Genomic DNA, 288,358 nt, shown 5'->3' on the forward strand with positions numbered 1-288,358 from the left:
GAGGTGTGTCCTTAGTGTTTAGAACCCAGTTTCACATTCATTGTCCGTAAAACGACAAAATCCATTAGATTCATGTCTAGTCAAGCTTTATGTGGAAAAGTAACACTCAAGCATGTCTGTTTTACAGAGCTGGACATTGCTAATAAAGGATTGGTAAAAAAATGAACAAAATCAATGTAAAGAAATAAAAGATCAGTCGAAAATAGTTTACTGTTTAATATGATATTGTATTTCATCAACAGTGCACTGCCATATGAAAAAAAACGTACTGGATGATGTCGCCATTGGGTTATGCAGGAAAAATAAAATCATTCAATTTTCCCTTTCTTTGTATTGTAACTACATAGTAGTTGGTTGTCTAGGTATATGTGTGTTCAGTTAAAATGGAGAACATATAATATAATATATTCCACGTTATGATGCAACACACATCTTTACTACATCGCTCAGTGTGACCGTTATGACACAGGATATGACTGATGCTGGGAGCTCTGGGCTCTTTTCAAACGACACATACTGAATTCAGAAACAGACGGTACAGCAATGAACACGCCATATTTTACTTGCTGTTGTAGACAATGAAGAAAACAATGAAGAAAACTATTGATTATGGAAATTTGATGCATTTGGTAATTGCAAATGTCATTATTCAACAGATTTGTGTAAAATCAGATACTGTTCTGTTTGTAGCACTAAAATCTTTCAGGTCACGAGTTCTCTCAGCAATTTCAAATAAGTGAGCAGTTTTTGATTTCACGAGTTGACAATTTAAAATATATTTTAAAACAAGATGCTGAATTTACAACTGATTCTCCTTATATCAGTCTTTGCTTTCTTTTTTGCAAATTTCACATTTGAGATTTGACTGTAAACACTGTCTATTTGTATAGATTACTCTCATTATTGTTATTACTTTATATTTTCTTGTTTTATTCATAATGAAAAAAATAAAAATTAAATTTTAAATTCTAACGGGAAGCCATGCTAAGGTCTGCAAACAAATTGACGTCATGACTGACCAACTCTATTGTCATGGCATAGTAAGTGTCTATAATATTCGTTCACAATTAGATTTTTTTTTTTATGATAATGCCTCATTTCACTTGCAAATACAAAGTTTTTTTTTTGTTTTGTTTTACTTTTTGACTGAACAGCTGTTTCAAAATATATGTGAAAAAAAAATAATTTAATATGACAATAGCTGCAGGTTTAAGTTCTGCTGATGATATCATGCTACAGTCTAGCTTTGAAAGTTTATGCATATGGGTCAACAGTGTCCTGACACCAGAATATTTACATTACATTAATATGCATTTGTGCTTCTTACATCCAACACAATATGATGGCTGAGGTTGTGTGAGCAGAATATAATTATTTTAAAATAAGACAGTCTTTGAATCACAATGATTTCTTTTTCCCAACATTTTTGAAGGCTAGCACACTGTCTGCTTCATTTCACACATCCAATTAATTATTCATGCAATGCAAAAATGAAGTTGTGATTCCTGTCTGGGAAAAAGAGCTATATATTCTCTAAATAGTACATCCAGAGCATCTGTCAACAGCAACAATGGAACAGAGGATGGTGATATATTTAGATATTAATGAATATGATTCTTGAAATTGTGCAAAAGACATTAACCTAATTCTATATGAAGCCCTTTCAAATAAAGATATGAAAGAAGACTGATAGAAATATTCATAAAGGAAAACACAAACAATCAAATGTCTTTTTCTGACATTCGAAAATCATTTTCCCCATACGCTCTATTGACTAAATAATTTTCTTGGAACTGATGGAATTGACATTATGAACAGAAATGTATGCCAGTTAGTTACACACTGTATTATTATTAGTCGACACTAGACAGCAATCTGTAGACACGTGAACGTACAGTGGCCTCAAAACATATTTGGACACTTAAGTGGCACCTAAAAATGTGTGAAAATCATTTTGTTATAAATAAAATAGATATGTGACATCAGCAAATGAAGAATGCAGAACCTTTTGTCAGTTCAAATGTCACTTTTCTGGAACTTTTTTGGAATTTCATTTTAAAATTCAATTAAATTTTTTGATAATATCATGTAATTAATTGTTTTTATTTAAACCAAACAGCCATCTTTTCCTTGGTTCAGTATTTTGTTACATATTGCAATGTCTGACTTAAATGCCCAAATACGTTTTGGTCCCACTGTATGCCTTTTTAAATATACTTTTAAGACAAATAATTGAATAATACAATGACATTTGTAGAATAAACTTATCTCCATCTCATAGATATTGTCTTTAGTCACATTAAGGATATTATATATCATTATATGTGAGTAGTACCATAATTACGCTAAATAAATGTAATCTTGCTAAGATCACAAACTTTCTTTAAAGAAAAATAAATCTATATTTCAAAACACATTAACCTCAGTCCCTCAGTCAAAGCATTCTTTGGCAGATCTGGGCTGAACCAGTGTACCTGGTGGTTTGAGGGACAATGTCAGGTAGGACCATTTTAAAGTGCGGTATTTGACACGACTATTCACATTAAGCGCTATACTTTCAATTACAGGTAATGCTCTCTGAAATCTCTCTAAGGTCTAAGTTATTTTTCCCTTCATTTTTCCCCTTTCATCAGGAAAATGGCTTCTATCATGTATACTTGGCTGCAACATTACCTTGCATGACTTTCTATAGTGATAATTCCTCACCATGGATCAACAGTGCTTGTCTGAACCATTGCTGTCTACCTGTGCTAATTTGGCACAATCACCAAGTAGTACAGTTGTATTTTGCTAACTTTATGTTGACTACAAGAAGGGAAACTCTACAGACATGAGTATTCAACAACACTGAATCTCTACTGCAGGACAAGATCTCAAAGAATTTCCTTTAACAAGTAAATCCCTGGAAGTTTGCATACTAAGGCTTGCTTTCATACCAAATATCCTTCGATTCTGAGGGCACTGCGTCTGTACTAGTCACTCTATTAGTGCTGGCACTATCAATCAGGTTATATCTGTTCGAGTTCTACCTGGTGTCTGTTCAGTCACGCTGTTTGTTTGAACTCTGTCAGAAACTGACAGCACTGAATCAGATTGAAGGTCGTTCAGCCCTAAACCCCCTCCTCATTCTTCACTCTCCTCCTCGTCTCCTTTAGTGCCCTTGCTCCAGCGCTGAAAACAGTGGACGGTGGACGCCAGGAAGAAGCTGGCCATGATGGCGGCCACTGAGACGGAGATGCCCGAGAAGATGATGATGAGGAAATCAGTGAGCGTGAGGGTGATCTGGCACTCCCGAAAACTGTCCTGGGAGAGCTGGCTGAGAGGCACACGACGTCCGTCGGTGGGCAAGGAACACTCCATACCCTCTATACCTGTATAAACAGAACAAAAACAGTATCACAAATTATATTTGTATTAAAGTCATAAGTACATTTGATTTTGCGTACGACTCTACATTACAGTGATATTGATTACATGAAGGGCAACGTCTAAAAACTCTTGCGGTCTTCTTCTGACCATATATTTTACTGCATGGTCTTTAGGGTAATAGTCTGCATTAGAGTGTGGGGTCGGCAAAAGATAAATAAAATGAAGCTTGGAAATTTGAACGTGTGAAAGTATTTAATACTTCATTCAGTAAAGATGTATTAAATTCATGACAGTAGAGATATTTATAATGTTCCAAAAGATTTCTATTTCAAACAAATGCTGTTCTTTTGAATTTCTATACATCAAAGAATACTGAAAAAATGCATCACAGTTACCACAAAAAAGTTAATCAGTACAACTGTTTTCAGCATTGATTATAATAATAAATGTTTCTTGAGCAGCAAATCAGCATATTAGAATGAATTCTGAAGGATCACGTGACACTGAGGACGGGAGTAATGGTGCTGAAAATTCAGCTTTGCCATCACATGAATAAATTATATTTAAAATATATTCAAATAGAAAACAGTTATTTTAAATTGTAATAGTATTCACAATATTACTGTTTTGCTGTATTTTTGATCAAATAAATGCAGCTTGCTAAGAGACTTCTTTCAAAAACATTTAAAAAATCGTACTGACCCCAAACTTTTAAAGGAAAGTTTAAATGTGTCGATTTTATTTTTATTTTTCAATAATTCAATTCAGGTAAATATTTTCTTTCTGTCATTCCAATGCAGTTTCCTGTCTAGTGTGAGCATTTCATTTCTGATTCAAACTCATTGAACTGAAAGGGAACCGATTCTTAAACTCTGAACCCCGATATATAGACATGCATATTGTCTGAATGTTATCTCATTAGACTAAATACACAACAGATATATAACATAACCATAACATAATGACAGTAATAGTACAGCTTTATTAGTTAACATCCAAGGACTGGACAATTGTTCTGTATGAGCATTCAGATCAGATTCATCTTACACAAATGGAATCGCTGGACTCATTTCAAGAAATCTTTGAATATTATAGATGGAAACAAAATAGCAGGGGGCTTATGAGATGGCCTAAAATAGCTCTCATGTTTATTTATGCCACTATTTGACCAGGACAGGAGTCAGATTGTCAGCACTCACTCATTTAAAACAACACACACACACACACACACACACGCACTCAGCATGGTCCTGCTGATTCACTGCTGCATGTTAATGAGACTGAATCAAGGGCATATAAGACTTGGGCACATTGACAGCACATAATCATGAAATCCACAGAGAGGAATATCCGACAACAGCTTTCAGCTGCACAGAGAAATATAATCAACTCGCATTATATAAATGTAAATTATATATTTGTGTATGCGAGTAGATGTTAATAAGAGTGTGATTAGCGTTTACATGGAAGAATTTTACATAGAAAAATGCGTCTTCGTCTAAATGAGCGAAAAACAAAAAGAAATAAGAAAAGTAAATGGGTTCTGAAGAGCATATCAAGGCAGGCTTGTTTTCTTCCATGGCTGATTGCTTAGATGCAAGAAATAAAACGGCAGGAGCATATCATAAAACAAGCAATGGGCTTTTCACTCGTTTCTCTCTCTCTCTCTCTTGCATTCAGAACGTGCAGTCTCACAGAACAATGGGAGTGATGACATGTTTGCTTTCATTGCTTTTAACAGCCAGGTCATCTGATGCACTGGAGCGTGAGGCTCTGTGTGGGAGATGTAACTATATCCAGACCTAACTCACAGTTTGTGTGGGATATCTGCACAATGGCAGAAGACGACAGAGTTGTGAATCTAGCTTCTCTCATTTTAATTTGCTCTGTAATGTAAAACGCTGCAAGCATTTTACATGGTTTAACTAATATTTTACAGTAAGTTACCGTACTCAAATTTTACTAGGAAATCAGTGCACACAAGGTAATTTTCACTCATTAGGCTAATACCATTTAAAATGATGCATAACTGTATACAAATTTATGTATGTTAATTCTTAATTTTTATTTTTTCACCCACATTTAATCATCTGGGACAAATGGTGAAGGATTTGCTGACTCACAAATGAGAATTTAACAGCAATTTACCATAATAGTTCTGAAATTAATTCCATTTCGACGTGATACTGTGATTTTATGATATATAACAGTATGATAAGTAGTAGGCAGTATTATGCTGTCACATTCACAGTCAGATGTTTTACAGTGTTCATTAAACTGACGTGTAATTTCATTTACATCAAGGACTTGATGTAACAATTAAAGCCTATGAAGACATTTTAATTATGGGTTGCCACAGTCATGGCCTCAGCCTCAGCCCTGACACCAGCCAGCCTTGTGTTTTTATTATGCACTGAAACTCATGTTATTTTCTAGCAAGTCAGTACAGAGGAAATGTTCGCAAATTACCAGTTGAAAACAGAAGCATGTTGGCGGGTAATCATAGACAGTTGTAAACTGATACACTCTGCAGACCTTGAGGTTGTCAGGATGTTATTCACAGTATGATTTTAGTCCGATATCTCGTGGCATTAGTCACCAGTCCTCTATGACAGCCACGACCATTCCTGACCTGTCTTTATCACAAACATGATCTCTAACGTATCACTGCAATGGAGCACCATCCTCACAGATCATGAGATTTACAACTTTTGTGGAGCTGTTGACAGATATTTAGCAGGGAACATTACAATGAAACTGGAGTGTGTGTTTTTTTTTTTGGGGGGGGGGGGGGTGCATAGAATGACAAGCTTCCAAGATAAATACATTATGTGCGATAAATTCCCTGCAGGTATCAGGCATAAAATGTAGATATGATTAACACAAAGGTGGAAGTACCTGGGGAAACCAAGCTGGTGGGTGGACGCTGCTCAAGACAAATGTAAGAGAGCAAGTCTGAAATGTGAGCTTGGAGAGTCCATCTGTGCCTTAGTGTCAGAATAACTTGCTGGAGGATGAAGAAGATAAATTGCCTTTTATTTATATTCACATAGCTTCGTCACACACTCACCACTCCGCTTACTTCAGACAGTGGCCTCTGGCACTTTAAGAGGTTATTCTCTCTGATCATGTCTGTTCAGGTTGATTAACGTTGCTTAAGACTTCACGAATACCTGCTCAAGATATAATTGTTTCTTCTATTTTCGTTCTTAGGAAATGGATAGCACAGGCTGTGTTCATAGAGAGAAATTAATCAATACTCAGTGTGGCAGGAAATATTCTTGACCTCAGCGCATCGTGACCTGGTTAAGGTTGGTAAATTATGTATTTCCATCACAGGTTACTGTACTTGAACGAGTGGCCTGGGCAGCCTACTATATGGCAGCCTGCTACATTTCGTGGAAATTAGGTTTCTGAAATTTCAATCATATATATGTGTCCTCGGGTGCACTGCATGTGCCACGGTTCAAGGAGATTTTAAACACTGTTTGATATTTATATGCTGTGTTGATGGAGGACAAAAACAGGCACAAGCAGCTGAAGAGCCTGAGGAAATTTCCAATATGTTTGTATTCTGAAAGTTACATTTCAAGTTTATTTAAAGGAACTGTTCTACTAAGGATGCTCTGATTGATACTGTGGTGTCAGTATGTTCCCCTACCATAAAAAAAGTCAGATGAAAAGTGGAGCAGCTAATATTATTCAGAGCTCTTAAAGGGGAGGGTTTGATTTTTATAACATTTAAAGGGGAAGAATGAGTCAGAACATTTTAAAGACAAAGCATTTGAAATGTAAAATACTACATGCTGATTTTACAGAATTAGATAAATGAGCAATATCACACGAGTAGCCGTGCAATATTGTTGTATATCAGCACGGCTGTGATTGGCACAAGGCAAGAGTGTCTTTAAAAACCTCTTTTGTGTGAACTACTTCCCTCTGCCACGGATTCAAATCTCAATTTTACAGTTTTACAGCTGAGCCCAAGCCTCCGTTACTATTTCAAAAACGTCACATTAGAACTAGTAATGAAGGAACTTTGAGTTGCTTCATTAAAAACGTATTGTAATTACTGTTTTTAAAGCTCACTGTAGAGTATTATGAGAGCGATGGACTGAGCGAGTGTGATTACCCGTGTCTGATACAGCATTCATTCTTCAGTTCAATCTCATTAGTTTCAATGTCCGCTGAGGGAAGCGATATCTTTGTCTAATAAGATTTCCGATGACAATGCTGATCAGTGCATTTGTTGGCTGCATCTTACAAGGTGTTGTAATAATAAAAATAATTTAGTAAAAAAAAAAACTAGTTTACACCCCTGTTACAGTCTCTTTCAATATAAAAGTCTTTACTGCTGACTGTCACTTGTCGCCATCTAATAGCGGAATAATGTAACTAAAATCACCATCACAAACACACACACACCTAATACTAAATACTATTATTAAATGCTAATATTATTTATATACAATATTATTTATTGAATTAAAATATTTAATGAACAACAACAACAGCCATCATAAAAATTCTATAGATTAGATTAGATTAGAAATTATATTAGATCCATGCATTACAGCTCATATACATATACATCTCAATGTTAATCAACCATTAAAAGCAAAGACAGAATGTTTATTTTCTTTTATCTTATTTTTAATAACAAAGATAAAAATAGCTATATTGTGATTAATAATATAATAATTATTATTGAGAAAAGAATTGGAGGAAAATATGGAACGTTGCTTGGTGATTTTTCTTTGGAATCTTCAGAAAACTTTAACTAGATTTTTCTCAAAATCAACTCTGCTGACTGGCCTTCAACGGCTCTAGCTCCATTATTGTTGGTCTGATTCCAACAAGTCATATATAATATCGAAGGAATTTTAATGTAGAATGTGAAAATAAATATAATTTTGTTTTGAAAATTAAAAAAAAAAAATCTAAAATTCTGACACAGTTTGCCGGCATTTAGGCTAAATTACTTGTTTTAAAACTTTTCATCTTACATGTTATTTCGGGTACATGTTAACACTGCAAACTCCGTAAAATAGACTAGGTCTTTTTATACCCTCGGTTGTGAAAGCAGAGCTTTGAACACTCAAAATGGTCAGATTCCCGGATAGCGCTAAGAGGCCCAGAGGAAAACTATCACACTCGCTCGCTTTTAATGAGAAGATCTGAGACAAGCTGTGCCTAGATGGTGTCAGGCTCTCTCTCTCGTGAGTGCCATAAGATAGTCTTCTGTCTAACGTGGGTTTGGGATAGCTGAGATTAATCACACAGATTTTCTCTGACCTTTCAACCTAAATAAGTTTTTGCTGCAGGGAGTAAGCCTAATTCTGTCAGTTTTAACATTTAATATGACCCTGTTATACAACTGAGCAGTGTTGCTTCAAATCTGATAATGCGCCACTTTCAATTGTCAGCATGACGGGCTTTTATGAGCCACACAGAAGATCACACTGTTATACTTTGTCAAAGCTTGTTCTTTAACAAAGGTATTTTGGAGGACCAAAATTGTTCCTCTCTTGCTTACATCCATATTTTACTCCCTAAATCAATGTGTTATTGTCAAACATGAATTAGAGGGTGAATGTCACCCCCTCTGGAGACAGCAACTTAATACATGATGTTTTATTAACAAAGTACGGGAGGAGCATGTACAGATAATCAACCAATTCAGCACCGGTGGAGCTTGTTTAGATAATCAAATTAATTAGCACAATATATATACAGCCAACTGTCCCATGACAGTTTTCTGGCATCCCTCTACCACCCCAACTCCTCACTCTTCTTATCCCATCTTAGGGGATAGGAGAGTTCAGGCTATATCCCGAGCTTGGTGTTGTGAGCATGCTGTGAGCATGTAAGAAATACTGTTGCTGCACATAACATATGAAATAACCCCCCATATAGCATACATGAATCACCTCGTAGCAGATCTACAGGGGTTAAAGTAAAAAAATATATATTTTGACTGCAATTTTTTCCTTGGCCAAACCCCATTCCACAGCCATACCCGTCACACACCCAGTTTAAGAGCAGTTCTTTTTCTTCTTGTAATTAGGAGCACTTGTCCTTAGGAGCACCTTCTGATCAATAATTAAAAATTCTGATAAAAAAAATTAGCCTTCCTAATATGAGCTGATTTGACTCCAAATGATTTACAGGGTCATTTTCTTTTTACCTTTGTAATGGAATTTTACAAATTGTATTAAAAGTAGGTCATCATCTGTGTCAAATTCAAAAATTAGTTTATAAGCTTTTTAAAATTTCTAATTAAAACAATATAATGAGAAGTAAAATAAGACAATTAAGACAAAGAGACAAAAATAAGACAATTACCAATCATATGAAATTAGTATTAATAAAAAAATAATTTGTACTATAGAGGTGACACAGAAGAACACAATAGTGGCTTGTAGGTACATTTTCAGATGTTTAATGAGGCTCAGAGGTGGCATGAGTGCAATTAAATTCATAAATTCATGTTGAGATTAATGTTTTAAATATAAAATTTTGAATATAGAAATATTAAATGATTTAAATAACTGAACTTATACGTTAAAAATTAAACTGAATTCGCCAGAATCATTCATTCAATTGATTAGTTCGAATGGCTGATTCATTTATACAAGTGACTGTCTTTTTGAATGGGTAATCATGAATCACTGACTCACTAGATTCGTTCAAAAAAACGCACTTTCATTCATGAACGAAACACTGCTGTGTTTGCTTTTGGAGATACGCAGCGGCTGAGCTGTGACTTTATTTGGAACTATTTTCGTTGATAAAATAGAGTAAAATCAGGCAGTAGTGTTATAGTCAGACAACGTAAGTCACTTAATATTAACTTCTTGTTTATTGAACTGTTGTATTAAATCAATATCACATTTGCAAACTCTCATAATAATCTTTAAAAGCTGTCACTCACTGTCAGTTCTCTTTCACTTTAAATAAGCAAGACTCAAAAGCATGTACAAATGATACATTCCGTTATCTGTCATCGTGTTATAAGCGTGGAACCTGCAGGAATGAGTAGAATTATTATTAATACCCGCAATCCCTCGCCAAAATTCAAGTTCTGCTCTGTGTTCTCTGCTATTAACCCGACAGTGAATGACGCGAACGGCGTCACTATGTTAAAGCTGCAGCCATGGCGGGGATGATTTTTTTGGTTCGTGTTACATGTTTCTTTTCACCTCATTTTTTTCCAATTGACAGAAATCCATTGTAGCAACGGAAAACTTTAATCCCTGGATCTATACAGGTGGAGCTGGGGAAGGTGGAGGGTTTCTGAAGCGCACTGCAACTGCTACAGCAAGCATTAGCCAAGCATTTGAATGTTGAGCAGTGAGCTCACTGACTGCTGATACGAAAAGAACCAATCTGCTGCGCCATGTGATGATGTCATTATGTCAGATTGAGTTTGACCTATCGAACTGCGCCATCTAGAGTTTCACGATAGAACTTTGGATGTTTGCGTGTGTATATCATGGTTTCTATAAAAATATTAATCAGCATAACAGTTTTCAACATTGATAATAATAAGAAATGTTTCTTGAGCACCAACACAATTATGTACTAAAATAATTTCTGAAGGATCAAGTGACACTGAAGAGAGCTTGGCCATCACAGGAATAAATTAAAATTTTAAAAGAAATTTTACATTTAATAAAACTCATTTCTATTGTAATATTTCACAATATTACTTATTATTATAATATTTCATAAATATTGCTATTTATGTCCTCACTGAAATTCACCATTCATTCTTCCCCATCTAGTGAACCGTGCAGCATTCAGTATATTAGGAATAGTGGCGAGCGAGCGATTCGAAGTGACTTGGATGTCGTCAAGGTGATGTCTGCACTTGATGGATTACATTCAAAATTTGCGTCTGGTAAAAGGAATGAATGGTCCGGTGTAACACACTCTTGCCAGTGATTGATTTACCTGGCCGACGTAAGCCTGATATTGGAGTCTGGCATCGTCCCCATCTCTAACTCCATTCAGGCCATTGACTGCAGATGCATGAATAGCCGGTGTGCATTTCAGTGTATTGACAACCTTGCCTGACCTCAGCTTAACTCTAGCTTTGCTCTCTACCTTGTAATACACTGCACAGGTACTCAAGGGCTCTCTTTGAGGGTACAAGTATAAGCTGTTTGATTGAGCTCAGAAAACGGTGCTGTTTTGCATGCATTTGCATTTAAACACAAAATCAGTGTAAAAGATGGAGCTCACAGAAAGGTCAAAGGGAGGTAGAGAATTAGTAAGCGAGAGAGACTCATACTAAAGACGCTCTCGGTCCTGTGTCAGCAAGAGCTGTGCGTGACTCATTCTAATCAGGAGGGGTTTCCCTCATACGGGGGATTTGGTGACGTCACAGACACATGGGACTGCTCTCAGTGGTGCGTTTAGACACATTCTGGATGCCATTTGCGGCATGAAGCAGACCATACGGTGGATTATTTTAAGCATGCAAAAAATACATGCTATCGCACTTACGTAAATATGCCAGCAGCCACACAACAGACAGGATCCAGAGTTTTATTACAAACAAAGTGGGGGCAGAACATAATGCATGCCTCTGAAAACACACTATGTGATTTCTATTACATAATGTGGAAATATGCAAAAATACAGCATGCCAGACTATATTCTAGACATGCCAGATGGTGGAAGTTAATTCAATTTAAATGATCTATTTATTTGGGCATGTATGTCCACCTGTTCAGTTCATATTTACATCATGTGATAAAAGGCTGGACAGTATAGAATAGGCTAGACCTGATAGAAAACTGACGAAATCTGAAGTCATATGACTCCTTTTATTCAAGCGGTTTGTTATACAACACTGAGTGCGAACTAATAAGCCTTGGGTCATGGATTCAGTTCCGAGGAAACATACTGATAAAATGTTTACCTTGACTAAACTGAAAGTTGCTTTGAAAAACAACAACATACATATAGCCAAAATACATATTTAGGTTTAAAGCCATGTTCATCTTAAACTGAGGTCAGTTCATAAGGTTTCAGTTAACACTTCTTGGGTGGAAAGAGCTGGTTGTAAATCAGTTAAAAAGAGTCCCTTCAGACTCCTGTTAAGCTGTTCAGGGCAGTCTGAGGTCACAGGTGATGTTAATTATAGATGTGTTTGTTCTGTCTTAACCAAGAGCAGTGATGACAGCCGTGGTTTCCCTCGTAAAAGATTCATGGTGGAGTCTGCTGGTAGGCTGAGAAAGTCCACTGAGCTCATCCATAATTATATAATATTTCTAACAGTGAATATTAATAAGGTCTGTAATATTAATAATAATAATTATTATTCTTATTATTAATGTTATTATTTGCCTGTTGTCTATGATATATATATATATATATATATATATATATATATATATATATATATATATATATATATAAAAATTTAGACCTGTATATATTTGATTTGATGTTAAATTAATTTTACTTGTCATGCTGAAGTGGTTATGCAGAATTTATAGATTAGCAACACTTCTTTCCCCACGATTTCACTTTATGATCATTAAAGATAGTATTTGACTTTCACATTCATTTTAATAAAAAAAGACACTTTATTTCTATATGCATAGTAAAAAAAAAAAAAAAAAAAAACTTAAGGCAAGTGAATATCACCTGCTCACTTTTTGATCGGATTAACCATATATTTATTTATCCATCCATTAAAAGACACCCCTGCTGGCCAGTTTTTTGCCTTTATCCACCAGACATAGCTCAAAGGTGACACAGTAAAAGGCCTATCCGTCCATTATATCATTACATCAGCCATTATCCATTGCAGCCCACTCTGCCAGGCTGCCTAGTCTGTGCTCAGGGCGTATGATCACATGGGCACATGGGAAATCAAAATGTGTGAAAGAGAGCACCAGCACAAACAAGCACAGCAAATCTGTACTGGTTACACACCAGCCACGATAAGCGTAGAATAAAACACTTAAATAGCAGAGCCATTCATCTGTATCTATCTATCTATCTATCTATCTATCTATCTATCTATCTATCTATCTATCTATCTATCTATCTGTCTGTCTGTCTAATATTTAAAATTATATTTAATTTTAGTGAATAAATGTTGCAACTGCTATATTGATGAATAAAGACCATTAGCTCAACCGATTAGATCTTTGATGATACAAACCAGGCTTGGCAGTGATTGACTGTAATGGGCTCTCATTTATTCTTGATGATGATGCTCACAGAGGATTTTCTAGACACCCTCATTCGCCAAAACAGGTCTCCATCTGTCAAACATAGTGATGCTGCGTATTTATGTATTGAACACATGGATACAAATCACATATGCTCTTGAACCTAAGTGCATACTTAACATTTCATCTGAACACATCAGTTTTGTATGCGGTAGACAATTGCATCTGAAGTATGAATGTGTGATAGCGGAGAGGTTCAGAATAAAATGGTAATTCTTCTGGGATTCCGAAATGATTCTGATGAATATGATTATTTGAATATGTGGGTAAGACAAAGTCCAAAGCCCATAACAGAAACCAATTTTAAACATGGACAAATCAACAGATCTTTGGATAGATTATAATTTATTTTCAGCAGCTCTAGGAGATTTGATTGGAACTGATCAAGAATCTTCCTTCCCGCAGGTAGCGCAGGACATCTCTAAATGTAAATAACAACTATGCAAATTACATTTTAGAAATTACTAGAAGGAATGTGTTCTATACAAATGTCCCACCAAAAATGTAGGCCAGTGATAGTCTTATGCTCAAAGATATGAAAATAAAACAAACAATATATTGACTTCTAAAACCTCTTTTTGGAATTAAATAAAACGTTTGTCAAATTAATGCGTCACTAATAATTACCTTGAATAATCAATAATAATAATAATAATCAATATTATAAAAAATCTGAAAACATCTCTCAGCAAATATTGATATGTGGGTTCAATTCATTGATTTGATTAATTTTATATAATGTGCACCATGTAATTAACTTCATGTTCTATAAATAAACAGTGCTCATAAATCTTTTTTTTTTTTTATGTTTGACAATAAGAAAAGACCTAGAAATGACCCTTACATAGGCCCTTACTGTACCATCGTAATCCAAGCCAGCAGATGACTTAAGAAAAATGCTAGTGAATAACTCATCTTTGGGTGTTATTTTAGTGAGATCAGATCAAACAATGTAACATAGCCTGAGGAACGGTGAGAGGATAATCTACAGTAATATTTTCAGCTTCTAATCCAACAGTTTCTTTCCCTTATCATTTTTCTCATGAAGCTAGAAATATAAGAACGGATAGTTTTAGCTGCTGGGAAATCCATCTTCTCATTAAGGGGATAATCCACGGTGAGCTCTGATGCTGCAGATATACATTCGCAAATTGCATTTCTGACCAACACAAAGCATTTTGGGTGATACTGAGGAGTTCAAGAGGGTAATAAACTATTCCTCTGATATGTGGAGAGGAGCTAATGATTATTTGATTTAAAACTCCATTTTCCTAAACCCTAAGGCAGCATATACTGTTTCTCTAGAAGCTACTCTTTTTCTTTGGAGAATTCACCGACTAGAAATGCAATGCACCAAGTATAAACTGCTGTATTCAAATCAATAATTGCAGCAGTAGTTGATTAGATCACAACACATCAGTTATCAATCTGAATGCATTAGTGTGATGCTCTGATTCATCACATCAACATAAGTGAAGTCCATCTTCAGGCAGATAAATAGCCTGTTAGGACTTGCTGTCATGCACATTCCAGTCATCTGTTTATGTTTGCTCCAAAGGTCATTCTAGGTTGTTTGTAGTTATAACCAGCTGCTCTCGGACTTCCTCAAGTCATAAGAGCTCAGTGATGCAGAAATAAGTGGAAAACATGAGGTGAGATGTGCGCTCCTAACTCAATTTCAGAGTGCATCTACGGCAGGCCTGTTGGCAGGTACGCCAGAGGCTTGGCTTTGCTTTTGGCTTACCATCTGATGCTGATGTTAGCTTGGCTCCCTTCTCTCGTACAATTCATTATGACCCTCTAATGACTGCTTTGAAAGCCCATGATAAATTTATTTGTCGGAGCCACTGAGGGATCTCATATTTTACCCAGTGCACAAACATCTTTTCAAGGACCAAATCAAAATGTGAATTAGCATAGCAAATGTGAATGCAATGAAAATGGACCAGTGATATAGTAATAAAGATGATTTTCTGCTCACTGTGGTTGAATCATCAGAAACTTTTATTAAAGACTAGGGCCTATACGTTTCATGAGACTCATGAGGACTGTCTTTTATTAGCCCTCGCGTGTTTACTCCCCACAAGAAGCTCTTAACTTCTCCTTGCACTAAAGTAAGGTCATGTTCGTATGTAAACAAACAGAGCTAGCAGCTCAGCTAAATAACACATAATGGAGCTCTGGGGCTGCATGGTGTTTGCCCATTAGATATAATGTTTGTTCAGAGTTATCTATTTTCCATTTTATCCACAGAGAAAAGATGACTAGGATTGTATATACAATTTCAAGTTGTAAATTTCCCCGTCCTCTTGCAGAAAAATCTAGCATGTAGATAGATAGAGGGAGATAAGATCCTTTTATTCACGGTCTGATTTATGAGTTTACGCTGCTTGTGGGTTTGAGACATTATTAAAATATTTATTTGAACAGAATGCAACACAACTACAGTGGAAATGCTGTAAACTTTCTACTGAAAAAAAGTAGAAAGTAGATGAAGATGATTGAATGTTTGTGCTTTATTTTTGTATTTTATTTTAGCTATTTTATTTGTAAGAAATATACAGTATCTCTAATATGTAGTTACTATTCAGCTTTCAGCAATATAAAGACAAGCATCCACAGAAAGTAAAAATGCTTTTTTTGCTGTTTGCTGTCGATGAATGTTAAGTAAAGTGTCCAGTGGAAATTCCCCAGCTCCCATCTCCACCATCATCTATTTCACAGAACAACACTGAGCTTTATTTGTCAGACAGTGAACTGAATGTATAAGCTGATTTTTTTCCATAGTAACCCTTCTCCTGAGAATGATGCTCTTTAATTTTCTCTCTCTGTCTCACCAAATGTTTTTTATGACTATGTCTGAGACTAGATATTATATATGCTTTTTCTATGCTTTTAGAACCCGCATATTTTTTATACTGAACTACTCTTACAAAACAGTGCTGCAACCACAGTGAGGGTATTATTATGTTCCTATGATATATTATGACACTGAATGATTACCATATATATGTGTCATGGTATTGTTATGGTACAATTTTGGTGAAAACAAACCAAAACATGGTGTAACCACAGTACTCAGTACATCATAATTAAATGCCAAAAATGAAATTCTGTCATCATTACTCGCATTCGGGTTGTTCCAAACCTCTTTCTTGTGAGGAAAATAAAAGAAGAAATTTGAAAAATGTTTAACTGTTCTTGTCCATTATGTGAAAGTGAGTAGTGTCTAAAACAATATTGGACCCCACTGATGTCCATTGTATGGACAAAAATCACTGAGATATTCTTCAAAATTCTCATTCTTTTATGTTCCTAAGAGGAGAGAATGTCATACAGATTTAGAAAGGTATGAAGTTGAGTAAATGATGACAAAATTTATATTCTGGAGTGCACTATCCATTTAACCTCTGTGAACTCTACCACAAACTAATCACAGATCAGTATAAACAGGTTATTTCCATCACTGTGTTTGCAGACGTGAGGTGTAAGCAGGTGTTTGGCATGCACAACATGTATAATGATCACAAAACACATTCCCATATGGAATGCAAAATGTGAGCTCTGTTGAGGATAAGGGCATCACTGCATACTTGAAGGGGTCGCACAATGTTTCCGCGCTGTCCTCATTTATCTGTCATTACTCTGGAAATCCCTTGTAGTCATTGTGAGGGTGGGAGAGAGAGCTAAATTTAGATCAGAGGAAGAGGTCCCTTGTTTAATCTGGAGTAATATAAATAGCAAAGAATCCTGTCATACAGTAACGTTTATGCAACAGTGAGACAAGGTTCAACAAGCTACAATAGTTGATGCCAGATTCAAAGACTCACCATTGGGAAGCTTGTGACTGTTTTCCACCAGCCAGGTGAACAGGTTGGCAAAGTTGCAGTTGCACACCCAAGGGTTGCCCTCTAACCTCACCACCCTGAGAGAGGGCAGCTGGCTCAGGGCACCCACCTGTAGCCCAGACAGGGCATTGCATTCTAGTTCTAGTTCACGCAAGGAGGTAAGACCCATGAAAGCATCTTCGTTGACCATGCTCAAATGCGGGTTGTTGCCCAAGCGCAACTTAATTAAGCTCCTCGACTCCCCAAAAGTCCCTTTGGGGATCTCGGTCAGGTTATTGCAACCAAGGTCCAGGAAAACCAGCCTGGAGGATGTGCTAAAGGTGCCTGGCTCGATGTACGAGAGCGAGTTGTTGCGGAGGTCCAGGTAGACCAGGTCGCTGTAGAGCACGAAGAAATCCGAAGGAATCCGTGGTATCCAGTTGTTCGCCAACAGCAGCCTCCGCACGTCCAAGGGGATCTCGTCAGGAAGACGGGTAAGTCCGCGCCCGCTACAGTCCACAGTGTGAAGGTCTGGGCAAAGGCAGGTTGCTGGACAGTTTTCCCCTTGAGTGAACAAAGTGAAGAAGAGTAAGGCAAGGACAGGCTGGAGCCAGTGGACACATGGCAACATGGTCAAGAAAGAGAGGGAAAAGAGAGGGAATAGGGTCAGGGGTAGAGGGATGAGGGTCAGAGGGCAGGAGATTAGGAAAGGGGAGGGGAAGGGAAAATTGAGCAGAGAATTAGTGCCAGCGCAGGAGCATCCTGCCGTCCTGGACAAGAAATCTTAAGGCTTGCACATAGAGCGGCTCGAGCAAGACGCGGACGCTGTTTTCCGAGAGATCATGTAGCAAGCAGCCCTGGAGTGACGAGCAGACTGCTGGCTTTGAAGGCACGAGGGGAGGAGAGATAGCAAGCTGTGGGAGGGAGCGTGAAAGCATGAGAGACTGAGGGAAAGGGGTGGAGAAAGCAGCAGACAGAGGTAAACAGAGACCAGAGAGCAGAATGAGTGGAAAATCAGAGGCACGAACAGATTGGCAGCGTGGAAGAGCAGGGGGGCTCTTCCAGCCGCTCTCTCGCAATTAACCCACGCTTGATCGAAGCCTGCTGGTCTGACACAAAAGGATTCAGCAAAGAGAGGCTCTGTCATGGTGAGCAAAGAGTGAAATTGTTGCATCCCTCCATTTGTCCCTCAGCTGAGCGCAAGAATGATTGCTCGACCAGTGGCTGTGAATATGATCCTTGGCACTTCGGGGCCGTTGTAACTGAGCTGTCATGGTCCTAATGATGAGAATTCCCACAGAGAATTAGGTGCGAGGCAGCGGTGTCCTCTTCCCCGCTCTATTTTTCCTCTTCTTATCTCCCTTTCGTCTGGCTCCCGCGTGCCGTGCGATGCCTAGGCACGACTGTGTCTGATGAGAGGTTGCACAGCACGGTTTTGCAGCTCTGTTGCTATGGTGAGGAAATCCAAATATCCACAAAGAAGTTGTCTGTATGCAGATTAGAGACTGGCGTGGGGAACGGGGGAAGTCTATCAGCATGCTGGCTCATGGACTCCACTGCTTTTGTCCTGTGTTGTCTTTGCTGTTTAATATGGAGGGACAAGGTGACCATGCACTCAACACGTGATGTCATTTCCTTGTGAGATAAACGGTCACACAATTGCAACAGATTTTGCATGCGTTCATGTTTTTGTGCTCTTTTATCAGCCTTCATTAGCCTCTTCCACATTATGAAAATCTATTCTGTATGTCAAGAAATCAGAAAAGCATTTGAACCCACATAAGAGATTTTAGTAATTCTCTCAGGTTGACCTTCATATGACATAAATCGATTCCCAGAGTTTTTCAGAAGTGAGGCACACAGAGACCCAGCCCTGTTTTATTGTATTTTACTAAGCAGACATCAGTGCCACAGTTAATTAGGAAAGTTTCTGGAAGCAAAGGGCACGTCTTAATTCATTTAGCTATCACCAGGCAGTTCACTCAATCATTGCCGCTTAGTAAAGGACAGCAGGGTGGAGCTAGACAGCGTCATACGCTCACACAGCTCCAGACAGGTAAATGGAATTAGGAAAGCAGATTTTGGCAAACACAAAGAAAGCCAGAAAATGATATGAACTGTACGGTGAAACATGGCATGATGGAGTCACAAAGCTATCAGTCTGCAATCTAATAGGGTATTTGAAAGAGTCGTGACTTAGAATGAATACTGTAATTTACAGCTCACTGCTTAGTGCACTCATCCAGAATAAAGGCAGGCTTTAAAACATCTTGCAGAAGGACATTCTTTGTGTGTGCCAACCTCCCTCTTGAAGACAATGATCTTAGCAACATTCACATAAAGTTTCACATAAATTTAATTTGTCATATTGAAAAAAAGTAATTGTCTTCAATTCATATATATTTATTTATTTATTTATTTAGTCATTTAGCAGACGCTTTTATCCAAAGCGACTTACAAATGAGGACATAAGAAGCAATCAAAACCAACAAAAGAGCAAACAACGTGCAAGTGTATATATATACTCCATCATCACTCCATTAGATTCCAAATGCAAAAAATTGTGCTAAGAGAAGCAAACAAAAAATGGTGCTAATAATCCAAAATATTATCTCCATGCTGAAATCTCAGATGGCCATACAGCAATTATTTTTTTATGAATCATTAAAATATTGGTGTACAGGATGGCGTGAGCCAGGGACTGTCGTGAACACCATGATAAATGAACTTTTAAAAGCTTACCTTAAAGATGTTCTATAAATAAACAGTGTTCATAAACAGCTGTTGAGATAGTATTCTAACTTGAAAAGGAGCAAAAAAGGAGACTTAGACCAGGAAATAGTATTCGATACCTCACAACATGTAGATTGTGTGACTGCTAAATTTCTTAGAATGGCACTTCCTGTCATTCCAATTGAACATCCTGTGGTTGTGACCGATTCAATTAGGTATTCACAATTAATGGGGGCATGAACCTTTTTCACAGTAAATTTGTGAGACGTTGACTATTGCATGCATATTCCATTTTCATGGTTTCACTTTGGATAAAAGCTTTTGGAAAATGAATAAACATTAATGTATATAATATAGCATTCAGCAGCTTACCAATAACCCCTCCTATGCCTTCCTAGAAATACAGACATGATCTAAGGATCAATGCAATACAAGCAACGATGTATCTAGAACATCGCTCGTGTCTTTATAATAGTGTACACTCCCAAAGGTAAAGTTCTCTATTGAAGTTCCATAGTTAACTTTGCATGTGTAAAATTAAGTCTCCTCCCGGTCCATCCCCACAGACCTCAGACCCGGTCCAAGAATGGAAGCCTTTGAAGGATCCCTCAAATTATCTTTGGAATGAGGCCATATTACCATAAAACTGCACAATTAATTATATTTTCATGGAAAATATGTAGGGGGCATGTGTGTCTGTGACAGGGGATTGCAATTATGACTTTCCATTCCCTAAATACTATACTTAATATGGGACAAACAAACACTTATTCAAGAAAGGCCACGTTAAAAAAAATGCATTTAGCTGAAAGGATATTTTTACATTTGGACCATGTCAGAGTAGAAACTAAAGAATTATTTTTCTCATTATTGATTTATGCTGCAATTGGTATTTTTGCCATGTAAGGTAAACAAGTCCAATTTAATTAAGTAAAGTTTTGTAGTTATGTAATTTGCATTGCACAATGAACTACAAGAACACAGACTTTCCAAACACAATACTTCCTTTCTGTTGCATTTAACATCACAGCTCATATACCGGCAGTATAGTTGCTATTAATGGCACTATGTATATTGTAATGATGTAATTTGTTTCAGTATATTTCTTCACATATTACCGGAGCTAAATGCACTAAGCAAACACCTGTATTAATACGCATATTAAAACCAACATGACAATGAAACATGCCAAAAGCATGGCAAAACTTCTTATTTAAGACTGCAAAATAAATATTTATTTTGATTGACTCTGCTTGCTCTATATTATAGCCCTGACCTCTCAGATCGACTGAGCTTGATTGTGCTTGATTTTTTTTAAAAAATTTCTGTTGTGAAAAATAAAACGAAAGAATGGTCATCTTCTTTGGTACTTCATGAAATCTTACCTGCAGCCTATAATGTGTGGTTCCCACCTCCCTTATGTTTTGGCTCTGGAACTGAGGTGCTACACTTTGTGGGTGGATTTAGTGCCAGAAACTGCTAATGCAACTGAAAAACTGTTTAAAAAATGTATAGGAAAGTAAAAAGTATACTACATTAAAATCACCGGTTAACCGTCATTATATATTAACTAGGACATTACATTTATTCTACAATAACGTTTATCCTATATGTTTGGGAAGACTGTTTTACTGCAGGTGTTATGATGAACGGTAGGTTTTGCCAAATTACTTATTTAATTGAACAATAAAAATATTACTAATACCACAATAATACACAATGTTATATAAATCTCTAAGGAATTGCTGTTATCTCAAGTATTTGTTACCTGTGAAGTTAGTCAATTTAAATATGCAAACTGATCTAATATTCTAAAATAAGTAATCTGACTTAAGTAAAAAAAAAAAAAAAAAGCAGAAGCTAGGTCAGCGCCGATAGCCTTGTGGGCAGCACGCCGACATATAGCGCCGCTGTGCTATGGGCATCCTGAGTTCAAATCCCAACTCAAGGACCTTTCCCAATCCTGACCTATTTCTCTCTCCCACTGTGCTTCCTGTCAGTTCTGATATGTCCTATCATAATACAGGCAAAAATAAATCTTTAAAAACGCAGAATTTATAAGCCTGTAAATTTGACATAATCCGATAAAAGAAATTAATAATAATAATAAAAAAGATAATTTACACTTCGTTACAAGAATTACCAAGCCCCAATTTTCTTTTATTTTTCTTTTTTTTCTAAACTCAACAGACCCTTTGTAGTGTTTATGCATTGCTAAAGGGCAAGACAACCAGCACAGCCCAGCATGAGACGATGAATGAGCTGGTTTGGGTCCGTATGGGAGAGCCAAGCTACTGGGAGGAAACAGGCTGAAAGCTCCCCAGATGCAATTAAAGCCCTGCGCATCAATAAGTAATGAATGTCAAGTGCAGCATGTTTTTTTGGCTCGGCAGGGTGCTGGTGGCCCGCGGTGGCACATGTCCAGTGCAGGACGGGCTGGAGGGTGCGGGTAACATAGAAACAACAGGTGTTGGCTAATGTTGCCCTTTTATTCTGTTGCAAGAGTTATCTCACAATTGTTAATGATAAGCATCTGGACAGATATAGCTGGTCCTGGAACAGAGCAAAAGGGCAACGTTTTCCCAGAGGAGGGAAACGGGGGCTTTGGAAATACTTGAAATGTCACCTCCCTTTGAGCCGATCTCGGAATGTGGTGGACATTCAAAACTCTCAGGCAGCTGTCGAGACTAAAGCTGTGGACAGAGTGAAAAGATGCCAAGTCTGCGCCAAGTCGGGATATCAGTGATGAATGTGTTATCACGGAGAAGAGCAAGTGACGGAAGCGGACGCGGACACGGACTCGGACGCATCTGATCCTGAGCCACAATAATGATGATTCACACAAGTGTGCCTTCTTAATGCTTATGTTACATAACTCTGCAGTTACCCACTATAAACAAAAGATATATCAACTAGCAAAACTGAGAATTTCTAAAAATAATTTTGACATTTTTGTGTGAATGCCTCACAAGATGCATGTCATGTACTGAGATTAAATTATAGAGCTTCATAAACAATCTCGTCCATTCTCTGGCAGTTCATTAGCGTTCTCCTTGTACTCACTGTGAATACATAACAGCAATAACCTAATGACCTAAAGATGGTATACCAATGTCACATCATGTGTAATATAACTATAAGATTTATTGAGTTTGCTGGGGCCTTGTTCTTGAAAGCTCTCAGAAGGGTTCTATCTCAAGGTCAACTGTGCATTGTGCAAATGAGCACAGACAGAAGCAGATGCACAGAGAAACAAAAGAATAATTCCCAATAAAATGCTTCAGAACAGATGTTCTTGCAGTGAGTTTTAGTAGAAACGTCAGTGAGCCGCCTACTTAAAGGGATAGTGCACCAAGAAATGACAACTGTGTCATCATTTCTCAGCCTCATGTTGTTCCAAATCAGTATGACCTTATTTATTCCATAGAGCACAAAAGGAGAGAGGTACTGTTTGTTTGTTTCCATGCAGTTAGATTTGAGGCATTTTACTTAACAATATAAAATATTTACTGTCACTTTTGATCAATTTAATTAGCACAACACAACGGAAACAATCTGCAACACAGTGAAATTAGCACAACACAATGGAAACAAGCCGCAACACAACAAAATCGGTACAACACAATGGAAACAAGCTGCAACACAACGAAATTAGCACAATACAATGGAAACAAGCCACAACAAAACGAAATTAGCACAACACAATGAAAACAAATCGCAACTCAATGGAAACAAGCCACGACCCAATGGAAACAAGCCACAACACAACGAAATTAGCACAACTCAATGGAAACAAGCCACAACACAACAAAATTAGCACAACACAACAGAAACAAGCCGCCACAAATCGAAACACAACACAATTAGTGCAACACAATGGAAACAAGTCGCACCACAATGGAAACAAGCCACAACACAACGAAATTAGCACATTACAATGGAAACAAGTCGCAACGCAATGGAAACAAGCCGCAACACAATGAAATTAGCACATCACAATGGAAACAAGTCGCAACGCAATGGAAACAAGCCGCAACACAATGAAATTAGTACAACGCAATTGAAAAAATTCGCAACACAATGGAAACAAGCCACAACACAATGAAACTAACACAACACAACGGAAACAAGCCGCAATACAACGAAATTAGCACAACACAATGAAAACAAGCCAAAACACAATGAAATTAGCACAACACAACGGAAACAAGCCACAACACAATGAAATTAGCACAACACAATGAAAACAAGTTGCAACATAATGGAAACAAGCCACAACACAATGAAACTAGCACAACACAACGGAAACAAGCCGCAATACAACGAAATTAACACAACACAATGGAAACAAGCCGCAACACAACAAAATGTGGAGATGTTGTTGTGTTTTGAAGATTTAGTTGGGTTGTGCACTACTGGGCCACCGTATAAAAATATTAATTTCATGCTTGAAGTTGTTATTTGCTGATTATCTTAAAATGCCATGAGCTGTTAACACATACGTGAACAGATCAGTAACACCGTTTCTTATTCTTACTAGACGTGATGCAATAAGATTCCGGCGACAAGCAATTAGTTGTGGCACGGCTACGCGACACAAAAAAATCAATCAAAAAACACAACCAATCAAAAGAGCATGTGGGCGGGCTGTTTCCACAAGTGCACTTCACTCACAAAGCAAAAGTCAGACTATTTTGTTTTTGCTTCCAAGTTGGAAATTTTAAAATCTCATTTAAATTAAAACTGCTCATGTTGCATGTTTGCAACATCTTTGTTTGGAATGTGATTAAAATGCAGTCATTGCCTCTACTTGAACTACTATCTCTATCTCAAACAGAGATGAACTTGAAAACCAAATCAGTCTGATTTGTGAACAATTTTGTAAACAGGATCAACATGTCAAGCAGAGCAGATGGCATCTCACAATTCTATTTTAGGCTGTAGAAGACTCATTTAGACTAATTTAGTGGTGCTTCTGCATCCTTTTTGAAGCTTGAAAGTTTTATTCCAATTAACAGCAACCAGCAGAATTCTTAATTTCTCATTTTACATTCCACAGAAAATTAAAGTCATACAGGTTTGGAACACCATGGGGGTGAGTAAATAATGGTAGAACTTTAATTTTTGTGTGAACTATGCCTTTAAGACTGGCATCTAAATTGGTTATGTCTGAAGCCGATGCATGTATTTTGTTGACTGTGTGAGTCTTGTTAAGGGTCTTGTTGTGAGTCTTCGTCAGCAGCGTCAAGCAGAAAGTGAAGTCTTGTTCTGGTGTCAAAGAGTGAGAGGAAATTAAAAGTATAGATTGTTATGGTACCACATCGATCTCCTCATGGGGGAACACACTGTCTCACTCTCTTTAACTGTGTCACGTCTCAGCAGGGGGAATGGGTGCGAATCAGTCGCACCACACCACAGCCTCCCTCCACCACAAGAACACCGTGAGGCGAGAATGACACAACCTGCCTTGAGAGGAAAAGTAAAATAAAAAGATAAAACAAACAGGGCAAGCTGGAGGTGACATCTATTTAGTTTCTCATTCCCTCATCACGTTGTTTGCCACCTGCCCCCGTCGCCCGTCCCCTGAGCGTCCTCATCTCTGTCTGGCTGAGGTTTGCAAGTCGACGGCATTAACGTCGTATTGCTCGAGCAACATCTCAGCATCCTTCACACCCGTGCTATTACAGGAGGCGTTTATGTGAGCATGACAGCCAAACGATTACGGGTTTACCAAAGTGAGCTCTATGTTTTTCTCGGCTTCAGCAGATGTCAAGTTCTTCGGTGACACTGTACTTTGCTTTTCTTAAAGAGTGATTTTAAGGCCATGGCTATTTTAGGATGACAGTATTGTATGAACATGATTTTGATTTGTTTAAACCCCAACCTGTTTGAGAATGTTAGCAGGCGTAAGTGTAATTTGGATGGTGAGTGCTACCAGCCCTCTAGTGGACAGAGCTGGAAATATTGTATCATTATGTCTGTGAAATATTAATAAACAAATGTTATAAAGAATGTTATAAATTTGTATTTATTTATAATAATATTTATGATATCATTATATTATACAATTGTTGTAATTTATTGAAATATATTAGAATCATATTTAAAATAATATTTTATGGTTAGAATGAGGTACTAAATTAAAATCTGACAATTACTGTATCTTAAAACTTTTTACAACAGAGAATGCTTTGATGAAGTGTTTGATGGATAAAGCATAAGAATGTTTTTGAATTGCATTCAGTGAATCAGTGTTGTTTTAGTATTATTAATATAATAGTTTAATATTTATCAGTATTTTGAATTTACTTTTTATTATTGTTGTTAATATTATCAGTTTATCAATTTTAGTTTAAAAAAAATTTAGTTTTGGTATTTGTGCTTTTGTCATTTTATTAGCCCTGTTATTTATTTATTTATTTTTCAGTTTTATTCATTTTAGAATTTAAACAATTATTTATATTTATATATAAATATATATATAATCAAATTCTTAAATAATTTTTTATTCATTTTAGTTTTAGTTATTTTATTTCATTTTTACATTTACAAATTTTTTAATAATTTTTAATTAGTTTAGTTTTAGTTCCAAAAGCAAAACTGGACCTGCCTCTCTGAATTACAACGGATGCCTATGCCAAGTGTGCTATGGCAAAAATGAGGACATTTGGTCGCATGACTGAGTATCACTTTTAACAAACCCCTTGTAATTTTCATCTACATCCTTGTGACAAGTCATTCCCCAATAAATTAACAGATTTGTCTGCTGAAGAGTGTCTGAAGGGCACACTGTATCTGAAATGAATACATAAAGCATCATACAACATATTCTGACTGTCAGGATGCCCTACCATCACAAGCACATCTTCAGTTCAGTGCCAAGCTGATAGCATCTCTGCACCGTCACGAACTGCAAAATCTCCTTCTCTACCTATAGAGCCCAATTAGTCTGGTATTAGCCTTGCCAGCAGAAGGTGACATAAGGGCATAAAGGTATTCCTCCCCTCTATTAAATGTCAGCCACAAAGGATAAATAGTATATTATACTTCATTATGATAGCAGTAATTTCAGCAGCTTTATTTCATATAGTCAAAGATAAAAGGTCATGAAATACAGGCTTGTTCCTGTTAATAGCCGTGTGGCTGAAGCTGAAGCGACGGACCGTGAAATGGGGAAACAGACACCTTTGGATTCAGACGATTTTCGAGACGGTCATTCAAGGAATGGAAAGCCTTAAGAGTTAACAAGTGATGGTCGCCTTAATGTGACAAAACAGAGGAGAATGTTGAGAGTCAGAGGAGCGTGTAACAGCTAGTACACAAGTGCACATTTCCCATGAACCTCTGCAGTAAGCCCACACCGGTCTGGGTCAGCACTGTGCCTCCTGAGGCGGTAACTGAGGTAGCCGCTGATGGACATGCCTGCTCTAGCTGCTAGTGATGGCTGTTTTGCTGAGAAGGACATTATATGTGACACAACGGTTAAAGAACTGTGGTATGTTTAACAAGTCAAGTCAATACTTGGATGTGCATGGAAAGAGACGTTTATTGCTAATGCAGCAACTGCAGAAAATCCCTGCAGCCACCCAGAACAAAAAAAACAATCTAATCTACACATTAAACCCTTTTAACATTAAATAAAGCACATAATCTTAAAGTACATATTATCAGAACTGAGATCATTGTCACAATTTCTATGTTGTTGTTCCAGTGCCGACATTTGGCAACAACCCAAAACACCCTAGTATTGTGGGAGTGAGTTTTACTGCAGGAAGAACGTCTCAGGTTACATATGTAACCATGGTTCCCTGAGAGTAGGGAACGAGACACTGCGTCCTCTACTGGTCGCTATGGGGAACGCCGTCAGCGTGACCCGTGTCTGAAGCATGCATACAAAAACACCGCATGTTGGCCGGCGACAGCCCATGACGTCACTACCGGCGCAACCACAGTAGAAAGGGGCACCGGGAAAATACGTCATTCACTTCTTCATCTGAAGCTTGCGTCCGAAGCATGGCACCGAACATAGAGGACGTAGTGACTCGTTCCCTACTCTCAGGGAACCATGGTTACATATGTAACCTGAGACCTTCCCTTTCGAGGAAACTTCGAACTGCGTCCTCTAGGGGTCGCTATGGGTAACGGAATACCCACGCCACCATGCTGAGGGGAGTGCAAGCCAAGCACAAAAGGCGAGCACTAAGTACCAACTCTAACTGGCTAAGGGAGTTGCCCCTGGGACGGTACGACGGCTGTCAGTGACATTATCCCCTTCGGCCAAAGGCCTGAGCAGCATACCCCAGAACTTACCTGTTAGGGGCCGGGCCTCCTGGACCCAGGGTAAAGCTCAAAGGCTTGGAATCAGAAGAAGCGATTCCTTTAAAGGGATACGACCAAGCACCTAGGATAGTAACTAAATCTTGGCCTGTCACGCAGGGGCTACTGCTTGCTCTGCAAGAGCTCGCTGAAGGAACTGTCTCAACAGATCCTTGGTAGCAACACCCTGTTCAAGTAGTATCACTGGGGATACATAGGTAGAGTGGGGCCCAAGGTGAAACCGGGGCCTGACAGACTGAAAGAATGGGCACGAAGCCGCAGCACGTAACCCATACCGTACAGGATTTTAGAAAGACCGCAAAACACTTGGTGTGCGATCTTACCACAACGTGGCTTTCAGAAAGTGCACAGAGACTAGCGTGCGCACTTACCATAATATGGATTTGTAAACACTGTCTTTTCAGATGCTCGGGAGGGAGCAGCATGCTCATAGGTGACCCTCTATGCTGAGGGGAGCAAAGCTAGCTCTACCAACAAGGAGAGAAACTTAACAGGGAGGCTGAAAGAAGGGAGCAGCATGCTCATAGGAGACCCTCTAAGGTGAGGGGAGCAACGCCAGCTCGACCAAAAGGAGAGCTCGGAAGGGAGCAGCATGCTCATAGGTGATCCTCTATAGTGAGGGGAGCAATGCAAGCTCGATCAACAAGGAGAGCACATCAGAAGCCCAGAAGGGAGCGGCATGCTCATAGGTGACCCTCTAAGGTGAGGGTTTCAACGCCAACTCGACCAGCCAGGAGAGCATAGGGTGCAGTAAGGGAGCAGCATGCTCATAGGTGACCCTCTAAAGTGAGGGGAGCAATGCTAGCTCTACCATGACAGACTCTGGAGAGCGGAGAACTTAACTCTCAGCATGAGAGAGAACTTGGACTCTCAGAAGGGAGCGGCATGCTCAAAGGTGACCCTCAATGGTGAGGGCAGCAAAGCTAGCCCACTGCCTGAAAAACTTCAGAGAAGCTGCCACAATAGTGTTTACTTACACCAGAGTCGAAGGAAAGAGGTGAAAACACACAAAACGACAGGTCACAGAATGCAAAGAATGGCTACACAATACCAGTGAACTGTATAACTGGATCGTACTCGCCCATCTATGGTTCCTGCGCATGAGATCAGTTCCGGATGCAAAGTCCGAAGAGTCGAGTCCGAACCATCAGTAAGGTAGTTTCTATGAAACATAGAATCTAACCAAAACATCATAAGTCCAGCTTTTTTAAATTAATTTTTTATAGCGACTGCAATGTTTCTCAAGCGCAGGTTTCTAGGTTCCCACCTAACCTCGGTCAGGTGGAAATAACGGTGGTTTATTAACGGTGAGGGCAGATGACAGGCCCCCTGAGGGAAGGGAGTAAATGTTCAAGTCTTACTCGCCTCATCTGGATCACCTCCCTCAGGTTTTGCCTACCTCTCTTTGACCCGCGCCTCCCTCTAGCCCTACCCACAGGCGGGTGAGGGGCACGAGTCGCGACACTAGCCTTCGGTGCCCATCTCTGATCCCCAGACGGAGATGGGCCAGGACCCCTGCGTTGTTCGGGCTCAGCCTGGACCTTCTTGGAATGAAGGTTTTGAAGGCCACTGAGCGCGTCTTTGCCTCCCTAAACTTCTCGACCACCGTCTCGACGGAGGTACCAAAAAGCTCGGAAGGTGAGACTAGAGCATCGAGAAGAAAGCCCTTCTCTTTCTTCCCAATATCTGCCAAATTTACCCACAGATGTCTCTCCATTACCACCATGGCCGACATAGACCTGCCCATAACAGTGCCGGTCTGCTTAGTGGCACGGAGAGCCAAAGCCGTGGTGCGGCACAGCTCAGCTACCTCATCAGGCGACAAGCCCTGACCCTTATCCAGGTCTTTCAGCAGATCAGCCTGGTACGCCTGAAGCACCGCCATCGTGTGCAACGAAGCGACAGCCTGACCTGCTGCTGCATATGCCCTGCCATTTAAGCGAGATGTTTCTTGAAGGGGCTTAGATGGCAAGGAGCGAGCCTTGAGAGAGGATGTCTCGCCCATAGAGAGATAGCTGGCTATTGTTTCTTCTACAGGGGGCATCCACTCATAACCGCTTTCACGCATCCCCTCAATGTTAGCATAACTAGTATGCTGGAACCTATGAATGCGAGATGAAAACGGCTTTTTCCATTCCCTCTCAACCTCCGCATGGTGATCAGGAAGAAAAGGAAGGCTCACTAGAGCTGGGGGGCTATGGCCAGAAAGATAACGCTCATCGAGACGACCCCGCGGTGCCACCACCTTGGCCCGCTTCCATGGCAAGTCAAGCCTCGCCGTGGCGGGTTCCATAACCTCCAACAACTCATCATACGCAGGGCAGGAGGATTGAGAGGGCTCAGTCTCAACTTCTTCGCCCTCAGACATCTCCTGCTCTTCCTGGGCATAACCCAGCAGAGCACTAGCCGCTGGATCAGATGATGTCAGAGAGATCGCATCATCATCATCCAGCGACTCACTCTCGTTCGCGGCCGATGAGCGCGAGAAGGAAAGCCCCCTCTCTAACTCATCAGCCAGCTCCACCTGCGAGGCCCACGATCTCATTCTCCCCCATGCCTCAGCATCAGTGGATCTTGAACCGCGCGAAGCAGACGGCTGCCCCTCCTTCCTCGAAAAGAGAGACAGACAAGAGCGGAGCTTTCTCATGGAAAAAAGCTCATAGTGCACGCAGATTGCTCCCTCGAGGACATCGCGTGCATGCTCCTCGCCCAAACAAAGGACGCAAAGATCGTGTGTGTCATCAGGTGTCAAATAACGAGGACACGGATGCACACATCTCTTAAACGCCTTGCTAGTGCTCGCCATGGTAACAGTAGAAAAACGTTCTTACCAGTAGAATGCACGCTTCAAACAAAACAGTCACTGAAGAAGAAGAAGAGAATGACGTATTTTCCCGGCGCCCCTTTGGTGTTTTTTTACGTATGCTTCAGATACGGGTCACGCTGACGGCGTTCCCCATAGCGACCCCTAGAGGATGCAGTTTGAAGTTCGAAGGGAATCACTATTTTTTAAAGCTGCACGATATATAGAAATAGAATTGATATTGCGATATGGTTTACTACCATAGTCAAATCACAAAGGCTGTAATTTAATGAAATGCACTTTTTCATTGTGTTAATTTCTAAGCATTTTCAATGCATTAATTTATTCGCTGGCAAACCATCAAAATAAAAATTCTGATGTTTAGCATTTGGAAATGAAAAAAATTAAAAGTAAATTTAAGTTAGAATTAGAATTAGAATTAGAATTGTACAGTTGTACAATCATTTTTTGTTTATATTAAATATTTATACTCAAATATTATTGCAGTATACTACATACTTTTTAAAAATATTTTTATTTAAAAATAATCAAAATAAAATATTATTTTACAGTCATATGGAAAGGATAAAAAACAATGGGATATTGGCCTATTTGATAATTCAAATGGAAAGAGACACAATCAACTGGTATAAATTTGTCAACCAGTAGAGATTTTGGACTATCGGGTCTATCGCAGTTAAATTGTCATGTGAAGTTGCTGTGGTACGTGGTCATGAAAATGTATCGTTTGCACAAGTTTTTAAGCATTGCGGTTTAAAAACAAGTGATGTTATGCTGCTGAAACACAATCAGCAGCATCAGAACTTATTTCGCTATGCCCACACGGTCGGAGTCAAACAACAGAGCGAAAATCTCTCACTGCTCTTGACTAAATCACTTTTATTACATTATAAGAAGAAATATATATATAATTTGCACAGTGAAAAATATGCAACGTTTTATGCATTTGATTTGATTACTATACAATATATGTAGCATTTCTTATTTATTTGTTCTACTGGAGTTTTTTGTCTTGTAAGTAGTTTCTTATTCTTATTTAATCACTGACTGTTTACTTGTCTTCAGTGAGCTTGTGTTTTGTGTGTGTGTTATTGACACTGGTGACAAGAATTATGAAATTTCTATGGTATCAAAAAAATGTAAAGACCTTATTATATTGTGATATATATATAGTTACCATGAAATAAAATTACTCATATCGTGCTATAAGATTTTGGTCATATCATTAATCATTGTAAGCATAGGGAAGCACACCCCAGACTAGCTAATAACTGCAAACCAGCTTAGGCTGGATGAAGTAGTTTTTCAGCAGAGTTTGGTGGTCTTTTAATTTGGGCCAGTATGCAACCACATAGCAACACACTAGAAACCACTCTGAACTATTTTGGCAGCCACCCACAACACTCCAGCACCGTGGTCGTGAGTTCTGCTCAGGCAAACACCACTCACATTTTCTTCAGGAAATGTAAAAGTCTAGTTCTAAATAATTATAGTAATTGATCTGAGCTGGGAATGTCAAAACATCGGATCATGCCACATTTAACACATAATAACATACTGAACGCTACAACTGCTGACAATGACGGCTAATGCACCTCACCACAACTCAGCTCTACAGCACCATATGCTGACCTGAAACACAACCTGACCTACACACATGTACCCACACACACATCCACTCGCATGGCTGCTCCGCTTCACTTGGCTAATCGAATTTGTCTCTGTTGCAGTCCTTTCAGTTCTGGGATTTTAGGTTTTTTGCCCATGAGCAGTGTGAGTGCCCCATGACATGTCATTATTCACTTTTGGTTCTTTTACGTTTAGCTGCTCTCACTCCACCACCCCAAACTCACTCTCTTTCCCTCTGTCTCTCCATTTTGTTCTCCCTTGCTGTCTCTCTGAATTAGACGTTAGCAAACAGGCATGTAATTAGCAGCAGAAAACTGTGTCCTGCTGAAGAGTACGATTATATAGCAGATAGATGCTAACCAGCTACTTGTTGACAGCCTTTAGGTCTGTATATGCTCCATTAGAAATGCACTCACCCACTCAGTTTTTATCTGTCCACCTGTGTTGTCATTCCACATGGGCTTGTAAGACACACCTGATCATCTCGACACCACATACTTTACTGTAAGCTTTGTAGGAATGTGGGAACACTTAAACAAACTGCTTGAGAAGATGACTCTAGTTGCTCTGGGGGAATGTAGTACTTTGATAGCACACTTAAAGACTCGTGGCAGCCTTATTCCCCTTTACTGCTCACTGACTGATGATGATGGCAATGCACATTCAGAACCAAGTGTGAGTGCTATCAGTTTTGCTATTTTATGCAACTAAATACAATGGATTATTTGTGCATTATCTAAATCAAATGTTTTGTAATGCCACTGACCCCCAAGTATGATTATTACTTTGTCAGGGACATATTTTCTAAAATATAAAGGCAGCTATATTTTCAAGGATAAGGATCCATTTATACAAAAAATATATTTGCTATATAATTCCATTCAAAAGTTCAAAAGGTGGTTATGAGTTTTTGAAAGCTCTTTTATGAGCATCAGGGCTGCATTTATTTTATAAAAATGCAATGAAAGCAGTAATATTGTAAAATATTAGTACAATTACAAATTTTAAAACATAGTGTGTTTTCTTCGATATTTTATTTTAAAACAACTTATTCCTGTGATGGCAAAGCTGAAATTTCAGCAGCCATTACTCCAGTCTTCAGTGTCACATGATCATTCATAAATCATTCTAATATGCTGATTTGGTGATCAAGAATTATTTTATTCTATATTTTATTTATATTATTAATGTTGATACAGTTATGCTGCTTAACATGCTTTTTGCAAAACTGTCATTGTTTTTTCAAGATTTTGGAATGAATAGAAAGTTTAAAAAACAACATTTATTTAACTTTCAAGATATTGTAAACATCTTTACTGTCACTATTTATCAGTTGAATGCATACTTGATGAATAAAAGTGTATCCTCGAAATACTGAATGGGCAAAAAAGATAATCGTAGTACAAAAATAAAACAACACCAATATTACAAAATATAAAAAGTATATAAATCACTTTTGTCCAATAGTGACACCAGCAGGTGAAGTTACAGCGGGAATCCACATCTCTCTCGCCTCCCCTGAGCCCACTGAGTTTTAACAGAGCCAGCTAAGCGTGCATCATGATATGATTGCATATGTCTGGTTATATTCGTCTGTGATTGGTTCATGCAATAAATCCCGCCTCTTGTGTTTGTGCACATTGGCAAATCAGTCTGAACAAACAATATAATGGCATTAACAGGAAGACTAATTTTTTTAAAAAAAGTAGCCTACATAAACAACTCACACACTTAGATAACCTGTTTTTTTTTACGTCAAAATAAAATGGCATGAAAAAGGAATCTGTGGATTTGTGTGAGTATGAAGTAAATAAAAATAAATAATATTTTTATAATATATAAACTGTAGCTATTTTATTTATATTATATAAAATATATGGTATTTTATTTTAATTATATTATTTGGATATAATTTAATGTGAAGGCACAGCTGAATTTTCAGCAAGTCATTACACCAGCCTTCCAGTCTCACCTCAAAAAATTATTTTATTTTCGATCCATTTAATTTAATTTTGATGTTCAGATGATAAACACTTGCTAGAAATAGATAAAAGTGGATCCTTAAAGGGTACAGACAGCCATATCAGTGAGCCTGTGATGTGAGATGCCCTTTACAGCAAAGCTGACAGCCTCTCTGCGTTAGTCTGTATGGAGGATATGCTGGCACTTCTGGGAGACAGAGTGCCAGATCCATCGCAGGCAATGCCGAGCCATCGAAATCACAGGATCACTGCAAGACCGTCCAGATTTTCTGAATTTATATTGGGCCAAAAACACACGCTGCAAATGCCTAATCTGACTAGGAACTCATTATAGTTTATTAGACATTAGATCATAAAAAAAATATTTTTAGATTATCATAAACACATTAATTTGGAGTGTTTGTACCCATTTCTACGATTCAGACAGATGCCGTGGTCATGCACCAACTGAGACCATGGTCTTGTCTGTGGCTTGCCAATATACTACCTAGCACTTTGTTTTTCTACAGTCTGTTGAGACCCAGAGCTAGGGTGACCAGATGTCCTCATTTTGCTGGAGCTGTCTTTGGAAACATTTTGTACTATGCATTCAAAACAGCTCACAAAGTGATACAATGCTAAATGTGGCACTAAAGCCTGAGCAACTGAGCCTGCAGTATATTGCCTCAGTCCTGTGATGTGTGTTTTGACCAGTAGAGGGAGCTTCTCACTACAGCGGCTTCAAGTTTTCAGTTGCACTAGTTTTGCCATTGAAAACTAGATCATTCTGAAGGCTTTTAGCTGTCTGTCGAGCTGCTTTGCATACTGGTGCATAATAAGGACAGAGCATTCTATTTATATTTGTGAAAAGAACCTACGGTTTTTACTTACCAGTTTTGGTTTACTTTTAAGTGCTTTAGCTTACTTCATTAGATCCATGCAATAATCATTTACATAAGGAAGTCAAGCTGCACCAAGGTTAAAATTAAAGTTCAGCAATTTTTTTTAAAGTTAACTTTTAACTGTTTTTGAATTTTTCGCATCATCAGTTATCAAAGCTCGGTAAACATTGGTCACAGACGTGGAGATTTACTTTATATTACAACAAGCTGATTACACACTAAAAACTGTATTTCCACCTTAGACGTTCCGAATTTTAGTAACAGAACTGAAAAAAAATGATAACCTCATATAAACCATATAGAAAAGGGGGGAAAAAATCATGTAATATTTAGCTGACCTTCTAAGACTGATGATTAACATTCTCTCTAATGCATCTCCATTCATTTGATGAATTAAAAAAAAAAAAACACTTCCTGGTTTCAGGTCTATTATTTACCCTTAGAACTATTCCTATTTTGTAACTTATATGCATGTGGAGGCCATGCTTTTCATACTCTAAAAGCTCAATAATACTGCTTTCATGCTGTTGACAGGGTCAAAATTCCAGCTGAAGAGATGGCTCGAAAGAATGATATCATTAGCATGCCTCCACCAGCCAAGTGGGCAGAGGGCAGACAGGGTGGGAGCTGCGGGGTACAGGCCAGAAATAAACCAGAAATGGAAATCTCCTGCTCTTTTTCTCCTCTCTATCAACCCTCTCGACCCTTTTCCTCTATGTCAGAGCGACTTTACTGATTTAAAGCAAATCTCCTTCAACAGAACCTCCGAATACCACTTATATGTGTAATCTATCATGACGACCTTGGTCACACAGCATTCGAATGGACTTTAATTCCTCAAGACTAACCAAGTCATGATTTCGAAATTCTTTGCAACTACAAAAGGGCAAATGGGAATTCTGTTTCCATTAAATAACTCCCTTAAATTCGGCTGCTTTTGGATCAGCCTCAGGACACCCTTGCATGTTGGTTGCCACGGAGATAAGTCCCCCGTGTACGAGATGTGACGTAGACCACTGCAATTTAATATTCTGCTCCCTCCTTACATGGTAGTAAAGAATCCCTCTGTGGGAAGAGAGGCCACGTGACACACACATCAAGTCAGTCACTCTCTTTCAGAAAGGACACGCGCAGACTTTTATCCATGTTATATCAAAGACATCCTCTCGTCTGGGACAGTGACACTAGAGATGTCCATTCAGCTAGCAGATAGAAAGGATGGGCTGTCAGTCATGGTGAATAATCGGTGAAAAATGTGACATTTGAGTGGTGTTGGGTACATCTTGACCACCCAGTGACAGGAGCAGTGTTACACTGCTGCAGAAAGCCATTTTTACAGGATAACTAACTACAGTCTTGGGTGACTCTCATTTTCAGTCATTACCATTTAACATAAAAATAATTAACAGACTGACTTGGTATAGAGAAAAAGGTTCAGGGCTAGAAAACCAGAAGATCGTTAGTGTGGTTACCATAAGGAACAAAATATGAGCTATTATTTTTATTCATATATATTTTTTTAATTTTTATAAAAAATCTTTAAAATAAAAGCAATTATTCAAGTGTTCCACAAGTGATCAGCCTAATTAAGTAGACACATGCACATGCGTTCTTTTTTCAACTTGGAAAACACACACATACACATAAAAGCAGAAACCAACAAAAGCATGGTAATTTCTTCTTTTTTTTTCACCAACACATAACTCTCAAACTATGACTATATTCTAGTGCAACTTGATTTATTGGTTTATTAAAAGAAAAATAGAATTTGAATCTACTCATTTTAACAGTGCCAGTCCAATTTGCCCCAAATTTTGTCGTTTTGTAAGAAACTCAAAACAATAAATACCGTTTTGTGGCAGTTTGGTGTGCTGTGACAGATCGCTGTAGTGCCTCAGTTCAAGTGGCATATGATCCGATTGTCTCTTCATCTTTACTCAACCTAGACTCATGGCATTTACGTACCTGGGTGCATTTTTTAGCGAGACACGAAATGTGTACCAATAACTGCATATTACTGCAGTTTCAGTTTCCTAAAGAAACAAACACTAGAGGCAGTAAAACTCCGACACCTTTTACTCCTTTTCACACAAATTTACAGAGTTTTGATTAATAAAGCATATTTTTCGCACAATTACTTTAATAATATCACGTTACGACTTGAAAACTGATGCTTACGAGATTTGAAAACTGATGCTTTTTAATGATAGCATCGCACATATCCAGCTTCGTATCTATTGGTTTTCATAGATGGAAAGTTTGTTCGGTAGCTCATGGAGTACGGAACTGTACTTAGAAGGCGAGGAGCTCTGGTTCGAATCCCGTGTAACTACGGTTCGACAAAACAGTTCAAATCTGCATAAAAGGAAGTTTTCTTTGAAAGTGGACATTTCTCTTTGAAACGTGCAGTAAGGTACGTAAAAAGGTGTCGCACAGAAAGTGCACAGAGGTACGTATTTTTATGAGACCAGGTTGTCTTTACTAGTTATAGCATGAAATAAACATGAATGAACATCAGAGGGTATTTTATTTCAATTGTGAAAAGACGACAGTACACCCTTTTTCAAGTCCACCGATGTTAATCTACTCGCCTGTAAGGTTTGTTTGTTGGAAAAAATGTTGTTTTAATTGGTCAGATTGCCTGTCAATCAAACTCCCTGGAAAGGGTCAATTAGCCAAACAGATCTATCTATCTAGACAGATAGATATGAATGCATCAAATTTACAAGACATTGTCAGATCAATACATCACACTAGAGCTTTTTAAATAAAGAAATAGTAAATTATCATATTAAATAATTTATGCATCATTATGCATTATAATCTAATATGATGAGAATGATTGTGTGAATATAACAAAAAAAGTAGGCTATGGCTGTGAAACACACATTTACTTAACCTTCTCAGGGAAAACACCTATATGATTAAACCCTTTACAGAACTCATAAATGTGACTATACTGAACAATGTCAGCATTTAATGCAGATCTGCCTCTGTACCTGCAAACATATGGTCTCTCTGGTGAGTGTTTGTGTGGATTCAGGCAGCAGCAGCTGTAGGAACAGGCCCTGATAGTGCGAGACACAGAAACAGCCTGTGAGGGTGAGAACTCACTGATATGTGACAGCCATTTTACTGTTGAAGCAAAGAGCACAGCTGTGTCTGACTGTGTGTGCTCAGATATGTCCAGAGAAACAGCGATGACAAGTGTAGGATGCAGTGTGTGATTCTGAGTTTTAAGCTTATATCAGATAGAACTGTCTCCAGATTTCATTTTAAATCAAACAGTTTTGGATCTGAACATCATCTTTATCAGTCAAAACATGTAGGAAATAGCCTCTTTTGTATGTCATTTCTTTAATGTAAACTTTGTCTTTGCTATAAATTTTACAGAGGAATTATATTATAAATTTACAGGAAATTACGTTGTATTTAAGCAGTGTCACACCTGCAGTCATCCTGGGCAATCGAGTGATATATTAAGAGTTCAAGAAGCAAGTGACTTACATTTTAGACATAATATTGCAGTTTCTAACTGATTCACAAACAAAAACATTTCCAAATAACGCACATATCTCTGAGCAACACACACTGTAAAAAAAAAAGAAAAGGTTGAGCCAACTTAAAATTTTAAGGCAACCAGCTTCAGCAGATTTTTGAGTTTTCTCAACTTATTTCTCAACTGTTGTTTTAAGTTTATACAACAAAAAGTTGAGAATCTCCTACAAAAATAAGTTGAAATTTTAAGTTGGCTCAATTTTCTTTTTTTCTTTTTTTTACAGTGCACAGTAATGGCATTCCTGAATGAAACATTTTTAATTCAGTCACTTGTTTTGGTCTTTAATAAATCAGTGTTTTGAATGAGTCGGTTGAATGAATGATTCAATGAGTAATTTATAAAGAAGGTCATACTTATGTGTTTTTCTTTTAGTTTTAATTTTTGAGTGTTTTAATTTTGTAAGTCAGTCTGTAAGGGGTTTTCACATTTTAGCTTGCATTGTTCTGTTAAAGTTTGAATGCAATAAAAATAAATAAATAAATCTGTGTTTTTGAGCAAATCGGTTGACTGAATGATTCAATGGCTCGCTCACTTGTCGCCACCTAATGGCAAAACTTTGCAATCTACAGAAAGAGTCACTAAATACTCTATAACACAGGGACAAATACTGACAAACAGAGTGATTCAAGTCCCAGTGCTGTTCTGAATATGGCTTTTTTGTGACTTACAGATTACCTGGAATTCGAATCCACAATGCTTGCCCGATTAGTTGAGCCTGAGGAAAACAATACGAGGCTGTGAGCTACAAAAAAATGATTTTGTTCCCTCTCACGCCACAAAACATTGTGTTTTTGCTTTATATAGTTACAAATCAACAAGAAAACAGTAATTTATTTTGATTTATTTAAGCTATAAAACAACACAGTGTGCTATACATTAGGTGGAGGTTATTAGCTGTTAATGATTTTTGCCTTGAAATTCTTTCCTGACCCGCTGGCTGTACTTCCTGGGGGAGACGGAGCTGTGAGGTGGGCACAAATCTAGTGTTGTCCTCATAACTTCCCTGACCAATTGGCCCGCCGGTCTCTGCCAAATGACTCAGCTGTTCCTTCCAGGGTCCAGCCCATCGCTCTGCCAGAATAATGCCACAGATAACGGCTCCAACAGGGGCCATTCCTTCACGGAAGCCACTCGGCCATCATTCAAGCAAAAAACAGGGATATAGAAAACATGATGGAAAAAAGAGGAGTGCAGATGGATTTGCCTTTCATCAACATAGAACTGATTAGTATATGAGTGATTCCGTCTGTTATGGAAGCTTTTGGGATTGATGGATGAGGGGTGGATTGTGACTGAAGCGTCCAGACCACATCTCAACACAGTCCACCCTTCTGGAACCAATTCATCTATAGCTCAGGGTATCATGTTCACACACAAACTTGGTTTTGTGTCCAGTCAGCAAAGTAACTGAAGCACAGCATTAAAAATGAAAGAATCAAAGTATTAAACTTACAGAAATTCATGGCATTTTGTGATTGATATTTTAAATATAAACTGAAAATGCAGAAGATGCAGACTTTTGCATGTATTGCTTTAAAATAAACTGTGTGTGATTGATGCCTCTGCCATGCTTCAGAGAACATCCCTTCTTCTTCTGCGGATTCGATTTACTCGAACATTTACAGAGCAGGACGGGATTTTGGGTGTTTATGTAATCATAAATTCACTGATATGTATTTGTGAATTGGAAAATGAATTAAAGTTATAGATAATTAAAGACGAAAACTGCACCTTTTACTACAAATTACTAATCTTAGTTTTGTGAGCCAGTCCAGACCCAAGGAAAGAACAAAGGTGCTTTCGGTGAACAATGAAGACAATACTGTCATCTGCTGGTCAAAGTAGCCATTGTTATTTTGACTGCAAACACACCCTGTGTCCCAATGTGCATACTATCCACCCTATCTGCCCAAAATAATATTGACAATTACTAATAACACATCGAATTTAGGATGGATAATATGCACATGGGGACACAGGCTTAAATTGCATTTTGAAACACACGCACGCACGCACACGTTTGGTCCCCATAACGTGATGAAAACCAGGTACACACACACAGAGAATTTCGTTGGACAGATTAGACTTTTCAATTTGTTATGATGTAGCGTGTAAATGCCATAAATGTGTCAATAATATTTAGGATTTTTTTATGTTTTTGAAAGAAATATCTATATCACCAAGGCTTATTTGACCAAAAAAATACAGTAAAACAGTCTTTTTTCCTTTACGCCAGACTTCAGGGTCACATGATCCCACATGATCCCAGGTTGTTATTATCATTAATGCTGAAAACAGTTTTTGCTAATATATATTTGCGAAAACCGTGATACATTTTTTTTTTTTTTTCAGGATTTTTGAACAACCCGAATTCTGGAAATGTTGGGACGTTTTTTTGAATGAAATTAAAACTAAAAGACTTTCAAATCATATAAGCCAATATTTTATTCACAATAGAACGTAGAGAACATAACAAATGTTTAAACGGATAAATGTTACACTTTTATCCACTAAATGAGCTCATTTCAAATTTGATGCCTGCTACAGGTCTCAAAAGAGTTGGCACGGGGCAACAAAGGGCTGAAAATGCAAGAAATTTTTAAATGATTCAACTGGAAGAAAATCTAGCAACTAATTAAGTGAATTGACATCAGGTCTGTAACATGATTAGCTATAAAAAGGATGTCTCAGAGAGGCAGAATCTCTCAGAAGTAAAGATGGGCAGAGGCTCTCCAATCTGTGAAAGAGTGCGAAAAAAAAATGTGGAATATTTTAAAAACAATGTTTCTCAATGTCAAATTGCAAAAGCTTTACAAATCTCATCATCTGGGGGGGGGGAGTCGTGGCCTAACGGTTAGAAAGTCGGACTCGTAATCCAAAGGTTGCGGGTTTGAGTCTCGGGCCAGCAGGGATTGTAGGTGGGGGGAGTGAATGTCCAGTGCTCTCTCCACCCTCAATACCACGACTGAGGTGCCCTTGAGCAAGGCACCGAACCCCCAACTGTTCCCCGGGTGCCGCCGCATAAATGGCTGCCCACTGCTCCGGGGGTGTGTGTGTGTTCACTGCTGTGTGTGTGCACTTTGGATGGGTAAATGCAGAACACGAATTCCGAGTATGGGTCACCATACTTGGCCGTATGTCAAGTCACTTTCACTTTCATCTATAGTGCATAACATAATCAAAAGATTCAGAGAAACTGGAGAAATCTCTGTGTGTAAGAACATTAGAGGGTATTTCATGGACGCAGTGTCCTCTGGGCTAAAGAAGCAGGAGACCTTACAGCGTGTTATTAGCGTTCAGTTCAGTTCAAAAGCCAGCATCTATGCATAAGTGCTTATGGTATGGGCAGCTTGCATGTTTTGGAAGGCACTATGAATGCTGAAAGGTATATAAAGGTTTTAGAGCAACAAATGCACAAGGCTTCAGGGAAGGCCTTGTGCATTTCAGCAGGACAATGCAAAACCACATAATGCAGCTATTACAACAGCACAGCTTCGTAGTAGAAGAGTCCGGGTGCTGAATTGGCCTGCCTGCTGTCCAGATCTTTCACCTATAGAGAACCTTTGGCGCATCATTAAACATAAAATACATCAAAGACGACCACAAACTCTTCAGCAGCTGGAAACCTATATCAGGCAAGAATGGAAACAAATTCCAACACCAAAACTCCAGAAACTCATAACCTCGATGTCCAGACGTCTTCAAACTGTTCTGAAAAGAAGATGAGATGCTACACCATGGTAAAGATGCCCCTGTCCCAACTATTTTGAGACCTGCAGCAGGCATCAAATTTCAAAATGAGCTCATTTTGTGCATAAAATTGTAAAATTTCTCTATTTTAACTCTGTTAAACTTTTATGTTATCTATGTTCTATTGTGAATAAAATATTGGCTCACGTGATTTGAAATTATTTTAGTTTTCATTTTATTAAAATTTAAAAAATGTCCCACCATTTCTGGAATTCGGGTTGTGGCAAGTTTTAGGAACAGCTTGAAATAGAAATCTTTTGTATTATAAATGTCTTGACTGTCACTTTTGTGATCAATTTAATGCATCATTGCTGAATAAAAGAACACTTTTGAATGGCAGTGTTTCACAGATTATGCAAGATTATTAAACACAAAAAAACTGTTATTTTAAATTGTATTTTTTTAAAATGTAACTTTTTTTTAACTCAAATAAATGCAGCCTTGGTGAGCATATGATTTTTAACCTTCACTATTTATAGCATTCAGAAATTGTAAAAGGGTGACCAGTCGAAGAGATGTTCTTAGCAGAAGTGGAAAGTAACTAAGTACAAATACTTTTTGTTACAGTACTTGTGTAGCCTACATTTTTACTTTTTTTTCTACTTTCTTGAGTATAGTTAAATTGTGATACTTTTAAATCAAACCACGCTCTTCTTCAATTCTTCTTCAAGCTATGTTCTGATTTTAAATCCTAATTTTGTCAGCTCCTGAAAGGGGTCAGACCGTTGATATTACCAGAGCACACAGCAGTATAAGTTAAAAGAAACTCGGTTGATAGAAGGACGCAGTTATTGCATGGATGGAGCAAGAACAATGTAAGTGTCTTGAATACATGCACACAGTTCACTTGAATGGTAAAAATCGCCCTCTTTAACAGTGCAGTTAAACTAAATTTACGAAGCTAACCTCAACATTAACAACAACACAAATAAGAGCTCATGCATTTTTACGTGCATCTGGCTGATAGATCACCCATGATTTATTTGTCAATCAGATGCATTTAAAATCCCCTTTTCTGTGTGCGTGCTTTGGATGTGTGAGCACATGGTCTATGTATGACTGGTCATTCATACTCTAAGCCGGAGGTTGTTGTCGCACAGAAAGTCCAAAGTGGCCTAGTAGAAATAATAACTTGATGTGCAGGAAATCCCTAATATGGACAAAGGCATCCCGCTATTGCTGTAGCTAAAAAAAAAAAAAAAAAAAAAAAAGAAAAAAAAAAAAAGTAATTTCAGGTCATTTTGAGGTAATAAATATAGTATATGAATAATGCAGTGCTACTACATTTCATGCAGTATAGAAACTATTCTGCCTTATTATGTGTTTGTATAAACCAATCCTAAAATAGTCATTAGGAAAATACAGAAAAAAATATAGAATACAAATGATTGGTTATCATTCAGCAGTGTATTTGATTTCTTACCCAATTAAAATACATAATAAAAAATAAAGCCTGTCAATTAGAGAAAAGTCAGAAAAAAAAATTTTTCATTTCTTTCCCCCGCATTTCAGAAATGATGGCTACACCCCTACGTTTGCAATACAGAAGACAGTGCACGGGTCTTGTGCTTGAATGGTTTAAAGTCAAATTAAATTGCATATAAAGGAATCCATAAGAGGTATCGAACATTTTATTTTCTTCCTTTCTTTTCTTTTAAACCCTCACTTACCCTTCTTTGCTTTTGCCCTTCTTAAAAACAACCACATAATCTTATACATGAATGTACTTTTCAAAATTAGTTATAAAACAGTTTCTCCTGGCAACAGGGATAGGTATGTTTGCTGAACATAGCGTCAAACATGACAATTTATGAGACTAATCATGTTTTGCTCCAAAATCACTATATAACATCAGTCGTGATTGAAACAGGTAGCTTCAGTGGTTTCATGTTGCTTCTTATCACAGTGAGACAGTATATTATCACAGTATAAATTTCTATACTGTGATACAAGCTCAATTAGCATTGCATTGCAATTGTGTGTTTATTGTCTTTCATGTTTCATCAGTCAAAGCATCTCTATCTGCATGTTATTAGGCTGCAGTGATATCTGATGCATTTGTCCATATAAGGGATTTCCTGGGTCTCACTTGTGAAATAGACATTAAAGTAAATGAGTGTTAGGGTTAGGGTTAACCCTGCGCCATAATGCTCACATCCTCTCATTTTGGGTAAAAAATAGAAAAATAATACTAAAGTACTTTGTAACGCAGTAACTTTAGTAGTTTTTCAGCAAACTACTTTTTAATATGACTTGAGTCATATTATTTTTATACATTTACTTGTATTCAAGTAAATTATTCCTTAAGTAGCAATAATTTTACTTAAGTACAATATCTTTCCACCACTGGTTCTTAGAGGCATAGTATAAATCATTCACAGTTTCTTTTTTTAAGCAATGCCACACAAAGCAGAAATCGAAGCAGCTTAGCTTCAAGACGTGTTATTTGTCTTCACCTTATTGGCTGGTTAACAACATATAACAGTATATAAAAGAAACACATATTCACCTACAAAACGCTACATTAAAAAATGACCACAATTTACTCTTCTTCTTTGCCTTGATATATTTCCCACAAACCGTCACTGGATGGCAACAGAGTACCTATTTTGTGTCGTTTTGCAAAAAAATTAAAAATATCTTCCCCCTCGCTCCACCATCTATTTATTTTTCTTTCAGTGTGGCAGATGGCATAATGAAAACAATTTAGTGCCAGAGAAGACTTTAATGAAGATGCAGGGCATGTGTGCTGTGAATACATCTGAAGGGCATTAAAGAATGTAGAATAATGTGTCAGGATTTCTCTCTCTCTGCAGTCTGAATGAATGTGCGCATGTTCACGACCCAGAGTTCACAGTGTTAAGTAGGTCAAACTCAGCAGGTCAGACGTGATGCTGTTGCCTCAAGAGGAACGCTCTATCATGCTCCTGTACCTCACCCTGCACAGTTCACAGAGTTAAATAGGTCAGTCACAGCAGGTCACACACAACCGTGTCGACCGTGGAGGAATTTGTTCTCTAAAGTGTGTAAGTCTACATGTGGCCTTTAAATATTAATGTAAAGTTATTTTATACCGCAGTAGCAGTCTACAATTAAATCTGGTGTTAAGGGTTTTAAACCAAATATTATCATCTCCCTCCTAAAATTTAAAAGGCAGCTATATATTTTCATGTACGGACCCAAAATTATACTATTAAAATTATTTTTATGTTTTTAATTACTCCATTTATTTATTTATATTACATAGTATACTTTTTCTAAACCTTTCCATTGACCCCCTAGCACTTATTTCATGCACAAAGACTCAATTTATATTGTAAAAATTTATATTTTGAATGTGTAAAATATTATTTGACAAAACAAAAAAACATTGTATTGTTACATTAATGTTTTCCCATAGTCACATAAGTACTGTACTGTTATATGTATTTATTTTTTAATAAATATTTTGTTTATTTTAAAATATTAATTTATAAATAAAAATAATTTAAAATTTTTGTAAATATATTTTTTCAACATTTCCATGGCCCCCCTAGCCCTCCCTTGCAGCCCCTTATTTCATGTTTACAGACCCAGTTTATACTGTAAAAATTAATATTATGAATGCGTAAAATTTCATTTGAAAAAAATATTTAATTTGTATTGTTACATTGTTTTCCCTACTCACAAAAGAACTGTACTGTTATATGTAATAATAATTGATAAAAAATATTTGCAATGCATCTTTCGCAAACTCAAAGCACTACATGTGTGTGTATATATATATATATATATATATATATATATATATATATATATATATATAGAATCACAGTAGTAAACAAATTAAAAACTACTAAAAAGATGTGTCTTAAGAAGTTTCTTAAAACAATCCAAAGTAGCAGCATTCCTAATAAATGTAGGTAATGAGTTCCATAACTTAGGCGCATTATAGGAAAAGCCCCCCTCGTTAATTTACAACTAGGCTGATACAGAGAGAGACATCCAGCAGAGCAGATAGAACGAGAGGGAGTGGATAGAGTAACCAAGCCACAAATGTAATCTGGAGCCAACCCATGCACTGCTTTATAGGCTAAAATCAAAGTTTTAAAATCAATACATGAGCCAATGAAGTTGCTGGAGCACAGGGGTAATGTGATGGCGTAAAGATATGTAAGTCAAAACGTGTGCAGCTGAGTTTTATAAATACTGTAACCTCTTAACGAAACATGCTGGTAAACCCACAAAGAGAGAATTACAATAATCGAGCCTTGATGTGATGAAGGCATGAATAAGCTTCTCAGCATCAGGCCTAGAAAGAAAGGGTCTAATGCGAGAATTAAAAATCAGCTGAGCATCAAAAATCACACTTAAATAACCTGAGCAGGAGATATTTGGGTATTGTCAACTAAAAGCTTAAAATTACGGCACTTATTAACATTAGATGGACTGCCAGTTAATAAAATTTCAGTTTTAGAACAATTTAGCTTAGATGTATTTATTTATAATAAATATTCTGTTTATTTAAAATATTTAAATATCTATAGATACAAAGGATTTTTAAATCATTTTAAACAATTGTTTGTTTTTTTCTTAACTTTTCCATGAACCACCTGGCACTCCTGTGCAGACCCTTATTTCATTTGTAAAGACCTATTTTATACTGTAAAAAAATATTTTATGAATGTGTAAAATATTCATTGAAAAATATTTATATTATATTACATTACTATGTTTTTCCCTTCTCACCAAAGTACTGGACTGTTAGTATTTATTAAAAATAAATATTTTACTTATTTAAAATTAAACATTTAATTTATTTAATGCATCTTATAATGCTGTCAAATGATTAATCACGATTAATCACATCCAAAATAAAAGTTTTGTTTGCATAATATATGTGTGTACTGTCTATATTTATTATGTCTATATAAATACACACACATATGTATATATTTAAGACAAATGTTATGTTTATACATTAAATATATGTATCTGTAATATAAATAATATAAATATATACATGTAAATATATGTAAACATTTTCAAAATATATACTGTATGTGTGTGTATTTATATAGATATAATAAATATACACAGTACACCCACACATGTTTTGTAAAGAAAAACTTTTATTTAGGATGTGATTAATCACAATTAATAATTTTACAGCACTATTTGAAACATTTATTAATATATTTATAATATTTCTTTAAAAATAGTTTGACATGTTTTGTATTAATTTTTCCCAAGACAAATTCCCCCAGACCCCCTAGCATTCCCTTGCGGCCCCTCATTTCTAGCATAAAATCTAATGTTATTGACTTGCAGACACTGAACTAAAATGTGCATTTGAAATCATTCTTAGAATATATATATGCGTGTATGTATATATGATATGAGTCTTAATAAATTATACACAAATCACACAGCATCACTTTGTTTTCTTTAATCCCAGTAGACGTCTTTCTATCCTTTTTAAAGTGCTTTAAGTCCCTTACCTTGGTTTTTAATGATTCACATGTGCTGAACACTGGCATATTTTCATTCTCATAGTATAGTTTCCATTCCTCTCCATTTCTGTCTTAGAAAAAAGATAATTCAGTTATTATGAACATCATCACGGTACTGTATCTCTCTGCCTCCCTTTTCTCTCTGGCTGGCAAATTGTGTGTGTCTGGGACAAATCTGCAAAGCATTCGAATCTGTTTTGCATTAAGTTTCTCCACAGACCTTCAAAAGGCCCAGGTCTTTGGTTAAAGTTAGAGATGTGCCGATGATCTCTGGTAATTGTGGGGTGGAGGAGCTCCAGATCATCTATCTCAGAGCACCATCAAAGATCAGGATTTAAGTGTTTAAAAATATTGGCTCTCAAATGGAATGTGCTTTGAAACGGCAAACGGCAGACCTCTTTAAATACGTCTTAATTTGCACCTGTGTGTATCCTCATTCTGTCCATGATGTACAGTGAAATGGAAACAAATACATTCCCTTTAGCTCTGTTCCACATAAAGCCTGAAGAGCATTTACTGCTTCTGTTGACGACTACTGCTACTGAAATGAGAACTGACCGTTTACAGATCTGGTAGTTGGTTGGAATTGCTTTTTGCCTAAAATAATTATGGAAATACATCCAGCTGCTCAGTAATTCACCTAAACGGACTATTCAAAAATTAACATTTTGTGAACAATTTATGCTTTGAATGTTATATTACATAAATAATGACTGTGTTCTACTGTACTGTATTGTATTATTGCATGAATACATATTACATTGAATTATATTATGACTGGGAAACCTTTTTGCGAAGCTTTTTTCTTTCTGCTAATGGCAAAAAGGCAGGCCTGGAAAATTCTTGTGCACCGCTGAAATTTTTTAATGCAAGCATTGCAATATTTAATGACTGCGGTAAAAACATTCTTATTTTTCCACATTCGCATGCATGTATACAAAGGTTTTTGAAAAATCTAACTCTAAAAATATTTAATATCTCCACATACTGCCTTTGTATTAGTTTTCATTTGTATGTTAAGAAATTCTAACATAGCATTTCTAGCTCTTTTTTTTTTTTTTTTTTTAATAATGATAATCATCAACATCGTCATTAATTTATATAGTGGCTTTTCAAAAGTCACTGTACACACAACAGCTACAACAAATAATAATAATCATAATAATACATATTTAATAATATAATAATAACATCTATTTACAGAAAAAAAAACAAAAATATTTCGGAGAATTTGTACAAGAATTCTGTGTGATTTAAAAAATTATATACTGTACATGTTGGACAAATTGCACATCGTGACACCCAAAAAAAAAAAAAAAAATATATATATATATATATATATATATATTAAAAAAATAATAATAACTTACCTCATGAATTTACTGTATATAAATGAGTTTAATTTCTGACAAATCTCCCCAAGCGCACACTCCAAGTGAACATTCAGAGTACTGGTGAATTTGGGCTCAGGTCTCCTTATGTAAGCAGCTGCTCTCACGCTCTTTTTCCTGCAGTCTGAATCAACACTTAGACAGCAATCTGGCAAAAAGCTCCCACACCTGACCAGTGTTCATGTCATAACTGTCCTAATGATGAAGAACTGTTCAAAAAGGGCTCAAGAATTTTTCAAAACATAATTACAAAGTTGAAATTTTAGTAAGAAAAGGAGAGTAAGGTCACAGTAAACATCATTTATATAGAACATACTAGCTATTGAAAATTTCAGAATTTTAATAAATAATTACAAAATGTCATGGAATCGTTAAACATTATTTTCAAATGAACATTCCAGTGCATTTAACAGCAAAAAAAAAATTAAATAAAAAATGTTGTCACATTTCTAATAATCATAATCTTTAAAACAAAGAACAAAGATAAAGACAAGGCTTTTCTCGAAAAATTGACAAGGAAATAAAATAAAAATGCTTAAGAAAAATATTTTTAAAATGTTACAAATTCTCAAATCATCATTCTCTCTGTAGTCAAATCTCTAGCTTTAAATGTGATTTCACCCCATATTATTTTCGTAGTATTTTTACAGATAGAAATATGAATATTTACATGAATTATTACTTTTACGGCATGAGATGAAAATGTAAAGAAACATCACGGGTAAGACTTTCCTATCAAGGCTATACTTCTGTTTATATTTTCACACAACAGGATTTGAAATGAGTAATATTTTCCTGATGTGAAAAGCTGTCATCGTGAGCTCAAGAGGTCTTTTTGAACGGCTCACACTGTAATGATTCCCTGCAATGGTTCATTTGAATGGCGTTTCTAATATATGACCGTATAATATTTGTACTGACAGAGTGCAAATATGAGAAATGTTAGGGATGTGGAAGTAAGTCTTCCCAGCGTGGGATGATTCAACTAAAATATACACGACCAGACCAAAGCCAGAACAAACCACCCGCTTTTACTTGTGATAGATAGATATTCACAGTACGACGTGGCCATCAAAATCACCCCAACGTTTCAGTTAGCTGCACACGCCACGGCCTGGAAAGCTCACTGATTGCACTTTGATTGACCTAATACTCTTTTAAATATCTGCAGATCCCATATGTAGAACAATGAACATTAGCGGCCATTCAAATAAGCGAATTGCAGGGAGGCTCACATGGCCACTGTTTACATATGTTTGTAGTTTCCTGTATTTCCTTAGCATGACCACAGCGTGATCTTTTAAAAATGGGATTCAAAAGCAATGATGTGTGAGCGCAAACTATTCCGGTTAGCAAGCACCATTGGCGTCATGACCACGAACGAAAAAGCAAAGGGCGTTTCTATTAATCTAGATATTTCACGTCGAGTCCGGTCACTTTCATGTGCGTTTCCAGTGAAAGATGATCCTCTGGGTTTTGGTCGTGTTCTCTTGAGGGTCTGGCACTGGTGCTGTTCCCGCTGAGCCCGTGGTGGCAGTGGTTAACAGGGCGTAAAGGAGGCGGGAAGCAAAGGCGGTCGGGATTAGACGAGAAGAACTGTTGGATTGCCAGCGGGTTGTGCACTGAACTCCTGAACTCCCACTTCTTCTCGCAGGGGCTGCGTTTTTTCTGCATGCCAGTCTCGGCGAGGTCAGCGAGAGGTCATGGGGCTTTCACACATTGGCCCGTTAACGAGGCCTCTGAAGCAGGGCGAGCTGTGAGGAAACACTGGAATCCGGTCGGAGGGAACAGCAGGAGGGGGAGTGCAGACAAACCCAAACACCCCACAGGAACATCAGCACAAAGGCTGCAGCATAAAGGCCGGTCCTGTGAGGAGTGATTTGGGGCGTATAAATGCCTTCAATGTGAACTTTATAAAAAGGTATTTCAATTTACTCCTGTCTTCAGGGTAATTTCACCTCAGTTTAGCAAGTTGGCGAGACTGTAATGAGTGGGAAAATAAAACAACAGGATATTTAAACATTTAAAGCAACATTCCAGGTTCAGTACACACTCAGAAATAGCAAGTAATTTCACAAACGATTACAAAGAAACAGCAAGGATGTCGAATTAAACACGGAATTGTTGAAATTGAAAGCAGAAAGTGTTTTCTTGTAAAATGTACTACAGTCATCTTTGTTTTATTTACCACTTTACTTTTGTAAGTAAAGCTCTGTAATGTTTGTCCCTTGATTTCTTCTAAAAATAAAGTCATTATTTTTGTTTTCTTTCAAACGGCATGAGGGTAATTAATTACAGAATTTTCATGTTTGGGTGAACTAACCCTTTAATGTTTATGGATTGGCACTATTCACTGCAAAATTTGTTGGTATTTTGGTTATTTTATTTTAGTGTAGAAAAAAACCCAAAAAGCAAAGTCATTGTCATTTAAAAAAATAAAAATTTAATCCATATTTTTTAAGAAAAATGAGGGACGTGTGAAAATGTATTTTTTTTGTGTGTTAATCATAAGGATACCATAAATACTGTCGATTGGACATTTTGCCAGTCATGTAACAGAAATATTATTGGTCCAAGTGAAGATAGATCAATCGTTCATGATGAAAATGATCACTTTTACCTTTAATTTACTTTTTTTTTGTTACACTAAATAGACATTTTACAATCTCATTTTGAATCTGTAGGGTTTTTTTTTGTTTTTGTTTTGTTCAAACGCTGTTAACAGAGCAAAAATGTACTGAACCTGGAATATTTCTTTAAATATTTTGTAGCCACTTTTATCTGAAGCAACTTACAATGTGTATTCAGTCTATAGATTTTTAGTATTATGCATTCCCTGGGAATTCAGCCAATGACTTTGGCAGCACTGGTGCAATGTGCTATCAGGAAAACAAACACTGAGGCCAACACGCACACACACAAACCACTGAACGCTGTATAACAGTTGTATCTCATTTCATGTTTTAATGAGGAGAGTCAAGTTGGGCATTTTTCAATTTTTAGAAAATAAACCAATAACAATATTACAAATAATGAAATTGTTACATCATTCACAGGGTTACAGTCAAATGTACATTTTATACAGTGAAACAGGACCTCACATCTCTGTCACAGTGGTCCAGGTGGGCAGTACTCTATTTCGGCTCGTGCGCAAGAGAGAGAGGTCTGCTGCCCTGTAATGAAAAGCAGGGCTGAGAGACATGGGGACGAATGCACTACTGCCTTCCTACCCACAGAGGGTGCTGCGGCCCTACAAGCACTACAGCTCTGTTCGGGGAGCCATTTTCTATCCAAGAACTTCCCACCATATTTGGAGGATGCAGGCAGAAATATGGACCAATGAGAGCGAGCCAGAGCCAGCTTGTATTTACGTTCACAATCGCACATAATCATCATAATAACGGTTTTGCATTGGTATTACGCTCCGGCGGTAGCTGCGAGCATATGCTGTTCACAGCTTGCTGTCACCAGCTTTCAACAAAAAGCTTTAAATGGTGCACGGGATCACATTTTTGCTAGCCAGAAGGAACATTTGCAGTTCGCATGTCCACATAACGGCAGCTTTTTGGCTATTTCACAAGCCATCTGAACCAAAAGGGTGCTGAGTAAAATGGCCACATACCAAATTTCCCAGCACTTGGTATGAAAAAAGAGCTGTGTTGTGGTAGAAACTATGCGTTTAAGGTGATAATCCATGTGAAAAAAACAATAAGAAGTGCTTAAATCACTCAGCATGACATTCTTTCACACTCTCGATGTCACGTCTCATTTGTCTGTGGTCTACGTAGTGTTCTGTGAAACGACAAATGAGAGAGGGAGACGTATGAAGTAATTAGTCCCCTACCGAGAAACAAACTTGAGCGGTTAAAGATGCAGTGGAAAAACAGAATTACACAAGACCGCAGTGATGAAATATTTATATGTAAATACAGGTTCGCTGAAGAAAATGCGTAGCAAATGTCAATCATGTCATAATCTTTCAACATACCAATATCTTAAAACAGAAAGGCTCATTGGTCGTTAATGTTCCTTTCGGATCTCTCACTGCAAAGTGCCAGAAACTCATGTGATCATCAGCGCCAAGCTGCAAGAAAACCGTCTTTTTGCAAATAGCAAAACTGTACTTATAAAACGACACATTTCATTGGAAGGAAAAGAAGATGAGGATCAGGAACACAGGATATCCCTTCAGTACTGGATTTCATTCAAAGCTCTGTTAATCCTGTGCTCTTAGGCTGATTTAAAATACGCAGTAACTTGTGGGCAGCACCTATAAATATTGCTAAGCTACTGCCATGAGAGTCTAAACTTCTGGAGACGTACAGCAGCAATGTATGTGTGGATCCCGGAATGTGTGCTGGAGTTTTGAGTGACAGTGATTGTCCTAAGATGGTGAAGCAGAAGCAGTGTTATTCTGAGGAAGACGAGGGATTCAGAACCTTACAGTGCAGCACAGTGCAGCAGTGACACTGAGAAGCCATTAAATATTGAGAGGATGTGCTGGACAGACAGGTAAAGGTGGCTGCTGGCACCATCACTGCTCAAGTTTTATGATGTGAGAACATTCCTCACTCTCAATCTGTCTTTCACCTCTCTGACTCGCTCCTTGTCCCAACCAGCTGCTGAAAGGTGTCACAAATGACATATATACCATGAAAATGGTATGATTTTTACATGTATTAATTGTTTTTGTTAATAATAATATTTTGTCAATTGCAAAACAGAACAAATTTTATTTATTTTGATAATCATTTTTTTTCAGTTAGTTTGCATTCAGTTTTTAGTTTATTTTACACTATTTTATTTTACAATTATTTTATGCCCTGCAAAGGATAGAACATAATGTCAGTTTCTTGATATTCATTTCTAAAGCAGCTTGACAGCCCCACCAACATACATTATAATTCTAAAGTTTGGGGTTGAGATTTATTTTTTTGAAGAAAATTATTTCTTTTATTCAACAAGCACACATTAAATTGATAAAAAGTGACTGTAAAGACTAAATGTTGTGTAAAAAACCTATCATGGTTTACACAAAAATACAGTTTTTCTAGTTCTTAGTTTTTGAGCAACAAATCAGTATGTTAGAAAGATTTCTAAAGGATCATGAAGATGGAGTATTGGCTGCTGAAAATTCAGCTTCACCATCACAGGAATAAATTACATTTTAAATACATTCAAATTAAGTTGTTGTTTTTTTGTAATATTTTACAATAATGATTTCTTCATTGTACTTCTGACCAAATAAATGTAGCCTTGATGAGGAGAGCTTGAGAGACTTGCCTTACCGACCCCAAACTTTTGAACAATAAGGTAATTGCATACATTGGCTGTGATTGTGCTGCGCTGAATTTTTGCTTTCAGTGTGGAAGGACAAATTCCATGTTGCTGGTTAGGACAAGGTGTTAAGCCCAGATTAATTTCCTTTCTCCCTGTATCCTCCTGCTGGTGATAAAAAGTTACCAAAAATGACTGAAAAGCTGAAGAGCTAAAACGGTAGGGCCATTTAGTATGTCAAGCTAAGGAAAGTAAAATCCTACCATCTTTCTGGACAGAGAGGAAAGTAGACACGGTCATTTCTCAAGCCTTTATCGCTATGTATTTCAAGTTCACACCTGGGATGGCCTGTCTGCTGAACGTTGTGTTTCATGTCCAAACACTGAACGACAGAATCTTCATTCTAATGGAAGCATAATGTAATGGGAAGAACAGAGAACGGTAAACACCATCTGATTAGAACTTCATAAGCACTGAGATTCAGCCAATGGACCTTACCTACACTGAACTGACCTCACAGCACTGCATGGTTTTTAACACAGATGCATGTCAACCCTGAGGTTATGGAATAAAGCGAGCCCCTCGTCAGCTGAGAAAGAAGTATATTGTTAACCACAGTGACCCCAATGCTGGTACATGGACGTACCTGCACGTACAAACAACACTCACTCACACACACAGACACTCCAGCGTGGATGAAGATGCCTCCGGCCCATTCATCTCTATGGATGATTCTCATCTCTCAGCCAATCCTAGTACAAAATGAAAAGGCCCAAAATAAACATAGACAATAGCGACTCTCCATACAGTTTCAACAATACATAAAAAAAATATGTACACTAAAATCCAACACAGTTTTGAGACAAACCTCTCTGAGGGGGGAAGTTTCTGCTTCAGAATATTATTATACAGATTTTTATTGTTCTTAAGTCTATGGAGGTGAAGGATCTCAGAGAGCATCTTGGAAGTACCAAACCATGGACAACGGTGGGATGTATTTTCTGTAAAAAATAAAACAAAACCTATACACACTAATTTACAGCCGATATTGTTTGTTATTTGTTGTTTAAATCCTATGAAACTCCAAATTTAAGCTTGGCCCCAATTGGTGACTGTAACTAGTTCAAAAATGTCATACAATAACAATATTCTCATATAAAACTATGCTTCACAATGAACAAATCACTTCCCTGTTAGGAAAATGTCCTCTAACTGCATACTTTAACAGATATTAAAATCCCTAAACACCTTATTATAAAACATCTTTTTTTTTTTTTAAAGAAATGATTTTGGTGGTAAAAATATAAGCATTTCAACACAGTGATCTGCAAAGTGTATCAAATCCAAGCTTCCTGTGAAATCATAGTTTTGCACCACACATGCTCCACAGCTCCATGTGCTCCATTCGCACACATGCACACACACACACACACACGGCAGGGATCCAAAAATAAAAGAATAGCGTAGATGATGCGAAGACCACACCATACGTGCACTCGGGGTCCATCTCTCTAAGCAGTTCAAGGAAAGGACATGCTAAACAATTTGCGGGGGAGAATATCTTATGCCGTCTTTCAAACTAAATCATCTTAGCCCATGACAAAAAAGAGGAAGAATATAAAAGATGACCCCCTCAAGTCATATACGCACACGCACACGAAAGAAAATCCATCAAATGTCAATGTAGATCCTTTTAATACTGAAACTGAAACTAAATGTTGGACTACATCAGGTTTGTTCTGACGACCTCACAAGTGCATCTGATATGTACAAGACGAGGTACAAAAGGGATGATGCTCTATTTGGCAGGCTCTTATGACATCTGTAAAATATTTATTTTTTCTCCCCCGTCCTAGCAATGAGGAATCTGCACCACAAATTCAACACTGTGATAACTATTTTGACTTTGTTTCTCCGTTTGTCGGTTTGTTTGTGTTGATGTAGTTTAAACTGCAAAAAAAAGTATTTTGTTTTCTTCAAGGCAGTATTGGCTGCCAAAAGGAAGTCCCATTTCATGGTGTTCACATACTTTTCTCTCGGCTGTCAGCGAGGGGAGAGGGATTAAGGGTCCCGCAGGTTGTCCCCTGTGTATCCATTGAGCAGACAGTCAGTATTTCTATTCAAGATTTTCCTAAAATATTAGAATGAAAATCTCAGAAGCATGTATTGTGGGGTGAGTTTTTTTTATCTCCTGTTTCTTCATTGCCCTTTTAAAGGGTAGCCTTTTGATTCAGTCCACCATATTCAGTCTGCAATTTTACACCAATCTATATATTTTATATAGATTCCTTTTTGTAAAAATTCTTTACAAAAACTCTTTTAAAAAATGAAGATTAAAAACAAAAAATAATAAAATGGAAGGAAAGTAAGAGGAAAATTCAAGGGAAGTAGGGGGAGGAAAATTCAAGGGAAGTAGGGGGCGGAGCCTATTGCTGGCAGACTGATCGGTCATTCTGTGATTGGTGGTGGCTAAAGCTAAACAATCAGGTGTTGTGACCATATTTTCCAGATGCAGCTTTCCCGAGTCGAGCCCATTAGGGTGTCTGGGGGTTAATGGGGAATTCAGATAACACAGATGGAGAACGAGAGTGTTTCGGAGGAGGGGGCAGGAGGATATCCTAGGTGGTCCAGAAGGAAAATCAGGCTTAGGGTCTGTAGTGGCCACCCCATCCCTTAACGTTGGCCCTCCGCCTCCTCCTCTTTTCCTCCTCCCAGTCTAATTCGGGACGCGTGGTCAAACCTCCACCGATTGGATCTGGTTCATCTGGGCCCTCATCATCTGAACGCTGTTGAGGATCTTCTTCTGATGACCCGCTAGTGTCACTCCGACCCTGAGAATGTCTCTATGTACACACAAACAGAAAGAGGCAAGATCAAACATGAGCACTCAGAAGCAGATACCATAAAGCTGTAGAAACACATTTTTATTCACTGGCTTAATCACATGATGCCAAAGTAAACTGAGCATGTTAGTTCAAGATTGAGTAACCGGTAAATTCCTTTATCCCTATCATCCTCTGTTTGTTGCACAATCCATGCATCTCTGAAACAACAACACTTCCTTTGTTTTCATGGCGTGTCTGGTTTGGCCAGGTAACAGCTGAGGTGAGGAGAGGAGAAGAATCTATGCATACATTTCTGTGGCTCCCATTTCCACAGTGACTAACAGTCAGCAACAAAGATGAGAAAATATACCTATATTTATTTTTGAATTTAAATCCATACAGTGTCTAATCACTGAGAGATTATTTCAGACTGCAATTTATTATTAATAAAAAAAATACAAAGAGGATAATAAAGAGACTGAATAGTAGGGCTGCCCCCTAATAGTTGATTAACCATTGGTCGATGAGAAGAGGCTTGGTTGACCAAAATTGTATTAGTCGCAGAAAAAAAATCCACAGGAAGTGGTGAGGTCACGCAGTCCGTGACGGACAGATCATTAACGGCTGGTCAATGTGGTAATACAGAACATCGGGCAGGAGATCCAAACACTTGCCTATCATTTATTGACCTCAAATATGGCTTATCATCTGAAATATGTTAGTAGCATCAACTTTAAATGGCCACTCAATCTAATGTTAACCTAGAAAAATGTGCGCTATTAAAGTGTCTATGCGGAGTGTGAAGAGAAGCGCGCTCACTGCAGGACAGATGGAGGCGCCGGTGCGCTCACTTGGTCTAAAAATACTCTGTCATTTTGGTCAAACAGATAAGAGTAACACATCCTTCGAATCTGTAAAGACTCTATGTTTATGTGCATGCACTCATAATAACAACAAAACATTGTGCTTTTGTAAAACAATGAAAGCAAACAGGATACGCTATCTGCAGTCTCAGTCTTTGTGAACTTCCGTGTATACTTGCCTTAACAAATATTTTCAGATTATATCATCCGTATGAAACATGCATACATCCACTACTGCAGAGATGATGAGTCAGTGTCGCTGATTTACTCTCTTAAGCGTAAAACAAAGAAAACACTAGTTTATCAATAACTTATTAAAATGTTAATGCAGCCTCCTTACTGTTTTTCCCGACACATTTTTAATCATTACTTCTGCCGGTGTGCTGTGGCAAGCTTTATGCGTGCGTTTGAGCACATATTAGGCCATATATGCAATTAAAGGCTCATTATTATGATTTAAATGGTCTATTAATAAACGTGTGATTCGTCGACTAATGTTTAAAATAAACGACTTACAGTTGACCAGAAAAATCTTTAGTTGAGGGCAGCCCTACTGAAAAGTACAGCTACATAATCAATCCCACTGAAACTGAAATTACGATATGGCCTTGTGCATTTATCATTATACCTCAAAAGGCTGTCATAAAAGGTAAAACTTTACAATAAAGTTCAAGTCTTTTAACTCTATTTAATGTTTTAGATTTTATGAACTACATTTAATATAATTTATTAATAAATGGTTTCTACTTTTTCTATTTTAATACGTTTTAATGTCATTTGTAAATGTAATTTATACCTGTGATGGCAAAGCTGAATATTCAGTAGCCATCACTTCCGTCTTCAGTGTCACATGATCATTCAGAAATCATTCTAATATGCTATTTTCTGCCCAAGAAACTGTATGCATTGTTAATGTTGAAAACAATTCTGCGGCTTGACATTTTTGTAGAAACCATGATACATTTTAGATTTTTTTAATGAAAATAAATAAAATACAGCATTTATTTGAGATCTTTTGCAATATAGTGTCGTTTTGATCAATTTAATCCATCCTTGTGGAATAAAAGTATTAAAAAAGGTCCCTACTGACACAAGCTTTTGAACTGTAGCATAATTTAATATAATATATTATATTTTATACCATAGCGTGCAGCCCTAATAAATAGACAGAGAAACTTAGGGCAATATAGAGCAAATCTTGCTACTAACAGTCAGTGCTATTAGAGTCAAAGATCCCCTCTTTCTGAAGAACTCTTCACTGAGTTAATAGCTCAGTGATCAAAGCATGGCTGTTTTCCAAACTGTGCTCTCTCATAGGTATAGCACTTACTCCATGGTCATCTGGGAAACAAGGTCGAAGCTGGTGAAGTTGCCATTGGTGAAGTTGTCTTTGTACTGGCCCATCTTAATAGCGTCCAGCCAATCATCCACAGTGTTGAAGCTAGAGAAGTCGGGCAAGCTGCGGTCAAGCAAGGGCAAATGCACACTGGAGAGGCAATGAGAAAGAGATAGAGAGACAGATGAGTCACAATGTATGCAGTAAAAATAGCTTTTAAGCACCAAGTACACACTACAATCCCCTCATAGTATACATGGTACATTCCTAAAGTACAGCTGGTTCACATTTATTTGGCATATTATCATCAATGCAAAAAACTAAAAAACTAAATTAAATCTTGTGCATATTTTTGGCAATTGTGACACACTTGGGAATATTGAGCTATATTATTTCTTGGGTCAATATAATTCCATCTCTGGAGAGGACAAAAGGAAGTTAGGGAAGATTTTAAGTGCAAAATATCCTCTGCCCTGCTTAATTCTTTAAAAAAATGCAATTAATGTCCCCAGATGACTGTACTTTCTAGCAACACTACTGTAGAGTATTAGCCTCCAGGCAAAGAGAGCTGGTGAGAAGCTCGCAAAACCCAAGCCTTTCACCATCAGCGTGATGACAGAAGAAACTAGGCCACTTTACATTTGTCCACAAGAAACTGATGAGAGTTTTGCCCACTGTTACTTCGTCTCCCGGATTTACAATTGTTTCAAGTTTACGACAGCCTAAAGCCTTTAATTAATAATGATTTGATCTATCAAACCTAGTTGATTTTATTTATGTAGCAATTCAATGCCAAAAGAAATAACTCACAAACTTCACAGCATCAATAAAGCCCACCACAGGTATCAGAAGTAAAACCAAAGCATTGACCAAAGATTGAAAACAGAACAGGAATCATTTAGAAGAAGGCTGTTTAAAGAAATTTCTATTAAGGTCATATTCCATTTGGTTTTGTAAACATGCCTTTAAGGATGTGAGCGATTCGGGTCTGGCAAAAAGGTCAGGCACAGAAAATTCCCCCTAATATATGAAACACACACGCAAAAGGACACATGCACACAGACATACACTACAGTGTAATGGCGAGGATGTCAGACTAATCTAAGTACTAAATATCTTAAAAAAGAAACTTCAAAGCAAGTAATAAAATAGTTTTTGTAGCCACACATATATCATGTAACACGGACAGATCTGCACTGCTCTCCAAACAATACAGTATTATGTATGTACAACGGTTAGACTGAAAACGTCATTATGATCCCTTGATGCTGCCACGGCATACCGTAGTGTAAAATTTCACGTCTGTGTCTACACAGCTTTCCAAAAAGGCAATGTGTCTCCATAAACTAAATACTGTAGAAACTTGTTTAAACATCTCAGTGACTTTCTACATAAATATGATTTATTGTAACGACTATTGCGCACTACTCTGCATGAGTTAAATTATGTCAGATGAGTCAAAGTGTTAAATGTACGCCCTGTTTCAAAGCAAAACGAGCTGCCGTGCTGTCTACAGCTTTCTAGGTAGAAGCCTAAGTGAAATGAAACCTCACTAGTGACTGATTTGGAACGCTCTACACGTGACATGCACAAAAAACAGGATTTGATGTTGGCACAAGGCTCTAATAAGCATTAAAGAAATATTTATATAATAATCTACATTGTGGATTTTTTTTTTTCACTCGGCTGTTGCAATGCATTGTGGGATTGCATACTCTGCAACCAGGCTGTTGCAATGCATTCTGGGATTGCACACTCTTTATATTGCTTTAATTGCTTTATATTTTAGACAAAAATAAAGTGTCTTAGAAAGCAGCGTAATGTTGCTTCTAGGGCTGCAACTAATGAATATTTTTATAATCCCTTCATCTGCTGATTATTTATTTGATTTGTCAGATGAAAAAAATCCCAAAATAATATAAATTAAAAAAATAAAATTCATAAAAAAAAAAATCATTTTATTGTACATGCTGCCCAGTGTCCTCCAAACAATGTACAATCTGAAAGCGATAAAAACAATATAGTGTATCTATGTAGGTTATTTGCAATTGACTTTTATGTGCAAAAAGGAGTTAAAATTTTAATTGAAAATTGAATTTTACAATCAATCGGATTTTACCATGAATTAATTTACCATTAAATTGAATTTGCAATTTAATTGCATTTTACCATTTGAAAGAAATTGTTATAATCATTAAATTAAAAATGATAAACAAGAAAAACAAAACTGAATGTTTTCCCAAAACCATTGTTAGCTAACTATAATCGTTAATTCCATTGAACTCTATTAGTAACAATGGAACTTGCGACCATAGCTGCTTTTGGGAAACGTACCCCTGAACATTACATTCATACTCCATTACAATAGTCTTTTTACTAGTACTGCTCTCATAAAAATACAATTATTTGTGGTGCATGTAGAATTTAAATGTACATTTCTTGTCTAACAAGAAATATTATGCTGTTATTTTTTTTGTGCAATGTCTGTTTGATGCACATGCTGGTGCTTGTTCAGTGATCTCTGTGAAATCTAACAGATACTTGCTTGCTGTCAGGACAAACCTTGATGCAAAATGGAAATACTTTCTAACATATACAAATATGGACAGAACCGTGTTGAGGAAAATGTATTAATCAGTAGACGTATCCGTTTAAGCACATAACAGGGAAAGACACATTTAACTATATGCTTTAGTTTGAAACACTACATATGACTCATGGCGTTTAGGACAACTTGAGTCATGCTTTTTCCCCACTCTAGCTCACTCTGCATCTTCCACTGTTAGAAATAGAATTGCATTATTCACTGCTGTAAAGTGTATATATTGGTTGTTGCAGCCCTAGTCGTTTCCCATCTTTTGCAACACCCTTCACATACAATGCTGTCTACTAGGTTTTACAACCACTGATTCATCCGCTTCTGATCATCCAAGCACTCTGTTTTCCAACTCACCCTGATGAGAGTGGAGTCATGGCCTTCAGGCTGTTGGGGTTGCGGATCATCTTGTCTAGGTTGTTGACAATCTGGCTGAACTTGGGCCGATTGTTGCGGTCTTTCTGCCAGCAGTCCAGCATGAGCTGATGGAGGGCACTGGGGCAGTCCATGGGAGGGGGCAGCCGGTAGTCTTGCTCAATGGCATTGATGACCTGCAGAGGGAGACACAGATCTGTGAGGGTCTCTAGCTGGATATTAAAAGGGGTGGAGAAAGATATGCTTGTTGCATCCCAAGTATATTAAAAGTTTCAGTGACAGGTGACAAACAATAGCGGGAAAGAGGGAGGGATGCTTCGGGAAATGACACAAGCCAGATTTGAGCTCAGGATTCCTGTATAAGCAGCACCATGTCACATGCCGGCCACACTATTTAAACTATTCAGCAACATAACATCTGTAACTAGTGTGTGTTAGTCTGTGGGCAACATTGATGTCCAACATTATAAGATAATCCAAATGTACAATCAGTATTAGTAGAAGTTTAATTCTTGGAATTGTACTGCAAATATTACATAATGTGTAATGCCTTAGATTTAAATTCATTTACTTTAAATAAATGTAATTTATTGCCATAAAACTTGTTTTGATAGGAGCTGATAGGCAGGTGGCAGTACATATGAGCCAGAGTCTGGCAGGGAGGGGGTTGTAACACTGCAAGAGACAGCGAATTGATCTGCAATCTTCATAAATGCACTGTGGTCATTATCTGGGTCTTAGGGGGACACAAGGAAGCCATTTGTCATTGGCCACAAACACACACGATCACACTTACACAACCACACACACACACAGAGTACACATAACTATACACACAGACTATAAATAAGCAGTCACAGTCAGCTGCTATCTCCTAAATAAGCTAATAGATCTTGATTATAAAGGTGCTGATAACAACAATTTGGCGGTACAAGCGTTTCCTCTCTGATCAAATGTGGAAAAAAGAGCGGCCTTAGTGTTACTAAGTTTTTTGGCAGTATTCAGCCTGAGTCTGGCTCCCATCCGTCCGACTCATTTCCAATCAAGCAACATCTGTCAGATTAAACATGATTAACACATGGCCTGTAATATAAACGCTGACTAAATTGTACATTTGGAAAATATGCTGCAAGTTGTAACAGGAAATCAAGAATGTCACTTAAATAAAACTTAAATACATCTCCAGCAAATTAACTGTGTAGCGTCACTAAATGGGCAAAACAGATACTGAGCGTTTAAATGAACTGAGCCGATGGATGTACCGTCACATCTGAATGAAACAGGATGCTTCAAGCGGCCTTGGTGGTCAGAAACGAAATGCAAGGCCATGAAGTGGAAATCGCGAGCAGGACCCGAGTGAGACCCGTTGTTCCCCAGCTCATTATCGTAGCCATTACGGCACTCCATTCAAAGCCTGATTAATCTCATTCAGGCGCCTCAAACGGGCAACCCGATGGGAGAACTGCGATGCTATCTGGAACTACTAATAAGATAACTGGTGAGATCTGCGCTCCCTCTTAGCGCATTAGCATTCACACTTTCAATTTGAAACTATTTTCATTATCTGGACCCATAATTTGCCTTTTCCCAGCCACCCAGAGGGATGTTAGAAATGGGAGCTTTCTTCAAGGGCAGGGACTGTTTAACGTGGCACATGCTTTGCATGTGAAATCATCTTTTTGTTCACCAGGAAAGGAGTATGAAGTACAGGTGAAATTCTGTGGTAGCTTTTGTGAGAGTAAATGATCCCCTTTGACATAATACAAGGACAATAGCTGGAAGACACTCTCAAAGTCCCATGATGTAGCCACCAAAAGCAGTCATTCTCCAAAACAAACACAAATATATTTATATTTACATTTAGTCATTTGGCAGATGCTTTTATCTGGAATTTCTTGACGCAAATCCTAATGTCATCCTTGCATTCTGAGGCTAATGTCATGTGATGATCGGTGCGGCTGCTTCTGCAAAGACTGATTGCACTCATGCAGTGTTTGGGGTCTGAGGTTTGGCCTCGCATACAGCAGAGCAGCACATGGACAGATTTACGATGTGCTCTCTCTGCTGTTTACCTTAGCCTCTGATTCAACATTGCTGCACAGCATTCATCTATCAAGCGCTAACATACGGCAACCAACCAACAGCCTCTGGCATGATCATTTCACAGTGCTTCTATTGGAAAACTTTTATAAGAAATTGGTGGTTTTACTTTGTAAAGATGGAGGATGTGCAGCTTAGAAAAGGTTATGAGGTTGGAGTGAAAATTGGAAGAATTGAATAAATTACTAAAGTAAAATGAGTTTTGTAAATGTATATAAAATAGGAATTCAAATTCTTTAATTATGATTTTAATTATAATGTTCGCCAAATTCAGCATATTACGCAGCAAAACATTGACACCAAATAAGCATATTAGAATGATTTCTAAAGAATCATGTGGCATTGATGACTGGGAGTAATGACTGCTGAAAATTCAGCTTTGCCATCACAGGAATAAATTAAATGTATAATATATTCAAATAGAAAACAGGCATTTTAAATCTTAATGATATTTCATAACATTCCTGTTTTTATTTTATTTTTGATCAAATAATTGCAGGCTTGGTGACTTCTTTCAAATTTTTGAACGATAATGTAAGTGGTGAGGTACGTACGTCCTGATTTGTCATGTCCCAATATGGCCGCTCTCCATATGACATTACTTCCCACATGACAATACCGTAGCTCCATACGTCACTGGCTGAGGTGAACTTCCTATATTGGATGGCCTCTGGGGCTGTCCATCGAATAGGGATCTTCCCACCCTGTATAAACCCAAATCATAAACATCAAGTCATCTCAAAGCAAATCACAAGTCTGCATGACATTTCAGATCAAATATTTCCAAGCGTCTCACCAGGGCACTGGTATAGGTGGGATCCGATGTGTCATCCTCCAAAAAGCGTGAGAGTCCGAAATCGGACACCTTGCAAACAAGGTTACTGTTAACTAAGATGTTGCGGGCGGCCAGGTCCCGGTGCACGTAATTCATGTCTGCAAGGTACTTCATCCCAGAGCCGATACCTCGTAACATGCCCACCAGTTGAATTACAGTGAACTGCCCATCGTTTTGCTGTAAACAAGTACAGAACAGATATAAGGTATAAGTAGTGATTTTATTATTTGTTTAGCATGAAAATTTATGTAGAAAAAGACAGAAAGCACTCATATTCAAATTCAAATATTGACAAAGAAACTGTCAGTCATGTGTCGTGTGTTTCCCACTTGTGTCCATATTTGGTTTGTTTCCTGTCCATGTTTAGTGTTATTATTAGTTAATTCTTGTCCAGCCGTGTTTGATTAATTATCTATGATTATCCTGTGTATTTATAGTCCTGTCTGTTCAGTTAGTTTTGGTCTGATCTACTTGTTACTCCCCGGTGTTCCTGTGTGTCAGCCCTGCCTTGCCTTGCCCTGATGTCTACATTAAAGACTGTTAATTTGAGTACTTTTTTCGGAAAGAAAATGCCGTGTAGCCCACTACGGGACCCCAAAAGGGACTAAATACGTGAAGGGAGGAAAATATACATTTCAGTAGCCTTATTTCTCCCGCAGTTATATCATTGGGTAATTATACTGTATATAGCCTAATTTGTGGGCATCAGGGAGCCGCTATTATGCCTGGCACTGAAACTGCTTTTTGCGCAATCGCTTTTTAGTTTCACTTTTGAGATTCACGATCGCACGTACTCTGTTTATACTATGGAGCGGCAATACTTTCCACACACACTTTACAAGATCAGATGTTTGTCAGTTGTGCTCGCGATCTGCAAATCACTCGCCATCATCTCAAGCTGATCGCACACTGGATGAGAAGTTCAGCGCCTCGCTGTGTCATGTCTTTACATTGTTTTCAATCGTTGGCACTGTGAACAGACGCCGAATGGCGCCACCGGTGTGCGTATGCTCAGAAAAAAGGTGTGTTCGACTTGAAGGAGCTCTGCGCAGAATGATCAGTGTATGACATCAAAGTACCGCGAGAGCAATGACCATTCTGAGCAGCGCCGCTTCACCTGATGTGTTTGAATTTTAAAGAAGTGGCGCGACGCGGCGCGAGCTGCTCTTCTCATCCAGTGTGTAACCAGCTTCAGTCATCTCTCCTTAGCCTGTCTGTTTATGTGGTAAGTGAAATTTTATGTACTGTAACAGGCAACCGTTGACAATCGTTATTTGTTTTCCTTGCCGTTCTGAATACAGATTTATGCTTTGGGCACACCCCCTAACTCCACCCCCGCCCCGCCCCCCGCGATGTCACTGACGATAGCGATGTTTCACTGCAGACATCGTCCGATGCCAATTTTGTAGACATCGCCCAACCCTAATTTAATAAATGATAACAAAATAGTAATAGTTTAGGCCTACTAAATGTTAAAATACTACTTTATTGTTTACTCTTCTGTAGTTTTATTCACAGAAAGAGACATACAAAATTAAGAGGTTTCAGTATTGATATAGGTTATGTTACGATCACAAGTTTGTCTATTAATCACAAAAAAACCTGATTAATTATTAAAATCTTGTCTTAAAATCGATTCACAGCCCTGCTTCTTATAAAAGGCTTTATATCTGTAAAGGTAAAGTGTGTGCGCACAAAAAAAACAACAACAGTATTTTGCACATTCCTAGTTTTAACTCGTAAGTAACTGTGCAACAATTATCTCTTCTGCCTAACATATAAAACCCAAACAACAGCAATAAGGCTAGAATAAAACCGTGGAAATCACGGTTAATGTCTAGTATGCCCGGTCGGATAAAAGTAGAGACCAAACAAAATGCATTGAGTCAAGCCTGGCTTGGGTTGGCTGTGCAAACGCTGTGGTGAGGATTGGTAGAGTTTATGCTACACAATGCTAGATCAGACATTCGATGATCAATGCGGGCCGTGGCAAATCTTGCAGCTGTTGACCATGGTGGTCAGAAAGCCCTTTGCTCATGAGGAGGTCCAGCAGTTTTTGACCCAGCTGTGCTTGCAGCTGCCTCCATCTGCAGACCCTCCGCAGACAGCCATGAAGCAAGCAGCATTCAGCTTCTGATCAGATGAGACGAGCCCAGCAGGCGCAGTGCGGACAGACACGCACGCGTCAAGTGAAGAGAGACAGAAAGCACTGCATTCTGCATGAAATGCCACAAGATGTCTTCATTCTGTGTCGCAAACAAACCCTTCCTTCTCTGAGCAGCATGTGTCACACTCAAACCCTTCCCCCATGTTAAGCCGACTTGATCAAACTTCTCCTCAATCCTCCACAGCAATTAAGCAGCATCCATTATTCATAAAGCTGAAATCCTTCGCAAATACAGCCTGGCACTCTAATCTGCTCACAGTGTTTGCCTATAGTTTAATTGGAGGGATGCTTCGCCTCATAGTTATTTGGATCTACAGTCTGAGAGAAACAAACATTCTTTCTTTTCCGATTTATATGTGAATTATTCTATCCATGCCGTTTCTTCTTAGACACGTCTTTGCTGTCGGTTCTGTTTGGCTGTGCTTAACTTTTCATTTTGATGCTTCTTTCTGAAAGTTTCAACAACATACCTTTTTGAGTTTCTTTCCCTTTTGCTCTCTCTCACTTCTTAATCCGCCACAAAACAACACTGGAAGTTGGATCAGTGCAAGAACGACAGGTTAGCGTTGAGTCTCCCTCTCTCACAGTCCTGTCTTACAAGAACTCCATCAGACACATATTCTAGCGCTTCAGCACTAACACACAATGTTGTCATCTGCTGTCATAGTGAGGTGCCACAACAGAGGCGTTTTGTTTTCAAAGAATTCAGCCTTCTGTCAGAAATGGATGACAGTCTTGAAGAAACAACACAACTGTGCAGCTACACAAAGATCTGAGGAGTTTCAAAGCTTTCGCAACACCACCAAACTGACATTATGAGAGCAAAAAAAATTAGCTAGTCTTTTTCAAATGTTTTAATATAGCATTGTTATTTGAACTCAGAATAAATGTGATGTATGAGGTGTTCGTTGCAATTTTTTTACACTTCGACTTACATTACCAGACAACCGTCATTTCTTCACGCGATGGCACAGTAGGGTATGTGTGTTCTGTAATGGCAGGTCTCTAGACGGTGACCATTTTTTGAGAGTGTGCGAGTTAAAATTTGACGTGGTCGCACTTGTGCGAGTGCATGGTCTGCGCTGCTCCAAAGCGTACATACAGCGCGTGCTGCAGAGCCACGGCACATTGTAGCAGGAGTCAGATTTCACTGATCACGTGAAGAGAGGCGCTTTCAGCGCGAGCGCTTCGTGGGTAGAGCCTGGTTTATACTCGCTGCGTCAGCACGGAGGATTTGGTTTTCAAACTAAAGTAAAAGACCACTACTTAAACCAGAGAAGGTGAACATGTTGGTATTCTTGTAGAAAAAAAAACATGCAAGTCCTGTCAGCGAAAGCCAGTTTAGTTTTAAGGGAAGTGGTGGCCAAAATCCAAAGGTTGTGAGTTCGAGTCTCTGGCCGGCAGGAATTGTAGGTGGGGGGAGTGAATGTACAGCACTCTCTCCACCCTCAATACCATGACTGAGGCACTGAACACCCAACTGCTCCCTGGGCGCCGAAGCAAAAATGGCTGCCCACTGTGTGTTTGTGTGTGTGTTCACTGCTGTGTGTGTGCATTTAGGATGGGTTAAATGCAGAGCACAAATTCCAAGTATGGGTCACTTTTTTACTTTTCTTTTTGTTTTCGTTTTGAAAAGCTTGTTATGTTTGCTATGTCCATATGTCGCTATGGAGGCTTTCCTTAATTTTTTTTTTTAATATTATTATTTATTTGATTCCTCAGTGTTTGCTAAACATTCTGTAATTTATTAGTCGGTATATAATACAGCATGTGATGTATCCTATCCCATGCCTCATCTTATTAATTTTTGTTAATAAATGTTATGTAAGCTAGTTTGTCTTTGTAACGTACTGTTTTGTTGTTGTGCCTTTTTAATTAAGAATAACAATAAATCCATCTTTTGTTTTAGTCTTAAAAAGTGAAAGGTGTATAGATACAAGGAAAACAGACAATTATCTTTTCTTGTAAAACGTGACACCAAGATCGCAAATTTGAAAGTGAAAGCGCACGAAGGAATTCCTGTTCACAAAATTTAAATCACAAATAATACTGATGGAAAATAACTGGTTGAATGTTGAACACTTTTGTTACCATATAACTATAAACTATGCTAAAAGTTTATCAGCATGCATTGATTAATCAAATGTTGTAGCAAATAAAAAAAAAAAAAAGCGACCAAATTATGTGCTCGTGCGAACAACTTAGAAAGTTAGTCGCAAAAGTGCGACCAGTGGGAAGAGTGAGTCTAGAGCCCTGAATGGGGTGGGCTGTGCAAGTATAAACACGAGCGAAACAACTGGCTGGCCAAACAACTAAAATAACATCAGAACCTCACAATTACAGAGGTTACCGAGAGCTGGATCTGATTGTGGTGAGAAGAAATAAATTTAGTTCAAATGTCTAACAAATGGCTGGTCGTTTGGTTCCTGTTTACTCGCCTTCGTTTAAATGCCACAATCATGAAGGTTTCTTGTTCCAGATAATTACACTTCCTGAGCCTAACACCCAGAAAAGCTACGTGTCAAGGATAAAATAAGTTTTCTCTAGTGTTAGATCAGAGGCAAAGCTTTGCTAATGAGCAAAATAAATCATTCCTTCCCCAAAGATTACATATTTACATAAATCAAAGTTTTTTTTCTTTCTTTTTCAAAGCAACACACAGAGAGCCCAATGAGCAGCGATCAAGGGATCCGGACCCCTTTTTTATCCACATCAGCTCTGCACTGAAATCAAATTGACACGTGCCAGTCATCGGCTGACAGCGGCGTTCTCTTCTCATTCCCCACGCTTGTTCTGTAACTAAGGCCCTCGGAGAATCATCTAAATGCATCTGCAAGATGGATGCTGTTACTGGAAACTGGAGAGAGATAAAAAAAGTAGTTTCCTCAGGCCTGAAGTGTTTTCAGATTAAAACAACAAGCACAATTTTCTGATCGCTATGTGTGTTCTGTGATATAGGTCGGAAGCACATATGGGGTCTCAGTTTGTGAGACACACCGCTCATCTGATGCTTGTAATGCAGAGAACGTGGCCGGGAGAGCATGACCAATGCAAAATGAGGGCATGACTACCCACAAAGCAGAGACCGCTTTAAAGCAAATGTTAGTGTGGCAACCTGTAGAGATGAATGGAAGAGAATTGAATAATTATAACAGTCTTACAGCTGGAATCAATACTTAGAGTAGATGTTTGCTACAGGGGGGTAGCTGGGTATTAAAGAGAGACCCTGTGGAGAATTACCTGATGGACAGCATGAGAAATTAGGAGGAAACATTTGTTTGATGTTCACCATGCTGATGTGTATACACACCTGCTGATGAGAGATTGAACTGGAATTTGAGTCATATTTACGTTACTGAGCTTGTGTTAGCGTGGGGAAATCCATATTATTATACTGAATCAGTGCATTCAGATGGTTTCAAGGAACTAGTTGAAACAAAATGATTGACTGATTTGTCAGTGCCCAGAGATGTTCACATACACATTTTGGGTTTAAATTCATATAAACATGGCTAATATTATAATTTCACATTATTTTGTTTAAATAAATAAAAAAATAACACTAAATATTAAATCAGCTGTTTTAAATGTGAATGCAGGCACCACAATATTATAATGTACAGTATGGAAAATGTTCATTTTCTTTGGTGTCACAAACACTGGTGATTATCTGGAAAGATATCCCTCACTTTCATCTCAGGAAGTCCCTAAGTGACAAACAATGAACACCCATTTTCAGTCATGTGAAAATGTGTGCATTTTTTGTTGCCATGGCAACATTTCCAAAATGGTGTTCTGTCTGTTTAGCACGTTGCAGTGTCAGCAATGCTTGCTTTTGTTACTAAAGGTATGTTTCAACCCATGCAACAATTCTAATATTTTAATAATATATCCTAGATTACTCTTAACCTGATTTTAATACATTTCTTGAACAAACTGATATAAAACAAGTTACAAAGATATTGTGGTGACACATAAATATATATGTCATATGCGATTAACCTTATAAAAATAGGTGGAATTTTGATGTGACGTATTTGTCACATTAAAGGGATAGTTCACCCAAAAATGAAAATTTGATGCTTATCTGCTTACCCCCAGGGCATACAAGATGTAGCTGACTTTGTTTCTTCAGCAGAACACAAACAAAGATTTTTAACTCAAACCTTTGTAGTCTGTCTGTCATATAATTGCAGTCAATGGGACTCACGGCTTTGAGAGAAAAAAAAACAAAACATACACAGACACAGACAAAACCAAATTAAACCCTGCGGCTCGTGATGATACACTGACGTCTTAAGACACGAAACGATCGGTCTGTCCAAGAAACTGAACAGTATTTATATATTTTTTTTTACCTCTGATCTGCCACACGGATACAGCCACAGCTGTACGAGCCACAGGGTTTAATTTAGTTTTGTCTGTGTATGTTTTGTTTTTTTTTCTCTCAAAGCCATGTGTCCCATTGACTGCAATTATATGACTGACAGACTGCAACGGTTTGAGATAAAAATCTTAGTTTGTGCTCTACTGAAGAAACAAAGTCAGCTACATCTTGTATGCCCTGGGGGTAAGCAGATAAACATCGCATTTAAATTTTTGGGTGAACTACCCGAATCTTCCCAGAAAAGTAATCATTTTGATATATGTTGTGGAAAAGCAAATAAACAATTTTATTTTATAAAATTAAAAATCAAAATAACTCAAAATAACTCAACACACAGCCATTAATGTCTAAACCGCTGGCCACAAAAGTGAGTACACCCCTAAGTGAAAATGTCCAAATTGGGCCCAAAGTGTCAATATTTTGTATGGCCACCATTATTTTCCAGCACTGCCTTAACCCTGGTCGTCTTTGAGGTGTGTTTGGGGTCATTATCACGTTGGAATACTGCCCTGCGGCCCAGCCTCTGCTTCAGTATGTCACAGTACATGTTGGCATTCATGTTGGCATTCATGGTTCCCTCAATGAATTGTAGCTCCCCAGTGCCGGCAGCACTCATGCAGCCCCAGACCATGACACTCCCACCACCATGCTTGACTGTAAGCAAGACTCACTTGTCTTTGTACTCCTCATCTGGTTGCCAAGTTTATCTTGGTCTCATCAGACCACAGGACATGGTTCCAGTAATCCACGTCCTTAGTTTGCATGTCTTTAGCAAACTGTTTGCGGGCTTTCTTGTGCATCATCTTTTGAAGAGGCTTCCTTCTGGGACGACAGCCATGCAAACCAATTTGGTGCAGTGTGCGGCGTATGGTCTGAGCACTGACAGGCTGACCCCCCACCCCTTCAACCTCTGCAGCAATGCTGGCAGCACTCATACGTCTATTTCCCAAACACAACCTCTGGATATGACGCTGAGCACGTGCACTCAACTTCTTTGGTCGACCATGGCGAGGCGTGTTCTGAGGGGAACCTGTCCTGTTAAACCGCTGTATGGTCTTGGCCACCGTGCTGCAGCTCAATTTCAGGATCTTGGCAATCTTCTTATAGGCTATGCCATCTTTCTGTAGAGTAACAATTATTTTTTTCAGATCCTCAGAGAGTTCTTTACCATGAGGTGCCACGTTGAACTTCCAGTGACCAGTATGAGAGAGTGAGAGCGATAACACCAAATTTAACACACCTGCTCTCCATTCACACCTGAGACCTTGTAACACTAACGAGTCACATGACACCGGGGAGAGAGAATGGCTAATTGGGCCCAATTTGGACATTTTCCTATAAGGAGAAATTGGTCCGGGTTCTTATGGGTTAATTTACATTTGAATTAGTTTGTATAGATTGCATCACAGTTATTACACCGAGACTCGGCGCAAAAATGCTCACCCTGAGGAAAGAGTCCAATGAGCCGTTCTCCATAAACTCTGTGATTATCATGACAGGGCTGCTCTTGGTCACCACTCCTTCCAAATGGATGACATTGGGGTGATCAAACTGGCCCATGATGCTTGCTTCACTCAGGAAGTCCCGCCTCTGCTTTTCGGTGTAACCAGACTTCAGTGTTTTAATGGCCACAAACATCTCCCTCTTTCCTGGGAGCTTTAGGTTACCACTGCACACCTCTCCAAACTCTCCTATGGATAGAGACAAGTGCACTGTTCTTTAGGTTAAGGCACAAGAAAAACTTCATTGTAGAACACTGTTGGACGTTTGGAAGTTTGATTACCTGCTCCAATGACTTGTTCGATTTTCACACACGAGATGTCAATCTCCTTTGCAAACTCCCTCACAGCTTCATTGGGGTCTTCGTATGTAAATGGATCAATGTAGATCTTCATTCCTGGTGACACTTGAAAAAATAAAAAAACAGCTATAATACTCAAAACATTTTAAAAACGCTGCACAAAATACCGTACATCAGAAACTATTAGTTATTGGGGTCTCTGGGAATGGTTGGCTTTCCAGTAACTTTGGATTCTAAGCATGACATTGGAACAGCTCATGACTATAGTCAGTGGAGTGTAAAAGCATCCACCAAGAGAAAGATAAGGCGCTTTAATATACAGTATGTATCATCTCTGGGGTTTCATAGTCATAGTCCTGGTGGACACTATATATCAGCAATTTCCACTGCTGCCAATCAAATGGCTTTTTATTTCAGGTAAATTGGCTTAAGGTAAACTTAAGTGTGTGAGGACTTAAGTCATTCCTGCTTTAAATGCGATAATTCAGTCACTCAGCTCCAAATCTGTCTGAAGGCATTTTAATAGACATTGTGTTTTACAGCTGGAGAGGTTTTCTGTTGGTGATTTGGCTGTGCAGACGTTTTTGGAATTGATAAATGTGCTCTCACAACAGACAAGAAGAAGATAAATAGAGTGGGAGAAGTGAATGGCATCCACCATCAAAGGATTTGTGAATGTCAAACTATAACAAATTCATTAGGTTGTAGTGTATGTGCTACTCTGGAGAGCGTTCTTCTGAGGGATAGTTAACCCAAAAATGAAAATCTGTCATCATTTACTCACCCTCACGTTGTTCCAAACCCATGTAACTTTCTGTCCTCTGTGGAGCACAGAAGGAAGCATTTAGCAGGATGTTCATACTGCTATTTTCCAGATAATGAACGCAAATGTTTCTATTCGCGTTCATGATATGGACAAGATCAGCATGAACATTTTGCCTAACATCCTTTTTTCACATAATAGGACAGTAATACTGGGTTGGAATGACATGAAGTTGAGCAAATGGTGACAATTTTCATTTTTAGTAACTATGCTTTTAAGATTAAAGGGGTCATATGACGTAGCTTAAAATAACATTATTTTGTGTATTTGGTGTAATGCAATGTGTTTATGTGGTTTAAGGTAAAAAAACACAGTATTTTCCACATACTGTACATTATTGTTGCTCCTCTATGCTCCGCCTCTCTGAAACACGTCGATTATTACAAAGCTCATCGTTCTGAGAAGCGAGTTGTGCTCTGATTGGCCAGCTATCCAGTGCATTGTGATTGGCCGAATACCCCAAGCGTGTGATGGAAATGTTACGCCCCTTACCATACTGTGATGCCGTGTCCCAGCGCGAAGAGACAAAAACAATAAAAGCCATTATAAACGAGGCATTTGTTGCATCCAGAGGGGACATAACTACTGATTATAATGACTTATATTGTCTTTTTACGCATCTCGTTGCATCGCGCCACATAAACATTACCATGTCTGCATTTGTAATCGGAAAAATGGCAAACAACAAGTGCTACTCTACACTGCTCAAAACTCACGTTTGAATAGTCAGTGGCAAATTATTTAAATATGAAAACATACTTACAGGCTTTGAGTCAGAAGCGCCAGACTGTCCTTGCAAAGTTGGAATTGCCCCACTTTATAGAAACAGCCTTTGTGCACAGCTAGCATTATAGGCTACTCTCTCAGGTTCAGAAAACAGTCCTCCATAAAATGTGCTGCACACACTCTAATATTTGGGTTGAACTGTTCTGGAACTGTGTTGTAAATACAACTTAACCACTGATTTCTAGTTGTGTCCTCTTTTGGAAGAGCAAACAATGTACTTTCACTTTCACAACGAAACACAGCATTCCAGGACATGGCGCCGGCAGCAGCAACAATACTACAGCGAGAATAATAATCACGCCCTCTTTCTTTGCATTTACATTTGGGCGGTGTTATGCAAATCTTCCCACACAGTGATGTAGACATGTGGGGGTGTGTTTAAATGAGCCGATTTAGGAGGGCGTGGACAAGTCTTAAATTTTAAAAAGAATATCTCTTTGGATTTGAGACTTTGCAACTTTAGGGATCTTATGTATGCATGAACAGCTTGTAACACTCCAAAGAGAAAGGAAAACTTGAAATCACATCATATGACCCCTTTAAGAAAACGACCAAGACAAAGAGAGGGAAAGAATGAAAAAGACACAAGTGAGAAGAGTGAGAAGATGAGACCACTTTGTGCTCTTGAGCACTAATGGATGAATTCAGACCTTGGTTTTGCTGGCCCCATACTCCTCCAGAAATTATTTCAATAAATACAGCATTTACAGCAGTCCTTTACCACTGATTACACGGCATAAAAGCTGTTTAAATTGATAAGGAAGGGCAAAGAAAAATAAAACTTGAGAAAAAGTGCCAGACCATTTTCATTCAGCAGAGTGAGCAAGAGAGAGATAAACTATAAGCCCTCAGAGGCAGAGTGAGCAAGAGCAAGCGAGCAAGCTTAGCTTTAAATGATTGTCTCGAGAGAATCTTAAAGATTTATTTCTATAAATGGAACAGCACTCCGAGGCTAAGATGGTATTTACTGAAGTATTGCTCATTTTATGACTAATCTTTGATGGATCTTGCTAACTTTGAAGAACCTGGCATTGAGCTTTTTAGCATTAGTTTAGTGTACTGCTTTGATGGGAAAATAAACAAGTGATGGAAAAAGAACTGAGCAAGAGAACAAAGATGAACAATGGAATCGCTGCTAGGGGTAGTAGCTAATGCACTCTCTGATGGGATTTTGCAGGAAGATGTGGGATTTATATTTCACAGATTAATTTTGAGATACCGAGGTCCAACTTTGAGATAAAGGTATGTTTGATGGTGAAAGAGATACAGTACCTTCATAGATTTGTGAGAGGTGGGTAAGTGGGAGAAATTAAAGGGATGTTTTAATGTTTTTTAAAGAATTCTCTTCTGCTCACCAAACCTGCATGTATTTGATCCAAAATAAAGCAAAAGCATTAATATTTTTACTATTTAAAATCAAATCGGATCAAAGCTACATTTTCAGCATCGTTTCTTAAGTCTTCAGTGTCACATGATCCTTCAGAAATCATTGTAATATGCTGATTTGCTCTTTAACATTTTATTATTATTAATATTTAAAACAGATGAATAACTTTTTTTTTCGAAGATTATTTGATGAATAAAAAGATAAAAAGATCAGCATTTATCTAAAATAAAAAGCTTATGTAACATTATACACTATGGCATTCAAAAGCTTGGAGTCAGTTTTTTTGGGGGGTGGGGTGGTGGGGGGGTTGATGAACTTTCAGAAACCTGAAAAAAATTCTACTCAGCTGTTTTCAACATTATAACAATAAATATTTTTGAGCAGCAAATCAGAATATTAGAATGATTTCTGAAGAATCATATGACTGGAGTAATGATGCTAAAAATGTAGCTTTGAAATCACAAGAATAAATTAACATTTTACAATATATTAAAATTGAAAACAGTTATTTTAAATGTTCTGTTTTTGCTACGCTTTGGATCAAATAAATGCAGGCTTGGTGAGCAGAAGGGACTTCTTTAAAAAAACATTGAAAATCTTACTGTTCAAAAATTTGACTGGTAGTGTACATTTTATATGTATACATAGTGTGTGTATAGTAGTCAAGACCTAAGTACTCACTGTGGCCGCTGGTGTAGTGCTGCAGCTTGTCTGTGTATTCTGAATCTGCTCTCTCGAATCCACGTCTGCAGGCAAACAAAGGCAAACAGCTCTACTTGTAGTTTAAAAAGGTGCTAAAGCCATGAAAACAACACTCACTACTGCCCACCATCATCTTGTTAACACAACCTCGTCATTAAGAGAGTTTTTACAAGCTCTGCTGCTCTGTAAATGTCCACTAATGAAGCAAATCAGGACAAAAGCATGGGATTTTAATAAGTTGCTGGTATAATTGGGGGGAAGCTATGCTAATGGTTTACATGTTTAGAACACTGCAAGTGGAACTCACCGGTTGCAAACGATGATGATGACCACCACCGCAATGAGGAAGACCAGACCAGCAGCCGCCGAACCAATGATGAGAGGCAGCTTCTCTTGAATACTAGTGTTGTACTCCTCTGTAGGCACACACACATATCCAAAAGTAAGCACTTCCTGATAAACCCCAGAAGAGCGTCTCTATATCTGATACAGCCTTGGGGCACAGGAGTCCTGCAGTGTATGTCTACACAGGTGAGAGACCCTCACTTCCCCACTTTCGCAGTGGGAAATCTGGGACAGGAAGCCCTGTGTGAGATACCTTCAGGCAGACGGGCTGTACACTTGGACTGCTTAGCTCCAGTAGCATATGGGCAGGCGATGGAAGAAATGTGTTGGGTGGTGTGTACTGGTGCAAGACAGATAGGTTGGGATGTTGGGAAGGCCTGGGGAACTTTCTTTTCCCTTCTTCTCCTGCCTAGCTTTCTCGTTCTTCCCTATTTGTTTATAATTACAGACTATTCGTTCACAATGCAGACAAACCCCTGTGCTTACTCCGCAACCCTAGAGGCTGAATACGTGCTAGTGTGCTACCAGATTTTACCACATTTAAACATTTGCTCCGAGCTCCCAAAAGCTGAGGTAGTGAGTAAACAAAAACCTGAACTTCGTCGGATCTTATGTGAATTCAACTGTACAGTAACTTCCTGTTTAATCGGTTTTAAACCTTTTGGCAGCCTGCTGGCATGACACATCCCTGTTTGGATCACCTGGCTGAGTTGCTGTCTCTCATCATGCCAGCAGAGAGCTTGGGAGGATTGATCAGACTAATTCTGACTCTCTGCTCATAATAAGCAGCTTAGAGAGTGAGCAGTCATGAGTGAGGCAGCTGTGTCTGAATGAGGTGATCTGGGAAAGGCAAAATGATGGGCGCCCATCCAATAACATGTTTCAGCTACCATTCTTCCTCTTCAGCGTTCTGGAAGCGGGGCAGAATCCAAAACAAAACAAAACAAAACAAAACAAAACAAAAAACTGGCCCTAACTACTTAATAAGCAAAACTATATATATATATATATATATATATATATATATATATATATATATATATATATATATATATATATATATATATATATATATATATATATATATATATATATAACATTTTTAAAAAGTCAGAAAAAAGTATTGTACCTGAACTTTAAAGGGGACTCAACCCTCTTTTTTGTGGTATACTGCCTCAGTCTAAATTACAATCACGCTGGTGTTTTAGGAAGCCAAATAAAAATAAAGCATAAAAAGGAATACATAAAGCGAAAATAACTTGCATTCCCAAACACGCGCTAAACTCACAGCACATGCAATAAATGCGTTCACTGTATTCACTGATCACAAGCTGATTGCCTGAACCCCCCGAATAACTTATATAAAAAATATATTAATATATATTATAATTACTATTTTTAATGTTGTTGTTTTTATATATATATATATATATATATATATATATATATATATATATATATATATAATTTTTTATTATTATTATTATTATTATTATTTACAAAATATGTAGCATTGTGAATCTCTAACTACAAGTCATCATATAAATATAATCAAATTTACATTTATGGTCAAATATATAATTTATATACTGTATGTACACTACTGTTCAAAAGTTTAGAGTATTTTTTTTTAAAGTAGTTTCTTGCAGTAAAACAGTATAACTGTGAATAATAATAATAAAAAAAAACATTTCTCAAGAAACATTATCAATATTGAAAACAGTTGCTGCTTACTATTTTTGTGAAAACTCAATTCTTTACAGAATTATTTCATAAATAGAGTTCAAAAGTTCAAAGTTCAAAATGACCACATCAGCTTAATCAATTGAAACATTTTCTGTCATTACTTTTCATGCTTTTTATACATTTTGTACCCTTGCTGAATACAAGTCTGAACTAAAGTTACAGACTGCACACTTTTGAACAGTAGTTCAAAAATGTCTAATTTTCCTTTAAATCCATTATCTATTCCTCAGATCTAATCAGAAACATGAAGTGGAGAGAGGACAGATCATTTGGAGATGCTTCTCGCTAACGTGGATCATAATTAGAGAATTAGATTAGTAGATGAACTATCTGCCTCAGCAAGTCAATTACACACAGGTTTGCTCTTATAAGAAGTAGGAGATGTAAGAATGATGGGCTGGATCATATGCGTGTAATTTATTCTCATAAAAACCAAATCTGAAGATGATGTAGATTTTTGGATGAAACAAACCACACATAAACCATAATCACCCTCAGTCATGGTCTGGAAGTACATCTTGCCACTGTACCGTCCGAACCCTGCCACCGTACGTGCTCGGACCTGGAAGACGTAGATGCCTCCAGGTTTGAGGCCACGGATGACTGCGGTATTGGTTTGACTCTTTACTATGGAAGAGTTATGCTCCGTCTGGTCCTGAAACAGATAAATTACCAAAAAAGGGGTAAAGACATCAATTTTACAAATCCAGTGGCATTTTGGTCACAGTTTTTCACACATCACAAGAGACTCCGAGGTGTACATATGGCTCTCTAACAGGGCTATCTATCTCATCAAACCCCATCAGGAGAGCTCGACTGGGCAGTGGGCAGAGGAATGGTGGCTGACACTTTCAGGCCAGCCAAGATTCATTAGTCTGGGCTGAAAGCTGTGGCCATTGTCGCACCGCTTGAGTGTCTGTTTGTGTAAGCGAAGAAGAGAAAGAGTGATAGCGAAGGAAAAGCAGAGAATGTAGGACTCTGTGTGTGTGTATACATGTACTACTTGAGTGCTCTGCTTTTTTCCTGTCAGCTCTATTTCTGAGCTCTGTGATGTGAGCTTTGCTGCAGTCTGAGAAGAGTGTTTTGACAGGCGGTCCTCAGCACTGTCTGAGAAAGGAATTATACTGAGGAAAGCGTTAGAACAGGAGCACAGCCCTGGGGACCGTCAGCTTGTGTATGTGTATTACAAACAAAGAAAGAAAAGACAGACGGTATCTGTAAAACTATGCATGTTGTATTTAAGGGCCTGGCTTTCTTGTGTGTGTCAAGCGGCGAAACAAAGTGAGCGAAATGGGAGACTGAAAGAATATCGGCATACTATGTGGGCGTGAGAGTTTCTCAAGCACAAGTTAGCGTGTGTGTGTTTTCTGCGGCCCGCGCTGACAGAGGAATCTATAATTGAAATCAAAGCAACTTTTTTTTTTCTCTGCAGTGAAATCTCTGTTATTTTAGCCACTGGTATCCGGATCAAACCACAACAGCCTTTTACAGAGTGACTGTGTTTGTAAAAACCCTCGACAGAACAGGAGTTCGCTATTCATTTCCAACAGTTGCCCAAACCCCCGACAGCAACCGTAAACGAATAATCATTTTCAAAAGGAACTTTAATACATCAACATTAATAATAATAGTGATATAATAAAAATGCACAAAAACTAAATAAAAATCACATTAAGTAAAATAGCAAAATAAAAATTATATATATATATTTATATATATAAATAAATAAATAAATAAATAAAAGAAGGAAGTATATAGCAAGTATATAATAACTATTTTTAATGTGTTTTTTTAACAGTAATATTATTTTATTATTTATAAAATATGTAAATTAATGTATCTTTAACAAGTCATAATATAAATCTGTTGAAATGTACATTTTTGGCCCAATATATCATTACTGTGTGTATGCTACTGTTCAAAAGTTTAGTGTTGATGATATTTTTTTTTTAAAGAAGTTACTTTATCAAATATTTATTTGATAAAGTATCAAATATTTATAAAGAAGTTACTTTATCAAACCATATTTATTTGTTCAAAAGTAAAACAGTATATTTGTGAAGAAAACATTTCTCTAGAAACATTTTTATTATTATCAATACTGAAAACAGTTGCTGCTTAGTATTTTTTGTGAAAACGTTTATTTGATTTTTTTTTTCTTTTCAGGATTATTTCATAAATAGAAAATCAAAATGACCATATTTACTTAATCAATTGAAATTGATTTATGTCTTTACTGTGATCTTTTTTTATCAGTTTATTGAACCCTTTTTTATGTAATTTTTTTATTTTATTTTATTATTATTATTATTACCACATTAACAACAGCAATTTAATTTGAACTCATGCATTTATAAGATACTCTCACAAAACCGAGAATAAATAATGAATGCTGATAATGTTAAATGACACTGCATGCATTCCGCATTATAAGTGTGTAAAATGCATTACTCAAGTGTGTTTATGTGATACCTTCTCATAATACTGCAGCTCGTAGTCAAGTATGACGCCATTGGGCTGATCTGGCTGGGACCAGGAGAGAGTGATGCTGTCAATGGTGCGACTGACCTGATGCATGATAGACACTGTAGAAGGAGCTGGAAAAAAAAAAAAAGACAAGAGTCATATTATATACAGTATTTAAAGAATGATACAAATCAAGCTGCTGATCAGCTTACACATGCCTTATATATAGTTACAGAGGCATTAAAGCACAGATCCTGGTGTGTGATTAAAAAAATCACACTGCGCTGAACCGCATAAACAAGGTGGCAAGGGTAATTTCCAGGCCAGGCTCAGTCTCTGTCATTGGTCATGGTTCCTCATTGCCATTTAATCTAGCCTGAAATCTCTTGTTATATTCTCCTCAAAAGGAAGGCTGACTAATTTTGTTGTGTGCTGAAAAGAAATAAAACCAGGTGCAATTTCTACTCATGAAAACCACAAGTATGGTGAACACAACTGGTGTTTTATGTCTTTGAATTTGCGAATTATAGAGTTTATTTTTTATCAGCGTGCTTGGTAATTACGGGGGAACGTGTGTCAAACCCTATATTAGTGGCTCTGTTGTGTTGGACTTGTTCAACCTGACTGCCAGACAAAAGAAAGTTCCCCCTGTTTATTACTGAAATAAAAGTCCAGGGTGTTCCTAATAGCTAATAGGCATTAGAGCGTGGCATACCAGGTCAAAAAACTCAATGGAGATGCTCAGGAACACAGTTGGAGTTGTGTGGGGTTTGGAGAGGCCAGGATTTATGGCCTTTGCCGTCTCCAAGTCACGGGCCTCTCCTCAGGCACACACTTCTCTATGAAAAAGCCACTCTGTGGGAAAGCCCGTGGTTGCTATCAGCTTGAGCTTACAGTCTCTGGGGTTGAAGGAGAGCTTAAGTGGCTTATTCGTGTGCTTATTTCCCACTCTCCAGATCCCAGAATGAGTTGTAAATCTGTCTTGAATGCACAGGTAATAGAGGAGGTCTTGAGTCCAGTGCTTAGAAGAGCACTGTTCATTTTCAGCAGTTTTTCCTTCTATCAGCAACATTTTGGCTTTTAATTAATTGCCATAAAAATTAATTGTGGTTAGCGATTTAATTGTTTGTTTTGTTTATGTTACTTGCCACAAAGGCTTAATAAACATCAAGGGTCGGCAACCTTTTGGGCATGAAATGCCATTTTACATTTTTCTCGTTAACCACTGTGCCAGTCTAGCTCATCACCCTGTATATTGCTAAATAAAATAAAATAAAAAAATAAATAAAATCTAATTTGTCCAAACTGACTTCTGTACAAATTACCCCATTTATTAATTAAAATGAAATATATAATAAATACAATTTACATTAATTCAATGTGACTAAATAAAATAAAATAAAAATAATGCTTAAATAAAAAAAGAAATAAGGGAAGGGGGGAAAGATCCTTCTGGAGCATCAGTGAGCGTTTGAACCTTCTGTAATAGTTGCATATGAGTCCCTCAGTTGTCCTCAGTGTGGAAAGATGAATCTCAAAATCATACAGTCGTTGTCGGGAAGGGTTGAAATACACAAAAATGCTGGAAAACCAAAGAATTTGTGGGATTTTTCTGAAAAACAGCAGGCAGTTTAAATATTCAGGACAAACAAGGGACTCATGAACAACTATCACTAAACACCGCTTTGAATCGTTCAGGTAACAACACAGTATTAAGAATCAAGTGTATGTAAACTTTTGAACAGGGTCAGGGACATTTGTCAGGGACATTTTCTCTTGTGGACTATATGTAAACATCTTTTATGTGAAATATCTTATTCAGGTCAGTACTAAATAAACAATAACATGCATTTTGTACGATCCCTCTTAATTTGGTAAAATAATTAACATTTTGCAGATTCTGAAAGGTGTATGTAAAGTTTTGACTTCAACTGTATATATACAGTATATATATATATATATATATATATATATATATATATATATATATATATATATATATTAGTGGTGTCAAAATTAGCGCGTTAATGCATGCAATTAATTTTTTCAGTATAACGTGTTAAAAATATTTAACGCAGGGGTGGGGCTAGGGTTGGCCACCCCACTCACAATTGCTGTTTCTGTCACTTTTTCTCTTGACAAGAAGTGCATTTATTCAGTCGCAGAACGTCTGTACGACCACATCAACGGGAGACGTTTCAGACGCGCGCTCCACTTCACTTCAGCGCCAGGTGCGAGTCAAACGAGCGCGGAAATGGTACTGTGCTTGCAGGGAGAGCTCTTCAGTTGCACACACAAAGACACGGCACGCGCTGTAGCCTGTATCCTTTCATATCAAAGCACAAAATAAACGTGCAAGCAATGTCATGGTTAAAAAGTTATAGAAATCCTGGCCAGGACTCGTCCGGGAAAAATGCCATGTATGGTCACCCTAATTTTATGAGTCACATTTAAGAACATGTCTCTGAAATGGTTTTCAAAACTATCCTGGAGCAGCCCAGCACTATCTCACTCATCTAACACGCCCGATTTAACCCGTCAGCTCATTAATAGAGACTTTATGACCTGAAGTGTGCCAGAAATGGTAAAAAAGTGTTGAGAGAAAATATTATGTGTGTCAGAACCGCGTCACGTTCAGCAGCGACAGCTCTTAAAGACAAAACAGCCAAAATAACCTACTAACCGGCTGCTGTGATTCTATTAATCAAAGGACAAAGAAAAAAAGAGGAAAAAATAACTTTTATAGCTTTAAGGATTCATCTATATTTAATTTAGAATGTGTTTGATAACTTCAATTTCAATTTATGTATGTTTCTGCTGAAGGGCACAGGTATGACATTTATTATAATGGGTTTATGTGAAGATTGTTTTAAGTTCACTTAAATTAGAAGTTCTTTTTTAAGTCTAATAAATGTTAAAATTGAAAGCTTTGTAATGTTGAAGGGCTGATCAATGATTAAATAGCTACTGGGGAAAAAAAAAAAAACTATTCCAGAGACATCAGAGTGGTGCTGGCCTTCAGTCATAAAAAAAGATGCCATTATACAAATATTAAAAAATGTACCGTCTTTATGTTGTTTGTACATTAATTTGAAGATTGAATGCGAAATTATTGCAATATAAAAGTATATTTAAAAACTTTAATGTTAGGTGGGATTAATCGCGATTCATTTCAGAAAAAGGTGCGATTAATTAGTTGTTGTTTTTTAATCGATTGACAGCACTAATATATAAATATATATATATATATATATATATATATATATATATATATATACATTAAAGGCTGAATGTGTGCTTTGTGTGCTGCATTTACATTGCGCCCAGTCTGTCTCTGGTCATTCAATCTGGAATAATGCAAATAAAGTCAGAGCATGTACAACAGCTCACAGGGGTGAACATATGTTAATTTGAGAAAATTGAAAAGGCAGAAAGTTATGGTTTTCCAGTTACCGGAGGATGTTTTCCTCATGGCGGAATGACACGCTTCCATCACAGTTCAAATCAAAGGAAAACACTAGTATGATGGGTAAGAAAGTGACAACTTAAAAACCTTCTTAGTGAACTCACAGTTATGATTATAACATCTAATGAAGTGTCCGTTCTACTTTTGCAGAATTCCAGTGTTTCCACACAATTACTCTCTATGGTACAGTTGATGAGGGCTATTTATCTTAACTTTTTCCTGGCAGATGGAGTGTTCGGACACATTGGAGTGATCACACTATGTTCCGCACGCGGTCTCTGTGCGTGAGGTGCAGAAAACATAAGCACGAGGAATAGATAACATTTGCATGTGGGCGCTAAGGAAAACAACCAGATGGGATGGAACATGTTTAAAAGTTGGATGGAATAATGATGAGCTTATACATACATATTGTACATATCCAAACAGTTCATTTGTTATGCATTCATCACAGTTCTGGGCATCAAAATTTATATGAGCTGTTCTTCTGGATCTAATATGACAGACACAGGGGTTTTTGCACACTTTATGACAGTTATGTAATCGTTTCTGAGGCCCAATTCTTGCCTTTATGCCAGTATATCTTTACTTCAATGCCTATAAGATCTATAATAAATAATATACTGGGTTTACCAAGTTAATTCCACTTATATAAGTTTATAGGTCTTTAATGGAGCATGGTCTTGCATGCACCAAAAAAAAAAAAAAAAAAACATTTCTTGAGCTCTGATCCAAACGAAGCTGGTAAATAAGCACCTCTCAGCCATTATAGCTACAGCCAGCCACGTTAAGCTGGATTCTTTCTTAGAATTCCAGCAAATACTACGTCTAAAATTCCAAACAATAAAATGCATAGATCGTGATACATTTTTAACACTTAAAAGATGCTCAATTTATTATTATTATTATTAAGAAATTAATTCTTGAATAATTGAGCAAGGACATGTTCAAATAAAAAGTGATTGCTTAATCTAATAAATTTGTTTCAACAAAAATATTAGAAAAGCACAAACCTTTTCAACTGTGATAATAAAGAATGTTTCTTGAGCAGTGACTCAGCATATTAGAATGATTTTTGAAAGATCATGTAACACTGGAGTAATAGCTGAAAATTCAGCATTGACAGAATATTCATTTAAAATATATTAATATAGAAAACAGTTATTTGGAATTGTAATATTTAAAAAAAATACCAACCCAAACTTTTGAACGGCAGTGCATATATATAAATATACACAAATAACATAATTAATGTTTTTGTGTATGTGCAATTATGATTTATAAATCATGATGATTTTATTAATTAATTAACATAATAATATATTGCACCGTGTGCTTGAATGCCTACACAAAAATCTACATATTAAGTCCAAGTATACGTCATCTGAGACTAAGTTCTGAGTTCTTAATAATAGGTGTGTAATGAGTGATAATTAGGGACAGGGTGAACACTGAGCGAGCAAAGAATGTGTAACCAAAAGCTCGGCTTAATTATCAAATAAAAGGCTTTGACTGATGTGGAATGTTCTCTCAATCCCATTGGCTCTTCACTACAGGTCTATATAATAGGTTTGGAAGGCATGTGGATCTCATTTGGAGCCGAGTTGTGGTGTGGAAGAGCGACATAGTGATTTGGTAAGGTTGGTAGAAGTAGCCCTTGCAGGTCAGTGCTTATAAATTTCATCCACCCCCGTCGACTCTCCTAGCCCCTTTTACGGTAAAACTTCCCCACGGCAAGTTTTTCCCAGAACAATCCGACAGCAGCTGCTGTTCCTCTACCACGCAGAAGCGTACACTGCGAGTATCGCCTATTTACGAGACTCACGTCCAGAGAGAGCCAGAAAGGAGGGGAAGAACCCGCTACATTTGCATGTAACTTTTAGATTCCTAAAAAAAAAAAAAAAAAAAAATGCAGAGAGGAACTGGCAGGCGTCCCTATTTCCCATCTGTATTGGATTGAGGGTTTTATGTCTCCACAGAGTTTCCAGTGCCATAAAGCAGCGCACCCCCTTTTCAGTTCATCAAGCTTTAAACCATCTGCACTGGAAAAGATTGAAACATTAATGTACTCGTATACACACCATAAGCTAAATCAAAAGTAGGCATTTCAGCGTCTTAAGAATATTGCAGACACTTACAGAGAGTTTGAGTCTAATCTGAAACCCTCTGCACAGTTTCGCTGCTCAAGGAACTCTGGTGTTTAGAGAAAACCCGGCTAAGTCTACAAATGGCAGCTGTCCAATGACGTGCATTAGCATTCCTTCTTTTATGCATAGTCAATGGGTTTGATGTATATCGATTGCCATCTGACAGATCTCATGATCTTCACAGACAACCAGAGGTCTGTTGCCACATCACATCTAAACAAAGGAACCTGTTCAACTCTTGTTCTTTCTGTTAACAGAGAGGAGGACAAATTATATTAGCTCTTACGATTTTGTTATCCTGCCATGACTTATTTGGGTCAAGACTTGATGTGAGCCCAAGCCTCTACGTGATTTTAGCTTAGGACCTTGTGTAAAAAATGCTAATTTTATTTACCAAATTGCAGAATCAAATACAAAATACAGATATTGATTTTTTTTTTGTCCAACAAATCATATTTTATTTGCATATTATGTATTATGTCATGGCATGAATGTACATCAGTATGAGTTTTTTTTTTTTTGAATGACTGTATATGAACTGAAACCTATGCAGTTTGAATGACCTAAAACAGATAGTAGTGTGATGTTTTGACCTTGCAATCTATGCACAAGGAGTAGAAGCAAAGAGTAAATAAATAAAACAAAGCAGAGGGTGTTTGTTGTCATTTTTAAAACCTCAATGAATTTCAGGGTCATATCAAACTGCAGTTTCATACAAATTACCCTAGTCATTTGTTTATGCTTCTCAGCCTTTTTAAACATTTCAGAACAACACAATTAACTTCTCCACTTCCAGCAATAAATCAAGATTTCTAATTGAGCCTTTGCACCTGTCACTGCGATATTTAGTTAATCCAGGATGATTACAGAATAATACACCGTTCTTTGTAAACATTACTGGCCTTAAATGACAGTGATTTAAACACCAAATCCTTGCTGTATTGTATTTATTGCATGCGCGAAATGGTTTCAGCCATCAAAGCGTTAAGTAATTGGTAAGATTTCCCATTTACAACAATATGCACTTACATTATTGTTTTTTCGGTAATGAAATGGATATTTTATGCACTGGTCACTGCATAGTCAACAGCTCCGCCAGCCTGCGCTGCATACTTATGAAGGCCTTTTCCTGGCTGATGCAAATGAAACAGCCCTTACTTTCCTCCAATGACACCTGATGTGATTAGTATGCAACAGCATGTGACGGGACGGGAGCTGTGATTTTGGACTTTGCCAGTGTTCCAGGTGGAGTCTCCTGCCCAGCTGCCCCCTGACCCCACCTGGCACCTTCCATATGTGCCCTCTCTGCCACCTTCTGTCACAGTGCTCCCACACCGGCAACCCGCTTTATATTTGTGAAGCACGGCATGAAAAGGGCAGACTTCTCGGTGAAAGATCCATGTCCGAGGTGAAAAAAAAAAAAAGCACAGGCTTGCTCTTCGGCATTACAGGTGGCAATCTACATTTATCTGAAAGCCTTATTGAGGTGAGCACATATTGAAAAACGAAATGGACGTCTCTCAGCAATAAGGTCAAGACAGTAAAATACGAGAGTGCACTACTCAATTATGTGGGAATAGAATCATCTAGCTCTGTATCGCCACCTTCTCGGGAGGCTGCCGGTGGCATCACTGTCTCTGGTGGCCCGACAGGAGTTCGCCAAAGCAATTCTGAAGATAATTAAGTCATAAATCTTCCACCAGCACCCGACAGCGCCCGAGCCAGATTACCAGACCCAACTGCATAATGTAACTCGGTCATACAATGATTCCCCCATCTGATAAGGAACCAATTCATTTCCTCAGGTATTAAGCAAAGCCTGACACACATGTGGTACTGCTCACCTTGGACTAATGAAATGGATAAACAAACAGTATCTGGAGTGTATAATGCTGAATGACGCAATAGAGTACGGAGTGAGCTGGCAGACGGAAATGGCATATGGGTCGGCCGTTTATCTGGGTGTGCCAGACTCTCACGCAGAAAGCTAATGGCTGGGAGCTAATGTTGCCAGGAGTTTGCCGTGATGGACAACAATTGTTACGCTCAAACAGTGTGTTGGACTGGAAACATGCTAAAATTTTAAAAGAACAGTGTTTATTCAAAATAGAAATAGTGTGTTACTATTCAAAAGTTTGGGGTCAATATATATTTTTTTCTTTCTTTTTTTTTTTTTAAAGAAATTAAGGAAAGGATGTGTTAAATGGATAAAAGTTATAGTAAAGACTTATACTGCTAAAAAAGATTTCAATTTTGAATAAATGCTTTTCTATTTAACTTTTTATTCATCAAATAATCAAATAAAAAGATATCACAGGTTCCAAAAAAATATTAAGCAGCACAACAGTTTCAACTCTGACAATAAATCAGCAGATTAGAATGATTTCTGAAGCATCATGTGACTCTGACTGGAGTAATAGCTGATGAAAATGCAGTGCCGTGTCACAGAAATTAATTTTATTTGAAAGTGTATTAAAATAGGTAAGCACAATATTACTGTTTTCTGTATTTTGATCAAATAATTAAGCCTTAGTGAGCATTGAGAATCCATTAGAAAACATTCAAAATCTTACTGATCCCAAACTTTTTAATGGCAGTGTATTTATATAAAAATGTATATGTAATACACTGAATATTTTCAACAATTTGTGTAATAAATGTACCACACAGTAAAACTGTAAATTATATGTAAAAGTGTATAACAGAATTGTAACACTTAACAATTACGTTAATGCAAGTATTATAACTAAAATATGTTAGAATGATGTTTATTTATCAAAGTTAACTAACATTTAAAAATAATAATTAACATTAACCCAGATTAATAAATGCTACACTGATTTTATTTATTTTAAAAATATAATGTTTATTAAGTGGTTAATTTGTTAACTATTATATCAAATTTGGTTTATTTGTAAAACCATCATTAAACACTCTTCCTGATGCAAAGTACAGTGCTGCAATGAATTCAGGACATGGCAAATGATGTAAAGCTCAAGCACATGGTGCATAGTGAACATCGCTGACAGAAATGTTGATTTTTTTAGTTTCCATTCATCCATCTCTTCACAGGGAAGAACAGAAATATGTATAGAGTGAAGCTGGCTGAGCCATGTGGCTCTATATTTCTCTCCGTTCATGGGGAGAGGTAAGTTAAATGACCCCTTGAGTGGCACTTCCCAAGTGCTTCCCGAATGTAGGCAAATCACAAATTGCAGGCGATCTGTCACACACTGCTCTAATAAAACTTCCAGAGAGATGGACACCCAGGCAGACGTTTTCTATCCTTGCCCTGATAAATGCCGGTCTCATATGTGTGTGTTAGAGTAAAGTGAAGGGCCTGGAGTCAGTTTGGGTTTACTTGATGACTGATTAACCTTGCTTGCCCTGTTGATGCAGAGCTGCAGGGGACAAGGGAGGAAAGCCAAGCAGAAGGGAAAGGTAGCTGTCTTTGTGTCTCCAGCTGCCTGACACAGACGTGCACTATTGCTGTAGCTACCCAGAGCTTAAGGCCTTCATTCCTGTTTGCCTCTGTAAAATTGCCTCAATAAAACTTTGTGCCTTTCTTCAGTACGGCTTTGTTAAGCTTTCTGGTGTGCACATAATTAAGACAAATCACTAAACTAATAAAGGCAAAGCATGCTGTTTCTGTTTAGACCTCTGAGGGACAATGATCCAGATTGCTGCTTATGCTGTTGTTGTTGATTATCATCACACTCATTTGTATAAGGACACTTAAGCCATTTAATGTATGCACATCACTGCATTACAACAAATTATCAAACCAAGTGGTCATTGTTTTAAAGGAATTAAAAAACACTTCTAGCTAAATAAATAAATAAATAAATAAAATGATATAAAAAAGACAAACGGAATGCAGAAATTAAACATGGCCATAATTTTAAGTGTCGTTTAAGTACATCCTATTTATTTTTGGGGGCTCCATTTTATCAGTAATACTCATTCAGGCTACTTCAAACTGAATTTAATTTAATCCATTAAACTCAAAACCCTTGAAATAAGAGGTTGGCAGATTTTTTTTCCTGCCATTTTATTCTCTGATGAAAAAAAAGTTGAGGGTCTTTAAAAGGTTAAAGGACCCTTGACAAAGTTTTACAAATACCAAGTTCATTCTGTCCATAAAGTCAGTTACGTAATAAGTTTCGAAGGTTCTTAGCTCACTTTTTTTTTACAAAACAAAGTGTCCAAGTTAAAATGGTCTACATTTTTTTTTTATTCCAGGATCAGTGGTTTTGCTTCACTAGACGTGAAGTAGTGAATTACCAGTACATGAATGTGTTCACAAACAAAACATTTTTTTTATTGTTACGGTTTATGCATACTGAGTGCAAATAGCCAACAGGTAATCTGGCAATCGTCCACCATTGCTCATATATGTTACATATTATTAATAATACATATTATTTCTATATTTATACTTTGCATCTACAGTATTATTATTTACACTTAATGCAAACAACCAACAAATGTATTTGCAAAAGAATATGGGGAGTGGTTTTCCTTTTTTAAAAGTTGATAAGCATATATTTAACTTATGCGCAATTATATGGTTAGTCATTTATTGTTTCTGATGTTCACAACCCTTTCTCATCCTCTTTTTGGGTCACGACCCACCGGTTGAGAACCACTGGCCTAGATAATAAAAACATTGTAAAAAAAAACAAATTCCTCAGCAGTGAAAAATGGTAGAAGAAAGTGAACCATAGCAGCTTTTTGCAGCTTTCCTCACTACTACATTCTGGGTCAATGCAGAGAACACCACCAACCTGATACTTAGCGGGCAGTCTGGTCATAATTCATCAAGATCTGGAAAATAACTCTCCAAGGCCAAGATCATAACACTATCCCCATAATAGCAGTGTTTATGAATTGTTCATCCCTTAATAAGTGTGCACGAGGACAGTTTAAGCCCATGATGTATCACCCATAAGTATAACTTGTGCTTTAAAGGCTGTCCACTGTACAAACATTCAGAGTTTTGCTGCCTTTGTCTGCTGTTCTTTCAGCCATTTGAGTAAAGCTTCAACTGTACCGTGTGTGAGATCATGATGGACAGTGTGAAAAGGCCTAGGTATAAGGATGATAGCGGCAGCTGTAGGGAAACTTCCTGAAAACAATTGCCTGAGAACAGAGAGAGAATGCGGAGAGATTAAAAAAAAAAAAAAAAGGAATTTCAATTGATGACAAATCTCATCATCAAGCTTAAGAACTAAAAGGGGGCCACTCGGATAAAAAAAACAAATACGGGTTTTTACGGTAATCACTTCTAATTTTCTTGTTTGTTTGTTTCTCTTGCAGAATATACCTCTCTTCTTCAGCAGGCAGGCTTAAAACGTGTCTAATTAATGCTTGCACATGGATATGGACAAAAACGTTCACTGCGAGCACAAAATGAGAAGGGGGAAGCTCGAAGCCGCCTTTGCTAATGAGGGGTGACAAGATGTTTATGTAACCCCAAAGCCCTCCAATCCAGACAAAATTAAAGGCCCGGACAGCCTGACCCAGGCCCCTCAGTCCTAGTGCCCTGTCCCAGGGGGCCCAGTCTGCTAACAGGGAGCTGGAGTACTTTCACAGCTCCCCCTGATGGAGGTCCAGGGCTGCTAATCCAAAGTGACAGGCGGAGCAGGGGTAGCACGTCCCAATAGCAGTGAGGAACCCCAGAATGAAGAAAGCACGGGTTAAAGCAGGGTACTGCCGAGTGAAAACATATGGGGAACAATCTTTCTATAAAAATATATATAAAAGCAATAGCAATTCATTATGTAAAAGGTACTACAGGAGCCATATCATGGAAAATTGGATTTTCCTTGCTCTTTAGAAATAAAATAATTCAGTGCACTAAGCAGACCTACTCTAAAGCTTAACACAAAATGCTCCAAACAGTACTGACACTATTATCATGGGACAGCTTAATTATTTTACTTGTTTCTATAACTATATAATTGTACTGTATTTTTATTTTCTATTGATTCTTATATATACTTCTGACTGTAGCTGTGATTTCAGTTTACACAGAAGATCAATAACTAACTACTGTATGCTATTCATGCTCAGACTAGCAAAAATTGCAAGTTTAATTCTAAGATCAAAGAGAGAGGGAGAATTGTCATGCTAATCAACTGTTTTTGGTGAAAGAAACCTACAAATGGACTAAAATATGTAAAAATATTACCTTAAATAGGTAATACAGTATAATAAGAAATCACAATGATCTTCTGAGATAAGATTGCCTGATGTTCTGTGAAAATATAAGTTCAAACACAGAATTTACTGTATTGACAACACAAAGCTAAAATCGCATAACATAACCGTCCATATTTATAAATGAATGACTAATAGGAGATCAGAAATCTAGGCACCAAAGTACACCACCCAGGGCTGTTGCTCATTTTGCAAGCAATGAGAATGCTTCTTAAAATCACAGAAATGTGTGATTATAAGTGTATCTCTGGAGGACAAAGAAAGCCTAAAATGACTGAAAGAAAACAATGGGGCTGAATTAAAAAAAAAAAAAAAATACAAATACAGTTACTGAAATATTTAACAAAGACTTCTACGTTTTAATTGCAGCTCCAGTATGATTTTTATGAGAAGTAATGTAACATAAATGTAAGGTTTGGGTAAAATGGTACAAATTCTCGGCAGTTCTCCAAGAATATGTGGACCCATAAAGCTTGGGGGAAAAAGTTGGCTTTCGTTTCAAAGATGCTTTTCAGCTGACTCATTTGAAGCAAATCTAACAATCCTTCTGTTTTCAGCCGATCAGTCGTTTCTTGTTCAAAGAAACAGTGAAAGCCTCATCATTCAACTCTCATGGCAGTTTCACATACGTTCACAAGTCATCTAAATGTCTCAAGTGCACTTAGTGTAACTGTTGAGAGACTGAATGTAAAAAGTTGAAGACTTTACAGGATCCCCCTGTCAGTTTATGAGAGCAAGTCTGAATCCGCCCTTGACCTCTAAGACCTGCTGCGCACATTCAAACTCGAGCTTCAGTGACAATATTTAGCATGTCTCTATGCTCACAATTTTGTCTTAATTGAATTTCCAAAGCTGACTGGATGAATGCGAGTGAACTTACAGTAGTTAGGAGGGAGTAAATAGTTTGAGTAGGTAATGTGAGCGTGTAGTTGGTTATATAAGTTATGTGTGATGATGAGAACACAATATACTTAGCATGCTATAGGTCAACGGTCTCATCAGGATGCAAAAGACACGTCTTCCCACATGCTTTTTGCACAACAAATTGGATAAAACCTCCCCCTAGTGAGGCAAATGTTGAAAAATTGTTGCATTTTGATGTTAGCGATGTGTCACAACCAATTAAAAGCTTTACTTAGCTTTACTAGGCTAAAGCGGGTATGGGTTTGATGATCTGTCTGTAACCAGCAGGGATGAGGAACATAAAATAATGTCTGTCTATGTTTGAGCCCCTAAGAGCTCCCAGTACTGATCTGGCACGATCAGCTGCACATTTCATACAGACACTTAAAGTACAAATCAATGCTGCAGCCCCTCTGAAATAATTGGAACAGTAATCTAAACCACAATGCCATGAGTGGAAAAAAAGCAGTCTTCTGTTGCCTTTGCAATGGCAGCATCTGATTGTACGATGTCTCCCAGCCATGGCCACTGCTTCAGGACTGGGGGAAAAAAAGGTTTGTCTAATCAGTAGCAAGAAGCTGTTTTTCATTAAAAGTCATCATTGGCTGGAGAGATCCTAGGCTCCGGATAATCTGTCCCACTATGGTTTGGGTCCAATTCAACGTGCATCACGTTGAGTTTTTGGGAATTATGTCTAATCTCATGGTGACATGGTGGGATGTGAGCCAAAGAGTGTAATCAGGATGTAATCTGGAGGTAACAAAGAGAGTTACACAGTATTCTGTTTAACTCTCTATTGCACATAGTGAGTTTAGAATAGCTGGCCGCCTAATAATGTGAGCGTAAATAAACTCTGAAAACATTAGGACAGTTATGTGGTAGATATGAAATTTTCTAAAATAACTAGTCAGTGATTTACCTAACTTAAAGAAGCCCTAAATAGTTAGGCTGGTTTTAGATTCAACCTACTCGAATCAGACAGGTTTGTTAAGAAAGAAGAAACTTTAAAACTTGACTCTTTCTCTTAAAAAATGCATTGCAATGCAACAAAAAAAATGCAAAATAAAGGCAAACAGCTAAAGCATGGCACACTTAAACTACAGCTAAAAATGAAAAAATGTTTTTTAAATAAAAATAAATTAAATTCAAATGTATGACAACTTTCTGTTGTACCAAAGCAACCACCTGGTTACAAAAAAATAAACAAATTAATGAATTAATTACTGAAGGTGTGGACCTACCAGCTTGGTTAGTAGTGATGTTGACTGATGCATATTGGGGTGAATAAGGGCTCTGGTCCGATACTCCGTTGACAGCCTGGACTTCAAACGTGTACTGGGTGTGGGCCAGCAAGTCACTTATGAAGACCCGGGTGTCTGTGAGTCCCAGCTGGCGTGGAACGAACTGAACATTATCTCCACAACGCGTGCAGCCCCCTCTGCCGCCTCCGCAGCTCTTGCAGATGATGTTGTAGACAACGTCATCGCGACCACCAGTTTCCCGTGGAGGATTCCACTCCAGCATCAGCGAAGTCTCGTTCACACTAGAGATGACGTTTTGAGGAGCCGATGGCACAGCTGAAAAAAACAAACAAACAATATACGCAAATTAATAGGCCTAATTTTTTTTTGTGATTTAAAAACTACTACAGTTATTCTGAAGGAAAAATGCATTTATATAAATGACCTAATATATGAAGGGTGTTATATGTTTAATAATGTTAATAATACTACAATAATAAAATACAAATATTAATTATAGTACCTGTTTAATATATAAATATTCATTTAATTGTATTTATTTCATGTTTTTATTATTATTTGGAACATGCAAATATTTTTTATTTTTAATGGAATTGACTCTTTTTTTTTTTTTTACTAAATAATACAATAAAACTATGTACTGTGTGCATTTCCATGTATATTTTCTTGTGTATTTCCATCATGCTAATTTAAATTACGATAACATCGAACAAATCATAGGCTTATTTACGTCTAGTGAAACTATTTCCGCGCTGTTCCTGTGTTTGTAAACATCATTTGCGTTTGCTCATGCACATGCACAGCGTGTTTGAAGGAGAGTAAGAGCACACCAAACAAACGCACCTCCAAGATTTCCTTCTGACTGACAGCCCAACTAAAGCTAACAATACCCTGTGTTTATCTTCAGCCGGCATGTGCTCCCAATTACTCTGGGTGCTCCTCTAGGGGCATATGAGGTAATCAAGAAACAACTCACTGCCTTTTGCCCTTTTTAAAAAGCCAAAATAAATGGAAGGCTCCAATTCATTACTATTTACAGTCGTGAGCCATTAAGACAAACCGTCTTGAAACTACAGCTTTGTCGCACGCAAAACTGTTTCTAAACATCCCATTCCCAGGTTAGTGGGCGGTAAAGGCTGCAGTTTCCTCTCTTTAATCAAGCCAAGGCCCACTGAGCTTCAACTCTGCGACACGATGCTGCTCTCTTATGCACAACAGCTGCTCTCCTCCTAGGGCCAAGCTTTTGCAAATGGCTTTTGTAAAAAAAAAAACCTGTCTCGTTCTTCCTTTTCTTTTTCCTTCTTCTCTGCCCCCACCTAGCCTCTTTCAGGGAGAGAAAAAAAACATGCCACTTTTGACAGAGTAAGGAGCTGCCTGCCTCTCTCTCTTCGTCTTCATGGTCTTATCGGTTTCAATAATAGTGCCACAGGTCTGTTTTTCTCTGTCTGATCTGAAGTCAGTGAGAATAAACAAAAAAAGCTGCTGTTTGCAAGTGATGGAAAAAGAGGTGTGTTGTTGACTATGCAGTAGGGATACTGAGAATGAAAATGAGCCAGAGAGGTTAGGCTAGAATCACATTTTCCTAACTTTCTCTCATGTGTAGAATTGGTGTGTTTTGTCTATTTTAGGGAATCAGGATGTATAGATTTTTCAGTGCATTCATGTGCATATATTATTCAAGATATTTTTTTCTTTGGTAGCAAAATATTTAATTAAATGCTGCAGTCTTCATGCTATCAACTTATTTAAAGAAAGTACGTTTGGTCATTTTTTTTATATTGAGTGTAAATGTATTTATAATTACATTTCTTTAAATCTATTCGACTTGTGATTCATTTAAACTTGATTGTGCTAGAAAAAAAAAACTCATATTTTTTATCTCAAATTTGTGCAAGATACATATTAAAAGATTTAAAAAATACTTTTAAAATGAAATATTTTACATTATATAACATTTTTTCATGCAAATACAATTAATTATTATTATTATTAATAAATGATTATTGATTAAATTACAGGCATAATAGTTTGGAAAATATATTTTTTAAAGTAGGTTTTTCATGTATTAGTCACACACTTGTACAGGGCATCTCTAAGGGGTCCGAGTCTGTGCGGTAATATCCATTTCGGCAGACGCAGTTGGTGGCTCCATTGTTGGTTGTGCGGCTGTTGATTGGACACTGAAGGCATTTCTCGTCACCTTGTGCTGTCTTGAAGAAACCCGAAGGGCATGCTAAAACAAAGATAGAGAAAGTGATGAGAAAAGACAAAGAGAAGACAGTGAACTTTTCAATATTATATGATTTCCAAGGGCCGGAGCACACCGAAGAAATGATGGGCCATTGGAGTCAATCTGAAACACACTTAAAGCATTTCACACATGTAAAGAGAAGCAGTATAGTCAGGTAAACATAGCATGTTCAGTATATAGGACTGAATAATTCAAACTCGGTGCTCTTGCATGACACACTAAGAGCATTCCACTTCCTGTCATCTGCTCATGGATGTTCTCGCTTTTATGAATAATAGGTACATAAAGTAAAGGAGACAGTAAATAGATGGTAGGAGGGGAGGAGAACAAGGCCAGAAACATTCTACGCAAGTACAAATACACAGATGAGTGTATGTTCCATGTCTTATTGACCCCGACTCATCCTTTCTTCTCTCCTTTTGCTGAATCTTGTACTTTTCACCTGTGACACCCTCCATCTCTGTTGGTGCTGGAATCCCTCCCAGAATTCAATGCACCTGCAGAGTGTCAAGTGCTGTTTTTTAATCTGTTCTGGCCAGAATAGCTTTGTAAGAGAGCTCGCCCCAGGTAACAGACGCTATGCTTTTTTATTTCTCCCAGAACTGTTGAGGTAATTGTCTTATAATCAACATGTAATGGCATTACAACTATACACTTTGAGTGAAAGAGAACATGTGGGGAAGAACTTGATTTTATCCATAAGGAATTGATTGGATTGTAAAAAGCAGGTCTCCAAAGAAAAAAATTAAGCCAAAACTGACTGCAGGTTCGAGGTGGATTGCATGCACTTTTGAAAAAGCTTTTGGACTGTGGAGGTCAAGTTCACTCTTGAGAGCATCTCAATGTAATGGCAACATTTCTTTTCAAATCTATCTTATTTCCTGTTATTGATGTTAACCTTTATTACGTTAACCAAGCGTTAAAGTGACTCGCTATGTCTTTGTATTGAATTCACCCAAGTGGATATTCATTAAATTATCTCTTTTATGTTCAGCAGAAGTGAGTGGGTTTCGATATGGGTTTCGTTTTATTTTCAGGTGAACTATCCCTTTAAGACCAGGAATGTGTATTAAGAAGACAAAACAGGGTCATTTTTTTATTTCATGTTGACTATTTTTATGTTTGTTGTTTTAATCGCAGTTGCTCTACCATAGAGCAGGAGTGTATTTTCATGTACACATGACAGAATTCCTTGGAGACCTTTCAGACCTGGCGAGTTTTCATGTTGTACTTCTCCATATCAAACAAACAAAGCACTTCCCAGCGAGTAGGAAAACTGACAAGCACTTGGCTGGGATAAACAGTACATTTCTGTGGAGTGTTTCCCTCTACACTAACCCAACCCTGAGTGCAAGAGAAAAAGACATCAGCCAGCGACATCCCACATCCACACACATCTGGAAGGGGAGTCTGTCTAAGATCGCCAAGTTTGAAAAACCCCGTCACCCCATTCCTAATGGGCGACCTTGCTTCCACGGCAAACAAATTCAACACACCTTCAATATCTGAACCATTTTAGGGGAGCTAAAAAGCAATAACGCCCAGACGCTTCGGCCTCCATAGTCTAAGATGGCAATCATGGCAAGGATTTGCGCAGCGGACCGGCCAAGTAAAATGTCTGTCGACGGGTTTATTTGGAGAAAGCAACTCAAGTCAGGGTTCAGCCGTACTCTTAAACCTGCACAAATAAGTCGGACTGTACATCCGCTGAAGCAGTGAGATCTCATTCTTACAGCTCAATTACAGGGGGCAGAGGTTAACTAGTGCCCAGTGGTCATTAAATAGGGGTGTGTTATTTCAGTGAAATGTTTCAGACAGAAAGGCTGCTATTCCCCATTTCCTCTCACCTGCTCGCCCCTGACCATCTCCCTCGATCCCATTTCAACACCCTGGCAAACCACAGGACCAGCTCAGTGTCCAGGAACACTTTAGACTGCCATACACGTTTTTACATTCCTTCTTTGCACTCAACACATCTTTTTCTTATTCTAAAAACACCCACGCACTTTCTCCCTCTTAAGAGTTTAAGCAAACTTAGTCTTTCCCAAATCCAGCTGACAGGTTTCTATAAGCCTCTAGCAAGAAACCGACAGCCCAATTTCCCAACACACACACATAAAAGTATAAAATCATGGCTAAATATCCCAGAATCCCAAGCGAACAAGAGTATAATAAACGTTTAGAAATGGACTGGTGGAAAAAATGCACAATGTGAAAGCAATAGAGCACCTCGGTTTAATATTAGATTTGACATGTTTTTCTTTTCAAATGATTTATGGCAAAACTAGCCATGTGTAAAGTGAAATATGAGGCTTGTGTGTTCGGAGAAAGTGTCACTGGAGTCACAGAGACAAGCACAACTGCAAAGCTTCAGGATTTAGGATGAAACTCAGAGAGAAAGGTAATCAAAAACAGCAATGGAAAACAGACTGGTCCCAAATGGACTGAGATCAAAGAGAGAGAAAACAGGAAGAGAGGGAAAACTGTAGCAAGAGAGTGCTTCAAATAAATCAGCTTGTGTCCTATTAATTTATTCAAAATACAATAAAAATGCAATTCATACATAACAATGACTTGAATACATCTCTCATGTTTTCAATTTCTGAATTAATTCATTTTAATATATTTCTGGGAGGGGGTGCGCAACAGGTAAAAAATGTCAGGGTGATGCTGACATTAAAATCTTTAAACTGTCAAATGAAAAAAAAAAACATCCCGTGGATCGACCATGACCAATATCATAAATAGGACCACTGTAGACCTTTATGACTGTGTGCAAAGGTCAATATGTATCTCAAAATGTCAGATAATATGACCTTTTTATGAGACCTTTTTATTAGTTCAGGTTGCACATCGTGTGGTGTGACTCCCCACAAATTTCATGTTATGATCTAATGATTCATGATATATATTAAAATACATATCTTTTTTTGAAAATTGTATTTAAAAATAAATTAACATGTATAAAAAGAATGCATATCTAAGAAATTAGCACATTAGAAATTAGGTTTCTCTTTTATCATCATTGACCTTAACAGTTGTCTTAACACATGACCTTGTAGTTTGACATACCCTAACTAGAGTTGAAAGGAAAATTGTGCACCTTACCTACAAAAACAAAAACTAAGAGGGCCCGAGCCTCCCTCTACAAACTCTGCAAGTATCCTAGAGAGGGTTAGCTTATGCCACACTGATGAAGGAACCGAGTATCTGTGCATGACTCCACCACTTGCTGTCTGGGCATGACCTTGCATGTCTCCATACTTGCTTCCAGATGGTTCCATCCTACCAATGGAAATAATGTCAGCCGTACTGAAGACGTGGGGACTGTGCTAAACATGGCTGTTGAAGCATACAACTCAACTCACAGAGGCCTGTGCGGAGGAATGCAATTTGAGGATGAAGAGAAAAACAGTGTCAGCTGTAGCCCCAGGGACGATAGACAACCTGATTAAAGAGCATCAGTGCTTTGATACAGCTCACATCCAGATTAGAAACTGTTGCATTGTTTGATCATAATGTTTCTCCTGCAAGCTCAGCATGAAAAAAAAAAAAATACAGCTGCTTTGTTTTTTTTGTGCAAAATTGAAATCTGTTTGTATAGAAAATAACAAATAAGGACACTTTCGAGACATGCTGGACCTTTTAGTCTCCTTCAGATTAATCTGGTTCTGTGAGCAAGAGCTTGCTGAAACAATCAGCTTATTTACAGCATTAATTTACAATAGCCGGTTCATGCTGGTCTACCTGACCAGCGTGTTTTTAAGCTGGTTGACTAAAGCCCCGTTTACACCAAAAATTATAACTATAAAGATAACGATATTAGCGTCCATACCAGCGAACAATATCGTCTGTTAATTCTTAGCGCATGCTCGTCTGCCACTTTAAATTCTCAAGTTCATTATTACAGGATTGATTCTGATTGGGTGTCAATGTTTTGATTGTTCATCAGCTGGAAAAAATCATTCTGAAAATTATTCCAACGATATTGTTTCTCTGTGCCTTTATTGTTATAGTGTGGATTCTGCTGTTCTTTATCGTTATTTTTATAGTTATCGTCCTTGGTGTGAACTGTCTTTAGCTTAAGACAGTCTTGAGCTAAACTGGTGGTGACACCAGCACGGCTTCTGTTCAAAAACAACAAGGGCGCTTGTCGGCTTCTGCAGTAAAACGTGAACTCTCGATGCCTTGAAAGTGGACAATGCAGGCTTTTTTGACAAAATGTGTTTTGGGTTCAGATCGCGCTATATGTGGAGAATAATGAGCGGCAATCAGCTCTTTTTCTTGAAAAGTGGCGTTTATCGGTTTTTTCAAATGAACTTCATTTTTATACCTTTTTTTTTTTTTTTACAACTATACATTTAGCTTTAGCAACACAAATAAGCTGCAAATGTAATTCTCACCACCATTACTTACATCACACAGTAAGATGTGGTGGAAAAAGATGCTAGAGGGAATTACACTAATGTTCAACATTATAAGGTTGTTAAGATTTTTTGTTGCTGTTTTTAAAATGAGTCTCTTATGCTTACCAGGGCAGCAATTATTTGATCTAAAGTAGAGTAACACAATAATATATATTTTTTTATTTTAATTTATTTTAAAATGTAATTTATTAATTTCAGAAAAAAAGGCAATTCTCCTGTGATGCATGTATATCCTCTGTTAGACATTATAAGCTAACAAATTAAATAAACTATCAAATTTATTTTATAAAAGTCACAAGGCTCAAAAGTGCCAATAGTTAAAGAAACACCCACAAACTGTCAATCTAATCCAGATCACATCAAAGAGGTTCAAGTCCCGCCGTGAAGAACTTAGTTGTCACATTTCGGTTAGAAGCGGAGAACGCAAACCGCCTGGCGCTCTTTCAAACATCACCTTGCTTGTGTTTATTGCCTCTAATAACACGTGCAGACTGAAGAAAAGGTAGCAGTGGCATAATAGCAGGCTTAGTGGGCTGTGTGAGTGAAATCCCGTCGTGAATGTGTGCTCGGGTGCCAGAACGCTAGTCATGTTTTATTACAGGTAATTCGCTGGTGATTTCAAAGATTGCCAGAGCGTTTTCATCCAGCCTGATTTACGTAGGTGCTAAAGAAAGAGGCGTACACGCAGATGGCTGCATGTGCGCTGGGCCGTTTGGTAGCAGGGCAGGAATGTGTGTGTACATGTACCGGCGGAGCTGGCTCCTCCAGCTGCATCCACTTCAGGAGCCAGCAGTGCAAACAACGGTGAAGCCTCGCAAGGCGGACATTTCCATCATGGCCGACTGGGTGTTGTGCGGGATTCTCTACAGACGCTACTGGCTGTACACGCTGTCTAATCCAGAGAGTCACAGACATTTAGGAAAAACACACAAAACCTGGTCACTCACGTGCATATGTAATGAAAATTTGTGTACCCGCACACAGAGTCACATGTCCTTCGTTACCCACCCGAGCAAAAAGGCCTCTTTGTCTGGGGTGACTGTAGGAGTGACAAACTCCCCTCCCTTTTTTATGCTGCCTATCTATTCAGCCATTCAATAGCTGGCTCAAAGTAATACATTGAATGAAAGCTACATTAAAGAGAGAGACCTGGGACACAGGGGTGTGTGTGTGTGTGTGTGTGTGTGTGTGTGTGTGTGTGTGTGAATATGTGTGAGGGCCTGTGTGTATATGTGAAGAGAGATGCTTGGAAAAGAAAAACAGAAAAGTGAAGAACCAAGGGATGCTCGGTTTTGTTTGCGCAGCAAAAAATGTGCTGAAAGCAGGGAAATGGGGCAGAGTCTGAGGGGTTTTCTGTATGGATGGGGGAAGTCCTATTGTGACCAGGGGGAGCAGTGTGTGAAACAGATGGGTTGTGTGTTTGTTACACATCATCTAACTGTGCTTTAGAACAGCTTTATATATAATCAAACCTTGAAATGCGCTTCAAACTGGTGGTGCTTAGAAACCTGCTCCTCTTAATGTATTTTCCATAAAAAATGTGACATTAAGAGGAATATGTGTTTGATAGTGTATACATTTTTTAATTTATCCAGTATCAATAATGCACATGTTTAAGTGTGCATGCTCATTTCCTCTATTTTTCAAGTTAGATTAGCTTTGTTGACATCTAATGTTCATACTGTTTATTATAATGTTTTAATTGTCATACTGTACATTTCTTCTTGAATTTTCCTAGTGAAATAATAAATACTAAAATGTATAAACATTTATTTCATGCTAAGTATACTACAAATACAGTTACATATTTATGTATTTAATAAACATACACTGCAATTGTACTTTTTAGAATACTTAACTGGTATACTTAAAGTCTGCTAAATTGGAACAACTAATTTTGTACTTAATGCAGTTTAATTGTGCAGAAATAGTGCTGAAGTCCAACTAAAGATATACTGAAGAATATTTGATTGTGCTAAAGAGGAACTATTGCAAGTATACTTTAGGTACACTTTAAATATCTTGCTTTTAAAGGTAGATATTATAAAGATCATACAATCCTCATCAATAGTGACATTAAAACAAATTTTAAGCTTAATATTAAGAAATGTGCATTGTGCACAAGTGATACTCCAAATAAATTTGAACTATAATTTTTATATCTTTAAGTCTTGAGTGATATGTCAGTAAATATGTTAAAAGATTTGAACTATACTTAGTATGAAATAAATCTTAAGTTTTTCCACTAGGGTTAAAACAATTGATTTGAATTGAAAACAAAAGCGTGTCAAATTTTAGTATCGCTGATTTATTGGCTATTTATCGCCTATTACATGAAAACGATTTTCAGCTTATCGTATTGGCCAAATTTTTAATACTGTGCTGTCAGACTTTGTCTCGCTGTGTCTCGTGTTTCCCCTCCTCTCGTGCCCATATTTGGTCTTCCTGTTCCTGTCCTCGGTCCATGTATTTATCAGTTCATTAGTTCCAGGTGTGTTGTTAATTATCTCGTTTAGTCTGTCCTATATAAGCCCTGTGTTTCCCTTCCTCTGTGTCCGGTCTAGTTGTCATTCAGTGTGTGTCTTGCCTGTGCTCCACGTTTCCTGAAGTTGGTCATTAAAAGATTACGTTTGTGAAGAGCTCATTTTCCCCTCGTTCCCTTCCTCTGACGGAACGTGACATGTGCATCCCCAGCAACATTAGTCATTGGACTTTAAAGATAGTGTGGATATTCAACAATATGCAAATGTCCAAATCATGCAATAATATTAAATGTAAGTGCAAACAGCAATATGCTAAAAGTTATATGCTAGTAGAAATCACCAACAATTAACAACAAACAGTACTGGATATTTTACATGATCAAAATATTTAATATTTGAACATGCACAAATGATGTGCAATATAAACCTGCAAGAGTGATCTTTTAAGTTCTGCTTTAAGATTTAAGTAATTACGTGGCCGCACAGACCAAGTGATGAACTACACACTAAAATGTAATAAGTTCAGCATTCACCATCTCCTCAAAAATAAGACAGACAGAGTTAGAGAACGAGCTCAGTTTGGAAAAGCATCAGTGGGTCTCAGAATTCAATTAAGGCACAAGCCTGACCAGTTAATTCAATCAAGACTGTGTGAAAGCAATTAGACAACTGGCATTCGTCTCACCCTACCACACGGGCATAAATTACAAATTTATTTCTCTCTCTAGGTCTTCTTGTCTGATGCAATTAAAATGCCAGGAACATGTTTGCCCGGCCTGTTAGTGAGGGACCAGGCCATGGTCCTGGGAATAAAGGAGAACATCAATGATGTTCTCAAGGTCTCTCAATGTCAACTCTGACTCTGTCAGCTCCATCAGTCATAGTAACTGGTAACACAAAAAAGGTTGACTTAGACATAGGTTAAGCAGTGCCATATGCAAGGCTGTCTTACCACAGCAAGGACAGAGTAGACGTAATATTTATTTAGACAAGAGCAAAATCGGTTACAGCCCATTCAGGAAGTCTTATGAATACATTTGGGTTATGGAATATTAGATATGACCTATGGCTTATGTTGAAAAGACTGCTACTTCTATCCATTGCAAACAGGTTTTCTTTTACACCCAATTGCACTGCTGATCTATTCTGACTGAAAGACTGCTGCAGAATTTCAGTCAAGTTATGTGTTAGCTATCGAAAATGAAAAGTCTTTTGACAGACACAATGTGACATATTTGTATCTGATTAAGCATACTTTCCTGCTAAACATTAATGAAACAGTAGGCAAACAATAAAGGAATGTAGTTCTCTGAAGTGTGCAACCAATGGATAATATGCTATCCCATGAGACCACAGGAGCTGAGGAAACTTCAAGATTCAAAAGAACCCTTCATGTATCTGGATATATAAACACATTCCTGTGACCCATAAACCCAAGCTTATATCTTTGTGAGACTTTTAGAAGTTTGAATGCTGTAATTTCCGTGAAATTCTGACATACACGTGCAAACTTCTCATCAGAAATTAAGGGATACATCCCAGTGTGTGTGTCCATCTCAGCCCCTCTGCAGTTGTTAGAGCTGTCTTCAGACAGGATCTGTAGCCCAAATCCGCCCAGCAGGCGCCGCCGCCACAAATTAAGAGCACCGGTGGAGTGTGTGTAGAGAGAGATTACAGGGAAATATGTGTGGCACCTGGGAAAAGAGCTCTGCAACAGCTGGAATGTGCATATGAGTGCGTGTATCTGTGTGCGGGCGTATGTATGCATTCGTCAAACATGCATGCCTCACATTTTAAATCGACGCATGGTCCCCACATGTTGCAGTCAATAAACACGTCCACAGAGGGAGGAGAAAAAACGCAAAAACCTATTCCAGCTCAAAAGGAAGTCATCCCCCAAGATACTCAGATGGCTGAAGTGAGAAAATGTGTGTTGTAATTAGAATAAATCAGAACTGACAACCTACTGTACTGCATGTGGGTTTGTCCATTTTTCAGTCATTCTACAGAACGGATGCCCACAAAGACATATGTTTAAAAAACTAATAATCATCGGCTGTTGCTAACTCTATGCATTTGCAAAAAAAAAAAAAACAATCTAGAAACTATGTCTCTGTAAGAGAATAAATCTATAGTTATTTATACAGTATGGTGTAGTACAGTATGCACATAAGTGTTTAAGGCATAATATAAGTAAATTAATTTTTTTTAAATAATAATGATTTAAAAAATCATTAATTTAGCTTGAAATGGTGCAGTTTATTAACAAACACATTATATAAAAATTTATTTTAATAATCACTTTCTCAAACTGTAAAAGACAGCAGTTTACAGAATGATGTTCTAAACATAGGTCCATATAAAAAGTTGGCCACAGAAAGGTTTGTTTAGTAGGTAAAAGGACAAAGAGGGCAGGAGGACACAGCAGAAACGCTGCCTCAGCTGCATTATAGGCCTTTACCGTAATGACAGAGAGAAACAGGACATCTGATAATGGCCCGCTCTCTTAGCTCCTTTGTTTGTTGTCCATAATTTGAAAAAATGGCAATGGGCAAATTAGTATTTTAGAGAGGAAGATGGATTCTGGCAATCATCAGATCACAAACATCCATACGTTGGAGAAATGAAAACCCATTGAAATGGATTTCTAAAGATATATCTGTAGCACAATTTCCTTCCCATCTTCAGCAGTCTGAATTACAGGAATCTGAAAAGGCTGCTAAGAAACAGACAGACAAGGATCATTTCGTGCAGGCGGATTGCCTGACAGAGGTCACAGAAAAGGTGTCGAAAAATACCCACACCACCACACACATTTTGTATCGCTCCTTCTCTGGAGTCTGTTGCAGAAGATTGGGGAGGGGAAGAGCTCAGCAGTCACATTTATCTCCATTAAAGATGGATTGTCAATCACAGCAAGCTGTCCAGTGAGATAGAGATCAGTAAAGACGTCCTGTAGGAAATCTTGGGTGAGCCACAGAGCAGTCAAATGGGGGTCACAAAAGGAAGCCCAACAGACACACACACACACACGCAGAGCGCTGGAAAATGCTAAACTTGGGTAATTCACAATTTCTCAACATCAACCAGGCCCTTGGCTAATTTAATTATGTTTTCAGTTACTACCTGGTAGTACACTCATTTCCTTTTAACAAGAAAAAAATTGGATATCACATACACAACAGCCCAAAACAGTGATCATCTTAAAGAAGGTCAAACTAAACATTGTCTACTGATATGACATGGCTTCACCTGACACACTGATCTGGAGAACGGATGCTGCTATTGTGTCTGCAATGTTACAACAATTTGTAACTGGAGTAGGTTCTGTCGTCGCCTGTCTTCTCCTTTCCTCTTGAGAGGGAAAATGAAAGATGTGATGACTAAAGTGGTCTCATTTTTCAAGATCTTTGTCCACCTTTGTGGGCCCTTGGTAACAGGTTACAATAGGCCACGCCCACTGCTGCAAGACGACACAGCTTATTTGTGTCTAAAAATGCAACTAGCCATTTAACATAATGATGAAGTAGTCCACTGTAGCTGTAGGCACAAAGGCCAAGCCCCTTATTAGGATGATAAACAAGCAGATGAATCATGCTATTTTGGGTCTGAATGTTCATAATAGCTGGATCGACGCGTCAGGACACTTTATGAGTTTTGACTGCGCCTGTCAGAACCTTGGCCCCAAAACTCCAAACGTGCCCTTTCCTCAAGGACGGGGAAGTTGCCAGGGCAACCACAGCCGTTGCCATGCAGGGCCCTCCCTGGTTTTGCATGCATCCCATGTTCTGGTCAAAGGCGTGAGATGCCTCTTTCAGGAGGGGCGGAAGGAGAAGGGGGAGGGCTCTACTCGCTGGAAACCAAGGTGTCTTCACAACAGAATCAAAATGAGATTGGAGGAGGAAGAGGTGTAGTTCTAAAAAAAAAAAGGAAGCGGTGTGAAGGCAAACAAAGAGAATCCATCAGGCAGATGGAAATAGGCCTAGTTTGCATCGCTGTGTGGCAAGACTGGAAGAATGAAAAGCGTTTGTCAAATTATGCCATCGCAATGCTTTTCACCTTTATGCTTTAATCTCAGCCACACATACAAAAATCAGTACAAACACAAATACGTCTTCCGTTAAAAGGATGGCAGTTTGTTCCTTGGGTAAATAATAGCTGCAAAGTGGGGAGTCGGCACTTGATGAGAAGCAGAAATGAAAGAGAGAGAGAGTTAAGGAAATTGAGAGAGTCAAAGAGAGAACGACAGGCAGTGAGACAGACAGGAAACGAGAGGGCTCTATTGTTGGCCAGCAGATGCAGTGTCTAATTGACAGAGACTGTCTGTGCGGCGTCCAGTGACAGTGGCGGCCTCATGGTGGGGTGCGAAATGATGGGCAAGAGGCATAAAGGAGCTGTGTGTTCCCTGTCAGAGCGGACAGCAGGAGAGGAAAAGGAGGGGACGGCTATGGGGCAGTGGATCTAGGGAGAGCAGCTGGTGTCCAATCCTGTTGCGATCCCTTCCAACAGACATAAACGCAGATGTGCGCAAACGTACCCACACGCAAATGAAAACAGAACGAGTCTAGCAGTGTTCATTCGATTCCCGTCTTGTTGCTTTTGCAAATCCCAGGATGGTATTTAGGTAAGATTATATCAGTTCTGACCAAAAGTTTAATGAGCCTTTGGGGAGTCTGACCTATTATCTGTTCAATCTGCAAAAACAACAGCTGTATAATGCCTCCAGACACACAGAACCATATGCATAACATATGAACTGTAAAATAGTTTTTATATATCAATATCATCTACAGCAGAATCAATTAGAGTCAAAGTCCATTAGTTTAGTTCTGTTAGTTTGGTATGATTGTGGGTAGGTTTGCATAGAAAAATAGCAGAGTGGGTATCAACAGAAAACAATTGTAGCATTACGTAAATCTATACTGAAGATGATAAAAATGTTATTAAAATATATTCATACAATTAATTAAAACACATTCTTACTTTTCCTTTCGTGTCTGAAAACACAGGTCTAAGCAAGCTTTCTTGTAAAAAAGGACGGAAACAAGACTTTGCTTGGCTTAAAGCAGAAACCCGCATCAAACCATGTCAATATTCAGCGTTTATTGTCTGCTTCCCTAAGGCGTCTACACCTGCATTTTCCTGGGCGGGTATTGTTTGTCGGCAATTCATTTGAAGGGTTTAATGGTGGCCATTTAGGGGCGGAATACATTATAAGTGTCAATCATCAAGGCGATGAGAGGTTGCACTCCTTAAGCGCATATGCTTTATGTGCGTCGCATCAATTAATTACCCAATAAATGATGTGTTTTAGTGAGAAAGAAAAAAAAACACTTGCCGGTGTTGTACGCTCCCCCAAAATGTCTTCCCCCTCACCGCTGTCTGCTTAACCCTGTTACAGAGACTCTGGGGCCGGCTCTGTACTCCTGCATTTGTACCAATCAATGGAGCCTGTTAAAAGCAGACCCTGGGGGTCAGGGAAATTAAGCGGCTTTGATTGTGTGGAGAAGGGGCCAGACCAGCACGAGGTGAGCGGGGGGGATGAGCAATGCTCCTCTGTTGCTATGGTGACGGGGTGCCAAACTACTATTCGTAGTCTCCTTCGTATTGTCCGACTGGCCCTTTGAGAACAACGGCATCACCATGGCATGGGGAAAGCCATTATATAAATGCTGGGTGGAAGCATGTTAAAGAAATTCATTTATTTAAAAAAGATTGCTTTGTCAAGCATAGGGCACAGTTTTTCAAACTTTCTGATGCACAGGACCCCCAAATATGTTTAACCCCTTGAGGGACCCTCTTACTAAAATCTACATCATCATGCATAAACACACATACAATATAAGTGTGGTGTTATGAAGACAACATGTTTTACTAAATAAAATTAAAAAAAGCATTTAAAGCATGATTACAATAAATGTGTAAGATCCTGCAAAACATTCACTTAAAGGGATAGTTCATTAAAAAATGAAAATTCTGTCATTTACTCTTCTGAACCGTGTTGGTAACCAAACAGTTTGAGTTACCATTGAATTCCATTGTATTGTCAAATTGTATTGCAATTTTTCTAAATATATTAGGCCATTTATTGGCATTAGTGTGAGGAAATGTCAGATTATTCTTTAAAGATGCAAGTATATATTTTTTAAACCCATTGTTAGATGATATACAAATCAACTGATTTTGGCTTTACATCTTAATTGGCAATTTAATAATCAGAATTAGTCTTACAATTCTTAATATTAATTATTTCTTTAGAAAAGCTGAATGAAACAATAATATACAATCAAATAGTGTTAAATGTTTAATATCCAAATTAACTTTAAAAGTGCTACAACACTATATGCAATATAATGAACAATTAATTAAAAAATAAACATATCCACAGACCACTATGCATCTCCTTGCAGACCCTAGTTTAAAAAAAAAACATCATTGTGTGAGTCAGTGTAATTAGTCAATCCAGGCAATAAAACAAAAACAAATGATGTTTTTTTTTTTTTTTTGGACCACACACACTGAGAGCATGATCTGAAAATCAGTTCACACTGGAATGAAATGTGGGATGTTTTTCCCACAAAGATAATGTGTGTTTGGTTTACTGTTGTCAGGAGACCATATCTCATGACAAGTCTGCTGCAGCATTTTCACGCACACTCCGCTGTGTTCCTAAATTCCCACCTGAAAACAGTAATCATCATTTATGAGACCACAACATGAATTGTTTCCAGATAAATTCACTTGTACATCACTGCTGCTTTAACACAGGTGCACATATCACGTAACATAATTGTCACCATAACTTTCTAACTACGCAACGTGCCAGAACCCAAAAATCAACACAATCCTTCCCTGAAAACACTGTAACTTTCAAAAACATTAGGATTTGTGCATGAGCATAGGAGTGGAGGCCAAGGACATCTAAGAATTCAACTGAGGCTGATTAGGATGGGCCAATTAAGACAGGTCCAACTGTCAATCATCATAATCTGCAAATTCATCAAACAAATGGTGAACACACAGAGCCACAAAACACGTACCTGTCATATTCCCACAGACCGGTACAGAAGTCAACACCGGGCCCGTGACAGCTCATTACTGTAATGTGAGCTCATGGTGTTTTTTTTACCAGGTCACTTATATACTCTGTGTGAGAAAAGAGTGTTTATATATGGACTAAATACATATATTTCTTCGCACTTCATTGGACTGCTGAAGAATTTCAGCATAGGGAAGAGCAGTTGAGCAAATACTGGTTAAATGCCAAGTAAAACATATATGTTCACATGGACATAAATGCACACTTGCTGGCATCGATATGAGTTTAAAATCCCATATTGTGACCGCAAAAGGTCACCCAATCTAAACGAAGCGTAATGGGACCCCCGGAGGTTCAGCCTGGAGACCGACTGTGAGTGAGAAACTAGCAGGATTTGTCTAAGGTTTCTGGAGCTAGCAGGATTAACCCACAGGGTCTGACAGGGCTGGTTGGACGGACACACTTCACAACAAAGATCTTTCTCCCTGGTGTGAGAAAGACATGACAGTTGGATGCTGCTCGATTCGAGGGCACATGCGGCTAGCCAGGACGAACAGCTCACAAGGCTGCTTGCCAGTACAGGGAGAAAAAAAACAACAAAACAAGACAGGGTGAAAAAGCTCGAATAATGACTTTCAAAGAACACTTAATGGCTTTCAGTAGATTGCATAAGCAAATCTTTGTGAATGTGATGGAATTGTAAATTCGGGGTGGATCGTTTTATCCCAGCTATGGAGTTTGGATGAATGATCCATGTCCAAGTGTGACTCCGGCCAACTTCGGCTTTTGCGTATGCTATGTATAAACACAGAGGCCTCCAATCATGCTTTACGATCTGTGACGACATCCACGCTCTTTATGGACTGAACCTGCTATTTAAGGTCCAGTGACACCGAGCTGAACCACAACAATTAAGAAGGCGCCTGGTGCTGGAGGCACATGGTGTTTGGAGCTAAACATGCTAATTGAGTCTATTTCCAGAGAGCTTGAAGCAACCTGGGCCTCCCAAAGGGTCAAATGCCTGCTTATCAGCACAACTTACAGGTCATGCTCAGACAGGCTCAATTAACCAGCACTTCAGCTTTGTATGGGGCGGCCGCTGCTTTCAGCACACACGCTCCATATCAACAGAACCAGGGCGTCAACTGACAAGCAGAACCCTACAATAGCCTGATTGTGGCCTGTGCTGAAAGCTGAAGTGGGATATTGGTTGAAAGATGTATAGTTGTTTGATTTTCCTGGACATGACACTCTTGTTGCTGATATTGTACCGTCGTCAAACGTGTATCACGTGTCAAAGTATGTAACCAACACAATAATGGATTATACGGAGTAAAAATAATGATTTCATTAATTGTAATACTTATCTGAACATAAGCAAGAAGGTTCTGTGTATTGTGAAATCATGGCAAGAAATGACTTTCTATTGAGGTTTCCTCATACAGCTTACCGGGGTAGTTCAAATTTACAGAAAAATTACTCTTACGAACCATTTATCAGAGATGGAAACTCGAGTATGTGACTTGGACTCGAGTCGCACGAATAAAGACTTGGGACTTGACTTGGACTCGTGAACAGCTGACTCGAGACTTGATTTGGACTCGTGACTCGTGAGACTTGCGTAAAAAACGCAAGTAATTTGGTATAGGAGTTTATATGAATGTATCACTGAGGGAAACTGGCTGTCTTAAAAAAAAGTTTAGATGGTATTTTCTTTTCATCTTGCCTCCATATAATGCATATTAAAGTAGTGTTCATAACCGCAGCGCTGCTTTGTTTACAACGGCAACCAAGGAAACAATATTTCATTGATGTTCAAGCGCCACCTGCTGGCAGAGAGTGAATCCGCATTAATTCAACCTGTCTGCTGTTTTGTTTCGTACAGATGTTTTGTGTAGAATAGTTTCACAAAACTAAAGTCAGACCATTTTTGTTTTTGCTTCAAATTTCGAAAATTATACAATCCAATTTAGATGAAAAACTGCTCATGCTGGATGTATGCAGCCTCTTTGTTTGGATTGTGTTGTGTTTAAAATACAGTGGTTGCCTCTAATTTTAAATTGAAAAAGAGCACAGACAAAGCCTTAGTTTGTTTGTATGAGATTTATTTCATTGTGTAATTCATTTGATTAATTGGGGTTTGTTTTAAAATTTAGTTTTGTTGTTTGACATATTTCAATTTTGAAATGTGCAGCATTTTATCTGGCAATTAATAAATAGACACCTTTTCCTTTCTAATTTGTCTTAAATTTTGTTAAAGTTTTTTTTTTAGTTGTTGTTGTTGAGAAAATCACATCATGAAATCAGTATTTCAAAACAGATTTAGCCTCAATAACAAGCTGAAAGAACTGTTGCTAATAAATAGAACAAAGACTTGAGACATGACTTGGACTCCACCTCAAAGACTTGAGACTTGACTTGGACTTGGACCTCAGAGACTTGTGAACATGTCTGCCATTTATTTTCAGTTAATCAATAATCAGTGAGGTCTGACTTCCAGATGACTTAATCAGAACAGAAAAATCACAAATCACAAAAATCAAAAGATTGTGAATCAAATTAAACTGACTACTTATGAATTAGATCAAAAGCTTGTAATTGAATCAAGTCTTTAAATCAGTATCAATACTGAGCTCTAATAAAGTCCCTTTCAAGGAAAGTCTGTTCACTGGGTGGCCATATTTGCAATGCCTCTGGGCAGCTCAAACAAAGTCCTATCTAAATTAATTAATTAATTTGTTACATATATATAGCGCTTTTCTGGGTACTCAAATCGCTTTTACATGGAAGGGGTGAATCTCCTCATCCGCCACCAATGTGTAGCATCCACCTGGATGATGCGATGGCAGCCATATTGCGCCAGAACGCCCACCACACACCAGCTTATTGGTGGAGAGGAGACAATTAGCCAATCAGTGTATGGGGATGGTTAGGAGGCTGTGGTGGTCAGAGGCTAAATGAGCGAATTTGGCAAGGATGCCGGGTTACACCCCTACTCTTTTTGAAGGACATCCTGGGATTTTTAATGACCACAGAGAGTCAGGACCTCGGTTTAACATCTCATCCGAAAGATGGTGCTTTTGACAGTATAGTGTCCCCATCACTATACTGGGGCGTTAGGACCCACACAGACCACAGGGCACCCCCTGCTGGCCTCACTAACACCTCTTCCAGCAGCAACCTAGTTTTCCCAGGAGGTCTCCCATCCAGGTACTGACCAGGCTCAACCCTGCTTAGCTTCAGTTGGTAACCAGTCTTGGGCTACAGGGTGATATGGCATGAATGAATGGGGGAATCCTGAAATCTCAAAAACTGCCCTATGAACTCATAATTAAATGACATATTTCAAATCAGCAATAACATCTGAAATGAACTGCCCCATTAATGTTGTTTCTTATGCTCAAATAGTGTTAAATTTTTGAGTATTTTTCAGTCTAGACAAGCCAATGCATATACGCAGTTATAACGCGCTTATGACTGCGCATGCGCATTGGCTGGTCTAGCTTCAGGTTTCTATGGGAACTGGCCGCTACAGTGATGCAATGACTTTACCAATCAGTAACTGGCTCTTTCGTTTATAAGGTGGAACTATTCTGCCATATTGTGCGTTGCAGTTTCTCCCATTCAGAAGTACTGGAGTGAACCGTCTTTGTATTTCTATAGTCTTTGGCTCTAATACTGCCTCATAACTAGGACATTCACTGTGCCAACATCTCTGTATGCCATATAAAAAAAGTGTCTAGTCTTGTGCTTTGATGCATTTTCGATGACTTGTTCATTTCCCTTCATTTCTCTGACTAAATCATCTAAAACAAAACATAACATTGGAAAGTTAGATTGAGGTCTTGTTGAAAGGCCTCAGACATGCTTGCATGACTACTCATTTGAACTAGTCAGTGGGTCAATGTTTACCTTATGCAAATGACTCACGCACTGCAGCATCAACAATCTTTGCTGTTTCTGGCAGAATGTTGTGCAGATGATATGAGAGACCAAAACATGCCAAATCTTAGCCTGTATGTGAACATAAATGGAGGAATTTTCCTCCTGCTGTATGGAACAAACTCATGTAAAAGCCAGCTGACTTATGAACAGTGTTCATATGCTTTTGAATGGTCAATAGATTAAATGATTAATTGATTCAATTCTTCTTATCTTAAGCTTTTCATTACATTCGGTTCAGATCCATTTCACATGATTTCAGTTCAATTTCATGGAATTCAATTATGATTCACTTGATTTGATTTTAATTCTACAATTTTAATTGATTCTATTCTGATTCATTTGGTTATATTTCAGTTATAATATCCATAATGTGCATTCTGACGTACAGAAAAAAATAATAATTCAAACCAGTAACTCCTCTTTTTGAAAGATTCAGTCATTTTAGTCAGTTTTGTTGAAAATAAAACTACATAACACAAAATTTTAACCTCTTTAATCTCTTATTGAAAAAAAAATATCTATAAAATTTGGTCAATCCTTTATCATGTCATATGCATTAATTTAGTCAATTTTACCCTTAATTTGAATTAAATTCTACAAAAATGACATTTAAGTTGGAAGAAATGCACAATTTGACTAAATATCCACAGATTTTATACAGAAATTTAAATGTATAATGTATCTTTCAACTGTTTTTGCCCATAAAATAAAACGTGGAGCTCACTCACCTCCACCAAATGGGGAAAAACAAACTGAGACATTCTTCAAAATATCTTCTTTTGTGTTTGGCAGAAAAAAAGCCATGCAGATTTGGAATTATAAGAGCTTCAGTAAATGTAGACACAATTTGATTGCTTTTGACACCAATTCTTTTAACACTGCCAGATGTTTGCAGTCTTTGTTTGAGAAAGTGTATTTATACCTCATTCAATAGATATACGTATAGATCTGAACATATGATAAGCGTTCTTTACCTTCTTTACACACAACTAGAGCACACATTCAAGCAAATGAATCTCTTTAGCAACTGTCATTTGATATGCTGCTGTGAGTGGAGTGTTGTCATGCGACACGGTTGTACTCATTAGTGGGATCAGTTGTGCATAATCAACCATTACTATATGCAAAAGGTACAGCCGCAAATCCACTGCCACGCTGGAGAACATCGCTTTTTGGTGGGCTTTGTGATTGAGCCGACGTGATCTGTCGGTAAAATAGGTCAATGTGTGAAAACATGTCATGAAGGAACCCTGTCCCCAAATCAATACATGACGTTCTATTTATGGTAAAAGGGTCACGAGGAGGAGCTGCCATAGCTGCATTGGGAGGGAGTGACATCATCAGGGCCTTACGAGTTTCAGAGTCAGTTGGCACTTATTTTAGTTGCATATGACTTCCAAAAGTCTCAAGACTTCTTTCCACTGAGAGCGAAAATCTCCCGTCGCTTCTGATCGTGCCAAATTCCACCCAGAGTGTCAAAGTCAACCATGTCCCTTGCCTTTCAAGCTCATGATTTATTATGCTCACTGTCATTTACTAATCACATCTAATTCTTCGCTATTGATAGTCATGGTGAATTGAGAGAAAAAAAATCTGAAAAGTATTATATACACCCCCTTCTCCGCAAGCTTAATCAAAATGGTAAAAAAGACTACAACACACCAGCCAGTTTAAACAAGACCTGAATGGAGGGCATACAGTGCGGCTCTTTGATCACCAGGAGCTGGTCAATAATGTGTTGTTCTAGACCCAGCAAAACCATTCATCAAATGGCCCTATTAGACTGGACAGCAATACAAAGCACAGTTTACCCCAGCTACAGGGCTGCTCCAGTAAAGCTTAGAAATAGACCATTTAAATATAAACAAAGGACATTAAATAAATACAAAGCAGATAAATTAAAACTTTTATTCACAGAGACGTACTCAATTAATCAAAGATTACTAAATATTTACTTTTCAAAGAAATGCTGTTCTGTGACCTTTCTTTTTATCAAAGAATCCTGAAAAAATGCATATAATTTTCCACATTATTAAAGGGATAGTTCACCCAAAAATGAAAATTCTGTCAGTAATTACTCACCCTCATGTCATTCTAAACATGTAAGACCTTCGTTCATCTTCAGAACACAAATTAAGATATTTTTGATGAATTCCGAGAGCTCTCTGACCCTCCCATAGACATCAAGGTCCAGAAACGTAGGGCATTAAAATAATCCATGTGACATCAGTGGTTTGAACGTAATTTTACAAAGCTACAAGAATACAAAAATAAACATAAACATCTAGCCTATACTAGTCCACTTTCAGCTAAGTAACATTCCAAAATCAAATAAAACAAACCAATAAAACATTTAATTCATGAGGATGAACATAGAAACTAGTCTCATTGTGAAACCTCTTTGTAAATGGATGTTAACTTATCTATAGTCTCTTAAGGCTGGAATACACTACACGGTTTTTGGCCCGATTTCCCAAAGATTTACAGTCTGGAGAAGTTGATGCTAGTTGCCAAAGATCAGAGCCAGTCTGCAGATTTGAGTTGACTGATTCCATAGAAAATTGAGCTTAAAGAGAGCACACTGAGCTTAATTGGAGCAGCAACAATTTTTAATAAATTTCATGTAATATTTATTAAAATGACAGGATTTTGCTCAATAGTCTAGGTCAAGTATAAAGATCATACATATTTTAATATGAACAGCTATTATTAACAATATCTATAAAATTATACTTTTTCTTATTGATGTCACACTGAAGCTGTGTGATTTTCATAGCTGTGCACCCTTTAAGCTCGAAATCTTTAAAAATTACAGCACTGTAAAACAACAGACCAGCAATAAACTGTCAATTTATAATATTATGGATGTAAAAGTACAAGCCAATAATGCCTGTGAAGTAATATGTTAGAGTAGCACACAATCTAATACAGCTAGTCAGCTAAATGTATTCTGTAGCATCTGTGCCGTGTTGCTAAAACTATCTTTTGGATCTAATGTAATTATTTCCCACATCCAAGTTCCAGGTTATAATATGCAAATGTCTGAACATTAATCTATTAATTTTACAATAAGTAGTGAAACTTACCCAAAATGAAGGCTTAAACATCTAAAAAAAACACATTTAAGCGGCTACTCTTTTGGTGAAAGGTTTTAGACAGCTTTCAAAATGGCCGCCAGACAGTGTGAACACATGGAGACCCATATGCCAGTGTGCAATGATCTGATTGACTTGAAATTAGTAAGTATATAGTAACAAACACATCAATTGGTTAAGATATCAAGTAGGATAATAAATAATTTTTTGTTTTTATAATCTGATGAAAATTCAGCTTTGCCATCACAGGAATGCATGACATTTTAAAAAATATATCAAAATAGAAAATTATTTTAAATTATAATAATATTTCACATTACCGCTTTACTCAATTTTTGATTAAATAAAAGCAGCCTTGGTGAGCATATGAGACTTCTTTCCGAGTCTTGTCCACCCCAACAGATGGACAGATAGATACAGGAAATCAAGAAAGAAATACTGTCAATGGCAGTCTGAAAAAAGTGTTAGCGTGCAGCAAGGCCTACTTCTCAGGACTGTGAAAAAAGTAATGTGGTCTTAGAGGCATATTTATCATTGTTGGTTTCGTCTCGACCAAAGCTAGGTTTTTTTCCCTTTTTCTGCTTTCCCTTTGGTTTCACCAAAAAGCCTTTACGGCAGCCTTATTTTCATACTTAGCTTGCAAAATGCCAGAGGGACAAAGAGAGTCATTAATAACAGGCTCTAATCCATTCCTGCTGGTCCTCCCATTCTAAAGCCTGTCTGCTTGTCTGAAGCAGGATGCCAGTTTGGTGAGCCACTGTGGTGCCACCACACAGTCTGCTGGCACTAGCTTGAGAAAAGTGAGCCGCCTTGACAACTAGCACGTACAGGCGCCTCCTCGCCCTGCCCAAACCTCCCCACATACCACTACAGTGCCAACACTGGACTAAAAAAGACTATGCATACATATACAGTCACACACATGCATGGAAGTCGTGGCCTAAAGGTTAGAGAGTCAGACTCGTAATCCAAAGGTTGCGGGTTCGAGTCTCGGGCTGACAGGGATTGTAGGTGGGGGGGAGTGAATGTTCAGTGCTCTCTCCACCCTCAATACCACGACTGAGGTGCCCTTGAGCAAGGCACCGACCCCCCAACTGCTCCCCGGGCGCCGCAGCATAAATGGCTGCCCACTGCTCCGGGTGTGTGTTCACGGTGTGTGTGTGTGTTCACTGCTGTGTGTGTGCACGTTGGATGGGTTAAATGCAGAGCACAAATTCCGAGTATGGATCACCATACTTGGCAGTATGTCACTTCACTTCACTATATATATATATATTAGGGGTGTAAGAAAATATTGATACATGTGAGTATCGCGATATTTTGTTTGGCGATACTGTATTGATTCTCCAAAACGGAAAATCGATATAAAAAAAAAATATATAAAAATTCATAGAAGATTCATGGCAGTTGTTTCGTTTTGAGTTCATATCCCGACCGCTAGATATCAGTCTTCATCTCTGAACTTAAACAGTGACAGGAAATACTAGCATCAGTGCACTCCACTAATGTTAGCGTTAATATAGTTCGCTGCCAGTAATGGAGGATGAAATAATTGTTCCAGTTCTCGTTTCGATGTACAAAGCTGAAGTGTGGCGCCATTAGGGCTTTTGTGGTAATGTCCGCCCCGGGACCGCGGTGCGAGCGCAACCTCGGTTCTGCCGCGTCCCGTGTTGAAGAGTCTTTGCGTGGGACTGCAGCTTTCTCTCGTAATTCGGGGGCGTTTTATGCAGTTGGGGCAGTGCTCGCGTCGCGGTCTTGGCGATTCCATGCAGAACATAAGTACAAACTTGAAAAACCTGTGAAATCCAAGTTGAAAGGTTCTGAGAATGTTTCACATCTGTATTTATTTGATTGGTTTACAATTGTTTTCTTTTCTTTTCTTTCTCTGCAAGCACTTTATTTTTCATTGATAATAAGCAGATGTTATTTTTTGTTCAGATCAAATGTTATGACATTGTATGTCACAATTATACACTTAAACTGTTAACCTTTAAAGTAGAGTCTATAAATATATATTGTATGTATTTTATAAAATACATACATTTAACTAAAGAATCATGCAAGCACTTGAATATTTCCTGCTTTACTCGTACTGCACAAAAACTGGTTCAATAATGTTGAATGTTATAGGGACTGATTATTGCAAACACAGATCCCAGTGTGTTCTGCAGTGTGTTCTGGTTAAACTATTTTATTTATTTTTTTGCTAAGGTTTGCATATGGTGGTGTGTTCTTGACGACAGTTTACCTAAAAAATATATTTTTTCCTATTCCTAAAATAAGAAATATCCCAATATATCGCCTTGCTTACAGTATCGCAATGTATCGCAATATACCGTATCACAACCCCTGTATCGTGATACGTATCGTATCGCCAGATTTTTGCCAATACACAGCCCTAATATATATATATATATATATATATATATATATATATATATATAGAGTGAGTTCTGGTGGATTTATTAAAATAAATTATAATTTTCAAATCCAATATGAATGAGATGGTACATAAATGGACTGTGGAACATGAATGCATTTTCTCTTGAATAAATCCAGTTTTCGTTTAACTCCAAGTACAATACGCCTCATATTGCATCAACACAATTACTGTCTTCCACAGTGGTACCTGTTGAACGTTTTCAAGCCGGCATCTCCACCATGTGGCCTCCTTATAGGATTCATGTTCCATATTCTGCAGCTCTCTAAGCACCTCACAATCCACAAGGCCACTATTCATAATTGGAGATCGTCCTGGCCTCACTTACCACCCCACATTCTATTCCATCATTAGAAACCGTATATTATCGTATTAGTCTTGGAATGTTCCTTTTCATGAGAACAGAGTTAACCATCCTCTGTCCCACATGCAAGGAGAGATACCGTGTATTCAAATAGGGCTTGGACTGACTGGCTTCAGTCTGGTCGAAATATTAACGATTTTAATGCTGAAGAAAAGCCAGCGAATCATTGTCATCTGTTTTCTCCATGATATCCGGCACGTATGCTTTGAATTGCCAACTGTAGTGAGTATGCAAGCAGGCCAAGAAATTCAATTCAATTCTGAATGTGCCCATTGAGATTGAAAATCCAAACATAAAAAAGAAAGAGAGAAAAAAAGAAATGATTTGCTGCATTTATTTATGCACAGTGTGTTTGTTTAGCATTAATTTGGAAGAGAACTGAAAGAGGGATTACCTATTTAATACTAGTTTACTAGGCACACAAGGCTATTCATTATGTGTGCTGCTGCAGAAGAATGCACTCCAGAGACATGCTGCATGGACCACACAGCTCTGTATTTCATTTTGTCCATATATGTATTCATTATTTCTTATTCTTTTTTGGCTCCAACATTAGCCTATTATAGTTTTAAGCAAATCTGTCTGAAAGTATATGACTAAACAATGTTTTAAACTACAGTACACCATAAGGCCTTCATAATTGCAAAACAGCAGAAACAACACAGCATGAGGCAAAGCTCGACGTCTATGAAGGCGACAGACAGTTCCTGTGAATAAACAAGTGCTCTTTGAGAGGACACGGTCCGAGTGTGCCAAATAAAACCACAGACAAGTGAGAAACAAATCGTTGCTCATGACGGGATGAATTTAGTGTCCACAGAATGTTGAACTTGGCATGAATTCGCTCAGACTAAGGCCTGTATTAGTTGCTGTATATTTACTTTAGCCCTTCTAAAATGGAGTCTAAAGGAGACTCACTTCATATTTAGATTTATACATCTTCAAGCAAACAGCAGGTGAGAATGTGACGGTATCCTCTAGATGAACTCCTTTTCCTAAACAAAAGTTTAGCACAAAGGTGGCGAGAATACATCCATCTCACAGCGTGGGGCTCTAGATGTGCACAGAGTCTAAGAATAGTTTATTAGATTGTGTAATTTGCATTGCAGTGCTTGGGGAAACTAACATTTTACATTCTTAAGCTTGCATAACTGAAGAATTAGGCTGGAATTTGACCAGCAATTGATTTTTATTTATTATCTATTTCAAGCTCTGATTCTCAAACTACTATTGTGCTTGGTTACAGCACCTAAAATATCATAGACATCAAACGTGGTAAAAGTGGCTTATCTAAATGTAATATTCACAAAACATAAATTTAGGATATAAAGCATTTCTGGTTATAGTAAGAGTCTTGACATTCTTCCCATCAAACATGTGAAGATTTAAGACTAAAACTACAAAAAAAAAGAGTCCTCTCTACCTGCGGTGCATTTCAGAGGTACATGCTACTGATCAGGGAATAATCTGACAGTAATCCCAACAGGTTTGATGACATTCAAATTTTCTGAGAAGGATTTTAGATGAATCTGCTCAATTTTAAAACTGAAAAGTCGTAATAAACCCAGCAGTTTGGCACAGACAAATCCCAAATACTAGACTGTCAATGTTTTGATTGCTTGGATGAATTATTTAGTGTTATCAAACAAACCTCTGTAGATGTGTTGGCCCACCAAACAAACAATCCCACCAATAAATCCTACTAATGGCAAACATTTGTTTCTCTAGTATCATTCATGTTGTTTGGCAGCAACGGAGTAAAACAGTTGAGCTCTATTCAACTCTGAAAAGTCAACTAACAGTTCATAGCTTGTATTTATTTTTCAAATGTTGGCCTTTTACTTTTCGGTCCCTTGCTCCCAAAGCTTTTACACTGCACTTTAAGCAACAAAATATTGTACGTTCAGGAAAATAGCTCTTTGGAGAGCACTCTACAAGAGGAAAGACCTGCATTGTCTGAAGAGCTGACAGCTGATATTAGCACAGTACGTCACCCCAACTGTGAGGCGTCCATTACCGATGATCCAGTCAAGGGGTGAACACATGCTCTTATCTTCTACCCTTCACCCACTTTCTTGTTTAATCTTTAATCACCATGAGAGAGGGGACCGGAGACATCATGTAGGGAGACTTATTGTCAGCAACGGTTTCTTATTTTAGAATCCATTACTACTCTGCAAATCTATCCCCATGAAGGTTAGAGACACTCCTAGAAAGACTTTATACGCACTATTGTCGCCCTATAATCAATCTAACAAAGATAAATCAGTCATATTTCACTTTTTCAACTTCAACGTTTTTGTATTGTAAAATTATTTTAATTACAATTAAGCACATTTAGCCTATGTTATAAAATTGTAAATATATTTGAATTTGCAATTTTTTTTTTTAAATATATAAAAAAAAACAATTAAACTTTGAGGTTTGTCCCTACAAAATGAGAATGTGCTAAAGCAAATGCATTAAAAAAAATCAATAAAATTAAATAAAAATATAAAGTGTTCTAAAATATTCTATTAACTTAAATATTATAATACACTCATAAATGGTCTTTTTTAAGATTTATTTTTGGCATTTTTTGCCTTTATTATGATACGACAGCGTGGAGGAGACAGGAAGCAAAGTGGGAGAGAGAGGGAATCGGGATTGGGAATAGGGATTTTCAGGTTTAAATATGATGTTTCTTGTTAAATCGCTTTACTAGTAACCATTAGTAACTGTATGTCTCTCTTTTTTTACAAGGCATTCCACCCAGCAAATTTATTTATTTTTTTTCCTTCTGGAATGAAAGAACACAACCTTTCAAAAGTTCTATTGAGCAACATGTGGAGCGCATCACACTGAAGTAAAATCTTAGAGAACCTTAACATACAGTGTAACAAGATCGTCTAAGTGATCTTTGTGAGGTCATATGACAGATCGGCAAACGACACACTTTGTAGCCTATACCCTTCATTGCATAGCTGGGGGTCAACAGAGTGCGAACAACTGGAATCCTAGAGCAAAGACAGTCACAGCATGACACAGATAGCAGCCCTAACCTCGCATCGGCATGAGAGCCATCTATCAAAATCTACCAAAAAAGGCTTGAAGTGTAACAAATTCCTAACCCAGCAATAACCTCAAATGTCACTCAAGGTTAAAGAATTGCAATTTATATTGGCTTGCATGTCAATTTAATTCATCCATCACCAGTTGCTGTCGTAGCAGCGCAACAGCTGTACTGCTATTTGATCCTGATTTCTTCCCCAGAATCGAATGGTATTTGTGACAAAACATGCCCCGCTTTCTGTAACCCCTTGTTCGTTATTTGCCAGCGGTTAGCGCAGACTTGTAGCTCTTCAGAAGACACATGCCCTGTTTCTTTTCTTTCGACCCGTGACGAACTGATACTGCATCCTGTCTAGGGCTTTCAGTGGTCAGAGCATGAATCAAAACAGATGAAAGAGGTCTTTGGTGTGTTTGCGAGAAGAAAAAAACATCCGCATTCTGGCTTCTAAAGGAGATCGAGCCCCTAACCTCTTTTCCAACTCAGCCTAGTTGTGCTTGAAGAAACCGTTCCATCAGCCACACCTCTTAACCCTTTGATTTTCGACTATAAGAACTTGTAAGGTGTCCTGAAAGAAAGACAGGCGTAAGAAATCCCTCAAATGATCAGTGATGCCACAGAATAGTGATTACAGCCTCTGAGGATGATGGGACTCCAACAAGGAGAATCCCAGTGGAGATGTGAGCTAATGACTGGCTGCTCGGAGATGCATGTGGAACAAGTTAACACATAATGCTCGCTGAGCTCTGGGCCATTCCCAGTTGTTTCAGTCTGGCGTTATCACTTTCAAGGGAGTGATGAATGTGCTGAGAGAAAAATGACGAGTGCTTCTCAATGGAGAAAGTGTGGGTGAGTGAGTGGGGGGATTTCTTTAGTTTTCATAAATGACAACTATTCTGCTTCAAGAAGCGATGCAAAAAAAGAGCTGGGAAAAAAACACCTGGACAAGCTGAGATCTCCATTACGGCTAGGCAACACGAAATAAAAGTGTATCACTACTCCCCTGGGTCTCGGTAGGTGGGTAGACAGCTCCTATGGTACTTGTGATCCTAATCCTTGGCTAGCGCAGAGGAATCTTTATTTTCTGGCCACAGGGCTTCGAGCATCGAGTCTGAGGACTCAACTTGTTGACTTTACCGTGTGTCTGCTGTCTCCAAGAGCACTTTGAGCTCTTTGTCACACTCCCACTCCCGATGTCGGGCTCTAGAGTGAACAATTCTGTATGAGAGGGTTTAATTTCACTGCTTAATGTTCTTTACTTTCCCAATTAGAGCCCAGACTGGAGGGTTGGCAAGAGCAGAGTAGTTAGGAGCTCAGCCATAAAAGCGTGCCATGGGTCACATGTTGATTGAAGCTGTCTGAAAATGGCTGCTAAAAAGGCCGTATTGTGCGCACTCACTAGGTGAGGGATAAGGGCAAAAAGAAAGTTGAGAGGTTTGTATTACATTGTGGCCATGCTATTCTGAAATGTGTGTATGTGTCCGTCAGCATGAGATAATGCAGAAAATAGCTTGAACAAGTTTTTGAAGGGGAGCTGTGGTACTGTAAGAGGCCACTTCAGTGGAACAGCACTGCAATCCATGGACATGGGATTACATGAATGCTTGTGACTGAATACTTTATTGGGACAGATTGAGCACTAGAGCTGGGTCTAACATTGTCTTTCATCTATTGCTCAAACCTTCAGCACATTAACTGCAATTTGGTTTAGATTTCAAATATAATTTCAAAAAGAGCTAGAAAAGTTCATTCAAAAACCCATTGGCTCAAACAAACACAAGTGCATCACAACATCGATATTAATGTTGATATAAAATAAAGTCCTTTACAACGGAGACATATGCCCCATAATCACTGTCTTGAGGGAAAAAGCAACATTTTACAATAATATCCTTTTACAAGCATTAACTAATCCTGGTTAGAGTTTATTTCTATATGTGCTAATGCATTTTAACATTTCAAGCGGTACAAATTATACAACTATATTTAAAAAAGTATACTATATTAATTATATATTTATCCATTTGTACACTTAAAAAACCTAGTAAATGCTGTAAAAAAATTTGGTATATGACATCTCATTATATTTACATTATCATGTTAACAACATTGATATATATTTAACAACAAATCATTTATCATGGGGAAAAACCTTGTTAAACATTTCTATACAGGTGTATTTGTCTGAAAAAGGGTCTCTGCAAAGTGAAGTGAGTGAAGTGACATTCAGCCAAGTATGGTGACCCATACTCGGAATTCGTGCTCTGCATTTAACCCATCCAACGTGCACACACACAGCAGTGAACACACACACACCGTGAACATACACCCGGAGCAGTGGGCAGCCATTTTATGCTGCAGCGCCCGGGGAGCAGTTGGGGGTTCGGTGCCTTGCTCAAGGGCACCTCAGTCGTGGTATTAAGGGTGGAGAGAGCGCTGGACATTCACTCCCCCCACCTACAGTTCCTGCCGGCCGGAGACTCGAACCCGCAACCTTTGGATTACAAGTCCGACTCTCTAACCATTAGGCCACGACTTCCCCAAAGCTCTTCATTTAAACACGGAGGGCTGAAAGACTATAATGGGGCAACTGTTTGTTTTGTTTTATGAGCCCCTGGGATTTCTGTTAGCCAATTATAGCTATCATTAAAAGCAGATGTGCCATGGGAAATAATAGGAGCCAGAGTAGTGTCTGTGCATTGTGATGATTTCTTTGCTGAAGCCTTGTCTATGTGGAGGGTAGTCAGGACCAGGAATCCAAAAGAGAATCCACTGTCCTTTACTCCTTTCCTCAACCTCTATATCATCAGACCATGGTTGTCTTTTTGGTATTGAGAATTTGGTATTGAGATTACATCAAACCCCAGGCCTAATCTTCTGCCTATGAATGTGCCATCACTTCACTGTCTCCAAATAATTCAAACCCAAAGCTGTGGTTGGAAGCAAAAGTTAGGTTGCGAATTATTCATAGCATTATTATTTACGTTTTGTCCTCCTCAAGTGTCGTCTGCTGTAGCATTTTAGAATCAACAGCTTTGAGGGATTTCCCGTTTATAATGTCTAAAATGTGGATACCATAAATGAAATGCTCATGCAGAAAGACACATATTTCACCCGTAGGGAAACTGTGCTGCATCGTTGCAGAGCCATAAATTAAACTGTTGTGGATCTGGATCGCACAGCCACATTCCTGAGGAACGTATGAGTAATGTTTACCAATGTAAAACCTGCTCGCTCTCTTTCATCAGACTCAAGTATATGATAACTTTTTAACAGGTGGAGGGTCTGCACTTAATCATGTTTGCCAAAGCAAGCACTTTGTCTTTCATCGACAATGCTATGTAGCTTAAAATACTTTCACCAAGCAAGTCCCCCAGTGCCGTTGCATTTGTTTGAGTTCGTTTGATGTTTATGCTTATGGCTATGCATCATATTTTTGTCTTGTTTTCCAGGAACATTTTTACATTAGTGGAGGAAGACAAAAACATGTTCATATTAAAGACATATTCCATGAAACAACTCTTAATATCAGTATTAACATGCAGTGCTGCTTCTCAAATGAATTTGTTTTAAGATCATTTGTGGATTATTTGAAAGGTAAACTAGTCATGTTTTTGCAGTGTATATTCAATATGTTTGCTATGGTTACAAATGTATTCCTATAGTTCACACTTCTAACTCTGTATTCTATAGATTGTGTGGTCAGATTACAATTTGGGAAAAACGAGTATTGTTTGAAGAGTTAGAGCCCCTAACCATAAACATGCCTCCTATTATGTCTTACTGAGTATTCAGCTACCATTTTAAATGAACACGTTCTCCAAACAAGACCCTGTGTGTCTCCAGAGGGTGCCCGTCTAACGCAGCTCTAAACGAAATCAGATCTGCCTTCATAAAGGGCATTTCTGCTAAAGGAACCTGGCTTGCTTCGTTTACTTACAGCGCCTCCCTGGGAGGAAATTTAATATTGTTAGTAAAACGATCTCAATTTTCTGACAAGAAGCCAATGCCATCACATGCATAAATAAATTGGTATGTTGTCAATATTTTGACAGACGTCGCGTCGAAGAATCGTTATCTGTTGAAAGCGCTGCCGAAGACTTAATTGAAATGTGCGTAATTGCGCACTCGTTCGTAGTGAGGTGTCTGCATAAAGTGTTGGTGGAGTTGTGAAAGAAGCTGCGAGACAGATCTTTCATCTGCAGATCTTATGACCTCCTGCAACCCACGAACGTAAACGGATACCGCGGCATCCCGGCGAAAACATCTTTCGCAAATCAATTCATTACGCCCGACTCTCAGCAGTTTAAAAAGCCCCTCTTTCTTGCATCAACCCATCCCCCGACCACTGACCACAGTCCTGACATTGTCTCACGCGGCGCTATCAGCTTTCCCCTGCCAGAGAGATAAATGGCTGGATGAATTGAAGGCAGACCTCGATCAAAACCACTTATGTATAATATATACAAACCACCATCAATAACCTTGTTTCATCTTAAATACTTTGATATTGTTTTCTTTAAACTTTTTTCTTCTAAATATAGCTTTAGGTCTCATAACTCTTGGAAGTCTTTATAAAGTGATTCAATATTATGAACTGCATTCTAACTAGGGTTGGGCAAATTTCAGAATTGAAGAATTGGCTCCCGTGAAATTGAGTGAATTGGAATTGTGAAATGGCCACATATATATCCATCTAAGTATATCTATATTAATGTAGTTCAAATACATTTTACAACAAGGTTGAGCTTTGCTTGCAATACTTTTGCAGAATTTATTAATCCTGGTTAATGATATATCTGATATGCACTTATACAGCTTAACATTACAAGAGGCATAATGCATTATACATTCATGTATAATATTTAGCATATACATTTAATATAAATAAAAGAAATAATCATCCATTCTGCTTTTTACTTCCTGCCCTCCATCTGAATTTCGCACGTCAGTAGAATCACGTGATTGCAAACAAGCTATTGTGATAATCCAGTGAGATTTTTGTTTGCACAAGGAGTCTGACAACAGCCAGTCTGTCTGGAATGACATGAAGAAACTGAGACAGACTAAATCCAGAAGAACTGTGGCAACGTCTCCAAGATGCTTCAAGAGACCTACCTACAAAGCTACAGTACTGTAAAATGTTTAAGGCACTTTTGTAAAAATGCTGTAAAATGAGGATGCTGTCAAAAATAATGTAATAAACTGATTTTATTTATCAATTAACTTCTATTAACAAAATGAAATCAACATTTGGTGTGACCATCCTTTGCTTTTAAAGCAGCTTTTTCCCTAGGTGCACTTGTGCAAAGTTTTTCAGATAGCTTAGTAGGTAGGTTTATTGAAGCAGTTTCCTACTGACACACTACAGCAAAATATAGAAATAACTGACTTTAAACCATTTTTTAACAGGTGAAAATACTAGTGGTCTAAGACTTTTGCATAGTAGTGTATATATTAATCATCTGTATATTTATAAATTAAAATTACCCTAACAAATGCAATAAAATGTTGTTCATTTGTTACTTCATGACATCTGTAAATCTAATTTGGTGTATTTCTGCTTAATTTCAAACAAATCCAGCCATTTTCACATCCTCAAAACACATCAAGGCAGTGCTAATCATCAAATGCTTCGTCATAGTTTTCTCTAGCCCTAAGAGTGCTGATCCAAGGTCAGCACTGGTGCCTTATTAACATTATTTGGCTCATGGGACAATAAATGGTGATACAAGATTGGAGAAATGATATTAGATTAGCACTCTATCACCCAGATTTGCAATCAGATCCTGCTGTCGTAAAATATTATGAAATATCCCTCAATGCATTAATATTCACTAAGGCTTTATGAATATGAGCTAAATGCTCAGTGATTAGGATCATTATTCTCTCTGTTAGGAGTAACAGTCTTTCAGCAAAACACTAACAGTGTGACGTGAAAGGCTTTAACAAGCACCTTTTTACAGCTTGTTTGATTTGACTAGGAGCCTCTCCGTTAGTCACTCACAATTACATTTGTTTTTAAACCCAAGTATTCGCAGTCCAAGCAGACCATAGGGATATTCAAATCCATAGCATTCAGTAAATTACACGTATGTCAAAAACAACCAAATGTGTATAATTATACAGGGTCTTTCATTTAAAGCAGACCGGTCAACGATTTATCGGCAGGTGCTCCAGAAGAAGGATTGTGACCGTACTCATTAACTGGTATTGAATGCATATCGGCAGAGCGCCACCCTGCTAGTGCCTGCAATGAGCGGCTATTATCACAGCTCATCCTGGCCTAGACGGGGAGCCGGTGTGGTAATTACAGCCAGGCTTACGAAGAGGCTGAGCGAGTGTGTGCGCGTCTGTCTGTGCGAGTGGGTGCAGAGGCGGGGGGAGTCTGAAACACAGGTGGGCGTTTTATTGTGTCGTCTGTGTCAGTGTGGAGCCTGTCTGCAGGCTGTCGTTGCCGTGGGAACGGGACCCGCCGTCGGGCGATACGAGAGCTCCTGCTGTAGAGCGAGTTGAATTACAGGTGAGGTAGGCTGAAGGAGAGGAGCACTGGGGTTTGGATAAGAAACAATCAATACGCTCACACGCTGTGAAAAGGCCAGATTACATTGATGCTGCACAAGGATACTGTAAAGGGTGGGATGGGGGGTACTACCCTACTATCCACATCAACATGTTTGAGTTGCCTGAGATATCACAGTGAAACCACAACATCAACAGCAGGCCATTTCTAGAGCTTCAGCACTCTAGCTCCGTAGGAAATGCATACTGGAGCTTGTTGGTTGAGTACAAAATTATTTTTCACAATACAAACTTTTAAAAACCCTCACTGGGTGATAAGAAATAATTTTGTAAAACTGTAAAGTTTGTACTCAATTTCTTTATGGTATTAGTATGTCACATGGATAGATGAAATTAAAAAAGCCTTAAAACATGATATATTTATAAAGCAAAATTGTGCAAGATCAAGAGTTGTTTTCACACATTATATCTTATCAAATTGTATGCTTATTATTCTAATCATTATTATATTATTCTAAAAATTAAAATTATAGTAATTATAATTATTCAAATTCTGAAAAACAAATCACTTGAAATAACATAAATAGACAATATTTTGTTACATTTATACTTAAAAGAAACAAACAAAAAAATTATGTTGCCAGTGGGGTGAAAATATATTTTCCGAGAACAAGCCTAAATTCTAAATTAAATATTCATTTAGCTGACGCTTTTATCCAAAGCGACTTACAATTGCTATATATGTCAGAGGTCGCACGCCTCTGGAGCAACTAGGGGTTAAGTGTCTTGCTCAGGGACACATTGCTGTCTCACAGTGGATTCGAACCCGGGTCGCTCACACCAAAGGCATGTGTCTTATCCACTGCGCCATCACCACCCTCGGTAGATGAATCCTTAAAGCTACAAAAGTTATTGATTTCCTCTTTTATTTGTTGTTCTTTGATTAACAGACATCACAGCAGCTGGGTTATTAGTTTATTTGGCTGCTATTACTTTGAGTAATAGCAGCTATTACTTTACTTGACAATGTTTTTAGGCTACTGTTTTTCAATGTAAACACCATAGAAACCATATAGTCAGGCTACTTTTTTACCATATAAAAGATGAGGCTGTTACAGTTTTCACAATGGTACTGTCAAATGTACATCTGCATCCCAACTCAAGCTCCTGCTACTCTGAACTCAAGCTCCTGTTCTAATGTGCATTTCTATGAGACAAAAGTGCTACCAAATCAGGTGCTGGTGCCACTGCTCTCGAATGTTAGTCTGGAGCCCTGATAATATAAATTGTACTGTAAAATGTTAATGTAATTTGAAATTTTGTCTGTTTAATTGTAAATGAGATATATACCTTTAGTAAATCATTTTTTCTTTTCTTTTTTCTTTTAGTTTTAACATTATACCATGCATAATTTGACCTTTTTTTGTTTAAAGAAGAAACCAAACCAATGTATAGTTGACATTTGAGGCTCAATGCTATAGAAAAGTAATAAAAGTTCAGGAAGAGTGTTTTCAGATTTTTGTCATAATCGTGCAGCCCTACAGGCTACAGTGCGCCACCATATTTGTTTGTGCAATTGAGGAGCATGCACTACGAGCACAGTGTAACGGCTGACAGGTCTGGAAAATTCATTTTTACTGACATATGGCCTGACAAAAATCTCAGCTGATCACAGTTTACTGATGTCTGATTTTCTGCTGAAGCTCCCTCATCACCTGTAACATTTCCGCGCTCGTTTGACTAGTGCCTAGCGCTGAGGCGAAGTGGAGTGCGTGTCTAAAAAGTCTCCAGTTTGATGTGGTCGTAAAGATGCGCTGCGTATAAATAAACGCAATTCTTGTCAAGACAAAATAGAAGCAGCAGTTGTGAGTGGAGTGGCCAACCCTAGCTCCGCCCCTGCGCTAATTGCATTAAATATTTTTAAGGCCGTTAAACTGGAGAAGAAAAAAAAATCTCCTGCGTTAACGTTAATTTTGACAGCACTAGTATTTTTTTACCAAAATACTTACAAAAATTATTTATTACAGCATATGAGACTATGAGCACTGAAAAGAATACAGATATCCAAAAGACACAGAGAAGCAAACAAAGACTTTTCCGCTTCTCAGTACTCAGGGTCAGTAGCAGCTTTGACCTAAAAATGAAAAGAGTTTTGTACAATACGAGAAGACCACTACACATTAGCAGAAGAGTGTGCCTACCTCTGCAAACAGTTCCATTCTCCACCGCCTCATGACCCGCTTTACACATACAGCGGCCAATAGGGACCATCCACTCTCCATCTCCATTACAGTACAGTTTAATGGGAACGTCGACCTCCTCTGCATTAGGGATGCACTCTCCCCTCGCCGACACCAGTGAGGTGCTCTCTGCTCCCGAATGCGTCTCCTGAAATGCTGCTCCGTTCCGAATAGTGCGAGGGCACTTCCGGTAGAACACTCGCACAGCGATTAACGACATGCACCCTCCGTAGTCCTGGAAGGCTAGATAGAAACCATTACGGGAGACGGGGCCGAAACTGCGAACCTCTGTGTTAATCTTCATCACACGTCCGCCCAGGTCTACTTGCGAGAAACTCTCGTCTGCCGCAATGGTATCCACCTTGATCCAAGGGTTTTCCATCCATGGAGGATGGACTTTAGTGGCCGTGTCATAGTCTGATTCATAGTAGTAGAGGTTGAAAGTTTCCTTGCAGGAACCAGGGACTCCTGGAATGCTGCTGCAGTCTCGCACTGAGAACTTCATCTCCACATGAATGCGCTGAGCCCCTCTTCTTCGGATGTACTTGGTGCGCACCCAGTTATTTTGGTTGGCGTGGAAGACATTACACACCTGATAGGTACGAATGGTGTTCATGTTCTCATCATAGCCACTCACTTCTTCCCACTATAAAGAGAGAAAACAAGAAAGCAAAGGTTTAAAGATGGGTTTTAAATGCAACTTTTTACTTTGGCCTTTAGACCAGGAGAAATTAAATGATGGTTGAAACTATTTACTTTTAAAATAAAAACACAACCAAATTTATACGCAGCTTCCACTTTGTGGAAAAAGCTTTATTTATCATCATGGTTAATCATTAGCCAAATTATTCTATTTGTATAAATTCTTAAATATATAGACATGTGACTAATGGTACACAGTCTGCCAGTTAAAGAAAGTGACACATCTTACCCCACACAACTGGCTTTTGGTTACAGGACGTACAAACGGTCAGTCCCTTCTTATACATTTAGCTAGATTGTAAAATGACCCGACAGCAGAAAATATCATGTTTTAGATACGTTTGTATCTCTGCATCGGATCTCTGGAGGGCTTTACGAGCCATTTTACCTGAGCCATTTTCAGCAGCTTTCCCCATATGCACAGGCCAAATTACTGAGCACAGGAGGAATGTGGAGGAAAGAGAGCAAAATTCTCCTGCTAGTCTGCCAACAGGCCATGGCACTAGGCATACGGAGGGCTGGCATTGGCTTGGGTTTTCTGTAGACCCCCATGTGACAGTGCAGAGTGATTCTGGTCTCTTTATTTATTTTTATCTCTCTTACTCGCTTTCTTGTGCTGTATAAAAAGTATGTACTATTAATATAGCTTACATAGAGATAAAGAAAAGGTGATACACTTTGATGTTTACACAGTCATTTATTTATTTTTTGCTGTGCTGCCTCTTTTGTGTCTTCAGGCAGCTTAAAAATGAAGCCAGCATTAGCATAATTAAATTATTTCCTTTGCAACGAGAAAACAACAGTTTGGCAAAACTAAACAAACATGCTGATTCAACAGTTAAACTAGAAAAAAAATGCGAAGAAGAAGAAGAAGAAGAAGAAGAAGAAATGCATTAAAGAGAGAGTTTACCCAAAAATTCTCACCATCATTAATTTTAAACCAGAAGAATGTTGGTAACCAAATGAATGTTTAGCAACCACTGAATTCCATTGCACACACAAAGAAAGGAGAAGAGAATATACCTTCAGTTAACCTAGTGATCATTAACGTAACAAAAACATCCCACTAAACATTACAAATGTAAGATAATCAAATTATATGGAGAGCCAGTTGATAGAGTGAAAGAGACTTGTAAAATTTACAAGTATATATTGCGCACACTAAAGCATGAAGGGTACATGCACCAGGGACTTCACTGCTCGGCCTAAAGTGACTCCAGATGACTCCATTGCGGTTTTCAGCCAACTTGCCTTCGATCAAGCCACAGACATTCAGCACTAAACAACTCAAATAGCAATCAGAAGTCTTGACCTTGTCCAACAGGGAAAGCCCTTTTCTTCACCTTAAAATATATTCGCACCACGGCCTCAAAGCCCAGCAAGCGTATGATCACCCCAACCCTCCCCAAATCACTCTCCCCTCGAGTGTCTTACTCTTCACTTAACAGCTGACATAATTTCCCAAATTAGTTGCTGCTTAACAAGGATTTTGTTTTGACGGGCTGGGGGAGAAAGTCATGCTTGTCCAAGACCTCCATTCTATCAAATGATCTTGGACTAATTAAAACAGCTTTCCTTCCTCGCAGCTTTTGTTCTTTATTCCCATGTCATTATTATTCGGCTGAGATGAACTGAAATGATTCTGGATAGGATTGTGGTCATTAACATTTGCACTGTGTTTTGTGTATAAAATGAACTTTTCCATCACTTCAGTTCAGTCCTTTCAAGCAGCCAGATGTTTCTTGGGTCAATGGCAGCCATTGACCTTGCCATCTTTCTTAAGGATGACACATTCTTCCATGAACCAGAAAGAGGGGTGAGAATGAAGTGTAGCTGAACAAGAGAAGACAAGGTGTAGCATCTTCTTGTTTGGGGTCTGTCACTTTGACTAATCCAATTAAAAATAATTAATAAATAAGCAATGTCCCTAATAAGAAACTGAGTAAGCGAGTGTGATGGGAGGAGGCAAGGAAAGGAGTGGGTTAAAGACGCTCCAAACAAACGGCCTTTAAATAGAAGGCCTCCCTTTGTGCTGTCTCGGCTTCTCTGCCATTCTTTCATCAGAGGCAAAGAGGAGAACCAAATGAGACATAATAAGAGCCAAGCGATCAAGCGCCGAGTGTGAAATGAAAAGAAACATCTTCATTTCCATAGGTTTTCACCTGGACTTTCAGTGGGAGTGTGGCTCAAGGGTGACCATGTGTTTTAAGATGTAAAAGAGGGATTCAGCTCAGACGGTATTTTGTAATATGGCAGATCAGCACTTCAATGTCTTTTTCTAAACTCTGGATTACATTTCATCCAAAAATTTAAAAAGTAAAGGAAAAAAAAGTTTATTACTCATCTTCAGTTAGTTAAATAAATAAATAAATGGTTGAATAAAATGAATATTTTATAATATTTGTAAACAATAAAAAGCACACATTGGGTTTTCTCAGCACACAGCTATTCAGTAATTAAAATCGTTTTATTTATTTATTAAATGGGAACAAGACTTCAGTATTAATAGAGGCGAAATATAAATTAAACATTTAAAAATGCTTATGGATTTAGAGACTTGTGATTACTGAAAAACCACTGGTTCGTTTCATTCTGAAACTATGGATAATGTAAACTGCTCTCACAAATGTGTAAAGACATTTATCAAAAAGTGTGTTAAAAGGCCCAAAGGAAAAGGTTGGCTGCCCTCTTTGGAAGTCTATGTTATGAGGTCAGAGCCTTCAGCAGTGATGCACCACTGGTTCGTGTCCCTATTAATTGGAACTCAGATACAAAAATCACCAACAAAATTATGGTGCCATTAAGTCTAAGGGCTCGAGCTATGCTCTGAGGGTCACAAGCAAATATAAGGAGATTCACAGAGACTGTTAGTGCAGAACCCTGAACTTCGGTCTGCTGGATGAGAACACAACCTGCAACTTGTGTGCCCCACATGGTCTTAATCTGCAGTCTTTCCGTGATGACGAGACAAACTAAATGGAGTTGGTGTTCTTCTATTACTCTCCTGTCCTGTGATAGTTCAACTAGATATTGCAGGCTGTGGAAAATTAAGCCAAACATCACTTTTATTATAATTCATAGTTTAAGTTTGAACAATCCCTGGTTCAAAAAAGCATATCATACAACCTTAAAATTTTAAAATTTTAATGCTACTTCCTTACACTGAAATTTGAAGTTCAGTTCTTTATTCTATTCTACTTCAATTAAATCTCAATTCAATTCTGACTGGTGCACAACCCTGGGAAATAATAAAGCGTGGCACATAAATCATCTCAAACCATTTGTGCTCTACCTGGGGGAATAAAAAAAATTCAGAACACAAAACATCCTGGTAAGAACCTACAACATTGGTATTTATCAAAATAAAAACAGTGCTGTTTTTGAATGTAAGGCTGTGTCCTCCCTGAACGTCGTTTAAGGAATCCTCAATGATGATGATAAGATTTTGGCAAACAGAATGTTTTAGCTGTATGACTAATCTCATGTAAACAGTGTCTTCATCATTGCAAAGTTACTAATTTCAATAAATCTTGTATTTAAAAAAAAAAAGTAAGTCACAACTGAATTAAACTTGTAACTTACGCTGGGAAAAGGAGACCTGTGATAAATGACACAATGTTCTTGTGGACCGAAGTTTAGAAACGATAACTCCCCGCCACCCAAGACGAAAGAAAGTTCACAACCGAGCTGTGATCTATAAGTCTCCCAGACAGAGGCTCTCCCGGCAAGAGTTGAGGCACGAGCTTGTGCTGAATTATGAAAAGGGCTCACTCTGGGGGACTCAGAAGTTGGCCACGATCAAGCTTTGGTGTTATATTAATTGCTCCGCTATGACATGACTCTGAACTTCTATTTGTACTTCAGCATCTTTTACAAATAAACTGTCAGAACCTTATGAAGTTTACATGAAGCCAGCAATTAAAGCTCTCCCAGGGCTGTCATTTGTATTCGAGCATTTGTAACTAGTCGAGCGGTGCTGATGTGTCCTTCTGTGAAATATGCTGACTCCACATCTCGTGGCAAAGCGCTCCTCGGACTCATACATCGTAAATCTGCATAAATAAATAATTCACACAGAGGGGCGAAAGGGAGCATGTATGACAGCTCCTGAGGGAAAGTTTCCCAATTTGCAGTTGTGGGAAATCTGACAGATAGAGTCGTATTGAGACATTTGTCCTGAGGGGACGTGCGGGACAAATGACATCCGGATATTTCAGCTAAAGTGCAGTGGGATTACAACCCTAAGCGAGATACTGAGCTCCCCATTATTAGAAAGATTGACAGAGGGAGAGAAAGTGATTGAAAGAGACAAAAAAAAGAGAGGCGACCTACAAACTGAGCCATTTTCGGCAGTCAGCTTCAATTACTTCTATCCACTGGTAATGCACAACATGTGAAGAAAGACAAACAAGCTTCCTATTGCTCTTTTAACCCTTGTGTCCATCTATATCCATGTGGATCATGTTTACATATCTCACAGAAATCAAGGACATGACAAAAGTGTCATGCTGCCAAAGGACTGCTTATGCAATTTTGGCATGTGACCACACAAAGGTTTGATACCCTGATGAGGGAAGCCTGAAAAATAATGGTAAAATGTTGGTTTATAGAAAAATCCACAGTGGAACTGATTTCAGGACATTTCTTGAACCAAACGATTTTCTAAGGCGGTTTTGATTTGTGGTTTGTGTTGGTTGAAATATCTAATGCAATGCCAATCAAAAATATTTAAACTACATGATTTTAAATGACAGCACAACATTTTTATGTTAAGTTAAAGGGCTTGTTTACCCACCCTGATGAACTATCGGCCCTGGGATATTTTGACAAATTTTTTGGGGGGGGGCATTCTTCAGAATTTTCCAAGAAAATAATACAGGATTGAACAGGCATGAGGGTGAGTAAATGACAACCATTTACAGTTTTGGGTGAACTAACCCTTTAACAGAGGGCATTTGTCAGCACGTTCCCCCCTTTACCAAAGTTCATTTCATTGTTCATTATTACTTGCAAAACAGACAGTAGCAGATTAAAAGCAAGCAAATAGAGTCACAGATGATTAAAGACAGAGTTTTGATCTGGACCTCGAGGCAGTCTAGTGAAGGCCACACTATCACAGCAATTCGTTACACAAATGTTCTGGCTTATTTTCATGTTCTGCATCAGTAAGTAACAAGTCTAGATGCATGACCAAAGGTTGAACATGGTGACATTTACACACATTTGTAATGTTTCCTGCAACGCTGTTCTCTAACTAAGCCGGTAATGACTTAATTTGCAGGCTCGTGAGGATTTGCACACACCATAGCAGTTACAAATCAACAATATGGCATCCTAAATAAAATGTTTACGTCCTTTACATAAAATGCTCTCAGTGCTGTAAAACAAATTGTGTTTATATATCTTTTAACGTGATAAAATAACCATTTATGAAGCGCCCTTGTGGAATACTTTAAGCTTTTTGTTGATTTAAACTAAGGTTAAGAGAATGCATAAGGAGGTTCACATAACGCCGCTTGAAATTGCTCCCCAACTCAACCTTTTCTCTGCCACTTACTTTCTTGTTGTTTTTAAAGTAAACATGAAAAATTTGTCTGATTCTATTAAGCTGCTTAAATCAATTGCTGAATGCCTCTTTACAAGTTATACAATCAGACCAAATTAAAAGCGAGCAAATTCCAACTTTGATTTCAACGAGTCTCCAAATTATTAAACAATATCTGAAATAACAGAATTTGAAAAGCTGAAATGATGTGCAGGTCCAAACAAGCCTCTATGTAGTGGAGTACTAAGTACAGTCAAACATAATAACAGCAGAAAGCACATGAAGTAGGCGCTCCTGGCTGGGATAAAGGGCTGCCATAAATATTTCTTTAATGTAGGTGTTAACCTCCATAATTACACTGCTCTATACATTATGTTCCACCTGCATGAAACATCAAGAGGTTTAGTATAAATTCAGGTCACAAATGCGAGTGAATGAAAGAATGAATGAGTGAACGAACCACATCTGGATTTTTTCTCCTTGACAGTTCGGCAACAGGGGTTTGTTTTGCAAAGCTATTCGGTGGCATGAAAGCCAACTGTTGATGGAGTGCTCTATATTTTGACTGACACTGATACTTTAGTTAAGCCCACGAGGCTCTGCAGGGGTGTAAGACAATAACTTAAGGCCTTTCTCTCTCTAAGGTTTACAGAATCCCACCTGTTTAGTGCTGCTGTGAGGGACCGCCATTCCCCAGCTAAAGTTAAAGTGTGCTGTGTCTTCCGATGACTGTTCTCTATATCTCATTTCATTTAAGAAAATGTATATGCTCTTCATAAATATGTGGTGTCAGACAGCAGAATAACTGAAAAAATGAATACGAAGGAAAGTTGGAGTAATCACCAGCATTCCTCACTGAAGAATCCATTTCCTCAGAGATGTTGAGGCCATTTTAGACATCTACGTGTCAAAACAGGCAATATGTTTTGCATCTGAACCATGTGATATTGATTTCCTTTCACACTTTATATTAAGTCAATCCATTTAGCTATTAGCTGCGGCACTGAAATAATTTGACGTTCGCAGTTGTTTTGTTAAACCTTTGCAGTTGTAAAGATGGAAAAGATACGGTGATGCAATGCATGTGTAATTCTTTTGTTATAGAGGAAAAGGAGAGGTGAATCTTATTGAATCCAGAGCCTCAGACCGAGAGACACCGGACCTCTTTGTTCTTTTATATTGATTGCTCCAATCAGCACAGGAACCCCCCCCCCCCCCCCCCCCCCCCGCCCAAAAAAAACCCGCTGCATGCCCTAAGGTTCGAAGAGAAGATGGTGAGCAAAATTATCTCTGAAGAACTTTGAAGTTGCTCAACCACACTGTCAGCCTTCTATCCTCTTTTTTTGCTCCACGTCTTCCATTTTTATTTTACTGCTTCCAGACGTAAGGAATGGTATAATTTAAACCATCCCCCAAAAACAGACACAGAAGCATAAATAATTGAATAAAACAGGGAGTGGTTTTTCAGAAATACACCAGCAAATTACTCAGGAATATATTTTTCTTCTCCTGATCCATTTAGAAGAGCATAGATCCTCGTGTGGGGAGAAGGTGATTAATTACTCCCTGACTAGTGAAGTGAAGTGACATTCAGCCAAGTATGGTGACCCATACTCGGAATTCGTGCTCTGCATTTAACCCATCCAACGTGTACGCACACAGCAGTGAACACACACACACCGACACACACACCGTGAGCACACACCCGGAGCAGTGGGCAGCCATTTTTATGCTGCAGCACCCGGAGAGCAGTTGGGGGTTCGGTGCCTTGCTCAAGGGCACCTCAGTCGTGGTATTAGTGTTAGTATTAGTATTAGTATTAGTGGGTGCAAGGCAGGCATGAGCCTAGATGAATGAAACCTAGTCTTTAAGGGCACTATATGGTAAGGATTCACATCCAGTTTCTCTCACAATTGCAAGAGAGGAAGCATTAATGGATCATTTCATGCAACCTCAGACATCTGTTAATATAAAGAGAACTCACACTTATACTGCTGTCACCTGTTGACGACACTGGATATACTGTCCAGCCAAGCTCTGCGGTTGCTGTGGTGGAGTCCATCAACATTTCTGTGGAAACAGGAGGAAACATAAAAAGGTTAAACAGGATATGTCCAGGTCATGTTTTGTACAATGTTCAACATCCTTGAGTTCATGTACAGATTTCAGCCAAAGCATCTAGCAATCTACATTTACATTAAGTCATTTAGCAGACGCTTTTATCCAAAGTGACTTACAAATGAGGACAATAGAAGCAATCAAAGCCAACAAAAGTGCAACAACATGAAAGTGCTATGACAAGTCTCGGTTAGCCTAACGCAGTACACGTAGCAAGGTGTGTGTGTTTTTTTAAACGAGTAGATAGAATATAGAAAAAAACCCTGTTTTGTTTTTTTTTTGTTTTTTAAGAAACAAGTAGATAGAATAGAAAAAAAGAAAGCTAGTGTTAGTTTTTCAAGAAAAGCTAGCAGTTAGAGAATACATATGCAATTGATAGAGGGTCAAGTGTGTGTGTGTTTTTTTATATATATATAAAAAGAGGACAGATAGATCAAATAGAATTAGAATTGAGAGTGTTAGAGTTAGAGGGTCAAATAAAGATGGAAGAGATGTGTTTTAGCCGCTTCTTGAAGATGGCTAAGGATTCACCTGCTCGGATAGAGTTGGGCAGGTCATTCCACCAGGTGGGAACAGTTAATGGAAAAAGTCTGTGAAAGTGATTTTACGCCTCTTTGGGATGGCACAATAATGCGTCATTCACTTGTGGTATGCAAGCTTCTAGAGAACACATAGGTCTGAAGTACTGAATTTAGGTTAAGGGGTGCAGAGCCAGAGGTGATTTTGTAGGCAAACATTAATGCCTTGAATTTAATGCGAGCAGCTATTGGTAGCCAGTGCAAATTGATGAACAGAGGCGTGACATGCGTTCTTCTCGGCTCATTAAGGATTAATCTTGCAGCGGCATTTTAGACTAATTGTAGAGGTTTGATGGGATTGGCTGGAAGACCTGCTAAGAGAGCATTGCAATAGTCAAGTCTGGAGAGAACAAGAGCTTGAACAAGGAGTTGTGTTGCATGTTCCGAAAGAAAGGGCCTGATCAGTTTTAGCAATGTGGTCTGAGAAATTCAGCTAATCATCAATCACAACTCCAAGGTTTCTGGCTGTTTTTGAAGGAGTTACGGTTGATGAGCCTAACTGGAAGGTGAAATTGTGATTAAGTGATGGGTTTGCTGATAAATCTATAATTTATCTTCAATAAATAGAGCGAGGGAACTTGCTACTGTTGTCTCCAGCATTTCCAAGAGGTTCCTAAATTACAAATAAACTCTTTTTAAAAGATCACTTTTTATCCTCAGTCTTTGCCTAAGGAAATGCTGGGGAAATAAGCAGCTATGAATATTTCATATATTTTTATGCATTAACATCATTCTTTATCCAGACATTTATAGAGGCATGCGATACCACTTAACCAACTGCTCCATAAAATACTATCAACACATTTGACACGAATCAGCCTTAAATCTGTTTCGATATTATAGCCGTCTCCGGTAGTAACGATGAAAAATGCAGTAAAAATTAAAAAGGGAGCAGGAAATAGTGGGTTCTGCTTCCCTGCTGTGTGATTCAGCCAAGATATTTCAGAGACAACAGCCCACTATCTGGCTCCACCGCTGCAGAGGTTACATGGGGGTACAGGATGTAGGTTAGCAGTTGGACAACGATGAGATAACCACTAGAGACACTTTCAATAATGATATGGCAGCATATTGATACTGGGAAAAGCTAATCTTTCACAGACTTTCATATGCTACTGCAGAGGAATGTGCATGGATATCGACAAATATGCACATTGCATCGTTCTAGCCGTGGGAGAAGCGAAATTTGTGTTCAGACTGACTTCTCTTATCACAGTACAGTTTGGGTCACCATTTATGGGCGTAAATGTGAAATCACTTTAAAAGTTAGTATTTTCATGCCGAAGGGAATTTGGTTTGCTCATATCGCATGCAAATTCGAAAGCTGGTTTAAAACATTGTAGTTGGGTTTTCAATTATTGTGCCTAAAGTACAATTCTGCTGCCTCCCAATATAAAAAAATGTAGATAGTGTGCTTGTCGCTGCTCCTAAACCCACACATTTTTATACATAAATCTAATAATGTGAAAAAAGCCGTTATGAACTCGCCAAGCAGGTGCAGCACTGCCTCTTATCAATATTCAGCATGGATATAATGGCTTTTAAATCAGTTCTCACTCACAGAGCTCCTTAAATAGCCCTCTATGCACATCAAAAATTCATACACTCTTCTCACCTAGATAAAACATTCATATTCTACAGTTTGTAGAAATATAGGGACATGCATTTTATGAATAGTAGATTTAAGAGGCACTGAAAAGGGAATGGTTATAATCAGATGAAAGATGACCATTTGCTTCAGCAGAAATCAGCCCAATAACGATTACTTCAGTTACTCCAGCTGCTCAATGTCAGGTCAGATCTTCAACTAGCAAGATTAGCCAGCCTTTCACCCACTATTTCGGTGCTAAGACTGCTAGGTTGGGGATAAAATATAGTTACTTGAGGCCAGTTACTCTACTTCTGCTGATTAGTTGGTGTTAAAGAACATCAAGTAATTGGGGTCAAAGAGAACACATTTTGCTGTCTGGGGTCCTCAGAGGCACGGGGATGATAGTTCTCAGTTCAGATTGGCCGTCAGTCATCCCATGTGAATAATTCATGTTATCACATTGATGGCTTAATTAATTTCCTCTAGTAATTAGAGTAAGACTAAGTTGTTAAACTTTTGGAAGGAATTAGATAAAGGAGCTTGATAGAAATGGAGGAAGTTTGGGTTTTATCACAGTCTAATGCAGCTGTTCCTACTTCCTTTTACAAGTATCGGAGTACAAAACGTCTTTCAGAGGCTCAGCTTGAGGCCAACATAATTACTAGTCTTAGCTATTGGAAATACTTATTCATTTACAGAATTTTCATTAATCTTGCATTAGGCTATTTGATCATTTTAAATGTGCTTTTGAATGCTGGTTGCAATTAAGACGAGGCCTTGAAAACGACAGCAATTTCGAAGGAAAACAGTAAGCGTACCGTTTAAGGCTGCGTGGAGGAATGCAGCTTTTTGGGCATGTCTCTATACTTCAGATTCCTTGTGAGTCTGAATCATATTCCAGGAAAAACCAAAGCATTTAATGAACAAACTACACGTGGGTCCAATTTATTTTAAAAGGACATATTCCATCTCGAAGTTAAATTACAGTTGATTACCACTAAGCCTAAAATGTAAACACAGACTCATGAAACTTAGTCTGCATGTCCATTCATAACAAGCAAAAATGATGGTCAGTTTTCAGTTGGTACACAGAAGAAATCAAAATGCAATTATAGGTCATAAACAAAGGAATTGAAAAAAGTGGCTAAGTAAATTCCCTAACCTCATGCTGTACTTGTGGACATGTGGATCTTTATAAAGCATCGTGAGTGCATTGATAAGCAGTGAGGTAAACGTTATTTCCCTTTCATAAACTCCCGTGCTTTATAAGCTCCTGCTTTTCGCAGTCTGGAAGAGTGATGCACTACCTTATCCTCTACCGTGCGATGGATAACCCTCCCAAACAGAGGCCTCTGTTTACGCAGAACCAAGCTAGAGATTTACGACTCCCTGCAGTAACAGCCGTACTTCACTGCTACGTCTTGCTTCCAGCTCTTCATCTTCCGTGATGAGGTAAACCAGAGGGGTCTGTCGGCTCCACGGGATTCTCCTGTGCGCTTTTTAAGAGAATGGTGGATGTGGCACCATGAGGACTGAACGTGTTTACACTCACACCATGTCTGGAGGTGGTGTGACACATTCCAACCTGGGCCTATGAATAAGCTTGAGCCATTGCACAGTCATATCTCAGCCATTGTAAGACCCAGGAGGACACGTGAGTTTAAGCTTTTCAACAGGATTGATATTTTTGGAACCGTGCATTTCCCCAATGTGAATATGTGATGGTGGGAGGAGCTTTCTGACAGCGTAGTGAGAGATCTTCTCATATTATGATGGAGTTCAAGACCTTTTGCTCATACTTTTTGCTCATATTAGTCATGTTTTACCAGAGTTTGTGGTCCAAATTTAATGCAATGAGAAAAAAAAAAAAACGTATACCGCAGAAGAATTGAAAAACAAATGACTCTTATGAACCTTGTAAGTGAACTAAACACATACAAAGCAACTAGTACAACCGCTTATTTTAAAATGAGGCACATTATTTCACATTTTTATTATATCAGTTAAAAATATATATAAAATATATCCAAATAAATCACAAATCCTAGGGTTGGGTATCGTTTGCATTTTAACGATTCCGATTTCGATTCTGCGTATCAATTCCAATTCTTATCGATTCCGAGTCAATATAAAAAATGAAGACAAACATTTAAATGTCATACATTTATTCTGTGTCTTTTTTTACAAAGCAATCTGTTGCAGCAGAATAACATGAGCAAAAATCAGCAGCCTACAGAATACTTAGGCCTACAAGAGGAACATTATGCTTTTAACAAAAATAGCCACATCAAAAACAACTAAACTAATACAGATTTCAAATATTAAAGTGTTAAAGATAAGTAAACAGTCACACACTATAAAATGCAGGGTTAAATACAACCCAGTGCTGGGTAAATATTGAACAGAACATGCTGGGTGGTTTTCAACCAACAATTGGGTTAAATGTTTAACCCAACCTTCTGGGCAGTCGATGAGTTGGTCCATCCATATTTTATTATATTGTATTTAACCCAGCATTTTTTAGAGTGCAGTAACAAAATTGGAACAAACAAATCAGTTAGCAATACCATTACTAAATACAACTGAACCAAATTTCAGTTACAGAAACTGTAATTAAAGATTTAAAAACTGCATAGTTTTCTTTTCATAAATAAAATATTGATGACTTAATTAAAAGTATTACATATATTCAGTAAAGAAGATCAGTGAATGGTTTTCTTTTGTTCTTTGATTAACATTAATGACAGGCAGCACATTTATTAGGCTGCCGTTTCTTTAACACAGACTGCACGCAGATCTAGAAATACTGGACGTGCGTTTTCTTTCTCATCTCAAACGGCTGTGTTTATGATCATATACTGACATAGTTTTCTGCATACTGGTCGATAAATATGAAAGAAGCCACTTTCGGCCCGGAACAACCTTTTCTGCAGTGGAAATGCACGTAACGATTTGAGAACGGACACAGGCTGGGCGTTTCATATGCATGCACTGCACGCAAACAGTGCACAAGTTCTTTCTGTTCCTGCACTTAAATCACTTTAAAATGCGAACACAGTAATCGGTAAACAGTGCACGTGCATTATCAAAATGCACGTGCCTTATCGAATACCCAGTACTTGGAAATTTGGAACCGGATCTAAAATGGAACCGGTTTTCGATACCCAACCCTAAATCAAACCAAGAGTTTCTGAATCAGAATCCAATCCTATTCAAATTAGGCATTATGTATTGATAACCCAAGCCCTTGCTTTCCCTGGGTTTTAGGGCACCATGGTATTTCATTTGAAGGTTAGATAGGCCAGTTGTTCACCGCAAGGCTTTAAACAAAAGCAGTCTCTGAACACCAGTCTACGTTAATTGATAGGAAACAGGATCCTTTCAGACCAGGGATTACCATCGGGGAAATTGATTGGTCAGCAGCTATGCTCCTGAGCCAGAAAAAGTGGCACCTGTTAAAATCGCTACTTTTAAAAAGGTCACAGAAAGTTATTTGGGGAACGCTGCCGTGTAAAATGGCTACATGGACCATTAACAGGAGGGTCTGTTTATTTGGGGAGGTGATTAGGGTTTGAGCTGTAGACCGCAGAATGCCACACACACACTCTGTTGTTGCACAGGCACTGGACTCTGTACCCACTTCACACAGTCATAGATATACATTCAGTGACCTTGAATCTGGGCCTGTTTCCAAATTTGCATCAAGAAATATCTACTTGGAATGAAAAATAGCAAGCCTTTGCATGATAATTCTATTTCCTAAAAATATCTAATATCTCTAATACCTGTGTATGTCTGCGGCTGATTTTATATACTCTCCGGAGAATGCTTCCGGAGAAACTGGCTAGGCTGACTCTAACTCAATTACGTGGGTGGTAGGTGGGCTAGTTATGACAGAAGACTAAGGTATCGTTATTCTAAAACTTGCAGAGGTGGATATGCAGAGACTGACTGAAATGTTTTGGCAGCGAATGCCTAACAAACCTCCCCTCGCCCTTGGATAACAAATGGCAGGGCTTCAAACAAGCAATGACTTCCAAATAGGCCAAAATTCACATCACTCACAACCAGCACCTAGAAGCACTGGTAGCACTTTACAATAAGGCTCAATGTGTTCATTTTAGCAACTAAAATTAAATAAATAATAAAACAAAAATGATGCTTTTGCAGCATTTATCAATCTTGGTTAATGTTAAATTATATTATACATACCACCGTTCAAAAGAATAATTTTTGTTTAGTCTTTTTTGTGGTTTTTTTCTCAAATCATTAGAATGATTTCTGAAGGATCATCACTGAAGACTGGAGTATCAATGCTGAAAATTCAACTTTGCCATCACAAGAATAAATCAATTAAAAAATATATCAAAATAGAAAACAGTTATTTTAAACTGTAATAATATTTTACAATATTACTGTTTTTACTGTATTTTTGGTCAAATAAATCCATGGTGAGCATAAGATACTTCACTTTTGAATGGCAGTGTATATACTTGCGTTTATTGTTAACATTTAAAATAATAATAATAATAATAACAATAATAATAAACTGCAGAAAATGTGTAGAAATTAATCAAAAGAATTTAACCAAAATAAATGCTGTGAAAGTATACTTACTATAGGTTTATTTTAGCCATAGTATTAACTAATGAACTCTATCGTAAAGTGTTACAAAGCACTTTGGAGACTAATACCATACTGTACCATATGTATTGGAGGTTACTGTGGAGAAGAGGATAAGTTCAAAATTAAAAATTGTCCTGCTTTTTGAAGGCCATCCACTACACAATTTGTTCAAAGGACTCAGAAGCTCTTTTAGTGAGCGTTTAGTAATGCCCGGGGCACTAGTGAGCGCATGAGAAGGTCTTTTGTTCCCGCAGCGGTCAGATATTTCAACGAACACTGTTAATTATTGAATATTATTTTTGTCTTTTATAGTGTTTGTATTTTATATTTTTGAACTGTGAAATTTAATCCTTCTTCAATTGTGTCTACTAATCAGGTTTTATTAGTCTCCTAATGCAGAATTATGTATCTGTCTGTTGGCTGTATGGTTGGTGGCAAACCAGTTTCCCTATCGGGATTAATAAAGTTTTCAATCAATCAATCAATACTGATTCCCAATGTGCCTTATTATTTTGACACAAAATAATGGCTAATGATGAAGATTTTCCCACTGTACCATTAAAGAGGAATACGGTGTAAGATTTGCACAACCTTTGATTTCAAAATGTTTCTCATTAGCAGCAGCAGTACTGGCACAGAAACAGGCCTGTAACTCCAGGCACATGCTCCAGCACAGATTAGAGTCATCTCTACTACGCAACCATTTGTTCCTCATGGGCATGTAACCTCACGCTGTTCTCACCGAGACACACCTGAAAAATTAAAGCTAGTTGGGTCAGGAACACATTAAATTTGAAAGTTGTTAGGGCATGTGACCGATAACCGCATTTCTGTTGCCGCTATTCAGCCTAAGCAAATACTTTTACATATACGACAAGAAACCACAGAAGAGGTAATTAAAGCAGAATCGATGCAACACTAGGATCCAACTTCAATTTAGCGAAGGGGTCCGGAGAAACCATTTTATCCGAGTGGCATGTGTACATGATAATGACGTTCATATGTCACGTTGAAGGGCAGAGGCCCGTGTGGTTGGAATGATGAGTGAGTTTCGCTCCGCAGCTCTGAGGTGCCCCTAGCCGTCCAGAAATCTTTCAGCACAACAAGGGTCAATTAGGTGGAGCGCACATAACTGCCGTATTACAGAATGGCTTTGTATGATAATTGAGTCCGTATGCCAGAGCATACGGCACCCATAACGTGAATGAGAGTGAGGCTTTAATCCAGGAAGGTGGCAAATACCCAAACCCCACCAGCGTTTGATTGAGAAGAAGAAACCAGAATCTGCTGCACTTTAGATAGATCCACCGAGAGGTCTCGCTCTCACGTGAAGATTTATGAATGCTCTGGGATTACTGGGCTACTAAATGCTGAATTTAGGGGTTAGATGATGATGATGAAGATGATGATGTAGGGAAGTGCAGAGTGATGTGACAGGGCAGGCAGAAATAAAAAGTGGACTCAGCCAACAGAGTATAAGTGTGTGTTTCAGAGGAAGAGGAAGCGGGCGGCTGATTTTGGCAGCATGCGGTTCCTTGTGAAATATGCTACCACACAGTCGGCGGAGCGTTCCTGACTGCTTGACACAATGATGTAGCTCTGAATTCCCAGGGTTCAACACGCGACGTGCTACAGTAATTCTCCGTCCTTATATAGCCGACTAGCACATCATTCAAGACGCTAACGGTTGAAAAGGAGTTACAGCAATATAAAAAGTGGGGAAAACACTGCACACTTTTTATCTCCCACTCACACATATTGACAGACGGCTCCAGAAACACACACACACACACAGAGACACTCTCTAAACAAATGAGATGTCCTTGGCTACTCTCTAATTTGTGTTTGTCTCAAGGCCAGTCCCTCAAATCAATCCCAGTGCCTCTTTAGCAGCTTGTTTAAATGGGTTGATGTTTCTTTGGTGAAAAGCTTAATTATTTACTTTGAATGTGCCTCACAAGGGGACCACGAAATGGTAATTGCAAGCTGCACTCGCTCTTTCCCTTGTTCAAACCCTTTTTGCCTGTGTTAGGATCCGGCTTCAGATGATTGGCCATGTCTGACAACACGATGGAGCGAGGTGACAGACAAACTGCCTTTCCAACTGATCGCTATTCCAAAGCACAAATGCTGGAGTTTACATCATGTTGGATTACAAAATCCTATTCTTCCTGCCAACCTGCCAAGTGCTGTGGTCTTTCCATGTATCGAAATATGTTTTTGCCGTTAAGGCGGCTAGATGGTGTGCTGCCAACTTGTGAGATGCTAAGGGCTAATGTGTTTTGGTTTTCAAAGAACACCGTATTTAAAAACCATTACAGCTGCTGCAATGTAAATCAAGTGTCATAAATTAATCATTCTACAGTTTGGTTACATAAATATAATAATCTGAGCAGGAAGATTTGAAATTGCGCTTATTATACCACAAAAGGCTACGATTTTTACATTTAAGAATGAAAAAATCTGAATGTGCCAGGTTTACTTTATTTCCACAGTTGCATAATTTTTAGCATTTTCGTGGATAGATAAGTGTATTAACTTTTTTTCCAACTACACACAAGAACTAAAATATGGATGATTTAACATCAAGCAATGCCACTTGCAAGTACGACAGAATATAACAAATGTATTACACTTGTACATACTATTAATTTTTTTAAAATAAATAAAATAATAACACAAACAGTAACGACTTCAGTTTTCCACCATAAATGAATTAATTTAAATTAATAAATAAGCAAATAAATAATTACTAATTCCAATGAAGAGTCCAATGAGAGTCAAATTAGAAAGGCATGACTTGATTCTTATACAAAACCTTTAAACTTTTTCAACTGGCAGCAGATCATTATTATTTTTTTGTATTTTTTGCCTTGACATCTAATCAGCAGCAATACGAGATGTTAAACGTTTATCTTATCGCAATTCAAATCATAATCACTCGTTATATGACTTTTGTTCCAAATCTTGCAGCCCTATTTCTGACAGAGCACTGAAATTTCCAGTAAAAGACAGCATCCTCATTTGCAAGATCAATACCTTCTGACGGTGTTGCATCACAGCAAAAACACCTGTGAGGTAAATAACATGGTAAAGAAGCATAAAAAATATCTGCTTCAAACTGACAGGTTTAGAAACTTCATCGCACATCGAGCTGATGAAAACGATATTTGCATGCACCCTACTCCTTGCCCTAGGGCCATAGACCAAAGCAATAACGATTAAAAATGTGTACATTGTGCATGCATGAACACAGAGGAATCCAATTTGTCACGGCTGCGTGGTTTGGAGGTTTTGCTGATGCCTTTCTTCTGGCTGAGCGTGGTAGGGATATGCCTCTCCTGGGCTGCTTATACAGCGTAGGCGCTCTGAACAAGGGATGTATGCTCTTGTCTCAGTGACTAATGACCAGAGATGCATTGTTTTCTGACTTAATCTACATTATGACAGCAGAATAGAGATATTGTACAGCATTCGGAGAAAGAGTTACACATGGGGACCTTTCTTCAGGTTGACCTACGAGCAAAGTAATGTATTCCAGTTGGATCTCTGCCTCTTTAGTTTTATCTTGTGTTGCAAGTTGCATGCACTTTGAATAACCCCAACAGAGAGCGCATAAAGATGATGCATCCAAGAGCTTCTGTCCTCAGTCTCCTGCAATGAAAATCAACCGTGACCCCATTTATTGTTGTACAAAAGACAATCCCCAAATAAACCCTTTCTTTGCCCGTGTGATTATATTAACCAGTCAATTCTGCTTGGTCATTAACCTGCCAAAACAATGGTTTACCACCCATTTTATGAGCTTTAAGAGCCTTAAATCAGTAAAATTTGCTAACAGTCAGCATAATTCTGTGCTGGGATCTTCTCATTGGTATGGGATTCCCAGGAACCTCTGTGAGTCCTCCATGCAAGCCAAAAAAGCTGGTAACGCTTTAGATTACAACCCGCAAAGAACTACGTACGTATACTGAATTTACAAGGTACGTTTCTGTAATTATAGTGTATCTATAAAGAACGTACGTGTAGGTATAAGGGAACAATATGTTACGTTTGGGTAATAAGGGGGTAACAACCAGATATGCAACCTGCAAAGAACTGCATAAGTAAACTGAAGTTGCAGCGTAACGTTTTTGTAATTATAGTGTATGTATAGAGGAATAATATGCAACGTTTGGGGAATAAAGGGGTAACGACCTGTAAAATGACAAATCATTTATACTGTAAGTATTCTGAAACTAAGGGGTACCTATTCTAATATTACGTGGTATGGCCTAAACAATAATCTTGTGTTTAGGAGTGATTTAGAAAGACAATATTCTTTGTATAATTTTATACTGGTATTTTATTATAGGCCTAGGTATTTTTAACCATTATATTATTAAAGAAAACATGATGATTACTGAACAACAAAACAGGACATCTAGTGAAATTAATTAATGAGCTATGATTTATAATTCACAAGTCAGCTTACTTTACTTTAATCACAGCAGCAACTTCCCAACAATTAAACAATTAAATTAAAACTAGTGCAATATTTTTCTCTGTAATTACTGTGCAAATATACACTTGTTCTGTTTTTAAGTCCAACTTAAAGTCCAACTCCCTTTATCCATACAGTTACAGGGTAAATACAACATTTGCGGGCTGTAAATTAAAGTGGTGCTTGTTCCCCCTTATTCTATGTAGTTACAAGCTACAACAAATTGTTCTAAAATGACAATGTTTATACAGTAGGTCATACATTATATATCAGGCAGTGTTTCCCCTATAATTTTTCCAGCAGCGGTGCTGTTATGTGCCGGAGGTTGTTATCAAGCCGCTCGCGGGGGTTTTTTTTTTATTTTAATAACCCCTTAAACCATGACTTCTGGCAAGTTTTGTGGATAGAAATGCACATTTTGAGACATACAAACTTGACATACCATCAACAGAAGGCATGATTATTGCAGCACGTACCTTGAACTGGTCACATACAAGATTAGGACAGGATTATTCATGTTTTTCTTTTGTGTTAATTTTCAGCTGTAAGGTAGAAATAGATAGTGGAAAAATGAAACGGCACAACCCAGAAAAAGATTATTTACAATTTATTGAAAATTGTATCCTAATGGCAAGGGCCACACCCAATCTGTGAGCACTTAATTTTTCTGGGCTTTTCATAGAAGGTTCATATCATGTAGGGTGTCATATCAGGTGAGTTTTTATTGATCGGATGTTGGGTTATTTTTTTGTGAAAAAGGGTATGTACCAGGTATCTGCATGAAGAGATTTCAGTGTGTCTGGAGCTGTAGGTATACAGAAATCACGTCAATATGTCTTAATGAATGAATAATGGATCTGATTAAAATCACCCTATTCAGTGTGGAAAAGTCACGCTCACAGTTCACACTGGAGATTGGTATGCCACAGGATTTCACCCATCTGAAAAATGAATGGTATTTTCAATACCAGTGAAAATTCACGCTTTTCGGTACCAATTTCGCAGTTCGCTTTCTCCTTTCCACAAGCGCTTGCTCGCTCTCCCGTGGCGTCTGTCATTGCTATGCAACCATGAACAGAGGAGCGCAAAACGAGAGTGCCGCGTCGCTTTCCGCGCCCACATTTGAAATATTTGCATATGAACGTGAATGTGAACGGCCCCTTATGGCAACGTGACATTAGCCTAATCAAAAATAATTTCCATTTGTGGCTCTTTCCTCCTTTCTTGTCAACAAGTGGATTCAGAGCCATCGCATTAGCAGCGCCGCCGGTCGCCATGTTTGTGTTTTTAGGTATGTAAGTGAATGACGTGAATGTCGTGATTTTACTGATCATGTGAAGATTTTTCAGCAGCGCTGAAAATCCAGCGGCGGCGCTGCGCCGCTGCTTAATACATTGTAGGGGAAACACTGTCAGGTAATATCAATATTAACATGGTGACTGTTTAATTAAAATATTATTTGAAATTTGGGTTTTTAAATTAAAATCACACAGAATATGACAACAGTAACAACACAGGCAACACATAATAAAAGATAAAAATGTATTACACCAGTTAAGAAAAAGCAAAGCAGCTCCATACTTATACAGCGTATACAGTTAAACCAAATTTTCTAAACCAAAGATTTTGTTCAATTTGTTCATGTTTTTCACCCACTGACTATTATGGCCAAACCATCACGTCAATAAACACACAGTAATAAACACTGAAGTCAATATTAAACTGTGTATTATAACTAACTGACAGGATTTTACCGTCTTTGATTTTACCGTTTTGATCCACCTCCTCAAGTACCATTTTGACTTACTTCAGTTCCCGGCTTTACTGCTCAATGTTGTGAAAACATACTCGGACAAAACTCTCCAGTTTTAAAAGAACACATTCCAGTCGGTTTCAAAAATCTCTCTCCTCTTCGCTTCGATTAGTTTTCTTGTATTTTCGACACATATTCCTGTCATGACACGGATAGACTCGTCTCAAGCACCATTCAAGCTGTTTCCAGTTCCTGATCAGCACATTCACTGCTCCAGTTTTAAACGAACACAGTTTCAAAGTTGTCCCTCGTCTGCGCTTCGATTATTTTTTTTCCTATTTTCCACACGTTTCCATCTTCAGCACTACAGACACGGATTTCGTCGCACACAGAACCGTTCGCGTTTGAACCTCCACATTCTTAACCAGGGTTGCCAGGTTTTCACAACAAAATCCACCCAATTGTTACTCAAAACTAGCCCAACTGTGTTTCGACGGGGGTTCCCCGGTAAAACAAAATCCCAGGGAAAACCGCAGACTTGGCAACACTGTTAACCCAGGACTGTCGGGTTACTTTTATTACTGATATCCACCCAAATTGGGTCAAATCAAGTCAGCTTCCCAACGCAACAGTCTCAACCGAGCGTTGGGATTGAAACAACAACCTAGCGTGTTTAAAAAGTAGGCCTACACAGTATACATTTTTGCTAAATTACTTTCAAATATATGATTGTTGTATAGCCTACATACCACTTAATATTAGAATAGGTACCACTTAGTTTCAAAATACTTATTGTAGAAATAATTTGTAATTTTACAGGTCATTACCCCTTTATTCCCCAAACTTCACATATTATTCCCTTATATCTACACGGAGGTACTGAATAGGTACACTATAATTACAAAAAAGTTACACTGTAAATTCCGTTTACTTACGCAGTACGTGGCGGGTTGTAATCTAAAGCGTTACCAAAAAGCTTTCTTGGAGATGGAAGCCACAGATGGGCCGCTCACGAACTGTCAGAAACAGATGCTGCTCTACAACACCCTGTTATGTTCTAGAACCAACTGCAAATGGATAAATATTCATAAGAGTGAAGCAGACGTGTGGCTACAGGTTTCCTCTCTCGGATATCCTTGTGAATATTTAAATCTGGCCATAAGGGACCCTAGGCTTTCCTAGACTCGCAGGGTTAACCTCAAACAGGTTTGAGCTCCTTCTGCTACCTCTGGACAAGAGTTAACATTGCTACGCATTTACATTAATGCATTTGGCAGATGCTTTTATCCACAGTGGCTCTCAGTACATTCAATACCAGCAAACAGAATCCCAGATCTGCTAGCACCATTCTTTACCAGATTAACCATTATTGAGGCTGCAATGGCATACTAGAACTCATAATTGTCAGACATTGTGATCATGCTAAATTATTGCTATATAACACTCAGATTTTCAATTACTTAGCATAGCAAGCATACTATAAAAATCTAAAATGATTAGTCTGGGATCTATAATAACAAAAAGTCAGACAGAGGCAAGCTTGTATTAAAATGAAGAGGGTAAAGGTCAAACATTAATGCTGCTCTAACCTACACTGCATTTTAGCTGTCTCATAAGCACTAAGAGTGAACACTTCACATCATGCTGAATGAGACACCTCACAAGATACTCCACACTGACAGAGAGAAGAAACAGCACCATTCAAACCTGTTTGAGTGGTCATGTTTGAGTGTCATGATGTCACAGCACCCTGAGGCTGGATACAGATGGTGGACACACAGACAGATCTAAAACATGCTAACTAGCACTTCATAAATAAAAACTGTTAAATATGCAATGACCTTTCATATTAAAGCATGATTTCTATACCAAAACAATTTTTTTTTTTTTTTTTTGCATTTTTAATTAAAAATACATGAAATAGACATTTAATCTCTTAATGAAAAAAAAAAAAAAAAACTTGTAGTGCTAATAATTAACACTCTGATTCTAAATCCACCAAAAATCCTGAACAGATGTAAATTTGGAACAGGATATAAATTTGAGGGCAATTAGTACTCATTTTAAAGGATGTAAGAATAACAGTAAAGGATGGTCTCAGCTCTTTTCTGATGAGGTGAGAAATATTGAGCTGTAAATGTTTAATGAATGCCAAATAAATAACTAATTTCTTCATTTCTTCTGAGTGCCTCCAGTGACAGTCAAATAATGTAATCAGCTTGGTTGTACACTGAGCATGCTTGACCACTCTATATGGCATGTGATTTGACCTAATACGAAATATTTCACTTACTCAAATTCAGAGATAAGTCAATATCTTGCGGGCTTTCTTTTTAGCGGCCATGTGCGTGAGAAACTATGTGTGGAAGGTACACTTCATTACCTTTATCTCTTGTTCACATTAAAACCAGCGAATTGAACACAATGTTTTTCAACATGAGCGCATGACGCTCCAAATAGTTTTGAAATATAATAGTTCCAAAAGAACACACAAAATGGAACTAATGTGAGTCAGATTTTATTTTGCATTACTTACTTATGGAATACACTTATGTTTTGCATTAAACGCAGAAAATCACTGATGGTTGACTGAAAGGATCCTTTTAAACAATCCAAAAGCACACTGTTAATTAAGGATGCAAAATACTACCAAACTTTTCAAGGACACAAACTACACTATCGAACTGAATATAGAAGGCAACTTAAAATATGAATTAAGTTTAACCAAGTCCAATGACTTGGCGTGGCAAAAAAATAAATAGCACAATGTACTACAAAGTAGAGCTGATTAAGAAGTCACGCACTGATTATTTTGAACATCCAGTGCGTGCTTGGATGGAGTCAGTTGCGTCTGTTTTCATTTAAAAAGGGTCATCATCACTAACCTTGGGGTAAAAAGAACCAAAGTCAAATATCAAACAAACAATAAGGCTTGAGTCTAAAAATATGAATCAAGAAAAACATCCTGTGAACATATGTTCAGTTTACAGAGACACCACAGTTAACATTAACACCTAGCATAATTACCGCATGCTAAGCAGCATTGCGACTCAGCGGAGGCGTGATGAGAAGCCATTCAGCAACAGCTTTTACACCCGATAAAGAAAAATTAAAAGTAGTGACCTGCTGGGCTGGATCACACCCTCAAATTACCCCCCTGAGTAATCCATAACCATCTCCTGAGTGCAAATTATTCAATCTGCTACAGTACGGAGTGTGCTGCTGACACCCAATATGTTCATAATGCCATGGCCTCATTATGAAAGCCTCTCTTTAATACCTGCAGCTGCAATTATGAACTTTTCCTCGTTAATGTCGATTCTCAGGCTTGATAATAGGTAATGGTTTCTTTCGACCTAGAGTGAGACCCATTAAAGACACAAGGGTAGATTTTCTTGTCGATACTTTGAGAAGAGACACGCACAGTGGCATTGAAAGCGGGTTTTAAGGGGTCTGACGTGATGAGATGATCTCCTGCCAGTCGATGGAGAGCTGTCTGCCAAAAACACACTTCATTGATATTTGTCAGCATGTAGGCCAGGGTTTCAATGTATAATCAATACAAAGCTTCTCCTTACTATCCATAGTAGGCTCTATTAAACCATAAATGGACATTAATAAAGAAAATGAGCATTACAAGCGTGATGAGGTAGCAGAAAAATGGTAAAGCTGCTGTAAGAGAACAGAAACTGTGTTACAGAAAAGAACAATAGCCTGGAACGATTATTCTTGAGAGGTGACAGAAGCAGTGCCTTTAAGCTGTTATCCTGACCACAGACTGATGTTTTTATCTTTTTGGGACTTTTTATGGGTGGACCATATCAGTTGCTGCTCCATCATGTTTCCTGACCCGAGGAGAAAAGCAGCGTTACTCTTCACACCCGTGACCACTTAACCAGGATCCCCCCACCAAGGGGTTGCACGTTAAAGGGAAAAAGGAAAACGAATGGAAAGAAAAAGTGCAGTCTCGCTGTGGATTCCAGGCCCATGAGTTAGCTCGTCATCCCAGGATGAGTTATGGCTCCCCGTGGTCCTCTGGTAACTATAAACAAGAACCTCTGGGGCGGCCTCGACTGCAGGCCACATGCACTGGACCATTATGCGTCTGCTAGCCCGTTACACCATCCAGATATCACAAGCCAAACCCAAACACAATTCGGGAAAATGACAGACAAAAAGTACTTCAGTTCATTACATTAACCTGTTACGCCACTCTGGATGGAAACTAGCTTTAGTTTTACTTAGATACTTGAGCCAAATGACATGAGAGTTTAAACCCTTTGAGGACTCTTATATGTGTCTAGCCCTAATTCAATGCTTGCAGAACAGAAGTGAGGAAAGAGGCCCACAAGTGTTCAAGATTTCTGGGATGGAACTCAGTGCAGCTGTGGAGAGGGAAGCACAATATAAGGCAGCAAATTTATCAGGAACTTTCCTTGCAAGCCCTTAACTGATGAGTCTCGGTCCGTAAACTCCCTCAGACGGAATTACTAACAGCTGAGGTTCACGACAACCATGTGAAATTTGAACTTCACAAAAAATTTGCAATATCACAGAACCACCATCCAACACAAACCACGCTTGTATTTCTTTAATTACTTTGGACTCACAACGTAATGAATCGGGAATGAAGAAAAAAAATCTTCCAGATGAAGAGAACGCCGCTTGATCTTCAAATTCCAGACAGTTAAAAGACCATCAGACATCGGTGAATCTAATCAGTCGTACAACTGATTGGCCTCATTTCTTATCTAATGGTATGAATCAAGAGTTAAGCCCTCAAACATATCTTGCACAGAGACACCTCCATAATTCAGGATCTGTGTGGGCTGTAGCTCCTGTGATGAAGGGGTCAGTCAAGTGCACTTGGATTTCAGTGCTTCTAAGCGAACGAGTTGACAGAGGTTTTTCAGGACTCGGAGCTCAATCTCTCTACTCCAGGAGGAGTACGGCTCAACAGCTCATTCAGAGGGAAGACGTGAGCCTAGGCAACTTTGAAAGTGGTATAATATTGCAAGCTGACAGATAGCCATGCAAACAAAACAGGAGCTCAAAATACTGAGGTAATTGATCGCCAGGAAGGGCAAGGGTAAAAAGTTTCCCCTGAGCAGAAACAGGCACAAGCCTGTCCATCAAGCCACTCTGTCACCTGAAATTATCCAATAAAAGAGTTAGCACAGGACAGACTTAGTCTTCGACTTTAAAACACACATAAACGTTTGCTTAAGACCTGTGTAATGCGCAGACAGATGGCTTGTTTAAAGTCTGGAGTCTATGTTCTTTTTGTTCTAACGCTTGCATGTCCAATGGCCCCTCGTTCACATTCCTCAATGTTTGCTCTCGGTCGATTACAGTCACTTAAGGTGATTTAGAGGTTTGGTTTGCTTATCTAGCAAAAAGCATAAAGAGATCTGTGTTTTGACCGGTAAATAGACCTTAAGGTGCATCATTTCAACAGTTAACATTAATGCTTTAAGCGCTTAAACTAACAAGTAGTCTAATGTTCTATTAAATCTTGTGCTAACTTTAAAGACTATCATGGAAAGATAAAAACGTGCCAGCAAACATTGATTAAGCAATGGAACAGTGTGCATATTTATTGGGCAGTGTATTTCTTTTTACACCCTCTTCTGCTAATGAAAGATGGGCTATAATAAAAGTGTTGGTAAAGTCTGGCATTAAAAAATAAGAGTCATCCAGCATTGTTTTGGCAAAGCTAAGCAGCACCATCAAATAAGGTGCCTTATCAGAGACAAAGTAGAGGTTATCTGGGTACAGTCTGCTACAGTTGCCAAGTTGAAGAAAGAGATACCGTTTTCAAACCTGTTTAACAACATTCCACAAAACAATACAGCCATTAAGGGAAAACAAAGTAAAAAAAAAAAGTTTTGTACTGTATATTCAAAACATATATTCATGACAGCTTATTCTCAATTGTGATACATAATTTTGCTTTATGATTTCCTCCTCTGAGCTAGAATTTTTTTGTACTGTTTGAAATGAACGAGCGCTTATCACAGTCACAATCAAATGTGCTGCAGTTGGCATATACTGAATAAAGTGCGGCTTTAAAACCATGGTGATCGTATAGTAGATTTATAGGTAACTGCGTCACTGCCAAAACTACTTTACAGTTATTGTTTATGACAATTGACCTATCGGTAAGCAGGCTGTCAGGGGCGTAGGATTAGGGGGGAACGCAAGGTCCCTACCAATATCTAGAGACTACCAAACTGTCCCTATCAATAATTTTGATCAAACAATTAAATATATGTATATGTTTTTGTAATTCCAGTCGCATCTGAAAGGTCATACCATTGACATATACCTAAGAAGTTAAAGTAACTATGCTAGAAAACTGCACGCTTTCAAGGACACACATTTAATACATGGGAGGAATGTAGTCGCACACTGGACGAGAAGCGCAGCGCCGCATTTAGGCTGCGTTTACACTGCAAGTCTAAACTACACTTGTAGTTTTTTAATTACAAAAACTGCTAAGTTATCACCTCATTGTTGAGAAATATAATGTAGCTTTTAGCTGTAGTATTTTCAAAATTCACAGGGCAGGGGTTGAAAACCAGCTCCTGAATGTGCAATTTCTTACCTATATAAAGTTTCCATCTCAATAAAATGCGAGCGCATACAGCACGGCGGCATTAAAACGGCATTAAAAATCTTTATGAGCAAACGTGTCACCATGGCATTGGGAGTTCTGTGGAGAATCGGATATGTGTGTTTAGACGTAGGTCGGATGTCCAGATATCGGATATGTATCTGATTTAAAACCACATTTGGAAACGGCTCAGATCGGATACGAAAAAATCGGATCTCGTGCGGATTTTTGTGTTTACACGCATGCATCAAATTCCGATCTGTGTCAGATATGGGCAAAAGATCGGATTTTTTTCTGCCAGTGTAAACGCAGCCTTGGAACAACTCATAGGTATTGCACCCAATTCAAGACAGCAGTCTAAAACAGTAAATATAAAAGTTCACTTCAGGAATCAACAAAGATCGATGAGTTTGAAGTACGGCGTTTGACAAAGCAGAGCAAATGGAAAGAGAAAGCGCAACCTTTGGCTTTTATTAGATAAAGACAGAAAGACAAACGTTGTGCAGAAAGATACACAATCTTCCATCCTAGGATAAAGTCATAATGAACATTAACAATAATTTGGGACAAATATAATGTGAACTATGTAAGTGGTGCTCTGTGGTGCAGCAGGATTTGGAACATGCATCCTGAATCGCCGAGGACAACTTTAAATTGATGTTGTTCAACTGAATGTACAAATCAAACTGGTAGCTGAAATATCCACATAATAAAAAACAACACTGAAATAAGAGCGTGGGGTTTATCTGTCAATGAAATGTGCATGAAAGTTCCATTACTAAAGCAACAGCAGAGTTTTCTTTCAGAATCATCCTGGGTCCAATTCGATCAGTATTAAAATAAAATATGTCCCCATATGTATGGGTGTATGTCCCCACCAATGTCAAAACAGCGCCCTTGATATATATATGAAGAGTTTGGCTCCAAAACGCTATAAATCCATGTTGATTCATTTGAGTAAACATTTACCAAGAAAGTGGCAAGATGAAAACAACTATTTTCTGTTTAAAACTTTCAAATAGCATCTTTAGGTTATAATAACAATAAAAATTCAAATCCAGATTTTGATTTTCAAAGATTTATTATAAAATTTTATTATTTTTCCCCAAAATGCAATAAATCCATGACACGTTTTTTTTTCTTTCAAAATGCAATAAATCCATTGAATCATTATAATAAACAGTATCGTGCAAGTTACTTCCAAACTGTAATACATTACAGATTACTTGTTAATGTTATTTAAAAGTAATTCCTTACCTTACAATATTACTGTCTCAGAATTGTAATGCGTTACATGACTCCTGTATTACTTTTGAGTTAATCTGTTAATCTGACTCTCAGATCAGTTTTGGAGATATTGTTCATGTATTTATGTCCTCATTGAGACGGCAGACGCTGATATCACCGCGAGTGCCACGCGCGCTGTGTGTGTAACAAACAAAACCGCACATCTGCTCCATTCACACAGAGATGCAGAACATGCAGGATTCATATTTAAATCGACTTTTGCGGCTTAATGTTTACAGATACTAGTCCATATCGCAATTTGATTTAAGTGTAATGACCTTCAAACTTTGAAAAATTCCGTGACATTTTTATGACTGGATTGCCCAATTCTGTCCACGCTTTCTGCATCACGGAAATCATAGGGCCCTACTGCTGTAAGCAATGAACTCGCAATGCCTTGACAGCGGACAATACCGGCTTTTGTGACAAACTTACCGGCTTTTTGTGACAAACGTAAAAAAGAGCCATTTCCTCTGGCTTTTCAACACTCGATGCATCAAGCTCCACCTGAGAGGCAAATCTAGTAGAAAAGACTATTGTTCTATTTTGTGGCACATTCCTATATCCACAGAGCATCAGACAATACCACACAAGTGTAGAAGCATTCTCTCTGTTTCTAAAGGACACAGGGCCTTTTAAAGATGTCCTTTTAAAGATGGCCAGTATTACTGAGCGATTCAGCAGACACTTATCACGCCCAGGTGCACACGGTCAGCTGGACAGACAGAGCAAGAAAGAAAGCAGGGAGAGATAGGGACAGAGGGCTTAATTCACTGGCATGGCTAGGCAGTGGCCTGGGAAAAGCTATGGGGGTAAAAAAGTGTGGATTGGCATGCAAATCAGGCCTGCATGTGGATGCGCGGAGCTGAGCTGGACTTTTAGAAGAACCAGCGTTCACCTCCCATTAATATCACACGCTGTTAATGAGGAGCTGGGGGAGAGTGGCGGAACAGGTGTCGGAGCAGCTACAGAATGGGAATAAAGAGGGCAAAAGCAGTGATCCGAGAGGAATGCCTATGTGTGCCGGGACCGCTGGGGAGGGGGTGACTGCGAATGTTCTCGGCCAGAGGGGGGGGTATGGCTGCCCACAGGAAGTTTAAAGTTTGAATGCATCCTGCTTGAGTGGATGTGAATATTCATATGCAACTGCAAGTACTATCATTCAAAAGTTAAGATTCCGTCGTTAAGATTTTTTTACATTTTGAAGCTCACCAATGCTGCATTTGTTTGGTAAGAATATAGAGAATAGAAATTTATTTAAAATGATTTAAAAAACTACTTTGCCTTGATATATTTTATAACACAATTTATTCCTGTGAAGGCAAATTCCAGTACTCCGGTCTTCATTGTCACAAGATCCTTCTAAAATCATTCTAATTCACTGATTTGATGTTCAAGTAACATTTCTTAATGTTGAAAACCTTTTTTTGATACATTTCCTACAGGATTCTTTGATGAACGCAGTTCAAAAGAGCAGCATTTATTTCAAATTGAAATCTTTTGTAATATTACTATCACTTTATCAATCTAATGCATCCTTGCTGAATAAAAATATTAAATACATTCAAAAATGAATTCTTCCCAAACTTTTTAAAAGTAGTGTATATTTTTGCTAATTTACAGGTTGGTTTTTATTTTTCAGTTTAGTAGCTTGAAAGAAAGCAGTGATATAGCTGGTCATGTGATTTGCTTCTCATAGACAAATGTGCGACCATCTTTGGGATGAAAGCTAAATCATCAGGAAAAACATTTTTTTACAGCACTGCTATTTACTTACTTTTTCTTATGGGTGAATGTGAAAAAGCGAGAGAATGACTATAATAAAGCACTATACAACATCCTTGTGCGGCCAGGGAGGAAACGTGGCCATCTGAGGTTTACGTCCACATTAAAGGAACAATGAAAAGGAAAAAGGGAAAATGTTTATTCAGTTTTAGAAAATCTCCATCAAAGTCTTCCGTGGTGTTTTACTACGTTTACAATCAAACGCTTGACAATTTACAGTCTCTACTGTGCTGCTAACTAGACCACAGTCCATAAAGTATGCTGTAAATCCAAAATAACAATACAAAACTGCTACATAAAACTTGAAATGGGACTTCCAGGCTTAGACACACTAATTTGATATCCCCTATAACAAGCATCCTTGGTCCATCGCCCAGTCCCTCACATTCCTTTCGTGACAGGGTGCACACGGCTGGAATACAAGATGAGGATTTTGGTGCCAACTTCAGGACGAGATACTTAAAGAGACAGGATAACAAGTTGAGAATCTGAACAGTAAGGAAACTGACAGGGAAGAGATTCTCCAGGGTCCGCTGAAGAAGCCACGCATTCCAACATCAGCTGAACGGCACCTAATTATTGACTGCTTAAATAAGCAACAATTAAAAAAAAAAAGAAAAAAAGAAAACTGCAGAAGTTTTAGAAAGATATATTGTTATGGTTATCACCACATATGCATGTCTTGACCACTATTATTGTGCACTTTGGTTACAATACTCGAAAAGAGAAGCGCTTTAAAAAGAAATTATATACAAATAAATTATTTATTCTATTTATAGGTACCTTTCAAAACACTCAAGGACACCTTACAAATTTAAGCCCAAAACTACAACAAAAACAATATTTATAAAAGTCATAATAATGTCACTATAATCCTAGTATTACAATGAATCAGCCAACTTAATCTACACATGTAAAAATTATAAATAAATATACTATATATAAATATGAATTTATGATACAGACCTCCTTGGGAGGGAAATTAGTCCAGTTCAAATAGGGCTTTGGCATGTGTTTATCATTTGGTTGATTATTTGCGTACATGTGTGCACGTATGAAAACAAATGAAGGATATGATGAAACAAGCCACGGCTCCTGTATGACATGTGGCTAGACGCTGTCACCATTCAGACGGAAAAACTGCTGTCCTGTTTATTTTCACTGTGTGCATTCTTGTTATGATGATAAAGTGGAACAAACTCTAGTGTAAATCTTAACCCTGATGCATACAAAAAAAAAATAATCTGTAAAATCCCAGTTTCAAACCGACACACAAACAACCAGAAAATCTGCATTCTTGCACATCTTTCTCCTTCAAAAATTAACTTGACTAAATCATTTTGGGTTCTTGACAATCAAGTAACGCCCCATCATAAAAGCCCAGTGAACTAGAAAATCAGCATGGGGTTAGTTAGGTCCAGATCATGTGAGAGGGACGGTTGGTTTGGTTTCATGAAGCATTTGCCATCACACCATGTGCTAGGCTCTTCTCCCTAGTGACCAGAGTAGGTGTCTGCACTGAATAACCACTGACAAGCCCAGGATTGAGATGAAGGCTGAGAGGTTAATTGAGTCTCTGTGCTGTGCCTTCCTCTGTGTAATTTACTGTGATTAATGCAGCAAGGTTACTGTCAGACTCATTTGTACAAATCGGCCAATGCGCAGTAATTAACTGCAGTTCTGCAAAGGAGCTGCAAACATGGCTTCACCAAAACATATTCTTATACTGTTAATGTAATTTAAAAGGGAACACTTTTTTAATGGTGTTCCTGTTCCACGTGATTATATTGAGGAATGCTAAAATGCGCATGTAATTACTTATAAAGAGCATTACAAGCTCTTCAAAAATATGCACATATGCTTTAGCCATCTATGTTTTTGGAGAGGTTGTGCAATACACCTCATAACCCAGAAATTTGCTGAAAGATCAACTGTCACACAAATAAATGCAATTATGCATGACATTCCTTAGATATAACCAAGCTCCACTCAGAGCATCTCCTGAGGAAAGAGAGACATGCATTTCTATACATATTTCAGTTACTTTAACAGAACAATTTATCCAAAAATGAAAAAAATAAAAAAAATAAACTGAGTATTACATCATTTGCTCACCAATGAATAATCTGCATTGTATGTGAATCCACGGAGTCCAAAATATTCTTCTGTAACTCCATCCCCTGTTGTCCTCTCACATAATAGTTCACTGACGTGTGTTATTATTGTAACTGTGCTTGATCTGTGTGTATTTCTCTACTGAATCAGACAAGACAATTTTTTTTGCTGGAGGAAGCAATGTTATGGATGGAGGATTAGTGTTTTAGCAACGTTTGAAGTTAAAAACATCAGATGGATTTGTTTATTACAAACACACAGCCTTTCATTTCACAAGATGTTAACTGATGGACTGGAGTCGTGTGGATTACTTGTGGATCATTGTGCTGTTTGTATCAGCTTTTAGGACTCTCATTCTGATGGCACCCATTCACTGCAGAGAATCCAGTGGTGAGCAAGTGATGTAATGCTAAATTTCTCCAAATGTGTTTTGACTAGCGCTATCAAACAATTAATTGTGATTAATCGCATTCCTAAATAAAAGTTTTTGTTTACATAATATGTGTGTGTACTGTGTATATTTATTATGTATATATAAATACACACACACAGTATATATTTTGAAAATATTTACATGTATTTACATATACAGTATATATTTATATTCATGTAATTTATATTATATATAAATATATTTAATACTTAAACATAACATTTCCCTTAAATAAATGTGCATGTGTGTGTATTTATATATAAAAAATAAATATACACAGTACACACAAACTTTTATTTTGGATGCGATTAATCGTTTGACAGCACTAGTTCTGATGAAGAAGCAAACTCATCTACGTACATCTTGGATGGCCTGAGGGTAAGTCAATTTTCATTTTGGGGTAAATTATTTCTTTAATTTGAATGCCTGTGTGTGATTGAAAATTAAAGTGCACAGTTAGTTATCACAGTTTATTAAATCAGCTCCAAGTTTGCAAAGGGAATAAAAATGGCTTTGCATGGAATTTTGTGACTTATTATTAGTGATAGAGAAGGGGGAATTACATGTTGCAAGGCAAACTCAAACCCTCATTACCTACATGAACACCATGGCAATCATGTTCAGAGCAAACAAAATAGGTAACACACTGTTCATCATGTTCTCATCAATAAAACAGACACTTCGCTAATGTTCTTCATTTTTTTCAACCAAAATATCATGTTTTTGATGAAAACATTGGGCTAATTAAGGGGATAGTTCACCCAAAAATGAAAATTAGCCAAAGATTTAATCCACCTCAGGGCATCCTAGGCATGTCTGACATTCCTCTTTCAGACGAACACATTCAGAGTTATAATCCACATTGTCCTGTCTGTTCCAATCTGTATAATTGCAGTGAATGGTGCCCCTGTTTCTGAATCCGAAAAAAAGTATGCATCCATCATAAAACTACTCTACACGGCTCCGCAGTGTTTCGCCTTCTTTAGCGAAACGATGCGTTAGTTTAAGAAAAATGTTGATTCTTAACACATTATAAACTATAATGTGCAGCTTCCGGTCTCTCAAGCAGGCGCGTTCACAACAAGGTGGTCGAGCATATGACGTAGGCGTAACGAAAGGTGAACTATCCCTTTAAGCATCCTCGGGTGCTGATTTTGTTCTGTTTTATTATTGTCATTTTAGTCACACACCTGCACTATAGTTTCTGGATGTGCATACTTCACATGATGTGCAAACTTCAGCTGCAGTAAAAAAAACATAAAACAAGCAAGTCTTAGAGAATAGAGAATAGAAATAATAGAGAATGGCATGATTAGAAAAGGCTTCAGGTACAATCTGTGAGATGGAAGACAGGAGGAAGCTGGAGCGTGAAAATATTTCTCAGATCTGTGAGAGTAAATGCAAACAGTATAAGACAGTAAAATGTGGGAGGTTTAAGAGGTAGTGACGGCTATATCTTTTCAGTTGGAGGGCCGGCAGCAACCTCCCCATAACCTGACTGAGACGGCAGCCGCTGAAACTTTCCACTGGAACTTTCTCTGGCAGCTCATACTTTACTTCAGTGAAAATCTCAAAGGCACACAGATGACAGAAGACTCATCAAAAAGGCCTTCCTGCCTAACAATGCGATTTCCAGAGCGAATGTTTCATGTTTCACATTTCACGTTAGTCTTCTCCTGTCTACGTCTTGTCAACATTTCTCTTAGCAGCTTCTGTGTCTTGTCAGAAATAGCAGAACGAATGCTAGACAGATATATATTCTAGAAATAAAATGTTTTTGGTTTTTTTTTCCAAAGGCACCTGTTTAAGTTTTCAAAGCTAAAGTGCCTGTGCAAATTCAATTTTGTATCTTCCAAGCCTATACTCTCCTATCATTATCTTTCCCCGATGAATATAAAGAGAGGAATGACAAATGTGTCTCATGGCTGAATAAGTTATGCGTTCTGCAGCTGACTTTAATTTAAAAGTCGAGGTGACAAAATGGAAAAAATTCTGCCCTGCAACCGGCTCGCCTGTGTGTGTATTCTTTTATGATACGGATTCCCTTGGCAACGAATTCACTGGGCTTATCGCTGGGAGTGTGTGTGCATCAATTTTCCAGTGTGTTCCCTTCAGAAGGATGTGTGTCTGCATAAGATGTGCGCATTTGCCAGCATTCTCATTATAACCTTGTGTCCAAATCTGTGCATTCACTCCCAGCCTCATTTATTTATTCATTAATTGGCGTATACTTTTATAGTCTTTTTGTTCTTTGGTACAGGGAGAAGATCTTGGCGGTGTTTAATGTGGGAAGTCTTTGCTAGAGAAATGGAAACCAGAGAAAACAAACAGGAATCTGCTCAGATTTCCCTCATTGTGACTCTGACCTCATTTCTCTCACTTTGACAATCTAAGAGGCTGTGGACGAGGGAACGGACTAGTCGAAGATTGAAACAGAATTTCTGGCCAGACGTGCGAAAGTTTCTCTTCCGTTGAAAAAAGACGAGTAACATGAGTGGCTCGTTCTCACACTAGATTCACTTTAAATCTTTGTAACTTGATGTGAGCACTTCGGGCGGCATTTATCATTAACACCTGTTAACCAGATTAGCTATTCAGAGTGGGGCGGGTTTGTTTAACAAGTCTATAGTTGCATGTCATCAATTTCAAATTAATCCTTCACTTGTGACGAGTGTGACTGAAAAGTTTACTCTAATCAAATGTTGTGCTAAAATAGTGAAATCCGATCCCTGCTGTTTGGGTGAGACTTGTTCACCTGAGCTTTCTACAGTTTGAAACGTTGATATGTTTTGCTTACAGCTGGCAGAGGCCTTCTCATAATCAAATAAGAATTCATGTAATTATTTATTTATACAATCCTAGTGTTACTGGGGAAACCAATGTTTCTGCTGCTCCAAAAGCACCTCCTGCTGGCACAGAATGAATTTGCATTTTCAAATAAGGCACTCCAGCAACATGTTTTTCTTGTTGCGCACTCTTTTTTTCTGTTTTCTGCAGCAATTCTGAGCACTTTCTTATATTCTTTATCCTGGCTGAAGCACTTTTGTTTTAATCTATAAGAATAATCAGCCTATGTTATGGTTTAAAGTAGGGATGCACCGATACCGATACTGGTATCGGGTATCGGGTCGATACTGAGCTCATGTACTCATACTCGTATTCATTAAAATGCCTCGATACTAAACACCGATACCACGCATGTGATCAGTGCCATATTCAGACAAAGAAACACCAACAACAGAAAAACAGACAGCAGAATGTAGTTATTAGAGATTAAGGATGTCTAAAAATGTACATGCAATGAATATAATGTTAAACATTCAGTATTAATGCCTGTATAGCTGATGTGAGCAAGCTGATAAGCGAAACACGCTGAGTGGATCCAGCGCGCGGCGGCGCAGATGCGCGAGCTTGTCGAGTGAATATCCCTTTCTCACAGATATCACTGGAAAGTTTGTACTTCGGTCGGAAATGTCAAAAACGAGTAAGTAAAACAATGCACAAGTTACTTAACAGTAGGGAGAGAGAGATAGAGAGAGCGCGCGCGCACTTCTGTGGTGTGATCTTTATTGATGTTCGCTCAGCACGCATCATTTGAATTAAAACTAAATCGTAAATATATGACAACATATAGGGGCATTCATTCACTTTAAACATCATTTATTTTTAACCTTAAGCATTGAACACGAGTGAAACACAAGTGAAACTATCAGCCTGTGTTAAATGCGCTAGGCTGTTCTGTAATTGTCCCTTTCATCTGCTCCGGTACACATAAGTGCGCGCGCTGTGCGTGTTTTCCTTGCTTCATGCGTGTTTCTGCAATTATATGGCTTTGAAATCTAAATGTTTCAGATGGAAAAAAAAAAAAAAAAAAAAATCTATATCTGAAAATGATTGATTTATAACGAGTGGTTCCCTGCATAATTACAGCAAAAAGCGTGGTTACAGCACTGAGCCGCTGCAATGGAGCAGCTCTAATGCTATTTAAGATGATGTACCATAGAGCAAATAAATAAATAAAAAATTTACAGTGAAAGTAACAAAAAATTGTAAATTACATTTTAATGGGCATAATTAAGTGTGAAAAACAACTGAAGGATATACAGTCAAACCAAAAATTATTCAGAGACCAGATATAATTTTTTATTTTTTTTTACTAGTGGGTGCAGGACACTATAGTTAATTTAAGTAACTGAGGATAGCAAAATAAAGTAAACTGTGACAAATTATACCCAAAAATTCTTTATACAGTGGACTACCAGTAAAATTTATACAAAAGTGAGACCAAAAATTATTCAGACCAAGTAATGGAAAAAATGTAAATTCAGGCTTTCATGAAGCTGGTTGACAGCATGCCCAGGAGACTACAGGCTGCCATTAAGGCTAAGGGTGGGCCGACAAAGTATTGATAGTTGTGTAAATATTGTCATACCAACAGCTGTCTGAATAATTTTGATTGATTGATAGATAGAAAGGTATTATCAAGCTAAATTTGTTCTGACACAGTTTAACTTGGAGTTCTTGTAATATTTTATTAGCATTTTCTAAACTATAGCGAATAAAATGTGAGAAATGTTGAAGGTGTCTGAATAAATTTTGGTTTGACAGTATCTATTTGATAAATGAAGTTAATCAACTATCATTTTACATACTCATTTGTTTTCTTTACCCAATATTTAAAAAATGTAAAAATACAATAAAAATATTGGCATCGGTACTCTGTATCGGCAAGTACCAAAAATTAAAGTATCGGTATCGGGCGAGTACTGGAAAAAGTGGTATCGGTGCATCCCTAGTTTAAAGTTAAAGATATTAATATTAATAAGGTGAGTCTGAGAGTCTTATGTTTATTTGATGATGGTTTCACATGTCTTGTTTGTATGAAGGCTAAATACAAATAAAAGGTTAACATTAATGTATTTGCACTGTTGTCTAAAATATTACACAGTTTTATAGGGGGAGGTTTCATAGACTTGTCAAATTTATTTTTCAGAAGTTTGTAGACAGACATCCATTTGTGGGCATTCTTGGCATTTCTGAGGCTTCTTTTTAATATGGTTCATATCGATATCGTAATTATATCGTATTGACCAAAGTTAAGAAAAAATATTGTGATATAAATTTGGCCATATCATCCAGCCCTACCTACAACAGTGTGGTTTGTTGGAGAGAGATGTGCTATTATTTTTCTAACTGGTCCAATTTACCCTATAAACCCAGAAAAATCTAGACATCACAAAGAATGCAAAACAACTTGAAACACCTTAGTAACCCCATTGCAATGTCCTGGTAAACACCTAGATCAACCAAAAACGTCCCAGAAACCACATAGAATGCACTAAAACTATTCAGACCCCTTTAGCAACCACATAGCAATGCCCTGGGTATCCACACAGAACACCCGAACTACTCAAAAACCTAGCAGCTGCATAGCATGTACTAAAAAACACTCCGAACAAGTTAGTAACCCCATATCAATGCCACCCAGAACAAACCAAAACCACATAAAATGCATTAGAACTTCTTCCTTTTCTACTAGCAACCACATTGAACGCTCTATCAACACCCTAGTACTCAGAACATCCTAGCAAATCACTCAGAACAGCTTAGCAACTGCAAGGAAACACACTGCCAACCACCCTAGAATCATGTTGATGACTTTGCATGGACAAGCACCACTAACGTATCTTTAAAGATTGTGAAAAGAACTGCATGACATTTACAGAAACTGATTTAAATGCTAAATGAACGGAATGGAGGGTATCTATGTCTGTGGTCCTGCCAAAGCTCTGGTCTCAGTGCTGTACTAGACTAGAGTAAGCAGCCAACCGCGCCGTGCTCAGCTCTTGAGGGAGAAGGATGAAGGAAATGGAGAATTGTTGTTCCTAATTAATTATGATGAATTTGCTGCTAGATTACGCCAGATAATGCCCATGTCATTACGACATTACTGCCATTTGAGGTTTGAGATGCAGATGCTTTGGTGTTTAGTGTGTTCATGGGTTCGGTGAGGAGGTGTGTATGTGTGCGTGTGTGTGTGTGAATGGCTTGTTTTGGCCCTAGGGACTGTGAGTGAAGGGGAAATGGGGGTTAATTAAACAATCAGATGTAAATACATGGGCAGGTGGTCTACTGTGAAACGGAACATGAAAATCCAATCAAATACAATAACAGCTCCTTAATCCATAGCCTGGCATGTGCCACCAAAGAGCAGACGCACTTCAGCCTGTTCTCCTGTCTCATTTGCCCTGATGCAGTCCACTTAATTTACGGCTGGCCAAAAAGCCTATCTGGTTTCAAAAGCACTAAGATACCTGCGAGTGGGCCATCTCTCAGTTTATGCTCACAGAAGAGGTAGTTCAATATTTCCGTAGAGCGTAGGGTCCCTGTTGCATTTTTGGAGCAACTAAAACCCTGGGTTGGTGTTCCATTATTGGGTGTTCAATTGTTTGCCTTTTAATGCTCAGCGCCGCAGAACCACGCTCTGGGCAATTCGGTCCCGATGAAATGCGGCGCATGGCACGCATTCCAGTCCTGTCCCCGGCACTCCAAAAAGTGGACAAATGTTTGCTGTGTGATGAGCCGCTAAACCTTCAGAGAATGACACCTCTTTTTTCAGCACCTCACTCTCTCACTCGCTCGCCTTCTCCATCAAACTCGCTCTCTATCCATCTGGACAAAAGCTATGAAAATGCAAAATGCTTGACCATTCCACTAGCGTTCTTCTTCTGTTCAGACTTGCCCCTTTTGTCTGATTAATACCTTCATGTCTTTCAGAGTGTCCCCTTCCCCCTTTGCCCACTTTAGCCTGAGCTCCAGGCCCCCACCCCTAGACGAGCCATGCTCCTCATTATACTGCCAGCTTCCACTCTAGTTCCCAAGATTAGGCAAATGAGCTGCTCAACACACTCTATAGACTCCCCTTAAATTGCTAACTCTTTTCAAAAAGTCTAAACAACAAAAAAATGGGAAGGACTGAATAATAACTACTCTCCTGTTTGTCCACCCGAGTCACAAAATGCAAGGTTCTCTTTCCGCCTGACGTAGAAACCGTTAAAGCTTACGACAATGGTGGCTGTGGCAGCAGAGATGAATAATGAAAACAACTTAACACTCTAGAACACACTCTTAATCACACACAAATTTAGAAAACCCTGAATTTATAGCTTTCCACCTAAAACCCCCCTATGAAATCACTGTATGTGTGCTGTTTTCTCTCCAGTGTTGTTATATTTCCATATTACCAAAACAGGATGGGAGGGATGTTTTTGTTTCTTTTTCTCTTTTTTTTCTTATCTGAGGGGGAGGGACATTCACATTCTAAAGAGCATTTGATTGGACAAAAACTTGCATAGTGCAGGATGAGTCAGCAACATTTTTTTTTCTAAGAAGACTTAAATCTGAGTATCAGCTAAAAGTGAAAACATCAAGAAGTACACTAGCATAGATCACCTAAAAGCTCATACACAAAGACTAAAAGCCTAAAAGTAAATTCTAACTTAGAAACAGACCCTGTGAAATCAAAGACTTCAGGCATTTGTCCTACTTACATTTTGTTGCGTTATGCAACGACACTGTTTATTCTGTGAGAAAGGCAGAGAGAAAACACTCATTGATATGCTTTGATTCACACCATATAGTGCAACATAAACAAAACTGGTGCTACCGTGCATCAGATCAGAAAGATGTCACAAGAATGACATCTTAAAAAAAAGCCTCTTCATATCCTGTCCAACTAGCAGGCATCTCTTTTTTTTCCCTCTTTCTCCCCTCTTTCTCTCTCTGTTTCTTATTTCTAGATTGGTTCTCAACTGACAAGGTCGTAGGTCAGTAAGCAGCAGCGTGTGTGCATGTCTGTGTCACGGTGCCTCAGGCTGCGATCAGGGCTGCAGTGAGCAGTAGAGGGATGAACGCAGCACAGAAGGCAGGCAGGAAAACCTTGACATGCAAGCACAGAAGAGCTGGAGCCTTTCACTGTGATGAACACAATATGCTGATGGCAGTGGGCTCAGATAACGTCACTTGCCCTTGGTGTGTGGCAGTGATCACTGATTACACAACAGAACATACAATAAAAAGGGATAGTTGACTGAAAAATTGCGTTTCTGTAATTATTTATGCTTATGTGTTTTGAAACCTGCAGAACACCAATGGAGAGATTTTGATAAGTGTTCATGACACTCTTTTCCATATAATAAAAGTAGTGACCAGCTCCCAAAAGGACACAAAGCACCATAAAAAGGGTTATAAGATTGCCCCATATGATTTGCACACTACGAAGTCTTTCTTTTCTGAGAAATTAACTAGATATTAAGTCACATGACCAATTAGAACACAGCAAGATAGCTACAACATTTTTACAACGACATACTGTACTTCTTTTCTGATGGTGAATAAAGAATGAAAAGATGCCAATATGACTTATACTGAAGGAATAGCACATTTCTAAATTAGCGCACACATCATATAAATGTCTGCTTGCAACTATATTTCATAAGAGGTTTATGCAGTTGTAAAGTAGCATTCTCAGAAGCTTACTTGAATTTAAAAATTGGTTCATAAAAAAATAAATCCATCCTTCACACCTAAATTCTACAGAAGTGATGCAGATGTTCATATCACCAAAGGACCCTGGTTCTAATGCATCAAGAGGGCCAGAGACACCTAGAGATGAATAATAATAAATTCACTTTCGCAATAATACTCTACAGTCAACAGTAGTGACGTCTAAGATCCTTCTGATGAGAGACTGGATTTCACATACATTACATTTTACCCAGAGTAAAATGTCAAGTATCTCAGTGCCTCTCAGACACAAGCTGGCGTGAAGAACGCAAATCTCACCCTCTTCTCTCCTACTCTCTACAGTCTGGTATCCTCTTTAAACACAAGCGCAGCCACTGAGAAGGTGACAATAGGCACAGCCTGACGAGACGTCCTCCTCTTCAATGTTCAGTTTTACGTGGATTAATCAGTCGAAAGCTCTCAGCGAACTTCCACATATGCCGGACCTGATGGTTGAGAGGCACTGGTGCTCTTTAGCGTGAAGGATGTGCATTAAGAGGGAAGGAGAGAGGAAAAGAGCAGGAGAGAGAGAAATATGTGAATGAGAGATGAGAGAGTGTGGTGATATGTTCCCTGCTGAGGTGATAGATGCATTTATGCAAACTGAGGGGTAAATCAGCCGGGACTTGTCTGGCCTGCTGTGCATAGGCAGACCGCATGTCAGATTACATTGTGTTAGACTGAAAAGCATGCTTGTCCAGGTGAATATAGAAGTTGGACTTAATCTGGGAGTGATCAGTGCCAGGAGGAAGGGAGGGTGAGGAAACAGTGTGAGCTGAAGCAGTGTAACCAGCAGGGTGAACCCTATTTATCACACTCAGCTGAACACCATTTTCGCCTGAATCCAGGCTGGAATGGCGCCAACACAACACTCACATAAAACTGGGAGACAGAGAGCGAAGACACCTTTGCGTCCTCTAGTATGAATAAATTCAGCTGTTGGCACGTAAAATTCTTCTATTTTGTGTGTATGGTTGTGGACATGGCACATTATGCTGTGAACTGGCAAAAAAAGGGTATATAATAGACTGCATCAGTATTTTGTCCAGTGCATAATTGCCTCAAGGGTGATGTATCAAGCCTAGATGACATGCATTGGAGTGGAAAACACTATGGCACACAGTTTAGTCATCGCTCAGGTTTGTGGACGTCACTGAGGGCCACTACACTTCACATTGCCCAGAAAAAAGACTGGGCGTTAGCCTTATGAGCACAACAGTTCAACATGTTAAAACTTGTGCTAAATGATAGTCTGCAGTTCTGACAACAGCGTGCTTTTAAAGGCGCTGGAGGTTTTATTATTATCATTATTAAATCATTAATATGACATTACTGTTCAAACATTTGGGATTGTAAACATTTTTTTATGTCTCTTATGCTTAAAAATGCAACATTTAAGCAATTTAAAAAAAGCAATAATATTATAAAATATAAACCCAATTTAATTTTTTGGTTTTCTATTTTAATATATTTTACAATGACAATTAGAAATACTTCAAGAAATTATTATTATAAATATTGAAAATGGTTGTGTTTCTTAAAGGTTGTGTTCAAACCCTGATGCATATTTTTTTAGTATTCTTTGATTACTCTCTGCCTTGAATTATTGGGTTTTATTAATGAGCCGTGAGCAAAATGATTGTCATAAATCCATTTTAAAGTTACAGTTCACCCAAAAAATAACATTTTGCCATAATTTTTCCCTCATGTTGCTCCAAACCTTTATAATATTCTTTCTTCTGTCGAACTAATGAATATTTTGAAGAACACTGGTAAAATAGCTGCTGGCAGCCACTGACTTACATAGTATTTTTTTCTATAATATCTCTTTATATTCTCTCATTTAATGCAACCATTTATATAAGAATAGTTTTATCTACAATATCAGCTCTTATTTCATGAAGAATATCCATTTTGTGTCTTTGGGTCTGCTGATAGGTCTTTAAAGGACAGGGTTTAGGAGAAAGGTAAGATATAAAAAGGCAGAATTGTTTGAAATTGCTTACAACACCTTTCAATTCATCTTTTCAAAATAAACATCTGTAACAAGTAGTGACACTCTATTGCTGCAAAAGCAAGCAAAAGAAGAGCATACTGCAATCCTGCTGTGCTTCCATTGGCACCTAGCACAGAGCCCTCTCTTGCTTTGACCACCATGCCTATTTTTAGACTACAGTTATTGTATGGCTGCCCTGCCACTTCTCTAGCGGTGTGAAAGATGGCTTTAGAGCCAACATAGGGCTTGACCTGGTGAATCCCCCTGACAGTACAATTACTGCCAGAGAAATGAGTCCCAGAGAATGAGACATTTCACTCCTGTTAGCATTAGTACCACCACCCCAAAAACCTTTGAGATGTTATGGCTGACCTTTGCAGTTAATTAGAGCTGTTATTTTAAGACAAGCATCACTAATGTTATCGCACTTTCTTGGAGTCAGGGATTTGAGAGCACCCCAAACCTAAATATAAGGTTTCAGCATTTAACTCGTCATGACTGATAAATCATATGGCTTGTTCAAAAGAAGTGTGCTTCCACTTTTCTAAGCCATCTAACACATATGACTTTCACTTGGTGAATAATAAAACGGTCCAAAATGTTTCCGTAGACTTACTTCAGCCATATGTAGAAACCAAGATATCTTTCATACCTTTTAAAGCCTTCTCAGATCAATTTGAGAGGCGTAAAGATCAGAAAGGAGCATGATTCGGCTTATTGGAGGATATTTTCTGCTCAGACTGAATAGAGTCGCTCTCTGTCAATAAGTCCGGCTGTGTCTTTCTGTGGCACACAAATTACTGTAGGTCACTTCTCTTAGAAAACACATTTAGCATCGGCACTGACCAAAAATCGATGAGTGTTGGCTTGCCTCGCTTTAGAATGCAGCCCAGTGCCAATGATTACAGAGTAATCCTCCTGCAGCTGCTGTTCACTTCATTTGAGTGAATCACATATAGATTATGTCCCATTGTGACCAGAATGAGTTTTGTCTCATAAAACGGACATCCATCCTTGCAAAGTTATAAAAAGCATTTTTAAAGTCTATGTGAATGCCAGTTTGCAACCCATTATACTTCCATAATTTGATATTTCTTGGGGAAACAGGACATTCAGTGAGAAAAATGTAGACTTAAATTTTATTCATCCAGAATTAATTGAATCAGGAAAAGTGACACAATGTTGCTAATGATTTTACAAAAACAATATCTGAACAGCTATTTGGCTACTGGTCAACATTTTTCCAGCAGCCTGCATGACTTACAGTAATCAGGAATCAGAAAGACACTAACAAAAAGTAGCTAATTGTGGGCAAATTTTCAAACACTAAATACGAAATGATTTCATTTATAATAATGTATTAATTATTATTTAAATTATTTTAATTGTCATTATTATTATTATTATCATTGTTATTGTTATTATTATTATTATTATTATTCATGAAAACAGTTTTTATCTTTAACAAAAACAATAAGTCTCATTAAGGATGACAGCATTAAATTAATTTGGCTACAAATAAGAAACTGCTGTGAACTGATTCACTGAATCAACATCTGAACAAACTGATTCACTAAAGTTAATTGGTTTACTAAGATGAATCAGTTCACTAAATGAATCAGTTTGTTTAAAGGTCCCATATTGTACACCTTTCTGGAGTTTTATTTTAGGCTTTGATGTCCTTAAGAATATATATTTGCGGTATAAGTCCCAAAAACCATCTCAATATATTTTACAGCTTTCAGGAGCTCTGCTAAGAACAGGTCGATTTTGGGCTGTCTAATTAATATTCATGAGCCTCTCTTCTGATTAGCCTGTTGTTTTCTGAGTGACGCACGGCCAGGCCAACCACAGGTAACTAGTTAGGGTCGACGTCACAATTACGTCACCATGCTAAGCTGGAAGCAAAACAAAGGGAGAACTGGAGGCGGCCCATTCAATTCAGCGCAGATTCGGCTACATAAGGAGCTTAAAATATCATCTTGTTGTGATGTTGGGTGCCAGAATCGACGTAATACAGCCTCAAATTACAAATTTGATCGCATGCTGCCACTGCCAGACAAAAAACCGACGACAGCTGTGGACAGAAACGATCGTCAAATATGCTCGCGTCTGCAGCGCACGCTTCTTATCATAAGGTTCAATAAAGTGTGGTCTTTTGTTGTTATGGGTGCGTCTCAACATTTCTTGCATCTCACAATGTTGTGTATGAAATAATGTCTGTGTGCATGTGTGTAAAACAACAAACTGACAATTTATAATAATTTGTAATTGTATATACATTGTCGTGATTAATTGTGGCTGAAGAATGGATGGGACAGTGGGCGGTGCCCGGGGTGGTGACTGAAGGCCATGACTGAGTAGTTCGGATGTCACATTTTTACGGAAGTCACAAGGGCTCATGAAAAAGCACAGCTACTTTATGCAGGCTGTGTGTATATTACTGTGGACTGACTGTTTTGAAAAAAGACTGGAAATTTCAGTTTTGACAATATGGGACCTTTAAATGGTTCAGTTAATTGAACTGGACAAAAAATAACAATTCACTGAGTTCCTACACAGAACTCTTCTTTTCGTAGTCAAATTAATGCTTCATATAAGAGTGATTGCGGACCGTTTTGGAGAACACATTTAATGATTAGTTCATTCTGCAGTAATAAATGTGGAGTAGCAATGTAACTCACTGAAAAAGTTTTTTGAAAACAGCTCGTCATGCTGAAAACACAGTTAAGTTAATAGCATCACCACTTTTTTGTTACTCCCGAAATGAAACTACATGAATTCTGCCTATTCAAGCAAGACCATGCTATATCTTAATATAGGAAAACTAATGTGACAAAGTCCGAACTCTTTCCAGCTACACTGGAAAACTCGTTGCTTTTCTATCAAAACTTAAAGCAGGAGGCATTCCTCAGGCGAGCTGCGCCAATCAGCGCTAAAATGAGGTCAAGGTGTCACTTCCCCTCCCATTCCTCATCGGCGGGTGTTTATGTCACAGCTTTGAATGTAATTCTGTTGGGACAGAATATGTAATTGGGTTTGACTGAGTGTGAGTATTATGTATCTGTATTATGTATCGTTTGTTTGATGTGTGAACATAAGGTTTCACTTATCACCAAGAAGTCCTTGACAAAATTCAAGTTTAGCTTTCTGTGAAAACACAGGCCGTTCCTGGTGTGATTTTACGAATGAAGGTACAATCACTGGGAGCGAATGATGGGGACAGGGTTAATCAAGACTGGGATTATTTGAGGTGTGCTGAATTTAAAAGTGGCTTTGGGCTTCTTGTGCCTCACAGCACTGTTCCTTTGAAGTGAAAAAAAAATCAAATATACTTCCATGGAAATAGCGAGAACCAACCTGGCATCTAAGAGAAAAAAATATTTGGAGATATAATTTTAAAAAGATCAAACAATCATACCAATATAGCATCTATAGAGTCTACAAGGACATTCTGTCACAAATCCAGACTAAAATGGACAAATATATATATATATATATATATATATATATATATATATATATAACATATATCTATATGTAGAGAAATCTGAACCCATCTCACCCAACTGAGCACTTCGACATGTCTGGAGCATGTGTGTTAACCGCTCATGCCAAGGCTCAGACATGATGTTACGTCTTCATTAATCACTGCCGTGCATCATATACCATACTGAGGACAATCTGGGGATGGTGAGAGTGAATAGCATGTTCCAGACAACCATCTACAGCTTCTAGCAGCCTGACAGCAGCCTGACAGCACTGACAGCCTATGAGGCCAGTCCAGGGCAGATGGACCACACTGTCAGGGTGCAGATGAGCCACGGCAAGACATCAGAGAGGGAGCTAGTCAAGCAAAGAGTCCAATCTCCCAAGCAGGCAGAAATCCAGCTGTAGCCTGACTTACACTGCCCAACAACATCCAATCCATTTAGCGCATGGAGCCATCAGTGTCCAAAACGCCTATAATGACTTGAAAAGAGCAGATTAAAAATCTAATTTTCTTTCCAGCGTTTTACTGGCTGAATTCATGTTTGTACGCAAAATGGGGCTGAAATGCAGCAGCTCCCCAGCCAATCAGTTTAGGACATTGACGTGTGAGCCTCACCATTCTTGAAAATAAGGCCATTGTTCACCTTAATCATGACTTCAAAAAGCACTTTAAGCAAATAATCTGGAAGGACAGAGAAAAGAGGAATCCATGCCTTGTTTTTTTACATCTATTTCTGCCGATACTTCAAACGCTTACTATGAATAGCACCCTAAGCTCTTGCTCTCTCCTCTCAATCAATGGGAAAACAGATCATTGCAACAACAAGGCTGACACATATAATCCTTGTAGGCTAGTATGCCATAGAGCACTAGTGCTGGATCAGATCCAGCAGAAACATTACCAGCGCCTTAGGCGAAGAGTCAAGTAAGTACAACTTCCAGTCCTGACTGAACTTACTTTTTGTTATCCATTCCACCAATTTTTGTGCCAGCTGAGGTGTTGAGTGCCAGCTAGAGTAAGTTGCCAAAGGTAAAAAGAAAAAAACAAAACAAGAAAATAATGGCCATTACATTCCTTCATACCAGTTTTAAAGATTAAAGCTCATCTAGGACAGGATAAGGTGAAGGTGAATGATTGGAAAGTGTGCGCAAGCGCCCTGCGTCTATGAGTGAGAAGTTGTTAATTCATAGAAATAGGATGGTCCTTTGTGAATTAAAACAACAACACATCTGGCTCCAGTTGTCTTGGCTTACCTAATGTAGAGGTAATATATGGTTGGCCACATCTATGAAGAGTCCATCACTTCTTTTGCCATCCGTCATCAGGCACCGTGGGGAGAGGTTCAGAGAGTATAAGATGCATTCCAACTCCAGTCTTAATTAGAAAACTAGAAATGATTTTTCTGCACACAGCTAATGCTCTGAACACATTCGATCAGTGTAATGCATTGCCCTGCTCCGGTATGCCAAGACAGACCTGAGTAATGAGCATATTAAATGCACTGCTGACAGAGAAAGCAGTTTTGTACGCTTGTGTAGAACGCATTGCTTTCCAACAAAAATATTTGATTATTGTTTGCAGAGAGTCTCCCTGATTTCCCAGACCTGAGCCCTGCATTTACAATCTATCTCCATTCGAACAGCTGCCTCTGAGCCCACAAAATGAGAAAGGCAGAGGTCGAGGTGAACTTGTCACGGACTGGGAGACTGAGAGCCTGAAATGTCTCTTGTATAATATGTTTTTGAGGGATCCTATTTTTCTGCACAGCACAACAGTGTGAAAAAAGATCTCTGTCAATATTACATGGATCAACACTGACACAAGCATAACTACTTTGCACTATTTATTTTATTTAAAATGCATAAAGTAACTGGAGCCTATTTTCTAAAGAAAAGTCATAGCTATTGATTAGTGTAATCACTTTAAGAATTTATTATTCAGATGAAAGACTAATGTAAAAGGTTTTGTCCTTTGGCTCAGTCGTTAGTTGCCAATTAATTTTTGTGCATCACTAAATAATATGCATGAGGATATGCCGATTGATTGATTTAAAAATATTAAAAACATCGATTTTGGCTTATACTCATTGTACATTGAAAAATCACCCACAGGTGCAGTTAAAAACAGTTGAGGACGAATGTAACCATACCGACTGATAGCCTACTGATTATAACCTTTCTGGCACACACCTGGCATTAGGGTTCATTTTGTGCAAGTGTCAAAATTGTGTGATGCACAAAAAAGAGTTCAAAGCACATAGTTTTGTCCTTCAATTATGTGAAAAATGAGGACATACCACACCATGTTAGCACACACACACTCTTAGAAAGATGTGTTAAAAATGACACAACCTGTGTTCAATTTTAACACATTAATGGATGAGTTCTGGGACAACGTTTTTTGTGTTAATTTTTACTCATTCATTGTGTTGATGGTTTTAACACAGTAAATGTGTCAGAAAGGTTATCACAAAGATGTGTAAACGTGTATAATTTAACACATTATGTGCTGTCCTTCACTACATACATTATGTTAAAAAACATACATGAAATTCTAAACAAAATGTTCACATTTGACAAAATGAATGGAAAAATCATTGGTTGTTTAGCTTGTCAAAATATTTATTATGATGAAATATCAACAATTACATTCATAGAACTGCAGAATATATATACAATTTTAAGCAGTCAAAAAGAAAATGTCCACCATAGGACAAAACAGTTATTTTCATCTCATTAGGTAACATGACGCATAACACCACCTTCATAGTCATTTCACTTTTTTCCAAACTTTGCTGAATTGCTGGTGGCCATGTGGGACTGCAATGGCAAAGTATTTTGAAAGAAGTCTCTTTGACGGTCAAAAAACATTTCTTATTATCAATGTCTGTACTCCTCCATCTTTTACCAGGAGTAAAAGTCATTATCAAAATAGCCTTTTAAAAGCCAACACAATGCTTTTGTCCACCTTTGGGAGTACATGAACTTCTCTGAAGACTGGATCCTGCTCAGAACAAACACAAATGTACTCAGTCCTTCAGTGAAGATCCTGGGTTCCAACACTATATTAAGACAGAGAGGGAATTTATTTTTAACCTGCATTTTTAAACCTTTTTTACTATAATATATATTTGTAAGTAACAGCTTGTCAATAACATATACAAACATTTCAGCTGAACTGTAAACTAAATTATGTCAGATTTAATTTTAATACTTATCCTAAATTTTGTCCAAAAATGCTGAGATCCATAGAGAGAAAGACTCCAATTGAGGATTTAGCCTTCAGCTTGTCTGCAGTAAAGGGGTAGCTGTTTGAGACAAAAACACACTAAGACACATGCAAGCAATCACTATGTGAAGATCTTTCTCTTCCTAGAGTAGTTAACCCACCTGTGCTCTGATATTAGGTACCTTCATGGTCATGTAGGACTGCAATGGCAGAGAGTCTTCTGCCTAACGAAAGATCAAAATAATGCTCAAATATAAACTAAAGAATGCTTGATTTGGTATGAATGAATGATTTAATGTCAGTTTTACTGCAGTGCTTACCTGAATTGTGAACATAGAAAATAGTCCATTTTCTGATTGGTTCATTTGCTGTATAATAAACATAATGTTAGACATCACATATTTGATATAACGTTAGCAAATTTTGATTGTAAGCTACCTGGTCTGCACCAGTGACTCCAAAGCACTTATAACATATTGCTAATCATTTTAATATTTTAGACATAATAAATATTGAGCACTGCCAGCACCATTTCTTTACTGACAAAAAAAAAGTCTAAAAGTGCGGTCATATTTACCACTGCTTGGCAAAACTTTGCCTGCTAAATTCAGTCATTTGTAAAGGTGTCTTTACTCTTGGGAATTTGGAGTGAAAGTGGGAAAATATTGTCTATCTGAAATCAGTTTTCAAGGTGTTTTCGCCGCGCTGACAAGCTGCTTGATGTAACTTACAGTAAAGTTAAGGTTGCATATGTGCTTCAGCTAACTAACCTTATTGACAATGACTGGGTTTTTGCCCACAAAATTTCGCTGTGACCACACGTTTAAAACAGTATTAAAACAATAAGCAGCAGGAAACATTGTTTTTGTTAATAAATGTAAGCAAAATATGATTTCAAGTACATCTTACCTCAGAAATCTTACTAGCAGTCTCCGGCGCAAATCGTCTCCTCCGCAGTAAAAAAGTGGTTTTGAGAGCAGTTTTGACACGAGGGCTAGTCGCTTAACGTAGTAAAGCGATTATGGTATAAATACGATACTTCACTTACAACAATACAGAAGTAAAACGAAATAGCATGTCTCATTACAGACTAAAATGACTATGGGCTGACTGGATTCTGTTCAAAGACCCTAACGTTATCCTATTGGTTCACACACTAGCTCATTTAAATAACGGACGTCTTTAAAAACTACACATAAAGTGTTAGCACATGGGTCCACACATATTGTGTTAAATACTGTGTGTAAATACACAAGTTGTGTTGATTTTTAAACTACACATAAATATGTGTAAAAGAGGTTATTCTTTTCTACACATTTTTATTTAATATTGACACAAAATGTGTAAATTAGAGTGTTACACATAAAGTGTGTAATTTTTAACATCTTTTTTAAGAGTGCGCCTGAACAATTACTCAAGCTGCCTGAGCAAATGCAACATTTACACAAGTAGCAGCATACTGAAACTTATGTTAATAAAATGCTGTCATCGAGGTCTTACATTGAACACGAGAGGAATTAATTTGTAAATATTTTCAAAGGCTTCAAAAGGTTTTTTAAAATTAAGTGGACGATGAGTGACAAGGAAAACTTTTAACCCCTGAAATGGTGAAACAAATGGGCAAACTTTCTGTTGCCAAAACGCATTAGTTGTAAGTTTTAAAATGCTTACTGTCTCACTGAAAATTACTGAAAAGCTTTTAGCATAGACCTAGCAAATGAAAACCATCGCCACACATGTAGAAGCCTCTCAATTACTCTTTACAAAGGGAGGTGTTTTTTCTGGACAAGAACCAAATAGCTGTGAGCATTGTGTTCTAAGAAATGAATCGAGATGCCAATATCCTTTCTGTGCTGAGGTGTATGAATGAGTCAGGGGCTCTCATGCAGTATTCATATCCTCTACAAAAGATTTCCTTGGCTGATAAATCTATTGCTATCTAGACATGGACAGGGTAATGTCTGAGTCTCATTTTCAATGGACAGCAGGGCAAAAGGGATTCCAGGGTGAGAGAGGAACCTGTTGATTTTGTTTTATGTTCTCTTCCTCCTTCGTGTAAAAGGCAGCGAGCCTGAAACAGAAACCAGACGCTGCCTGTTTGCCCATCAAAGAAAGACTGACAAAAACTAGACTGCTTTCTGTGAATCTACTGTGATAAAATCAGCATGGCTGTGAAAGGTAAATATATTCTATTTATAAAAATGTGGACCTATCATAGAATATTTTATTTAAAAAAAATTCAATATATATGTTAACTGTGATTATATCACACAATATTCTATGGGGTTGGGCTACTAATATAAATATATAAACTAATATAAGCTGAAGAAGAAGAAGAATGATTAATAACTATGTGTATAAATGACTGAAAACAATGCTAAATCATTGATTTAATTCTAATAGAAGACAGAATATAACACACAAAAAGACAAATAGCCCTGCCTGTCCAGACTAATTACTTTTTTTCTGAGGTAATTGTGAATTTTCATCTTTCCCATTAAGCATAACTTAATGAAAACATCTGAAAAAAAATGAAAATATGTAATTTGGTGATAAAGTGCAAGAGCCCTCCAACTCTTCATAAACAGGAGGACTGCGCTTCACATGCAGAAAAATCCTTTGGGCAGTTTCCTCTGGAGACCCCGGATGCCTCTGCATTATCTGACATAATGTGGGTTCTTTTGTTCCCCAGTGGAGTGGAGAAACACTATTATGACTATAGCGGTTGAAAACGTGTTGAATAATGCATGGCGAGTAAATTAATTCACGGGGTGCTTTGATCGAGCAGTGCGTGTTCTTACCACCCTTCCCTAGAGGAGGATTTCAACCCTGCGTCTAAACCTTTATCGGCAGGGAGGCCCTCTGCTGTTTTGCCTGACACACACACACACACACACACACACGAGAGAGCAGACAGGTTTGCCGTGGAGCCTGGATGATTGTCATTCTCCACCTGTAATCCTTCCCGACACACACGCAAACACAATTCTCTACAGCCACGACTGGGAATGTGGCAATTCCATAGGACGGATAGAGCCTGCCTTTTTTCCTTTCTTTCTTTCTTTAGTCCCCTCCTCTTTTTCCCTTTTCGCTCTCTCTCCTTTGTTTTGTGCAATTGCCTTTCTGGTTCGTTCGTCTGTCTGGCAGCTTTGACACATGGAAGGTGAGAGGAAACCTGAAGCACAAGACTCCCACATCTGGCCCCGGTCCCTCAAAGAGAACACATGTTCCATGATGGCCCTGGGCGAAATCATGTCTAACCGATGTCTTGAGCCAAAGCTCTTAAACCTTTTGGCACTGATGAGGTCTTAATACAAAGCAGAATGACAAGTAATGTTTCCTCCGCATTGATCTAGCCACATCGGCCTAGTCCTGTTAATATTTCACTCTTTACATAAGTAGAACGAGAACAAAAAAACAGGAGCAACGAAGCAGTTTCACTTAGATCTGTCTCCTGTTTCTCCTCCCTAGAAGACTGTATGTGAAAAAAGAGAGGGTGAAAAAGAGCTCGATTTTCAAAGAACAGAGAGTGGATAGAGACCCAACAATGGAGATTGAGGTGGCAGCTGAGTGCCCATCTTGGAGTGTAGTGGATTGTGTTGTCTAAGAGGTCACTGAGCATTGCCCTCCAGCTACACAACTCAAGTGAGGCAGCTTAAAACTCTTCTCTTCTCTCGGTTTCAAGGATTTGAAGATGTTGTCTAGAGGGTGCCAGCAGCAAACCAAAACAATCCAGGAAAAAAATCTAATGAGTAGATTCTTTGTGTTCACACCTGAAGCGGTTTTCACCTCTCGAGTGGAGTGTAAACCAGACCATTAAACAATAGTTTGCTCCCTGAATTTAGAAAAGACCAACCTTACGCTAGCTTCCCTGGGCTGCCAGCTTCCCATTGGAATGTTCTGTTAGAGTGTTTTGAACTTGCCAAAGGATAAAAAGGTTAAACATGGATCCATTAAGAGAAGCAGGGGTGCTGCCAACCAAGGTCTCCATCCATTATTCAAAAAACATGGCCTTCTGAAAGCAGGCATTATTTATGACGTGTAGCAGATCTATGCCAACACCATGTGCTTATCATCAAGTTCATTAGGAGTGATCTGAACCACTTGATGCCGCATGAGTTAAAGAAAATCAATTTGTATTCTGTGCATGCGTGTGCATGCCAGCATTTCTGACCTAGCTATGCTTTAGAGACAAAATTCCTGATAAATGCCTCCAGAAGCTGTATTGGAAAAACAAACTAATGTCCATCTAATGTCCTCAAAGGAAAAACAGTTTATAAAAAGGCTAAATAACATTGTTATTTACTTCTTAAAATGTAAAATAGTTTTTAAAGGCTAGGGTTACTCTGTTGACTTTCTACACGTGTTACTTTTTCCTTACTTCAGCCCCTAATGTGTCTATAATGATCAGATTATTCTGGAATGTTTGGCTCATTTTCTAATAGAATCGTTAAATAGCAAAACCTGGAACTTTATAGAAATGATACAGGTTTGTAAAAACTTTAATATTTTGCTTCAGACATTAAATGAACCAATCCACACAATGTGAAATCAATTCAGACACCAGAGAGTATTGTGAACAAACGTTTGTCTGGTCTGAAAACGTCTTTATTTAATAGTCTCGACTGATGACTTGGATGGAAGAACCTGAATGCAATTTACTGTTGGCAAGTAACAAGTGGCTGATAAAAATCGAAAATGACCCAATAAGTCACTTTCCTTCTAAAAAGGCTTTTTATAGAGTATTGCATCTTGGAAACAGTCTTGAGTACACAAACAGAGTACATTTGTGCAGTGAAGCACATGTTTGCTTTTAAAATGCGTATGAGAAGGGCTCATTGGCTTGAATGACTTCTAATGATTTTAGGCAGCAGTGTCTGATGCAGTATACTACACATGTTGAACACATGCAAAATAGTATCTAACCAATATATCTGACTAATGGGACATGTGTCTAGAGGGCTGCAAATACTACATGCAGAGAGATATTTAACTGCTTAATATAAAATGATGGACAGCTACTATATGCCAACTGTTGCATGCATGTCAGCCCGTCAATGTCAGTAAATTTATAGATTCAGCTAATGGTGATATTATAATGGCTGTCTGTGGTCAACAAAAGCTTAGGTGTAGATGAACAGCATTTTTATAAAAAAAAAATTGCAGACCTATACTTTAGTATGTGTTGCATGGCTTTTTCATTTCCAGTATTGTTTCAATAATGACTAATAAATAAGCAAATGTGGCCTAAAGATGCAGAGCTTTCTCAGGGGAAAAGTCTGAAGATGCCAGTGTTTAAAATTGTTGCCATTTGTTTTCACTGACTGAAGATGTTCCAGCAGTATGAGTAGGGCCGGGTGATTTTTCAGATTTTATCGATTAATTCAAATTTAATGTTTTCCCACAATTACATTTTTTATAAATCGAGGAATCGCGATTTTGAGTAGAAATATTACCAGGCGTTAGAATTAGACACTTTGACAATATGCCAATGATAACATAGTAAAGAGAAATGAACGATCCAACCGCATGTCAGCGCACGTAATTAACCGCTCACGTCGTTCTCTATTAGATCCTCAGTGCGGGCGCTATTCACACAGAACGTGCTTTTGTGTTGACAAAGATGCGAAGCGGGCAGTGGAATAGGACAAAATGCCAGAAGATGGGAGTGAACTTCTTTTAACTTGAGCGCCGCGTTTTTATAATGCTGTTTCATGCATGAGACACTGCAAGAGACGCGAGTGCAACAGTCAAACGCGTCCATGTTTACATAGAAAAAACAATGGAAAAGCAGCGCAATAAAAAACCTGTGAACAACTACAACTGTATGTCTGATATTTCATGTTTGCATCATGGTGACAGGCTGAAAGCTGTTGTTCATGGTTTTCACAGAACATTTATTGTTAATAGTTTTATACCTTCAGAAGTCAGAAAGAGCTGTATTACCAAGTATGTATGCACAAGGAATTTGACTTGAGCTTCCAGTGCAGAGGAAAGTGTGAATATAGTGCAAAGTGCAGCAGACATAGGAATTATGTTCCTATGCCCCCTTAAGTGTCATTTAAGTGGCATATGTTGGGGCAGTTTTAACTTGTCTGCAGGCTCTAAAGAATAGAAGTTATGCTTTAGACATCATTAAAGGTTTGTTTATTCCTAAGTATGAAGTTAATAGTGCAAGATAAATGTGCGGCTGCACACTAAAAATAAACCATATCTGCAACCAAAAAGAAAGCCTCCTTTTGTCAGTTCCCTTTCCATCACAGGCTTTTTACTTCATTGAACAATTTCTGAGCTGGGGCTTTCAGATTGATTTGTAAAGCAATAGGTTTAGACCACTGTATGAAATGAGCAGTCTGTATGAGGCAGTAACAAATTGGCAGACCATGGTAGAAAACGACAGATGCACAATCTGTTTGCTACCATTTTAAAAGCTTTTGAAAAGCATGGAGCCCATCAGTGTGCCAGCCATCTTGGCAAAGGGTTGAGGATACAAATCCAAAAAAGTTTAAAGGTGTCAAACATTATCAAAATGTAGATGTCAACGTCAATAATATGGCAGGTCTGGTGCTAGCTATCTAACAATTTTCAGCAATTAAAGAGCAAGCACATCAATCGTTTACTTAACATGTACAGGGAAGCACAATGAGCAATAATCGGTACAATAATTAGAGTCACCTGACCATATGTCAGATCCAGTTGAGGTGTGGCCTTGTGGTTCAAAGGCTAGCCGTGCCCTTGACCCGGTGTTCACACCTCATGCACTAATCCAACTTCAGGCCTCTCGTTTCTATACGCTCAGGCGAGACATGGTCTCCCAGTCTGATCCTGCAGGTGCTCCGGCAGCCATATATCACCACGCAACAGCCCGAGCCATATGGTCCCAACAAAGAGCGGTATGTTTCAGAAAAAAAAGTGGGCCCATTCTTCATCCCCGACAAGGGTTTTTTTGGAATAAGTGACCCTTCCAGCCCTATCACTCAAAATCCTAGCAGCACGTAGAGGAGAGGGACATTTAGGTAAAAACCCTGACATGTTCTGTGCCCAAACTGTGTAATAAAGAACGCGTTTTTCCAATCACTCTATGAAGCGGCCCCACTGATGAGAAAAAGCCCATCGAGGGACTCGTATGGTTACCGCATGCATGCAATGTGTCTGCCACACGTCACCGCAGGCCGCAGAGAGAGAGAGCAAATGTATCAAGAGGCAGCCCTGCAGTGGGACGACGCCTTCATTTCACCAAGTCTACAACGTGTGTTGAGTTTTGGGGGCGGTTCTTAATAATTCACTCTAAGCCCACCAGAAACATCAAATGCAGATTTATGTTCTCTTTAATCACTGGCTACTGTTTAATTTAGCTAATAATAAAAAATACCCCCAGACTGATTGATATAATACATAGTCCCTTTGCCAAAAGGGAGCACAAAGAAAAGCTCTGTTTCATATAAAAGACTTACTTGGACTAGTAAAATGGCACATGGCGAGAATTCAAAGGAAGAAGTTTTAAAGGGTGAGAATAATCTTAACAATGAGAGCCAAGGCTTAAAAGATCTAAACATATGACAGTCGAGTCAGCGTTAAGTCTCGTTCATCAAACGCAGAGCTGTATTTTCTCAATGTTTGACTCTGAAGGGTTTTGAACAAAGGAGAAATCAGGTCGCTCAATGTTGTAATTGATATGCCAGGCCACTCCTATGGGGACAGGGTATCATAAACAGGGGAAATTGGCTGGGCGGCATTGTTTATTTTCCTAGACTGATTAGGCACACTTGACTCATGATGAACAGTGCAAATGGCAGAGCTGTCTACAATGAAAAAACTGATAAAATCCACACTGAATCGATCCAATTTACCGATTATTCTATATGACCAGAGCGTAAAAGTCATCGCCCTGCAGTGTATTTGCACAATCACTGTGGTTGAGCGTGATGCTGATGGATTGTGGGTAATGCTTAGAACTGACAGCCTAGCTAAACCCATGCACATGACATCTTGTGTTAGTGTCAGATAAAAACGGCATTCAACATATGCAGTGTGAAAAATAACATTCTGCACATTAACTCCATCACATGACATTTTCATTTTCATAAAACCACCTCAGTCACATCCTCCTCTTCACATTTATTCCCTCGGGAGGCTGTATAGATTTCCCAGCTGCCTGCCTGGATGATCCATGATGATTATTATCTGAAAGGTAGAGTTGGTGGAAGGTATGGAAAATAGTCATCACTCTCTGCTATGCCACATATTGCGCTCCTGTTTCCGCAAGCAGTGTTACTTCATGGATACAGCGTTTCCAGACATTGTTTAACCAACCCCAGCAGACGCATATCAGTAACTTGACTAAAAGGAAAAATCTATATTAGACGGACACACTTCAAATAATAATAATATAAAAAAATAGGCAATGAGTTTTCTTTATCCTTTCCTTCTAGTTCTGAAGAGTTGATTCCAAAAGCTATTTTCCGATTAAATGTGTCAGTATTTGAAAATAGAAACAAAATGACCTCTCGTTGTTGAGGCCTCATATTTTCCACTGATAGTTGCTGCTGCACTCTAATTGATGGGTTGAAGCTCAAATAATGAGCTGTTTATCATTCTAAAGACATCTTTTATCCATATTTTCATGAAACGTCAAATGAATGTCTCTGAATAAATGAATGCTTATGAGGATCCAAAATTAACTTTTTACCACCCCAGTCAGTAAATGGGTGAATTGAGAAAATGCATGGCCATAAATATTTTTAAGTAGGCCATGAAACTGTTTTTAGCATAATTTCACAACAACACAGATAAAGGTATCACATAACTATAAACAAGATCAGCCACTCTCTGTCTGTCAAAAAAAAAATGAATTTGTCACACAAAAACATGAAGGCATGTGATTGTTTTCATTTTATCACTTGGTTTGGTGCAAGGAATACTCAGGATTTATCACCAGTTTTGGAGGAGAAAAAATGGCAATTTACTATTTTTATTTGCATTTGGTGCTCGTGGACCCTGACTGCAGGTATCCTTATGATTGTACGTAGGACAATATTTTGGAGGGTTCCAAAAGAAGGTTTCAATGTCTAGACACATTTATAAAGAAAAAAAAAGAAGCCTTAAAACCTCATTAATTGTATTGACCATCACATCCACCTGCTGCCCCTTGCTAAGCTCAACCCAACCACGGTGCTTAACGGAGATAATTCAGAGAACAGTTAAGGCAGTCCACCATGGGTCAGTGTCCACTAATTGGACTGCAGCTGCTTAACCCATAATACAACATAACATTGCCCTTCTGTTTCTGTGACCCCTGGCCCTGCCTTAAAACTTCTTGATCCCCTCACCTTCAATTCCAGCTTGGAATTTATTGTATTCTATTCTTTTCTAGTGACCGATGTGAGGTTTACCAATGTAATTGCTGTAAGGAAACATACAATTATATACAATTAATTAAACCTTCCACAATTCATAAACATTTAATTGTGCCATCAATTATGATGCTGTGATCTCGACTTCAAGTAAGAACAACAAAGGATCACAGACTTTCTGAAGGGTTCATATTACTTATGAATTAAAAGAAATACAACAGAGGATTACCCCGCCCGCCCTTTCCGAGTGCAGTCAAGTCACAGCTATGGGCCAAATCGCTCAATTATCTCTGCTAATTCCCTCGGTGCCAAGCTAATGCAATTATATGCAAACAAATAGCTCCATGGTAACACTTTTTCTCTGTGGCGCACTTCGCCTTTCAGCGACAGGTAATTTTGATTAGCCCGGCCTGTCAAAAACAGCCTGGGCATCCACTAGTGCAGAATTTCTAAACACAAGCGAAGGGAAGTCAAATAGCTGTATTTAATTTCAAATCGTACTTTATTAAGCAAAACAGGAAAGTGGCAATTGAACCCCCTACATATTATTTCAACATAATTCTGTCACCAGAGGGGTCGTAGCATGCAAACTTAGATTAGCCATGAAAAAGTCACAGGTGGCCTGGGAATGGAGTCCGGGTGTTAATCCTGTAAGGAGGAAGCTGACACATAGCCCAAAACTGCGTTTGTTCCAGCTCACATTGCACTGCCAAACCAGTCTGATTCTTGCGGAAAACAACCAAGTGAGAAGTGTAATTCAGCACTAGTGTGGAAGGAAAAGGCATCAAGGCAAAATACTGCGGTAGCAATCAATGAATGTTTATACTTAAGCAAATTGACCCAACTTGGCTGCTTATTCCCCTGCCTACAGTTCGATTGACCGGAATGCAGAGAATTCACAGTTTGTTTAATTACGAAAATAGCAGGAATTCACTTCTCAGAAATAGCCTCTCAACAAGTACAGTCCTCTGAGGCACAAAGACTGCAAGGCATCCATCATAGCATTCAGGAGTCTAAATTATGAAAAAACAAAAAAGCATCCTGTGGCTAACAGAGACCCTTGCACTCACTTCTGGGATGAGGAAGCTTTCCGCTTGTGAGTGCATGTTGTGACCCAGCCCTGTGCAATGGAAGAGTCAGCATCACAGTGGTCCAAGACCGTTGCTGCATTTGCCATTGACAAGAATGAAAGCAATAACATCAGGCTGAGTTATAACAGGACCATGGGTCACATCCCCAAGGAGTCAGTATAAGTCAAGCCATCAGCCACCCAGCCTGAGAGAGAGGATGTATGCAGTCAAAGCCTGGCATACACGTTGCGGCGGAAATGCCAGGAGATGTCAAGTGTGTGCAGCAGTTCAGGTGAATGTGGCTTCCCTTTGTGATGCAGATGAGGATGCAATCAACCTGCCTTTATCTCTGAAGACAGACTGTACTCTGGGAGACAGAGCAGCGCTGTGCCAGTTCAGAGGAATTGTGTTTGTCGAACGCCTTGATGGAAGGCAGATGTTTAATAGTGTGTGCGAACAAGGTCTGACCTCCTGCAAGAACACAACTGTCACTAACTTCAGCTCAGGAAGATTGTTCTAAAAGGGACAGTTCACCCAAAAATGAAAAGTGTCATCACTTACTTGTTTTTGCCTTTAACATCAAAAGAAAAATTAGTTCTTCCAGAAAATACTAACCACATCATCTAAGTATCATTACAATTTCATCACAGGTGCAGGCAGGATGATTCATTTTTTGTTTGTTCTCTCGCCCTAATTTTATAATTGACTACTTGCGTGAATGTGACATTGATCCAATATTCCAGCATCAAGCACATATCATTGCAGCTATCACAAATGTTATTAAAAAGTGGTTGATGTGGATACTAAATTTGTCAAAAAGTTTTGTGATTCCCAAAAATACCACTGGTCCTGTAACGGTGGTTAAAGAGGCCTTGCTTGCACAAGATGAGGTCTGGTTTTATGCAATTATGCTCCTTTAATTAGACCCTTAAGACAACCAGCCAACTGAAACCTAATTAGCTAAACTGCTCCCAGTGCCACAAGCCTAATGTACAGTAAAAATCACATTCAGCGGTCTATATGAACTGAACAAAAATCCATACTCCAACATCATAAATGTGACATCCAACACACTCCTGGTGGTGTTACAACATGCTTGAGGTCTAGGATCACTTGCAGGATGACGTGTATGACGGATGTTCATCCAAGACCACCTTTTAACTGGGTGTATTATTATGGCTACACAAACACAGAATGAACAATGGAAGCTCACATATGCATGAGTAATTGCATTGCTCACAGCTCTAAGGAGTAAAGGACTGCCTGCATATTTCATTTTGAATGTGTTTTGCAGAATGCTTAGTAAATTGCAGGAGACAGTTTGCTCTGCATCTGGTTACAGTAAAGATAAACGTTCTCACAAACTAGGCCAATGGGAATGAGAAAGAGCCATTCTGATCCACCAGTAAGCACTTAGACGTGATTAAATAGATTGATTAGGATGCATTAATCTATGCATGAACATAGATTAAATTATCTAAATATGCCGTGATTTAAATATGTTCTGTGTAAAGTCTCTCTAGCTCTGTCCTGAACCACGGCCTGAGCCTCATCTTGTACTGCAGATTGAAACAATTATCACCTCAAGGTAGAAACACAGCTATCATTTAGCTGTTTTAGAAAATCCCACATGATCTTCGTATTTTGTAGCATACAGGCCCTCATTTGTCCTCTCTCTACACTAACATTAGAGTCAGCCAAGCTCAGGTAATGGTCAAACTGCCATGTTATTGTTACGAGTAAAGGATATGGTTCTCCAGCTTTGAGATAATGTGTAAATAAGCACAGAAATAGATAAGTGTACAGAACATAATGTGAAACAAAGATATAAGTGATTTCATGTTTTTCCACACACATTGTAATTAAAGTTTGTTTAGAGCAAATATGTTAACTGCAATTTGCAAAAAATTTAAATCACAACAAAAGCAGCAGCCAGATACAATACAAAAAACGATTAGCAAAGAGCACACAAAGTCAAATTAAACATAATCAACTCTTATGGTTTTAAAACAAATCTTGAGTCATGCTGCAATACTTTACAGAAGCCTTTAGAGTATTTACATTTATTCATTTAGCAGATGGTTTTATCCAAAGCGACTTTGAGACAACAAGCAATTCATCATAAAGAGGCAAATAAACACAGGAAGTGTTTGTAGCACAAAGTTTCAGACATTGTTCAGATTAGTACAAGCTAGACATTTTTAAATGAGCATTAAAAGAAGAAACACAATATCGATCAATTCATTTTTCCCCTTTGATCTCTGGCACCAACTGGTTATTGTACATGGGTGGGGGGGAGATAATAAATATGGGCCACTTTCAAATGTGAATTTAAATGCAACATTATCTTACATTTCAATACTCATATATGTTTGTCATCATATTTTGCAATTGTAGTATGACAGGTTAGATTTGGTGTCAAATAATAAGGTTAAAGAAAAGTAAAAAAAAAAAATAAGGTTAGAGAATAAATGATGTTTTATTAACAAAGTTCGAGAGGAGCACGTCAGATACTTAGCCTAATTAACACAAGAGGCACACACTCAAGTTAATCAACGCACAGGTATAAATACAGCTGACATACCTCTATTCATTTGATGGTTAGTCAGCATCCCTCCACCACCTCTTCTCCACTCTTGAGTTCTTACCAGTATATGGGGGGGGGGGGTGGTACTCTGGGTTCGGGCCATTCCCGAACTCGGAGCCCTTCCCCAGGACAGCACGCCAATCACTCATTACTATACTTGCCAAATACACATTACCTTACTCGTGCTAATTATATGCAAGTGTGAACTCGTGAAATTTTAATTTCTGTTTGTCAATTAGTGTGGGTAGTCAGAGGAACCAAGATGAAGTTATCAATCTAATATCAAAGAACAAACTAGAATGCTAAGAAAAATAATGTCATATTCAGTAAAACATGGAAAACACTTTACAAAAAGGTTCCATTTGTTAACATTAATTAATAAGTTATCAACATAAACTAACAACAACAAAATACTTATAAAGCATTGATTATTCCAACATTTAAAATGAAAAGTTGTATGCATTAATGTTAGTTAATGGACCTAACATTATGGAAGCAACATGGACTAGCAATTAACAGCCGTAACTTTCACAAAGATTAATAAATACTGTAACAAAAGTATTGCTCATTGTTAGTTTAAAATTAATTCATTAAAAATAATTAAATTAATTCATAACAAATGGAACCTTATTGTAAAGTGTTAGCAAAAAGATATTTAGCAATATTCAATAACTACGAATCAGCCTAGTGTATAATTGGTGGAGTATTAAAATGGATGGAGGGAAAAATTGGTTGTATATCAAAATTTGGGATAATTAAAATTTCATTTTAAATGTAGACTATGATGCAAGGCCCAGTCTGAGCTTTGAAGGGATATAGATTTCTACTCCACTGGGAGTGTATGAGTCTTTCTCTGGATGGAGTGACATCACTTTTCGAACTGATCCAGAAGGGAGGAATATGGTAGAGAGCGCCTCTGATCCGCCTCTATAGGGAGTATAAAGGGAGTTTCCAGTGAGCATCAGAGTCACTCTCAAGCACTTGCAGAAAACTACCTGGACCTGACCAAAGTAACCCTATATTACAGGCAAATAAGTAGATAGTGTGAGATTCACTGCATGTGGATCACACCAATATGGTCAAATTTTGAAGAGGGGAGTAATGAGCATAATAAGTTCAGTAGTCATTACTAAAATGAATTTTCAATTTCTGCTAAATTGCCAGTCATAATTATATAGCAAGACAAGTTTAACTCTAACCAGGATGTTTTATTAAATAGATGGACTCAACTTAAACAAAAGTGAACTTCTTTGATAGGCTGACTGTCAACAGACTGTGAATTCCTTAAATTACTGAGTGCATAGGCAGTTGCCAAACACAAAAACTTAAAATACACAGCAAGTGCAGAACTGACACACTCATGAAACAAATACCTCCAAGTCCAACACTGTCAAAGATAGCATGCTGTGTCGAAAGCTGCTGGATTTCTGAAAAAAAAAGCCCATTTCCCATGAGTCTCTCTGCTATTCCAGACTTTCTGCATGGTCAAGGTAGCCCTCGGCCGTTCCCTCGAAATGTAACACCCGTCTCACTTGAGAAACAACTGGTACCAGCACTAATTGAGATTTTGCATGCAAAGTGACAATAGCCGGGCCCTGGGCAGCATGGATTAGACACTGAATGGAGGAGGATTCTTTGTGAACGCCACTGTGGAGGCTGGCGTGCAGACGAGCTCCCTGCATCTGCTCATTCAGCGGACTGAGAAAACACAGGATTGGGAGCAACCGCTCGCTTTACCTTCTATCTAATCCTGTTTCTGAACCTCTATCACCACCTCTCCACCCCACGCTCTGCCTTTTGTTACTCGCCCCAAAAACTGTAATGCTATGTGTCGGCTTACACTGCAGTGGCCCACACTCGGCGTACCGCTAGAAACAGACGGGACGCATTTACATTTGAAAGCAGATTATTCAAACTTGGCAGGCATTTCAAAGTGGAAGTGTTGATATGAGGGCTAAAATGTCTATGTTAACAAACAATAGCTTTAATTATCCCCCTCTCTGCTGTTTAGAGTGTTATGGAAATAGATTGTGAAAAGCTTAGCTGAAACAAACTTTGCACTAGCACAAAATGCTGAGCAAAAAAATATATATATCTGAGAAACAGCAGTATTTGTGTAACTTCAGAAATTCTGTATGATCAAATGAAATATTTTGATAGCTTTACAATGATAAACTGACCAATAAATTACAAAAAGCAGAAACTAAAGAAACGGAAAATATTCATATACACAAGTCATGAAAATAGTATTGTGATACTAGATTATCATCAAGGCCCTTATTAAAACCAGCTGTACAAGCTATTTGTACTCTTGAACAAAACAAGGTTGTAGATATTATGTGCAAACTTACTAAAGACAAATGTCTAAACATTTTCATTATGTTGGAGAGCATGTTAATATATAATCAGCATTCAGATATTTGTATACAGTATGGGAACAGGCGCAGCTGCATATGGGATGTCTCAAGATGAGAGAGAAGTCACATTGTATCATGACATTATGACAGCAAAATGGAATGCATGCTGGGAATATTGAAATAGCGAGGAATCTTTTGTACGACTGGTGTCCTACTTACAATAGATGCCAACTGTGACGTCGGTAACAAAATGCAGCTCCACCGCGTCCCTATAGATAACCTGATTAATAACATTTTAAAACCATCAAGCATTTCATTTATTTGTAAATCAAATAATGCAAATCCAGTGGATATAGTAAGAATTCATTTTCTAAATGTATTCGTTTAAAATCCTACACATAACATTGTGTCATTACACTGAACTGACTGAGACGCAAAGCACAAAAGGGGAAAAAGCCAAATCAGACCACTTTGAAATAGAGAAATGACACGAAATACATTTTTTACTAATCACTGAAGAGCCACAGGCACAATAACTAATATTAAATTACACTGTAACTTCAAACCTCTGCATAATGCAAGCGGGCATAAAAAAAAAAAAAAAAAAAATAGCCACTGAGGAAAACTTCAAAGTCTCTTAGACTGGCATAATCTTTTGATGTAAAACACAATGAAGAGCTGATCCATATTTTATGGTCACCTATCGGGAAAAATCTGTCTAAATTCACAAATGCAAATTTTGCAAATAAATGCACTTTATTAAAATACTAAAGGAGTTTCAGACTCAAGAGAAACAGAATCTTATATCTTGAGTGTCACTACGATGGCCATGCAACCTGTTTTAATTATGATATTTCACACAGACAAGTACACATAAATTAAACACAAGAGAACTTGCAGCAAAACGTGTTTGAGTTACCACATCACAACTTAAAATTACATGAGAATACACACTTAACGAGGAGAATAAATACTGTTGTATAAGGCTGTAAGATGACGTCGAATCTCACTATCCCATCTCCACTACTGCCTGCCATCACTTTGTTTTTAAGGTCGAGGCAGCGTTGACCTCTTTTTCAACTCTCTAATTTTTCATGTGTAAGCACAACACTTTAACACCATTGGCTGAAAAACTAGGGTGACAGTCAGAGGAAGAATGTGTATCGACCAATCACTCCTGAGTTTGCGATTAAGCGACCCATAAGGAAAAATAAAAAAATCTTGATTAGAGGGGGGAAAAAAGCATTAAGACATAATATTATGACTAATATTACATAAATTTACATACACACACACACATACAAACACACACACACACACACATATACTGTATACATACACACACCATCGTTAATTCTGGTGAGTGTGAAATATATATAGTTGCCAAAATCCACTCAATACAAAATATGGAAACTCAGTAGAAAACAACATAGAAAATCATCATTTATACTTTTATGTAGAATGAAGAATGAATGAAGAATGAATAGAAAAATACTGTATTATTTAGAATGTCATATAGAATGAAGTAATAAAAGCAACAGTCCCATTACAAAAAAAGAAAAAGGTCAAACAACCTTTTAGGACCATAAGTGCTCAATCAGAAAAATTATTTTAATTATTTTAATTCCTTCTTTGGCTTCTTCTGTTTATTTATTTTTATTATTATTATTATTATTATTATTATTAGAATTACTGTAAATATTACTCATTATTAAAAGCCTGCCACATTTCAATTTAAATTAAATTTGGCAGTGAAAATATTTCAACATTTTCCATGACAAGTCCATGAAAAAAATTTAACCTCTTTATTCAAGTGACATGATTAGTAAAATTCATATTCAAAACTATTTGAAATTGAAAAGCCAGTTCAACATAAATGTAAAAATGTATAATCATGTTTAAGCAGTTATGGTTTATACTGCTCATTATTTTTTAAAGAAAGATTTAACAACTGCAGTGCTGTTGAATGAGCTCTTATTTAATTAAAATATAGTATGCAAATGTATTAATTGTATTATGATTTTTTTTATTATTATTATTATTTTTGATCTACGCTGTTGTTAGCCTTACTATGTGTTGAGCATGCTAAATATCTGATAAAACCTTTAATCCAAAAACATAAATAAAATTACCTCGTTTTAAAATCTCCAGCCTAAATGTACAGATTTGTGTATGCCTATACTCATCCATTACATGACAATAAACTCAAGTATCATTAAACTTGAGAACAGCCACGAGAGGTTCCTGTAAAACCAGCAATGCCTACTTAAAATTCATTGAGCATAATTCACTGGACACAGACACTTCAAAGTGCTTGGGACTGGAAGTGTGGTCAGTAAGTGAGAATAAAGGACTGTATTTGGTTGTTTTGTAATTGTATGCTCACTGAAACCTGTTTCATTGTCCAACATGCTGAGTCCAGCATCACCATTTCAGCTCTGAATACCCGCTGTACAGAAGCTTAAAACAACACGTGACTGTGTTAAAGAAATATTAATAGAGGAAAAATATGGGTTTGGGTTTAATATTTCACCTCAGAAATGACTGAACAAATAAGGGGCGCGAATTTTGTGCATGGCTCGTGCACACACTCCGCGCGAGGGATAAAAAATAACCGTTTTAATGCTCCTACTGCATATTAAAATATGATAAATATATTATTTCTCCAACTCATAAAGTCATTTATCTGATGCTCGCCAAATAAATGCGTTTATGAGCCACCTGTGAGGATTTTACTAGGATATAGTTTGCCTGACAGAACAAGCCCTATCAAAGGAATACGTTCCTGTCAGGGAAAAAAAATCAAATTTTTCCGAGTCTCATTACACATTCGTTAATTAGCGAAAAACGGTTTCGTATCTTATTTCTTGGACGGCATTCAAAACTAACGTGCCGTGACCGTAAACTCTCAGGATGCTGGACTCGCAAAACACGGGGAGAAACGTCTTACCTTCAATAGCCAGGACCGAGGGTAGTGTCCATAAAATCCATAGGATATCCATCATTGATTTCTTAGGGGAGAAATTATATAAAGTCCAGACATTCAAATAAAATGTGCCCTGAAAGCCATTGATATCAGACGCTGGCGCAGACCGGCGGACTTCCACCTTCCGTTGAAAGAATACGATGCCATAAACACAACTAAAATCCTAAGCGAGTATGGACGAGACCAAATGAGTCAGACGAGGGGGGGACGGTGCTTAGGAGCTCCGCGTGAGATCGGCTGGAGGATGAATGTGCATAAGAAACATTGCTTTATAAATCAGAAAAACTGTTTTAAATATTATTTCAATGATAAGAATCGACCCGAGTCGATTTCCGTCGGACAGACTATAAAAGCGTCGAGCCAGCCAACCCGAAAGCGCAATTTTATTCGGTCCCACCTGTCAATCAATGCAAGAGAGTAACTATTCAGCCTTATCAGCGGATGCTTGGTTGAAAAATTGTGACAATTGGGAATACAGGGAGGTGTGAATTTAGACAGACTCTTAGATGATTTATACAGATTAATCGAAAATTATGTTGTTGTAATGGTAACGGAGTAGTCTGTCGCCTTCGTTTTTTCTGTTCACCACATTCTTCATAAAAAAGTAAAAGGTAAGCTGGCTTTTAAAATTACTGTGAAACGATGGGTATAAATAAATACCAGAAAGCGTATAAGTAAACATAGCTGCTTATTGTATAATTGTTTCTAAAGTATTTACGCTATCATGGTGCTTAATAATATATGTAAAAAAATAATAATAATAATAAAATATATATATATATATATATATATATATATATATATATATATATATATATATATATATATATATATATATATATATAAAATTCGTTAAAAAATAGAAATAGAAGCATCTTTCAATGTACAAACAAAATTGTCTGGCATTATGGGCATTTGAAACTTAGTTTTGAAGAGACACAGATGTTTTATATGTACACACTGAAGAGCAGAATGAGATACAATGTGTCTGGCAGCTGTGACCAACTCACTAGGCCTCATTTGCAATTTTAACAATGTGTGTGTCCAACAATATTTCAATGCTTTTGTGTATGTGCCTAGAACAACTAAAATGCAGTGCAAAAAGGTCAGTCAGAATAAGCTGATAAAAGTACAACAGGAAAGCAAAATGTTTATTTTTTATTCAAATGTCCTATATTTTTTATTTATGTTTTGTAATCTAGTTTATGGAAGTACAATATAATAAAGCAAATAAATTTGTCCCTAATGAAAATAAAAACAAAGAGATTTTCAGACATTGTAGCGGCTTTGTGTCTTTGTTCAAACAAGACATCTTGAGCATGAATTTAAATAGTTTCCTTTCAGCACCCGGGTGATAAAAAATAAATAAATAGATTATGAACCTAGAAACCTTGTAATGAATGAACCATGTTTTTATCCAATCACTTATTCCAGTGAAAACAGTGCATTATATTTGTTATGTGAATAATAATGATAATAATTTGTTACATTTATATAGCGTTTTTCTGGCTACTCAAAGCACTTTACATTGTAAGGGGGAATAATGGTGTATAAGTTAGACACCTGTTCATACTTTTCTACTCGCAACCTCAATTATAAAATAAACTATAATAAACTATTTGCAATTTAATAATATAAAATAAAGTAGCAGACTTTGTGTAAAAAGAAAGAAAGAAAGAAAGAAAGAAAGAAAGAATGAAAGAAAAAAGAAAGAAAGAAACAAAGAAAGAAAGAAAGTCCTGTGCTCTTTGGTATGTAGGGCTTTTTTTATTCTTCCCTACAGCTCAGTTGACTCTTGAAAATCTCTCAAAAGTCTGGACATAGAGTTACCTGATCCCAGCTGGTTGTACTACACATAGCTGTGTGCTGTTACAGAATGCCCGGCTTTACCAAGTAATTTGTTTGTTTGTGTGTGTGTGTGTGTGTGTGTGTGTGCGTGTGTGCGTGTGTGTGTGCGTGTGTGTGTGCATATATATATATTAATGTGCATATATATATAAAGAAAAAATTCAAAAAGAAAGAAAATGTTAAAAGGGAGGTCACTATACAATGCAGGTTGTATTGATTATACTATTGGCAAGCACTGGTGATTTTGGTTAAATGAAAACATTATGAAAAAAAAAGTAATTAATTTAGGAACTGTACTAGAACCGCACTAGAATTGCATTACATTATTACTATTTTCATTTTCTTAACTATATGTTCTATTTTCCACAAATATTAGTTTTCAGATGAATAATTTAAATAATGTATCTCTGTGGGTTAGAAGACAACAGTAAAATCCATTGCTCACTGGTGTTTCAGTAAATCGATATTTAAAAAAAAAAAAAACTAAAGCGCACAAATCACACTTTTGTTTTGTTGTTAAATCAATTTCATGCGTGGATTTACCTTTAAGTGAGAATGTGGCCTGAAAACAAGCTTTGATTAATCACTTCCACTGACTTTAAAGCAAAGTACGTTAAGAAATGATACTCACTAAAAATGTGGAAAAAAAGGACAGAAAAAATATCCCTGAAACAGATTATTAATAGATAAGATTTTGACCTGTCAGTTGTAGTTTGTAAAAAGCGACAGTTGAATTTATGGGCCATTGTGTGCCAAGCCACAAACTAAATTTTGAAATATTCCTTAAAGCAATATACAGTACAAATGATTTCCTGTCTCAAGCCTGTCTGGTAGTGCAATCCAAATAATGTTAAGCATAATAACAAAAAACTGAGGCACTGGCCCACGGCGAAGGTGAACACAGGCAGAAGGTAAATTTTGCAGAAGCCCACAAACTGATTTTCTACACAGATGGAATGAAATGAGTTGTTATAAGCGACAGTAGCAGGATATGGGGCACAGACCTCAGATTAATGGCAGCTGAGACCACTTTTACCATCCCCTGCAAGGTCACAGAATTTGACTGAGTAAATCACAGCCGTCTTAGAGGATCACAATATATCAGAACGCAGATATAGACCTATAAGGTGTCTGTCTAAATAACCTGAGACTTGCGGGCAATGGCGGGATTAAGTTATTCTATTCCCTGTTATTGAATTTGGAATCTGCGTTTTGTTCGTCTATGCTCTCATGGAACAAAGCTGTTATTGTAATATAAAGAACTGGCAGTATTTTACTTGAAAATACCAGTCAGTCTGAGGAGAAATATCAAAGGATATAAAACTAGACTAACCATGGGAGACTGGACTTTAATACTTTGACTTATGTCTGCTGGAATATCAAGTAAGAAATGTTTTAAATTATGTTTTATCATTTCCCATATGGAAAAGAATGTGTATTGTGAATTGATACCATTCTCTAATATCACAACACATCAAAGAGAAAACTAAACGTGTGTGTGAACTGTTTCTGGAGGAGTCATTTAGCATGCTCATTTTTAAACCCAAACCTTCACATTAAAACATTAAAATCGCATTATAACATTAAAATCCAAATAATGGAATGATTTTATATTTAAAAAAGAAATGGTCTAATTTATATATAAAGCTGAAGTTGCTTTGGACTGTCTCATGCATAATCATGTTTAACTGCATAATGTTAATTGCACCAAACAGGTTTTTGTGTGGGCTCTGCACATTTTTATGCAAGACCATATATTAAAAAATATATAATAAATATATAAATAAATACATATAAAAAAATAACATAAAACATTTGCATGACAGCACTATTCAAATTTAAGTTTTATTTTGCAAAATTAGAAACTTAATCAATGAGTATATCACATGAATTTCATTGTCAAAAAAATGTAAATTGTGAAACATAATACAGAAGCATAATACATAAACAACAATATATTGGTCTAGTTAAAATTAATGCAAAGCTTACTGAGGGTTTCAAGCCAAATTCAATCAGTTTTGTCCTATTTTGGTGTATATTTTGACTAACTACAGATAAAAATAAAACTAATAAATAAAACATAATGCTGAAGGTTATGCTCAAAAGTTCAACACATCACATAAATAATGGGTATCTGATAAAATGTGATTTGTGTAACGTTGACGCCACTGAAAAACTAAAATAGCAAATTGCTTCAACAGTGCCACCTAGGGGTAGGAAGATACACTTCTGTCTTCATTCTCATTCTTCAGTTTCTAGTTTTTATCAGATGTCTAGTTTTAACAGATGTAGTTGTTTTCTTATATATATATATATATATATATATATATATATATATATATAATAATAATAATTAAACTTTGTGTAATAGTAAATGGATTGGATTTTAAAAGAAAATGCCAAAATTGTATCTCAAATAGGCCTACTCATGCCTCACAAATAATACCTGTAAATCAATTATTTTCATCCATGACATACAGTACATACACAAAATCCTACATTTTAAGATGAAAATCAATGTTCTCCTTGTATAAATTCAAAAGCAGAGACATTAAACAACCTTTTAGCCTACGTTCAAGCCACCCTTATCTGTATTTAGTTACTGGCATGGCTGTCTGCAGAACTTAATGAAGGTAGGCTTTAAAGTGCTCTGCTATCTGTTAATTATGTGTGCTTGATCTCTGACCTTTGTGTCAGATCCTGGCTGCTCTATAATCTGAGAAGACTCTTCAGATGTGGATTAACCCTTGAGGGACACTACCTCACAGGTCAGAGAGAAAAGATAAGGCTTTTATACCGGCACTTCACATTCAAGGCTTGAAATTAAACTTGGGCTTGACTTGAAGCGTATTCCACTTGGGGTTTCTTTTGTGGTTACATTTTTTTTCTCCCTATTTTAAGGTGATAAATGAGCCTTCCGGTGATAAGGGTTGAATATAATGTGCGAATTTGAAAGTTAATGAATTCTATTCTTTAGAGTGGGTGCAATAATCAAACCCATTGATACACAACGCCAGCTCTCTGTACTTCCCCTGTGGTCAGGTTTAGTTACTGCTTATCCCATTCACTTAAGTCATCCTATTAGTCTTTCAGTGACTCGCTGCCAAAATGTAAATTTAACCTCAATTAGGCTGTGCAGATTTAATCATGAGGCAAAAAGTCCTGTCCCTTTTTAATTAATTTATGGAGGATTATTACCATGTGAAGTGCAACTTATGTGATCGGAGTTCCTATAAAAGTGCAGTAAAGCTATTTGTGTGAGATCAGAGCTAAATTGGAGGAGAGTCATTCTTATAAAGTAGTTTTAGCCATTTCTCATCATACCGCATTACCTCACTTATGGGTTGTTTCGTCGCAAGAATGCTTTGTTGAAGCGCTCAGTCAGTGTGCCACCGTGTAGCATTGCATCTTTATCCGTTTATGAGGGAGAAAGGCCTGTGTTAAACAGTCTCAGAGACCCAAACCTCACAAATCAGCCACTGCAATTCAGGACATGGGTTTTATCACCAAAATAAATCCACGTCTGTTACGGAAAAACATGGCCTCTGCAAAAATGACTCAAATGACGGTCATAGAAAGGCAAAAGGCATGTTGCAATGTTTGTCGTCAATCATAGACCTTATTCTAATTGATACAGCTCTCTTCATATAAAGTGATGATTGCTCCAGCAGCCATGCCGAAGTACTTTGGAGCCAGATCTCCTGTAATGTTCCTCAGGTGGACGTAAAGAAGAGTGGCTTTCATTAGCGACATGAAACACAAGCTCCCTGTCCTCAACTTTCTTCACTTTCCAAATGCAGATTTGCCAGAATTCCAATGCAAAGCTCCTGTGCGTCCTGTCAGATTTCTTGTGTCTGAAAAATATAATCCGAAGAAGGGGATTTTCTCGTGTGCACCTGTGTGCGCATGTCAAATGCCATATGTAACTCCAGATAAAACATGTGTGTTTGTTTCTGTGAAAAGCCAAAGCATATGTTGATTTTGTGGAGGATGCTTCAAGCTCCCTATATTTTCATTCAAAACAGATTGTTTTGTTAAATGCTGAGAAAGATTGGAAAAATTACATCGGTAATTCCCATTAACCCTCATTCACTCACGATCCGACAAAAAGATTTAATTTATAATATTGGTCTTTAAAAGCATCAAAAAGGTTAAATCTTAGGTTAAATTGCAGTCTAAGTGGAAAATATAAGAATGTTTTTTGAAAGATGTTATGGAAAAAGTGGGCACATCTAATCTAATTTGGATACCGGTGAAAGACAAATTGCAGAAATGTTTTATTCATATTTTCTTGTAAATAAATGGGGGAAAATAAAAATAAAGAAAAAAAGTAAAGCAATAAATAATAAAGGATGGATTATTATATTACAAGAAAAAAAGAAAGAAAGAAAGGATTATTATTATTAATATGGTTATTATACAGCTGCATTGTTTTTACTTCTGGGTCTTTATCAAGCTAGATAGCTAAATAAGGTTTTATAAAAGCAAGATAAAGAAAAAAGTAATAAACAAATGATGCATTATTATTACCATTATTGTAATGTTTTATTTCTATTATTGTTTTTATTTATGGGTCTCTATCAAGTTAAATAATATATACAAATAATTAAGTAAATTAATGGTGAATACAATTTTTCAGCACTGAACTTAAAATTTCTGCTATACATTTTTTTTATTATTTCCCCTATATTATCCTGTCCATACACCTAAAACACCAGATGGAACTGGTAAACAGGATTGAGGGGTTAATAGAATTTGCCACTGTGATGGTGGATGTTTTAAGTGTATTGGGATGCAGTATCCCACCATACCAAACAGCATTTACCATTCCTGGCATAATCTCCAAGACTGTCCACTAAGCAAAGTGCAAATCATCTGTTCACGGCAAGTACGGCAGCTCAGTGAACTAAAAGATTAAACTCCCAATGTGTCAGTCAAACCATTCACTTCCTGTACATTTCCATTAACATACCATGACCGACACTAACGGCCCATGATGTGGAACCCTTAACATCTCCCTATATTAAGTGTTTCATGAAAATGTGTTTAATCCTTAATGATTACATTTAGCAGACACACATTTTGGCCGATCAGTACTCTGGCAGTCTTGTTAGTTTAATTTGCTAATGCAATGAGCTCACCATTTTCAAACAGATTCCTACTGTAAGTTGCTTTCTGCAAATTCGGTAACTATTCATTCTGTGTTGTTCTTCTTCAGGAGATTATTACCGTGCTACATCTGGAAGATATTTTCCCGATTTACCGCCGGGCCTGTGGAACACTCATTTTTAATCACTGTTTCGTGGTCTAAGGGCGGCTGGGAGCACCCATTTCTTACTGGGCTCCTCAGTACCACATTGACTGTAAAGAAATACAGCGTTGTGCTAGGGAGCTCTCAGCGGATGTTTTATTAATGGATGGGGATGACAGTGTTACGGCCAAGGCAGAGATCTGTCCCTTTAAAACCCCAGCAATTGCTTTTTCAGAATAATTTCAAGGTGTTTAGATGGTGCCTAACATGAATTACACTCCAGATTTTGTCCTGTTTGGGATGCAATCACCTTTCATTCCAGCTGGCATGATTATTTATAATAGTTTTAAGATTGAAGTTACTTATTTTTATTTTAGAGCTTAAAAAAAATGAATTGTTCGTGAGAAACTATTTTAAATGAACTAAACTTATATTATCACTGATTGAATTCATAATATGATTTATAAAAAAAAATGTGTAAATAAGTAATTTTTGGGGTAAATGAGTGTAGTAGACGAGTGACTTTAATTTGTGTTTTTAGAATAATCTATAATAATGGTCCTTTTGTATAAAGAAGCAATTACTAATGAACATAAATTACTATACTTTATATTATCATTGTTTTTAAATTGATAACATGATTTTATAAATTTTTGCAATATATTTGTGTAAACCAGTAACTTTAGGATTAAAAATGACATGGCATTTCCAAAAAGAATACTCACTGCAATACTAATTTCCTGTACTGAACTATAAAACTACAGTTTTAAAATACAGTAATAACAACAATTTTAGGTAACACTTTACTTGTGTAATGCATTATACAAGTTGATTTAATGCATTTATTATGGCTTTTAATGAACCTTATAATGCATCGTACAATCTCATGAATAATTGTAACCATAGTTAATACATTATAACACTTATTAATTCATTGTTACACTACGCATTATAAATTTGGTTATAATTATTTATAACAAGATATAATGTATTGCAATGCACATTAAGAACAATTATAATGTATTATAACACTTTGTAATGAATTATACATAAAGTGTAAACCTTTTATTTTTTTGTAATGCTTAAATTAGACAGATTTGTTTTCTCTCTCATTTTTTTAAACAGTCCTTTGATGTGCTGATGCTTTGCCAGTATTGTAAATTGTGCCAATAAAGTACTTTGACATTTAAATTATATTAAAAACAAACATTATGCATGTACTGTGTATTTTTTTCTTCTTTGTACTATTAAAATATATATATATAAATTTTTACCTTAATACAATTATTGGATCAGTATCCTTTAGATTGAAACATTTGCAATGTTTGTCTGGCTATAAGAGCTTCACAGAAACAGAACTTAATTAATAGCCAGTTATCTATAGCAATTTTTTTTTTCTATAATATATACAGGACATAAACGTTACAGATATGGTTTTGTGTATGTGTGTATATAAGCGACAGTGTGTGTATTACTTTGTCCCAGAGTTGGGAAATAGAGCAGAAGAATATAAGAGTGACATACAAGAATCTGGATCATTCTGCCTCAAGATGAGCGGAGGCAGCGAAATAGCAGACTGAAGGATCCAGGGGTCGTTCCCATGACAACCTTTGCCCAGGGAGTTTGCTGACCTCTTCAGCCTGCCAATACAAGCAGAGTACAGATTGTAGGTCACATATGGCACAGACGATCCAATCAGAACTAATCTGGCTAGGGTCATAAATTACACTGCAAAGCTGGCTTCTACCCAGGCTTATTTCGCTGGACAGGTCAGGGCAACATTAATGTGAATTTAGGAAAACAATACACACAAAGGAATCTAGTATTGGAGTAAAAAGAAATCTGAGCATAAGGCTCAATTAATCAATCAATCAATCACATTTTCCCTGCATCCCAACTGTGGAACCACAAAGGGAGCCGCTATTCTTTCTTTTGTGTGTGTGTGTGTGTGTGTGTGTGTATAAATTTGTTAACCCAAGGCTCTGTCAAGTGACTGGTACTCAAGCAGACATATGCAGACTTAAAAGGAATCTTTTGGACTCTAATTTCTCCGTTTGGCCCATCTGAAGCCCTCTGGTTCTAACATGCTTGTAGTCTTGTGCATAATTTATAATATTCTGCAGCAGTGAAGACAAACTGCTGAACAAGAGGTTCATGTCTAGAGTTAAATAAGATATTCAGTGTGCAAGAAACTGGCACAAAGCAAGATTGCTGACAGATGGGCAGCCGTATTCTGTGCTTCATAACATTTGCCAGGCTCTCATTTTTAATGCTAGAGATGTTTCGTATGGCAAAACCTTTGTTTGCCTCGTCTGACATCATCACACAGATCAACTGCTTGAGGTCAGTAAAATGTTTTGTTGTTGTTGCTGTCATTTTGTTTTGTTTGGGGGGTGCATAGGTTGTCTACTGTTAATTTAACGCATCCTTTATGAAAAACAGCAAAGACATTTATAAAGCTACAAAAGATTCACATTTTTATTAACTGCTGTTCTTTTTAACTTTCTATTGAATGAATCTTGAAAAAAAAGTGTATCACGGATTAGACAAAAATATTAAGCAGCTCAACTGTTTTCAACATTGATAATAAATGTTTCTTAAGCAGCAAATCAGCATATTAGGATGATTTTTGAAGGATCATATGACACTGAAGGCTGGAGTAATCACTGCTCAAAATTCAGCTTTGCCATTACAGGAATAAACTACATTTTAAAATATATTAAAATAGTTATTTTAAATTGTAGTAATATTTCACAATATTTCTTGTGTGTCTTGTGTTCCCGCCTCTTGTTTCCATATTTGGTTTGTTTCCTGTCCTTGTTATATGTGATTATTAGTTCATCCTTGTCCAGCCGTGTTTGTCTCGTTATCTATGATTTACCTGTGTATTTATAGTTGTGTCTGTTCATTTTGATTTGGTCTGGTCTACTCGTTACTTCCTGTCTGTCAGCCTTGCCCTGCCCTGTGTTGTTTGGAGTTATTAAAGACTGTATTTGAGTCTACTCCTCGTCTGCGTGTTTCTCATTCCTCCCTGCTGTGTGCACCGTGACAGTTTTACGTTTTTTTTTTTTGTTGTTGTTTTTTGGTCAAATAAATGCAGTCTTGTTGAGCAAAATATATTTTTTTTAAATAGTATTGGATTCCATGAGCAAAAAAACTAACAATGTAAAAATATCTATACATATAGCTAAATGTACTTGAGAAGTACTTAAATTAACCTTATTTTTATTCCCAAAAAAATTAAAATAAAAAAATTTAACACTTTACTCAAGTTAAAAACAAAATGTGGTTAATCAAATTGAAGTATTTTTCCACAATTTTCCCTTTTTTTTTTTTTTAGAATCTATGAAAAAAAAAAAGTAATAGTCCAGAGTTCATGTGTATTATAGATACTCTGCATACTTGAGCCCTTATAATGTGCCTTTATCCAGAGAGACCCTGTACAGATTTCCTATACCATCAGTTGTTTTTATTAAAGGCTTCTTAGTTTTTCTGGTTACTGGTCGACTGCTCTCAGAGTCACAGAGGATGACCAAATCAGCAGGGGAACAGATAAGTATGATTTATTTGTAATGTCTTTAGAACAGCAAAACAGAGAAAATACAACCACCGGAGGGCCTGGTTTTATTTGGAGATGGTAAAGAAATTTAAGACAAAGTTTAATGTACTCTGTTTTTATATGCTGAAACATTATCTAATGGTTTATGGCCTACAGTCTGCATCTTAAAATGATTTATGCATAATAAATATATATATTGTTTTTCCAAGTGGATCAAACACACTTGTTGAAACACTTAGTTTCACCACACAATACACACACACACACTAAACACATCTACTTAAATGGTGATATAAAGATGCGTCCACTAATCCAAATGCAATCACTTAGAAAAAGAAAAAAAAAAACAGAAGAAATAAAGCTCTTAGAAATGAGCAGATGTTAAAAATTCAAAGCAAATTAAAGCGCCACACATATAAGCTGCAAAGGTCAATGATTAGGACTCAGGTTCATGTAAAGAGGCAATGTTTTCCATTTCCATAAGTCCACTCGCCTTGTACGCGAAGTTCAGATGAAGAGGGCAGACTGAGCTCAAAATGCCAGCTTAAAGAAAAGTTCACCTACGCCTCTTATCTCTGGTAATGATCATGGGTGAATGGACTGTCACCTTTTCCAGTGAACGAGGGCCAAACGGAAATATAGAAACCGAGAGCGAGGACCACCACACATGTGAAGGTCTCGACGAGACTCGGTGGTTGGCAAGCACGAGCGGACGAGGTCTGCAGAGAACGCTGAGCTCCGAGACCTCATTTAGCCTCTCTGCCGTGCTGACAGGGAGGAAGCAATCAGAAACGATATTCCAAAACCAGACGTGGGATAACTCATATTTTTCAGATGGGAGGTAAAAGCCTGCAGCTGCAGAACTAAACTAATATGATTTTGTCATTAGCAGTAATTTGATTTTTCACACAGGATCAAAGTAGCCGCCTCCGGAGACCATGAATCAAGTCGTGATGTTTGGCTAGATTTAGAGAGATGTCATTCAGAAGTATTTAACATTTGACATTCCATCTGAACAAATTAGTTGTTTTTTTCTTTAAGTATGTCTTGAAATCTGTTAAACAGCTGTTTATACTACACTTAGGGGCCATTTTTAAATTTTCTGGCCAAGGACATTGTTACAGTGTATTTTCCAACAATTTTGTCATTTTTGTTAGAGCAATAGAGTATCGTTTTTTTTGGTTTACATCCTGTATGCATTCCACACGTGACACAGTTTTCTTCACATTTGATTGTGTTAGGATCTAATTACATGTCATTTATGCATCTGGAAAAATGTCTGCCAAAGTAACTCATACTGCATTCAAAGTATATTTTAACAAGGATGTTTTCCTTAGGAAATGAACCCAAAACCCTGGTGTCATAAGCACCATGTCAAGTCAAAATACAGAAGCACTTTCATTACTGAAATAGTCCAGATATGTTTTCAGTTCTAATAACAACTAAAATGAAAAGAAAATACATTAATGTTATGCAAGATTTGCTTTGATTGCTTATGTATTAAAAGCAAATCAAAGCTTTTCAAACTTCACATTTATTATGCAATTGTAATTATTACATTTATAGCTTATTAGAAATATTAATTATGAAAAAAAAATAATTGTAAATGCTACACGTGAAATTAGGCATCACAACATCAATGTACACTATAAAATTTGATTATCCATTTTGAGATTGGCTCAAAATTATTTGCATTTAAATTATTAGCACTTTTAAAGATTAATAACTGATAAATGACAGCAAGGCACGTAATCTAAAATTAAAATGAGAATGCACAATCAAATATATTGATATATACTACTGTTCAAAAGTTTAGGGTTATTAATATGCCTTTTTTTAAAGAAATTAACACTTTCTCAGGAAAGGCATTTACATATTTACAAAAGTACTTTGGAAATTTATATTCAAAAAACCCTGGGGAAAAAATTATTATAGTATCAGTAAAATATATATATTACGCAGGATTTAATGTTTTCAACATTGATAATAGGAAATGTTTCTTGAGCATCAATTGTTCAGCATATGAGAATGATATCTGAAGGATCACGTGACACTGAAAACTGGAGTAATGGCTGCAAAAAAAAAAAATCTGCTTTTCATCACAGCAATAAATTACATCTAATAAAATATAAAAAGAGTTATTTTAAATTGTAACAACCTTTGACAACATTATAGTTTTGACTATATTTTTCAATTATTTTGATTGAAAAATTTGAAGAAAAAAAAGGGTATATTTACCCAATAATCAATAAATAAATAAATTGTTGGTGTAATCTAATAGGTTGATTCAGTTATGTTATTACTTTAATAAATCACTTATGTACCGCATGAAGCACATATCTGACAAAATGTTCATTTTAACATGATAAAACATCCTTTGGAATTAAACAAACTTCCAAAAGAAATGCCATTCTGTATCACGACTGTATGAAATATAACAGCCAAAAAGACATTCATGTAAATCAGAAAAGTTTAGTTTTATTTTCTCTCACACAAATTACTCAGCAAAACTTCTGAATGCTTACAGCACCACTCGGCTCTTCATTCACCACCCAGTGTGACAGAAATGCAGAGTTTGGGTTTGAGGGCACTAATGAAATTAAGGCGCTAGAAACCGAATGTGTTCCCTCTCACAGCTCTCAAGCGCTGGGTCTTTAAACAATTGTTCAGGTTCACCGAGCAGAGCTGCAACTCTCTGGTGCTGTCATGTGCACGGGAGCATAAAGGATTTCATTTCAGAATCACGCGGAGGTCACCTCCCCAGTGTCTTGTTTTTAGGGAAGCATCTTATCTGAAGTGTGAAGGTGGCAGTGATTTAGAAGTTGAAAAAAAATGAGGGTGTTGAGGACGAGGTGGCAAGTTTTAGTTTGATGCTAATGCGAGCCGAAACGCTCCTCTAATGCCACTGCTCCAAATGGGAAAAATTGACTTTCCGAGGAGAGGTGCCACACGCCAGCACTCCAAGAAGCCGGAAAGAGGCTAAGTGGAGTGTTCTGAGCAGGCAGCAGCGAAGCCCGGAGCACAAGCAAATATTTCATGAGTAATTTAATATCTGGAACATGAACGCTTCCTCCATATCATGGGTTGCGAGAGGACAGACATCCAGTGATCTGGGAGAGAGTCAGGCAGGGGAAACACGATGGAGACTGGCATAGGGAGGAGGGGGCAAGAAATGTGTGCATGTACGTTTCTAAGGGCCAGTTAAGGGTTGAGAACACCCGCAATACTATGCTATGGGTCATTGCCCGGACTCAATCTGTCTTGGCCTAATGCGCCTTGAACGGTGTGCTTGCTTACGGTGGGGCCAACGACAGACGCACGCAACCTATCAGCGGGAGTTTTGCCTTGTCATCCTGCAGGGTCCTCCCTCAGTAACCTCAGTGACCGATCATGTGTAATGAGCAGCCATTAAAATAAATCTGCAGATCTAGTGTTTTGTTTTTTGGATTTGTGGAGTCGTGTCTGCTCTACCTTGATTGCACGGCTGAATAGAATGAATTGCAGGGTAAACGTTGCATGCTGTCGTCCATGGGTAAACGAGAGACAGCAAGACATTTTCTAAGGGTATTTTTGTTGATGTTGGGTCACTAAAATGACAAGCAGCTCCACAACTGCCACAGGGTGCGTCTTAATCAGCTCTCTAGTTCAGTAATAACTGCACTTCCCATAGTTGAATTCATTTGTGCACCAAAAATGTTCACTCCCTAGAAAAATGCAATTGTAAATGTATGAAAATAGAAGCTTATTTTTAGTCTTTAATAGGGACTTTCTTTTTAATTTGCTCTCTTTTTGTATCCCTAACATGCATAAAAGGGAAACAATGCTGTAATTCGTATTTGTTAAAAAAAGAAGTAAATAAAATAATGGCATTCACAAAATCTAATTAAAACACACAAACAAACAAAACAAAAATAGAACAAAATGTATTTTCAGTTCATCCATAAGATTTGAAATGAAAATTATACATTTGATCACTTTTAATGTTGTTCTTTTGAACTTTTTATTCATTAAAATTTCTGGGAAAAAAGTATCATGTTTCTACAACAACAAAAAAGAGTCTCTTATATGCTCATCAAGGCTGTATTTATTTTATCAAAAATACAGAAAAAAACAACAGTATTATTGTGAAATATTATTGAGATTTGTAATATTGATGTCCTATTTTAATATATTTAGAAATGTATTTCTGAGACGCAGTGCTGAATTTTCATCAGCCCTTACTCCAGTCTTCAGTTTTACATGATCCTTCAGAAATCATTCTAATTCGCTGATTTCTTATCAGTGTTGAAATTGTTGTGCTGTTTAATATTTTTTGGAACCTGTTGTGCTTTTTAAACTTTTTAAGTTAAAAATAACAACATTTATTCAAAATATAAATATTTTCAAACAATATAAGTCTCTGCTATGACTTTTTTATACATTTAACACATCCTTGCTGAATAAAAGTATGAATTCCTTTAAAAAAAAAAAAAAAAGTTTACTGCCCCCCCCCCCCCCCACACTTTTGAAAAAGTAGTGTATATTGTAACACAAAATTTGTATTTCAAATAAACACTTTTCTTTTTAACTTTTTATTAAGAATGAAAGAATTCTGAAAAAAAGTATCACAGGTCCCAAAAAATATTAAGCAGCATAACTGCTTCCAACATTGATTATAAATCAGCATATAAGGATCATATGATATAAAGATACTAAAGGAGTAATGATACTGAAATTTCTGCTTTGCTTCACAAGAATAAATTATATTAAAATAGAAAACTGTTATTTCAAATTGCTGTTATTATAAATATGTGTGTGTGTGTGTGTGTGTACATACATTTACAGTTTTTACTGTATGCATTTTTTGTCATTGCTGCTCTAGAAAAGTATTTCTTGTTATCACATTAGCATGTTAGAATGATTTCTGAAGGATCATGCACACTGAATACTGGAGTAATGGCTGCTGATTATATTTGATATTTTATTATATTTTATTTATTATATATTATATTTTAAAAGATTAAAAAATATATTTTAAATAACATTTCACAATTACAGTTTTTACAAGAATGATCAAATAAATTCAGTCTTGGTGAGCATGAGAGACTTATTAAAAAACAACAACAACTTACCAGCCACAAATTTTAGAATGATAGAATTTTAGAATGATAGTGAATGACTTGCTAAAAAAAAGTAACTCATAACAAACTAAATTTAGGAGTTAAATCAGGTAGAAATTACTCTCTACAAGAACCACTTTTAAAAGTGAAGTGACATACGGCCAAGTATGGTGACCCATACTCAGAATTCGTGCTCTGCATTTAACCCATCCAAAGTGCACACACACACAGCAGTGAACACACACACAGCAGTGAACACACACACACCGTGAACACACACCCAGAGCAGTGGGCAGCCATTTATGCTGCGGCGCCCGGGGAGCAGTTGGGGGTTCGGTGCCTTGCTCAAGGGCACCTCAGTCGTGGTATTGAGGGTGGAGAGAGCGCTGGACATTCACTCCCCCCCGAGACTCGAACCCGCAACCTTTGGATTAGAGGTCTGACTCTCTAACCATTAGGCCACGACTTTTTACATCATACTGTACAGTAGTAATGTGTCAGACCATTTCTAATGTCCAAATTTATGTTCAGGACATACTGATCCACATCATCACAAACTAGGGAACAAAATGAGACACAGTAACAGTTTCCCCAAGCGTAATGTATCAGTATATCATTAGGAGGAACCAAGGACAACATGCAAATTAGCAACACTTGCTGAAGGTCAACTAGAGTGATCTAAATTCAAAGCATGGCTACACATCACTACATTATCTGTAATTATTCTCAGTGTGGCCAGTAAATACATGACTTTGAGAACGGCATTATTTATCGTTATCCCTGTCTAATGTCCCTAATTGAAGGCAAGAGTTTTCTAACAGGCAAACATCCCGTGTGATGGTGTTAAATAAGTGAATAATTCATTCTCACAAACCTTTTTTCCTCTCTTTCTTCATTTTTTAAACCCATCTAGGTAAAGCTATAGCTCACGATAAGCAGGTAAGGTCAACTCTGACATGCAGAATCTGTGGGAAGCTCGTGAATTTTTAAGAAATCCCTGGAAAACATTGTCAACAACACACTGAGTGAAATGATGTTAGTGCTTGTAAGAACACGGAACATGTATTAAGCAAAATATAAAACTATAAGGCATACAGTAGCATAGCAAGAACATGTAGGTACAGTATGAGCGATGTTTTTAGCATCTAACAGCTCTTAATATTTGAGACTGTTTAGGGTGTTATGAAAATTAATGAATGAAATATAATAATTTTTAAATAATTTTTTTAGAGCCTCTACATGCCATCTGAAAATTTCTTCTAAAATTAGCATTTTTATCAGGCTCCTACATTTATGTTTAGTTATTTCACTTTAATTGCATAGAAATGGACCTATACATTGCTATTAGAGTCAAATTACTGAACCTTAATATAGGAGCCTGATAAAAATGTTCATTTTAGATGAAAAATTTCAGATGGCACTTGGAGGCTTTTGCATCTGAACTCTTCATATATAATCCTTGTATACATACATAGTCTTCATATAAATATAAATCACACAAAATTAATAATTAAATTAAAAACCTCACAGGACACATAATACACATGAAATCTGAAATTATGAAAAATACTTATTGCCATGTCAGCATATAAGGCTATCTTCATGGCAAAAACTGAGTTGGTAAAATACAAGATTTACAAACACAAAAATATAACAGATGAAATTATACAAGATTTTTTTTTTTTTTTAATTAACATATGATAAAAAAAAATCAAAAATCTTTTCAGATGAAATCTTACTAAACAAGTCTCTGATAAGAGTACTCCATAAAAAAGTTTTCTACTTGCATTAAAACTGGGACAGTCCAAAAAAAAAGGTTTACACACTTCTAAATACGTGTTTTATCTTATCTTCTGCCGAGGACATTTTAAACAAGGTATGTGAACCTTATTTTAACTTTGTTGTTCAGTCTGTTGCCTCCATGGTCCTGAAGGCAAATGCACAGGTCAGCAGATAACAGCACAACACAGTTCTCCTGGACACGCAATTGGTTATTCCACACCACTGGAAGCAACCGTTGCCCTTTTATTCTGAACGCTGATCGAAGCCCTATCCTTAAGCCTCAGCCTTAATCATTCTAATGGCTTTTTATTAAAGTGATTACAGGTCAGTACAAATGGGACACACCCACAACTAGTCACTGTTTGAGGATGTACTTTTTTCCCACTAATAAATATTTAACCCAAAGTATTTCTTAATCTAATGGACAATGATACACTATGAAACTACTGAATACAAGAATAAAGCTATGGTGTATTACAAAATATTCAAAAATGCTTTATGGGGGTTATGACAGGGGTCCTTGGTTCAAGAAAAGTTTGAGAAACCCTATGATAGTGAGAGCTGGGATTTCAAAGAGTTTTATAAATAAGAAACAGAGATCAACCAATTCACCAGACCATGTTTTGATTCACACTCACTTTGCTTTGAAAAGCTCTCAGAAGAGTTTGCTTTAATTCCCTTTGAATCTGTACTGAAATTCGTAATGTGTATAATTTTCCATCTGCTTCGATTAGACATGCTGACCATTACTGAAAAAAGGCTGAGCCATATGCGTGTGTGCACATAAATATGTACATGCTTACATGACCGTGAGCACTGATGCAAATGTGCTCGGAAAAAAACGTGAGTGCAAGAGTACACGTATGCATAAGGGAATAGCCACGTTTCTGCTACAAGATGAATGCTTGCATGCCTGTATGAGAGTGCATGTATGTAACTGTAATATTTACTGTAGGCATTGTTCTCTGCAAAAGAGGAGGCCCTCTTTTGGATGATGCCCTCTTGCTGGCCCAATGCCAGACTGGATAACGGGTGCGATTCGGAGGTCGCTGACTGGTGAGAGCTGACCTTTTGAACTAGGGGATATTAGTTGCCCCTGTCGATTCTCTTACCCCCTCTGGCTTCACTGCCCGGTTACACTGTCTGAAAATATCAAGTGGAGAGAGCTGCCATTCTAGTGGAGCAGCCTGCAATACGTAGAATAAAACAGCTTTTCCATGCCACAGACATTCATTTCATGTGAGTGTCATTTTAAACACATTTGTCAAAAGTACTATTAATTCCTTATGGTGTCCAGTTTTTTTTTGTTTGTTTTTTTTTTAAGTCAGGAGTGTTTATGTATTCAGGATGTTATTCCTACAATACCATCCTTTTTATGACTCAAATTAAACATGTCTAAATGTACACGATGAAATATTACAAACAATTTTAAATGATTTTACTATTAATGGATTTTTGCCTAGTCTCCTGGTGATATGCATTAACCTATAAAAACAAAACAATTTATTAGGAAACATTTAAGGCATTTCTCCAATTTCTATAACTAGGGTTTCAAACTAATATCTGAAAATTACACACATATAGACATAATAAGAATGAAAATATTTCAAAATTATATATAATTTTCATTGCATTTAATCATATGTGACCCTGGACCACAAAATCAGTCATAAGGGTTACAATTTTTCTGAAACTGAAATGTATATATCATCTGAAAGCTTGATGTATGGTTTGTTAGGATAGGACAATATTTGCCTGAGATTCATCTTTGAAAATCTGGAATCTGAGGGTGCAAAAAATAGTCAAAATATTAAGAAAATTGCCTTTAAAGTCCAAATGAAGTTTGTAGAAATGCATATTACTAATCGAAAATGAAGTTTTGATATATTTACGGTAGGAAATTAAAAAAAATATATTCATGGAACAAGATCTTTACTTAATATCCTAATGATTTTTGCCATAAAAGAAAAAGTGGTAATTTTAACCCATACAATGTATTGTTGGCTATTGCTACAAATATACTCGTGATACTTAGACTGGTTTTGTGGTCCAGGGTCACATATAAATAAATACAATAAGTGCCAAAGCTATAATATTTTTCTGAAAGATTTTTCATAAAAATATTTCCTTAAATAATAAGTATTGTGAAGGTAATTTTTAAAATGAAGAATTTTAAATTCATCTTAACTAACACTCCTCTTCCTTGCATGCCAACATGTGTATGCTTCTGAGAACAAAATGTACCAGCACTTTAGTTAGTGTGTTGCAATAATGGATGCATATGGACAAGATGGCTAGACGTCTGTCTGAATATAAAAATAACCATAACCCATGACTTGAGTAATGAGCTGAAGTATTCAAAAACCAAATTCATTTGTAGCAGAGGGGAAGTTTGCTAAATTCCACATAAGAACCAATTATAGAAAAATGGTGTAATGAATCATGTCATATTTGCCATGTACCTATAAACTGTTGTATTCTTTTTGTTGTGGGAATTCTGCGTGATTAAAATGAGGTCCTCCCAGCCGAGATTAAAGCATCTTCAAAGGTATTGTGTGGAGTCTGTCTATTACTGCTGTGCAGAAGGTTAAAGGAACACTAAAGATCTTAGTCCCGAGTGACAATGTTCAAAATGGCCAAGGCATCATCCGGCTCAGTAGACGAGCTAGATATAGTATAAATTTGTATGTGTATATATTTCTATAATAATAATAATAATAATAATTTGCTGTTGTTGAATTACTACTATTAACAATGGTATTAGCTCATTTTAAAAATCAAATAAAAAATATATATACATTATCAACAATGTAAATGTCAGTAGTAGTTTTTTATTTTTTACTTAATCTTATATTTTACAATAATTATGCTGACAGATAAAAATCTGTACCTAACCACCATCATATCCATTCTCACATTGTTGTAAATGAGAAAAATGCCCATGAAATTCCCAAAGTGTCAATTGTCAGTAGCTGAGTTTTCAGCAGTCCTGCTTTGCTTCGGTATGCTACACAGTTTGTATGAAAGGGCTAGAGGACACTCTGGATAAAATCAGTAAATGGATCTGCACAACCGTCAGCAGTGAAATAGGCATGAAGCCTGAAGAGGCACTCACAACAGATGGAATTTCCACTCCATTGTATGGCATACAAAATGTAGAGTGGAAGTTACACAAAAACACATGCACAGGCCCTGTTCTCTGCTGCTTCTCTCTCGCTCACAAACACAAACACACACACACACATACACACGCATATATTCAAGGCAGACTTGGAGGCCGTCATCTGACCTAAACATATCGGGTCATGCTGCCTTGTGGGTTCCTACAGGGCACATTGTGTCAAAATGCCACAATCCTGACGGAGGGCTGAAAACGAGTTGAAGGTCAAGGTGACTGGATGAAAACAGGAGGTGCAGGCAATCAGCGTGAGGAGCACTCAAAAGCAAAGGGGGTCTGTTCTGTTCGCCCCAGAAAGAGAAGCGAGAGGCAGAGGCCCTCTCATTATTTCAGCGTCTGTGGCAGCAGACAGCAGACACTGCGGGCGACAAACCCGGCATTCACAGCAACCTACTGAGGCATGAGGCGGGGGGCCAACATGGGTGAAAACATTGTGTACTATTGAGAGACAAGTGGCAATGGTGTTTTGAGTGTTTTTTTCTGCTTCAGTAGTTCTAAAACGGATTACGCTGAATATTTAGGCATTCTCGCATAACACTAAAACACTCACATAAATCTACAACAAGTGCGAATGATTGAAGGAACAGTTCACCTAAAAATGAAAACTCGCTGAAAATTCACTCACCTTTAGGCCATCCAAGATGTCAATGAGTTTGTTACTTCATTGGAACAGATTTACAGAAAAGCAGCATTACATCACTTGTTCACCAATGGATCCTCTGTACTGAATGGGTGCCGTCAGTATGAGAGTGTAAACAGCTGATAAAAACATCACAATAATGCACATAGATAAAATATGAGTCCTCTATATACTGTATTGACCCGAATATAAGACGACCCCGATAATGAGACGACCCCCCTTTTCGAGATGTACCTTTTGGAAAAAGGTTTTTTGAACACCAAATCTTGTGTTTTTTCTTAAATTTTTGTTTTGAAAGTATGGTAAATATTGGTAAAATGTACCACCAATCACAATTTTAAATATACACTTTTTTATATACCATTAAAAATAACAAGTAGCCCATCTGAATTATATAACAATTAGGCTATCCGTCTCATAGTAGCCTAGAAAAATGTCATTAACAGCAGAAGTGAAATCTTATTGTAGTCTTCGAACCTGCGTACTGTCTTACGTTTTAAAATGACTTACAGAGGAAGTTTGGTCCCATCAAGCTAACATGACAGTCACGACTCATGCCACTATAATCTTTTCTTTTTCTTTTGTTTTCACTCGCGATATTCTAACATTACAACACACACTTATTAATTGGCACACTCGTTTTACGCCTATTTGGCGCCACCTATTGTTGTAGGTGTATTATTGACAAGTAAAAAAAAAAAACATTCTTATATTCGGGTGAATACGGGTAATATTGCTTTCTCCAACGAAAGTAATAATGTCTGAATCGGGACAGAAATATGCAAACAGTTCTAAAAATATGTCTCTGGATTTTGATGTTAGAGGACAATTTTTCACAAGAGGAAGTGTTATTGTGCACTTATATTTTGGCCAGACGTTATGGTTTAAAGTAAAAAATGCCTAAAAAATCTATTTGTTTCTTATAAACACAGCTTTTCGTTTCTCAAGACATTGGTGGATTGCTGGTGGATTATTGTGATGCTTGATCAGTTGTTGGGACTCTAATTTTGACGGCACCCATTCCCTTGCAGTGGTTCCATTGGTAAACAAATGATGTAATGCCACATTTCTTGTTAAGAACATTTTCTCATACATTTTATGTTTTTGACTTTGTATAAGTTATATATGTGCGTAGGTATGTTAAAATGCCATTGTGGATTGTTTAGGTACAACATACACATATAGTTATCTGTACTTGTTTTATTCCTTGTGATGATTTTGTTTGTCTTTTGTTTTTATTTGCTAGTTTTCATTTCATGTAAAAGCCTAACCAGGGACAAGAGGTGCAAACTAGCTTTATGCTATATGCCCTATGTGCACGGCATCGGTTGTCTGTGGTTAACAGTGCCTAGTGTATTGTCCCTGTTAAATAAACAAATAAAATAAAAAAATCTAGTTCACAAATGCAATAAAAATAACAGTTTAAGGATGGTTTTAATAAGAGTATCACAGAAATATCAATATTTTATTCACTCATCCTCACCCTAAGGATTCATCTTGAATATCTGGTCAGCGATGGGAAAATTTGTGTGTATGACAGCAGATGACAACTGTGGCCACATCTTGGCGCATAAATGGCAAATAAAACATTTGGAACATGGCTGTAAGGCACTGCAAAGCAGCCAGCTCTGTCTTCATCCGAACGCCAAGTTCTTCTGGACCAAAGGGGAAAATGTCAGGCATGCATTTTGTTGACTGGAGCAGTGACATTGGTGAGTAACCACACGGCGCTCATTTGAGAAGAGGCTGACTCTGCATGCATTCTCTGGTGGATAGGTCACCCTCAGGGATATTCAGACGACACATCAACCCAGACTGCTCTGCAAAAATGCTTGAAAATAAATACTATGAAACATACTGTGATAACCTGAATAACTGTGAATCTTCAACAGATGTGATTTTGAAATACTTATTATTTGAAACAATAAAATACATTTATTTGTATCCATCTAATTGCGATTAGATGCTCCGCATAAGATCGCATACAGTACTTCCTTCAGATGACCAAAAAATTTATACTGCTAAATTATATTATACTGCTATTCTTCATATACTGCTACTGTACTATGCATTATTTAAAATTCTATACAGCATATGCTATCTTGAACTATTTTGCATAGTTTTTGTAATTATAATATAGCATCAATGAGTCATGTATTTACTGTATTTATTGCAACAAAATGGTTTGGGGACGATTTCTTAAAGAGGTCATCAGATGCAAAATTCACTATTACATGTTGTTTGAACATAAATGTGTGTTGGCAGTGTGTGTACACATCCACCCTATAATGATAAAAATCCACCAGAGGAATTTTTAATCCCTATAATAAATCCCTATAAAAAATTTTGTCTGTCCTTTCGTCTGGGACAGCCGAAAATCGTGCAGTGTGTCTCAGGCTTAAAGTAAACAGCACGGCTCTTTGGGGCGGGGTGAGCAGAGATCATTAGCATTTAAAGGGAAATGCAACAAAACGGGTTTATTTTTTTACACTACCATTGAGAAATTTTAACCAAAAAGCATTATAGACTTTTCATCAAAACCCTAAAGATTCATATCAACTTGTGGAAAATGGGCATCCGATGATCCCTTTAAATCAAACATTCTATGCTGGATTAAAGTATGGACTTTGCCTGGTCACTTCAGGGCATGAACTGTCCTAGTCAGTCTCTGACCCTTGGCTTTGTCTGACTGCTTACATAAGGACTATTTGTTAATTATGCATTATAATAAACATCACATGACATCTGCTTTATACTGTGGATTAAAGTGCAGTATTCAGTATCGAGAAATCATTTTGTTCAGAAACCACTGTTTTTCCAAAAACAACGTGCTTCATACAGCTTGAACATACAACTGTTTTCTCTACTTTACAATATACATACACCACCACTTAAAAGCTGGTTTTGTTAATATTTCTTAAATTTTTTTGAAAGATAGAAAAAGTGAAAATATAATAAAAACAGTAATACTATGAAATATGATTATAATTTAAAATAACTTTTATTATAATATTTTATTTAAATGTATTTATTTGCTTCATTTTTAATGGAAATTATTCTTGTGATAGTAAAGCTGAATTTCCTGCAGCTGTCAGTGTCACGCCTGTTGATTTGGTGCTCCTACTAGTGCTTTTTTAAGATATTAGTATTGAAAACAGTAATACCGCTTAATATTTTTGTGGAAACCATGATATAGAATTATTTGATGAATAGAAATTTCAAAAGAAAAGCATTTAGATTTATAGAAATATTTTAGAACATGTCCTTACTGTCACTTTTGATCAATTTAACGCATACTTGCTGAAGAAAAGTAAAGAATAGAATAGAAAAGAAAACATTTTGAACAGTAGTGTGCAACAGTAGTTTGAACAAGGTACAACCCCGAGAAATGAATAAAGATTTACAATCCAGGTTATACCAAGTTTTTTGGTACCTGTATATAAAAAAGGATAAAACATGGGGTAACAAGCAAGTCCTTTAGCCTGTTTTGAAGAAAAGCCCATTTTAGCACTCATTCCATATATTCTCACATTCACTTTGAACTGTCAAATAACCCTTTGCCTTGACCCATATTTTTCAAGAGATTTGACTTTTCTTTTAACAACCTTGGTTTTCTTGCTTGCAATTTTCTGTGACCTTTATATTATTGTGTTTCGTTGGATTTGCACACATTAATAGGGATACTCCCCAACACAGGTGCAGCCTACCATTTTCTCTTAGATCATGTAAGACTGCAATTGCACACAGTCGAATTAAGTAATGCAATTTTGTGAAAACTGAAAAAGGAGGGTTACATTCGAGGTAATTTGGGTGTGTCATAGCAAGCTCAAAAGGCTATGAGACCTGTCATCTTGTGTAACACTGAGGGATGATGCAGAATGTTCCCTCTAGAGGGCAGCAAATAACCAGGTTTTCCACTCGGAGCCCAATTTGTATTAAAGGGAAAATGGAAGGGAAGTGGTGTGTGGCCAAGTATGGTGACCCATACTCAGAATTTGTGCTCTGTATTTAACCCATCCAAGTGTACACACAGTAGTGAACATACACCCGGAGCAGTGGGCAGCCAATGCTGCGGCACCCAGGGAGCAGTTGGGGGTTCTGTGCCTTGCTCAAGGGTCTCACCTCAGTCGTGGTATTGAGGGTGGAGAGAGTGTTAGTTATTCACTCCCCCCACCTACAATCCCTGCCGGACCTGAGACTCGAACCCACGACCTTCAGGTTACAAGTCCAACTCTCTATCCATTAGGCCACGACTGCCCTATATATTACAATATATTACAATAGTACGCCATCTGCTGGTTATACATTTCACTAGTGTTCTTTAGGCAGAAAAATAGTCTGTGTATTTGACAGGTTTGTGTATCATCTGAGGCCAAAGTTAAAACTATTAGATTTTGACCTGCACGTTTGAAGTTTGCACAATTTGGTGTGTAGTTTTGAGATTGTGTTTATAGTTTGTGAATTGTTTCATGAATTGTGTTTTAGCTATCGAGAAAAACTGTTATATAGGCCTACATGGTACGTACCTAAAACACAGTTCTTGAGTATTGTAAGATGCACATTGTAGTAAGTAGGCCACATGCGTTGATCCAGGTGATCAAGGGTCGCCATCTTGAAACTTCACCTGCTCAACTGGAAATCAGCAGAGAAGATTTTGCAGTGCACCGTTAAATGACCAATGTTAAATATTAATTTTGTACAGTTATTTTGCATTTACTATGATAAAATAACAGTTTTATACGAGAAGTTGAATACGAATTGTGTAATAGGTCATTTTACTTTAGGCTATGTGCCACTCCCTTTGCCAACAGTTACTGACGTAAAACTCGGAAAGCTTTTCATACCCGTTTGATTTGGTTGGTCAGAAATAGTTAGACCTAACTTAAATAACGAACACTGCAATATAATGTTTTAAAATCTCTGTTTAATGCAAATCCAGTAATATATACATTCATTAAGAACATATACAAATATTACAGATGTTTTAAAGTTTATTTAATCTGCAATATGCAGAATTATCTTTGACACATCAATCAATCAATGCTTCTGGCAAAAACTGTTGATGCCTGTTCCAAAAGCAATCTGTCAATTCACATTAATGACTTTAGCATGTAATCAGTAAACAGTATGCTAGCCATCAAAAAAATATATATATTTTTTTGTTGTTTTTTTTTTTTGTTGTATATTGCATTTCTCAATCCCTGTCATTGCAAAGCAGCTTTACAGGAACTCAGCCTTAAAGAAAAGCCTTAAAGCTCCCATTGTGCAAGCCAAGGGCGGCTGTGGCAAAGAAAAAAACTGTTAAGGAGGAAAAGAAAAAGGAGCTAGGGGAGAGAAAAACCTTGCAATGAACGAGACTCAGCTGGGGGAGCCATTTTTGTGTAAGAATCAGACAGTCATTGAAAGGCCTATAGATGGTCAGCGGGTGTGCTGTCTGAGTTTTTATATATACTAAAGAGGGACAGTAAAATGTGCATCAATAACATTATATCTGCTATGTTTTTGGACTTGCAACAACCTGATTCTTCTGCCTGACTGTTTATCCCTGGACACATTTATGTGTTTCATATAGCCTACTCCAGTATGTTTTAGAGCAAATCCAAACTACACTTAATTTTATACCTTTATTTCACAGGAGTTTTGAATATTGCATTGTTGTTGTTTATGAAGGAGATTTTTTTCTTTTCCTTTTCTTTTTCCCTCATTGCTGCTCTAAATCTGCCAGCCCCCCAGTTGCCTCTTTATTTTCAGTCTTGTGTTCTTTTACTTTATGCTGCAGTATAAAGGCTTTTCGCCATTCTCTTGAGCTTTCTTCAATTCAGAAGCCTATGAACATACATTTTAATTGCATCTCCCAATTACATGCAAAAGTGGAAACTTCATTAGTATTTGCTTTGAAAAGTACTTCTCTAACAGTATGAATAGATATCAAAAAATAGTAACTTGTGCCATAACACGTGTCCATCTTCTATTTTTGTTTATTGCAAATGGCTGTATAGCTGCGAATGTTTTCGCACATCATACAATCTTTATCAATAATTTGGAAAAAAAGAGCCTGTGCTGACCATCTTTGTATAATTATGTTCAAGGATTGATGGCCGTTCTCACATGACACAAACATGCAGAATTCATTATGATCTGTTTTCATCTCTATACACCTGTAAAATGAGCCGGGAGGGGAAAATAAACCTCAGAGCAAACAGCAGGCAGTCAAATTATTCACCAGGACTCTCATATTTTCAGCAATGCATCCCTGGCAAGACGATTAAATCAGTGAGGACAATCATGGGAATGTGTAAAACCATCCATGTGACTTGGGGATAAAATTCATGATTGAATTGAACATTGTCATAACATATGGGACACAGGAGAACAGTCAATGTGACACCATGTGGATGCAGCGCATAGTTATTGATGATACATACATTTTCACAATTTGTAATGCCACAATGTGGGTCTTGGGAATCCTTTGGTGAACTTGAATGTATTGTTAAATGTATCGTGATAGTTCAAGTGTGTAGAAAGAGGGAGGTTAAAAGCTTTTTGAAGCTCTGTTGTGATTTATATGAAAAAAACAATCATAGCAAGCTTGAATGTAACTACACAATTTCTCAGAAGTAATTATGTCTCATGTCTTTACTATTTTCTGTTTACAAGGACAAGAAAGCATTCATGTCATGCAAAGCACACAAACTGAGAAGAAGAACATTGGACAGTCAGCGGAAGACAATGTTATTGGTCTAAATATATATTGTGTGTATATGTTGTTTGCTTGTATATAAATATAGGGTTTCATATTTCTAGAAACAGAGAGCTTACTTTAAATTGTTACATATTTATAACTACACTCCTACCAAAGAGAGTAAAATTGGTTTCAGAATGAATTGGAGTTCTGTGCTGTCACTTGCATTCTGCTTTGTCGTAACTAGTCGAATTGCACTCGTGGGTCTGAATAATATTACTTCCTCTCCAGATGTCAGTGGATAGCCTTTGTGGGCTATAATCAGCATGACTCACTTGGACCCCAAACAGGTACATTCATCGAAACTTCAGCTGGACTTTTACGCACACACTAGATCTTGGTTTTTCTCAGTAATTGCCACCCATAGGGTTATGAAACAATCACTGCTGAATAGTTGAAAGTGTCAGCTCTTTTTCATTTTCTCTGGTCCTAAGATTCACAGATTGTTGTAAAATAAGAATATTTAGCAAATAAGCATTTTCTCCCACATTTTAGTATTTTCCTTTTGCTTTCCTTTATCACAGTATACTGCACATATACTGTATATCATCTTTTGTGTTCTGCAGAAGAAAGAAATGATGGTGTACGGTCAGTAAATCATGACAGAATTGTTATTTTAGTGTACAGGACAAGCATACAATTGTATTTCTTCATAAGTCCACGCAGTTATCCAACAACTCTGCCTAACAATTAATAAATCCACTTATATTGCAACTGAAATCTATTTAATGAAATGCAAAGTCAAGCGAATGAGCTATACCTGATAAAAACCTTTAATGTTGTATTATAGTGTCATTTGTATAGTGGTTTGGTAGTTTGTCCTCTAATTGAATGCACGTTTAATTGTGGCCTAAGTGTCTAAATGAAAGCAGCATTGCATGCCTGGCCATATAGTAATATTGTCTGCTGTCTAACACTATAGCTCAATCATTGCACTGGCCGTTCTCCACTGTTGGCAGATGTTGCAGATGGCAGATAATCCTGAATCTTGGGTCTGATGCAAGCTGGATTTATCCATGGCCATGATACCAACATCTGTCGAGACTTCACAGTAAGCTAGCTGAACACGAGAGAGTGTTGAGTGTGAATACTCCTTCATCGTCAAAGAAGAAAAGCATTCCTAAACTTCAAGTAAGGGTAAGTCCATGTTAAAATAGATGTGTTTATTACAATTTGGTTTAAGCAGTGACAACAGAAGAAAATGAAAGGATGTCAGTCGTACTATATGATTATGCTAATGTAGTGTGCATAACTGCCATCTTCAGTAGCAGATCCTTTCCAAAGTGGAAAACATGACGTTGAAACCATGATGTTGAGTGTGAATGAAATTCTTCTCTTTATAAAATAAGGTCGTACCATGCTTATTTTAAGGTGTATTCTGAGGTTGTTGTTTTTTTTTGTGACCTGTTCTAAGCAATTTTTTGCATGTTTTAATTATTTCTCAATTTAAAATTGTAAGTGACAGCACAAAACGTGAAACTGACAGAAAAATGGACCAGCATTATTGAAGCCAGTAGGAAACAGCAAATCATATAATCTCACTAATACACCATGTTCATGTAGAGTGCTTGCTAACTGGTTGAATTTCTCATTACAATATTGCACTTGTCATTGAAATATGGTGTTTTCGCATTCACTATTTTGCATAACTTCATCGTTTCTGTAAGGCAGGTTATGTGTTGCTTTTTTTGGGGGGGGTTGGAGAAAATGATTTGGCTTATAAAAAATATTACACGGTGTATGCATGCAAATCCCAGAATTGTGAAAATTCTGTTTGTGAGCCATGAGGGAGTTTGTCTGCACTGAGAAGCCTCTTATATGAGCCACTGCTGTATATATTAAGCTGGGTGCTCTGTGACTGAGTTCATTGTGAGTCAGCCTGCAGGGACAGCAATAAAACGATGGTCGTTTATGAAAAAATGATGTGAAGAGGCGAGTTTCTATTCATATATCGCATGCACAGACTTTTCCTGGTGCTCAAGTTATCAGTCACTGTGAGGTATGGATCATCTGCTTTATCTGTGTGGAAAGAAAGAACAGTAAACGTAAATTACATCATCACAGAAACTCTAAAGTGAATTGCACAGCAAATGCATAACTTGAACTGGCCTATTGCAAGAAAGGGAACAGTATTTTTTTATTTTCAGATGAAGAGTTTTAAAGAGAATAAAGCTTGCTACTTCTGAATACTGCAAAATATATCATATTTTATGATTAGTAAGTGGGACGAAAGACACTATTCCATCATAAATGCTTTAAAGGTCAACTACACTGCATTGTGGGAAATGTAATATGCAGTATGCTCTACTGTTCATTTGTTTAAGTAACAGATCATCTTATACAGAAAATGTACACTTATACATATTGTAGCAATAGTAGTGTGCTATTCCAAACACGTCAATAATATTCATTTCAATACTTATTTAAATTGTACATTGGTGCTGTGTGAGATGCAAATGCATCCCTATTACCCAATCCTACCTAAGGGTAGCATCTATTTGGAAGACACTTGTATTTATTAGCATATCATTAATTACTCCCAGGCATGTCTATTTAAAAAAAAGAAAAAGTTTGTAATGATCCAAAATTTTGCCCTCTCCTGTCGTGACAATGTTATAATATTAAAGTCTGTTGTCCAGCTTCGTGTCATTTTAAATTCATCCTTATCATTGAATTCAAATGACTGAAACATCAGTGACCAAGCATTTTGTGAGCTTTACAGCCAGATATTTAGGACTCTTAAGGACAAAAATAACATGAGTTCAGTTAATATGCAGTATTCATACATGGAATTGTGTCATTCTAATGCCACTTGCATTGGGTTTCAATTGGAAAAGGACTAATTTCAATTGGAAATGTACTGATGAAGCACATCCTGCCTTCCTTTGAATAATAGAACCTACCGTTAAATGTTAAGTAATACTTCAATGCATGTTTTGTTGCATGATTCAGCTTGTGAACAGCAGCACTTCAATGAAAAATGTACTTTTTGTTTACCAGACCAAACGCTACCCTCTCAGGACAATGACTCATCTGCACAACAGATTTTGTTCAGATTTCACCCTGCATTTATATGAATGTGAGAAAAGAGCGGGTCTTTGGTGGGCATATTTAGCCCTCAGGACCTTGCGTGTGACACATTTTCTGAGTTTTAATAGCTCACATTCACATATCACTCGCAGGATGTGAAGGCTCATCAGATATATGCTATTGTTCCCTGAACTCAACAGACAGAGTAGACGGTCACATCCCGTAAGAGTGATGTGCCGTTGCCCTTGAGGGCTTAAAGTCATGTTTGACTGCCTTGGTTGAAAATGTGTGTGTCACATACAGATGAGAAGATACATACAGAGCAGAGTTAACAGAGTAAAATGCAGTAGAAGACCCAAAAGAGAAGAATTTATTCACAGGTGGCAACTGCAGATAACTAAAAGAATGGTGAAAAAATGACAAGTTTTCATCTGAATAACACACAGACTAGAGCGAGGAGCAATTGTTTTATTTATTGTAAAAGTGCTCAATGGAAATGTGTGTACCTGTTCTCAAAACTGTGAGAAACAACACATTTAACACAGTTAACATCTAATTCATGAATTATTAACTAATAAATGTAATATGTTTTAATTATTTTATTTATGCCTACATATTTCTGCATGTTGTCTGAGCCATGTGACTGTTGAACATTAAAATGTTCAGATTCCAAATATCATCTTGCAATTAACCATTTTTGACTTCATGATCCCCAAAAATATGAATTTCAATTCAGAATATTACAAAATGATTACTTTAGAAGTTAATTCAATTGTTAATTCGTTGTATGGTTGAACTGTTCTTTTTTGTTTTTGTTTTTTTTCAAACAATTAATAAATAGGACAAAAATTGTTGTCAAATTATTGGCCTATTCACGAAAAAAAAAAAAAAAAGAGTGAAATGAGATCTTGCCTATTTTCCATTAATCTGATAGAACTACTGAATTGTTTTGTACTTTCTGCTTTGGTAGAGAAAACATGGGAGAGACGGGGAGCAAGGTGGTCCTGAAGGAGACATCTGTCGATGGAGTCCAGCCCCAGGTAACCTCCATGTGCACTTCAGCTTCATAGCCCAAACACATTGTACTCTGCAGAAAAATTGTGCATGGCCAAATACAAACAAAAATCCTTCTCTTGAAAGTAAACAGTAAAGACTAAACAATTAGATTATTGCTTCTCTTGCTGAGTCAAAAGCAATGTACTAATCATTTGATGCACCATTGTTTAGTTCATGACCATCTGTTCTTATATTTTCATGTGAATGTATAAGTGAGGCTCACAATATGTTTCACTGCTATCATATTAGCAATCTCTTTTGATTTACTCAAACTCACTAGCTGTGAAGCTGCACACGTTACTAGTGGGATCAAGTTGCACGGTCTCTCTAATTATTTCTCAGAATATGAATTTTCATGCTTTACATTAATCCACAGCAGAATTTTATTTTTAGCTTTAACAGAATTATCGGACACTGAGTGATTTACATGGAACTACCCTCTTTTTACTTTGTTGCATTTAAAAGTGTGGGGGTGGGGTGTTCTAATCCTGTCATTTTATTTTATTTTTGAAGAGAATTTTCTCAGAGGACAAATCTATATTATTTTATTGAAATATATTATTTTTTTGGATGAAAGCATTTATTAATTTATTTATTTTAAGAAGAAATTTATCATACTACAAATGCAGTATGTTGTGAATGAAAACATTTTAGCTTATTTATTTGTTGTATTTTATTTTATATTATAGGAATTATTTCTATTTTATTTTTATTTATTACATTTTTTAATGCACTTTGAAGAGGATGTCAGCGCTAAATTCACACTCCAGTAATCTCACAGTTGAGTATTTATGATGGTGGTTTCCTTCACCCTGCTGTCAAACCCTGCTGCTTCTGTTAATCCCATTGTACCTCCAGGTCAGTTGGTCCAATCACAGCCTGCTATAAAAGTCACATGTTAGGGTCTTTTGGATGAGTGCAGTGCAGTAGTGTAGATTTGGCACCAGCAAATGGCCTGATAAGATTTGTGTTGGAGAATATCTGCCAAAAGATGACTCTGAGTGACTTCACCAGTGTTAAATGTACACAATATGTGACCCAAATTCAAAAATGTTTAAAAAACAGTACATATCCTATAGTGTCCCTTATGTAACCTTTCATGTAGTCCCCTCAGGCATGTCCCCTTGTTGACGTTCACTTTAAATGCTCTTCTCTTGCAAGATGAAATCAGCCATGTCTTGTGACACACAGAATTCAAGTTTGATTCAATCTATGTGGGAAGTCTGGTAGTTTGGAGCAGGGAGCGATGCACATGCTCTAAAAGAGGGAAACAGCAGCCAAGTGAATCGATTTGCAGGGATTAGGATAAAGAACCGCCCTGGTCTGATGGGGTTTAGAGGGGTAAATCTTGGGATTATGATGTCAGGTCAGGCGCTGTGGTGGGAGAGGAAATTGAATTGTCAAAGGGAATCTGGTGGCCAGGATTATGCCACAGTCAGTGTGGTGATGGCAAGAGTCAGATCCGTGTCTACCCAGTGGTACCTAGGGTGTGACTACCATGGAATGGGATATTCTACTTTAGAAGAGGAGGAATTCCATATAGAATCTGTGCACTTGTTTGGGACAGCTACTTGAAATGGTGCCATATATGTATTACAAATGAGGCTTTACAGCTGGTGAGTGTCCTTATATTATGTATTCTTGTTGTGAAGAGATTTGGTCAGCAACTACATGCAGTTCTACATCATAATTTGTTCTCCAAGGCTAACTTCATCAGTTTTGTTTGGCTTTTTCTTGCAGTCATTAATTATAATATGTTGAGTGACTCACAGCATGAAGAATGGAATAGCCCCAGAGACACACTATGCTTCATTAATTTTTGTTTTTGAGTGTGGAATTTTGATTGATTGAATTGGGAAAATTGAATTCAATCAATCAAAATTCCACACTCAAAATATGGTATATATATATATATATATACCAATACCAGATTGGTATATACAGTATATATACCATTCAAAGGTTTTTTGTGGTCAATAAGATATACATTATTACCAAAAATAAAAATCAGTTTCAAATATGCAGTTATTTTGAACTATTTTGAGTTATTTTCAAATATACATTAAAAAAAAAAAAAAAAAAAAAAAAAATCTCAGGAACCATGTGATACTGAAGATTGGAGTAATGGCTGCTGAAAATTCAGCTTTGCATCAATAAATTGCAAGGAATAAATTAAATTTAAAAATATATATTAAAATAGAAAACTGCAATATTGTAATAAATTGTAATAGTATTTCACAATGTTACTGTTTTTACAGTATTTTTGATTAAATAAATGCAGCCTTGGTAAGCAAGTGAGTTCTTTCAAAAACATTAAAATAATCTTGCATACTAAAACACTCCAAAAAATAGTTTTCCTACTCTTCATGCTTTTTTGTTGTTATCCATTTTAATAGCCGACACCAGCACTTGCCATAGACGGGTTAACCAAAACCAGCAAGATGAAGGTGAAATGGACCCAACTGGGCCTGGTGTTTTTCTTACTGCTGTCCATCATCATGACTTCTTGCTTCATTTGGCAGTACCAGCTGCCCAAGTTAGAGTTAGGTGAGTAATTTGTCCACAGGTCATGTATTACCTTGCCTTTACCAGCTCAGACAACAATACTCCTTCCTTGTGAAAGCCTTAAGTCAAACTTTTAAACTTTTAAAGAAGATATTTTATACAAATCTCTTTCACAGTTTTATAAATACTTCCTTCTAATATTTATAACTGTAACAAACATATGACCGTATTGGTGTCAGATGTGCATATCTGAGAGGTTACTCGATGTGTGCTTAGTAGATCCTATTATCTGCTTTCTGTGAGAGTTGGGATTGATTTAGAAAGCTAAAGATGGAAGACTGGCTTCTTTTCTAGGTGAACGTGCAGTGGAGCTACATATGTAACTGGCAAATTCACTAAACCACAATTAAAACATTTTTATTAATTGATGCTGGAATAAAATATAAATATTAGGTTTAAAAAAAAAAACTTAAGCTAAATGGAAATCAAAGCATTCAAATTACTAATAGTTAAAGTTTAAACAAAAAAAAAACCTAAATAATTTTATAAAAAACTTATAAAACCACAAGTAGACTGTCTGCTTCATATCTGCTAACTCTTTATTGTGATGGTCTCCCAATAGACACTCTACTGACTGTAAGTAACTTTGCAAGTACATGTCAACTTATTCTAACCCTAACCCTACCAGTCCACTAATACACCACTAACACTCTAATGAGAGTTAGTAGTAATGTAGGTGCAATTTTACTTACAGTCAACAGAATGTGTTAAAGGGACCATCAAAATAAAGTGAAACCAAATTAACTGAAAATAAAGGCTAATTCAAAATATTAAAGTAAACTATTGTCACGGTCATGATCTGTTTTAGTTTAGTTATGTCTCCGTCAGCCTACCTAATGTTTCCATGGTTATTAGTTAATTAGCTCCACACCTGTTTCTGTTTCTCCTTGATTGTGTTTAGCATTTAAAGCCTGTCTTCTCCCCTGTTCCCTTGTCCGCTATCGTTTGCTTTATGTGTTTTGCTACCCCATGCTCCTGGATTTCCTTTGTTTCGTCTGAGAATTATTATTAAAAGACTATTATTTGAAACCTTCCTTCGTCGTGCGTTTTTGTAGCATAGCACCCGTAACATAAGAGTGTATAAATAATAAAATAACACTATCATTGTCATTCTTTTAAGTGCGAACAGTCTATAATAAGCCATTTCTTATGCCAATGTGCCGCATCCTCAACAACCAAACAGAACTGGCTTGCAAGATGGATAATTGCAGCATACTCTTTGCACTGAGCACCAATTTTGTCCATTGCCTGATTTGCACAATTTCTTTGGTCAATTGCAGTTCATTTGTGGTGAATTCAACTCTAAGCTCACTCCCTTTATAACCAGAACAATAAGGAAATGTATTCAAGCAAACATTTGTCTCTAATGATTATTCTGTTATGAAAATTAAAGTGGGGCTTATTATTTGTGCATGTATTTGTTAGGGGTCAACCAATGATAAACCTGGAGTGTTTTCCCAAAAGTGTTGTTTGTGAGCTTGCGTGTGGACTAGCTTGTGTGTGGACTAACATGTGCTAACAGGGCTTGCAGCAGGTGAATCAGTTGTGCCATTAAACTGCCTTGTGTTCTTTTTGCTAACTGCAGAATGGATTTCAAGGACTGCGCACGCAGATCTATGGCCAATGTTGAATCCAAAGTTTTTTTTTTTTTTACGAATCTTTGAGTTAACATACTAAACATTAGTGGAATGAATTTGCACCGCAGCGCCCCCACAGCTTGATGATCATGACAAGAATAGGATGCATAGTTATCTTTACTGAAGTGAATTAGGTTTAAATCGCCGTCATGCATGAATGAATGAATTATATTTTTGCAATTTTAAACATAATAATCCCCGATGATCACATTACACAAAACTGAAATTGCACGTCAAAATAACACATTGTCAATATTTTTTGAGACCTCCCAAAATTTCACAAATCACATTTTCAGGGGAGCCCATGTCTTATTAAAGGGAGCCGAGCTCCCCCTAGCTCCCCCATAGTTTGCACCCTGCTTACGATTTGTTTTGGGAAACACACCCCTGGCCGATTATCGGCTCAGATATTAAGCATATCAGCGGTATCAGCCTTTTTCAAAAACCAATTTACAGATAAATTAATTTAAAAGCATTTAAAGAGAGGAATTTGTCAGAGCCGTTGTTATTCTTAGTTTTGACATTGATTTTAATTTTTACTCCAGACATATACGTATATTGGTTCAAAAAGTTATCAGACTAATTGATCTATAATAATCGTATCAGCATCTGCCCTGAAAAGCACATATCAGTCGACCCCTACTATGTGTATTTAAAATTAATGTCACAGTTTTAATTCAATGATTGAGCTTATAAATATTTTCTGTTGCAATTTTGTTCAGTTTGGAACTAAATGTGTTTTGTTCACTAAATTTAAATATTAAGTGTTTCCTATTGGGTCACTCACTCTCTCTTTTTATATATGTATATGATTGTGTGCCCATCCTTAAGAAGAAAATACTGGGGGAAGATCTAAATTGGTGAGAATGTGCCCTCGCTTCCCAGAGCCTACACCTCTTGAACACCCCATCCCCTCTTTGAAGGAGGCGCTTGAGAAGGTAAACATGTAAAGATTGAAAACTAAGCTCAGTATTTTTGTGCTTTTGTGTGAATGACTTTGCTCTTTGTAGGATTGTGACACATTTTATCTAATAATTTGCTTTCTCCTTATTCAAAAAGGAGATATAAGTATAGTTATATCTAGATCATGATTTCAAAATGCCCCTCAAACTTTAGATGCCATTAGAGCAAAACCCTTGGCTGAAAGTGCACCAGCTTATGAATGCTTTTCCTCTATCTGAACTTGTTAAAAGCATAAAGCACCTTCATTGCTCTTGAAAGCAGTGGTAAAAATAATGCTTGAGGCATTCGTGACAGCACCTTAAACATGTGTTGCATAAAATGAAATTACAATGTCATCTGTAGTAATCAGTGTATAAATTATGAATATGAGAGAGCCATGCAATGATCTTTGAGTAGTTTCACACAATATTCAGTCAAAAACATGATTAGAAAATAGAATTAATTTGGCATCATTAAGAGTGTTCGCTCATAGAATAAGTACTTTGGATAAAAATGCTCTCAATATTTAAAGACTTATTACGCTGAAATGTGTAATTTGTGTGCCACTAGCATCACAACTTTTTTTAAACAGGTTTTCTGAACACTCTGGCCATCAGCCATCAGCCCTAAACAGAGAAATGTTTTGATTGCGACTTTGCTGTTTCAGGGAAATGGACATATGTCTGGCTTATTTATACTTGCTTGTACTGGAAATATATACTACCGTTGGAATCAGTATGATTTTTTTTAAGAATATACGTTTTTATTCAACAATGATGCATTAAATTGATCAGACATTTATAATGTTACAAAAGATTACTATTTCAAATAAATACTGTTTTGAACTTTTAAGTCTTCAATTCATTGAAGATTTCTGGCAAAATTACCATGATTTTCATACAAATATTAAGCATCTCAGCTGTATTATGCAATCTTAATTTTACAAATCACATTTTACTTTAAATACATTCTAAGTTTGTCTGAATCATTGTTGCATATTAATTAATGTAATAATGTATTTGTATTTGTCTAGGTTGATGCACTGCTGCGCAATAACATCAACCCTGTCAGTCTGCCCTCATTGTCAGCTATTGTTACTTACAATGACACAGTACTGTGGACAGGGAACTTCGGGAAGAGAAATGGCAGTGATCCTAACTCTGCACCACCAAATGAATACACCATTTACAGGTAAGCCATGTATATTGCATTAATATATATATATATATATATATATATATATATATATATATATATTATGTTATGTTTTTTAAATCCATATTATGAATGTATTATGTATTTTGTAATTTTTTTGAAAGTTACATTCACTAGCATAGATTGCTGCACTTACTTAACTGAAAAGTAAAGTTGTTTCAAGTGCAAGTGAATTAAAATCTAGACCAATGCAAGCATATGTTTCAGCCCATTGATTTCTTCAGTGCAATGTGCTGAAACATGTTCATGTTGGTCTTTTTTTATTTTTTAAGATTTATTTATGGAGTTTTTGCCTTTATTATGACAGGAAAGTGTAGAGATGACAGGAAAAACTTGTCTCTGCATAGCACACAAATCACCCTCATATTACAAAGTCTAGCACTGAGAGGTAATGTTATCATAATTACCAATTAAGTATCCGTGTGCCTTCAAAAACCCCCTCCCTCCCCCTTCTCCCTTCTCGAGGGTCTTGATTTGGACCCATATAGCTGCAATCATTCAAGCATCATAACCTAAGAGCTATGCTCTTTTTCAGTGAAGAAGCACACAGCTTCACATTTAGAGCCCAATTAGTATGCATAGCCTGATTTAATCTCTCCAAATCCACTCATAATTTGCTCATTTTGCATTATTGATTGGAGTTGTCCTTTCAAGCACCACAGCACAGTTCCAAAGTGGACAAAGGCTAGATTGTTTTCTCTGTTGAAAGCCATAGACTCAATGTTTTTGTTTTTACATTTATGCACGTCTACAATAGAATTAACATGAATACCAGCATTATTTTGAAACATATACTGAAGCAAGGAATATTTATGTGAATGATTCAGACCCTTGAATTTCTACTGAAGGGAAGGTTTTTGTTTATTTTTGTCTCCATATACCCTTTAAGTGTCTATAGACCTGGAAAGTGGAGAAGGAGAGTAGAAGAAAATATTGGTGTTGCTATTTTGAGCATTATATATTCAAAAGGAATTGGCATACATTCCATGAAACATAATAAAAGACATTATTTCTATCTGAACTATAGTCTAACACCACAAAAATATAATTTGTTGATTTTAAATTTACAAAGGGAATGGATTTGTACAAATATTGCATAATTTGCTTTCACATGATCACACACACATTTCCCTTTTAGTTTATAAAACCTTTCCAAACCTCTCCTCTCCATGATTGTAGTGCTATGCTGTGTTTAAGGCTAAAGATTAATTCTAAATGTCCTGAGGGTTGGCAAATACATGGTATAGTTTTGAATACAGGTGATGAAGCTCCTGGTTTTATCAGAACGTGAGAATATACAGCCACTTTCTCTGCCTTCTGAGAAGTAATCTTTTCTGAGTCCCGTTAATGCTACTGAGCTGCTTTTCTTCAGTTCTAGCTCTAAAGATCATCTTGTACACAACCCAGCTATTGTTTGCATGGCTCAAACTATTGTAATGGATTGTGGAATTGTTTTATGAGTCAAGGGTGTTCACAAATATAATCCATCTTTGAGTAGCGAGGTGTTTTGTCCTGCGTACTCACTTGGCTGAGAAGTATATAGGATTTATGAGGGTACACTGTTAGGAGATGTCATTTTCATAGTTCAAAAGGCTGACATTGAACTCATAAACCACTCAAGGCCAGTCTCAGTGTCAAGCTCTGACGCACACTGGGTTGGCTAGTCAATCAGCATAGCACAATGCAAACAACTGAACAAGTCAGGAATTGTTAAATGCCTTTTCATGAACGTGAAGCCTAATACAACAGTGAAATCATTTGGAAATATGATATTTTTATTGAAATAGACAAGAAATAAAAACATCCAGTAAGGCAGAACAGGTTTGCCATTCCTTTATTTGTTTGTTGGCTGGAAATACGGTTAAGGAATTTTTGATGACATCCTTCTATTCTTATAGTGGCATTATACTTGACTTGATGTCTAGCAATTCGGTTTGAATGTTATGCATTTTAACGATTAATAATTCATTTTCATTGCTGAACTCACAGCACCAGTGTGAAAGCTGTTGCCATTTTTTCATAAAACGATCATTTTCATAAATAATATTTTCATTTTGATCACATTTGAATGGAGAAAACGTCTTAATCTGCTGCATGGTTGCCTTCTGTAGGATTGCCAGTGTATCCAAGATCTTTCCCACCCTGATGCTGTATCGACTATGGGAAGATGGCAAAGTGGGCTCTCTGGATGACCCACTGGAGAAGTATGTGGACAACTTCACCATTAAAAACCCCTTGGGCAAAAGCAGAGACTCTGAGCTGAAATATGTCACTGATGGGCTGATCTTCCTTGAAAGCGGTGAGGTTCAAATCCGATCGTCCTCTGTAACGTTAAGAAGAATGGCCAGCCAGCTTTCTGGTAAGTTTCCAGCTTCCAGTCTTGTGTCAAGAAGCAATTCCATGATTACACAATCAATGAGCGTTGGAATAATAACATTATTTGTTCTCAGCGTGTAATAACCATAGCAGCAGGTCAAAATGAATGTTTCTTGAACTCAGCGGTGGGCCAGCTGTCTGACCTCAATTGCTGGTGGTGAACACGGACAATTTAGTGGAACAAACTCGAGAGCAGAATTAAAAACAAGAAACTCTTCTATTGCAATTTCACAGTCATGAAAGTAATGTACCTGTAGTGACCGACGAAATATGCCTTCACCTACTTGTTGTGTGTGATTTCTGATCTCGGCTGCTATGCCAGCTAGTTCAAATGAAAAGATAATAGGAATTTTAATTCTTTCAGTGCAGAAATAAAACAGTCAAAGCTCTAATCAGCGTTAAAGTCTATTGCTCTTGCTGTCTTCAGTAGTTTGCTGTTGCTCCATCTCATCCATTCTTTTTTTCAAATGCAAAGGAAAGGACAAGTACAGTGTTATAACCTAGGGCAAATTTAATGTGTGCAGAAAAATTCAAAGCTTATATCCAAACTGATCATACAGAGTATGTGTGGTTAGAAAAATCTGGCTGTGCAAATGCAGTACATGCTTTACTATGTTGATGATGAAAAAAGAGTTTTTGTTACTTAAAACTCGAGTGTAAATGTCCAGTTACTCACATGCTGCTGCCTTTTGAGTCCAATATAGGTTGTAACTCCGAAATCCTTCAATAATAGCCTCTTTGCAGAGCCGGTACTATATTTATACTACTTTATCCATATTTCCTTACTGTAACTTGGCAGGCCATGTTTCAAATGTAGAAAGTTAAATTATTTATTCTGATTTTTGAATCAGATTATTGTTGTGAATATACAGGACAAACTATTTTGTCCTTAGTTTCAATACAGGCTCTTCCTGTGGAGAAAGTTTGGTGTTCTAAACATTTTTGTTCATAGTACAAGTGTTTGACCCCTTCAAGAGAACATGAATTTCCCTAAGCCGCTTGAAGCAAATTGCTTTTTAAAGAGTCACAGTTATGTATTATTCACCATATTGTGATTTTTGAAGGTCTACCCAGAAGACTCCGTGGAACTAACTTATTGTGGAAAGGGAAGACCAAGGCTGCAATCAACCTCCTGCAAGATGATGTGCTCGTCGCTGATCCAGGGACCAAGTAAGTTTCCACCACATTAATTTAGCTGATTTATGTAACCGTATTTGTTCCTATCAGCTACTTTAAATTAACTAATTTTGTGTCATCTGAATTGCTGTTTCTCTGTGGAAAGGTTATGGACCGTGATGATAATGATAATAACTTTTCTGTTGTCTCCTAATGACACGCCTTTGAGGTAGAAGGAGGATTTAATGTACTGTTCTCTTCGATTTACCCTGTTAGATGTCACTACAGCAATTTGGCGTTCTCTTTGCTTGCCCATATCCTCTCTGAGAGAGTCATGGGTATCAATTACCAGCGATGGATCACGGATAACATTCTGGGTAGGCTGGGAATGGAGGACACGGGGTTTGACATCAACCCTGGTATCCAAAGTCAAATGGCTGTAGGTGTGTATGCCAGTGGCCAAACGGCGCCTCTTTATGACTTGGGTTGGTACCCGCCCCTCGGGCCAGATGTATTCAACAGCTGCTGACATGGCTAAATTATCAATGATGTTACTGGGAGCCTATCACCGCAAGCTATTGGAGCCTGACACTTTAAAGATTATGCTAACCCCTCTGTTCCGCTGCGACAAAGACTACTTCGCCAACCGCACCGGAACGCCGTGGGAAGTGAACGAACAGATGGGATATGAGGTGCTACGCAAGGATGGTGATCTAGATGGCTACTCTTCTACCTTCTCTCTGATGCCTCGGCTTAAGCTAGGATTGGTGGTGCTAATGGCAGGCACACGGCCACAGAACCAGGATATGGTTTCAAAGGCCTACTCGTATATCATTCCCGCCATGGAGAGGGCCTTCAGGGAGGCCAGGCGGTTTCTTATGCCTCCCCCCAATGCTGCACCCTATGTAGGCTTTTACACTTACGGCAACATCACATTTTATGAGATTAAAGCAGGGCCAGATGGTGTCTTGATCATGCAGCAGTTTGGACCTCAAATAGAAGATCTCATCCCTGAGCGGTACCGGACCATAAAATTGAATTACCTAGTTGACAGAGTCTTTAGAGTTGTTTTTGAGAAAGAATATCCTTGTGTGCTGCGTGTCAACACTGCGTCCGTGTCCCTCGAAGCTCAAGATGGGCAGCTGTTTAACTTTTATGTCTTTGACAAGAACGGCGTGTCTCCTGGATTTGACGCTCCTGGGCTAAACACATATAATGTGATTAGAATATCCCGCAGACCTACATTCTCTAACTGAGGATGAAATGGTTACTAAAAAACTGTGCTTTGAGACACTGGGGGTTTATATACAAGCGATTGAATCAAGTCATAACAGAGGTTGGTTATAATATTTTTTTTTACCTGTAATATCTTGTTTACCCTGTGAAGAAATGTCAACATAATGTATTTTTGCATATACGTTCATATATATTTGTATATATAAATATGTCCTTATATTTCCATATCCTTCCTTTATTTATATATATATATATATATATATATATATATATATATATATATGTATCTTTTCATGTGACAACACTGAATAAATGACACTTTGCTACAATGTAAAGTAGTGAATGTACAGCTTGTATAACAGTGTAAATTTGCTGTCCCCTCAAAATAATTCAACACACAGTCATTAATGTCTAAACCGCTGGCCACAAAAGTGAGTACACCCCTAAGTGAAATTGTCCAAATTGGGGCCAAAGTGTCAATATTTTGTGTGGCCACCATTATTTTCCAGCACTGCCTTAACCCTGGTCGTCTTGGAGGTGTGTTTGGGGTCATTATCATTTGGAATACTGCCCTGCGGCCAAGCCTCTGCTTCAGTATGTCACAGAACATGTTGGCATTCATGGTTCCGGTTCCCTCAATGAACTGTAGCTCCCCAGTGCCGGCAGCACTCATGCAGCCCCAGACCATGGCACTCCCACCACCATGTTTGACTGTAGGCAAGACACACTTGTCTTTGTACTCCTCACCTGGTTGTCGCCACACACGCTTGACACCATCTGAACCAAATAAGTTTATCTTGGTCTCATCAGACCACAGGACATGTCCTTAATCTGCTTGTCTTCAGCAAACTGTTTGCAGGCTTTCTTGTGCATCATCTTTAGAAGAGGCTTCCTTCTGAGACAACAGCCATGCAGACCAATTTGATGCAGTGTGCGGCATATGGTCTGAGCACTGACAGGCTGACCCCCCCCCCCCCCCCCCCCCCCTCTTCAACCTCCGTTCTGAGTGGAACCTGTCCTGTTAAACCGCAGTATGGTCTTGGCCACCGTGCTGCAGCTCAATTTCAGGATCTTGGCAATCTTCTTATAGCCTACGCCATCTTTATGTAGAGCAACAATTCTTTTTTTTCAGATCCTAAGAGAGTTCTTTGCCATGAGGTGCCATGTTGAACTTCCAGTGACCAGTAAGAGAAAGTGAGAGCGATAAAACCAAATTTAACACACCTGCTCCCCATTAACACCTGAGACCTTGTAACACTAATGAGTCACATGACATTAGGGAGAGAAACTGGCTAATTGGGCCCAAATTGGACATTTTCACTTAGGGGTGTACTCACTTTTGTGGCCAGCGGTTTAGACATTAATGGCTGTGTGTTGAGTTATTTTGAGGGGACAGCAAATTTACACTGTTATACAAGCTGTACACTCACTACTTTACATTGTAGCAAAGTGTCATTTCTTCAGGGTTGTCACATGAAAAGATATAATAAAATATTAAAAAAAATGTGAGGGGTGTACTCACCTCTGTGAGATACTGTGTATATATATATATATATATATATATATATATATATATATATATATATATAAAATGGTATAACTTGGAATTGTATATAAAAACCTTTTTGTACAGTTAGCATCATAAATTATTAACACTGTTTCCTCAACATTATGAATGATCCACGTGTTTTTCCAAGCAAAATAACATTATTTGAATAATGAGCTCTTATGGAGTTTCTTATTGTTTATTGGTCTCACTAAATCACTGTAACATTTTCATTTTCTATGATATTGCAACTGAATATGCAGAAATAAATCCAGTTTCCAGTGCTCTAATAGTCTTTTATGCAAAATAAGTCTTGTTTTATGTCCTGTTTGTTCTATGTAGGAATATTAATGTGATGATTATTTAAAAGTTCAATGAAATTGTGTGTTGGAGTTTTCTGAAAAAGATTTGAGAATGACAATCATTTTGATTGTACATTTTTGGAAAGCATTGAAAGGTCATTCACACCTCTAACTTGTAAAGTTTTGTATTTTGCGTTTTCAATTTTTATTTTTTTATTTTCTAAATATATATTTTTCTGAGCATATAAATGTAATTATGAGACTGGAAATTAGTTTTTCTTCCAATTATTTGCCTAGGTCTAGTTTATATGGTGGAATGAAAACGTAGTTTATTTACAAAAATATACCAATCATACCAAAAAAAAAAAAAAATGGGGATCTACAATGGGAACCTAATTCTGTGATATGGGCTAAAACAGGTGATTTGGAAAGACATACCTGCTGAAACTGATAACATTTTCAAAACATTTTTAATACAGTGTGCAAAATTGGTTTATATCTATACTTACAAATGATTTTTGTATTGTATATGAACTTGGTGCTAAACCCATTAATGTTTTTCTTCTATAAATTACAGATCAAAATCTCCCCCTGAGACAGTAACCCATTCGTCTCACATTTATGTCACAGTTGCTAGATTAAACTGTCAAGAGGCAAGGTCACTAACATGGGAAAGAAACAAATAATGAGCACTATATGAAAGTAAAGCCACAGTTCTCCAATGTATTTAGTAGTTACAGTCCACAGTTACAAGAAATATTCTAATTCTCATAATGTTGAATTCTAGCAAAGCACTTTTGGTACAAACATTTCTAAACCAACAATAAAACTCCATAACTGCATCATTTAAACCAGAATGGCTTGTACCTGACACACACTTCTCCGTAATAGTCTGTAAAGATTAATGTGCCATGCAGCTCTTATTGTTCTGTTTTCATAATGAATTTTTCCAATGACTCCCTTCTGCCATATGCTACTTCCTCTCCTCTCTAGTTTTAGCTTTTTTCCTTATTTTCATGTCCCCATAACACAAATGACAAAAAGAAAGACTCATTCCCAACAAGTCCTTTATATTACATTTTATACAATAGAGCAACACAGTTTCAAATTAGATGTGCATGGATGGATGGATGGGTGGGTGGGTGGATGGATGGATGGATAGATAGAGTTATTTAGCACAGTGCATTGTATACAATCTACATAAATGATCTAACTGCATTCTACTGACTATAAGCAACTTTGCAAGAACACGACAACTTACTCTAACTCTAATCATAACCTTACAGTCTACTGAGAGTTTGTTAAAGGATAGTTCACCCAAAAATGAAAATTACCCCCATGATTTACTCACCCTCAAGCCATCTTAGGTGTATATGATTTTCTGCATAAAAATCTTTTTTTATGTCGATATAGGTACGTATTGCTGTGTTATTATTACGTTGTTACAGGTACCTATTCTGTGTTTTCATTATGTTGATATAGGTACGTATTGCTGTGTTTTTATTATGTTGATATAGGTACGTATTGCTGTTTTTTTTATGTTGATATAGGTACGTATTGCTGTTTTTTTATGTTGATATAGGTACGTATTGCTGTTTTTTTTATGTTGCTGCAGGTACGTATTGCGGTGGTTCAGAATTCAAATATTCGGGGTCTGTCCCTAAAAATTAATGCTCTATCGTGTTGGAAATATGCTTTACATCAAACCCAACCCTAAACCTACCCGATAGTGTTAACAAATGCAAAACTGGTATTAAAAAGGTATTTGTTGATGCAACCGTGCCATTTCAACTTACTTTTATGCAGATTTCAACTGTTTTGTTGAACCGTAGTTACACGGGATTCGAACCGGAGCTCCTCGCCTTCTAAGTACAGCTCCATACTCTGTGAGCTACCGAACAAACTTTCTGTCTGACATTCAAAAGCATCAGTTATTGGTATGTATTTCGTGTCTCGCTAAAAAGTGCACCCAGGTACGTAAATGCCATGAGACTAGGTTGTAAATTTCATATATTATGTTGGGTGTAAGAGATAATCACCATGTTTAGAATGAAACCATCATATTTAAAAAAATAAATAATCATATAATATTAATAATCATTAATCATATCATATAATAAAATATAATTTGTTGTTACTACTGTAAATATATATATTCAATTATTATTGGATCTTCAAGAAAATAGTACTTTGCTAAAGTGATGGTTTTGAACAAGTATTAACTTAGACATTCTTCAAAAAAAAAAAACCATTATTTTAGCTGAAGTATTTGTATCAATACTGTGAGCCTTTTGCCCCTCTTGCCACCTCATACATTTATGAGATTTTTAAAAGAAATAAACAACTTGAATGATTTATTTTCACACAAAATCTGTTGCTCCAATTAATGTTCAATATAAAGTAAAGTACTGTATATATTTTTTCTGCAATTATACATTTTAGGCGCAGTGAATAGCACATTGTTTCTTAAGGTCGGCCTTTAGCCCCGTTGTACCCTAACTCTGATTGGATTTGTCTGAAAGAAGAAAGTCATATACACCTAGGATGGCATGAGTGTGAGTAAATTATGGGGTAACTATCCCTTCAATATGTAGCTGAAAATTAATGAGAGTTAGTTTACAATAGTTTCATAGTTATTTATTTTTAGTAGCATGTCTAAAGGAAATGTCCAAAGTGTAACCCTGAATTATACAGAAGAGACAAACTTCATATGTATTATACAGATGTCTGATTTCATTTTCAAACAGACGCATAGCAGCAATTTTGTTATTTATTAATCAATAACCTTGTCTCCTGTTATTTCACTAATGTCCACAGGAACCGTAATACTGACCATTAATGGCATGGCACATTTCCAGTGTTTTATTTTCATTCTACTTTTTTTTGCCTTGGACAATATCAAAAAGCCTGATAGACCATATTAATCCAAACCCAGTATGTGTCCATTCACAAGTAGTTTTAAGGAACTGCCTATTATTTACACAGTATTGTAACTGACATGTTTCACACATCTTAGTCTTTTTCTGTTCTTAGCGAGAGATAACCTAGGCTTTCCATGTGAGATCACAGAGCATGTAGTCTCACATGAAAGCATTCACTTCCCACCTGCTGCTGATAATGACAAAAGGAAGTGAGCTGCCCGTGTTCCTGCTCTTAGCCTGGACGTTGGAGATCAGTGGGGGGGTCTTTGGGGATGATGTAGAAAGGCATTGAGTCATTACGAGAAGAGCTCGATAGCAGGTGACGGCACACCAGTGCTTGAAATCTCTCCCGGAAACGACTGGAGAGAAAGTTGTAGATGATGGGGTTAACGGCGGAGCTGAGGTAAAAGAGCACGCCTGAGATTATGTGCACATATTCGAATATGTTATGCATGTGGTCCGTCCAACTTGTGATGAAGCTCCACAAGAGTCGGTCGATGTGGAATGGAGCCCAGCAGATAGCAAAAACTAACACCACCACAACTATAGGAAGAGAGAGAGAAGAAAAAAAGTAGAGAAGAAATCAAATAAATCAATGTTACAATCAACTGTGAAAGCGAGCCCTCAGATCCACAGACTACTCTTCAGGCATCCTTCAGGCATTTTTCTCTATTGTCACCGACATTGAAGCAGAATGAATTGTTAGGAACACTATATACGTACATATATCCTATAGCAATATGATGAGCTTATAGAGTCTATAATTGAATAGCTTTAATGGTGAGTAATTTGTGCCATGACCGTTTTGTAATTGTATAGACACATGCACTATAAAAGCAGATGAAAGTGTTTTGCTTCTAGGTCCCATTCGTTATGTTTGTTCACTCTACTTTACCAGAGCAGAGAGCCAAGATATGATCATAACACCTGCGAAAAACTGAAAGACGCACTGGGAATAGCATCATTGCCATTAGGGAAAGGCATCAAGATGGATGTTTTCAGACATCAAAGTGATCCTCACCAAGCTTTTACAGTGGGATTTGGATTTGCTATGCCATTGGACTAGAGATGCTACTAATTTGGATTTGCCATAATAATGACCAAAACTAAACAAAAGGAAAAAAGGAAATGTTATGTTTTGAAAAGTGAAAACATGTAAAAAAAATAAAAAGGCTTTTGTTTCTTGTCTGAACCATATCTTGTATAACTCACTACTTTAGTTTTACTATACAGTATATTACTCATAGATTTCAACCTAACAGTCAATTTAGCATTTAGCTAATTTACTGGAAATAGAGTGAAATGCATGAGAAATACTGCCTGCAGAATTGTGTGATATTCCTCTTCTTTTTTTTTTTTTTTAAACGAAAGGTGTATGCATAAATAAATAAAAAATATATGCACATAATCATTTATCATATACACTAAAGACATATATAAGGGATATGGCTATCACTTACAATGCATCTTGGTGACCTGCCTCCTCTGTCTGCTGTCCAGATGGATTTTCCAGCTTTCTTGGTTCTTGTCCAGCTTGCCCTTCCTCTGGTTCTGTCCCCTGCCCAGTGTCAGACCAATCATCAGATAGAGCACGCTGATCATCATCATGGGGATGAAGTAAAAGAGCACAGTGGTGACCTGGATCACCAAGTTATACATCCATTTGGGCTTGAGAAGATTGCAGGTAGCTGATTCCAGAACCTTCTCTGGCAGGTACTGGTACTGCAGGCCATGAAGCAAAGTGTTTGGGATGGCGCAGATCAGGGACAGAGCCCAAACACTAGCGATGACCCTTTGAGCATGCTTGTTGGTTATCGCATAGCGGGTTTTGAGCGGGTGAATCACAGCGATGTAGCGTTCCACACTCAGCAAAGTAACGTTGAGAACCGAAGCAAAACACACTGTCTCAAAAAAGAAGATCTTGAAGCAGCAGATGCTTTCGCCAAAGGGGAAGGGGTAGTTCTGCCAGAGCTCGTAGATTTCCAGTGGCATCCCGAAGATCAGCACCAGCAGGTCCGAGATGGCCAGGCTAAAAAGATATAGGTTGGTGGGTGTCCGCATCTTCCTGTCTTTAGTGATCACAGTGCAAGTGAGGAGGTTTCCCAAGACCCCTGTGATGAAGATGAGGATGTACATAAAGGTTATGGGGAAGAAGAAAGAAGATCGTCGAGGGCCCAGAAGCCTAAACAGAACCTCGTCCATGGTCTGAAGATGACAGTGTCCACTCTCATTGCCGGTAAAGTTGAATGTAGTGCTATTGCAGAGCACATAATCCTGGTCTGATCCATTTACAGACTCACAAAGGCAGGTGAGAGCCATCATGGGAATCAAAGGGTGAAATTATTAAATAAGTCCTGTCTTGAAGTAAGCGTTTGAACTGCTACCTCTCAGACTGCACCTTCAGCATGATGGAGACCTGTGTCAAACAGATTTGCTATATTAACCCCCTGATGCAGTGGAGGTACATTAGCAAGCAGTATGTTTACAGGAATACTATCTGTTTTTTGTTTGTTTATTCTTTATTGTTGTTATTTCCTCAGTTTCAAACTAATTATAAATATCCTTAACAATTAAACAGCCTAAAAAATAGGTTAAAAAAAAAAATATATATATATATATATATATATATATATATATATATATATATATATATATATATATATATATATATTTTAACCTATGTATGAATCAGTATGCATCAGCGTTTTGTCTAATTTATATTTTATATACCACTATATAAAATATATGGACTAGCTATTGATCATAAATGACCAGCTTGGTCCAGAAAAATGCCATCTGCCATCAGAAGGATAACACTTAGGCTGCCATAACTTTAACCTTTTATGGCATGGTTCAGATTAGCCAGTAATAATATAATAATCAATGAACAGTCTGAACAGAACAGTTTTAAAAAATACTCCACATTACACTACATGAACGCCATTGTCTCATTTTATCTGGCTGGCTTGCTGGTATTCAAACGGCAATAATCATGACAGCTGTTTGTTTATTTATGCATGCAGAAATCTTTAAAAAAATATGAATTACATTACTTAACAGTAGCAGCTTACAGGGCATTAAAGCATATTTGTAAACGTACTATATATTTTTATTTTATTTATAAATGCGTGTTTCGTCGGTACTACACAGCTGCTGTGTAGTACTTCATATAAATGTTACTTCAACAAATACATAATTTAAGCTTTCAGTAAAGTGAAGAAAAGCAGAAAGACACGCACCTTTCCAGCGTCCTCAATGCACGCGCACCGCATCCAGACTTGGTCTTTCAGCTTGATGTTTAAAACAGTCGCGGTAAACAATCACTGTTTGAAAAGCTGTAAAACCATGCAGCAGGTGTCATTCACGGCTGTTACAGTGCCTGTGCCTTGACTGAGTTGCTCGGATGAAGGATCTTTGTAGTGAGGTCGCACCCAAACATCCAATGAGATGACATGCTGCCGGGCTTTCATCCTTCTCAGCAGGGATGTCATCTGCAAACCAAACAGATTTTGCCTTTGATTGTTTATGCATCACTCGTTTTAAAGTGGATTCAATGGACCGGGACGGAAGGAAGCAATTGATGATGGATAGGTGTGCGAATATTTCAAACGCTTGCTCTCTTCAATAGGACTTCGTTGTAAAAGCCCCCTGTAAACGTTTTCTTATCTTATGTTGATATTCCCATATATACTTCAAATAAAAAATAAAATAAAAAATTTAATTAAATTAAATGTTTTAATTAATGTCAAGTATGCTACAAATAATAATGATTTATACAAATATCTATGCTTTACGATAAAAGCCATGAATAAATGACCACCAAGAATAACTGATAATAACAGCATATCAGCATATTAGAATGATTTCTGAAGACAAATGTGATACTTGAGACTGGAACAATGGCTGCTGAAAAATCAGCTTTGCCATCACAGGAATATATTATATTTTAAAATAGCTTGTAAATTGTAGCCTAATGTTTCCCAATATTACTGTTTTACTGTATTTTTGATCAATTAAATGCAGCCTTGGTGAGCATAAGAGATTTCTTTCAAGAATATTCAATTAATTTTGAGGTGTGTGTATGGCAACAATCTCCAGTCAACTTTATTACTATTCTGTTGCCGTCAGAACATTGATTTGCCATGATGATTTTAAGTGTTCTCGTTTGCAAAAAAAAAAAAAAAAATAGAATAGAATAAATAGAGTTGAACCGATATGAAATTTATTAGCCGATAATTCAGAATGATATCTGATGATACCGATGCTGATATAGTTTGGTTTTCTCAAGAAAAAAATAAAAATAAAAATCTCACCCAACTAATGCTATAAACTATACAGGGAACCGTCTCATTTGGTACATTAGAGATTAAACACTATTATATAACAATGCTGCACAGATCACACTCAAATAAAAACGTATATAACTCAATTGCACATAAGTTAGTTTTCATAAAAACTAGTCTTCGTGACAGATTTATTCAAACATACATAAAAGTAGTTAAATATGCTCCCTCTTGTATTAAACTGGAAGAGCAAAGTGTTTTTAGATTGACATATATCCTGCTCTTTCCCTGCATGTGGACAAATCAACTTGTGTAGAGGTTGATAGTTTGCTTTTGGTTTCTTATTGAAACACAAGAGACATTGCATCAAAAAATCTGTTTTCTGAATTTTCTTGATTTTTCCTCTTTAAACCGCACGTTCAAGATAAACTGGTTGAGGCCATTCTTGAATGACTCCGAATCCATATGGAACAACTATTCCCAATTACATTTTTTTCTGAAGTTGGTAGTCTCCCCTTTCTGTTGGTATAATATTAAGTGAAGTGACATACTGCCAAGTACGGTGACCCATACTCGGAATTCGTGCTCTGCATTTAACCCATCCAACGTGCACACACACAGCAGTGAACACACACACACCGTGAACACACACCCGGAGCAGTGGGCAGCCATTTATGCTGCGGCGCCCAGGGAGCAGTTGGGGGTTCGGTGCCTTGCTGAAGGGCACCTCAGTCGTGGTATTGAGGGTGGAGAGAGCGCTGGACATTCACTCCCCCCACCTACAATCCCTGCCGGCCGGAGACTCGAACCCGCAACCTTTGGATTACGAGTCCGACTCTCTAACCATTAGGCCACGACTTCCCCCAACAGCAGGCAAAGGGGGGAAACTGCCTTTTGTAGGCAGTTACTAAACTGCCTACAAAATTGTCAGATTTTCATTGGCAGGTACTTCTGGCCTGGCACTCGAGCACAATTTTAGTCCCCGTAATTATTTAATTACAATAACAAAGATATTCAGACATCTCCAGAATGGTTTAACAACATATTCTTTTAGTTTCTTAACTTGTAAACACGAATGGTCATTTGCTTTCTTCTGAATTTTTAGCTGAATATTGTATTCCTGTCACCCCATGAGATTTTGTCATAGTGATGGATGCCATTCTCAGTGGAGCTATTGCACTTCTGAAAAGCTCAGCTGAATTTGTACCCTCTTTCATTTATTTGTTACATCCTTGTAATATTGCAATAGGGAAGATTTACTTTGTTTCTAGTTCTCCTCTCAGAAATACTGAAAGATTCAGCAACTCTTTCAGAAAGATTGAATTACTGTCCCTTCTGTAATAACTTATTTCCTGATCTCCTGCCTGTGTATCTTGGATTAACCCTTTGCCTGCTGTTTCGGACTCTGTTTGCACCTCGCTTGGACTGTTGCTCGTGTACCTGGATTATTTCATTACCTTGCCCTGTTGGGTATTGTTCGCTGATCGAAGACACATGCTTGTCCTAGGATTACTCTTTGTCTTGCCTGTGTTGTACCTGTTTGCCATTATTGAATCCATGCTTGTTTCATGACCACGTCTCTTAATAAAGAGATAATTATACCGTCTCACGTCTCGTCGGCTCCGTAACAGAATTCTTGATTGAGTGTTGCATATTAAAGGGGAAAAGGCCAATAGGGAAAAGCAAAAGAAAAAAAAAAACAGAGAGAGGACTTGAGGAGCATCTTGCTGCAGCCCACAATATCCAGGGGGCATGATTGGATCCAGATCCAACTCCTCCCAACTTACATATACCTAAACTTACCCATCTCCACCCCCTGATCCCTAAACCCACCCTATCTCCACCCCTAAACCTACCAATCTCCACCCTCTAGATGTGTAAGTAGTAGCAGGAAACACCGGTTATAAAAAAGAACAACAACAAAACAAAAAAACAGAGCAGCATCTACAAGCAAAAAGGGAAAGCGGCAGACTCCATAATAAAACCTGAATCAACACTAGATTAGCCTTTCAGAAGTGGCAGGAACTCCCATATTTAAAGCCCAGACCCCAGAGATGTTTTTTTAATAACTTAACAGGTAAGATATGGTATTGAGCTGAAAAGTATTTAGCTCTCTAACAGTAGTATAAGTTCACTGTAATGTTATATAACCTTGTCAGACTAGTAATCGTTATGTCTAATGTTAACATGTAATGTAAACTAATACAATGCATAAGTCAAAACAACAGCATAAGATATAGAACCTGCTCAAATGACATGTTTTTTAGATTTCCATGTGGAACTACATGCTACACAAACCACATTCATCCATGCAGAGGAGCAACACCGAAGAACATCCAAAACAATATTCTTCTGCAAGATGCATGCAGTTTTATTTTTAACCGCTAGGGGGTCCAAAGTTGCATAGTACAACAACAACAGCAGTCCTTCACTGTGAATGAATCACTATAAATGCATACTCTCGTGACTCATTTCTTTTCATACAAAACTTTAGAGTAAATCATATTAACCAGGTAAACTACACGGTATAATATGAGTAGTCAAGTGTCTTCATTCTTTCCACTAGAGATATTCACAACACGCACATCACCTGATTACTAACCAACTGTGACACTGTTGTTATTCATATCCCAAGTACAATCTTGCCTGGTCACGCTTGGCCTTTGTGAGAGCATGTCTGCCATTAAACGCTTCAGTCGTTGGAACAAAGTTATCCATGAGTAAGTTCTGAGTTCTTTTATATTTACTCTTGCACTGTTGCCACAGCATGAGATCAGTCCAAAATCCAAAACCTTAAGTCAATGCTCATTTAAGTAACACATTTAACATAAATCGTTTATGACTCAGCCTGGTCTTCTATTTGGAGGCACAACATGTTCAATGAGGCAGGTAGAAAGAATCCCCTGTTCATTAATTTTCTAATGAAGGATTTGATGATGGTGCAAAGCAGGGATCCAAAAGTCTGAGACCACACTGAAATGTGGATGTGGATCCTCTGCAGTGAATGGGTGCCGTCAGAATGAGGGTCTAAACAGCTGATTAAAACATCACAGTAATCCACAAGTAATCCTCACACCTCCAGTCCATCAAATAATGTCTTGTGAAGTGAAAAGCTGTGTAAGAAGTTTTTTAACTTGGAACGGGTACCCATTCACTGCGGTGGATCCATTGGTGAGCAAGTGATGTTATGCTACATTTCTCAAAATCTGTTCCAATGAAGAAACAAAGTCATCGTCATCTTGGATGGTCTGAGGTTGAGTGGATTTTCAGGCGATTTTCATTTTTGGGTGAACTATACCTTTAAAGCAAAAGGGCAATTAAGAAACTCTTAAATTCTTTTTTTTTTTTTTTTCAATTCAACCTTTCACTCAAATTATGCAGAAAATATCATTTATAATGAAATAAAAATGCATTCAGTTAGAAAAATACATACACTAATGGTCTTAGACTAGATGGACTCGTGCATATGGAGGAGATTTCCTGTTAGACAAACACAAATCAAATGCTTTACAATGCAAAAATCAATGGCTCTGCTTCATGAGGCACTCAGTATAGAGAGAGATAATGTAAGCATTGTCACAGAAATGTTACACTGTTGTAAACCTCAGGCCCAAAGGAGTTAATGTCTCACAGATAAAGATTATGCAGGTTTATAAAAGAAAAAAAAGGAAGGCCATATAAACACAAGCAGTTTTGTTACACGTGTGTGGACTCCTGAGATTTGTGAGATTTGAAAAAATGGAAAATATAGGGTATTTGAACATTTAAAATAAATAGGTCATGACCTGAAATAAAACGCTTTAGTGTTTATTTCAAGAGGTTTACAGATACAAATCTGTTTTGGGGTTCCCACTGTTAATCATAATTTATGTATATGATTCATGTGTGATCTACTGTAACCCCACTCACAGATAAGTGTTTCCTTTACAGCTACAATTTGACAACACAGTGAGGACATTAAAGATAATAAAATGTCTCCCATATTTTTAGAATTAGCAATACATCAACGTGACAGTCTCCAAAGATCCTACAACATAATAGCATCTAGCATTATTTAGATTACTTTTAAATCTCATGACATACATCTGTGCTTGTAAAACTGTGTGTTTTTCCACAGACATGCCGTGAGAGAAGAACGTTTCACACCAGTCAGTTATGATTGACGGTCTTGTTTTATACAGTAGAAACAGTCTTTTTCCTTAAATTACTTTCTAGATGCATTTCAAATATTTTAAATCTTGACATTTATCCAATTAAACAAAACACCTGTTTTGGACAGGTTTATGGAAGACCTCATCTCTACTAAATTAATGAGCTTTGTAATCACAGCCAACATGGGTATGATTACAGCTTTCAATTATACCGAGATGTGGCTGCAATTTTAGACCAGAAATTCTGCTTCAGAATGAGAGTCCTGAAAATATGCCTTAATTAATAAGCACATCTGCAAAATTAGCATATGATATTGGTGTTTCCTTCTTGAGCTATATCACAGCCATATCACCCTGCAGCCCAAGACCGGTTGCCCACTGAAGCTAAGCAGGGTTGAGCCTGGTCAGTACCTGGATGGGAGACCTCCGGTGAAAACTAGGTTGCTGTTGGAAGAGGTGTTAGTGAGGCCAGCAGGGGGTGCTCACCCTGCGGTCTGTGTGGGTCCTAACGCCCCGGTATAGTGACGGGACACTATACTGTCAAAAAGCCCCGTCTTTCGGATGAGACGTTAAACCGAGGTCCTGACTCTCTGTGGTCATTAAAAATCCCATGGCACTTCTCGTAAAGAGTAGGGGTGTAACCCCGGTGTCCTGGCCAAATTCCCTCTACTGGCCCTTGTCTATCATGGCCTCCTAATAATCCCCATACACTTGATTGGCTCTATGACTCTCTCTCCTCTCCACCTGTAGCTGGTGTGTGGTGAGCGCACTGGCGCCGTTGTACTGTGGCTGCCGTCACATCATCCAAGTGGATGCTGCACATTGGTGGTGGTTGAGGAGAGACCCCCCCCCCCCCCCCCCCCCCCCCCCCACATGATTGTAAAGCGCTTTGGGTGTACAGCAATACACAATAAAGCGCTATATAAATGCATCATTCATTCATTCATTCATTCATTCAGCTAAAAGAAAACAGTGCAATTGCACAGTCAGCTGACATTGATTTAACTGATATATTATCTCTCACGTTTCAAATTACTATGTTAAAATATTTTTGCTTTAGCCATAAAGCTTCTGCTTGTGTTTATTATGGCTGATTGCACACCTGCTTTTTGAACCAGGAAAAAAAAGGTGAATATTGAATAAATAAGTCAACAAGTTTAGGTGCCATATCAGTGCTACACATTCATATAATGATGAATATAAGCCATGTAGATATTCTTATATTTAAAATGACTATGGTAGCATGAGAGTTTGGTATGTTTCTATTTATTTATATTAAATGAATCCCATTGCAAGTGTTATAACAAATAGAAAGCTATAGTGGAATGTAAATATAAAACTGTATATATCTTTGTTTCCTTACATGTTCCACTTTGATTTCCAGGCAGCACTGACTTTCTTATCAATCAGACTCATGCATTAATTGAAGTTCTGTGTTTCCTTTTCAGGTGCAAAGATCAAGAAAGCAAGAGCTCAATTAATGGACCATGATGTGAGTCACCATCCAGAGCACGTTGTCACTGGTCCATGCCACTGATAGGTGAAAGATTTCACAAGTAAAAAGGATGATTCATTTGAAGAGTTCAGATGCAAAAGCCTCTAAATGCCGTCTGAAATGTTCTTCTAAAATTAGCATTTTTATCAGCCCCCTATATTTATGTTCAGTTATTTCATTTTAATTGCATAGAAGAGGACCCATTGCCATTAGAGTAAAAGTACTGAACCTAAACATAGCAGCCTGATAAAAATGCTAATTTTAGATGAAAATTTCAAATGGCACTTAAAGGCTTTTGCATCCGAACTCTTCATTTGAAGTTCTCTCAACAAATCTCAAATATCAATATGAAAATCAATTCATATCAGGACAGCTAAAGATTTTTTCAGTGTAGGTGACAGTAAACAACATCATGTATTTAACCCAGCATTTTTTATGAATGTGCTTGTTTAGATACATATGCTAGTTGGGACAATAATTTTGGTCTAATATGCATTTTTATATAGATTCCAAACAATTTACATATCTGTGGCTCATTGGATAAAATGTAATTTATTTATTTATTTATTTTTGATAAAGTAGCAGACATTCATTATTATTTTTCAAGTACTACATTTTTTTAAACAGTAGCTATTTGATTTTTTATTTTTTTCTGCTTTTACAATCTCCATTACAGTCTATACCTACTGGCCCCATTATCTATTGGAACCCTTATATATTGTGACAATAAAGATCAGGGGTAAAGGTCTTTGTTAATTGCACCTCTTTACTATGCTTAATTTATACTTAATGCATAATTGCTTTTGGAATTTGTACTTTAATCGGGTACTATTCAAATAAAATAAATATATTATTGAAATAGTTCATATTTAATTTTTTCATTTTCAATATCTTATAATTAATCCAATTTTCCATACCATAAAATTATATGTTGTAATCTAACAAACCATAAAATTTGTATTTGTATAATATTATGTTAAATTAAATATCCATTAATATTTTTTTTTTTTGTACACCCCTAATAAAGATATTATATCCTGTTTTGTGATCGTGTTGTTGTTTTCATTGGTTGAATTTGTTCTCAGGCTGTTGATTTACTCAATGTTCATGTGAGCTGTCATTCACGTCCCACACACAAAGGCCTTTTGGCACATTTGGCACAGTACCGGCTCGACATAACTGGCCTGATGTCCTATCATCATGAAGAATGATGAGACAGGTTTAGCCATGTGGATTTATAGGTACAGGCTTTTTGGTCCTTATTTAGACTTCCGTCCCCCGAGTGGGATCACATTTGTTTGATAAAATAAGATCAAAAATTAACTTCACTGAAAAATCATTGTAAGTACCCTCTCATCTGACATGTGGTTCCTTTCATGCGTCATCTCATATAAACCTGGACCATCTGCAGCTTGTTTAACACTAGTCTGCATCAAAAAAAGTTTGGGAATTGCAATGGATGATGCTTGTAAAAACAGAAATATACAATATGCTGGAGCAGGAGCACAAGGAAAATAATAAAATGAAAGATGTTCTCCTCATAATTGGTGCCTTATTAAATCTAGATTTCAGTATGTATTTGATTAGGTATGAATTATGTGCTCTCCTGAAAGCTTTTATTAACTGATGATTCAGATGATTCCCTCTCCACTTTTCTGTTGATCAAATGAATAAAAAGAAAAATATTCCATATAAGAGCATATAATTATTATAAACTGGAGATTTTATTATTTTTATTATTTGTAATCATTTTATATTGAACATCTAAACCTTTTTCAATGGCTCAGGCTTTATAAAACACTATGAACTGTTTCTGGATTAATCAACGTCTTGTTTTCTGTCTATTTTATTTTTGTGCAAAGAGACTTACAGTGTATTTGAAACAACATTTATATTTTCCACTGTCCTGATTTCTTTCTCACAGCTCTCAGAGCAACTGATGCAAAGGTCAAAGCAGTTAGGGTGTAATTAGGGCCATTAAATCATGAAGCAGTTTTAAAACAGAACGCGCCTTCACAGGGAGGAGAATATTAAGTAAACACCATACATAATAATCATCGTCTTTAAGCCCTGATAAGCAATAGCAGATTGAAGCATGGGAAGTCTTCTATGTACAAACATGAGCATTGAGTTCTGTCTCTTCATACCTGACGTCCATATGTGCCTGATAAACGTGAGATACGTGTGTGGTGTTGGAAGCTGAGTCTACAGTGCGAATAATCACATATATTGACAAGGGAAGGAAGAGGCTTGGTTGATAAGTAGGTGCATGCTGAAGTTAAATTACATCGTCAGGTGTGGGCGCTATCACAGTATCAGACTGAAGCCTTTCTGTGAACCTGGTGATTTTTAGAATTATTCATCTATTGTATAAAAACAGATTTTACAGGTATTGATAGTCTAAACGTTGTCTGGTTGAACTGAAGGTTCTTGCCTATAAGTGATTTGAGAGGATTGAACAGATCATTCTGTGATAATGAAACTTTGAAGAAGAGACTTTCTGATTAATGATTAAAGGGTTTATCAAACCAGACAGACATCTGACATAATGTTCATTTTGTCAGCACAGCTAACTGAACTAAGTATACCTGTACATATCTAAATAAAATATATTAATTTTGAGAATTATTGATAGTGGTTTAATATGAACTTTCTTATACTGCTCTTTTGGTCTTCCTTTATATAGCACATTGATTTTAATTACATAATAGTGATTTGGGATAACTGAAGATTGGTGATAATCTTTTTTTAGTTAACATAACTCTCGTGTTCACCAGGGCTGCATTTATTTGATCAAAAATACAGCAAAAACTGCAATAATGTGAAATTTTACAATTAAAACTTTTAATGTATTTTACTATCATTTCATTTATTACTGTGATTGAATATCTGAATTTTCAGCAGCTGAGTTTTTTCAGTTTCATGCCATATGATCCTTCAGAAATCCTTCTAATATGCTCACTTTCTCATTATTCATGTTAAAAACGGTTTATATTTTTGTGGAAATTGAGATCTTATTCTTTGATAAATAGACATTTAAAAAGAATAGCATTTATTTCAAATAGAAGTAATAAATAAATATTTGTAAAAAGAAATTAAACTGTTTTTGAAATCATACGAGCTAAATGGGACAATTTGACCAATTTAAATGCAAACAACAGCAAAATTGTAATTTATTGGCCTTACTGAGCCAAATATTGTGTTTCTATGAGCATTATGCCTTAACCATGTTTACAACTGACATATTTGCACCAAAAATACAGTGGCTTAAGACTAATGTACACACTTATATACTGCAGTTAGTTATATTTTATTTTTCTTTGTTGTCCATGACCCTTTCACAACATTTTTGGGTTATGACCCACTAGTTGTGAACTATTACCCTAGACTAAATGTGTAAAAACAATCTTATGAGCTTCTTTATATTTGTATATCTTTAAATGTCTATATATTATTGTATATATCACTCAAACATCCACAGAGGAATACAAGAATCTTACAACGTGATATATTAGATTATATATAGAATACTGTATTTGCAAAAAAATTACTACAGACAATGACTAGACATTTAGTCATATCCTGTGATCAGGGAACAAAATGACCTAATAACTTAAAGTGTAACTTTGTTTTGCTATTTGCTTGCATTGGTATTCTCATTAGCTTTAACCTGCTCCCAACACAAAGACACAATTGTGTGCTCATTGTGTGGTTATTAATTAACCCTAACTAGAGAATGAAGAACTGGGCACTAGACAAACCTAACTAAAAGATCCATAAAAGTGTATGTCACAACTACAGATGAGGTCACGTAGGATTTATGAATTCTGTTTTACGACATCGTAAAATTTATCCTCTTTATTCATTAACAGCAAAGAAACAATGACAGGTTCTGATAGGTTACTGGTCTGGGGATCGGTTCCTATATAAGAGGAGACAGAAAGAGGAGAAAGGCAGAGATTGCAGTGACAACAACCGAAAAACATACTACAGCTAAACTGTTCTCGAGAAGAATCAGCCAGCATGAAGACCGTATTGTTTGTGGCTTTCCTCGTTGTAGCTCTTTGCCTGGTCTGTGAGGCTGTGCAAGTCCAGGTAAGCTCAAACTTTTATTGCTATCATTGCTGCTTCTCTGTAATTAAAAACATCTTACTAGTTTAAATGAACCTAATGAACACTTTATTCCATGATTTATGGATGTAATCTCCTCAGAATTGCATCAGTTTGCATCTGACCGGATTCTGAAACGTGTATATTGTTGTGTATATGACTCAAAGCTGTTTTCAATAAAGGCATGAGTCATTTGAGCTATTTATATAGAATCATTCATCCAAATGCTATTAAGTTGAACTCTAGCGGTCAGAGCTGACGCATTGTTCGGTCTTGGCATTGAGAATTGAACTCATCCATTTATTTCTACAATTTCCCTCCTGTAGGAAGGTGATTTTTCCTTTTCATTGGACTCGGTGAAAGTTCTCCAGCAATTAATCGACCAACCACGAACACAAAACCCTCGATTGGCCAAGACGAGCTACTTTTCTGTATGCTCCAATCCAACTCTGCCACAGGAGTTTACGCCTCTGTGCATGCAGAGAGGAGCAACGATGTCCTTCGCTAGGCTAGGTAATAGTCATGTGCAATAATTTTACACAATGTACTGTTAATAAATTGCATTGTATTGCTTGATAAATCCCAATCTAACCTGAGATAACTTTTTGTCTGTTTCAGCATCTGTGCCTGTTGACGTCTGTGAAATATGTGCTTTTGCGGCTTGTACTGGTTGCTAACTCCTCCCCTTGCTTGATCATCCTCACCTCCACTTAATAAAATCAGCATATTTTCATTTACTGCCATAAGTTCTCACGAATGTTGCCTGAATGGCAAAGCTCAAAATGGCAGTACACTGTTTATGAACTGTTACTTAAACTTCCTTCCCCTCTTTGCTTTCCCGCATTTTGTTTTGTTACAGCACATATTTCATTTATTTAAGAAAAAAGTGTCTTTTTTATTTTTCTATTTCTCAGTTCTGCTGGGTTTTATACTCCTTTGTGTGTGGTAATGCCTCAGTGTTCATTAAAGTGCATTGAAAATCTGTTCTCTGTGCATCGTGTATCATTTTTATTGTAGAAAGAATGTGATTGACGTTACAAAAATATTATTCGGTTTTACAGCCAAAACTAGGCAATTAGTTCTTATTTAATGGATGAGGAACTAACTGTCTGAGTGCATACCATTTAATGCCATACCTTTTGGCTGACAAGAGGGAAGCAAACTACTTCATGTATATATTCAGTCAGTTTGAAAGCAACATAGGCCATGAGATTTGGTGGGCTGTTGCTCATATAAGATTTATTGAAAGCTGAGTGACAGGAATATTAAATGTGAAGACTGTATTTACTGATATACGTCTTCAGGAAGCACTTGACTGCTTATTTAAATATTAAATTTTTTCATTACTAGACATGAAACCTTTCAAGCGTGAATGTGTGTCTTTGTACGAGTTTTAAAATGTATGTATGTATGGTGAAAGCGTTCTGCTATTTGCATTCATGCAGCACATCAATTCATCACCCCAACATAACACATTCCTGATCATTTGTAGTCCGGATGAGAATCCAAACCTTTATGCAACACAACATTTGTACATAAAGCAGCCACCTTGATTTGCTGTCCTGTGATTTGAGTGAAAATTGATCAGGTGCTGTGTTCTTTTTGTGTACTGTTCTGTGTTTGCTCGTAAGCTACAAAAAAAAAAGAAGCAGGCTGCTGATGGAACTGTAATTTATCTGTTTTGAAAGCTTCAGTGAAATGGTGAACAACAGAATGGAGAGTAAGCCATTTCTTTCGCTTTGAAGGTTTTGGTCATTAGGGAGGACTTCTCTCCTAGATCAACCAGCCCTACATAAATACAGTGTGGGGGGGGGGGGGGGGATTATTTGATCCCCCTGCTGATTTTGTACGTTGAAATGTAAAAATGAACAGTCTATAATTTTAATGGTAGGTTTATTTGAACAGTGAGAGACAGAATAACAACAACAAAAAATCCAGAAAAATGCATTTCAAAAATTGTATAAATTGATTTGCATTTTAATGAGTGAAATAAGTATTTGATCCCCTATCAATCAGCAAGATTTCTGGCTCCCAGGTGTCTTTTATGCAGGTAAAGAGAGTGCTTGTAATCTCCTATCTTAAAGGGAGTGCTCCTAATCTCAGTATTTTACCTGTATAAAAGACACCTGTCCACAGAAGCAATCAATCAATCAGATTCCAAACTCTCCACCAAGGCCAAGACCAAAGAACTGTCCAAGGATGTCAGAGACAAGATTGTAGACCTACACAAGGCTGGAATGGGCTACAAGACCATCGCCAAATTAATCAGCTTGGTGAGAAGGTGAGAACAGTTGGTGTGATTATTCGCAAATGGAAGAAACACAAAATAACTGTCAGTCTCCCTCAGTCTGGGGCTCCACGCAAGATCTCACCTCGTGGAGGTTCAATGATCATGAGAACGGTGAGGAATCAGCCCAGAATTACATGAGAGGATCTTGTCAATGATCTCAAGGCAGCTGGGACCATAGTCGCCAAGAAAACAATTGGTAACACACTACGCCGTGAAGGACTGAAATCCTGCAGTGCCCGGCCTGCAAGGTCCCCCTGCTCAAGAAAGCACATGTACAGACCCATCTGAAGTTTGCCAATGAACATCTGAATAATTCAGAGGAGAACTGGGTGAAAGTGTAGTGGTCAGATGAGACCAAAATCAAGCTCTCAATGGCATGAACTCAACTCGCCATGTTTGGAGGACGAGGAATGCTGCCTATGACCCCAAGAACACCATCCAAATTATGCTTTGGGGGTGTTTGTCTGCTAAGAGGACAGGACAAGCACCGCATCAAAGGGACAATGGACGGTACCGTCAGGGCCAGGGCATTGAAAATGGGTCATGGATGGGTATTCCAGTATGACAATGACCTAAAACACATGGCCAAGGCAACAAAGGAGTGGCTCAAGAAGAAGCACATTAAGGTCCTGGAGTGGCCTAGCTAGTCTCCAGACCTTAATCCCATAGAAAATCTGTGGAGAGAGCTGAAGGTTTGAGTTGCCATACGTCAGCCTCGAAACCTTAATGACTTGGAGAGGATCTGCAAAGAGGAGTGGGAAAAAATCCCTCCTGAGATGTGTGTGCAAAGCTGGTGGCCAACTACAAGAAACATCTGACCTCTGTGATTGCCAACAAGGGTTTTGCCACCACTAAGTCATGTTTTGCGAAGGGGTCAAATACTTATTTCAGTTTGCATCTTTGCGAATTCAAAGTCCATCGCAGGCGCAAACTGACAATGGTTCCCAAAAGAGCATGCAAACAAACAAAACAAAAAACAAAAGAGGTCAAGAGGCTGCTAGATGTAAAAATGTAGAGTCAGATTGTATTGATTGTGGAGCAACGGCTGTCTGGAGTTCAACACATCAAATCCCATATTATCTGCAAAGCTAGTGGCAATATGCATTGATACAGGTTTTCCAATCTCTTTGTGTTTAGTGGGTTTTATTGTACAGCTGCAATAGCTCAGTGGATTGACGCAAGTACGGTATCCTGTTGTGTCACCGGCCAAGTTTTATCAGGATTACTCAGATGCATGTTTTATCACCATGCATTATTAGGTCACACAAGCTCACTTCTCAAACATAATTATGACTATAACACACATTATGATTAAAATAAATTATTTTTGTTTCAAAAACAAGTCATAAATGCAAAAGTGTATGCATAGCATGCAGCACGGACTGACAGTTCAGTTTACATTACTATGTCCAGTATTGGGGAGCAAACTAGATACACAGAGGCTTCACATAATTTGAGATGAGCAATGGACTGATAGAGGCTACAGTGTTGCTTTGGACGTGAATATTAGGTAGCCTAATGCCTGACCAATGATGGCAGCAATGGAGGCCGTTCACACAGAATATGTTTTTCTATTCAGCTGCACTACTTTTTGTCCCATTTTGCATAGTGAGAGTAGTGTATTCACACTGGAAATTGCAATAAGAAAAAGTGCACTTTAAATACCAGAATGCACTTAAACGTTGGACACATCATGCATTGCAGCTTTAATTACTCCGATAATGATTTACAAAAAAAAAATTTATAAAATACATAGACTACAGAGTTGAGTACATAGCGTATAAGTAAATAGCGTATAAGTGCATAGTGCGTCATTTGGGGCACAACTTAGGTAAACGTGCTAGATAAACGCTGTTTGCCCTCGCATCTTTTGCAGTGTCTTGCGCATTGTAAAAAGGCAGTGTGAAGGTAAAATAAGTTTTAACTCGAGGCCTTACATTTTGCCCCCAATACACTGCTTTCATATCATGTTTTTCAAAGCAAAAACGTGTTCTGTGTGAATGGCCCCAAAAAAGAAAGGAGACGTCTCGAGACTTGTTTTTTATTTTAACCTGAGCACTGCCATTTTATAACACCGTATCACGCGCAAGACGTAGTACATGGTTCCGAATTCAGCACTTGCTTCTTTTTCCATTCTACTCTTCTGCATTTTATATACATATACAGGTCCTTCTCAAAAAATTTGCATATTGTGATAAAGTTCATTATTTTCAGGGTCAATGCAGCTAGCTATCAGGAGATTTTGGAGCACTTCATGCTTCCATCTGCTGAAAAGCTTTATGGAGATGAAGATTTCATTTTTCAGCACGACCTGGCACCTGCTCACAGTGCCAAAACCACTGGTAAATGGTTTACTGACCATGGTATTACTGTGCTCAATTGGCCTGCCAACTCTCCTGACCTGAACCCCATAGAGAATCTGTGGGATATTGTGAAGAGAAAGTTGAGAGACGCAAGACCCAACACTCTGGATGAGCTTAAGGCCGCTATCGAAGCATCCTGGGCCTCCATAACACCTCAGCAGTGCCACAGGCTGATTGCCTCCATGCCACGCCGCATTGAAGCAGTCATTTCTGCAAAAGGATTCCCGACCAAGTATTGAGTGCATAACTGAACATAATTATTTGAAGGTTGACTTTTTTTGTATTAAAAACACTTTTCTTTTATTGGTCGGATGAAATATGCTAATGTTTTGAGATAGGAATTTTGGGTTTTCATGAGCTGTATGCCAAAATCATCAATATTAAAACAATAAAAGGCTTGAACTACTTCAGTTGTGTTGTAATGAATCTAAAATATATGAAAGTCTAATGTTTATCAGTACATTACAGAAAATAATGAACTTTATCACAATATGCTAATTTTTTGAGAAGGACCTGTATACTTCATGGGAAGTGTGCCAACATGTAGCGCTATGGCGTCGCAAGTTTGAGTCCAGACTTGTGGACTTTTCCCAATCCCATCCCCCTCTCTCGCACCCACTTGCTTCTTGTCGAACTATACTATCCTCTCTAATTAAAGGCATAAAAAACTGCTTTAAAATAAATCTTAAAAAAATTCTAATATTTATTAAAAACTGCATAATATATTTTTTAATTCTTCTGTTAATATAAATTGTGTTTTTTTCTCAAACAGAAGGTTTCATCTGTTCAAATGTTGTTTAACGTCGTTACCCTAAATGAGATTTTGTCCCAGACAAACACTGCTCTGATTGCAATTAAAATTCAATAGCACCAAATTTGGCTATTTGTTACTATAGTTAGTATATTAAGAATAGCTTAACTGGAGCTGAATTATATTAAGTTATGAGAAAGATGTTTTTGACAAGCTACAATTTCAAAGTAGCTTCCCCAACGCTGTGTTTGTTTCTTGAAAAATCAGGTCACTGATTCAGCCATGCTGCTGAACTGATATCAATTTGTACAAGCACTATACTATCAAACACTGACAACCCTACAGTTTATAGGGAGATGGCCTTGTGTACAATCTAATTCCTAAATCCCAGTTTGCAAGTCAGCCAGCTGACATTCATGTCCTGTATGTGCTCATAACAGATGTATTTATGAGAATAACTGGTACAGTTTGTCACTTACTGACAGGCCTGTATATGATTCATATAGAGAAAACTCGTACACCCTATTTTGTTATCAAAGAGGAGGTCAAGATGTAAACGACAGGCTGGTCTTAATAGCTTACTTAGTAACATATTAACACAATAATCACACTTTATATAGCTTGGTCTGATGTTCATCTGAATTCACTTATTGCAATCGCTTTCCATGCAGAGCCACTCTTCTGAGACTGTCCGTCTGAGGCTGAAAATGAGAGCGCAAATCATCTTCCTCCTCCTGACCACAAGCTTCTTTCAAATCTCAAAATCTGTGCAGGTTACGGTAAGTCAGAATTGGTCCATTCACACAAACTCTTTTCACTTTGTGAGGCTGGATTTCATTGGGAGTTTGTTTGGGGAAAGGTATTACTAGCTTTATTGTGGAACTACAATCTTAAAGCATTTCTGAATTTGAGAAATATGTCCGCTTTGTGGGAGTTTTTTTTTTCTTCTTCTGTGTTATAGATAACATTAGGGTACCTTTTAGAATCAGTGCTGAAAAAAATGTAAACAAATTTTACTAAAATTGCTAGGTTTTAATTAGAAAAACTGAAATAGTATTTTCATGTAAAACATATTCCAATAACACAATGAAACAAAGTTTGTCTCCATTTTATTTTAATGTTTCTTTATGAAGTTTGACATGCTAAATATGAAAATCACATTACTTTTTGTGTATAATTAACAGCGTTCATAAAAACAAAAACAAAAAAAAAGTATGTTGACAATTTACAAGCTAGTTTATTACTCATGCATAAAAATTACATGCATATTACTGAGCTACTAACTGTTGAACATAAAAACTTACCAAAAGTGAGTCGTCCGAATCTAATAATAATTTGCACCATAAAATTACAGAAGAACCATAAAAAAAATAAGTGAAACAAAATTTACATTGTGTAATCTTTGGTTAATTAAAAAATTGAGGATCTTTTTTTTTATTTTATTTTTTTTACAGTTTTTACTTTATCATATCCTAAAATATTCAATTGTGTGTGATCAGGTGAATCTGACAAAAACATTAAACACAAAAATTTTCCCACCAAATTCTCATTACCACAATGTGTCCAGAAATGTTTTGTTAGCTACAAATAAATACTTTTATTATAGTACTGAGAAGAACGTCTCGGTTACAGATGTAACCCTCGTTCCCTGAAGGAGGGAACGGAGACATCACGCTGGGTGACTGACGAATTGGGATCTCACTTAGAGAGACCAATCCACTTCGAGTGTAACTAAACGAGCCAATGCACATTATTGGCATGCGATTATTGCATCGGTGTGTCATTTACTGATAGAGAGAGATCGCTCAATTTGAGTGCACAGGACGGATATTAGCAGATCGACTATAGATAGAGAGAGGTGGCAGATTAAAAAAAGAGGAAAATATCAGAGAACAAAACATTAAAAAGAAGGATTACAATCAGGCAAGAGGTAGGACCCGCATATATATCGGCGCAGCTTTCCAGCGGTGGAAAGAACTCAAGGAGCAGGAAGGGCTCTAAACGGATGCTGTGGTTGTGGTGTTTCTTCTTGATAGGTGAGTAACGTTGATTTTGCTTTGTTTCACACAACTTATCCGTGTTGGCTATTGCTTGAATATGCTTGTGTCATTTTCACTTGTTTCTGCGATTGTCGTTGCCATGGTTGTGTATGTACATGTGGATGCAGAGATTTCAAAGTCGTGATTCCCGCCCTGTATATAAATTTATATTATTCTGTATATAAATTGTGGGGATCAGGGAGCCGCTATTATGCCTGGCATTGAAACTGCTTTTGAATGCATGATCATTTTTTAGTTTCACTTTCACTTTCGAGATTAGCGATCTTACATACTCTGTATTATGGAGCAGCAGTACTTACAAGTTTAGATTGTCAGTGGTGCGGATCTGCAAATCATTCGCCATTGTCCTCAGTCATCTCTCCTTACTCTGTTTATGTGGTAAGCGAGTTAAAAAATCTCATCTGCACTCCTGCGCTCAGCGGTGGTACAGCAGCCGTGGCGACGGGACATGACATCTCTGTTCCCTCCTTAAGGGAACGAGAGTTACATACATAACCGAGACGTTCTCTTTCAGTTGGTCACTCCAAGTCACGTCGGGTGACCGACGAATTGAGATCCCTACCAAAGGGCCACGGATACCGCCCCTTCCAGTGTCCTGTGCGCCCCTACTTTTTGGCACAGGTCAGGGCTTACAACAAGAAGACCAGTTACTGTTGCTATGGCACTACCCACTCAGTAAGACTGGATAACACTGGGAAAACGTACCCGTTCCACTTGGAACAGGAACGCTGCGGAACTCCATCCTTCCCGAAGGAGGTTCAGAAGCACTTACACATATGAACAACCGTTTAGGTGCATATGGAAGATTAGAGGTGATTGTAGCCTCTTGGACAATGGCAGAAAGTCTTCCGGGGAAACACGGGCTCTGAGGCTATACTGTGGACTTTACACATATGGGATCCAATTAGGTCTCACATATGGAACCCAGCCCTCTACTGGTTCTCACAGATTTATCGAGTGAGGGCCGGGTACCAGACGCTCCGCCACGTCTGGCTGCCGAGGGACGGAGGAGCTCGTCGGGGTCTCCAGTATGGACTCTCTGGAGCAGTTTTAGCAAGCCGACCCGAAACCGGAGCCTCTCAGTGCTTCTACGCATCTGAGGTGAGAACACAGGAGGAAACCGGTTCCACACGAAGGCTATAGAATCTAGCGAATGTGTTAGGGGTCGCCCAGCCCGCAGCTCTACAAATATCTGCCAGTGAGGCGCCGTGAGCCAGCGCCCAGGAGGATGCAACACTTCTAGTAGAGTGAGCTCTCAACCTGAACGGGCAGGGCACACCCTGTGCTTGATAAGCCAGGGTGATGGCATCCACTATTCAGTGGGCCATCCTCTGCTTAGAGACAGCATTCCCCTTCTACCGGCCTCCGTGACAGACAGAGAGCTGGTCTGAGGTCCTGAAGCTTTGCGTCCTGTCAAAGTAGCATCTCAATGCTCGGACGGAACAAGCAAAGCTAAGGCTGGGTCTGCCTCCTCCGGGGGCAGCGCTTGCAGGCTCACCACCTGATCCCTGAAGGGAGTAGTGGGAACCTTGGGCACATAGCCAGGTCGGGGCCTCAGGGTTACATGCGAGTCAGCCGGCCCAAACTCTAGGCACGAATCGTCAACCGAAATTGCAGAGCCCCTACCCTCTTGATTGAAGCCAATGCAAGCAGGAGCAGAGTCTTCCTTGAAAGAACCTTCAGCTCAATTGTCTGCAATGTCTCAAATGGGCCCTGCTGTAGTGCTCTGAGCACTAGAGACAGGTCCCAAGAGGGTATAGAGGGGGGCCATGGAGGATTTAACCTTCTTGCCCCCCTAAGGAACCTGATGACCAAGTCATGTTTCCCCACTGACTTCCCTTCCACGGGGTCGTGGTTAGCAGCAATCGCAGGCACATAGACTTTAAGGGTGGAGGGAGACAGCCTTCGCTCCAACCCTTCATGCAAAAAGGACAGCACGACTGATCGGCACTTCCGGGGTTCTTCTCGGTGAGAAGAGCACCATTGGACGAACAGGTTCCACTTCAAGGCGTAAACATGTCTCGTAGACGGCACTCTCTCGAAAGTAAGAGAAAGTAAGTCCCGGTTGAGCAAGCCCGGAATGTGAATGGCACGACGCGACCTCAGATGCTTCAGACTCCAGAGGAGGAGGTGGCGAGCGAATTGCGACATGCGACGGAAGCGTAGACCACCTTGTCGGTTGATATACGCAACGGTCGCAGTGTTGTCCATCCGTGCTTGCCTTGTAAGTGCGTCTTGAGACGGTTCAAGGCCAGGCGTACTGCCAGCAACTCTAGGCAATTGATGTGCCAGTGCAGTTGGGGGCCAGTCCAAACCCCCGACACTGCAAGCCCGTTGAACGTGGCCCCCCAGCCGGTGGTGGAGGCATCCGTTTAAACCACAGCATGCCTGGAGACCTGTTCCAGGGGCACTCCTGCCCTGAGAAACGAGAGGTATGACCACGGGGTAAAGGTTTGGCGGCAGGCCGGTGTGACTTGGACCCGGTGAGTGCCGTGTTGCCACGCCCACCTCGGGACTCAGCCATGGAGCCAGTATTGAAGCGGTCTCATATGAAGCAGCCCCAGCGGCGTGACTGCCGCTTCAGCTGCCATATGTCCCAGAAGCCTCTGAAATTGTTTCAGTGGGACTGCCGTCCTGTTCTTGAACATATTCAAGCAGTTAAACACCGACTGAGCACGTTCCTGCGTGAGGCGTTTTGTCTGATCGACCGAATCCAACTTCATACTGAGAAAAGACATCCTCTGCTTCGGGGAGAGTTTGCTCTTTTCCCAGTAGACCCGAAGGACCAACTGTCTGAGGTGCCAGAGCACCCAGACACAGTATAAGTGGGACTAGCGGGACCACCGATGTACCCGAGGTGGGGCAGCGAGGTGGAACGCAGGGACCCGGCCCGTGGCGGCCCGAAGAGGGGTCTGAGTGTGCGGTGCAACGCTTACCTGGTTCCACAGTTTGGCAGAGGTTGCGTGAGTATGGCCTTTGATAAAGCTCTTGAACCGCCCACTGTTGCCTGCTAGCGAGAGAGGGGGATGAGTGTGGTCCGGTGTTGGTCCGTCCGTGACTCTCCATGCCCTCTTGGGACCCAGAGGCAGAGACAACCGCTTCTTGTTGAGATTTTTTTTAAACAAAAAGATTCTCCACCCGGCCCTCCTCCGGGGGAGGGAGAGATGCGTCCACCATCTCCCGAAGCAATCCACCGCCAGGTTTGACAGGGGCCAGGATAGGCGGGGTGGCCTGCCTACGCCCAGCTCAACGGCACCGCTTCTGGAGGCTGGACGTGTTGGATCTCCTCAGTCTGCTCCTGTGCAGCCGAGAACTGCTGGGCCATGTTCTCGACTGCGTCGCCAAAGAGGCCAGTCTGGGACACAGGGACCTTGAGGAACCAAACTTTATCAGCATCCCCATGTCGACCAGACACAGCCAGAAGTGACGCTCCGGGAGCACAGGTGTGTACATCGCACCACGCAGTGACCTTCGTCGCTCGTAGCACGAGGTCAGTAGCGGTACGAAGCTCTTTCAGAACTTCCGGATCGTGACCACCCTCGTGTATGTCCCTCAGTGCTTTTAGCCTGAAGAACCTGCAGTAACGCGTAGCTTAGGGTGGCGGCAGCTTCTCCACAGGCCACATAAGCAGCAGAAGTCAGGAGCAGAACGATGTAACCGCTCGGCTCCAAAGCGAAAAGCTGAATATGCGCTGCACCTGCTGCCTACTTATACTCACACTGTGATCAGCAGCAGCAGGATGCAATAATCGCATGCCAATGTGCATTGGCTCGTTTAGTTACACTCGAAGTGGATTGGTTTCTCTAAGCGAAATCCCAATTCGTCGGTCACCCAACGTGACTCGGAGTGACCGACTGAAAGGGAACTGTAAATGTTGGGAATTACAAAATAAATAAAAAAGTAATAATAAAAAAAAAAATATCATTTCTTATTTCTTTCATTGGTTTTGGGGGGAAATATGACACAGATACGTTCTTGACAGTATACCTTAGATCAGGGATCCTCAAATCTGGACCATTCCTGCAGAGTTTAGCTCTAACCCTAATCAAACACACCTGAGCATGCTAATTAGAGTCTTCAAGATCATTAGAAAATCACAGGTAGGTGAGTTTGATCAGGGTTGGAGCTAAACTCTGCAGCAGATTAACCCTCCAGGGAAAGATTTGAGGAACCCTGCCTTAGATCATTAAGCTTACTATGACAAGATCGTTATTATTTTTTCAATCTTCAGAGTACATTTAAAAATACATTTAAAATTTCTCTATAGATATCAATTGAACTTGACATTGATGAAACATTTTTTTATGTTCGTCTTTTCAACTATTTACAAATAGCTGAATGTGGTTCTGTGTATAACTCAGATTCAGATTTTCAATATCAATCACTTTAACCTGTTAACCTTCACCCCCATTGTGGGCCTCGCAGGTGAAAATAACCTACCTAAATTAAAATGGTAACAGTTTGTGACAAAGTGTGCTTACACAAACAAATTAGGTATCTTTGGAAAGAAGACACTCTGGGCTTTACTATCCATCATCCAGAGTTGATAATGTTCAAAAAGATAAAAAGTTATACACACTGACGTGCCTTGAAAAATATTTTTCCACACTGAATGTTTTTTTATTTCATATACAAATACATGAAATAAGTCCTGGAGCAATCCAGAAAAGTAATGGGTTGAAAGCCACGTGTCTCATGAGCTTATATTTCAAATTTGAAGAAGATACCATGAAAAATTAGATTCCTGCAATATTTTTTCTGAAACTATTTATAGTCCTCCCACCCCCCTGTTTGAGGAAAAATAACCACCAAATGGATTGCAGAATTATACAAACTATTTTAGTCATTATACATATTCCTGCATAGTTTTTCAATTATAAAATAATAGACAGATTTATTTGAGCACTAAAAAATACAAAAATAATTATTTGAGTAATAAAAAAGGAAAAGAATACTTTGTATATAGTATGTATACTGAAGTATTCTGATTGCCAGACATGAAGTGATATTGCCAGACATGGTCATAGAGTCAGTCTTTCTTTTTATGCTTGGTTTATAGCAGACCCATGTGGGGGAAAAACTCCTTTGTAGAGTAGAGTAATAATTCACTTCTTGGCTTCTTATTGGATGTCTGTTTTATAGGACAGTGGGTACAGTTTCTCCCTGGAGGCAGTAAAGACCCTGCAAAAGCTTATGGAGACTGACATGAGTACAAAACCACAACAGACCTACGGCGACACAGAGTCCCTTTGTACTAACCCTGACCTTCCAGGAGAGTTCAGGGTGCTGTGCGAAAAAGATGATGCAGACGAAGTCTTACAGCGTCTGGGTTGGTGTGCTTGAAGTGGCTTGAAATATTAATATAATACAATAATATATGCTACCATTCAAACGTTTTTTGTTTGTTTATTTTTTAAGGAAATTAATTGTTTTGCTTAACAGTGGGGTATTAAATTGATCAAATGTGACAGTAGAGACATTTAGAATGTTACACCAAATAAATGCTGACTTTCTATTCATCAAAGAATCCTGAAAAAAAAATGTATCTGAGTTTCCACATCAGCATATTAGAATGATTTCTGAAGAATCATGTGACTCAATGCTGCGGTTATAGCATCTACCAGCAGCTGGTAACTAGCCCATGCTAACCAGCAAAACCATAAGTTAATGTTTAGACTTGTGTTCCTCTCGTCAGTGCAACAGTTAGCATGATTTGTCATAGACATGTCCCAGGTAGCCAAAACGGAAGAAATAACTCAGCCCGGCTGCAGTTGCCAGACTCGGCATGGACATGGGATGAATGACGCCCCAGAATCAGCCCAAATACACTGGCCCGAGTCTAGGTACTGAAACTGGGCCGAGACCATCGGCATTTGGCCACAATCACGCCGACGATAAATGAAATGCTTAGCCAGTACTGGCCCGAGTCTGGGTACTGAAACTGGGCCGACTCCACCGGCATTGGGCCACAATCATGCCACCAAATGTACTAGACTTAGACGGTACTGTTCTGAGTCTTGTTTGCTAAATTAAATAATGTACTTGCACTTACTCCTCTTAAAAAGAAATAAAAACATTTTTTGTGTGTTCAGTACAACATCTAAAATATATGTATTAAATTAGTATATAATTAGTTTTTCCACAAAATGACATTACCTTAAAATGTCATTAAAAAATGTACAGTGTCCTTGTTAAGCCTACATGTACTTATGCATGTCAACTAAATATGTCAACTTTACAAATATTAAGGGTTTGGCCCTTACACCCTGTTTTTTTCATGGCATCCCCACCAACTACCCCATAACATCCATATGTGCTCCTTATCCCCAAGTAAAAATGACACAACGAAAACTTGAGTGATATGACGATTTTTTTAAACATATTTGAAACATTAAAAAAAACGAATGAAAAAAATAAAAAAAAAACTGCAGGAGCCTTCTCAAGTAGGCCTACCCTAAAAGAGGGACAGATGGACAGAAAGAAAATAAAAAGGGGAATAGACAATGACACGTATGGTTAGTCAGACAATCTCAGACTGATAACATGAATGGTAACTCTAGTAAATGTTAACATTTGGAACATACCTAAGGTAGAATTAGTTTGCTTTTGGACCCATTTAGCAGCCAGCTTTTGATGAACTTTTCAATCTCAAGCCTAGCCAAATCTAGCAACCATTAATGGGCCAGAGCTGGCTCACGTTCAGAACACAGCCGAGTGAGCCGATTTCGCTGGCTACCTGGGGTATGATGCACACACAGAAATCTTTAAAACACAGTTGTACTTCCATTCTTTTCCCAACTGTGTTATAAAGCTGCATTAATGGGCAGTCTGATTTTCCTGTCAGTCTCCCAGGCACTCATTTCCTTTCTCCACTGTTGGCAGGCAGACAGCAGCCGAGGGTTGTAATCACCTTAACTGCGATGCTGGCATTACGGCTCTGGCAGTGAGCCTGATAATAAATACATTTTTTAAAAATTACTGATGGCCGATAATATTTCTCTAGTTATGCATCAAGCACTTCCTCATCCCCTCTGTTAATTCTTACTTGTGATCAGTTACTAGATCATGCATTTAAAAAATATATTAAACATGCTGAATTCTGAGCAGCCATTACTCCAGTCTTCAGTGTGACATGATCCTTCCTACCAACATGCTGATTTGCTGCATTTTTTAAAGTTTCCTAAGGAATATAAGGAGAAACAAGTGTCAAGTTGATATTTAATTGAAATATAACTCCATTAAGTGTCATAACCTTTGAAAGAGCAACCTCTAAAGCAGTAAAACTGTACTTTAGGGAGGCAGATAGAGATCTTGTCGCATGTGTAATTGCCTCTTAGTAAACATGGCCCCTCTCTATATAATGGGCCATATCTTTTATTGCCATCTTAAACACTAGACTGTTTTATTTGCTGAATGTGAGAGCACTCCAGACGTTTTCAGACAGATAAGTCGCGTTATTATCAGCAAACATAATACAGGGTCTTTAGACACAGAAGGCTGACCTTTTTAATGCTCTGTCAACAGTGCAAATCATCAGTCCTATAGACCCCTGTGAGATCTGCGCCAACGTGGCCTGCACTGGCTGTTAGAGCGGACACACTCCCAGCATCCCAGAGTTCATTTCTACATCAATGTCATCATATGTGTATTCATCTACAGAACAGCGGGTAAAACAGGGTAAAACACATATTACTCATTTAATTTTACACAACAATGAGATAAATATTTATTTAAATGTGTTTCATAAAATGTTTGGGTCACATAGTACAGATCTTGTTTTAAACAGAAACATAAGTTGGTTTTGAATGGAGATACTGCCACCTAGTGAATCTAAAAACGATTTATATTACATATACTTTAGAAAATGGGACATTTATGCAGTGTAAAATCTGGGTTGTGCGGACCTTCTGACTATATATTGTCCTTTTAGCCCTGATGAAGGCTTGTGTACCAAAACACGTTGGCAAAATAAAATCCTTTTTTTAATTACATCTTTTGTTTGCTCTGACCCCTTGACGTCATTTGGGTTGCTGGTATTGTCCCAATATAACTGTTTTTTCCACTCACCTTGTTGATTATGTGAAGTTGCACCAGAACAATCAAACTAAATTTGTATACATTGTCCAGGGCTATAAAATTAAGAAAATATTTTTTGGGTATAAGAATTATGCATTTAAATACATCTTTGTTTTTGTTGTTTTCTCAAATGTGTGTATTTTTAATTTGCTGATTTGTAAAATAAAATAAAAAAATAATTACCACTATAGCTACAGCCCTGTGCAATTTACTTAAAGCATTTATGCATAGTGCATTAAAAAGTGTTATTAAAGGTTATAATGCATTATAATTATTCATAATGTGCGTTGTAATGTATTATATCCTGTCGAAAATAATTATAACCGAATTTAAAATGCATAGTGCAACAATTAATTGATAAGTGTTGTAATGTATTAACTGTGGTTACAATTATTAATGAGATGTACATTGCATTATAAGGTGCATTAGGCATAATTAATGCATTAAAACAACTTTTATGATGCATTATACATAAAGGCTTTTAAAGTGTTACCGAATAATTTTCTGGAAAGTATTCGGGATTAAGTGGAATAGTTGTTTATTTATAGTATATTATAGCCCTTTGAAGTTAGCATATTTTAAAATGATCATCTTTCAAAACCAGGTGTCTAAAATTGTATCTGCTTTGCAAACAGTTGTAACAATGTTAATAAAAGATTTGAATAATAAAAAAATAATATTAATAATATGTCCTATGTTCATTTAATTTCAACAATGATCAATCTAAAGTTTATTATAATAATAATAATAATTACGATCATCATCTAGGCACAATGTATTTACCTTTCTCTTACACTAGAGGACAGCACTGCCCTTAATATTGTTTTGGTCTTTTATTGCTGTCCATCTCTTTGGTCAAGTACTCTTTTTGTATATAGCAGCTAAATATCTTAAGCTGTAGGTTATGAACACATAATACTTGGCTGGACAGAAATTTTGTAATGTAAGCTAAATGTATACTTGAAGAACAGATGTACTGTATTTGTTTTCACATCTCATGATCTCTGTGTTTATTGAAACACATTTGCATAAACAGCCTGCCCCAAACAATTCAAAATTCACTAATAAGAAACGTGTTTGTTTAAAGTTGTGCATGTCTAAATGTATTGACTATGAGTGTATTGACAACTCATAATCTGTGCAGTTTACAGCTCAGTTGATCAGATCAACAGAATCAAGCATGTTTCCTGTCCAAAAGCGTCAAGCCTTTTTTTCCTTCACAAGCACAAAATGAGTGTGAATCAGGCAATCTCACATAGAATACTAACAGCTAAAGTGTTGTTCTGAGAGCCAGTTATGTAAGAATATCAAAGTGGTGTTTGCACAGGGAGCAGAGACCAGCCTGTTTGTATTTTATTGTAGAAAAAATTCAATTTGGTTTCCATATTCAACAGATCTCTCCCTCTGAGATCATAAAGGAGAATCTGTGCATCCTTGTCCATAATCAGAGGCTTTTTCAGAGAGAGAGAGAGAGATAAAAAGGTGTACTGTATGGAAACAGTTTCCATTCAGAAAAATTGCTAGCCAATAGTAATAAAGAAACAGCAATTAACACATAGAATTAAACATGCGGTTTTAAAGTAAAACACTGAAAGAGGATTTTCTTGTAAAATGTACTCTTTCAGGGATCTGGAAGAAGGACCCAATTGCAGAGTGAGTGACAAGGGTTTATTACAAAACATAGAGATACAAGAGGGTAGTGAGGTGTGCAGGTGATTCAACAACAGGAACACAGTTAACAGAGAGATACAGCTAGGGAACACCACTGGGACAGCCTGGACATCAACTGGCAGAATAGCAGCAGAGGAAGAGGCAAGACCAGGCAGATGGAAAAGACCGAGCAAGGCACCATAGAGCTGAGCTCAGATACTTGTTGACCGCAGACTCTGAAGCGGACCAAGTACCAGGCAGGGAGAACCAGTGGCAGGAACTCACGGGAACAGGTCAGGACAGGAACTCTAACAACACAAAGAGACAAGTCAGGACAAGGCTCTGCAGGAAGACAAAATATTCCAAAGCAGGCAGGGGGGTAAATAAAACTAAAGAACTGATAAAAAGTAAAGTAACAAAATAAATAAGAAATAATTACCATTTTAACCAACACAACTAAAAGAATATCAAACAAAAATGCAAAACTAAATATCAGGACTAGAAGAACTGAATAAATACTAAAATAAAGTTTAAATGCAAAAACAAGCAGCAAGACAAGAACATGGAACTGCAAAGGACTAGACAAGGCAAGGGCACAAGACCAACCAGGCAGGGAGACAGGAACACAAACTCAGCCACATCCACAGTCAGAGACAAAGAGAGTGACAGAAGGGGTGAGAATGACCGGCAAAGACAGGAGGGCAAGGAGAACTATAAATAAGAAGGAAAGCACATGAGGAACAGGTGAGCACAAACCAAAAAACAAACAAACACAAGAAAAACCGAGTACTCCATTAAATGATTATCTACAATGTAGAGATGTTATCTTCAATAAATGTACAGAGGGGGTTCCTGGATGAGAAGTTTCTTAAGGATATCCTATGTCCAAATACACAACGATGAACCCAACCATCTCAGTGGGTGGCGTATTCTGAAAAGGGTCTTTTGAACTGTTGCTTAAGCTTGACCTGCTGTGAGATTGGAATATCTATCTAACCCAGAACAACTTACGTGTATAAACAAGCCAAGCAAATGAGCTTTAATGCCAAAATAATAAATCAATAAATAAAACGAAACAAAAGTCCTGCAGCGGGTAGACTGTGAGAACATGCAGTTCCTTAAATCTGACAACTGAATCCCAAGAAATCACACGCTTGTGCTCGTCCTGATCCACTCACTTCTGTTATTTTTGACAATGGCATTGGACATGGGCATGCTGATGGTGACAGCTGAGTAGGGAAAATGTCCTGGGCATTACTGAAACCCGGGGGGTGTTGACAGATGGAGACTGTGTTTAGGCTTCTGTTATTTCTGTTGCTGTTACTCGTTTATTCTCATCTGCTTTTGCCGTGCTCTCTTTGCCATATTGTATTTGCTTAGCCCTTTATATTGAACTTCTTGTACAAGGTGTTATTTTACTGCTGTTTGGTAGATAGATGTAATCATCCCCTCCCACACAAACCCTTTAGTATATTTTTTCCATTGAGCCTTTCAGTGACTCATTGGGAATAAATTGTTAGAGAACAAATTGTTATTTTTAAGATGAAATGGGTGACACTATTATTTGTTTGAAAAAGGTGCCAGTGTTTTTTTTTGTTTTGTTTTTTTTTTCATCTTTTCTCATCACCCCACATATGGTGAAATCTCATTGGTTATAAAATTCCACCAACATAGTGGTACCAAAGACGGACGCTCAGAAAAAGCGTGCCATGCTGTTCCTTTCTTCTTGTTTTGTTTATCTTACTTAGATACTTAAGTATTTGTTCACAACATATCCAAATGTTCTCCCAGCTATTCAAATTGGGTCACCTGAACAAACAATTTTACATTGAACAACATTGCACAAGCATGCATTGCAGCTTGAAAACATTTTAAGTTAATTATTATTCAAATATTATCATAGTTTTAAATTTGACTGGCTAAATTTATGTTGCTGCTGCTATTGTCACTGTCAGTTAGCTGTCATGTGGATCAGAGTTCATATTTTTACTGATTTAAAATTTGTTGATCCTCACCATGGTTAAAAATTGTGTGCTGAGGTACTATATGTGCATCTCATTACTACTTGTTTAAAACATTTGTCTATTAACAAATGTTCACCTTTAATTTTAAGAAGCAAATACTACCCATATTATGTAGAAGGCTTTGAAAATAAACATAAAAGAAAGAGGATTGTTAAAAAAGATTAGCATTACTAAATGCTAAAACATCTTTGGTTGCTCTAACAGATCTTTTAACTCTCAGTTGACTGACTTTTATTCATCAGATGAACTAACGTGTATAAGTTGTCAGTTGCTAGTTGAGTTAACTTAAAAAGATGATTGTGATAGGTTGCCTTATTTTTTGAGTTAGGTCATTTTTTTTATATATATAATGTTGAGAATATGGCATTTTTTATTTGATGCTAATTATATATTAAGTCATATCAGATATGTATTTTAATTATAGAAATCCAGTAGAAAATGCCAATCCATGTGCGAGATGATAATATAAAATGTAATATATATAATATAATAAATTAAACATTACCTTGTCATAGTGTTTTGTAATTTATACAGATAACTGTTATATATGCCAATAAAATAAATAAAGTAACCATATTTGAATAATATACTACCTTATTTATTAATTATATTAGCGCTTATCTATATATATATATATATATATATATATATATATATATATATATATATATATATATATATATATATATAAATAATAGGCTATATTACATAATCTAATATTATATAATGTTGTGCGCTATCTGTCAAGCCCACTGAAGGCTCTGAAGTGAACTAACCCTGGAACATAACCTGCTCCGGAGCAGGTTATCTTCAGAGAACAAGTTACTATGGTTACTTACATAGCCTGAAAGTAACCACCGATTTTAGAACCGAAAGCTGAGGTTATCTGCACGCTTATCCTCAAACATACCCGGGTATGTCACATAACCTGCTTTCTGGAATACACCCCAGTTTGCCTGTGTTCCCTTGTTTGTTTCATGGTTTTTGATTAAATACTCCACACCCGTTTCAGTTCTCCCTGATTATATATATATATATATAATAGGCTATATTACATAATCTAATATTATATAATGTTGTGAGCTATCTGTCATGCCTACTGAAGGCTCGTAAGTGGATCACACCTGTGCTGATGGCTCTGAAGTGAACTAACCCTGGAACATAACCTGCTCATGGTTTTTGATTAAATACTCCACACCTGTTTCAGTTCTCCCTGATTAGTTTCCTAGTATTAAAGTCCTGTGTTCTCCCCTGTTCCATGGTCTGCTATTATTTGCGTTCTGATGTGCTTGGATTGATTTTCCTGTGGATTTCTTATTAAAATTGCTTTTTGAATTATACTCTGTCATTTGCTTCGTTATACAGCCAGCAAGCGTAACATAATATAGTAAATTAAAATTAAATATGGTTCTGTGTTCACTGTGGTATATATTTTAACTCTGTAAACTGTATATACACAGTCTGTTGTGCTGAGGTTATTTGTGTTGTGTTGTTTTGTGTTTGTGTGACAGTGTACCACAAACTGTTATAGGCTATTGCTGAACCGAATTGACCCTTATTTTCTGCCAGGCCTATTCTTTGTAAATATCAAATGGAAAAAAATCCAAAGTGGCAGGATTCTGTTAATTTACTTGCTGAGGAAAGAACATAATATATAAACAGCTATTTGAACAAGTTACAGAGTTTGTCCTCCAAAATATTACAGTCTAGTCTAAATACTGAAACAAACAGCAGACTTTGAGGGGACAACATTCTTTCCAGACACTAAATGGCTACATGAAACACAGGAGCTGCTCATATTGTGACATCCCATTTCCTATGTGGATACAGGAACCCCTCACCAAGCCTAAAACAAAGTTTTGTTTGGAAGGCTGGCGGAAAACTACGGCATTCTGAATACTGTCCAAAATAAATATAAGGGGGACATTGTTTGTTGGAAGGACTGTGTTTCTTTTTTAAGCTTTAAAATGTATCTTTGAATCATCTGGGCTTGGGCTTTCAGAAATCAGTGCAAAGTATACCAATTCCACTCGGGGTCCCTGGCAGTAAGCTGCCGGTGGTTGGGTAGCTCTCTGGAGTTCCACTTATAATCCCATTTCATGGGCAGATGGAAGAGTATGGTAGTGGAGAGGGGATTATAGACTGTTAATTATCGCCTGATTTACCGAGGGACTGTTTGAAGGCGTATGCCATAGCCAGGCATATAGAGTCACTGAGAGAGAATGTCCTTGGATTGTCCTTGGCATCTGATGAAAGACATTTCGAGGATAAGCAAGGATCAAAATTGTTCTTGGTCTGAATTTACTGACTGATGATGAGAATGAAGGTGGAGGTTGTATAAAGTAGTTCTGAATCATCACACAAGGTGGAGGTTGTATAAAGTGGTTCTGAATCATCACATCACACAACATTGCACTGACCTCTCAGTAACCTCCTGTTAGCTATAGGTTTGTATAGCTTGTCATCAGCACTTACTTCATAATGTTAAAGGGATAGTCCACCCAAAAATGAAAATTCTGTCATTTACTCACCCCCGTGTTTTTCCAAACATGTATGACTTGTTTTTGATCCAGTGTTATTTGAACACTAATGTTTCTGGAAATATCTTTAAGGCTCATTGGAAAAACATGTCTATGGTGACATTTCTGCTAAATGTTTTTTTCTTTTGCACCTTGCACGTTTCCCAACACTTTCAAAGAGCAGGTGGCACTAAAAACGTGTTCCGTTTTATCCTAAACAGACGAACGTGAATCTGGCATTGTTTTACGCTGGTTGTTGTGAATATTGTGCCAGTTTAGAAAATGTCCAGTGAGTGGTGGTAAAAGGTTAACGCTCTACTGAATTTGAAATGCACTAACCTACTCTAAACCTGAAAATGATAAAAAGCAAATGTGAAATAAAAACATCTACTGAAGCAAGCATGGCATTCTAGCTTGCTTCTGCATTGTCTTCTCTTTGTTTATCGTGACACAAACCAAAGCACTATGCATCACAAATGCAGTGCCATATCAGGTGAGCTACCGAGCAAGTTTATTACATTAGAAAGGCCCTGCACATGGTACTGGTTAAGCGATGTAAATGTCAAAATGCATTAGTTC

At 37.6% G+C, this 288,358-nt stretch overlaps 4 protein-coding genes and 1 pseudogene across 5 annotated transcripts; 2 read left to right on the plus strand and 3 right to left on the minus strand.

The window, feature by feature from the left end:
• Positions 1-1,083: 1,083 nt before the first annotated feature.
• LOC306855460 (leucine-rich repeat-containing protein 38-like) lies at positions 1,084-19,041 on the minus strand. The gene is made up of 2 exons (XM_079394199.1): positions 17,453-19,041; positions 1,084-3,371 (listed from the first exon to the last, which is right to left on the minus strand). Exons 1-2 carry the CDS (start codon positions 18,078-18,080, stop codon positions 3,124-3,126), a joined length of 876 nt encoding a protein of 291 aa, XP_079250325.1. The 5' UTR covers positions 18,081-19,041; the 3' UTR covers positions 1,084-3,123.
• A 33,931-nt stretch (positions 19,042-52,972) lies between these two features.
• Positions 52,973-203,985, minus strand: LOC306854943 (ephrin type-B receptor 2-like; the record flags this gene model as incomplete). The annotated part of the gene is made up of 16 exons (XM_079393259.1): positions 52,973-58,147; positions 60,323-60,478; positions 63,282-63,475; positions 65,954-66,103; positions 66,196-66,411; positions 74,232-74,479; positions 74,572-74,694; positions 78,267-78,331; positions 78,595-78,703; positions 80,871-81,033; positions 82,851-82,975; positions 96,824-97,159; positions 98,922-99,077; positions 134,661-135,345; positions 142,931-143,016; positions 203,931-203,985. 16 exons carry the CDS (start codon positions 203,983-203,985, stop codon positions 58,039-58,041), a joined length of 2,976 nt encoding a protein of 991 aa, XP_079249385.1. The 3' UTR covers positions 52,973-58,038.
• A 29,077-nt stretch (positions 203,986-233,062) lies between these two features.
• LOC306854812 (putative beta-lactamase-like 1) lies at positions 233,063-247,258 on the plus strand (annotated as a pseudogene). Its single transcript has 8 exons — positions 233,063-233,196; positions 236,066-236,135; positions 238,548-238,698; positions 241,185-241,291; positions 242,329-242,486; positions 244,622-244,869; positions 245,951-246,056; positions 246,279-247,258. The product of its transcript is annotated as a putative beta-lactamase-like 1 (transcript).
• Positions 247,259-252,239: 4,981 nt separating this feature from the next.
• On the minus strand, positions 252,240-254,329 carry LOC306855022 (neuromedin-U receptor 2-like; the record flags this gene model as incomplete). The annotated part of the gene is made up of 2 exons (XM_079393403.1): positions 252,240-252,550; positions 253,468-254,329. The coding sequence occupies 2 exons, from the start codon at positions 254,327-254,329 to the stop codon at positions 252,240-252,242; spliced, it is 1,173 nt and encodes a 390-aa protein (XP_079249529.1).
• An 11,630-nt stretch (positions 254,330-265,959) lies between these two features.
• LOC306854822 (guanylin-like) lies at positions 265,960-266,723 on the plus strand (the record flags this gene model as incomplete). Its single annotated transcript, XM_079393053.1, has 3 exons — positions 265,960-266,031; positions 266,373-266,559; positions 266,665-266,723. The coding sequence occupies 3 exons, from the start codon at positions 265,960-265,962 to the stop codon at positions 266,721-266,723; spliced, it is 318 nt and encodes a 105-aa protein (XP_079249179.1).
• Positions 266,724-288,358: the final 21,635 nt, after the last annotated feature.

This window comes from Barbus barbus (assembly GCF_936440315.1).
Source record: "Barbus barbus genome assembly, chromosome: 35".
Taxonomy (NCBI): domain Eukaryota; kingdom Metazoa; phylum Chordata; class Actinopteri; order Cypriniformes; family Cyprinidae; genus Barbus; species Barbus barbus.

Coding starts and splice junctions, on each gene's coding strand:
- LOC306855460 (XM_079394199.1), bottom strand. CDS start 18,080: ATGTTGCCATGTGTCCACTGGCTCCAGCCTGTCCTTGCCTTACTCTTC. Junction 3,372..17,452: donor CAGTCACAAGCTTCCCAATG/GTGAGTCTTTGA, acceptor CTGTTTATACAG/GTATAGAGGGTATGGAGTGT.